Source organism: Crocodylus siamensis, chromosome 1, assembly GCF_052110815.1.
Source record: "Crocodylus siamensis isolate JL-2025a chromosome 1, ASM5211081v1, whole genome shotgun sequence".
Taxonomy (NCBI): domain Eukaryota; kingdom Metazoa; phylum Chordata; order Crocodylia; family Crocodylidae; genus Crocodylus; species Crocodylus siamensis.
This window is the reverse complement of record NC_143395.1, coordinates 97478584-97739147: the sequence shown is the minus strand read 5'-3', so window position 1 is coordinate 97739147 and position 260564 is coordinate 97478584. Positions and strand designations below refer to the sequence as shown.

Here is a 260564-nt window from a genome sequence, read left to right as displayed (position 1 = left end):
GAGGGGTAGCTTCTGGGTGTTAGGGATATTTTTTGATGGTGGGGGGGTAAATGGGAATGGTGTTACCCCATGGGTGCTGATCATCTTGTCATCAAGTTTCCAGGTCTGGACCCTCCATTAGGGACACCTTTTATTAGCAGGGTACAGTCAGCATGTAAGAGTTAATGCTGCTGCTTCTCACCCCACCATTCCACCACCCCACCCCACCTCACTCCAGTCCGACTGGAGAACAGGTACGAGGCCTTGGTGACTCTGCAGGAGATGGAAAGGGAGGAGGAAACCCTTGGGTAGGAAGAAATGCCACATTCTTCACACTCCAAACAGATCAAGAGATCCGAGAGGACCCAGAAGAGGAGGAGACGCGTGCTCGTCATAGGCGATTCCATCCTGAGAGGTACGGAAGGGCCCATTTGTCGCCAGGACCCTTCAGCATGAGAGGTCTACTGCCTGCCTGGAGCTAAGATTCGGGATGTGACGGAGGTAATCCAAGCCAGGATCAAGCCCACCGATTACTACCCCATGGTCCTTGTCCATGTGGGTACTAATGATGCAGCCAGGAGAACCCCCGATCACCTGATGGCAGACTACCAGGCTCTGGGCGGCGTGCTGAGGGAATTCGGTGCACAGGTGGTATTCTCTTCCATCCTACCAGTGAACGGACGCGGAAGACGGCATGAGAACTGCATCCGAGAGACCAACTGGCGGCTTCGGCAGTGGTGTCTCGAGGCAGGCTTCGGCTTCCTGGACAATGACCCACACATTACAACGAGGGACATGCTCAGCTGGGATGGGCTTCACCTGTCCCCCAAAGGTAAGCGTGTGTTTTCTTCCAGGTTGGCGGATCTCCTCCGGCGGGCTTTAAACTAGGCTCGTCGGGGGGAGGGGAAGATGAGGGTGGGGGAAGCTGTGGACCACCAAACCAGGTGGCACCCACAAAGACAGCCCAGCCTGAAGAAAGAGAGCTTTGGGAACGTGAAAGACAGGGGGTGGACAGCAATACGGCACAGGTAAGGAACGGGAAGGTTAGAGACAAAAAGCCCTTTAGGACTTGGAGCGAGGGGGTAGCAAAAGCACCAGTCACAGGGCTCAAGTGCCTATATACTAATGCTAGGAGCATGGGGAACAAGCAGGATGAACTAGCGCTCCTGGTTGCACTAAACGACTACGACTTAGTGGGGCTGACGGAAACCTGGTGGGATTCATCCCACGACTGGGCGGTACATATTGAGGGCTATAGATTGTACAGAAAGGACAGAGTGGGGAAAAGGGGGGGAGGGGTTGCGCTCTATGTTAAGGAGCAATATACATCAACCCTCATCAAGACAGAATCAAAGGATGAGGAAGTAGAAGGACTGTGGGTTAGGCTACATGGGGGGCAAGGAGAAAAGGATTTGGTGGTAGGGGTCTGCTACAGACCCCCACATCAAGGGGAAGAAATAGATTTGGGGCTCCTGAGGCAACTCTCGGAGACCATAAAAGCTAAAGAGGCGGTGGTCATGGGGGACCTAAACTACCCGGACATCTGCTGGGAGACACAGACAGCAAAGTCCCACCGCTCACGCAGGTTTCTAACCTGTGTACAGGACCTCCACCTGACGCAGGAGGTACATGGTCCCACTAGGGGGAATGCCTTACTGGATCTGGTATTGGCAACGGGGGATGACATAGTAGGGGACCTACAGATCGGTAGCCATCTGGGGGACAGTGATCACCTAAAAGTACAATTCAACATAAGGCGTCGAGTGGGTAAGGTAACCAGTAGGGTGAACGTGCTGGACTTTAGGAAAGCTGATTTCAGTGAACTCAGGCGATTAGTGAAGGACGCACTGCAGAGTAGTAGTTTTGAAATGATGGGAGCCCAAGAAGGGTGGCTGTGCCTTAAGGAAGCTATCCTTCGAGCACAAAGCGAGACGATCCCCGTGCGAGGTAAAAGAGGGAAAGGGGCCAGGAGGCTTCCCTGGCTGACCAGAGAAATCCAGGGCAGACTAAGGGCCAAAAGGGGAGCACATAAAAAGTGGAAACAGGGAGAGATCACCAAAGAGGAATATACCTCTTCTGCTCGTGCTTGTAGGGAGGCAGTTAGACAGGCCAAAGCTACCATGGAGCTGAGGATGGCAACCCAAGTAAAAGACAATAAGAAATTGTTTTTTAGATATATAGGGAGTAAAAGGAAGGCCCAGGGAGGAATAGGACCCCTGCTAAATGGGCAGAAACAATTGGTGACGGACAGAGGGGACAAGGCTGAACTCCTCAACGAGTTCTTCGCCTCAGTGTTCCTAAGCGAGAGGCATGACAAGTCTCTCACTGGGAGTGTAGGGAGGCAGCAGCAAGGCACCAGACTTCCATGCGTGGACCCTGAGGTGGTGCAGGGTCACTTGGAAGAACTGGATGCCTTTAAGTCGGCAGGCCCGGATGAGCTCCATCCGAGGGTACTGAAGGCACTGGCCGACATCATTGCAGAGCCACTGGCGGGAATATTTGAACGCTCGTGGCGCATGGGTCAAGTCCCGGAGGACTGGAAAAGGGCCAATGTGGTTCCCATTTTCAAGAAGGGGAGGAAGGAGGACCCGGGTAACTATAGGCCAGTCAGTCTCACCTCCATCCTTGGCAAAATCTTTGAAAAAATCATCAAGGCTCACATTTGTGAGAGCCCGGCAGGACAAATTATGCTGAGGGGAAACCAGCACGGGTTCGTGGCAGGTAGATCGTGCCTGACCAATCTAGTCTCTTTTTATGACCAGGTCACAAAACGCCTCGACGCAGGAGGAGGGGTGGATGTCGTATACTTGGACTTCAGGAAGGCCTTTGATACGGTATCCCACCCCATACTGGTGAACAAGTTAAGGGGCTGTGACTTGGATGACTGCACAGTCCGGTGGGTGGAGAATTGGCTGGAGGGTCGCACCCAGAGAGTCGTGGTGGATGGGTCGGTTTCGACCTGGAAGAGTGTGGGCAGTGGGGTCCCGCAGGGCTCGGTGCTTGGACCGATACTCTTTAATGTCTTCATCAGCGACTTGGACGAGGGGGTGAAATGTACTCTGTCCAAGTTTGCAGATGACACTAAGCTATGGGGCGAAGTGGACACGCCGGAGGGCAGGGAACAGCTGCAAGCAGACCTGGACAGGTTAGACAAGTGGGCAGAAAACAACAGAATGCAGTTCAACAAGGAGAAATGCAAAGTGCTGCATCTAGGGAGGAAAAATGTCCAGCACACCTACAGCCTAGGAAATGACCTGCTGGGTGGCACGGAAGTGGAAAGGGATCTTGGAGTCCTAGTGGACTCCAAGATGAACATGAGTCGGCAGTGTGACGAAACCATCAGAAAAGCCAATGGCACTTTATCGTGCATCAGCAGATGCATGACAAATAGGTCCAAGGAGGTGATACTTCCCCTCTATCGGGCGCTGGTCAGACCGCAGCTGGAGTACTGTGTGCAATTCTGGGCGCCGCACTTCAAGAAGGATGCGGATAACCTGGAGAGGGTCCAGAGAAGGGCCACTCGTATGGTTAAGGGCCTGCAGGCCAAGCCCTACGAGGAGAGATTAGAGAAACTGGACCTTTTCAGCCTCCGCAAGAGAAGGTTGAGAGGCGACCTGGTGGCTGCCTATAAGTTCGTCAGGGGGGCACAGAAGGGAATTGGTGAGTATTTATTCACCAAGGCGCCCCCGGGGGTTACAAGAAATAATGGCCACAAGCTAGAAGAGAGCAGATTTAGATTGGATATTAGGAGGAACTTCTTCACAGTTCGAGTGGCCAAGGTCTGGAACGGGCTCCCAAGGGAGGTGGTGCTCTCCCCTACCCTGGGGGTATTCAAGAGAAGGTTGGATGTGTATCTAGCTGGGGTAATGTAGGCCCAGCGCTCTTTCCTGCTTATGCAGGGGGTCGGACTCGATGATCTATTGAGGTCCCTTCCGACCCTAGCATCTATGAATCTATGAATCAGAAGACGATGGTCTAGTCCATGAGAAGCCCCATTAAATCAAGTGAGTTGGGCAGCCCTGTGATAAAGGATTGACATTAGAAGGAGGTAAATAGCAGCTTCAACATCTGGATCAGCTAGTCTGATACTTAATTACCAATTTTTTTGACCAGGTGTGAGGGGTCCATCCGCCGACTGACCGTCTCACTGGGGACTCCTGGTGAGAGGGGAGTGTGTCGTCCTCACTGCGCTTACGCCAGCCTCTCCTGCCACGACTTTGATGGTAACTTAGGGGTTCATAATTGTGGCACGTGCAGTCCGGAACCGGCACTCCATCTCTGCGGGGTCCAGGGGTCCTGAGGGCTCCTCTTCCCGTACACCCTCGCCCGATCCTCCAGAAAAGTGGCCGCCTCTCAGGGCGGACCACTCGTCAGGGCGCTAGCACCAATAATGTTTGTAAAGGAGAAAAAAATACAAAGTCCAACACAAAGTTCCTGGCAGGGGTTTGCCGGGGTCGGGGTTTGTTTGGCCCCTCGGCTGTCCCCCCCAATATCCCTTATCAGCCGTGGGCTGACCCCCTTCCTGGATCTGGGCTGGGATCTTCCGCCCTCTCCCAGGGGCCTCCTTCCACCCCTTAGTCTTCCCGAGGATCACAGGCGCGGTGGTTTCCCCGCCTGTGATTGCCCCTATATTACAGTACTTACAGTACCCGGCTCCTGCCAGGTGCTGCCGCTTCCTGCGGTGTTAAGCCGCTCGTCTCTCCACCGCCGGTTGGCCAGGCCTCCTCGCTGCGCCGCGGCTTACCCCTGCCCCAGAAGGTCCTGCCTCGTCGCCAGGCGGCTCGCACCCACTCCAGGGTGTATCCCCTGACGCCGGCTCTTCCCCCGCTCATGTCCCGATCCGCCGCTCCTGCCTCCGCATCCGCCGGGGCCCTCTCCTGGCCCGCCGGGCTCCTTTTATCTGTCCGGGTAGGTCTTGACCCGGGTACTTCCGGGTTCCTGGAAGGGGGAAACTTGAGTGCTTGGCTTTCTGCCCGGACCCGGAAGTCAGGCCGGTTTCCACCGCCGTCAGCGTCACCCTCGCCCAGCACCTTCTTCACCCCCTCACACCAGGTAACACAGTATCTTGGGAGGGAGTTGAGCATCTTAATGGTTTTATCTTTTAAACCCATTTTATCTCAATGAAGTAGTAAGCAATAATTTTTACATGGTTCTAAACAAATCAATTCCCTTTGGGTGTGGGTTATTAAGGGCATATGAAAAAGAAGAAAAAATATAAGCTAAAGTTGACAAAAACAAGTAGGTAATATATAAGGCACCAACATGTTACCAAAAATTTAAACCTTTCTGAAAAATGCAACTGACTTTAATATTTTCAGGCTAATCAAAAACCACAACAAAACAATTCATGTCAATCTTGCCCCTCCCCACCCCCACCCCTTTTTTTTAATTTCCATCATGGTAATACTACTATAGATTTTGGGGCAGAGTTAGGGGGAGATTTTAAAAGTAATGCTAAACTTAAATGATTTGCTTCACAGATGTGGTTCTGCTCTATTTTCTGCTGTGGTGGTGGATTCTATCTACTTACTCCTTTTAATGTTAGCTGTTTTACATCTTTTCAATGGTTTGTTTAAAAGGATAGCTTTGCAAAGGAAAGGCTGAGGGACTGAAAGAAATAATGTCTGTCTGATATCCCTTGGTGTTTGCTGCCATTTATTAAACAGGGCTGGCAAGACAACTTAGTACAGAAAAAATAATTATTTTTAATATATTTTTTGATGTACAAAGATACAAATACCCATTTAGAAGTTTTCAGAAACATCTTACTGTTCCTGGATGCTAATCTACAACTAACCCACTCAAATGTCTTTTTATAATAGATTTAAAAGCTCCAATTAACACATTAGCTTATTTAAGTAGAAGGAGTGTTCTGCAATAAGAGAAGAAATGGTTCCTTTCATTCTTCCTCTTGAATAGTAAAGTACGTTGTATGCTCTTTCATTTTAATATTTCATTTCCCTAGTTTCAGCTCCATTGGTGCCAAGAGATGTCTCCACTGCATATGAAATAGTACTTTTACTAGTAAAAATAAGCACTCCTGGTTCCTGCTGTTTATTCACTTCATAACTTGCTTCTTCTCATCCCTCTTGAATAGACTTAAATAGGTAGATATGTACAGAGTACTTAAATTATTTAGTCTTTTATTGACCTTCTTTACGTCTCAGCTTAAGTTTTCTTAGCCAAATCTTTAAAGGATGACTGAAATAAAGAAAATAATGGGAAAAGATTGTAGCAAACCAGCTTTATGCTTATAGTCTGAGGACTGATCCTTGGCCACATTATATATGTTTCATGCTTCCTGCCTTAGGGCCCTAAGTAGCCCACAAGAACCCAGGCAGACAGTTCAGCTTAGCAAGGCTATTGGCATAGCAAGTCCAGCTGGTTAGAAATGATTTTTTTGTGTGTGGTTTGGGGAGGGGGGCGGGGGGAGGGATGGGGGCTCTCAGTTAGAAAACGTGGTTCTCCTAAACTCATAAAATAATGTCAGTATCACCATTTGAAAAACCATTTCACTATTGGAGAGACTGAGGACATACGTAAGTTTTGACAATGACAAAACATCCTAGATATTCCTACACTATGGCAGCAGTATGTTCCCATGGGGAAGTTCCATCATATTCTCCCACATGCATGTTGTAAATCTGATAAAGTGCTGGGGAGTTTGCTCCTCTGTGTCCCTCTGCAGCAGATTTCAATCACACCAGAAACTGAGATCTCAAGCATGGCTGCAAAGATGTCAACGAGGATGTTTCTGAATGTATTTCCAGATTGGATGTTGGTGGCAAGGGCATGCTTGGGACCATCCTCCACATTGCTGCAGTAATGTAAACATATCCCTGTGACAGGGGGCATGCTCAGGGCCAATTAATTATCATGCTGGCCTACCCACCTGTCTCTAGAGGGCAGTCTGCCCAGTCTCGCCTACCACAACTTTGCTGTTCCCATAAACTGGTGCTATAATGCAGGAGGCTGCCCATTCCCAGTCCCAATGCCAGGGGGCACTATCTGTGGCTCTGAACCTCCCCTATACTGCAGCCCATGCCTTGCAGAGGGCATCCACATGATGTTTGTAACCTACACTATGACTGGTGCTCCAGAGTCTCACAGAGATTCTCACTCCTCCCCTGGAGCAGCAAGTCATTGTGCTTGACCTTTAGGCCTTTCTTTCAACCCACACTCAATCTCCCCTCAACCGAGGACTTACCAGGGTCAGGACTCGCGTCTAGCTTCTGGCTGAGTCCCTCTATTTGGCTTCAGGCCCAACTATGGCCTTAGGCATCCACAACCATGCCTTGGCCTGTTCCCCACACATGGAGTTCCTACAATGCCCACTCTAGGGTCACTACACCATGACCTAACCTGGGGTCTTCTCATAATCTGTACAATCAACTACTCATGGGGCTTTCCCTTGTACTGCCTTTCAGACTTACTCCCAGTTCAGCCCTACAGCATGTGCCCCTGGGACTGCCCTTTAAGTCTATTCCCTGTTCAGCCCTACTCACTCCCCCTCACACACAGCCCTTCAGGCCTCCTCCTGTTCAACCCTACTCTGTGCAGGGCCACCTACATCCCTGCCCTCTCAGGGCCTTCACCACTATCCCCAACCAGCGACCTCTGGGGTCTTCCCCCCCGGCAGGCTCAGCTGGCCACAGCTGTGCATAGCCCTCATACCCACCAAATTGTGGTGGCAAGGGATTAAGGTGCCCTGACATGCCTTTCACCAGGAGGTAACTGGCCTGCATTTCCTGGGGGCTCCTGCACCACCAAGAGCCCCACTAGGTCACCCATCCCTGGCAGGGTGCAGTTTTAGGTTATGCCCAGGACCAAGAGCCTAATGCTCTTACCTTCTAGATGTTCCTGCTGCAGCTCAGCCAGGCAATGTTTCTGCCTGGGCTGAAGCCTTTATATCACTTGTTATCAAAATGGCTGCCACCATAAGGCACCTGCTAGCTGCCTGGCTCTGCCCTTAAAGTGGCAGGCACCCAAAGTGCACTGCCACAATCCCTTATTTAGATATATTTAGAAAGAGGTAGAACTAACTAGTCTAAAATGATTTTTTAAGCAAGTAAAGAGTAAATTGAAGTCTTTAAATGCAAATTTTTTCCGAACTTTTTCACAGAGGGAACCTCACATTTGAAACAAAAGCAAATTTCAAAATTTTCCTCTAAAGAATATGTATCTCAGCACAGCTTCAATGGTATGCAATACGAATGTGGTCAAAGGGTATAAATGATACACGCTTTCACCCTTTCAATGAGAAAAGTATATATCTGGTATTGATAGGAGAAAAAAGAAAGGATTGAGCAGTTGGCACCCATAGAAAAAGATTACACTTCTCAAATAAGTTAGGGAAGGGCAAGCATAAAATTTACCCAGGTGGCTGTGGCTCCCTGTGCCACCTTCCATTCCATTTCTTTTTTCTCACGCCTCAACTCCACCAAGTTCAGATATGCAAACATATTGTCCATCAATTCCTCATATCCTGTTATATCAGTTCTTCTCAAGTCTTCCCCTACTTGGTCATTAAATTACCCACATACTCAATAGCGTAATTGAAGAGGAAGGGAACAAGGGCAGCAGCCTCAGGCACCACTTTTGAAGGTTGGGGAAGTGCAAAAATAGCCACCACCATGGTGGGCACTATGGCAACCAGTGCTATCCCCTGTATCACAGCTGCCCTGGGTGCAGAGCTGCACTGCTACACCTCTGTACATGCTACTGTTTACTTTAGTTTTACCTTGGCTTTCTGCCATCAAAACACTCTTACATGATTCCTGTTAAGGATCCAGAGCTGTAGAGCATTCTCCTAACAAAGGAGTGTCCCACAAAGCTTAAAATCAAGAGAGATAGCAGAAAGGGGTGAATTGTGAGGGAACAGTTTGCAGGGAAGGAAGCCAGCTGTGAGCAGAACAGCTTGGTACAGCAAGCAGCCAGGCTGTTGTGCTAGAGCCAGAGCCGGGGGGTTCCCTTCCTAGTGCCTAGGACAGAGAATCAGGATTTGGTTTTCTTTTGCTTATTTAGTTTTCTGGCTTAAGGACTGTGCTATAGTTGGGAGGACTGGAAGAAGAGCCCAGAAAGCAACCTGCCTGCAGAAGCCAGTAGGTTAAACAACCTGCTTACAAGCTTCCTTTATGTTACAGTCTTTGGCCAACAAGTCATACCCTGAAGAGAAGCAAATTTCTGCTGGAGCCTTTTATTTATTTATTTATATTTCCTGCTTTTATGCTAACTGAATTTATTTCAAAGGTAGGGGAAGAATCACCTAAGCAAGCAGCTGTTCCTACACTTTGATTTAAAATAGTAAACTCCCTTTTCCTCTGATTTCCACCTCCTTTTGCCTAATCCATAATGTATATTAGCAACACTGTCTTATTCCTTAACTGAAAAGACATAACTAATCATATACTAGAACAAATAACATATGAGAGTTGTCAATGGAGACGATTTATTCATAGCCAGAAAGAGCTAGTATTAACAGCCTCCAGTAGCCTAATCAGGGTACGACCACCAGGGCAGCTACCCCAGGCACCAATTTAGGGGGACAGAAAAAAACTGTTGCCCTGTAGAGTCATGCTAACTCTCAGGATCTCAATATTGCGCTGTTAGACAGGAGGGTGTGACACAATTGCACATATATCTAGTTGTCTTGTCTGACTCAGAGCTGCAAATGTTGTTTCTCACACACACAATCAACTCAGGCACGTACACATCCAAACTAGCCTAGGCACATGCATACCTATCACCAATTCAAGCACATACACTATACACCCCAAAAGTTGGACAAAAATCAATTGTCCATACCTGCACACTCAGTACACATACACAGATTACTAATTCATATATCATACACACAATGTCAGATATACACACACACACACACTCACCAATTCACACACATACAACCCACCTACACATAGGTAAGTTCCTAACTTGGAATGCACGGTATGTATGTGTGTGCCTGGGATGCTTGGGGGAAGGTTAAGGTGAGAGAGAGAGTTAAAGTGTAGGGATTGAAAGTTGCCAGAACTCAGATTAGAACCGGTGGACTAGAGAGAGAAGCTGGCTGAGGAACTGAGGCTTGGCATTACTTAAGGTAGATTGGGGTTGGAAACTGAGGCAGACAGCTGAGATATTGAGGGGCGGGGGAAGCAGATAAGTGGTGGAAACGAGGAGATAGCCAGGAAGGAGAGAGAGAGGCAGAAACCTGGGAGCTTGGGGCTGGAAACAGGCTGACAGCTTAGAGACTGGGGTGGGGCAGATAAGTGGTGGCAAGGAGAAAACAGTCAGGAAAAAGACAAAAACCCAACTTGGAGTTTCAAAATAACAGGTTTATTAAACAGACAACACACTACCCAGCCCATGAAGTTACTGGTTCACACACACACACACACACACACACACACGCACTCACAATGGCAGCAGGAGAAAGAGACTCAGTGGAAGGGCTGGAGTCCAGGTGGGGAAGAGAAGCAGAGTCCAAGTCCTTGGTTGAAGAGAGGATGGGGGGAGGGGGGTGATAGCTACCTATCCAGGCTGGAAAGGGGTCCTTGTCCAGTAGGTGTTGTCCAGAGGGGGGTTGCTGGCAGGGCCTCTGGGTGGATAGGTGGTGTGGCATGGTGCTGGTCCAGATGGAGAGGGCATCCCAAGGAGTCAGTCTTCACTACTCCTTTTTATGGGGCAGACTACCTCTGATCTCCTATAGGGAGGGCCTGTCCAGGCAAGGTCAGTCCTGTTCCAGAGGGCTCCAGGTGTTCTTACTGAGCATGTGCAGCCTGGGCACAATGGTGGGTTGCCTCATCTTTTGTTTCTTGAATGCTGAGGGTGGTTCCAAGGGCTGGGTCGTTGGTCCAGGTATTGGTGTTGATGGTTCGGTCATTCAGAGGGAGCTATTTTTAGACCTACTGTCATTGTCTCTCAAGCACCCTCATTCATCCCCATTCATTCAGGAACCAAGTTACCTAGGAGGGTAGGTGTGAGTCATGGGTTACACAACCAGGCCTGGGGACAGGATGGAGACTTGACAAACAAAATGGAAACTTGACATGACTTATGCTAACTTACGTATGTAGGCCTAAATCATATAGTACAGTAAAACAGTAATATAGAACAGTAAAAATCAATATAAACATAATAATTCTACAATATAAAGAAGGAGAAAAAACAAAACAAATACAGCTTGCTACCAAAATAAAATGCTGAAGCTTATCCTATGTCTTAGCTCACTTATACTTATCTATAGGGAATAGAGAGGGAAAGAAAAAGTCAGAAATGGTTGGGGAAGGGGAGGGAATGCATTTTAAAAGAAAAAAAAAGAAAAACTGGGGGTTTTGCTACCGGATCTGTGACTTGCAAGTTTGCTGTGGACTGGAACCACTTTAGGTCCTTGCGGCAGCCACCCAAGCCCTTTGAACAACTTCATGGTGTGCCAAGTGAAATAATAGGGAAGGGCACCCTGAAGGGTCAGAGTGAGCAGGAGCCATGTGTCCATCAGGAGGTATCTCAGCATCCCGTCACAACTGGGACACACAAATCTCTCCACCATTACAAAGTCTTGGTCCATGGAGAGGGAAAGAATATAGCTATAACATAAACTCCATCATATCCCCTTTTACATTGTTCTTTTCCATGTTTCCTTGCACCTTCCTCTATTTTCTTTCCTCTTGGTTTATGTTAGAACCTATATCTGGTAACTTTCTTCACTTTATGTGGCTCAGCCATCTTCGTCTTTGCTGTTATACTATTTCAGTAATAAGTTATACAACAGCTTTCTCCCCCTGCAAAAAATGTTTAGGCCAAATTATTCTTCTCCAATTGTTCTGAAATGTTTTTAACTATACACATAGATTTAGATGTCATCTTCCAGGTTTCTGACCTTCTACTGTAACAAACATTCCATGTAATTCTTTTATCTTTCATCTTTGGTTTTCCCTTCTGTTCTTCAAAAGTTTCAAAATCTTTATTAGCTATACTGATACCTATATTTTTCTTGCTATCTCCATTTGCTGTTCAGGCCAAATGTGTACATTTTTTCAGTGTCCTCTCTTTATTAACAATTGGCCCTCTTCTTTCTGTGTTTAAAAGCATTGATTTGGTTATCATTCAGTATACAATACTGCTGTGTTGTGACCTACAGGGGAAATTCTTCATAGCATTTTTTTCTTACTTTAAAAAAAAAGGTGTGTGGGGGGCTGTTTTTGATAGGATAATTTGTGCTTAGAATGTGTAGTAATCCAGTATTTTTTTAACTCAATGATATATGGACCTGCTTATCACCCATCATTTTATAGAAAATATCCGATTCCATCCATGTTTTCCATTAAATGAATGCCTTTCTTTGAAGCTATTCAGTCCAACTTTAAATTTAAACTGAAATATTTACATGGAAGGGGTTTTTTTTTATGTAAAGATAGTAACATGAAGAGGAAATGAAAAGTCTAAGGAAAAAGAATCTAAGGATGCTATTTAAAGCAAAAAACAAAAATAAGTAATCTGACACCAATTTGGTTTTGGCTGCTACTAAACATGAACAGTGTTTGTATGTGTACTGTATACCATACAAGTATAAGACCATATAAAAAGTGTCTTTTGCAGTACAAAGGTCACATCTTCAGTTTTCAGGAAACACAGAAAAGTACTAATTGTAAGAAGATCTAAGTAAACGAGAGCAAGACAGAAAAGGATTTGTTGCACAATGTTGAGGAAATGACACTTAGAGAATAAATTATATAAAACTGTTATTGGAATTGATCTGTTCTTAAAATATCAAGTCTTGATTAAATAAATATTATTCAAGTAGTCTCATTATTCCACTAATGGTATGGGTTTTTTAACATTTGTTTTAGGATATAAAATGGAATTAAGTGATGTATTTAATGTAACTATTGCTGGAATAGATTTCTCCAGGCAAAATAAATTATAGTGTAAAGAACTGAGTTTCTGGTCTTAATTTCCTGTGATTAGAACGTTTCTTGCATCTAACAGCTGCTGTGGTTCCCATTAAAAAAAATATTTCTCTATCCTTATTATTCCAGAAATATCCCTATGGTATTGGCAGGACAGGAGTTTTGATGTTCTGTGTAAGTCAGAGACTTGTCTGGAGAGTGCTAGAGCCAAGCAGGGGTGGATCCAGTGGGATGCAGTGTTGTGGTCACAAAACCCATTTGAGTATGTAGCTTATTAGATGGGCTGCTGGAGATGATGCATTGCCATGGATCTGAAACCCAAGGGGTAAATGCTGCCCTCACTTGCCTGCCATTACCTTGCCTACCACCAAATTTGGGGGCTTCAGTTGCTGTTGACACTAAAATCAGCACCAGGGGGAAAGCGGAAAGCTACATCAACAAGCAGCTGTCCTGCCATTGGAGTTGGGTTGGATCCATGAGAACCTCCATGCTCTGTATCCAGCCTGCAGGGCCAAAGGAGCTGGCATTCCACCATTTGAATCCCCCATCCCTTATAAGATCCTAGATCTGCTCCTGGAGCTACATATAATGTAAACTAAACCAGTGCTGAATACTGATTGTAGCCACAATGCTTTATGGGGAATACAAAAGATTCAGGCTTAAAGTCCCTTCCAGCCCCTAATAACTATGAACCTATGCTGCAGGAACTCAATGAAGAAGTTTGTATTCTTGTTTGTAGAAGTATCAAGTTTGTTCCTTCATGTTTTTTGCATCCTATCTCCCTCTTGTTTCCCCCCCATAAAACATATTCCCAGATGAAAATTAAAGCAATAATCATTCGTGACTGAAAATGTAAGCATTTAAACACTTGGGTTTCCACCTATTTCGTCAAAATAACTTGAGATTAAAGCATGTTACCCACCATTCAGTAAATAAAATATTAGAAGTATTTTTTAATAAACAGTGGTAACACATTTTTAATGTCTGACATATCTAGAAGTGGATATTATTTCCTTAGTGAAGGTTGGTATCTGATGTTGAAGAAGGAGGGGAAAGATTATTTTTACTTCCTTAAATTTGATTTTTTTTCCATCTGGTGGCACATTTCTCTCCAACCTGGGACTGTAACTTATCTATCCACTGCTATCCTGATATTAGTGACAAATTGCCATATGCTAGGTGGCAGGCAGGTGACAATAAAGCATGCATCCAAGCAAGTATGCATAAATGTATACATGCCTATAAAATAGAGCTACAGGAGCCTATGAGGTTCATTATTAAAAGATGAATCTTAAATTGTATTAGAGTCTCTCAGGACGCATCTACACAAGACATGTTAATGAGCCGTAGGTCAATTTACTGCATAATAAAGGCATGCATCTACACATGCATGCCCTTACTGCACAGTTAAAATGGCTAATCATGACTAAATTTGATACCTGCAAATGCAGGTATCAAATTTAGTCATGATTAGTTAATGTGCAGTAAAACACATATAGATATGACTCGGTACTAACTTTAGTGCTGGGTCTGCCTTGCCTCGTGACTAGAACCATCTCCTAGGCCAGGTGAGGCTACTCTCTGGCAGCCCCTAGCTGCAGGCTATAAAAGCCTGCTGCCATTTTGTGCTTTGGGGCACACCTAATGGCCTAATGGCTCCTGTGCAATCCGCAGGACCACTTTGTGTGCCCCCCTGGCCTTAACATAGGCTGCCTCTGCCTGGCCTGTCTCCTCTCCAGAGCTGCTGCTTGGCCACAGGTGAGTGTTGCAAAGAGCTGTAGCTTCCCCCACCCCTTGTCCAGCCCTGAGGTCCCCCCAGGGCTGCTGCTTGGCTGTCTCTGACAGCAGGGCCAGCACTTGCTTCTTGCTCATCCTGAGCAGTGTCTTCTGTTTTTGCAGATCCTGTGGTGAAGTGCCTCTGTTGTGCAGCTCCCAATCCTTGGCTGTGCCCCTGCACTGGGCACCGCCACCAGGTGTCCACAGCCAGCATCACAGGGACAGTTGTTTGGAGGACCAGAGGGTCAGCACGGAGCATATCATATCCTCACTAATTCCCTGTCGAGAATTGGTGATGCATAGGGGATGCACATGGGTGCATGTGCACCCTCTGAGATTGGCCGTGCCCCCCTTGAGAGAAGCACCGGCAGCACTTCTGGCCACAGACTGCTGCACCAGGAGGGAGGGGTGCATGGGCTCATAGCCAACTTAGCACAGCAGACAGGTAGGTAAGGTTTCTTTCTTTAGTTTCTGGTCTTGGAGGGGAGGGGAGATCAAGACGCCCACTGTGCATGAGGGAGCAAGGTAGGGGTAGGGGCAAATGATTCACCCCCGCCCCTGCCCCACTCCCTGCTGCACTGTGGGGATTGTCCCATGACTCAGTCCAGCCAAGGCCCCATTTACAGTGAATGGAGCCCCAGTCGAGCTGGGTCATGGGACAAGCTCCTGCAGAGTCATTGAGCTGGAGATCCAAGGGGGGCACATGCCCCCCCAATCTTTGCACGGGGCAAGGGCAGGCTGCAGTTGCAAGGTGAGCTGGACTCTGCCTGCTTCATGACTCACTGCAGTCTTTGAAAGCAGCGTGGCACAGTGCCATGTGCCTTGCTGTCCAGTGACAGGACACACATGGCAGCGCATTGCTTCCAAAGGCTGTAGTGAGGCACAGAGCAGAAAGAGTCCAGCTCGCTTTGCAGCTGCAGCCTGCCCTTGCCTCATGCAAAGATGGGAGGGGGCGGGGGTGCGGCTATGTGCACTCCTTGGCTCCCTGGTGCCGCGACACTGCAGGAGCCACCAGGCTCTTCCCAGGGATGACTTAGATAGGGTGGGGGTCCCAGAGGCTCAGTCTCCTCTGGCCCAGTGGTGCAATTGAGGCTGGCCCCACTCCAGCTCCAGGCTCCCCCAGGCAGTGCACAGCTGGGGCCAGAGCAGGGCCAGAGCAGAGAGGCAGCCAGGGCCAGTGCAGGGCTGGGGGGAAATGGACGCCAGCACTGGGCAATGACCCCTGGTGTGGGGGAAGGGGCAGCTGCATGTGTGCAGCAGACCCAAGCCCCAAGCCTGATCCCTGCCCAGTGCCAGCCCCAGCCCCACTACCTCCCCCACCATGGACCTTTCCCCTCCCACCACCTCTTCCCCCACAGACTTTCGTGGGGGGGGGTTCGTGAATTCATACCCGCATGCTCAGCACCCCACTCCCCAAAAATGTTATCCCTTCACCCCCAGCTCCCTGGTCAGCAATCGACCAGTGGGGGATCCCCCCCATTGGTGATTGGCTGCTGGTACCACCCCCCCAGTATTAGGAGGCACCAGTCACCCATGCCATCGAGCCCTGGCCCTGCCACATGCACATGCCCATGCTGACCACCTGGGTCCCCAACTGGACCCAGGAGGAGTTTGGCCACCTTGTGGTGCTCTGGGGCAGTGCTGATGTACTAAAGCAGTTTGCATGAGGTGGGAGCTCAAATGCCTACATTTAAGAGGCCCTTTTGGATGGCAGGAGCGAGGACTTTCCTGGTTGGCGTGACAGTGCCACATTAAGATCAAGCCCTTGCAGCCACAGTGAATAACCATGTCTGATTACAATCAGTCTGTCATGTCCTCAAGACCATGGCCTTTATGTGGGAGCTGACCTGTATTTTGGTGCTTCGGGACCCAGGCCACAACCCTTCAAGTGTCACCATCAGGGGTGATCTGCCCAAGTCCCTGCCCCACCCTGACCCTTCCAGTGACATGTCAATGGAGCAGGGGCCCTCAGGCCTTCAGTGCCCCACCCTGCCCTTCTCCCAGATGCATCCACTGGCAGCTTGGGGAGCCCTGGCCAATGGCTGCCTTGCCCTTAGCACAGGCCCAGAGCCCATCACAAGGAGCAGCCAGCAATGTCACACCAGATCCTACTGGGGAAGGGGGGGAGGCAGGGAGCCTGAGCAGGCACTGGCCCACTGTGCACTGCAGGGCATGGACACCGCCACTCTCCTCCATGCCATGTGCCCAAGGACCCAGCCGTGCCTCACAAAGATGCTGGGGCTTCATTGGGGCAGCCAGAGGGGGAGCCGCCCATCCTTGAGGTGTGCCATCCCAGGTCAGGTGGCCACAATATGGGACCACCACTCACTGGAGTCACCATGGACCCTGGACCTACAAGGGAATGACTTGAGGTTGGGGTACTGGGCACCTACCCCCGGCTCTGCCTGCTAGCCTCCACCATAGCCCCTCAGTCTGGGCTTAAAAACCCAAGATATTGTAGTTTTCACATTGTAAATAGTTTTCACATTGTAATCAGGTTTCTTATTTCTGGTGGGTGGGGAGAGTGGTGGAGGGGCTCTGTTGCTTGAGTGGGGAGGGGCCTGTGTTTGTTGAGGAGGGAACGGGGAAGAGGTTCTGTGTATTAAGTGGGGAGTGGGAAAGTGATGGAGGTGGGTGTTATGAGGGTAATGAAGTATTTTTGTTTCAACCATTTGCATGCCCTGATAGTGGTGCTGAGGGTGGGCAGAGGGCAGGGGATGTGTGGGTGGTGAGGCAGGTGGGCTGGAATGGGGAGTGCAGGAAGAGGGAGTTGGCCAGGGTGTCCTGCAGCTGGTGACCTGGCTCCTGCTGTTAAGTGTGTGGCTTTCCTGGGGCCTGGGCAGGAGGGGCCTGCTGTGGCCAGCAAGGCTAGTACCATGGCCAACAGGAGCATGGGACTCTGGTCATCGCTGGGAGGGGCAGGGCTGGAGCAGTGTGGTGCTGGGCATCACTGGGAGGGGCAGGGGCTGGAGCAGCCAAGGCACAGAGAGGTAGGATAGGAAAGGAGGGAGCTGCCACATGCTGCCCCTATGCTTAGCATGTGTCTCTGGAGCAGGGAAGGGACTGGCCAGGGATCTGAGGGCATGGCTGCGTTTCCAATAAGTCTGCCAAGTGCTGGCAGCTGGGTCTGGCTTCAACATGGCTGCCAAATGCTAGCAGCCGTGTGGCCAGAGGCTGGAGCTTCCCCTGGTGGCCACAGGGGTACATGGCAGGGCTTGAGGGACTTGACATTAGATTTAATGCCAAGTCCCTGCTCATGTAGACACCTGCCAAAATTGCTTACTGCACATTAGCTTAATGCACAGTACATTTAGTAGTATTTAAAAGCACATCTGGACACATCCTCAGATATTAGTACTCAAAGTAATTATTCTTTATAACATCAGTTGTCAAGTTCTCAACTGTTATGTAATTCATGACTATTTGAATTACACCAACATATTTTCATCTTTCTAATAAGAAACTGCCAGATATTGGAATTTTAACTTAGTGGAGTTACCAATTTTCTTTTTTTCAATGTTGAAGTGGAAAATACGCAGTGGGTACTTTTCTAACAAAATTTAAAATAGGAATTAAAGTACTGTTAATCTGTAAGACTGGATATTTGATGATACTGGGATGTCTGCATCTAAATGGAATTTTGTTCATTTTTAAATGAAGAAAATTTCTCAGATGCTCTGAAAAGAAATTCTTGCTACTTCAGGCACCTGTACTTTTCTACATAAAATAGGAGGGTAACAGAAAATGCTCTGCTTTTAATAAGAGTTTCAATTATGTCATTTATCTTTTTATGGAAAATAAATTTTAGAGTCTAAATAGGTGTCTGAGGTGTATTATGAATATATATATACTGAACAAAATTTCTAGCAAACTGATTACAAATGGCACATTAGTTATAAGCATGAATAATTTTCTGCTTTTACTTTGATACAAATAAGAAAGATTCTTATTAAATTCTTGGTGCTCATAATTGTCCTAAAGCTGTACAATTACTGCCCAGTCCTCTTTATCTCTAAGAATGCTATCAGTTAATAGAATTACTGTAAAAGGATTTCTTTTGGCATGTGCTGGGAACTGTGAGATGTGAGTTAAAAGTAAAGGGTGACTTTTTTTTCTCAAGATAGCTGTATTTTATATCTTAGAGTTCTAATCTAATTGCTATCTTTAACAAACAGGTGATGCTTCCTTGAAATCTCTTCCCTTAGACCTACTAGTGATCTAGTTTTCCATGATCTTCTAGAAGAAATGTCAGACTTCCTCATTTTCATGGTCTATTCTTACAAAGCTATTTTCCCCCACAGCATGTTTTTGTAAATGTATCAGTCATGTTCCATAAAGAGCTGAAAACCATTGACTTATTTAATGACTTCTATTACACAAAATACCATAAACTAACACTTTGTCTATGCATTGTAAATCTTTCTAGAAATAAACTTGAATCATTTAAACACATGCAATAGACAGGTACTGAAATATTGCATGCTTCTAAGATTCACAAAAAAATCCCTTACTAATAAGCAGAGATCCGGGTTTTCTGTTCACCACGAATTTCTCATTTTAAGAAGAAAAACCTGGATACGTTTTTTTATAATCTTAGTATTTGAACTGTTCTTTTTCATTTTGTGTCTATACTATCAGCCAGCCTTGAGCTTGTTTTCATAGGTAGCTTATGTTCCACCATTATCGACATAGGTGTGTATAATGTAAGCCTTGTTACTAGCTCAGATTAACTTAACTTGGCAGTAACTGACTAAATCAGAAGGATAAAATGATTAGATATGTTAATGAAAGGTGATAAGAGGGGACCAATTGGACAGTGCCCAACTGCAGAGCCTTTGGAATTTCTGGAATTAACGGACAGACCAGATTAAGAGTCCAGGGCATGCCCAAATTAAGATACTGGTAAAAGACCAAATTAAGATGCGTGCATGAGATATATTCCTTTGTTCCAACAAACCTGCTGACAAGATAAGCACATGAACAGAATGATGATCACAGGGAAACCAATCAACAGTACCCAGCAATGAAGAGTCATCAGAGAAGTAAATTTAAAGAAAAAGCATAAAAGGGGGGCAACAAGGAAGTTCGGCATGTGTTGTCATCCAACAGCATCTGGACTGAAAAACAGCCATTACCCTCTACTTTCAGGAACTGATTGGCCACCTTTTCTGTGAAGTACAGTAACATCTGAGATTGGGTGACACCATTGAACTAAGTGTTTTTCTCTCTCTCTGTGTAGAAACTATTAGTATATTTAATGTATTAATAAAGTTATATTTTAGTTAAGTTGAATGGTGTGAGGTTTATTCTGTGTTCACTTTGGATTGGTTATGTTTTAGCAATCCTTTACCACAAGGATGGGAAACCTCTGGCCGGTGGTTGGCCAGGGACTCCATTTTCTGCCCCTTCCCACATGGCTTGTGCCAATCTCCACAAAGACTTCAGCTGCGCTGGCAGCATGCGAAACAGAGCAGCACAGGGGGTGCTCTGGAGCAGCTTGCTCCAAAGTCATGATCTGTAGCCTGCATGCTCCAGGCAGGGGCACACATTCAGTGGATTGTGGCTCTGCCCCAACTCCATGCAGGTTGTCACTGCTGTAAGGAGCCAGGGCAGAGCCACGATCCCCTGCATGCATGCCCCTGCTCCGAGCATGTAGGATGCAGATCGTGGTTCTACCCTGGCTCTGGAGCAAGCTGCCCCTGTCCCACATTCCCTGAAGCTCTGGAGCAGCCCCTGTGCTGCTCTACTGTGCGTGCTGCCAGTGCAGCTGAGGTCTCCATGGACACCATGCACAAGCCAAGCAGGGAGGAGTGGCTGGGAAACCCTGGAGAGGTGAGGTGGGGAGACAGCCACAGCAGGACTTTCATTCAAGAGAGCAGGGGAAGCTTTGATTATCCATGATAAACAACTCAAAATCAGATGCCAAAATGTATAGGTATTTAGAATTAATTTTATTATAGTGACTGAGGCACTGGTAGGCTTTCAAATTGCCTTAAACTTCTAAATATATCAATAAAACATTGTGTTCAACTGATACCTGTGTATATATAGTGGTGTTTCATTTTAATCACAGAAAACCACAGATGTTGGAGTTTTTAATCAGAGAATTTGAGATTTTTTTAATCACATAATTGGTGATTTTTAAGGAGAAAAAACCAAGATCCCTGCTAATAAGTCTACCACAGTTTTCATCAAGCTATATAAATCTAGTTAACGTACTCTTCTTATTGTAACCTCATTTTACCATAGGAAAGAGACATAGCTTAAAGGCTTTTAAACAGAAGATACTGAGCAAATTCTTATATAGAAATAAAAAATACAGAAACTATGGAAATTTTTGTTCTGCAACCTGGATTCAGTTGCAATCTCCCTTTCATGTTCTGGAAAAGTGGTATAATATTAAAAAAACTATATTTTTCTTAATCTGGGAATGTGCAGATTGCCAGGAGGATAGTTAATGTCATCATTTAGTAATAATGAAAAATTACCTTGTGTAAAAATAGCTTTTCCCCCTAAGCTTTAGTAATTGTATCAATTTCAAGAGACCCTTGTATGTAAAAAGCCAGCCAGACACCCTTTCATTGTGAAATTTAACAGTATTGATTAAAGGATTCTACCCAAGTATGTTTTTATTAAATATTTTGTATAAAATAGCTATGGCAAGGGAAATGCCTACATACCTTGAATAATTTTGAGTTTGATATACCTTGCTTGAATGCAAGCATTAGTTTTTCTTCAAGATAAGCACTTTTTGAAGACATTAGGTAAAGTATTATAACTGCAACCTTTATTCAAATAAAGACGCTAAAAAAAGTTTTCAATGCTTTCACATAATTATCACAAAAGAACAAAATCCTACTGGTATTAAATTGTTTTTAAAATAAAGAAACAAACACAATTCTGCCATTCCAAAAGCCTGTGCCTGCCTTTCCTTCATTTTGAAGCATACTTTGATAGAGAGCCTGGGGCATTTTACCATTTTAAGAGAGAAGGAGCCCAGGGAGAGCCCTGCAGGACACAAGGTGTGTCTGAGACTGGGTTGCTATAGAGATGAGCTAATGAGATTGATTAGAGGCACCTGTAAGCAACCTAGGGGAGTCACCTGACTGGAAGGGAACAGGACCCTGGGAGAGATAAGGCAGGGCCAGAGCTAGGGCAGACAGTATGGCCTTGGAGGCTGAGCAGGGAAGAGCTCTCTGGAGGTTTTTGTCTGTAACTGAGAAGCAAAGTGTGACTGCTAGTCCCTAAGACAGCTAGGGAAGCTGAGGGATAGTAGCTGATTAAGACCTAGGGTAGGGTACTAGTTTATAGCTAGAAGGGCTTGTGTCTGGTTTCAGTTTGGTCCGGTGCCTTGCAGGGGGAATCAGGAGGGTCTGGTACCTGGGGGAAACTAGACACTTGAAAGAAGACCTGAGGAGTGTCTTAGAGGTCCTAGAGCATCAAGTGGCATGCAGCACTCTCAAAGTACCTGTGGAGGTACAACTAGCATGCACAGGGGGGTGATCTTATACAGCCCATGAAGGGCAATGCCATAGTGCCCAAGAAGGGCAAGGCAGACTTTGGAACAGATAGGATTGGGGCCAAGGAGCCCAGAGCCCAAGAAGTGTAAGACTTGGACTTAGAGACCAGAGAGCACAGAACCTGAAGCAGGGCAGAGACAGGAGCTAGGGCTGAGATACAGAGAGAGAGACATCTCAGGGAGGCTCAGCAGCCCAAGAGAGACCATAGACAAAGGCCTTGGAAGGCCACACAAATATCTGGGAACACTGCAGCTCAGTTGAGTCAGTGAACTAGACCCAGAGAGCTCAGCAACAGCAAAAATAAAGGAGGCCGAGAAGGCCAAAGCCCAACACGGAGCAAGGTCAGGCTCACTTCAGGTCCCTCAGACAGCCTCCCTCCTTTCCAAATAATATCAAAAGGAAGGCAGGTCAGTAAAGGAGGTGAGAGCCCTTAGAGTTAGAGCCAGAGCAAGAATTATGTGGCCAACACGGGGCATCGCAGCCACCCCTGTGCAGACCTTGGAACTCTGTTGTCATTCATCTAGCACAGTGATTCTCAACCTGGGGTATCTTGAAATCCTTTCAGGAATGCCATGGAACGCCATGAATTATTAAGACCTATTGTGGTCCGAGTTCCTTGCAATAAAAAAATTGCTGTATTATTTTTCCATAGTCAAAAAATGAGTGAAATCCAAGAACTAGCATTTTCTGAGGGGTGCCTTGAGCCTCATGAAGGGTGCTGTGAGTCTAACAAAGTTGAGAACCAATGATTTCCAAGATCCTCTGCTGAGTGACCTATGGCATTTTCTACCAGTTTCACTCTAATTGTTTTAATTGATATATCTATCTAGAACACATTGTCTCTGTTGCAGTAGTCTTATTTTGAGGGAGAGAGAATGGTGGCAGAGTTTTTCATCTGAATAGAAAAGTCACAATACCATATCCAAACTTAAATGGGGAAAAGCTAACTGCATGTGTTGTAACATGACCACTCAGCAGCAGCTTGGTCTTGATCACCTTACACATTATCTTTCCACTAGCTTCTCAGGGTTCATGATGTACCAAATACCCAGTTGACAACTGTACCAAAATCAGCCAGAGAGCATCATTCAACTAGGTTTCTATGTTGTATGCAGTTGGAGGTCTTTTAACAAATCAGATACTTGACACTGTTTGATATAGTACTTTATTTCCTTTCATGTTAATTACCATGAACTGACATTGCTCTGAAATTGTTTTTGTCTGCATTTTTCATGATTTAGCTATAAATCTGTTTTTCCACAACAATACTGTCCAGTATAGTTAGCTAGCTTCAATTTTACAATGAAAAAAGTCAACAATTCACATAAATGTTCTGCTTTATTTATGCAGAGAAAATTAAGCCAGATCTAGTGAAGAGTAAGACTGGAATGAGCTATAAGAATAAAAGATCTAGAAGTGCACTGATACATCAGTCCATATCATATCAGCACTGATAAAAGGAAAATTGACATTATCAGCAGTCAGCTTATTTTCACGGATGTGGCCAGTAATGTTGCTGATAAATGCCACATCCATGTGTGCAGCCATAGCATGCACATGGCTCAGAATGCAGCCCAGCAGCTTGGACAGCAGTGTCCAAATGGTAAGTTTGTGGGGGGTGGAAGGGAAATGGGGGGGGCAGACCAAGACCCCCGCAGTGAGGGAGAGTGTGGGGCTGGGGCTATGGCAGGAGCAGGCACCGTGCAGCCAGGGCGGGGCAGGACAGGGCGTGGGACAGAGCCATGGCTTGTGCAGGAGGACCCAGTGGGGCAGGGACTCTTACTGCTGTGCACACCCTCAGGGGAGGTATGGGGAGCATGTGCCCCCCCGATCTGTGTGTGGGGTGAGGGTGGGCTGTGCGCTGCATGCTTGGGACTGAGGCTGACTCAGGCCAGGAGAGGTGGCTGGTGGCGGCTCTTGGAGTGGGGGGCTTTGGGGTGGGCAAATTTTGGGATGGCTATTGCTCCCTTGCCCCGCCTGCCCCAAACATAGCCCAGGCCCAGCCCCCACACTGGGAAGAGGCCAGTGGCAGCCTACATCCCTGTGCACACAATGACAGCTTACCCTCACCCCCACCCAGAGCACAGATCCAGGGGGCACATGCCTCTCATGCCTCTCTCAGGGGTGCACACAGCAGCAGGAGCTGCCCCTACACCCGCTGGGAGAGCCACAGCTCCATCCCATGCCCCACCTTGGTTGGGCAGCACCTGCCCCTGCCCCTACCTCTGCATCAGCCCCAACCCCACTCCCTCCCTCACCGCTGGGGCCTCGATCTGCCTCCCCTACACCCCTTTCCTTCCCCATCTGCCCCTTCCTCACAACAGACTACCAGCCAGACTGATCTCCAAGCTGCCGGGCTGCCGATCGGTATCAGCTGATGTGGCTGGTTAATAATCAGCCATCAGTACTGAAAAATCTTTATCAGTGCCCCCCTAAAAAGATCATCACAAAGCATGCACATTAAATGCAACTGTTACCTAACATATCTTATGTAATCTCATCCTTTCCCCTCTTGTCTTTTTTTTAATGTGGTACTGTAGAAGGCTCTCTGATACTATGGTGATTTGTGTCTGGAATAGAAATGCAATCTGTTCTATTTTAGTAGCAGCCTACTAGTCCCTTTATTCCCCTTTTCAACCACTTGGCAAATCCAGTTTTATATACTATGCACAGAACCTGCTTATCATAAATGTGAGCCTTTAACAGAAACAATTACTATACTAACTTTTTGCAATATTGCAAAATCTTCAAAAACAATACCCTGGTTACTAAACTGTAGGTGGCTTTTTACAAATGATAAAAAAAACAGATATAGTCTATTATGAAAGAGATTACCACTACCATTTTAAAGTAGCAGAAGGAACTGAATAACTGTATATGCCAGAGAGGTTATTAAATGAAATGAAAACGATTAAAAACCTCAAATAAAAATGATGCACAGTATTCACACTGACCCTTTTATAGAGATATTAAGTGTCTTTAGATATTTACTATAACTTAATCTCCAAGAAAAATGGAAAAATAAGTACAATGTAAATGCAACACCAATTTGACTTAAGTTATTGAAAATGCTGTGAATTTTTTTAACTTGTTTTCATTATTTGTTTGAATCTTATTGTGCATAACAAAGACTAGACATAACAATCTCACCCATCAAGGCTGTATAGGACATTTTTAAAAAGTGCAATGTATGCTATTAACAGAATCTGACCAGTAAACCTATACAGTCCAGACATTTCCTAAAGGAGTCCAGACTAGGTGCTTGCACCACCTCTGAGGGAGTCTATTCCAGGCCTTGGGGGCTCAGACAGTAAAGAAGTTTGTCCTTATATCCAGCCTAAAATGCTCTTGGAGGAGCTTGTGACAGTTGGACCTTGTCATGCCTTGAGGCATTCTGGTGAACAGGTGTTCCCCCAGATTCTGATGCACAACCCTGATGTACTTATAGGCTGCCACCAGGTCCCCCCTGCGCCTGCACTTTTCCAGGCTGAAGAGTCCCATGGCTCTCAGCCTCTCTTCATGAGGCCTATTCTCTCGTTGCCTGATCATGCGCGTGGCTCTCCTCTGGACTCTCTCAAGCTTCTCCACATCCTTCTTGAATTGTAGAGTCCAGAATTGGATGTGGTACTCCAGCTGCAGCCTCACCAAGGTGGAGTACAGCAGGAGGATGACATCCTGAGATTTACTTGAGAAGCATCTATGGATGCAAGCCAGAGTTTGGTTTGCTTTACCAGCTGCGACATCACATAGGTGGCTCATGTTCATCTTGTGGTCAATCATGAATTGGCTGTAGAAGAAAGTTAATGACTGAGAACTAACCAGACCTTGTCTGTAGTTTATATAATCCCAATATTACCAATCCAAAAAGTTAAAAAAGCATGAGTTTGGATTTTGGGCAATGACTTAAAAAATGTAAATCTTCGTGTCTGGTCAGATTTCTGATCCCCATCTGCCTACACACAACTACAGTATTTCCAAATCTCTCTTTATTAGAAATAAAGCACTTCCGTCTCTTGCCAGGAGCTGTTAATAGAGAACCTAGTGAAGATAAGGGCATGATTGTGCTTGCCACTTTACATTAATAAGACCTCGTCTATTTCTATACCAGTAAGAACAAATCAAGTCCTGATTTTTTTTTTAAACATCCACAGCAAGGGTCTTCCATTCTCTGGATATATAGGCAAAATCTCTCACATACAGCTCAGTCTGGCATACTCTGTTTTAAAAAGGACTGCTCCCATTGCACAGGTGCAAATAAAAACACAACAGGAAACAAATGTTAAAAGAACTTCAGATTATCTTCTCTGGCAGACTTACCAATACAGCCTGGCACACTGAGGCTTGGAGAATCTTCATTGTGATTGGTGGAGCCCATCCACCAACCAGGTAATACTGGGAAGAGACTTGCCCTGCCCCTACCTAGGGTGGTGGGTCCAGAGTGTGGGGAATGGGGCTGCTGGTCAGGAGTGAGAGGTACCAGCAGCCCTATATTTCAGAAGGGCAGATTTCAATGAGTTAAGGAGAATAGTCGGGGAAGCACTGAGGTCCTGGAGGAGAGGGGAGCCAGGTGTCCAAGAAAAGTGGTTGCTCCTTAAGGAGACGATTCTCCAAGCCCAAAGGGAGGTAATCCCAACATGGATCAAAGGGGTCAGGAGGTCGCAAAAGCCCCCATGGCTCACCAAAAGCATCTGGGAGTGTCTTCTAGCTAAAAGGGAGGCATACACCCAATGGAAGGGAGGGGCCATCACCAGGAAGGATTATACTGAGGTTGCTCGTGGATGCAGGGGGGCAGTCAGGAAGGCCAAGGCGGAGATGTAACTGGGACTAGCTTCCCAGATCAAGGACAACAAGAAGTCCTTTTTTAAATACATAGGGGGCAAAAAGAAGGTTCCGGGTAACATGGGGCCCCTGCAGGACATGCTAGGAAATTTGGTCGTCACACCAGATGACAAAACTAACATATTTAACGATTTCCTTGCCTCCATTTTCCTGAGCAGGGACCGGAACAGCCACCCTCCCATATTGGGCCCCCTTAAGCCCCAGGGGAGGCACGCGCCTAGGCCAAGGGTTAGTGAGGAACTAGTTAGGGAACTTCTGGAGGGATTGGATGTATTCAAATCAGCTGGTCTGGATGATCTCCACCCTCCAGTACTGAGGGAATTAGTTGAGGTCATTGCAGGACTCCTGGCACGGCTTTACGAGCACTCATGGTGCTCTGGTATGGTGCCAGAGGACTCGAAGAGGGCCAATGTGGTTCCTATCTTCAAAAAGGGGAGGAAGGAGGACCCGGGAAACTATAGGCCAGTTAGACTTACCTTGATCCTGGGTAAGCTTTCTGAGAGAATTATTCTGGCATATGTCCCCAAGGGGCCAGCAGGGGAGATTATGCTTAGGGGCAACCAACACAGGTTCATTAGCGGCAGGTCCTGTCAGACCAACCTGGTGGCCTTCTATGACCAGGTCACCAAATCCTTAGATGCAGCAGTAGCAGTGGACATAATCTTCCTGGACTTTCAGAAGGCCTTTGACACTGTCTCTCACCCTGCTCTCATTAAGAAACTGGGGGACTGTGGTGTCAACACCTAACCAGTCAAATGGGTTGCCAACTGGCTGGAGGGTCACACCCAGACAGTGGTAGTAGACGCGTGATTTTCGACCTGGAGGGATGTGGGCAGTGGGGGTCCACAGGGCTCGGTCCTGAGGCCCGCGCTGTTCAACACCTTCATCAGTGACTTGGATGAGGGGATAAAAAGCACCCTGTTCAAATTTGCTGATGACATTAAGATGTGGGGGAATGTGGGCATGCTAGAAGGGAGGAATAGGCTGCAATCAGAACTAGACAGGTACTGGGGTGGGCGGATGAGAATACAATGGAATTCAACACTGACAAGTGCAAGTTGCTGCACCTGGGGAGGAAGAACCTGGGGGGAGGTATGGTAGCACCATACCTACAGGCTGGGGAACTCCCTTCTCATCACTACAGAAGCAGAAAAAGATCTTGAAGTCATGAAAAGGATCTTGATGAACATGGGCCGGCAGTGGGGGGATGCAGTTAGGAAGACCACCCTCACCTTATCATGCATCCACGGATGCATCTCAAGCAGATCCAAGGAGGTGATCCTCCCCCTCTATGTGGCACTGGTCAGGCCGCAGTTGGAGTACTGTGTCCAGTTTTGGGTGCCACACTTCAAGAGGGATGTGGACAACATGGAGAGGGTCCAGAGGAGGGCCACTCGCATGATCAGGGGGCAGCAGGGCAGGCCCTATGAAGAGAGGCTACAGGACCTGAACCTATTCAGCCTCCACAAGAGAAGGTTGAGGGGGGAATCTAGTGGCCTGTTACAAACTAGTCAGAGGGAACCAGCAGGCATTGGGGGAGTCCCTGTTCCCCCATGCACTACCAGGAGTGACTAGAAATAACGGTCACAAGCTGGCAGAGGGTAGATATCAGGAGGCGCTACTTCACGGTCAGGGCGGCTAGGATCTGGAACCAACTTCCAAGAGAAGTGGTGCTGGTTCCTACCCTGGGGGTCTTTAAGAGGAGGCTAGATGAACACCTTGCTGGGGTTGTTTGACCCCAGTACTCTTTCCTGGCACAGCAGGGGGTCGGACTCAGTGATCTGCTCAGGTCCCTTCCAACCCTACAAACTATGAAACTATATGATGTGTGTGTGTGTGTGTGTGTAAATAAATAAGTAAATAGGAATTCCCTTACTTTTTGCATATATTAATAAATCTTTATATAGTTAAGTATCTCTTGTCCTGGCCTGACTCTATGGGGAGTAGAGGGATCTAGCCTGCATATTGCAGATTCCTCTCACAGTACTCCTGCCTGCCACCCATCCCTTCTATCCGGAGAGAGGAGCACAGTACTTGTGTGCACCTGGGCTAGCCTTCTAAATGGAGTGATATATCTTTGAGGCCTAGAATGGGTTTTGGAAAAGAGCAATGCCTGAGAGCTATAAAGAAGCTGGAGTTGTGATTTGTAACTTGTGCCCAAGTTATTCCTATTCAGAAATTTTATCATAATTCAATATCACTTATTAGACCAACTAAAATAGTTGGGAAAAAAACTTCTTTGCAAGCTTTCGGGTACAAACATCCTGCAGTTGTTCTGTCGTCTTCCTGGATGGAATAGAATAGAAGCTAGAGGCCAGTATGTGAGAATGTCAGTCAGTAAAAATACAAATTGAGGCAGTCAATGGGTGAGAAATGTGGGAGAGGGGGGACAGGGGAAGGGGAATGTAGACTTTGTGATAAAATATAGCTGGTAAATAATACAGAGGTTACCTGGGGTATCAGATGTTAGGCAAGTTATGATGTGCCATAAATCCAATGTCTATATTTAGTCAATGATTTTTTTGTATCTAGTAGGTTGATGAACTGAAGTTCATAGGCAGGTATTCAATCCAAATGATGAAGATGTCATCGATAGATCTTAACTATAGCAAGGGCTTGATGGTGCTGTCCTTGAGGAATTTTTCCAGGTGGCTCATTAAAAGGTTGGCATATCGTGGGGCCATTTTGATGAACATAGCTGTGCCCATGGTCTGGAGAAAGTGTTGGTTATTGAAAGTGAAGTTGTTGTGTGTGAGGAGGAAGGTATAAGTTCAATAATATCTTTAGGTCTGTACTCTGAGTTGTAATCTTGCTCTCGTAGATATGTAAGGCAGGCTTTGATGCCATCTTGGTGTGGGATGTTGGTATATAAGCTGGTAATGTCCATGGTGGCTAGGAGGGTGTTGCTGGGAAGATGGTCTATGTTTGACTGGCATTCTCACATACTGGCCTCTGGCTTCTATTCTATTCCATTGAGGGGAGAGCACAGAACAACTGCAGATTTCCTCAGCCTGAAGAAAGGTGTTTGTATGCAAAAGCTTGCAAAGAAGAATTTTTCCAACTATTTTAGTTGGTCTAATAAAAGATACTGAATTTAAGCAAAGAACCTTGTCTGCCTATGTCCTTAGACCAACACGGTCTAAGACCTATACATCTGATCATCATTTGATTACTTTTATAATAGCTAGGATTACCATATTTCCAGTTCCAAAGAAGAGGACACCTACAGAGTGCACAGGAAGGTGGGCGGGATTTATGATTGTGAGGGTAGCGATATGACAGTGTCCTGGCCCTGCCCATTCCATTGCCCCACACTCCCAACGTGCAGCCCCCCATCACTGCTGGTGCCCCTCACTCCTGACCGGCAGCCCCATTCCCCACACTCTGGACCCACAGTCCCCAGCCCCCCACTTCCAAGCCACAGACCCCTGCTCATTCTGTCTCCTGGCTGCCCACCCCTGCAACCTTTTTCACACAGTGGGCTGCTGCCTACAACCCAGCCCCCTCCACAAGTTGGAACCCTCCACCCCATACTGATCAGCTGCTGCTGCAAGACTAATAGATAGAAAAAGGCAGGTGCTAGGATTGTAGGAGTATCTTCTGTCTTGAGACAGAAAAACTAAATTGAACTTGGTGGGTGCTAGTACCCTGGGGATCTCTCCTCTGCCCCCAGGCATTTCCTGGTTGCAGCCCAAGTGCCTGGACAGCTTCTCCCAGTGCTGGTAGGCACCCGTTCCCCTCAAACAGCCGAACTAAGCAAAATCGTGGACATTTGATTAGCTTTAAAATACCTGCCCCAACAGAGATCAAAGGAAAAGAAAAAGAAGGACATGTCTGGGAAAACCTGGATATATGGTAATCTTAATAGTAGCACCACCAGACTTTTCTCTAAAGTAATTGTAATAAGAAAACTCCTCTACAAGTATTTTATAAACTAAAATCCTGCTGTCTTTATGTTGAATGTGTATTCAATATGCCAAAATCTCTGATTCTAGCTTGGTCTTGAGGGTACCATTTATATACCTTCAAATGTTATGGAAATGATTCAGCAAGGCTAGCTGTAAGGGAGGAGAAAGTGCTTTCCTTTCACAGTAACAGGTGCTAGAGACAGTGGAGATGCATAGGGCATGGGAATGATGTCGTGAACTAAAGTAATGTGAAAAGATCAGAAAAAATGTGAGAAACAGAGGGAAAAGCGAGAACAGGAGGACAGAAAGAATGTGAACAACTCAAAGCCTATGTGAAGTTCTTCTACTTCCCGGGTCATTTTTTTCTCTTTATTTTTCTTTGAGATCACGGTGATGAGTACAGCCTGAGGACCTGTCTATAAACCATAATTTCTTCAATGAAAGACAAAATGCAGTGATTACATATTCACCATGTTTTTCACAAATTATGCCTTCAGTGAGTCATTTATGACAAACATCTATACATCTGGCTGTAAATATCGATTTTTTCCCTTTCTTATGGCATATGTTGCCGTTCACAGAACATGTCTGAATTAATTTGTATGTTTTCAAGACTTGCATAGAAATCTCACCAGAGATTAAGCTCAGCATCAGCAACTAGGTCTTTACTTTTAAAATAGGGCACCATGGGTTTATTCAGTAATGATGTTCTAACAGGTTTGCTCAGAGTGGGGTATTAAAGTATGACGGAGAGAAATGTTTAAGCTTTACTGTTATTTAAAATGTTTTACATAATGTTTTTAAATAGAGTGCATGTTTTACGAAAATATTCAACTGTCCTTTGTAACAAACACAGCTATTTATATTTGTGTGCGTTTAAAAAGGGTAGAGTTCAGTATTTGTGGGTTAGTAGATAAAATTGTTTGCCTTAATGTACAACACCTCTTAAATCTTGGCTGTTAACTATTTGCACTACTCAGACATAACAGAAACAAAAAATAGGAATTGTGATACTTTCCCCTTCACCTCACCCCACACATAACTGCTTGCAGCTGGAAAGTACATCCTGCTCTCAGTTGCGGCTGCTAGCTAACAAATTTAGAGAAGCAGACTGCAAATTTAAGCAGGTCAAATTTCTTATCAATTGTTCCTTCAGAAAAAATCTGGCTGACTTTCTGCCATCTTAGGATTATCAGAAAACATTATGACAAGGCTACTTAATTTTTGTTATACTTTTTGTCTATAAAGATTCAGAGAGAGTTTTGGTATTTCAGCAGTTTCAGATACTTTTTTAATTCCAACTTATAAATAAGGCTTTTGTAGATCTAGGGGAAACTGTAGTTTAGTGGTAGTCATAGAATAATGAATACAAATAATTCCAATATACTTTGCTAATCTTGCAACTGTCAATATAATGTTTCAGTATTTTAAAAAACATAACAAATAAATGTTGGTATTATATGAACACCAAGCATACAGATACATAAGTACAAGGACCTAGTTAAACAGGTATATAGTGGAATATAAAAAAGATTTGGGTGGATCTCAATACCTCCAGTCACACTGGCTTTATTTCAGAAACAAAAAAGACTAAAAGTTATGGCACCCATTAGACATATACCCAAACTGGCAAAGCTTGTCTATATGTCTAATGGTGAACATATTTACCACATACAGGGTGTGTCTACATGTGCATTAGATCCAGGAGCAGTTGACTGGTGAGTAAACTACTTGTGAATAAATGCTTCTGGGAAGGCATCCACACATGCAAGGAAGTGGGAACAGATTTGCTGCTAATCATAGCAAACTGCTTCTGCTTCCTGGGGCCCTGCAATGGGCCCCTACCACCGCTAGGGAGAACTCTAGGCTTCCCCTGGGTGCTAGCCCAGGGGCTGGCAGGGAGCACCAGGCCAAAAGGCAGCCATGTTCTAGCTGGGACTGAGTCACTGCATCCTGCCCAGGGGGACCTGATTGCTGCTGGGGCAGGAACAATACTCCCTTACTCCAGCAGCAGGGAGCTCCTGGCCTTAGCTCCCCAGTCAGGGGCAGGAGCCTTGGAAAAAGCTGCAGGTGAGGGACAGGTCCCAACCCTCTGCCCTGATCCACCAGTGGGGCAGCTAGCAGCTAACTAACCCCTGCAACTCTTTCTAAGCCCCATGCCTCAATCACTCAACTGGGGCACAGGGCTGGGACCTGCTGCTGACCAGGAAAGTTCCCAGCCCCCATTCTGTGATTGTGGGGTGGGAGCTGGAGATCTTGTTCCCTGCTCAACTCCATAAGCATGGAGCTGGGTGGGGAACAGGCTGGTGAACAAGCTTGCAGCAGCAGGAAGTTACCAGCACCAGCTCCACAACATGGGCCCGGTGCTGGGAAATCTTTCTCTTTCAACTCAAGCTCTGCAGTCACAGGACTCAGGCTGGGTCCAAGCCCTGTACCCCAATTGAGTGATTGAGGCACGGGGCTTGGAAAGAGCTTCACGGGCAAGCTAGCTGCTAGCTGGAAAGAACTTTACTACTTAGTGTTTCTTCCTAGCTGTGAGCTGCTGGCCTGACGAAGGGTACTTGTACCCGAAAGCTTGCGAAGAAGAATGTTTCCAACTATGTGAGTTGGTCTAATAAAAGATATTGGATTTACCCAAAGAATCTTGTCTTCCTGTCCTGATGTAATTTGCAGCTCTAATCATGAGTAAGAGAGGATGAAACTGTGTTTCACCCTCCCTTCCTCCCACAGGGATATAGATAACTTTGAAAGGTTATAGCTAAAGTCAAAAGCATTACAGTTACCTCCTCATGTTTTAAAGATATTTTTAGCAGAAAATTCTGATGATTCAGTCAAAACAATTCACAGACAGAAGAGAAAAAATGAACAATTGAAAGAGTAATCAGGTTGATTTTTCAGTTCTTAGACTGCAGGATCCATAGGAGGACCATTTCTTTTTGTGCCTACATGCTGCATAGCAAAATTGGGCCCTGATTTGGAACAAGACAAAACCAAAAAAATACAAATACATTCCACTAGACAGACTTGAAGATACTAGACTTAAGGAGTAAGACTTCAAACAATAAACTGCTTGGTGACTTTGGAAGGCATACCTTAAGTTAGTATGCTGAAATTCTGAAAAGAATGAATGGTAAAAATACAATATGGTCATTTTTAATATGCTTAATGAACAGGAAAAAAAATGGTGAGGCAACTCTTAAACATGATGGTGATGGGATTTTATTTATTTTTAAAAGTTGAGGTTAAATTGTAACTGAAGCAGTTCTGGTCTTTCCTGCTAACTTAAGCTCCTTATTACTAGACACTGAAAAAATCTGTGTACCAGGTTGAGGATAAAATAGTACCAACAGAAAAATCGAAAGCATGCCAACAAAAAAGAAGTTGTGATCATGTGATTGCATGTGAGTATCCAACAAATTTCATGCTAAAATACCAAAGCAATAGTAAAATCATTGCTTTCTCTCACAGCTAAATTCACTAGTTTATTTTCAGTTTGTCTGAAGCAAAAATTGCTGTTGTCTTCCACTAATTTAAGAATCACAGTGCTACCCCTTAAGCATTGGCAATACGTAGGAAGTGCATGTGCACCCCCTAAGATTGGCAGTGCACCCCCTGAGAGAAGTACTGCCAACACTGCCGGCAGTGTCTGCAGGTGGTTGCTACTCGCCACTCCCTTCCCCGTCACTGTTGACACCACAAGCGGCATCTGTGGGCAATCACCAACCACTGGTCAGTGCTTACCACTCCCCTGCCCTCGCCACCAACACCACCGCAGCTGCCTGTGGGAGCTCCCTGGGGCATGCATTGTTCATGCCCTTAAGAATCACAATGCTCCCCAGTGGTGGAGCCCACCCTGGCCACAGGGAGCTCCTGGGAGCAGGGAGCAATCTCCCACCCCCTAGTGGCCACCTGCCCAGGAGCAGATTTGTTCCTGGTCAGGCATCTACATGACTGCTACAGCACAGTTAGTAATAGCAAGTAAATTTGCTACTTGCATTTGCAGGTAGCAAATTTACTCATGATTAGTGAGGTTTACTGTGCAGTAAGCATGTGCACATGTAGATGCAGTAAAGAGTCTCACGTAGATGCACTCACAGAGACCTCATAAACTTTCTAACTGGATTTTCAGTTGTTTCACAGGATACATCCATGTACACAACAAATGCCATCCTACAAACCATATACCCTTATAGACAAAATAAATAGCTACAAAATATGCCAATAGTAATAATCCCGTAGGAGTTTTTTATGTAAGAGCTCTTTAGGTAGGGGTACAAGTTAAGGCAGGTCTGTCTTGTGCAGTGGGTTATCATATTTTTCCAGTGTCAAAATGGGATGCGCTGCTATCTGGGACACTCTGAGGTCCAGTCTCAGCTAAGTGAGCTGGAGAGGGGAAGGTGCTGAATATAAGAAAGTGGGGTGCGTGTGCACACACACATGCATGTAAGCAAGAGAGAGTAAGAATGAGAATGAAACAATCTTATTTTAAACACCAGCCCTGGACATCCCACTGAAAATGCAACAAAATTGTTCATGTGACAAACCCAATGGGATATTTGTGACTCATGTTTAAAATGGGACTGTTCCAACAGAAAAAGGACATAGAGTCACCCTAGTCATACTATCCCTAGAAGGCACAGGGATGATACTGAACCATGTAATGCAAACCTACCATGTCTGGACTTCTCATGCAATCCCAGCCAGAGAATAAACTTTTGACATGTGACATCCAGATTTATGAAGCCCCTTTCAGCAGTGATCTTAAAAAGGAACTATCCGGTCCACAAATATGGACCCAGCTGCAAAACAAAATCATAACCTTCAACATCTGGAATTCAGAGGCACCAATGTACAATGACATTTCTGAAAGTAAATTGTAACCTTGAGAAATATTGCTGATCAATTAAGTGGGGCAGGTCCTCCTATATTTTGGCATTTGCAATGCATATTTCTGTAAGCCTGTGACTGTCATCTAATAAAGTAACTCACAATGTTATCAAAATAAATTTATTGTTTATTCATGTCAAGGAACACAGAAAGCAGAGAAAAGGATTCAGAATGCAGCTGATTCAAAAATCTTTTGCTCAGTCTTCTGTCAGAAAATGATGTTTCAGCACATTTGACGGTTTGTACAGTGGATCAATTTCAACACAAAATTGTTGTTAAAAGTGATGGAAAAACATTTTATAGTGTCATCAACTTTGTGATTATAAAGAAGGTTCTTTATGACATAAAAATAGTTACTAGCCCCATCATGTCTATGAGTCTTCAAAATGTTCTTGCCAATGTGTATCAGGAGCATGTGAGCTGAATAATTGAGAGTAATTGTGTGTACTGGACTTAAGTGTTTGCCACAATACTCTTTGTGCACTTACGTAATGGCATAAAGGCCAGCACAGCTAGGAGTCACCTTCAGTTCTTCCACAGCTTAGGTCTTTTTTTTAATAGCTGAGGCCCCCAAAAACAAGGATGGTAGGCAGGTTACAGGACCTACATTGACTTCAGTTTCTCAAAGAACCATGTTTACCTCTAGGATAAATGATCCCTTGTTGCTCATTTCCATTTTTCTCTGGAGAAGAGCTTTAAACCATTTGCTAGCCTCTGGCATTGTGAGGTTAAAACCATTGAGTCAGGTACAGAGGCATTTCTTGGTTAACATCTCTACCCCAATCATTTAATGATCCTTTGTTTTCTTTCTGAGGTTTCTTATCTCTTCCATTACTTTGTTTCCCACTGTTTGCTTTAGGCAAGGCAAACAGAATAAAAATCAAGCAGGTAAACGTATAAGATTCATGCCAGTAGTACAGAATTTTCCCTTGTTCTCCAGAACTAGTTTGAGAGAAAATATAAGCATCGCTCCTGGTAAAGTTCACAAATAACACCAAACTTTGTGCATTAGTAATAAGTGGGGGCCAATCTTTTTGGCAAGTATGCCACAAAGTAACCCCGCACCCTCCCCAAGTGCCCTCAAACCCCTTCCCCTGCCTGATCTGCTTGTTTGTTTTCTGTTCCCAGCCCTGTTCTCCCTGCCTGATTGGCTGCTCTGCTTTCTGCTTCCTTGTGCTCCCTGCCCAATGTCCTGCTTTGTTTTCTGCTCACTGTTATATCTGCTGCTGTGCTACCTGTTCTCTCCAGATCTGCTGTGTGCCACACTCACAAGCTGCCCATGCCACTTGTGGCACCTGTACCACAGGTTGCTCCCACTGGATGAGCGAATAATGATTGGACTAGGTCAGTTCTAGGGAATGACCGGGATTGCCTGTGAACCTGGCTTATCTGAACCACACAATAATTAAATATAAAATTAGAAACCTAGAAATAAAGGATATAGGTCACACATAATATGAGACTATGTTCTGGAAAGCAGTGATTCTGAAGACTTACGGGTTATGATAAATAACTAACTGAACATGACAGTGTGATCCTGAGAGTTGAGAAAGGCTAATTTGAGTCTTTGATGTTTAAGCAGAAGACTATTGTGAAAGGGTTTAACTTCTTCAGAGGATATTAATGAACCTATTACTGAAATACTGTTGCAAGTTCTGGTGTACAGATTTCCAAAAGGATATTGATAAACTGGAAATTTCAGAAAGAGCAACAAAACTGAAGTCTGGAAACCCAGCCTTACAGTGAAATCTTATTTAGCTTATCCATGTGATGATTAAAAGGTGACTTTATCACAGTTTATAAGACTCTAAGTACTAGAGCTGCATGCTCTTAAGCCCTATCTCCACAGGTACATACCATAGGATACCTTTCTGGCTAAATGCATCTGATAGTGCTAGCAACAAAATAGTGCAAAATTGGCTTACTTTTGTATCATTTATGAAGCACCTAAAAATCTTTGGGCATTACTATCACATAAAAGTATTATAGTTTTGATTTTGCACAGGCATTTAAAAATAACTTGGGTAAATTATTTTCCAAATAAATATACCCCTTTCAATTTCACTAAGACCTTTGTAGCTTGAACCACTGTTTAATCTACTCCAAGAAGAATACTTATTTTATATGTTGTCATTCACACTAGGCATAAAATTATTAGTTTTTTGGTCTCTGGTATTTATCTTAGTAACAATGTAGCAAGATAAATAAGTTACTGCTCTTTACTTGTTTTTGAATAGCTATATAAACATTTTTGGCCTCTTTTTGATGTCCATTAGATCAGCCCAGAGGGTCTAAGTATGGCTGAACTTTTGGATCGGGGGAGGGAAGCCCATGCCATCACCTGGCTCTATACAGGAATCTAAAACACAGCTTGCTCTCTAACCACTACACCAGGGATGCTCAACTTTTTGGCCTTGAGGGCCCAATGAATGGCATGGGGCCCACTAGTGGGCTGGACTGGGCCTGGGGGCCAGGTGTTGCTCTGTCCCTGCCTGATGCACCATGACTGGGTCCCAGCCCCCTCCTGCCCTGAGACTGGGTCCTGTGGGCCCAGCACTGTCCCCTGCCAGCCCTGCCTGCTGGGCTCAGGCACCCCACCCACTGGGCAGGGCCAGGGGCTCCCTGTGGGTCCAGAGATTTGGCAGCAGGGAAGAAGTGGTACCACTCCCTTGCCTCCAACTTTCTAGACTGATGGGGAGCCCCATGGGCCAGACAACACAGCACCATGGGCCACAGCCCTGAAGTTGAGCACCTTTGCATTACACCATTGATCAAGGTGCAGCTCTGTGGTGATTTTATTTACCAATTAACTGTCTAATAATCACTCTGCACCAGTGATGGTCTAAATTAATTGCACAGTTCATTGTGGGATAATCGCTCTGCACCTGTGGCCATCTACATTTATTACACAAGTCACCAATTACACTTACCAATCGCATGATAGTCACTCTGCACCCGGGGCCGTCTCCTTTCATTGCACACTTCACCAATTCCTTGTGCAATAGCCACCGTGTCCCTGTGCCCAGGCTACCTTTATTGTGCCAGTCAGTACTGGCGACTCCCAGGATTTTTGGTATTGTTCTTAAAGTCTATGCTTCAGGAATGTGAAAAAACTTAGCTTGTGTGTGTGTGTGTGTGTGTGTGTGTGTGTGTAAAAGCTACGTTGTTCACATTCCCAAAGCGTAGACTTTAAAAGGAAATCCAAACGTCAGACACACCGGCAGCCCTTCACCCTACCACTTCTCTCTGAGGGAAGCGCACAGCTACAGGTCAGAGCCCGCAAGCTTGAGGGCGCATGCGCACGGCTCCAGCTGCCCCAGCAGCTGGGGGCGGGGCGAGGCGAGTGACATCACTGCCCGGCGTAAACACTTCGGTGAGAGCTTGGTAACGGCGTTGAGGCGGCAGCAACGGTCGCTGGTTGCGCTCGTCCAGTGCGCGGTTTGGCGGCGGTTGGGGGCGCCCCTTATCCGCGGGCTGTACCCCGGCAGTGGCCGCCGGCGGAGCCGCCCGCGCGGGGGCTCGGGCGGAAGATGGCGACCCCGGGGATGAGCCGGCAGCAGCAGCAGTACGGCGGCGGCGGGCGAGCGGCGCCGGGCCCCGCGCAGCCGGACTGCGGGCCCGAGCTGCACCTCAAGATGAGCAAGAAGATCGCGCAGCTCACCAAGGTAAGCGCCCGGCGCCGCCCTCGGGCCCGGCCTTTCAGCTGCAGGTCACCCCCGCCTCGGGGGCCTCGTGGCGCCGGGATTTGGGGGCTCCTGGACTTCTAAGCCCCTGGGCTGCCCCCACACCCACACCTGCAAGTGGTGCGAGCAGGGGTCACATGTACAGGGTGCAAAAAGGCACTCAACGCTGCAAGGTTTGGGGCACAAACACCCTTCTTCTACGGAGAGTCTGAATGGCTCTGAAAGACAAGTAAAGAATTGCTCCGTGCCTGAAGAAGGGTGTTTGTGCCCAAAAGCGTGCAGAGAACCAGTTCCTCCAACTGTTTGGTTGGTCTGACAGAAGAGATCCTGTCTCCCCAAAGAACCATGTCTGCTTTACACCACTTGATGGGGTTGGCAGGCGCCGAGCTCCAGGAGCCCCCGAATCCCCATGTGACAAGGCTGCAGGGCAGATGTGATCTCATCTATTAGACAAGGGGTTTTCAACCTTTTTTGGTTGGTGTACCCCCGGCGGCTGTTTGAGAAGCAGTGAGTCCCCTGGCAGCCAGTCAAGCCAAACTGGAAGTGCCAGTGGCTTCTCTTTGTGCTGCTGTCATGTACCCTCAGGGGTATGCATGCCCCGGTTGACAACACCTGCATTAGACCAGCTAAATAGTTGGGGAAAATAGTTTTCTGCATCCTTCTCCAGGCATAGACCAACTCTTTACTTGTCTTTGAGAGCTGTTCAGACTTTCTCTATACCTGAAGAAAGGTGTTTAAGCCCAAAAGCTTGCAAAGAACCATTTTTCCAACTTTTTAGTTGGTCTAATAAAAGAGATCTCATCTACCCAAAGAAACCTTGTTTGTCTGTGTCCTTAGACCAACACGGCTACAACAAATAACCCTTCAAGTGGCTTGAAACGCTCCTTATGCACCTTGACGTGATGCCCCTGCAGGGCAGGGTGGTCTTTGCTCCGTGTCACCCAGCTCTGGTTCTCTTACAGTGCAGCCACTCCCTGCTGATGTATTGCCCCAAGTTGAAGTTCTGCAGGATCTTTTGGAGCCTGTCCTGGCTGCCCTACCCACCAGTCCTGCCCCTGCTCACCAGGCCTCCAGTGGGAAATCACATCTGTGCAAGTGGGGGGGCAGGCAGTCGGGGAAGGTTTCTAGACTAAGGGTGTGGCTGCTCCAAGTTCACACTGCTGATTGACACTAGTGTGGCTCATTGCATAAGGTGTAATGGTGGGGGGTCTCAGCTTTGTTAGCCTCGAGGCATCATAGGTGGGCTGGAGCATCCCTTGACAAGGCCAGCTCTTTGCTGTCGTGTTCTCTTCCCTTTTTCTGACTGTAGAAAAAGGATAGAACCATTTGTCCATTGCCTCAGGAATCCCCCTGCAGTGGATTGCTGCTGGAAATCCTGGGGTTTTTCTGAGGAACTGTTCATGCCAACCCAGCAGCACTAGATGTGCTTTGCAGCACCCTGGAAAGGACCTTGGGGCACCTGGGTTGAGAATTGCTGGCCTCCGTGTCTGTTTTTACATGCAGAAGCATCTAGGAAATCAGTGAGAGACTGCAGGTCCTGTAAAATCTGTACGGGCTTGAGTTTTCATTTGAGCCTTTCATTTGCTCTGCCTACCAACTTCAGCTGTCATGTAACATAAGAACAGAAGAGCTGCCATTTACTGGGTTAGACCATAGGTCCTCCTTGCCTACTATTCTGGGCACTGTCTGGTGTGTTCTGGTCGCGTGTCCCCCTTGGCATGCTAATTAAACTTCTGGCCATCCATCTCTATTATGCCTTTTTGTTGTCCCGAGAAATAAGTTGTCTGCCTAATGACCTCCCTCTCAGGGGAGGCTTATAACATTTCCTTGTGGGCATTGATCCAAGGTACCTAGGCCTGGGCACTTTCTGTGTGTTCTGCTCTATGTTCCCTGCCTTCAGCACACTCTTTTTTTTAACCTATGACTGTCACTCCTATCCCTCCTTTGATTAATTGATACAGCAAAGGGGCAGTTGAGACATATCCAGTAGCCCCCACTATTAACAGTGGGGGCTACTGTTGCTTTGTGGGCCAAAGGCCAGGTTCTCCAGTATGTATAAATTAGGCCCGGACACTGTCTGGTGCACTTGTTACAAATGTATGACCCTCACTCCTGTCCCTGTTTTTGTTTTTCTGTTGTCCAGAGTAGTCAATGATATGCCCTTAGTGGTCCCCACCACCAAAGGAGGCTTATAGCTCTACTTTGTAGGCTTCAGCCTGCCATCCTGAATGGCATATCGAAAGGCCTGGGCACTGTCTGTTGTGCTCTGCTCATTGTTCCTCCTTGGTGTACTCAGTTTTAACTTATGACTTTCATTCCCATCCCTGTTTTGTCTTTTATTTGTCGCACAAATTCAATCGACGTGCATCCTGTAGCCCCCTCTAACGTGGTGGGACGTGGGGGTAACTCTTGCTTTGTGGGCTTAAGGCCTGTGTCCCCAGTATGTGCCAAATAGGCCTGTGTCACACAGGGCCAGAGTGGATGCTGAAAGGGAGAGTGAACTGGTATAACTGGGGGGGGGGGGGGTTCTCCCACCCCAAAATGTCTATTGATTAAACCGGCATTTGACTTTTTAGTAAATGAAGCTCTTAATGTTTCAGAATTAATGAAATAATACTAGACTGGAAATAACATTCTACTGATCTTTTCTTGCTGATTTAACAGTATTTGTGATGTGATCCCCAGTAGGTTGGTTAGAGGGAGGGTATTGTGCATGCATTGACGTAGCAATTAACATAATAAAAAAGTTGTTTAGAAGGTGAGTATGGCCTAAGTTTAGTAGACCATGTTACAGGTTTTTTTCTGGTTATCCTTTGTACTAATGTGCATTCAGTATTTCTATGTGCTTTCAAAATTTTTGGAGTGTTTGAACAGCTCTATATGGGGAAAATTATAGCTAGTGCTTTGAAAGAAAATAAGTAAAGAGGCTTTGGTTCAGGCTGCTTGTGTGTTAAAATCTAAAAAAAGGAACTTGTAAAAGAAAGATGTGTTTGTGATAAGGCAGTGTTGGCCTCAGACATGTGGTGAAAGGAAGATGCTTCATCTGAGGTAAGCATGAAAAGGCCAGGCACTGTTGGCAGTAGTTCAAAATCCAGGACATGCCAAACAGCCTTTTTATTTGGGTGTAGATGGAAGTAAAGTGAGGATCAATTTAATATTGTCACAGATTGTGCTACTTCTATTGGAAAAACAGTTACTTTTAACTGTTGTTTGTTTGGGTTTTTTTGTTTGCTTGTTTGTTTGGTTTCCTGACTACACATTGATTTCAGCTTGGAATATAAACAGATCCTGTCTAAGGAAATTATTTTAATTCTTGGTAAAATAACAGCTTGACAAGTTTTTCAGCTCCATGGTTGAACATATTTCCTATGCATGCAACTAAACTTAACTTATGACTAAAAAGTATAGAAAAATTTCAATTCATAGTGTTCTCATTTTTAGTTACTCTGTGTAAAGAGCATGTTGGTGACATTAAAAGCCCTTGGAAGTGTGGCATTTGAAGGCAAACATCTGCAAGGTGTAATCCCCATTTAAGTATTTTTTCCAAGAGTTTACTCAGTAAGTAATGGGGGTACTTGGAAAGGGGCTAGGGGGTATGTGTGGGCAGGTGGGCAGGGATGGAGCACCACCACCCCATGCCACTGCCTCCCAGGAGCAGGGGTGGGGGCAACAGCTCCCCTATGTGTGCCACATGGGTGCTGCCGGGCGAGCCGGGGCGGGGGGGGGGGGAGGGAGAGCTGGAGGGTCTGGTACGTGGTGGCTGACGCTGCCATCCACTACCCTGTACTGCTGCCATGTGTGCAAGCCCCCTCCTCCACATCTGGCTGTTGTCGTCCGTCCACACACACACACACACACACACACACACTCTGCCAGAAGTGTACCCAGAAGGGGTACACTCCTTAAAAAAGGTTGAAAACCCCTGCACTAAGTTATGGTTGACCTCAGAAATATGTTCTATTTTTGTCATAGAACCAGACCTCCCCTACTCATGAGTTTCCTTTTATTGGATGTTCTATAGTAATAAAATTATTTCTTTTCACTCTGTGTGATGGGATTTTACAAATGTAAAAAACTTTTACATTTTGCACGTAAAATTCTTCTGTCTATAGAAGATAATTCTATCGTTTGTTTGTTTTTGATGCTGCAAGTACTAGAACTTTTGTCCAAAAGACCAATAGGAGTTCTAAGCAGTTAGCCTGGAAACTTAAACCTTCTAGTGAACTGAATGGGGAGTGAGTTCCAGTGATGGACCATTCACAGAAAAATGCACTATTCCCTGTTCCTTCCCTTGTCACTTCAATGAAGGCTCTGGGGTTGAGCTCCTGCTGACATGGCTTTTGCATTATGTCAAAGGCAGAGATGCTTTCTTATGTACCTTAGTCACAAGCCATTTAGGTCAGACACATTTGATTGTTTGACAACTAGCTTCTGGATGGAATCTGGAGTATGGAATATTTAGGTTAAATATTTCCTTCAAACAACTAACTATTCCTGAACAGTCATTAACGTTTTTCAACCACTTGAAGTGCTGAAGATTCTCATGGCATACACCCATGTGTAGAGTGAACTATCTTCTTTATTTTCTTTATGTAGATTAAAAAAGCACGCTGAAATATGTTAAAGTTTGCACATAAGGATCATGAGACTATATAGAAATTAAAAAATGAAGGTCCAAGTACTTTTTAAAATCAACCCAAAATCAGAGAGAAAATCAGCTTAAGCTAACCTTGTAGTCTTCTAGCTCTCCTTTAAGAGCTAGCATTGTGAGTCTTAAATTACTGGAAGCCAACAGCAAATTTGCTTCCGATAAGCTGGAAAAAAAACTAGTGAATTTAGCTCTGAGAGAAAGCAAAGCAATGATTTTACTATTGCTTTGGTATTTTAGCATGAAATTTGTTGGATACTCGCGTGCAGTCGCATAATCACAACTTCTTTTTTGTTGACATGCTTTCGATTTTTCTGTTGGTACTATTTTATCCTCAACCTGGTACACAGATTTTTTCAGTGTCTAGTAATAAGGAGCTTAAGCTAGCAGGAAAGACCAGAACTGCTTCAGTTACAATTTAACCTCAACTTTTAAAAATAAATAAAATCCCATCACCATCATGTTTAAGAGTTGCCTCACTATTTTTTTTCCTGTTCATTAGGCATATTAAAAAATGACCATATTGTATTTTTACCATTCATTCTTTTCAGAATTTCAGCATACTAACTTAAGATGTGCCTTCCAAAGTCACCAAGCAGTTTGTTTGAAGTCTTACTCCTTAAGTCTAGTATCTTCAAGTCTGTCTAGTGGAATATATTTGTATCTTTTTGGTTTTGTCTTGTTCCAGATTGGGGGCTAATTTTGCTATGCAGCATGTAGGCACAAAAAGAAATGGTCCTCTTTAGGACCTTGCAGTCTAAGAACTGAAAAATCAACCTGATTTACACTTTAAATTGTGCATTTTTTCTTTTCTGTCTGTGAATTGTTTTGACTGAATCATCAGAATTTTCTGCTAAAAATATCTTTAAAACATGAGGTAATTGTAATGCTTTTGACTTAGATAACTTAAAAGGTTTTATATATAATAATAATAAAAGAAAATTCCTGTGGGGGTAGGGTGAAACACAGTTTCATTTTCTCTTACTCATGGTCAGAGCTCCAAATTACATCGGCTAACGCTAAGTTGTCAAGTTCTTTCCTGTCTGGAGTCCATTTGCTAGTTGACTGGAACAACCAGATTAGATAATTGAGGTCAGCAATTCTAACCTTTTCCCTTCTTCTCACCAAGAAATTAAGGAACTTGGGCTTCAGGAATTGGGAAGTTCAGACAGTTTTAACTTTTTGGGTTAGTGTGTAGCTGTCCTAAGCCCCCATATTACTTAACCATTAGTAGTGGTTCAAATAGGTTAATTTGTTAAGGTATGTGAAAGTCAGCTCTACCAATTAATATGCAACAGAAAATGTCAGGAATCAGAGCTTCCAATTCATAGATGATGGCTAGTCAACTCCCTTTTATGATTCCTGTGGTGTTGTTTTTTTAAAGGTAGAATCCCTTTCTGTTTGACACAAAGATTAAATAGTTGAAAAATTTCCTCTAGTAATTCTTTTATTCTTTAGTTTAGTTTTGTTCTGTTAGAGAGAACCGGTGAAGATTCAAGACTGACATTTAATATTATCATATATGGACTTGCTTGACCTCTTTAATGTCAGAAATTTTTCTTTGGGGGCATGGAATTCAGAGGAGAGTAGCTGAGAGAATTTGGGTATTGCTATCCTGATGGTTTTATCTGAAGCCCAACACCATGTTTAATTTATATTTTTAGTGGGCTTTGGGGGTATTTTTTAGCTTTTAGAAAACAATCAATTTGCAGTAGTTTTAGTACTGAAATTAAATTGCTGAATGTTGACTCTTTAGGATTGTTTTGACAGGAGACTTGTAAAGAAAGGAGACTGTAACAGGTTTTCAAGAAGAGGTGTTGTTCAAGACTTCTCTCAGACTAAGTAGTTTACATAAAGACATGGGTGACTGGTGCCAAGTTAGTCGGGGGGGGGGCGTGTGTGTGTGTGTGTGTGTCCCCATGACTAGTCAGTGACTGGGGAGAGTCCCCCTGCTACCAGTCTTGCTGAACGGAGGGGGAGGGGGACCCTGTAGCCAATCGCGCTAACTGGGGAGTGGCTGCGGCGCTCTCAGAAGTGGCCATGGCACTTCATCTAGTGCTCCTACTCCTTGGCTGGCACTTGCCAGGAGGCACTGGTGCTCCAGCCTGCCCCCCGCCCCCCCAGCCCATCACCAAAGTGGGGAGCATGGCCTGTTAGGGGTTGCATGTGCATGCCCTACATGTCGCCACTGCATAAGGAATTGCCCTTCAAGTTAGGGAATTCCCTTGAGGTTTATGGTGTGCCTCCTTGACCACTCTGAACTATTTATATCAGAGGTTTGTAAAACCTGGCCTGTGGTGCCACTGTCAACAGGCCTCCTGGGCTTTGGTGACATTCTAATACAAGGGGATTCTAATACATCCTTGTCAAAGCACAGGGGGCAAGGAAAAGCAACACCTAGGGCCAGCTTCAGACCTGAGCCACATTGTTGTGGCCTATGACTCCAAAACTGCATTGTGCTAACTGCTAATCAGCAGTATCTAGCTGTAGGCTTGGTTGCATGTTAAGCTGGTTTCTCAGTGGCTTTCCTAGGCTCCTGGGGGAGATGTTATTGATGTGGCCTATATGAGCTTGCTGCAAACTAAGTAGGAGTAAATCAGCAGGCTCATTGTTGTCACCAGTCTTGGGTCTGGCAAGGTAGTGCAATAGATATGACCTTATTTTCTGGTGAAATTGTGAGGTGAAATTAGGAACTTCAGACTCTTTGCCCAGAAGCAGTTTGCAACTTCCATGACTTCATATTTTTTATTTATTTATTTATTTTACTACTTTCTCAAAGGTCAAAAACTGAGTGAATAATATATACTGAACTCAATGCAAGTCCTAGAGTGTCAAATATGTCTTCTATGCCTCCTTAACTTAATGCAGTAGAATTAATATTTTAATCTGGTGGGAAAGCATTTCTCTTAGCTGTTACCTCAGCCATAAATATGTGAAAACTGTACTTTTATTGCAAGTTCTGTTTTAATTTTAAAAATGCTTTTCTTGTGATTGGACTTCTGCGTATCATAACTATCTTCTGTAAATGTTCCTGTGTTTACTTCATGCAAAAAATCCAACTGTGCTGTAAGGTAAACAAATGATCCAAAGCATGAAATAGAGCCATATCTAAGGGCCCCTCTACACATGTGGGTAAATGCGCAATGGAATCTAATGCTGGACCCACACAATCGCACTTCCTGCTATGCCACACATGCATGGCAGGAGGTGTGATTGTGGGATCATGCATTAAATCCTATCTCACCTTATTTGCAGTGCAGGGGGAGCTTGGGATTATGATGCTGGGCTCCCCGTGCACCAGGTCCTGTGGCTGTGAGCCCCACAGATGACAGCAGGGCAGTGTTCTTTGTATTGCTCCCTCTGCAAGCCCTGCAGCTGACATGAGCTGCAGGGCTCGCAACAGGGGCAATGTTGGGAACACTGCCCCTACTGCAAGTATTGTCAGCTGTGGGGCTCACAGTGGGGGCAGTGGGGGAACACAGCCAGCCACTACTGCAAACCCCCGCATCTCACAAGGCTTATAGCGGGCAGAGTTCTCTCTGCTGTCCCCACTGTGAGCTCTGCAACCAACGAGGCTTGCAGTGGGGGCAGTTTTCTCTCTGTAGCTGCCACCACTGCAAGCCTTGTCAGCTGTGGAACTAGCACCAGGTGGTGCACCCCTGCGGCTGGGAGACCCTCATTTGATGGGGCTCCCATCCACAAGGAAGCCCTTGGCCACATGTTCAATTAATGCCATGATTAGAACAAGCTACATAGTTGTTACACATTTTTGTGTAATAGCTTTGTAGTTTATTGCTTTTTTAGCGTTCTATCAATTGGTTGAATGTCGAGCTGGGTCACAACTTAAGGCTTCATTACCTTATTAGTCATGCCTTAAGTGCAATGTGTAAAGGGGGCCTGATTTTAGTTAAGGGAGGGACTATTTGGAAAGTTCTCGGGAAGCTCCACTGTGCAGCTTTGTCCAAAGATCAATGTTTGTCATCTTTTCCTGCACTGAAACTGGTAGTTCAGAGGCAAAAAAAAGTTTTAAGGCCATAGATAATGGCAGGCAGTATCGCCCAGAAGATAGAACAGTTAGACTTGGATAAATCTGAGTCCTATTTGGCTACCAATCTACATGTCATAGGCACATGTAGATGTGTCTGTCTGACTTCTGGCTGTTTTGTTTTTCTTTTCCTTTTCATAGATTTCATAGACATTAGGGCTGGAAGGGACCTCGGGAGGTCATCGAGTCCAGCCCCCTGCCCAAAGGGCAGGAAGTCAGCTGGGGTCATAGGATCCCAGCAAGATAAGCATCCAATTTACTCTTGAAGGTGTTCAGTGTAGGTGCTTGAACCACCTCCGCTGGCAGACTGTTCCAGACCTTGGGGGCTCGGACAGTAAAGAAATTCTTCCTTATGTCCAGCCTGAAGCGGTCTTGCAGGAGTTTGTGACCGTTCGACCTCGTCATCCCTTGGGGCGCTCTGGTGAACAGACGTTCCCCCAGATCCTGGTGGTCACCCCTGATAAACTTATAGGTGGCCATCAGATCACCCCTGAGCCTACACTTTTCCAGGCTAAAGAGTCCCATGGCTCTCAGCCTGTCATGGTAAGATCTGTTTTCCTGACCTCTGATCATGCGCGTGGCTCTCCTCTGGACTCAAGCTTCTCACATCCTTTTTGAATTGTGAAGCCCAAAACTGGACGCAGTACTCCAGCTGCGGCCTCACCAAGGCCGAGTACAAGGGGAGAATGACGTCCCGGGATTTGCTCGAGAAGCATCTATGGATGCAAGCCAGCATTTTGGTCGCTTTACTAGCCGCAGCATCGCATTGGAGGCTCATGTTCATCTTGTGGTCAATGATGACCCCCAAGTCTCTTTCTTCTGTAGTGCTAACCAACATAGCACTGCCGAGCCTATAAGGATGCTGCAGGTTTTTCCTCCCAAGGTGGAGAACCTTGCATTTTTCGGTGTTAAACACCATGAGGTTCTCGTCTGCCCATTTGCTGAGCTTGTCCAGGTCAGCCTGGATCACCCGCCTATCTTCTGGCGTGGATGCTTTGCCCCAAAGTTTGGTGTCATCGGCGAACTTGGCCAGTCCACTCCTGACTCCAATGTCCACATCGTTAATGAAGATGTTGAACAGGATGGGTCCCAGGACAGAGCCTTGGGGGACCCCACTGGTCACAGGGCACCATGATGAGTGACTGCCATCAATCGCAACCCTCTGGGTCTGACCACGAAGCCAATTTCCCAGCCAGCGGATCATGGTGGAGCCAAGGCCACAACTGGGCAGTTTGGCCAAGAGGTGATCATGGGATACCAGATCAAAAGCTTTTTTGAAGTCAAGATATATGACATCAATCTCTTCTCCCTTGTCCAGGTGATAGGTCACCTGGTCATAGAAGGAAATGAGATTGGTCAAACAAGACCTACCCGCAACAAACCCGTGCTGGCTGTCCCTTAGAATGTTAGCCTGGGCCAGTCCCTCAAGGATGGCCTCCTTAATAAACTTTTCTAGGATCTTCCCCAGGATAGAAGTCAGGCTAATGGGCCTGTAGTTAGCCGGATCCACTCTCCTCCCTTTCTTAAGGATTGGCACCACATAGGCCTTCTTCCAGTCTTCGGGCACTACACCAGAGCGCCAGGAGTTTTCAAAGATCTGTGCCAGGGACTGGGCTATGACGCTCGCCAGCTCCTTGAGTACCCTGGGGTGCGGATTGTCAGGGCCAGCTGACTTGAAGGTATTCAGCTTCTCAAGGTGTTCCTTCACGAGGTCAGCATTGATGGAGGGTAGGGGATTCCCCTCACCCAGATTTCCCTGTCCCATAGCAGGCATGGGCATCCCGTGTGACTGATGAAAGACTGACGCAAAGTACCTATTTAATAGGTTGGCTTTTTCCTGGGCGTCAGTTGTCAGTTGCCCCATCTGGTTTAGCAGGGGTCCAACATTGCCCTTGCTTTTCCTCCGGCTCCCCACATATCTGAAAAAGGACTTTTTGTTGTCCTTGATGCTTGAAGCTAGTTGGAGTTCAGTTGCAGCCTTGGCTTTCCTGGTTTGGTCCCTGCAGGACCGGACCAGCGCGGAGTAATCCTCCTTGGAGGTGAATCCCGTCCTCCATCCTTTGTAGGCTTTCCTTTTTAGCCACAGTAGGTCCGCTAGGTCTCTGGAGAGCCACGGGGGCTGCTGTGCCTTCTTGCTGCCTTTCCTCCGTGTTGGAATAGATTTAGCTTGTGCACTGAGGATCGCTTCCTTGAGAAGCAACCACTCTTCTTGCACTCCCATCTCCCTGGGGTCATGGTCCCTGAGGGCCTGACCGACTAGCCTCTTGAGCTTGTCAAAGTCGGCTTTTCTGAAGTCAAGGACTTCTGTGTTGCTGAATGACTTGCCAGCTTTACGGCGGATGGTGAAGGTGATCAGCTCGTGGTCGCTGTCACCCAACTTCCCATCAATCACTAGGTCGCCGATTAGGTCGTCCCCCCGGAGCCAGTACCAGGTCAAGCAGCGCTTTGCCTCTCGTTGGCCCATAGACTTCTTGAGTCAGGTAGAGGTCATCCACGCACGAGAGAAAGCTTTGCGCCCGCTCAGATTTAGCTGAGTGATCTTCTCACGAGATGTCCGGGTAATTGAAGTCACCCATGACAACCAAGGTCCTGGAGCAAGCGGCCTCAGTCAGTTCCCGGGCGAACTCCTGGTCAAGCTCGGGACTTTGAGTGGGAGGTCTGTAGTAGACTCCCACCGTTGTGTCCCCTGTGCCGAATTCCCCACGAATTTTTACCCAGAGGGTCTCTAGCTGTCCATGCCGGTCGCCAACATCAGCTTGCAGGGACATGTAGCTTTCCTTCACATAGAGAGCTACACCCCCACCCCTTTTGTCAACACGATCCCTCCTGTATAGGGTATAGCCTTTTATACCCATGGTCCAGTCATGGGTGGAGTCCCACCAGGTCTCCGTTATCCCAATGACATCATATTTCTTTGCACTGAGCAGGAGGATGAGCTCGTCCTGCTTGTTGCCCAGGCTCCTGGCATTAGTGTACAGGCAGGCAAGTGTGCCCTTGGGGGCTCTTGCCTTGCCCACAGATTGTGCCAGGGCTGGGGCAGGGGTGGGCTCCCTTAAGTGCCTTGGTCTGCTGGCTTTGCAAGGGCTGTTCAGCGGGCCAGCAGGGGCAGTAGTCCTCCCATCCCCCAGTGGGCTTAGTTCAAAGCCCGGTGGAGCAGGTCAGCCAGCCTGGCTGAGAAGAGCCTCCTCCCCAGGGGAGAGAGGTGGAGGCCATCTCTTCCCAGCAGCTCACTGCCTCTCTCTCCAAAGAGCGGGCTGTGGTCATGGAAGCCAAAGCCTTCCCGATAACACCAGCGCCGCAGTCTTTGGTTCACCGCGTGGATTCTCCTCTCCCTCCTCAACCCATAGCCCGAGACTGGGAGGATCGACGAAAACACCACCTGAGCTCCCAGACCCCTAAGGTCCACTCCCAACTCCCTGTAGCGCCTCATGACCTGGCTGGGGGTGCTCCGAGCCATGTCATTGGTGCCTACATGAATAAGGAGTATGGGGTAGTGGCCTGTGGGCCGGAGGAGCTGCGGGATCCTCTCCGCAATGTCTCAGATGCAGGCCCCCGGGAAGCAGCAGACTTCCCGGGCTAAGGGGTCGGGGCGGCAGATTGCCCGCTCAGTGCCCTGCAGGATGGAGTCTCCCACAACAAACATCTTACGCTTTGTCTTGGGGAGAGGGGGGCCAGTAGCTGCAGTCGAGCCTGGGTTGCCTGCGGGTGCTGGCAACTGCGTGGGCTCTGCCGGGGCTGCAAGAGGTGCGAACCTGTTGCTAAGCTCCGGCGGGGCAGGGGCCTTGGTGTGGCGGGCCTTGGGGCCCTTGACCACCTTGGTCCATGCCCCTGACTGGGCAGAGCGGGAGGTCCCAGAGTCCTCCTTAGTCGCGGAGGGAGACGGAGCTCTCCCCTGTGGCTCCCAAGGGAGAAGGGCCTGGCAGTAGGAGTCTATCTCCTGCCCACAGTCCCTGATGGCACGCAGTCTCTGGACTGTGGCCTGGAGCTCCTCCAGCTGGCGCGCCAGAGACCTCAGTAGGGAGCAGGCCCCGCAAGGGGAGGTGGCCATGCTCCCGGGCCCCAGAGCCTGAAAAAGGGACAGGCAGCCCCCGCAGCCGAGAGCCAGGGGCTCCGTCTGCGTGGAGCCTGGAACCATGGGCTCCGTCTGGGTGGCCATCTCTGAGGTGCCCAGTGGAGGGGTTGTAGAGCCCGAGGGGACCCTCGGGTTGCGGCGCGTGGCCATCCGTGTCATGCCTCTGGTAGGCTGGCTACGGCTGGGGCTGGCTATGGCTGGGGGGGGGGGTCGCAGGCAGGGTCTCGTGCCCTCCTGTGCCCTCTCCCACGTGAACTCTGCGCTAACTCGAGCGCCTATTTGCGCAGCCTGTTCGCGCAGCTCTGGTCGCGTGGCTCCCTGGGGGGCTGGGCCAAGTAGGGGCCTGGGCGGGGGCTTGACCCGGCCCGGCACCAGGCAGCGGCCTCCTCGCAGCAAGCGAGGAGTTAACCCCTTCCCACCACGAGCCCGCTCACCTCCGGCTGTGCTGGGGGTCGGCAGGGGGCTTGGCGGCTGCTGAGGGGGTGTCTGGGGGGCTTCGGGAGAGTGGAGGCGCAGCGGGCTTCACCCGCACGTCTCTCACCACTCCAGAGCCTACCTGAGTGTGTTCTTTTGTTTTCCCTTCTGTGCTTATTTTGTTTGTGGCAAACTTGGACTAGAAACTAGTCATTTATATAGTTCCTAGCACAATGAGCCACAGATTTCTGGAGGTTCTAGGTCGGGATGTCCAACCTTTGGCATGGGTGCCATAAATGGCATAGGCAGGTGGTGCCTCGGGCATTTGGCAGAGGGGACAGGCAGAACAGTGGCAGATAAGAGTAGAAAGTAGAGCATCAAATAAGATGGGGAGCACAGGGCTGGGAGCAGAAAGCAAACTGAGTGAGGGGGGAAAAGAATGGAATGGCACTTGAGAAAGGTGCGGAGCTAACTTGTAATACAACTGCCAAAAAGGTTGGCCCCCACTGTTCAAGGTGTTTAAAGGAATGCAAAGTTATAAATTAACTTAAATTAATGTTAAGTTATAAATTATGCAATTATGGCTCATTATCACTAATCCATGTGTTTATACTTCATGTCATTCTTCCAGTTGATATTTTCATTAGGTAGGTTTACATTGAGAAGGAAAGTAGCTCTCTTTCCTATTACAAAATGCTCTGTTAGAGAAGCAAGTGTCTCATGTTAAAAGCTACTCAAACTATGTTTTTTTCAGTGTCAGTTCTATGTTGCGTATTGATATGCAGCAATAGGGAATATTCTTATCTCCCTTAATTAAGAAGTTATATTTATTGGGAAAGGTGTTTATGTACAGGACTAAAAGAGAGCTTGCAGCTCACTTGAAAAGGGAGAATGGGGAACTGCCAGCCTGGTATGCTTTTTATTTAGAAACTCAGAGTTCTTGTAATTGTTCTATGTTGATACTGTGAACATATTTTCAGAAAATGTGTTAGTAATTTTTAAAACAACCTTATGTTTGTAAAACAACCCCAATATGCATTATAATGGCAGTATTCCAGGACTCTGATATGATGAAAAGATTGGGAATTGAGAAGAGAATGTCAAAAGTGTGGCATGTAGTTAGGAATAATAAATGGGATGCTTTGTATATTAGCAAATCATATTTAAAAGGGCAATTTTAGAGTTCTTAGTCTTTCAACAGAACATAGTAAATATTTGTTGCTGTTGTTTCCCTGAAGTAGTCTGCATCTGGATTGTGTCAGTTATTTTTTAAATTTTAGACTTTAAGTATTTAAAGTTATGCTTGCCAGGACAGTACTTCCTAGTTTCTTGTAGACATGCATTAAAATGCTAAGTATGAAAAACATCCCAAGTTGAATCTCCACTGTTTGCCCACCTCAAACTACTATTAATAATGGAACTAACAGTAAGGCCTCTGGCAGGCATTACATTTATCTTGCAATTAATGGTAACGTGCCACACATTCAATCAATTTATTGTGCCATAAAATGGAAAACCACCTACAAAGATGTTCCATGTTTTTAATGTGGAACTTGCGGCTGGTTTCTACAATAACTTAAATCGCACATGTGGTAGGCAGTTGACAGACTTCCCCTGCCTGGCGACTTTAAACGTGCATGTGAGAGAGCCCTGTAACGGGGTTAACAGACATCTTGGCTTGAAAGCCCTGCATGGGGCTGTCCTGTGCACAGCTTTTAACTTTCTGGGCAGGGTGACTAACAAGAGGCCTGTGGTCATTGGCACTGTCACTCAGCACCTTCTACAAGTGTTACATTTATAAAATGAAAAACTTGCCACCTGGTTGCCATAAGTATACATATCAGTGTAACTTTTTTGAGGTTCCTTTTAATAGTTCTCTGTTGCCTCAGCTGTTGAGATCAGCTAATGAAAAAACAAATTACTGCATCCTGTTTCCTCCTCCCTCTCCCCCTGCCCATTCCTGATGGGCAATACTTTGCTACTTTTCAGCCAGGTCTTTTGAGTGTTCTGGGAAATGCAAATATTCCCTGCAAACTGCTGGGAGAATCTTCATTTTTATTTCTCTTGACTGCAGCAATACATTTTACTTTGCCCCAAAGGTGTCCTAGTCATGTGTTGCTTTATTGTATCCACCTGGACTCCTATCAGCAGTTCAGTGCCTGAAGGGGAAGGTATTAGCTCTTAAGCTAGGATGCATGTTCACACCTTTCTAACCTATGCATCTGTGACTGTGATGTCTATTTTCAGTCTGTGTCTAGCTATACTCCTCCTAAAACCTGCTATAGAGGTATGACCCCAATTCACACACCCTCTTGACTACCCATGTTAGTATCCCATAAGGATGCCATTTAAACCTTCTGCTTGTCTCTCTTATCTCCTCCCACACCTTCACTTCAATGAGGTCCCAGATAAAAATTTGCCAATTAAATTTAAATGAATTCATAGTTATGATTCTGCTTTTTAATGGGTGTTATAAGGTCCTTTTTTATTTAAAGACTTCTGAGGGAGGTAGAAACGTACTTTTGCTAATATGCATTAAAATAGCCCAATGTGCCTTTTTATAGTACCTCACAATGGAGGAACTAAATTTAATGAGCATTATCAAAAGCGCATTAATGAATGTGTAGATGTGCCAACTAGTTGTAACTGACAAGGTGCTATAGTAACAAGAAACTGCTTGAACTCCAGAGTGTAGTAAGCACCCGACATCTGGACATGGGTCTGCTTCTACTACTGTCAGGCCCCAAATTTGAACCTGGAGCCTCAGCCTGACCAGCATAGCCTGCTACTCTACAGCTAAACCCACAAACGGGTCAGGCTGGCCTGAAGCCTCCAGCACAGCCTAACCTTCTACCCACTCCCTTTCACTGAACTGGCCTGTTGGAGTCAGTTGATACACCCCTTTCCATATATAAACCTCTGAATGGGAAGTATCTGGGCAACTAGTCTCTGACCCATGCCCATGTGCCACTCCTGGCTTGCTGCTAGACACTCCTTTGGTTTGATCCCGTGGCTTTCTGATTTGGCTAGTTGGTAACTGCTCTCCCTCTACTCCTGTGATGTCCTTAATTTGGTGGAATTAGTCAAACCACTTGTTCAGGTCCAAGCTTGAAAGGTGTTTGCCAAAATGTATGCTTCAGAACACTTTGACAGGCTAAACACAGGCAAACTCCTGGTTTGTGGCTCCAGAAATGCTCATGCATTCCTAAGTTGGCATGTTTGCAATTAAATACTCTAACACCTATAAATTAAGAGTAAAGGTTCCAATATTACAAACATTCCAACACTTGCTTAACTTTTCCTTTCTTTACAGACTTTTAATTTATCTAAACATTTTATGCTTGGGGACAGAAAGTTTAACCCTTCATTTTCCCTCAGAAAACGTATATATCACATTTTTATTAACTATTATCCCAAGAAAATTAGATAATCAAGATTGACTAAACAAAGTCATCTGAATCACTATCTAAGAAAAGTGTATACTTATAAGCTACTATTACTACTAACTATAGTATATGCTTATAGATTTGTGTAGGGACAACTAGAATTGGGGTGAATGTTCTACTCTGGTAAGTATGGCAGGCGGACGTACCAAAAATATAATTCCTGTCAAAGCTTAGATTCTTCAAGAAAAATAATTTTTAAATGACACACTTTCACATGTGTGAACACTACAGGTATTGCAGAGGGGTTTCAACCTTTTTAACATGCTAGCCATAATTAAAATTAACATCTAGAAATTGGGTAAATTGAAAATATTCTATATACCACTTAATCTGTTTGGAGTTTTTTCATTTGTAAGTCGTTGATTTAAACTAGCATCTTATTCATATTCTCCTCTTTATTGAATTGACTGTATGGCAAACCACAGACCTTGCTCTCTTCATTATATATTGCAATATGGTCATAAATCTGAATTGTCTCTAACAATTTCCTTTCACAATTTATTACGTAATCTGACACATTCTATTTAAATGGTATGAAATGTAAAGTATGTATGTGTCTGTCTTGGCTAGTGTGAGTGTTACGTTAGTTTAACTGGGTTTGCATATCTTTCTAATGACTGATGTCATACTAACATACCAATGACCAAAGGCATTGTGTTCCAAAAATAACTAGAAGAAATGAAAGTAGCCTATCACTAAAAGCTGTTCATCATTTTGGCCTACTTACTATGTGCTGTCCTGTTCTTTTGCACATTCAAGTTTTCCTTTTCTGTTCTTTTTTCCTGAGAATGGGAGGGCTGAGGAAGAAATACTTTTTTGCTGAGATTTGTCATTTTGCTTGGCTTAAAGAAAAAAGACAGCCTTTTAAAAATAGGTGCTATTAAAAAGTTTATGAAACATATCTTGTTCATACCATACATCCTTTTTAACAAACATTGTCTTTCACTAAAATATGAATTGCAATACTTGGCTGGATTTCAACAATATAAATGGAAGCTGAGTTGCTGCTTTTATCCATTATACAATGAGAATTTTTTTAAAGTTTTAGAAAATGCCTCTTTCCAATAGGCTAGAATATTATACGGGTATGCTATAATCTGAGTTATGGTTATTGGCCTGCAAAATTGTGGGTCCTCCTCCCGTACCCTCCTCCCCACCCTGTATATATTTAAAATAAAGTTACTTTGTTTATTCTACTGAATACTGTAGGCCAAGGAAGGCGCTATTGCTGATTGCATCTGGATAGCTTTTTCCCAAAAGGACTTCACTAATCTATGTGAATATTCTTGAGGTTTCAATGCAGTTTGACAAAAATTGCAGTAGTTGTTTGTAGACTGTCTTTTGTTAGCCCTCCCTTAAAAAAAAACCAAAAAACAAACAAACCATGCTTTCACCACTCTCAAAGACTTATTGTAGTAATGTGCTTTTCTATTTTGAACAAACAATTGGTTTAGTATAGTATTGGATGGTAGACTTCACATTAAAATGTTACTTAATTGTACCATACGCTAGTAAGCTTCCCAAGAAGTTCCTAGGGGAAGAATCTTTTAGATCCACCCTGAAAGCCTGTTACTACATCTGTTTATTCAACAAGCGTTGTTCCCAACCTATTAAAATCCAGTTATAGTCCCCTCAGGTCCACTTTGTGCCTGAAAGTTTGTCTGACACCTTTCCCAACCACATAGTTAGTCCAATAAAAGATATCACTCAAAAACTTTTCTTTCTGAAGATCTCATCAGAGATGCTTTAAAAACTTTCTTCATCCAGCATCTGTGGTGCTGTAAACTACTTCCATAGAGATCTGCTCCTGCTATGGTTTGTTTATTCAAAAGGCTTCACACATTTGCTGAACAGGAAAGTTATATTTGCAGAAAGGTATAATGTCATTTTTTTAAAAATTCAGATGACAAGAAGTTGGAATGTGACCTGGGAATATTCTGTTAGCTACCAACTTTTCTTCCAATCTTCCTGCTTTATTTCTGTGATTATCTGTTTGTAGCTTTATTTATATTTTGTTATATTGCCATATCAGGTTTGGTCAGTCTATAACTTCCTGCTCTTTTTGATCTACATATATAATCAGGTCTTGGTGCACGTATGCTTTGTGCTTAAGATCTTGGAATCTGGGGAATATGTTGTTGTGCCATAAGCAGAGGACACTAAGGCTGCAGTGGGTTCGTCTTGCTTAACTTTCTGGGTGTTGTTCATGGTCTATAAGTCAACATTTTTGAGAGTTTCTGTCTTACAAACATAATTATGTTGAGAGATCATACACAAGTATGATTAAAGTAATTCAAATAACTCCCCTACCTCCATGTTTTCAGTTTAGAATATGCATGGTTTTGTTTTGTGGTGGAAAAAATTTTCCTAACATCTGGATTGGCCCATGGTAAAGCTTAAATGTCCTGGATTCAAGGACTGGCTTTCCCATGAAGTGCTTATTCCACTCTGGGGGAGAGAATTTCTACTGAAGAGGTGGTCTGCAAGTACTTGTAACAGGCCCAAAGAGTTAGGCTGTCCTTCAGCTCAATGTGACATGTGCGCCACAAATTGACCCTGAACTTAGTCATCAGTGCCACTCTGATTTCCTTCCCCTGCCAGTGCTTCTGCCCAGTCTGCTGCCCTACTTTCTGTTTGTTACCTTGTCTGCTGCTGTGCTGCCTGTCTCCTCCTAATTTTGCTGTCTGCCACATGCAGAAGTTGCCTGTGCCACTTGTACATGTGCTGCAGGTTGGTGACCCTTGCTCCAGCTTGCCCAAAAGGAGCAACTTAAGGGGTCTATATCAGGAATGGGAAAACATGCACCCTCATGTAAGATGGTTTTTGGAGTTTAGAAGTGCCCTAGAGAACTCTATATCAGCTACTAGCATCTGAACCTCTTCTTTGGCTGTCTTCCCTGTGGATTTTGGTAGGGCAGAGCAGTATTCCTTTATAGTAAAGGTTCAAGAATTTCTTTTAGTCACGTATTGCTCCTTATGCTGCTGTGTTCTCTTATGGTTCAGTATTGGTGACAGTGAAAAATAATATTTTTTTGTTACTACAATCACAGCGTAGTTTCTCTGAGTCCGAGGGGTTTCATAGAGTTTTCTTTTCTCTTTTTCCTCCCTTCATTTTATATTTCTCCTTTTACTTCCTTTAACTCTCCCATTCCTTCTTGCACATCTTTTACAAGTTCACTGCATTTTTCAGACCGTGGGTATGGACAGTTGTCAGGAGAAGCACTTTTCTCCTGGCACAAAACAAGAGCATACAGCAGCCAATCATGACTCTTTTTTCAGAAGAGAACTGGCTCTTCTGTGAGAAAATTATCTTCTTCTGAGCCAAGATGAGCATCTGTATGCATCCTGCACCTTCTGCAAACCAGCGACCCCTGGTCTGTAGAATGCATGCCTCACCCTTTCACAGTCTGGAGTAACTCTGGCCTGGAGAGATTGGGGGGAGGAGCAACTGCAACTTTTCTCCCCCTTGGGTTTGAGAGGAGTTGAGGCAGGGAAATGCCATCAGCTCCTTCCACGGATCAGGATCACTCTTCAGGAGTTAGAGGCAGCAGCAGCCTGACCCTTTCCACTCCCCACTGAGAGCTTAGCCCTGTTTTGCCCACAGGGGGGAGGGAGCAACTGCAGGCTGGAACATGTGTATGCTCCCCCTCTCCAACATTTCTAGCACTGCAAATTTCCCAGAAATTTTGCAGTGCTAGGAATCCATGCCTGTCCTTGGCTTGAGAAACTCTGAATCTGGCAGGAAATAGAGGAGCATTGCTTCTTGAAGCACAGAGATGAATTCCCCAAACCAAGAAAAGGCCATACAGTTTTCTCATCTTCCTTTAAAGATGCACTGCTGATACTCTGAAAACATATAGTATTGCACTGTCCTAACTTTTATATGGTACTGGAATCTTACTTGGCATTAAACTTATTGGCATTAATGGCATCAGCCTCCCACACTTGTTTCTGTACAACCATGTTCCGTGCCAAAGTTTGGTACAATATTAGGCAGTCTATATATTACAGCAGAGGCGTTAGATATGGCTCACAGGCTGAATTCAGCCCACAGTACTCGTCCATCCAGCCTATTGATAGTCCAGCATGTTGATAGAGGTTCCGGACCCACTTCAGCTGGTGAAGGCCCCATGGGTCTGGCCTGGAAGGAGCCTTTGTAATCTTGGTCCAGCTTGGAGTTGAGTTTGATACCTCTGGTACAGTGAAGTCAGCGTGCTACTGTCCATGGTTCTGAAAACTTCAGTCATGCCACTAGTTACTTCAGTTTATTGATACTGAGTAAATCTTTGGCACTATTAATTAGTCAGAGGTAAATCACAGCACATCTGTGATAGACCATGCATGTAACCAAGCTGTCATTTTCGCATCTGATTCTGATGGTTCCAAGGAAGGAGATCCTCATATAAGTGGTCTGAATTCTACAGGGAATAGAGGGCTGCCGACAGACTACCTCTTACCACAAAGTGCACCTACCCTTGTGTTGTTTACAGGCATTAGCTTCTAGGTTTTTGTTCCTATCGTGCTCTAATCGCCCCTTTTAGGTCGTATATAAGTTGCACCATGAAGGCAATTCCTCTTCACTGGGCCCAGAATTATGGCCATTTTAACCTGCTTCCTTGTGAAGGCTTACCAATTTTCAAGTAACTCCCTATTATACTGAGCATACAATGGAGCTATTGGACAGAACAAAATACCAGTTAGTGTCTTATTGCCCTTAGGTAGTGGTTCCATCTACATTACTGTGACCGAATGACAAGAGCTTTCGGGACTTGCTATGTTGTATTGCAGTGTGCATCAAATGTAGTTTGAGTGTTTTGGAAGCTCCCATAAAGACTTGGGCATGCTGATATACCCATTTGTCTAGTACCATCTATCAAAGAAGCCTGATTTAATGATATCTGCCATCTGGCAAATTCTGGCATGAGTTACAGTAAGATGACACACAAAAATACCAAGTAGCATGCATTGAATTGGAATATGTATCTGCACCAATGTGGAATTCCCTTATGGAAGCACAAGCCAAGTAGGAAGGAAAACAAGCCAGAGGACTGTGATAGGATTGGCTCCTAAGTGTGGCCACAGTGCCCCACAGTGGCCCTATTAATCCTGCCCCAGTCTGAACTCCTTGATGTACCTACTCATTATTTTTCCTGCCACACCTTGACCTAAGTTTCACAAATTGGGCGGCTGACCTTGAGTACTGGCGTAGCCCTGGTGCTTAACTGAGGGCCCTTTGCTTAACTGAGCCTCTCAATCCACTAATATAACGTATCTTGTTTTCTGCTAGTACTTATCATACTTGGTGGAAGCAGCCTATGCCCTGATAGTACTGCTCTTACCATTTGTGGTCTTGCTAGCCGGAATTGTGGTGACCATTTTTGCCCATAGTCATACCAGTGCCTCATGGGTCTTCCTTTGTTTCATTCTCTAGGTCTTATGGCCCCATGTAGCTTTCAACTGATTCAGCTTGTTGGGCCCCTGGCCCCTTTTTGGCTTCAGCCCCTCTGTTCCACCACTAGCCTTCTCCTGTCCCTGAATCACTGGTCCTGGCTTGGCTTCAGCCCTTCTGTCCAAGCCTTAGCCCTCTCTTTGCCTCTGCTCATGGAGGGCTCTAGGTGCAGATTGCCTCAGGGACTGTGTTTTGTGGCCTCCAGACCACCCCTGTAACCACAACCCAAATCTCTAGTAAGAAAGAAAACTCATAATAAGCTGCTTTCAACTAAAACACTCAAACCCCACTCTGGTTCATGATGCTGCTGCAAAAAGCCATGTCTTACCCCACTGTCCCCCTCCCAGCCTTTAGGATACCTTTCCCATCCTATAGCTTTCTCCTCCTAACAGCTTGGGCTGGTAGGGGTTTCTCTCATTGCAGAGGTCAGAGTCACACTCTCTACTCTGGCTCAATAACCAAGGTTTTATACTCCCTGAGCCCCACCCCTTCTGGTCTTGTGCCTCCCTAAATCAGCTGCAGATGTAGCTCCCTAGCTCAATGGACAGCCTTTTCTCATGTGTTACCACCTACCTTTCAGTGGTGCATTCTGCCCTTGACTACTACTAGCAAGCATTAGAAAAATTCCAGACTGATTTCTGATGGTAGCTAATAACAAAGAGGCTTGTACAGGTTTGTGGTAGATGCTTTGGATGCTGAAGGAAGGTCCAAAGCAGCTCCCATTACCATGCAGGGTTGTCCCAAAAGAAATGCCTAGAACAGTTAAGCATACCCCTAAAGTAATTTTGCTCTTTGCACAAGTGCCTAACACCTGTAAGTCAGTTAAGGAATCCCGAGTTACTGTGTGTTTGTGTTCAGTAGGAGTACTAGAAGTTCTTTAGAAGGCAGCAGAAGACTTTGGTCACTCTAGGCAAAGAGCCCTTACCTCCAAGATCTTTCTTAGACTACAGAAGAGGCAGTCTTCCCAAGAAGAAAAGACCTTTGCCTCTGTATAAACCCTCTATTCTTCATACTGCAACCATCAGTTTAAAACTTACTAGTGCAACTGTTTGCCCTCAGAGCCAACTGGGGCTTAGTACTGTTGAACACTTTCTAACCGCCAGTTCAAAATCCTTCGCTCTTTATGATTTGGTTGATCAGGAGTCATGCTACTTCTAGCCTACAGGTTGTATGTAAATTTGATACTGTAAATTTGATTTAGGTGACTTTTTTTGGTGAGTTTTTTCTAAGATGACTGAAGGACTGGAATCAGCTATGGTTTGGAAGACGTGTTCGTAGCAGTTAATGTTGCACATCATGCTGTCAGAGACAGAGCACTTTAAGCTGTGAATCTTGGATATATTTAAACACAAAATATGAGTCAACTAAGTCGTCTTCCATATGAACATTGCAGAACATTAATCTTTAACTTCTGCTTGGTACAGCCTTGTAGCATCACAGGTGCTCAGATCCCATTCCTCTTATGTCCTTATTTTCAAGAGTGGAGAGGATAGGAATTCTCATAGAAGCTGAAACAAAAACTTAATAGAGCAATGATAATGTCTTCAAATATTTTATGAAGACATTATTTTAGAAGGAAGAACACATCTAACTTACACTTTGTATAAAGAACTCTTAAAGTAAAGTCAGTGAATGAATGTTCTTTTTCAATAATCAAAAGCTAAAAGGCTACATGAGAATAAGTAGGAGCCCAGTGCCCTCCCCCTACAGAGCCGGTGGAAGGGCTTCTGTAGAAGGAGTTAGACTCTACCATATTTCACCTTCTTAGAAAATACGTGACTTTTCAAAGGAAGGGGCTTGTCAGTCAGCAGATACTATAGATTATGGCTGCTGACGGACATAAAAAAACCAAAATGGTGCTTTACCAGAAGAGGCATCACATCAGTTTGACTTAGCTTGCCCAACATCTGTATAGATTGTGTGCTTCAGTGGGCTTTTTGGCATTTTTATCTAATAGCCAGTTCAAGCAAGCCAGGTCAAACTGACATGATATCTCTTCTGGGCATGTGCTGCACTCAGTACTGGGGCATGCCAAGCTAGAAGTAAAGCACTGGTTTGTTTGTTTGTTTGTTTGTTTTTCACGTCTGTAAGCCTGTATGTCTGCAAGGGTCTCCAACAAGTAGAACAAGAATTCTTTCCATCTTCTATACATAGCAAAATACAATTGTGTGTGAATATCTGTTAATCTTGTTAATTAAATATTTAGCTAGGGCCCTGCAACAATGTCATCGATAGTTTACTATCCTCTGTTTAATAATTTAACTAACAAAGCAGGCTTTGCCGTATTACCTTAAAAGCTCACACTATTAAAATGTTCTGCAGAAAGACTGCTGTAGAAAAATCTAAATTGTGCAATTTGATTTAAATGCCTCCAAGTAAAATGTCTTAATTTTTAAAATCCACATGTTCTTGGTGCCTATATGTGATTTGTTATTTGCTTGCTTGCTTGTTAATTTTGTTATAATTTTGTGTATAGTAGCATATAGTAACATCTTAACATTTGTCTTACTCTTTGTCAAAGCAGAGACCTTAAATAGGTCTTGCAAAGGGTAAAATGGAATTTGTTTAGTTCTGAATATTAAGTGAGTAAACAAAATGTCAAGTTGCAGTAGTATGTATTTGAGGATTGCAAACAAATGCCTAACTGCCCCAAGGCAAGAAGCCTTAAGCTAAAAACTTATTTAATGTTATCTTGCTTACTAACAATTCTAATTCATAATTTCACATAATTGTCTCTTCTTTTTAAGTAGTGACTTGTGTTTCAGATGATCCTCTTCTTTACTGCAACTACAAATAATACAAAAATTAATACATACAATCAATATAATTCAGTTAATGCAAAGATATCCTATATGTCCACAGAATTTCAGATGGTGAGGAGAGTCATCCTCAGGCCATTTGTCTTTCTCCTGAAGTCTTTAATTTCCCTTTCTTTATTATGCTAATTATTAAAGATGCCTTTTTTCTCATTCCTTTTAGATTAGGGTCTCTGTATGATTTTTTGAACTTAAGAAACATGAGTTCAAATCCCCATTCCATCGCATTTTATCTGTCTCAGTCCTTCATCTGTAAAATTAGAATGGTGGAGAATTTTCTTTATGGTTTACCCCCTTCTTTTTGTATGATACTAAGATCGAAGGATTTAATGCAGTCTTTTGGACCTGGAAATAAGTTAGTTGTTGTTCTTGTAGTCATGAATTGAATTATATGTTGAAACTACAATTTTAAAATATATGGGCCAAATCTATGATTCTATGATCTACAAATGCTGCTCCACCCTGGAAGTGGCATTCATGAATCTTTGTAAGAGACCTAAGTTTCTCTGTACACTTTAACAGGGAGAGAGTGGTGTTTAATAGGGGTATGTGAATTTTTGGTGGCAGTTTCGTTTGGTTTCGACAGTCAAAACGCTGAATCTGAAACAAATCCCAGGGCTCCCAAACAGCTCTGAAATGAAATGGGCCATCCGAAATATTTTGGAAATTTTCAGAAATGATTCGGATGTTTTAGAGCTGTTTCAGAGACTGGCTTGAGGGAAAGAGGGAGGGAAGGAACAGGCTGATCTGGTATTGACATCTGTAGCTGGCCTGGCCAGTGACAACGATCTGTCCCTGAGGTCCCTGACAACCCCAGTTCTGGGGAATCGAACTAGGAGCTGGGGAAACGTTATTGTTAAGGTCCTTGAACATTCCCTCAGTTCCTGGTTTGATTTCCCCAGCTCTCTGATTGCTTCCCACAGCTCTTACAGGAGGGTGCGGTCCCCCGGATGATGTGGGATGACAGCAGTGTCCTACTGCCAGCTGGGGATATTTCTCCAGCTGGCAGCAGCAGCCTGCTGAAACCCCATGCAGATCTGGGGGCCCAGCCTCCCCCTCAGCCCCTTCCTCCCCCCCCCCCAAGAGCTGGGGATCGATGAACCAGGAGCTCCAGCTCCCAGGCAGTGCGTGTTGCCCTGCTGAACCACACTACACCCATGTGATGGTGCAGCAACCATTTGGATGCCAGGTGGCGGGGGGCTATCCCCACTGCCCCATGCTGCTTGGGGGGCTCTGCCACGAACCCTCAGAGGCCCCAATCACTGTTGACAGAGCCAGTGAGGGCAGGGCTTTTTTTTTTTTTAAACTCTGCACTCATGGGCTGCAGAGCATGTAGATGACAGCATGCTGCCACTGCCAGCTGGGCCTATTGCCAGCAACTGAATCTGTCCAGCGCAGCCTGTGTTGAGTGCTAGAAGGAACCCCTGTGCTGGTGCTGGCCCCATCTGGCAGCAGCAGCCTGCTGTCATCCCTCACGCAGATCTGGGGCCTGTACCCCCGAGGAGGTCTGCAGGGCTGTGCCAGAATCCTCCTGTGGGGAGCAGGCCCCTGGATTTGAATGCGGGATGACGGCCTGCTGCTGCTGCCGGCAAGTGATATACGTTTGCTTTGAATGGCTTGAGATGCAGTTTCATAAAAACCCCTGCACCTATCTCCTTGAAACTTGGCAGGCTTCATGCCTGCAGCAGGGGCTACCATCCTTGCAAGTTTCATCTGAATAAGACAAGAAGTGACAAAGTTATAGACAGTTTTGTGATTCCCCATTATATCCTATGGCTGAAACACTGTCGAAATTCCAGAACAGGTTCAGCCGAAATGAAACGGGACAGTGATTCAAAATACTGAAATGAGTCATCGTCCCTATGAAACGCCGAATCCAAAATCAAAACAAAATGCAGGCGTTTCGCACAGCCCTAGTGTTTAAGAAAAGATTTACAACAGCTAGTATACGAAGAAGGGGATTCTTAGCTAAAAGGAAATGTCAGAGGATATGTGTCCAAAATCTCACCAGTCTTGCACTTTTAAATACCAGTGTGCAGTCTTGCATTAAACATTGATATGAGACAGGGATTTATAACCCCAAACCCCATTCTGTACTTAAATCCTGATGTCTTTAATATGAGGAATACCTTGCTCTTTTGTTTTAAAATGTGTATGGTGGTGGTTGTAGGTGTGTGCATGTGAGTTTGCTTGCAATAGGAGGAGGTAGAGACTGAGCTTGGTGTTCCATGGTTACTGTCTGCGTACATGTACTTACCCTGTAGTAGATGAAAGCTAAGCTGTTGTAGCTTATCTCTTGACAAAAGAGGGCTAGCAAGAGAAAGTGTTGTGTTGTAACTCAGTAAGGAGGATGCTTTTACCTGGAAGAGAGAAGAGTTAAGTCCCCGCTTCCAGGACTATTTATGCATTTTATTCAGTGACTTAGGAAAAAGCATAAGCGGATCAAATGACAGAGACTAAATCCCTGGTCTTCCCTCTTCCAGGCAAAAAGAAGGAAGTGTGCTCCTTAAACAGCTATGGAGTTGGCTCCCTCTTGTTTGTTCTTGTCTGTGCAGTATGTATTCAACAGGGTAGGGTGGAGAGTTGCCTCAGTCAGCCTAGCCCTCCAGCCTAGTGGCTAAGACTTTCCTGTGAGGGTAAACCCCATTATAGCAGAGAAGGCCAATGAAGCAGACAGCTCCTTGGCACTGGAAGCAGACAACTTACTGTATAGTATCTTAGTGCCTAGAAGTTATTCAGTAAATAGCCTGCAGCAGCACCATCTCCTCTAGTGGCTGTTTTTTTTCTTAATAAAAGTGGCTGTAGTGATGGTGCTTTTTGTAAACTTGTATTGGTATTTTAAGTGTGGTCAGACCACACTTGCTTGATAAGATCCCTTGGCACAAGTATATATCATCTGTGAATCCAAATAGCCTTAGGCCCATGATCTTGAGAGGCTCAGCTTGGCCAAGACTGTAGCAATTCTATGCGCAGTTACAGAACTTCAGGTATCAAAGTACTTTTTGGGCAGAAACTTAAATTCCAAAGTTGTTAGGTGTTGGGGGGGGGCGGGGCAGCAGAGTTGTGGATTCTTCACTTGGACTCCATTGCCCAAATTACACTTGCATTGCATGTTGGGGGCGGGGGTGCTGTGCGCACATTTTTTCCCCCTCTTTTTAGATGTGGAAACTGGCTCCATGTATTTTTACCTTATCTGAGAAATCATTTGAAGTTACTGGAAGGTTTACCAGTGGACCACTATATCCTGTCCTAGTTTGTTGTCTTCAAAGTTAAAGCTCGGGCTCAGGGGGAACTCAGGCCTAGAGAGCCGTGTGATGTAAGGAAAAGTGATTGTTCTACCTGAAGGACCTTCCGTGAAAATTTTTTTTTTTCAAATGTTATATATAAGCAAATGAAAACTTTAAAAAATATATTTTTATTTGTATATTTTTTTTATGTTTTGAGGGTGGGAGTTAAAGATATATAAAGAGAGAAGAAACTTAGCGATCACTTTTTAGTTTGAACTTAAATCATGCTTTTCATACAATATCAATAAATACCTCAGTTTTCCTCTAAAGGGAAAGTGGCTCAAAATCTAGCACTATTATGGGCACTGAATTTTATTTTCTTAAGAAAAATAGGAAAATTTAGAGGACGTTTCCACAACTTCTGCTTATACCCCAATTTTAAGGAACAGTGGAGAAGAATCTAAGCTGTCAAATTTATCTCATAACTATAGACTGTGCCTACACTTCAGCTGGTCTGACAGCAACCACCACTGCCAAACCAGTCCATGCACAGCTGCGAGTTCCAGTACCTCTTCACAGCTGTATTGAGTGAGAAGTGCAGTCTGGGAAGACACTAGTTCCTGAAGGGAATATGGCAGCTGATTGAATGCATGGGTGTTATGCATCTCTGCATCCCTTCAGTCTACTGTAGGGCAGTGGTGGAACCTTTACTTCACCTGGCAGAAATGGGTAGTAACTGCTAGCAGATTGTAGGGCCTCTTGCTGCTGAGAGGCCTTACATGCTCAAAGTTTGTTGGTAGATCTTTGTACGCCTAGACTAAGTCAATAAGTGTGTCAGGGGAGATGTGCTCATATTTCTTTTGAAACCTGACATTTTTTTTAAAAATTTTGTTTTCTGATGGAGTAGCCTTCAAATAGCGTGTCATGGTGTTTTGGAAATTATCAGATATATTTTGGTGTTCTCATATTTGTGTAAGGTAGAGAAGAATTTTGGAGGCTGTAGATTTGCCAGAAAATAGATGATTGGAATTTCCTCCCAACCCCACTTCTGCCTTCGACTTCTCCTTACAAACCTGTTCAAATCAACTTGGTCATTAGGTAGGGAGAGACATCCAAACATCTCAAGTATCAAAGGGATTCATTTTCTGGTCAGCCATCCAGCTGGATGAATATCTTCTATTCCATTGGCAGAGGTTGCAAGATGACAATTTTCCTCATAGCAGAGGCTTCAGGATGATTGCTCACCTCTCCCCACTTCTGATGGCTATTCCTTGCAGCAGGTAGTAGAATAATATAGAAAAACCTTCATGTATGGTTGAGAAGGGGAGTCACAGTGGATAAAGAGAAATAGGAATAACAAACTGAAATTAGGGGTGGTAATATAGTATTAAAATAGATTTTTTTGGGGGGGGTTGGTTTTTTTGTTTTGGGGGAGAACAGGAGTTGATGAATATTATTGTTATCTTGGGTATTGCTCAGTTCAGTAGAACTTTTTTGTAGGAATCCCTTGCTAAAATATGGACAGCACAACAGTTAACTTATAAGTCTTATTAGCAAGAAAGTACAGACTAAATAAGCAAAAGCAAACTAATACAGGTTTGTTGGGTTTTTTTTGACCAGCTTATTTCAATTATGTTGATCTTAGCCCTTATTTGAAGGCAGAGCATATTTAATATTCCTTTCTAAAATCAAAGATTTTAGAACCTAGATACCACACTACCAGTGGTGGCACCCTTTTTTGTGTGCCTTTCCTTCTTCTCTCCAACAAAGTGATGTCTGGGGCTGCTGCCATGGTAGCTCCCTTCAAGTTATGCTACTGCCTAATGCTAGTTTTTACTATAGAACAAATTCAATAACTCAGAATGATTTTTCAGGAAAGAGAATGGTTTCTGTTATTTTTAAAAAAATGTTCATAGGTTTTTAGCAAATCCTGGACTCCCCTAATTTTTTTTCTTTTATTACAGACTGATACCTGGAATGCATGTGTTATTCTCCAGTATGAATTGTGTCTCTTCGAAGTAACTATAATAATTTGACATGCATATTTTTCATTCAAAGTATCATTAAAAATTTTGTAAAAATTGTAGAATATATCCAGTATAGGAAGCTAAGTTTTGGTAGCTTTCGCTAACCATTTAACTGTATCTTGTTTTGTTTGAATTGCTATGGATTTCAACCCTCATGATGATGCAACGATAATATTTTCCAAAATTGCATCATGGAGATTACAATGTTGCAAGTGGTGATAGAAATCAGGGAGACAATTCCCTTTTTTTTTAAAGGAAATATGAAAACATCATGCCTAAAGCAGTTTATAATAGGGATGTGAAAGGTTAATTGAGTAATCATTTAACGGATAAGCGTAATGATAACCAGTTATCTCTTAGCTCGGGGTGGCAAGGAAGGGAGGAAAGGAGGCTGCCTGGTGCCCCAGTCATTTATCATTTTATGGAACCATAAATTGGCTGAATGCATGTCATGTTGCTGTAATGTAACATCTGCAGGAGTCTTAAAGAGTTCCATGTAACAAATATGGTTTTGCTTAATTTTTTTGCATATTGCTTAAAAAGATATTTTTGGAACGTGCAGAGTGGAGGAACTATGTACTCTGGATTGTGAAACCATAGCCAGAAGCAAAGTACATGTTTACATGTACTACTTTGAGACTTTGTAAAGAAAGTTTTAATTGAACGGATGTATCTGTAGGAACAGTAGTCACTTTGCTCTTAATTGGTTTTTGTTTTTGATTTTTGTTTGTTTGTTTGTTTCTTAAAGCCATGTGGTCTCAGTGAGGTGAAATCACTTTGACATATGAAAATGGTACTTGCTTCTCAGCAGAAGGCCATTTACTAATTACTAACGCTTCATGAATGGGAAGATTAATATATAAATTGTCATAAAATTAAAGCACATTGTTTTCTAAAAGCAAGTGTTGGGGTAATTGACTTGGCAAGACTACTAAATCAAAAAAAGCTGATACCTCTTCTAATCTATAGGAGTCAAAGGAATGCCATATTTATCTGCCAAGTGATCAGTGACTCAGATGTAAACATCATTTTGGAATGTATTTGGGAAACTATGGGGAGAGGAAGCTATGGCAAGAGGAGAAAAGGAGTAAAATAGATGACATATTGCAGATAACCAAAGCAGTTAAGGACAACTGACCTACAATGCAGTTTAGATCAAAAGCCTGATAACTTAGAGTGAATGTCTTTTAAAAAGAATATCCATTCTAGTCTGTTAAACACAACATTGTGATGTAAATTTGTGCATGTGTGTTTAAAGCTTCCTAGTTGTATGATATGGACTTAAAAGAGCTGATCAGTATTAATTAATGAAATCTGTTGTACAAAACTATTTTGTTAAAACTGAGGTGAGTGATTGAATAGATGTTTAAAAAGTATATTAATCACAAAATCACTAGTTTAATGACAATTTCTGCTTTTTTTCTCTGAAGATAAATGCATTTTAACAAGTGCTTCTTATTTGCTTCATAACTCATCTTTCTGCCATATGCTCATATTTAGAGGTCTTGAGTCTCACAATCTGTCATTATAGAAATATTTTTGATGTCATAATCATATTTTTGTTTTAGTGTTGAAATATTTAGTTGATTTATTCAGATCCTAAAAGACAGACAGAACATAACTTTGCATGCAATTCTAAAAGGAGAGTAAAATAATTTAAATCCATCATGTAAATACAGTTCTTACTTTAGGAAAATGCTTGGTTGAAAACAAGTATACTCATACAGGATCAGATCCTTAGCTGACCCTAATAACAGAGCTTTGTCTATTCGTGCCAGCTGAGGATCTGATTTTAAAAAAAATTGCTTTTTCTAATAGATGTCATGACATTGCCAAACAGTGAAATGCATGCATGTTTTTATGAGTGAAACATGCGCACTGTCCATAACATCAAATGAAATAATCAGTTAAATGTGCCAAAATGTATAAATAAAACATAGCTTTCACTTGCCCCCGTATAAAAAAGCTGCTTACTGTATTATAATTACTTTATTTAGAGAAATAACTTGCATAATTTATAGAAATCGACCTCTAAAAGTTGTGGTGTGTGTCCAGACAGCCTCCAGGTAAAAAAAAGTCTCTTAATCATGGGGAGATGAATTGCTCATTTCATTTGTCGATTATCCAGAAGGAACCACAGTGCCACTGCTGGAAGTCATTTGCAGATTGCACCAATGGCCAAGTTGTAAATACAGGTTTCCCTTGCCAACTGTGGGGGTTAGGTTCCTGAAAGTTCCCGTGGTTGGCAAAACTGTGGTTGGTAAGACCAAAAGGCTTATAGAAAAAATGGGGTTAAGGACCTGAATATGGATAATAAAGGAACATACAGTATATAAAAAATCATTTTACTTACCTTTAATAGGTTAAAAAAAGGTTTACTGTTGAGTAATGAGTCTTTTAAAGAATCTTTAACACTCCCTGGTGTACCACTTGCAACACTAGCCCTAATAGTAGCCTCACCCCACTTTCTCCATGTGCTAGATGATCCAACAATTCCAATTTTGTTTCCAAGGATATCAGTTTCCTTGCCATCTTCACAAATTGCTCACCTTCACCACTCACTTGCTTAAAGGTCATGGTTAAGGGCAAAATGCAAAAATCACAAAGAAATCAGGAGAAAAATGCACAGCACCTGTGACTGGATGTTAATGGTGTGAAGCACAATGTGAAACTGTGTGCGCGTGAGATAATGGGAGTGCCACAGTTGGGTGGCAAAAGCGCGGGTGATTTTGAAATGGCAGGTGGTGGGCTGATGAGCAGCCACAAAAAACCACGGTTACTCAAAACTGTATACTGTGGTAGCCAAAATGGTACACAGGCAGTCCTCAGACTTATGATTACAAATGGTTCCTGAAAACCGTGTCTTAAGTTGAAACGTTGTAACTCGGAACCAATATTTTCATAAGTAACAATTTTATAAATGGGGGATTGGATCCTGAACCAAGGCCCGATACCAAAAATACCCCAGCATTTTGTACTCTGTCAGTTTATAGATGAGTAATATAGTTACATTAATGTATTTATATAGTAAATAGCAATCATATTGATTTGGAAGGACTTCTTTGAGATGACTTTGCTGGACTTTTTGAAAGGCTCTTGGTTGGACTTTTTGAAGGGTTCTTGGCTGGAGACTTCTCAAAAATCTTGGCTGCAGGTTTTTCTGGAGTCTTGTCTGCTTTCTTAAAGAAAGTGTCCAAGGAAGTTTGGACAGATGTTCTCCAGGGAGATGAGCGACACACGAACTTGTTTGCTGGTGTGGTGTCGCATCGGATCAAGCATTGTAAAGTTGAAACAGGTTGTCAATTTATAAAAGTTGTAAGGGCAAAATGTAACATTGTAAGTCGAGGACTGTCAGTATAGAATTTTAAGCTTGGACACTCAAAACCATGGTTGACAAGGGAAACCTATAATGACAGGTCAGTTGCATAAAGTTCTGTGTTGCAGGCTAAGATTTTAGTTACTTGAACAACTTGCATTGTAATACAACTAATGTTTGAGGTTATATGTTTTTATACCTTTAGGAACAAGGACTGCAGGTAATGCATGAGGAATTGTATTTTAGTAGTGTGGGAGTGATGTAGCCATGATGGTCCAGATGTTCTGCCGGAGGCAAGGATTTGTTAGAGCGATATCTTTTACTGGACCAACTACTTCAGGGTTACCATGTGTCCAAATTTTTCCCGGACACGTCCTCTTTTTTGAGTCCTTTGATCTCCATTCGGGTAGGTTTTTCAAATCTGAGCAAATGCCCAGGTTTTTGCTTTGCTTTCCTGGTGGGAGCAGGAGCGCCATGTGCATCTGTGCGCGACCTGAGAGCTGCAGGCAAGTAAGTCTCGGTTGGGGGGCTGGGGCTGTGGAGGGGCAGGGGTGTTGCCTGCCCCCACCAGCAGCCTTTTGAGGGCTGTGGCTGGGCTGGCAGCACAGGAGCCAGTGCCTGCACTTGCAGGGGTGGAGCAGCCAGGTGATGCTGCAGAGCGGGGAGAGGGAGGCCATTGACAGGCCTCCTGGTGCAGTGCAGGAGTCCCAGCCCGGGGGGGTGGTGCCACAAGCATCCTCTCCTCTTCCCTCCAGCCCTTGCGGGCTGCTGGACTTGCTCTGAGCCACTGCACTCCAGCCTTATCTGGACAGGGGCAGCTGGGGCCCCTCTGGCAGGGCTGGGGGGAGTGAGGGGCTGCAGGTCAGGAGTGAGGGGCACTGGCAGGGATGAAGGGGAGAGGGGCTGCAGGCCAGGAGGGGAACCAGCATGGCTTAGGGGGACAGTATACTGTTGTTTGGGAGTGAGGGGCACTGGGTATGGACTGGGGTCTGTGGGTCAGGAGTGAGGGACAGCAGCAGGGTTGGGGGGGCTGTGGCTTGGCACAGGTGTGATCACAATGGGTCGGGCATAGCATAGTTAAGAGCATCAGTGAAATATTCTTAGGGGCTGCAGACGCACAAGTCGTAGAAGAAAAGGAGGTGATTACTGGGAGATCAAAGCCTAACATTATAGTCTGGAAAGTAGCAGCTCAAATATTTAGCAATCTATTATGGATCCTAAACTGAAGATGAGCTCATGGGGGACTGCAGTGGCAAAGAGCAAATAATGATCATCAGAGACTAGAGTATATGTAGGTAGGTCTTACTCAAGGTGCCGTGAACATTTTGGAAACAATGTTGGCAACTTTGGAAAGGATGAAGGAGAAATACAGTGATGAGGTAGAATCCGGAAAGCCTACGTTATCCAAGACCAAAGAAAACCAAAAAAATCATATTGTATAGCTTAAGAAGAAAGGTTGGGTGACTTTTATTATGGCTTAGCAATACATACACTATTGCATCTAATGTTCTGGGATTTTTTCCCATTTTCTTTGATGTATAATGAAGTCTAAAAGGCTTCTTTAAGTTATTTAGGTGGCTTTAGTTACTAAAAAGATGTTCTTTGGGTGCATTTTTATATATGAACCATTTGTAAAACACCATTCTTACAGAAAGTACATACTGGCGCACTTCAGTTTTAACTTATGTAGCTTCTTTTGTCTTGATTAAGTCTGCGCTACAATTTCCATTTTGGCTTTTTAGTTGTACTGTAATCCTTGTGTGTCCTGTTTAAATACAATTGGCACAGTTTGAAGCAAAATATTTTTATGCCTTATTTGTACATGTGGCTATTTTGTAGGTGGGAGGGAAGGAGATGAGTCTTTCCTCATTCTGTAACACATGCTCAGTGATTTCTAAAATGCAACATGATCCTTGCCCCAGAATTAAAAGCCCTGATTTTATAATCATGTATGTATATACTTAATGCACAAATGGTTCTAATTAAGTCACCATTACTTAAAGACATGCTTTAAACATACCTAACATTTAAGTCTTGAGCCTACAAATTGATCAAGAAATGAAGAGTTTGTAAGTAGAGGGTCTACCAAACTCGAGGAGGTGGCTGACTGATTTCATGGGCAGAGATGCCTCTGGCTGAAGGGCCTCAGCAGTCCTGCCTCTCCCTGGAGATTGTCAGATGGCTCCAAACTGCCACTTCATTTGCTTAATGTTACCCTTAATGGCTTCCACAGCCTTAGTTAGGGACTTAAGTTGGCAGAAGCCATTAATTGATGTGTTATTAAGCAATCTAAGCACTTGAGCTGTAAAATGAAATATCTTTGCGCTGTGTGCACCATGGATTGTAACTAATACCAACTAATATATGCTTTATTAAACTAAACTGAAATGTCTTATTAAATTAAAGCTGTACACAACATGAATTGTAACTAATACCAACTATATAGACTTTTCTGGAGGACATTATAAAAAAGGAGTTTACTGAAACTGAATGCTAACCTTGAGACAAGCAGTTCATGCTAGCTATTAAATGTGAACATGTTGCATCTAGCCACAGTTGCTGCAGACTTTCTTTATCTCTGTGGGGTGAATACTTGTCCATACACTGAAATGGCATGCTCAGCATCCACTGAGTTTGTTGGAATGGTGAGGCAGCATTTTGCATGGCATACGGATGTGCAAACCAGTCCCAGAACACAGGCACAAGCACAGGCATCTGGCACTTTGTCAAAGTTTACATAAGCATCACATTGGTTGTGCTGTTTCTGCCATCCCAGGATTGCTTACAGTAGTTGAGGGTCACAACTCGGAACAGGCACCTGGTTGGGATCCAAAATTCAAACAGCACTAAGGAAGGAGGCAGTCACTTGACTGAAACACAGTGGCAGTGATGGGTCATACTTGTAGTACTGTTTCAGCTTCAGAACTGTTGCTTTGAACCAGATCCCTTCTGCACTGGTTTTCATTAGGGCAGCTTAACAGTTCTTGTGATGGCCTATATTTGACCCAGCTTATAAAATCCATCAGCTTGTTGTGTGCATGGTGGATCATAGCCTGCCAACCTTCAAACCACATTAACAGCTCTATGAATTAGGTGGCACTGCCAGCCACTAGTGTCACTTGATCTTGAATGTCATTTGGCCTCAAGAGATCACAAAGCATAAGCATGCACTGTGTGCTGGGCATGATTTCTAGTTCTTCGCATACAGACTGCTGGCAGACTGCATATGCTTTATGTGGTAATGGACTGCATTAAACCACAAATTCTACCTTGTGAGCACAGACTCTGGTGGCAGGGGTACAATGGTATGTGAGTCCCCACTTTTGACTCTTGACAGACTCCCTGTACCAGACCTTACAGTCTAGACAGTCCTTGAAGGTTTCCTTGAAGGAACAAACCAGGCTATTAATGTTAGGGGGAACTGCATGCACCATTTGTCACTTACTAAAGACAGATGTGTGCATTGCAGGTGACATGAAGTGTGTTGGGTAGTATTCCTTGGAGCACATTAGAGCAAGCCTTGTACATGCATGGTATTGTCAGACTGGAATGTTGAGATCTTGTTAAATTATATGCCATAGCTAATAATTTATCTTCATGATGGTTTGAGGAAAAATTGACAGGCATGAGGTAGACTGGCTCTGTTTTGAGGTCCTGGTTTGTCTAGCTACCCAGTACAAATAAAATGTACAGCACATGCCGCCTCTGAGAGTGGCCACCGCCGGCTTCTGTGGGTGGTCACTGCCCACCCTGCTGCTGACGTGGCCGGCGGTGGCTGCGGGTGGTCCCCACTCACTGCCATCGACAGTGCAGATGGCAGCTGTGGGCGGTCACCACCTGCCACTCTCCACTGAGGACCAAGCTCCTAATAAGGACACCTTTTATGTGCACGAAGGTTTGTTAGGCCTTCAACCTCACCAGGGGTCTATATGATTCAGGACAACAAAGGGTTAATTCCCCTGGACATTGGCCTGCAGACTGGCCCCATCCAGAGGTATACCACTATCAATGAAAACTTAACCCTAAGGCAAAGGTTAACAAGAATATATTATCAAGGTAAGTATATAAAACAACAATAATAAATCCACAATACAACAATGAACTGGTCAACAGAGTTAAGAGAACACTTTATACCATAATAGATGCAAGAAAGAATCAATATAGGCCTGTCACCAGAAGTGGCAGGAAAGATCACTCTGAAGCTGACAGGGAAGATGGCCTGTCACAGAGTGCCTATTCCCTAGAGGATTTCTATCTTCTCCTCACTGTCAGTGAGTACTCAGTACATCTAAAGGGATAGGTTATACTTTACCATCCAAAGGTGTACAGGTGAATAGAGGATGGCTTTCACTATTAGTGTATATCTCTGCAGATGGATAGAGTTCAGTTACACACTCCACTCTACACAATCCACTCAAGCAACTCTCATGCTAATCACATATATGAGCAGATTTTACACCACACACTCAAGTGACTCAGTTTTTCTCAAAGCTTTCAGTCCCAGTCGGACACAACATGCACTGACACCAACTCAGTCACTCTCCCAGGTGAGCACCCAGTTACCACACAGGCTCACGACTCATACAGACTCAATCACTTCCTCAGTAGCTCTCCAAGTGACCAGTCCTGACAAGTTTTATAATGTCCATCTCGTGCCACCTATCAATCATATGCCAGAACCAATTATCAGTTGGACCCTTCCATCATTCATTTGTCCATCACGTTACTGACCAATCTGGAGGGTTGTTACTTCAGGTAAGTATTTCATGCCACACTTTACATTGGAAACATGTTCCCTCCAAATTAAATGTATATAATACAGGCTGACTGCACATGCTTCTCAGTCCTATGTAGGTCAACAGACCCATAAGTTCAAGAGTTCACTCCTCCTTCATCTGGGGCACTGCAGCTGGGGTTAACACCATTTTCCCCACCCCACCTCGCCGCCAACATCGCCGTGGCCGCCTGTGGGCAGGCCCCACTCGGCCTGCCCTTGCCGCCAATGTCACCGTGACCGCCAGCAAGCAGTACCCTCTGCCTGCCTCCATGCCCTTACCACCTATGCCATCATCTGTGGGCAGTCACTGTGCCCCACCCCCACCCCACCAAACCTCTGGAGGCACTCATCATTCATGTACACCACATAATTATCTTGAGAGTTGGCTTCATCAGCCACAATGCAGAAAGATTCATGCTCTGCCAAGGCAGCCTTTGTGGACTATACATGCAGTTGCATGGAAATAAGATGCAAGGAAATAATCTTGGTGAAGCTTCTTGGCACATGGAAAACTGCCAGCATTTGGCACATTTTGGTTCAAGCAGTTCATTAAGTGAGTGACCAAGCTTCTCCAGTGGTATGTTTGCCACTGCAAAAGCCTCCATGATGGAAAATGCTGCTGCTTGCCTCACTAAACTGCTTTCTCCAGTCCTTTTAAAGAGGGAGGACACAGTTGCTTGTTGCTTACTCTGACTGTCAGCCTCTGCAACAGCCTTTTCCTTCATGTGTGCCTTGGACTCTTTAAGTATCTATCTGTGCTGGTTTTCCTCGACACATCCTGTGTTAAATTGTAGGCAGTACAGAAGAGTCTGCTTCTGTCTGCATGCAAGGTCCCTGCACGTTAGTGTCTTGCACAGTCCAGTGCTCAAATATATTTGGCCGTCTTAGAGGATTTCTTAGTGTTCATCCCTGCTCCTCCTAAGGCTTAAGTATGTTGTAGCAACATGCCTGTGGGCATCTAAAAAGCTGGTGCCAAAACCCTCCCATTTCCCTGGCTGACCCCAGACAGGTTCCTGGACTGAGCCTGTGTCACAGGCTCAGGCTCTGATTTGCTCCTTCTCATCCCCCTGTGATTTAAGACTCCAAGGCTTCCCATCCTTTTCTCTGCTTACAGTTTGGTTCGTTCGGGTTTTTTTCCCCTCGATGAGTCCACCATTTTTTGCAGAGCCTGCCCAAATTACAGTTTCTGTGAGAATCATGCAATCGCAAATTCAGTAGGTCCTTATTTATAAGCAGGGATCTTGGTTTCCTTGATTCTAAAAATCACACACTTTCTGATTAAAAAATTGCAAATTCTCTGATTTAAAAACCCCAAATCCCATGTTTTTCTGTGATTAAAATGAAATGCCACTATAGATATAGCCATCAGTTGAACACAATATTTTATTGATATATTTCTCATTTTTAAAGCAGTTTGGAAGCCCGCCAGTGCCTAAATCACTATAATAAAATAAATTCTAAATACCTATACACTTTGGTGTTCAGTTTTGGGTTTTTTATAATGGAAAATCAAAGCTCCCGTGCCCCCTTCGCTCACCAGGATGCGGGTCCAGCTGCAGCAGGTCCCCCTCCCTCCCCCCCACTATTTTGTGGCACTGAACAGCCTTGATATACTGGTCCTCTGCCCATGCCATTGCACATCACTTCTAACCCACAGCTTCTCCAGCCCTGCTGGTGCCCCTCACTCCCCAACCACAGCCCCCTCCACTCCTACTGGTACCCCCAACACCCCACCCATGGCCTCCCATCCTCCTCCAGTTGCTAGGGCTGCAGGGCCAGGGACCCAGGTCCTCAGCCCCATGCCCCGACTCCCCCAACAATGCCTGAGCCTTGGCTACTGCCTGTAGGAGGCAGCGGTTGCTGTGGTGGAGGAGAGTGCAGAGCCTGATTTCCCCTCCCCCATGGGCAGCACAGCTGGAGTGGAACCCATCGGGGGGAGGGGGAAGTTAAATGTGGACTGCCTGCTATGGGGTTGGGGCTCCCTGCCCTGCCTCCTCCCCTGGGATCTCTGGGGCCCAGCTGGTGAGACCAGTCATGACATGGCAGAGTGGGGCTGTATGGGGAAGCTCATTGCTGCTGCTGGGAACTCTGCAGCAACTCTGCCACTATCCCCAGTGCTGCTGGGTGGGCAGGGGGAACCTTGCCAGGGTGGCACAGGCCTCGTGGTGGCAGCACTGAGCTTTCCTGCCCCACTCTGTCCTGCCACACTGGGTGCTTCTCACTGGGCTAGAGAGGCCCCAGAGGGACAGAAGCAGGGCACAGAGCCCTGAGCCCACAGTGGGTGGCCTGCCCCTGCCCCTGCCCCATGCACAAATCTGGTTGGCATGTGCCCCCTATGCCCCCTTGGTAGTGTGCACATTGGCAGAGAGCCCACCCCTTAGATAAGCCACCTGTAGCTTTGTCCCACCCCTTGCCAAGGCCCTGCGGCTGTGCATTCTGGCCCTAGACCCCAAATCCCATACACCACCCCAGCTGGGTAGCAGTCCCAGCCCTGTCAACTCCTTTCCTCCCTCCCTCATTATGGGGTCCTCAATTCCCCCCACCCTCCACTCATCCCACCAGACTTAGATGTGGGAGCTGTTCTCCATGTTGCCCGGTGGCCATGTATATGTGTATGTGAACACATGCACATGGAGACCCCTGCTGATTGCCCTCCTCCTGGTCCATCAAGCCCTTTGCAGACTGGAACTCTGCTAGCCTGCAAAGGGAAACCCACTGCTTCCTGTGGTTTTTCTTTTTCTTTTCCTTTAAAAGAGAAAATCTGGGTTTTTCTCCTTTAAAATGAGAAAATCTGGGGTTTACCTCATTTTTCAAACCAAAAACCTGTATCCCTGTGTATAAGTAGTCAAGGTAATATGTGATCATCCTGGATAAAGTACAGGGTGATCGAGGCTGCAAGTGTTGGAAACAGCCCAATTTTCAGTGGACCAAACCTGTTCTTAAAATCCTGTCTTGGATGTCCTGCTGAAAATGGAACAGAAACATGTATTTCAATGCACTGATCAGACACCCAGGACAGGTATTTATGAACGTGACTGTCCTGTCAAAAACGGGATGTATGATTGCCCTAACAGTGTAAGAACTTTTGGCGTACATACAGACATTCAGGCAGGTTAGGGAGAGGTTAGATTAAGTTAAAAATGGTTATCCAATCTCAAGTAAATCAGGATGGGGCTAGCAGGGAGAGGCACACAGGCTCCAGATGGATCTAGGGAACTGGGGGGGCAGGTGAAGTTCATGGGTGGGGGGGAGCGGGTTGCTGGGAGGATTTTGAGGGATCAGGGGGACTTGCAGGGTCTACAAGGGGGGACTCTCCCCCACCCCCTTGGGATCAGGGGCTAGTTTTGGTACCTTAATTCCCCTATAGCCCGAGATGAACAACCATCCCTGGCAGACCAACCCTCCTTCTCCAGCCTGCCTCTTCCCCCTCCACTTGCTTCCTTGGTTCCTGGCTCTAGTAAACACTAAAAATGGTACTCGGAATGGCTTATGGGATGGGGAGATTTTGTGGGCTTAGAGGGGGCTTGTCCCTTTGAGGTGGAGAGAGGGGCCAGGGGACTAAGAATATTCTGGTGCCAGGGAGTGGGTAGGAAAAGCCCAGCCATGGGGTTGGGCCAACAACTGGGCTTTCCCTGCCCTGGGGCTGTGCTGGGAACTGTACAAAAATTTGGATAATTGGGTGGGTCTAAAAATGGCCAACTTCATCTAAATTACTCCACCTTGGGGGGTAGGCTTAACTTGGATCAGGTTGGGCATTTTTAGACTGATCTAACTGTCCAGAACCTTTGTATCAGTTGCACATAGATCAATCTAACTGAGGATGCAAGTGTAAAGTCCACTCCTGGATGAACTAAGTTAGATTGGGTGGTCATTTTTAACAATATCTAACCTCCCCCTGACCTCTCCAAATTCCTATAAACCCTCAATTCCACTGTAACCACTTAAGCTATTTAAGGTGCATCTTTGACTGCCTTTGAAGGAAGTCTTGTCCAGTTTTTTAACATTTAGTTGTGATAGACATGAGGGGAATAAATAGCAGAAGAAAAAGATCTATGGGGCTGCATCTCTGTAACTTTTAGTATTTACCATCTGTGGTACTTAAACATACAGTATCAAGAAGAAAGACAGCGAAAAGTTCCTTTTCCTTCCCTTCAATCTACTTCATGAAACAGGATTGTTCTTTGGAGTTGCAAGATTTAACTTTTTCATGGGACCTTCAGTATAGATTTTCAGTAAAATGTATGTAAAACTCAAATGAAGAGCACCAAAATATTCTAACATTTTTCCTGAAGATTTGAGTGTGGGGTAAAATTACCTTTTAACAGTGCCCCAGGCTTGAATGAATCCTGATGGATTTCTTTGGTAGTATTGCCTTGTAAATACTTTATATTATGTAGAAAAGTAATTTGTGCTAGAGCCATTTTTTGTTTTGGGTTTGTTGCAGTGTAACCATGAAAAATGATTTCAGTGTTTCTCTCTCCAGAATTTAAAAAGAAAAATCAAAAGGAAGAGGAAACTGTTGCATGGAAATCAAAGTGAAGCAAATTCAGTAACTGTTTTTTTTTAAAAAATGGTTTCATATTAAATTTTATTCTGCTCTTGACTTGAAATTAACTCAGAGACTGAAATGCTAATTTTTCCTTTTATGTAGGTTGCTGACTAGAGCCTTAAAATTAATACCATACAGGGCCAAATCTTACAAAGTATCTATATACAATGGAACTGGAAGTTATACCCTAGTATGTATTCACCAAATGAATTATTTTCAGAGCTAAAAGCATTCCTAAGGAAAAGTGAATGTTGCTTCTGATAAAAGGACCCCCCCACCTCATTACACATGCTGGACCATATACCTATAATCCTTCCCCAATATAACACATGCTTCCAGCCTCACCCTTAGCTCCTCACACTGCCCCATCCCCTGGGGCAGAGGCAAGAAGCAGCAGCTGGAAGAGGGAGGGGGTGCTTAGAGACTCTGGCTGTTGCTTCTGTAGAAGGCAGGTCAGAATGGTATCATATAGACTTTAATTCAGATTCTCTCTGAATTAGTTCATAAGGTGCTATTCTGTCCTGTCTTCTTCCTAAGCAGTGTCACCAGAAAATAGACTTATTGGTGTTGTTTATGTGGATTTCCCCATTTTTCTATTATTTTAGTGCAAGCGTTCAACACTCCTTGAGAGATCTGTGAAAGAAAGTCTAGCACGGGGCGGGCAGTTATTTCGGGTGGAGGGCCGTTTACTGAGTTTTGGCAAGCCATCAAGGGCCACATGACAGGCAGCCAGGGGCAGGTAAATATTAATTTTCTAAATTTTTTAGGGGCCCTGCGGGCTGGATAGAATGGCCTGGAGGGCTGCATCCAGCCTGTGGGCCGCATTTTGCCCACCTTTCCTCTAGCACTTGGCCTCAAATGTATGTTTGGGTTACCTTGATTCTCTAGAGGGTGGGAAGAGTAGCAGGCTCTTGGTTCCCCTCCAAACTTTTCTGAGCTGTACTGACAAAACAGTCCAGAGTTCATTGCAGCCAGTAGAAGTTTCCAGTCACTGAGCATAGCTGAGTCTCTGGATATATGTGGGTTTTTTGTTTGTTTTTTCTCTTGCTAGAAGCATTTTGAGATACCAACTGTGAAATTTGTATCTCTCTTGAAAACAACCTTGTGGACCAACATAGGACCAAGTCCCATATTTATAGCCTGTTTTTTTCTTTGATCTCTGATTGACTCAGCTATTTGAACATGTGGATCCTATAACACTTGTCCTTGAAATTTCAGCTGCTGAGTAGATCAGTGACTTCAACAGTCATCCTCTGGACATACCTGAGTCTGCTTAAAGTATATATTCTGTGCTCTGATCTTCTGAGTGCCTGCACAAATTCAAACTGAGCTCCATGTCTCCTCCAGATTGTCTGGGTATGTTTTCATTAGTTAAACCAGGTTCTTGTTGGATATTGCCTCTAATTCTGCTGCTGTCCACTGCAAAAAATCTGGGCTAGCCAGCACTTCTAGGAATTATGGGTTTAGTTCAGAAGACTTGGGTAGTTTCTCAGTATTACAAATCTAGGGTTTGGTTTGCTGTAGGTGGGGAGGATGATGCAGGTTGCAAAAGAATATCTAGTAATTTTGTGCTGTTGCATACCAGTACAGGATCATGTTCGCCTGAATTTTAGTCATAATGATGCAGGAGAACTTTTATACAAAAGAACTTCCAGACAATCTGTTGGGTTTCTAGGCAGAGCAAACATTTTGTACAACCTGCTTTGTAGCTGGCTACATTCCTCCAGGCATTAATGTCCCCATCAGTCACAAGATGCTAACCCCTACTCCCCCCCCCTCCCCCCCCCCCCCCAAAAAAAAAAAAAACCCAAAAAAACAAACAAAAAAAACCCCCACAGACCCTTCCTGGACAAAGGTGAGTGACTTTCTAGCAGAGGCCCAGAACAGGCATGTACTCTTTCATTCCATACTTTACAGAAAGTTAACATCTTCCAATGTCCCAAATATCAGAAATAATGTTACTAGTGTCACTAATAGGACCCTGACCTGTTTCCTAATTCCACTAAAGCCATTTTAAAGCCATTTGCCTTCAAGAGAAATGAGAATGTAGCATCTTCTGAGCAGAGAAATGGAAGTAACTACATGCCAACAAGATATAGTAGACAACTTTTCTTTTGCTATAATTCAAGGGGAGAAGCCTCACACTAATAGAGAAATGTCTTTGTGCTGTTTTTCTTCTTTGGCAACCCAGGGCTCTGACACTGAAGTAGGCCGTTGTCAACTTGGAGAAAACAGCAGGCAGAAATATGCTTTATTTTATTTATTTACTTATTTACTTAGATTTAGGTGATGATCACGGGGGAGTGTAGTTTGTTAACAGAATAAATAACCTGGGACCTGTGCCATGAAGGAGCAGGCCTGCTAGGTACAAGAGGAAGAATTCCTGAAACAGAAGGAACTGTTTTGAACAAGAGGTTGGGCATGACTCTGAAGTAGCACTTCCGCATTGTGGTCCAGCACTACTCCAGTTGCTTTCTATAACTGTCTTGTAGCCAGTAGACACTACTGGGCAAAGGATGAACGGTACATGTACTTTATGAATGGAAGGACACATGCCAGTATACCACCATATGTACCTTTTTTAGGAATAAAAATCAGAAAGTGAATAGTATAGAATTCCATTGCATGTGGCATTGTGCTTCTGGATTTTGTTTTCTGCTTTTGTTTTCTTTGCAATTTCATGTTTGTACTATCTTAGTTTCTAGCAGCTGGTTTACAGATTATTAAATGTTTATGAACCATTGTTTAATACTGTGTAAATTAGCTTGGAAAACAAAGTCAAAGCAAGCTTTAAAAAAAAGCTTTCTTTTTTTCCCTATATTGTTAATAATTCGTAATGCCTTGCTTGCATTCCATGCATAATAATAATAATATAATCATGTATAATTCTGAGCATCTCAATTAGCCCTCCAAATAAATATGGATACAAAAGGCCTCTCATTTTCCTTCTTTCCCTAACCCTGGTGGGGAAAAGTCGGGGATACTTGCTTCAAGGAGGGCCCCAACTGAAGAGATCTGACTGGTTGTTGGAGCCCGGCTGTGCTCCAGATGGATCTCCCAATCCTCTCCAGCAGAACCTTAGCCTGCTGGGCGAACCAGATTGGTTTATTTACACCACCGGGAGCCATTTCTGGCCCCAGGCGCCGGCAAGAGGAAGAGGGGTCCGCTTAATGGGAAACCATTGCCTGCCGGCCAGGACTGAAGTTCCCAGGAATGGGGCAACAGACCTATTGGATCTTCAGAGCTTGGAGGAGCTTGGGGGGGAGGGGGGAAGGGGGGTAAGCCCCGACTTTGCGTTAATTGACTGCAGCTGGTGCTCAATTAATCTGGTGGGATAGCAATTAGCAGGGAGCGGAAGGAAAAAAAAAATCACTTGAGCACTGGAGTCATGATTTGAGATCCCTGGAAGGTAAACGGGGAAGAAAAAAGCCCCAGAGATCCCAAACTGTGGGCAGAGAGAGAGAGAGAGAAGGCGCTGCCAGGATTTTTTAGTTTTCTTTATTTTTCTTTTCTTTTTCTTATCTGGCTGCACCTTCCACCTGAACAAATGACAGTTGGCTTTGGGTCCGGGAAACCACCATCCTCCCAAATTTAATCAAATCATCAAAGTCTTGGCAGGTGAGATAGCAGAGAAGAATTCTGACCCAATTTTTGCTGACCGACACCTGCCCTGGTACAAGCAAGGCAAGTGGATATCATTGGGACTCAGGGCTCCGCATCTATATCCTGTGATATCTCGACACCTGAAAACGAGAAAAGTTGCTGCCTATATCTTGTTGGCATGTTGGCGCCTCCATTTCTCTGCTCAGAAGCTGCTCCCTTCTAATTTATCTTGAAAACAAATGGAAGTATTTTACATTTTAAAAATGGCTTTAGTGGATGCATTTTCTGGTTACCTTTTTGAGCTTTTAATCTAGCACAGTGCTCATGTTTTCCACAGGTACAGTATATAGGCTTCAGTAACACAGATGGGATCCCTACCGGAGTCCAAATGAATTTTATTGAGTACCATCTTGAATTCAATTATCCAGATACCCATTTAATAAACACTATGCTCTGTTTAATTACAGGTCTTTTCTTTTCTCCCCTGAGAGATGCTCTTGGCATTGTAGGAAAGTTAGGACCTCCAAGGTCATTTGACCAACATCTTTCATCAATACTAAAGTGCTATTCCTGGATCTTCCTCAACCAGTGCTTATCCAGTCTCTTCCTGTAAACCTCAAAATTTTGGGGATTGGCTATTTACCAGTTTACCAGCTAAGCTAGGGACAGAAATTGCACATAAACCGGTATAAGTGTTTGGAAACCAGTTCAAATCTGTAACACAAAAAGTTCAGTGCACAGATGTTCAAAACTGGTTTAAGATAAACCTGGATGGATGTATTATCAGACTTCACTGATTTAGGTTAAATCGGTGTATTGAACTTCTGTTCCACATCCCCTCCAGATTCAAGTTAACTCACAGTCCCTCAGCATCCCAGGATGCTTTGCACCTCCCCAACAATCCCCCTCCTTCATGGGTTCAAGCCGTCAGATCCAGCAGAGCAGGGAGGCATGTTCTGCTGCCCCCCAGCTTCTGGCCTGGGCCACTGCAAGCGTGTGGCTGCATTTTTGGAATCAAAAGTGAATGCCTGGTGACTGACTTATTGGTTTAATCTATGCAGTGTAGACTAACCTACAAAGATTGAATAAATTCGGCCTCAGGCTTCTTGACTGTCTGTACTTGGCCCTGTTTTTGGCATAGAGTGGCAAAGGTACTAGAAAAGGATGTCTTGTTTTACTTTTTGTGTTTCATGCTTTCCATGGCATTTGGTACCATGTGTAGACAAATGTAATTGTTGCTCAGTAATATGTTAGATCGGGGCGGACAATTGTTTCGGATGGAGGGCTGCTTATCGGGTTTAGGTAAGCTGTCAAGGGCTGCGTGGGTAGCCCCGCCCCTTGACAAGTGCCCTGCATCCTGGTTGCCATGTTGTGACCTGAAGTCCTGCCCCCTAACCCCTGAACTTTGCCACCAGAAGCCCTTCCCCTTGCCCCCAGAAGTACTTTTCAGCAAGGGGTTTTGCCATCTTGGAACCAGAAAAATACCAAATTATATTTTAAAAGAAAGCATCTACAGCGTTCATTAATTTGATTTTAAAAAAATATTTTTGTTCTGATTTACATACATTTGTGCAGTGTACATAGAGGTGATTACACAGTAGCTAAAAATGAAGTCTTACTCTTGTATGTTGTGGGGATGGGTATAGGTTTGTGGGGGGGTGGGTATGTGGCATTTGGGGAAAGGCATGGGGTAGATAGGTGGGGGGTGAGGGAGCAAGTGGTCATGTAAGGTTGGGTAAGGGTGGCTGGGGTGCGTGAGGGGGTGTGGGTGTGGGTGTCTGTGTGTATGGCAGTGCAAGGTGGGAAATGGGTACATGTATATGGTGGGGTGTGCATCTGGGACTCACCCTACAACCACACACATGCACACCCTCTGCCCCTGCCTGCGTGCGCACGCACGCACGCTCATGCACCCCCCCCCCATGGGCCGTATTTTGCCCACCCCTGTGTTAGGTAGTAATTACTAATAATACATCATGTGTTAATTTCTGAAACAGAATACTTATCAAAGTTTCATTTCTATAAGTTGTAGACCACCTGGATACCTATTCTGGTAGAACCCGGATTTTTTTTGTATGCACATTGAATTGTTATCTTGTAAGAATGCATTTTGGTTTCATTAGGAATCGGCATGGCAATAAATATGCTAATAATAAATTCTTGAACAAAAAAATTAAAGCTTACATTGCTACTTGGCTGTACTTGTGAGTTGCCCTCTACTCCAGTGGTCTCCAACCTTTTTAAGTAGGAGATCACTTTTTGAATCAAAAAGCAACCCAGGATCAGGGGCAGGTCCTGCACAGCCGGGGTGGGGTGTGTGTTAGAGCCGTGAGCTGCTTGTCCAGGGGGTGCTTGGTGTGGGGAGAGGGTGGTGGCTCCTGCCGCTACACAGGGGAAGGTGTGGGGGCCATGTGCCTGAGATCTGCGTGGGGTGGGCTGGGCTGGGGCCAGGGCAGCACTGAGCTCTTCCCGGAGCAGGAGTTAGGCCACACTGCACTCAGAGTGGCCAGCGGTGGCACTGGGAGAGGGTGTTGAGGGTGCTATGGGAAATTTTTGGTTGGCTGTAGCCCCACTACATAGCTCTGTCCCAGCGTCGCCACCACTCCAGGCGCAGCCCAGCCCAGCTCCCTGCTGGGAAGAGCCCAATGCCACTCCAGCGGTAACCCACCCTCACTCTGTGTGCAGATCCAGGTGCACATGCCCCCCATGCCCTCCTGGGTTATGTGCCCCCCCCCCCCCCACGGTCCCCAACTGAACTGCTCATGGCTTTGTCCCGCACCCTGCCTCAGCTGTGCAGCGCTTGCCCCAGTCCCGCCCCCTCCCCCACTGCTGCATGCATGCCCCTCCCAACCATTGCTGCAACCACTGACACTGGCCTGCATTTGGTGGGGGGCACATGCCCTCTCATTTGTGCACAGGGTGCAGGTGACTGCTGCATGCTGGGCTTGGCGCACCAAGCCCTGCTGCAGCTGGCCCAGGAGCGGCCCAACGCCATGTGTGTCCCGCCACCAGGCTAAGCCGTGCCCCCTGCCCGCCCAGTGGCTGAACTAATGTGGCATCCTACCACTCCCAGGGCAGTTGCAGCAGAGTTTGGGGCGCAGAGGATACCGTGCAGAAACAGCCACTTCTGCTCGCACACACATGGGGTGGCACGTATTCCCCAGGCCTCTGCTGGGGTGCACACAGTAGTAGGAGCCCCTGTGCCCCTGGATGACCCCTCTGGGCTCCCATCCTGCCACCACCCTGCCTGGCCTGGACCCCACTCAACTTAGCCCCTACTCCTGCCTGTGCTGTACTCCGTCCCTCACTATGGGAACCTTGATCTGGCCCTGTCCTCTGCCTCCCCCACACACTGACCTGCTTGGATTGAGGGGGTGTATGCATGGACGCTCATCCCCTACAGCCTCAGATAGACTGGAAGAGGCTCAGCAATCTAGCAGTTGATCAGAATCTACTGGTTGGTGACCACTGCTCTACTCTTTAGGAGCAGGCAGTTAATAAAGACAAGGGTCAGCTGTTAATGTCAATTGTTTCACTATTGCAGTTTGTCATCTTACATTATATGTAGAAGATGCTAAGACAATAACAGGCTCATTCTGCCTCTAACTGTGGGCTAAAATACAAATTGTAAAGATGACAGAACATGAATGAATAGTTATGTCATCTGATAGCAGTTACAGTATGTATGATGGGTTCAGAGTAATTGAAAAGCATAAACTATTCAAATTAATGATACAGGGTACAGTATGACATGTTTCAGAAATGTGTCAATTTCTTTAGAAGTAGATAACAAACAGTTTTGTGGAAAAGTTAACCTTGGTTACAAAAATCTCAAGCATGACAACGTAAAATATACCATCTCTTCCAACATTTTTGAGGGCTGTCTTTTGACCGACTGTTTTTGTTTTCCAGTAACTTTGTAGTTCTAGATCCCAGACTAAAACACCATATTTTCTTGCATGCTATGTGCCGTCAAATAAATCACCGGCTTTATTTTTGGAAGGCATAAAGAAGAAGAAAAGATTCTTCCAGAGTCATGGTGAATCCAGACCAGGTGGCTGAATCCTGGCTGTTGAAGCTTGGACAAAACTAATGTTAACCGTCTCACGGCTGCTGCCAAACTGTCAATTTAGCAGCAGTTGTGAAATGGTTTAAATTCACTTTTGATGCTGCAGAATGCACCCTGCCCTAGAGGCCACAGGAGAAGCAGAGGCCTAGTAGACATTACAGCTGGGTATGCAACTGTTACATTGTACCTATGTTTCAGTTCTGACAAAGAAAGTGGTTTCCTTGCCTTAAGATGTATCTCAGTTTTTGAGGGCTAATTTTTGGGGGGAGAGATGAGTTTGGTATGTGAGTAAATAGGTACTTTGGAAGCATTTTAATGAGTTTGGGTCACAATACTTTGGTAAAAATCCTAGGTGTTAGAGGTCCAGGGTAGAAATTCTGTAATGGCTAAAAGCTTAACCTGAACCTTCTCTGGAAAGGGTGGTATACAAACCTAATAAAAATTAATAAATAACCAATCTGTGTGTTTTACGTGTATCTGTCACAATTCTCAGAACTAATAATCCAATACAGTTGCTGTTATCTTCGTTAATTAGAAAAAAAAATCAAAGTTGTAACGTCAAGCTCAGTGTCAAACACCAAAAATAGGGTTGCTTAGGGAACATAAATTCGGCCACTTCCTTATGACTACTTTATGGCTGTCTGTACCCATAATAACTTTTTCTGGAGGACCCATGACCACCTTAGTTTATAGAATGTCTCATGGTTACTAAATAAGTAGTTTAGTTTTCTATATATCTGTCATCACACACTTACATATGCCATCTAGACTTTTCACTGGATACAGAATTATCAATTTCCCCATATGCATTTTTTACAATGCTTCTATCACAGTGCTTTAAAATTACCATATTTACTCATATTCCACATGTACCTTTTTCCCAGTTTGGTAGTACCTGTGAAATTAATATCAGTCTGCTTCATTAGATGACCTAGTATTATTCCCATTCTGTACAGCTTTAACACTTTGCACAGAGAGAAGAGCCAAAGTTATCAAGTATCAGAGTATTTTTTGACACTCAGTTTAGAAGAATAAGGCCCAAATTTTTCAGGTTACTTAGCATTTTTTCATGATGGACCCAAGTTTGCTGAACAGACTATACTGGAACTCTTAGACCACGTCCTGGATAGCACAGCCGTGTGTGTGGTGCCACAGACATGTCTGCGATGTCACATACCGCACATTCAACTGTTCTCCATGTTGTTCTATAAGGAAGCAGTGCATGGGGAGGGGAGGATGGGAAGGTTGACCCTTGGATATTCAGGGGTCAGATAAAACTACAAAAAAGAAAGTGGAGTGGTGTAGGCCAGACTCCAAGCAGCAGGATCACTGCTACTGCAGGTCTAGGAGGCACCCAGGACCCCATGTAAGGCTGCTGGGGCCAGCCCAGTGCTGGCCCCACCCTCTCTTACCCCACCCAGGGTAACCTGCTGTGTGCCAGAGGGCACATGGAACAGGTGTTCCCTGGGGACAACTAGTGGCAGCACAAGGTGTCCCGCTGCTAGTTGTCCTTAGGGAACCAAAGGTGTGCTTCATGTGGACGTAGCCTTAGAGGCTGATGACTATGCACTGGTAGCCAATTCAAGGAAAGATCTCCAGCTGTTAGTGGATCACTTTTTTTTTGCTTATACAGCTAGCTTTGGACTAATTATAAGTTTGAGGAAAGCCAAAGCCCTTAAAAGAGAATGTACCACTCTTCCCTTATCAGTTTGTATACCTACTTCAAAATATTTCCTGTTACACTAATGCTGACTCGATGCTCACTTTCTAAGCTTGCCAAAGGCCATGATAAATTTATGGATGCAGGGGACTTTTCCTCAGTCATTTGTGGGAATCAAACTTTCCACTATATTAAATGTACAAATCTCTCTTGTTTATTATACTGCAGAAGGCCCCTGTCTGTAAAAAAAAAAAAAAAAAAAAAAAAAAAAAAAAAAAGTTGCTGTATATGACTTGCCAAAATCACACAGGAACTCTGGCAGAGACAAGGAGGGAATCTAAAATCATACCTCACCTATGAAATGATTAACTCTCTTGCCACCTCATTCACCAGATACCTTCTATCTTCTGCAGCTAGTAAGACAGAAGTACAATAGACTTTTTAACTATAGAATACCTCTCTAGAAGGTTTGAATTGTACTTTGAAAGAGATGGAGATTTTTTGGGTTTTTTTTTTTCTCAAAAGGTATAGGTGATGATGTCATTAAAGTCTGGTACCATAACACGTGGTGGCTGAAGTAAGAGATATACATTTCTTCCCATTTGGAAGCTTCTCTTAAACTTACAGTAGTATTGTGCACATTCTTTTCTGCTTTATTTAAGCTTAAATTGAAGGGAAAAAATATAGATCCATACTGATCTCTCTGAGTTGTCCTCTTTTGTGATTTTTGGATGAGACGCTGGCTCTGGGTAGCTGCTAGAGCTGCTATCAGCAGGGCTTGCAGCATCCCATCTGCCTGCTAGGAGCACCCCAAGCTGCAGGGAGGCTGCATACAGCTGTGCTGGGCTCCGGAACCCTGGCATCAGCTCTGTACCAGTGCATGCATGCATGCCTCAGAGCAGGTGGTGGCAGGGGCCTGAGGCAGCGCAACCCTGGTCTCTCCCCCTGTTTCCAGCACACAGCTGGTGACTGGGCTCCGGAGCCCAGTGCAGGTGTTTGTAGCCAGCCTGGGCTCTGGGCAGCTGCAAACAGCAGTGTCAGGCTCCACAGCTCCAGCATCAGGCGGTGACTGTGCGCACACCTCGGGGCAGACAGTAGGGCAGCGCAGCCTTCCCTGAGGTGCACACACAGTTGCTGCCAGCATGGAGCTGATGCTGGATCTGTGGAGCCTGGTGCAGCTGTTTGCAACTTGCCTGCTGCTTGCTGCAGCTGCCCAGAGCCCAGGCTGGCTACAAACAGCTGTGTCTGGCTCCGGAGCCCAGTCACCAGCTCTGTGCCAGGAGCAGGGGAGAGACCAGGGTTGCGCTGCCTCAGGCCCCTTCCTCACTGCTTGCTCCGAGGCACGCGTGCACACACTGGTACAGAACTGATGCCGGGGCTCCAGAGTCTGACACAGCTGTTTTTGCAGCCTCCCAGCTGCAGCCAGCCCTAGCTCTGGGTAGCTGCTGCCAGCTGGGGGCCTGGGCTGCTCCCAGCAGGTAGCTGGGACACTGCAAGCCCTGCTGGGAGTAGCCTGGGTTCCGTCACTGGCAGCAGCAACCCAGAGCTGGGGCTGGCTATGGTGTACCGAGCAAAATGGCTTTGTGTACCATGCTCTGCACACGTGCTGAGGGTTGCTGACCCCTAGCATAGTGTATATAGGGGTGATTGCATAATAGCTTAAAATAGTCTTACTTTTGTATATTGTGGGGAGGGTATGGTTGGAGAGTAGGTGGGGGTGCATATGTAAGGGGGTGTGTGGGGGGAAGGGGGGATGTGCGGGGGCTGTGGGAGGGCATGGCTGTGTGTGGGAATATGGTGGGGTGTATGGGAGGGCATGGATGTGGGTAGGGGAGAGGTCCTTGGTGTCCCTGGAGTGTGCAAGTTCCCGGCCACGTGGTAGTAGTATGCAGGGCCAGCCCTGCCCAGCCTCATAGTATTCAGCTCCCATGCTCCTGCCCAAGTCCCCAGCCACCTGTGATGGCAGCGAGCAGGACCAGCCCCATAGCTTATGGCTACCTCCCGAGTCCGTGGCCACATGTGATGGTAGGGTGTGTGTCCAGCCCCACCTGGCCAAATAGCTCACAACTCCCACCTGAATTCCCAATCACATGTCACGGTAGTATGTGGGGCCAGCCCAACTCAGCCCCATAGAGTGCAGCTCTGGTGCTCCTGCAGCGTGTGGGATCAAACTGGCTCAGCACCATAGCACATGGTTCCCCAAACTCCCAGACGCCTTTCCCCCAACAGGAGTCGTTGGCCCCTGACTTGGTGAGGCCCTTATCTGAATTTCCAGTGGGGGCTGGACTCGATGATCTCCCGAGGTCCCTTCCAGCCCTGATGTCTATGAAATCTATGAGTTATGTGAGTCAATTGACTTCGGTTCATTATTCTTCACCTAATAGGTGTTAATCATTATTTCTCCATTTTAATGGTCTTGATATTCCACTAAGCAAGATAACCTTAGGACAGTATTACTGTCTGCTAGCTCCCCTCATCTCTTTCCATTTATTATATAACCCTGGAGACTCTTCAATTCTTTTTTAAAAAATCATAGCGATCATGTTGTCAGCAGCAGCTAGGGTTTTACCTTTAGTTAAGCAGAAAGGGAAGGGTGAGTGAGCTGAAGATCAGCTTCTGTCCCTGCTGTATGCAGCGGTAACTTTGGAAAAATCTAAATGGTCCATATTATATTCCAGGGTGAGTTGTATGTAAGAAAATATGACAGTGCCAACCTCCATTGCCTGTTTTTATTTATTTTTTCAATGAGACCCCTTTTGCTTTTTTTTATCTAACCCATATATAGAAAGACCACACCCCTAAATACATTGTATCTCTTCATAATCCCATTAATTTTTTTATCTGTTGTTATACCTAGCTCAAAGTTGATCATGGTTGGAGAACTACTAGTTTGCTCTGAACACTTCTTTATGCTGATCAGTACATCTCATTGATTCCATATGCAATTTATATAAATTTGTTTGACCTCCCTTTATAACCATCCATTTTGATCAGTCTTTACGGGGTCCTGGCTTCTAGGTGCTGCCATAATAAAAAATAATAATAAACCATCTGCAATACTTAAACCATTGAACTTGATAAAATACTAAATATATTGTGCTTGGTGAGATAAAAATATTCATTCACCCACTTGCTCCTGAGGTTCAGGAGTTTAAGTGGATAAGTAATTCCAAATACAGGCATACCTCAGAGATATTGCGGGTTCAGTTCCAGACCACCACAATAAAGCAAATATCGCAATAAAGCGAGTCACATGAATTTTTTGGTTTCCCAGTGCGTATAAAAGTTATGTTTACACTATACTGTAGTCTATTAAGTGTGCAATAGCATTATGTCTAAAAAAAATGTACATACCTTAATTAAAAAATACTTTATTGCTAAAAAATGCGAAGTGAGCAAATGCTGTTGGAAAAATGGCGCTGATAGACTTGCTCGACGCAGGGTTGCCACAAACCTTCAATTTGTAAAAAACGCAATATCTGCGAAGTGCAATAAAGCGAAGCGCAATAAAACGAGGTATGCCTGTAGTAAGAATTGTCCAATGGAAAACAGGAAAGAGCTATTATTCTAATATTATAAAAGCCTAAGTCTTGTCTGTCTGTCCGTAATGCTTTATTTGTACTGTGCTTGGCTGACAGAAACAGCTGACCAGAGTGCTCCAAATGTGGGGGAGTGCGGCCATGATTATGAAGCCGCACTGAGGATTGGACAAAGTGTGGGGGAGCCAAAGCCAAGAGAGCTTGCCTTGCCTCCCCCACCCTGCTCCCTGCTAGAGGCAGAACAGAGGCAGCATGGTGCGTTAGGTGGCGGCACTCCATCACAGCCCCTGTCCCCTGTCAGACGATTGGCTAGAATAATCATAGTGATGGTGAAGGTGTGTAAGATTGCATGTTATACACTTAAATGACAATTGTAAGTTACTAGTTTTAGATTAAAAGGCTCACTGTAACTCAGCTACTCAGCTACCCTTCACTCCTCTTTTTTGTCCTCTTTCTCTTTTTGGCTGCTGGTTCAGATTGTTCTTAAGGTTCAGAATTTCACTGGGGCATATACTTAAAGAAAATAAAAAGGCACTGTTAATGAATCCTTTGGTTCATTTTTACTTATTTCAGTTTTTCTTTAAATTCATCAAACATGAAACCCTATTATGTTTAATAATTACTTTGTGTTGCTATTTAACATACACATTCAAATTTAATTATTTTGGGGGTAGTACAATTGGTATTTTAGCTAATATATGTATAAAGTTGTAGCTTATCAAAAATAAAGAATTGTTATGATTAAATAAAAAAAGTAAAATAGTTATTCAATTAAATGGCTGCCAAGATCAACCCCACCATGGTTTTTAGCAGACAGAGAAAGGTGTAAAATCGTTCAATGTATGTGGAAAAAATTAAGACATGATTAGAAGAAAAGATTTCAGAGAAGTAGGCATGGCTGAAATTGAAAAGGGTCTTAAAGACAGTGAAACACAGGAAGTGAGAGTAATGAAGTGTGGTCACTGTATTGGGAGAAGAATATGATCTCGAGAACATTTTAGGCTGAAGGTGGGGGTTCGATGACGAGACAATGCTAGTGACAATTACATGATTGTAATAGAGGAAGGAAATTAGAACGGGCAATTCTAATAATGATGATAGAGGGAAGATAACTAAAACTCTAGTTTTAGAGTTGTACAAATATGGAGACTAGTCTTCTCACAGAGATGGAACCATCAACCCAACCATCTCGGTGTTATGCAGAGCAACCAGACCCATTTGTGAGGAGAGTATGCTTTACTTTTTCAAGGGAGGATGGATAGTAAAGTATCTGCAGTCTGAGAATTTGTTCTTGGGATTAGGGGGATTAGGATTTCACCCACATTATTGACTGTTTTGCCATTCTATGAGGGCTAGAAGGGGATTAATGTTAAAATGAAGGCAGAAAGTCTTATGGCATCACATGACTGGAACAGTGGGGGGCTTTGAGAGATACATTAAATATTGTAATCATGCTAAAAATCTCAAGAGTTAGCAGTGTTATAGTCTCCTGCCATGGGATCTGTCGTGGTTATTGACTGTGCTTTTTAGATATTAATGTAATATTTTCAGTTTTCTTTTCCCCATATTGTTTGAATAATATAAGAACCAGAACCCTTAGCAGTCTCGGGAAATAATTTAAGTGACAACCTATTCAACAAAGCATCACTTTAAAAAAAACCCTCCCATATCATTTCATTTTAATATGGGAGAAAAGTGTCTGGATATGAAAGCTAATTTGCAATGAACTAGAATTCATATTTAAAGTATAATAACTGTTCTAGCTTAATGTCTTTTATGGGTGCTTCTCTTAGAATATAAATGCCCTTTTCTGGTTTAGCTTAATCTATCCTCAGTGTTTTAGGAACTAGGGATATATGTTCTGTAACAGCTGTATATGTAGGCAAGCCTTTAGACCAGGGGTTATCAACTGAGCATGCAGTCCCCTGCTGGCCCCTCCTGGATATGTGCCAGCATAATTTTCTCAGCTTGCCTAGGATCGAGGTAAGACTAACCGGCCTATAGTTTCCCGGGTCCTCCTTCCTGCCTTTTTTGAAGATGGGAACCACATTGGCCCTTTTCCAGTCCTCCGGTACCTCACCATGCTCGTAAAGCCGCGCCAGGGGTCTTGCAATGACCTCGGCCAGTTCCTTTAGAACTCTAGGGTGGAGATCATCCGGACCGGCTGACTTGAATACATCCAACCCCTCCAGAAGCTCCCTAACTAAATCCTCGCTAACCCGTGCCCAGGTGTGCCTCCCCCGGGGCCCAAGGGGGGCCCAGCAGGGAGGCAGCTGTTCTGGTCCCTACTTAGGAAGATGGAGGCGAAGAAATCGTTAAACGTGTTAGCTTTGCCATCTGGTGTGATGACCAAATTTCCCAATGCATCCTGCAAGGACCCCACATTACCTGGGACCTTCTTTTTACCCCCTATGTATTTAAAAAAGGACTTCTGAGTGTCCTTAATCTGGGAAGCTAGTCCCAGTTCCATCTCTGCCTTGATCTTCCTAACTAGCCCCCTACATCCCTGAGCAACTACAGAATAGTCCTCCCTGGTGATGACCTCTTCTTTCCATTGGGTGTAAGCCTCCTTTTTAGCAAGGAGACATTCCCGGATGCTTTTGGTGAGCCACAGAGGCTTGTGTGCTCTCCTGCTCCCTTTGATCCTTGTTGGGATTACCTTCCTTTGGGCTTGGAAGATCGTCTCCTTAAGGAGCGACCACTCTCCTTGAACACCTGGCTCCCCTCCCCTCTGGGACCTCAGCGCTTCTCCAATTGTCCTCCTTAGCTCGTTGAAGTTTGCCCTCCTGAAATCTAGGGCCACTGTCTTACTGCATGCCTGTGCCACCTTGCGCTGGATGGTGAATTCCAACAGGCGATGATTGCTGTCACCCAGGTGGTCGAGCACCCACAGCCCCCTCACCAGGTCATCACCCGTGGCCAGCACTAGGTCCAACAAGGCATCTCCCCTGGTGGGGCTGTGCACCTCCTGGGTTAGATGGAGGTCCTGCACTCTGGCCAAGAACCTACGTGAGCGTTCAGACCTGGCTGACTGTTCTTCCCAGCAGATGTCTGGGAAGTTCAGGTCCCCCATGACTACCACATCCTTAGCCTTCATGACCTCTGTGAGCTGACCCAAGAATTCCTGGTCAAGCTCTTCTCCCTGGTTGGGAGATCTGTAATAGACTCCCACCATTAAGTCTCTCTCCCCTCAACTGCCTTGTACTCTAACCCAAAGCACTTCAGAGTGCCCCTCCCCTGACTCCTTGCTAATTAACGAGGATGTGTATTCCTCCTTAATATAGAGTGCCACGCCCCCACCTCTCTTTCCTATCCTGTCCCTCCTGTACAGCCTATAGCCCTTGACATTCACTGCCCAATCATGTGTTGCGTCCCACCACGTTTCCGTAATCCCCACTATGTCCGGGCTGGTGTCAGCCAGCAGGAGGGTGAATTCCTCCTGCTTGTTACCCATACTACGGGCATTTGTGTAGAGGCATTTGAGGCCTCCTGTGGATGTGTGTACTGACCCCCTAGTCCCAGCGTTACCCTGGCCCCTATCTCTTACTTGTTTATTCGCTTCGCTCGTTGGTCTGGGCTGGGCTGTAGTTGTGGGTGCTGTTTGGTCTGGCAGTCTGATGTTTCCTCCACCCTCATCTTCCCCTTCCCCCGACAAGCCTAGTTTAAAGCCCGCCGGAGGAGGTCCTCCAACCTAGAAGAGAACACACGCTTACCTTTAGGGGAAAGGTGGAGCCCATCCCATCCCAGCATGCCTCTTGTCGTGATGTGCCGGTCGTGGCTGAGGAAGCCAAAGCCCCCCTCGAAGCACCATTCCTGCAGCCGCCAGTTGGTCTCCGCGATGCACGTTTCATGCCGTCTGCCTCGTCCACTCACTGGCAGGATAGAAGAGAAAACCACCTGTGCGCCCATCTCCTTCAGCGTGCACCCCAAAGCGTGGTAGTCCTCCATCAGGCGATCAGGGCTCCTCCTGGCCGCATCGTTAGTGCCCACATGGACTAGGACCATGGGGTAATAATCGGTGGGCTGGATTACGGTTTGGAGCATCCCTTTCACATCCTGAATCCTCGCTCCAGATAGGCAGTATACCTCGCGTGCCGAGGGGTCCCGGCGACAGATGGGGCCCTCCGTACCTCTCAGGATGGAGTCACCAATGACGATCACGCGATGCTTCTTCCTCCTGGCCTTCTTGCCTCCTTCAGCTTGCACGGGACGCGGTGAGCGTGGAGTTGCCTCCTCCCTGGTTTCGTCCTCTGCTTCCTCCTCCTCCTGGGCTGCCAGGGCTTTGTACCTGTTCTCCAGCTGGACTGGAGGAACTGGTGCTGCCGTGTTTCGAGCAGCCCTGGTATGGGAGGTGACCATCTGCCACTTAGCAGTAGAGGGCTCATCTTGAGGTGCATCCTCCTTGGTCGTACAACCCTGCAGGGAAAGAAACTTGTTCCTCTGGACCACATCATTGTACATGTACATCATATGTCATGCCAGATTATTGTTTTGTGTGCAGCAGGTACGTTGAGATCAACGTATCTGCTCAACAGCAGCGATATGAACAGGGTGGTCTGCCCTCCAAGGATGATCCTTTTATTAGACTAATGAATCCAAGTGTAATGGATATGAGCAAGCATCACATTGTTAACAATCCAAAATTCTCTGATAAAAAAATCCAACATTCTCTGACTTAAAAAACCCAAAATATGTTTTTCTGCAATTAAAGTAAAAGGCCACTATATACGTGTCAGTGGAACACAATGTCTCATTCATATATTTACCATTTTAAAGCAACTTGGAAGCCTACCAGCACCTCAATCATTATAATAAAATAAATTCTAAATACCTGTATATGTTTGGTGGGTTTTTTTTGTTTTTTTTATCATGGAAAATCAGAGCTCCCTCTGCCCATAAGTGTGGGCATAGGCATCACCGTAAGCAATGCATTGGGAGGGCCTAGGGGGCATGTACCCCCCCGCTGAAATTTTTGCGCCCACAGTGGGGCATGGGGCTGCATCCTGGCCAGGCTGGCACTGGGTGGGAGCTGCCTCCAGCCTAGTAGGTACAACCAGGCATGAGAGGGAGTGCTGTGCCACCATGGCTGCCAAGGTGAGGCACCCCCTACTCGCCTGGCGGCAGCATGGGGACACAACTATGTGCTGCTGCTGCCACCAGGAGCCCTGTGCCAGTCACACTGCTATGGCCACTAAGCTGAGGCACTGCAACAGTGGCAACGCAGAGTTGTGCCCCCATACTGCTGCCAGGTGGATGGGTTCCTCACCTTGGCGGCCATGGTAGTCTAGCACTCCCAGTGGCAGTGGCAGCAACAGCACCCAGCCTCCCCACTGCACCCCACTCTGCCCTCCCATGCTGGCTCCTGCCCAGTGAGCCGTGGAGGTGGTTCGTGGCCAGTGCTGATCCAGCCAGGCTGCAGCCCCATGCCCCACTGTGGGTGCAGAAATTGTGAGGGACATATGTCTTCCAGTGCCCCCCTATATTGCCTGTGCTCCTCCCACCCCCCATGTATTGCCTGTGACCCCCCACTCCCCCACACACATTACCTGTGCCCTGCCCATCCTCCCCACATTGCTTTATACTCTCCTGCCTTAAACTAACCTGCAGTGAGCTGCTGTCCACCACACTGCTTGGCTGTATTACCAGCTATGTGCATGCACATGCAACGTATATGTAGTGCCCCTGCTTCTGATTGCCTTCCTCCCACTCCCCCCAGTCTTGAGCGGCCCCTTGCAGGCTGGAACTCTGCCAGCTTGCAAAGGGAAACCCTGCACCACAGCCATTCAGCGAGGTCCCAAAGCAGAGGGGTGCAGGCAGGGGGGAGGGTGGTGAGTGGGGCATGCTACCACTGTCACTCCTTCCTAGCCCCACACTGCTACCAGCACCCCAGGTTAACCACTCCCCAAACCACCCTGAAGCTGGGTGGATGCTGGTCCCATATGAGTGGTGATTGGCCACCTAGGCCAAGCGCAAGGGCCAGGCACAGCTCTTGCCCTCTGGCATGAAGAAGGCCCCCCTCCCAGCACCCAAGAGTGGGGCCAGTATTACTGTCATTGCCAACACCTCCTGAGCTGCACCAGAAATCCCACCCCTGGAGAAAATAAAAAAGATAAATGTCACCACCACAGGAGGGTCCAGGATGGCCCAGTCATCCTGAGGCCCGTACCGGAGGCCCCCAACTCTGCCAGCTGTGACCTGCCCACTGCAGGTGATGGGGCCTCAGCCCCTTCCACCCTGGGGATGGCTCTGGTGGTGGAGCCCTCCCCCTCCAACCACCTGGGGGAAATGGGAGCCCTGGGGCCAATGCCACTGGGCCCCTGTGGGCCATATTCTTTTCTACAGGGCTCTGGGGCGGGCACCAACACCACCCAGGTGCTTGATATGTCTCCTCCAACCCTGCTTAGAGCCACCTCTGCCACAGACCCCAGTGAGAACTGGGGCCATAGGACAAAGTGGGGGAAGCAGGGTCCCTCACTAAACACCATTGCAACCCCAAGGTAGACCCTGCCCAGGACCCACTATGCACAGCTGCAGGATGGGTCTCCGCAGGAGTCAGGTGCTCTTGTTCCTTCAGTAGGGGGTGGTACTCTGTGGTTTTCCTGCAGGAGACCCACATGACTTTGGCTGCTGAAGCCAATTGGCTGGAGTGAGGAGATAGGGTTTACTTCAGTATCCTTACAGAAACATCCTGCAGGGTGGCTACCTGTTCTCCTTGAGCCTGCACCCACAGGTTCTTCTCACCATTCAAGTAGTGCCAGGCCACCTGCTACATCTCTGGGTGCAGGGGATTGTTCTCAATCTGGTCAGCGTCTATGCCTCTGCTCATGACTTGGAGATGGCCCACTTTTACCGGCAGGTGACCACCTACCTCTGGGAGCACCCTGAGCTCCCAAGAGTGCTTGGTCCTCAGCAGGGACTTTAATGTCATACTTGAGGCTCAGGACCACACTGGCAGAGTGGAGCCAGGCCACTGTAGGCATCCTCAGGGAGATCCTCATGGTCCATCCTTGGTTAGACTGAATCTGTGTTCCCATACTAAACACTGCCCAAGCCCATGCCTGCAGCAGTAGGCAGACCCCATTCAGTAACCACCACCTAGCGTATGTTTTAGCACTTCAACAACAGCCTGCTGGAGGATGTGAGCTTTGTGGCTGCCTTCCAGGAGTTCTGGCTAGCCTAGTATGAGCAGTGGCCAGCCTTTCCCTTGGCCCAGAGATGGTGGGATGGGGATGAGCACATCATCAACGTGGTGTACGCTGGCAGGACCACACTCACGGCCAGCTCCTTGAGCACCAGCCCCACCATCCGCTTGCCAGCAGGCAGAGAAAGGGCTTGAGGGGAAGGGTGTAGAGCTGGCCTGACTGCAGCAGGCAGCCTTGACACATTCATCAGCTGAACAGGATGGGCTCTGTCGCCATCCAGGACCTGGGCAACCTGGTGCAGATGGAGGCCTGCCAGTCCATCTACTTAGTGGCTGCCTCTGCCCAGGTCAGTTGGATCAAGAGCTCTGGCCTGATGGTGGGTGGCAGGTGAGCTCACTCCCACCTGCACTCCAGCACATTCAATGGAGTGTAGGCTCGCTGCTCTATCTGGGGGTCTACTTGTTCTCCAGTCACAGCTCCCCACCAGAGAACTCTGTAAACTGGATTGTCCTGATTCATCTGCTTATTGACACTGCCAAAGCACTCTAGTAGGTTGATGAGGAACTATTTCCCTTTAACAAAGTTGTGTTGATTCCAGCAAATCGTGTTCCTCCATGTGCTGAATAATTTCTTTTCATTATTGTTTCTACCAGTTTTCTAGGAACAGAAGTTAGGCTCACTGGCCTGTAGTTCTCTGCACATATATCCTCCAGTCTGAAAACTCCCTTCCTAATGTTATCCCAATATAGTGCTAGCAAGGGAAATGGGTTTTTTTATTTGAACCTATGGTGACCTGCTGATTCCATTACCTTTCCTTGAAAACAGCATTTCTTTGGCCAGTTCATTGGCTAGAAGGATAAAGGAAATCCGGGTTCTCCTGGGAAGTCTTTCTTGTACAGTTCTCATAAGGGTAAAGTTGCTCTGAAACCTTAGTTGTTGCTATCTAAGGTGGTTTTAGACTTTAATGTTAACCAGTTCACAGCCTGCTGGCCTGGCTTTCTGTTCTCACTCCTCACTAGCTGAAACAGTTTCACACCTAGGATGTGGTCAGGGCATTGTCCTTTTCTCTCGGCAAGGTCAGATTGATGAGAGCCTTAGCAGACATTTCATAGATTTCATAGACATTAGGGCTGATTTACAGAATGAATGAGAGGATAGGTACTGCTTGGAACCACCTCACCTTGATATTCTCAGCTGTGGTAATCACAAAGTCTCTACTCCAGTAGACACTGCTATTGTAAAAGATTGACTTGTATGCAAGAGTTCCACATACATCAAGCATTGAATCTGGACAACAGCTTTCAAGGGATCACAGTTACTCAAGTGAGTAACTATTCTCTCATATTAATTATAGTTTGCATATGTAAAATCAGTTTGAAGTCAGACAATATACTATATACAGCATTTTAAATGCACTATTCCTTTTGACTTAAAAATTGACAATGCCATTGCAATTCAATAATTTGTGGTGTTTCTTCTTTCCTTTTCCCCTTTTAAGTTTCCTTTTTTGTTCAGGCAATTCATTGTTTAATTTAATGGCAATATACACATTTAGATTTAAGTGTGTTAACTCACACAGTCAATCCCGTTCATCATTTTAAAATCTCATTTTATTTAAATCTCTCATTTTCTTTCTGTGCTTCATACTATGAGAGGTAGCTAGCTAGCCTTTGTGTCATTTTAGACGGATGACTTTTTAGCTAGACTTGTAAGCCTGGATAATGTCTGTTTTGTATTTTTTTTTAATTTCAATATTTGCTTTGGGTAATGTTTAGACACACTACAAAATATAAAATGTTTGTTTTTAGCTCAGTGTGTTAAAATCTGTTTTAAAAAATCTCATTGAGGTTCCTTTCTCATTCCCCATGGAACAGAGGCATTTGAATACCTTGAAGCATTCCCTGAGGAAAAGCCAGTGAAAGGCCTATTCATGTGATCATCTCTTCTTGAAGTTTGTTGGGATTGGATGCACGTGACTGACTGCAGAATTTTGTCTTTTAACGTGTCCTGAATAGGTCTTTAAGCATGTCCTGAACAAATTTAGGGGCTGCTACTCTGCTATAAAGATTGAATTCCAGTACAGAGGCTTTTCTGTGAAAAAGTTAGCCCCAGATCCCAAACATTTAAAATGAGGGAATTGTTAACAGATAGAGAGCAGAGCCTGAAAGGGGTGGAAATGTTCTCTGTGAAAAAGTAATTTCTTTTTAATGTTTTACTTGACAAAGGCATGTGGTATGAGTGACAGACCTACTGCTAACCAAAGAGAAGTTTCCTTTTTAAGATAAGGCATTTACTTGAAATTGCCAGAAATATCCGTAGCAACAAACTGGGAATTAACGAATAATTTAAAAGAAAGCAGCTAAAATTATAATGATATTATCAAATCCAAAATGCACTCTGAAGGTACATTTTGGCACGCTGTTCAAACAGAGGGGGTCTCGTTGGTTTTGGTCCCATGAGACTCATGGACCTTCCTAAGCCTGCAAATTTATGAAGGCTGTCACAGCTTTTAGATTCATTGCCTTGGAACAGGGAGCATAGAAACCTCAAATCTAGCTAGGACTCACTTCCTTGCTCTCAAGCTCTAAGACTTCTTGCTCAGCTGTGATTTCAAGTAGGCCTGTGAGGATAGGGAAGTATTTGATTCAGATTTGACCGATTTGGAGGATGTGATTCGATTTGGAGATTCAGATCACTGTCCTGAATCAGTTCTGTCGAATTGGCTTTGGAAGATTTGGCACTGATTTGGAGAGTTTCGGAGATTCAGCCATAGACTATAATGGGGAATCACTGAAATACCTATGACATTGTCATTTTTTGGCAAATTTGAACGAAATCAGCAGGGATGGTAACCTCTTCTGAGGACGTAAAGCTTGCCAAGTTTCAAGGAGATAGGTTTAGGGGTTTCTGGGAAACTGTACCTCAAACTGCTGAAAGCAAAACTTGTGCCACTTGGGTGTGATAAGGCAGATTTGGATGAAAACAGCAGGGATGGTAGCCTGTAACCAGGGGCCTTCCCGGTGCTGGTTAGATCTCTGCCCACCCACCTGTTTCTGGGCCAGCCGCCACCCCTCTTCTGCTCAGGTAAAAACAGATTACAAAAGGGACAGAAATGCTGCAGACAGAGGCTTATATGCTGTTTCTACATCCCTCCCTTAGAGCACTATGATTGGAAGGGGACTCAGGGAAAGATCACAGTCACTGGCTAGCTACAGATGTCAGTCTTCCCCCCCCGCTTCCCCTCTTCTCAGTTTCTGTTCCCCTGAAAGACTGCCTTCCGAATCTCCAAATCTTCTTCTGAATCTTTTCTAAATTTATTCGGATGCTCTGAATTGTTTCGGAGGGGTTTTTTTGGTCTCCTGATTCAATTCAGATTCCATGATTTGGCTTCCAAATCAGGCCAAATCTTCTCTTAACCAAATCAGTGACCGAAGGTTCACACACCCCTAGTTTCAAGGACTTTTATGTCCCTGGCTCTCTTATCAGTCTACTAAGGCTGATAGGAAGTTTCATGTCTCCTTGGCTTATCAGTGATTTCCAAGAGATTCACAGCTTGGGCTTTGATGCTGTTTTGTTTCAGAATTTTCAGAACAAAATGTTTCTATTATTTTTAAACAGTGTTTTCCAGAATCTTCTCTTTGAAAGTTTTCATGGAAGTCTACTTTTATCTTCAGAACAGTGTTTTAGTAGAATTTTGGAATTTCCCACAGAATGGATCATTTGAATTTTTTTTAGCTCTGTTCATACTTTATCCAGTCTCCCAAATGCTATTCTGCTCTTAGGTAGTATGCTACAGGAATGGTTTAAACAGTTATAATTGTATCAACTCTTAAGAAAAAATAATTTGAAAATAAAATTTGCACCCAAGTATGCTAATGATAGTGAAACAACTTTTAGTGTTTACCTGGTCAAGTAAGTGAATTCATGAATTTATATTTTCCTTTACTAAATGCTGATATTATGTTGATGTGATAGTGCATTGTACAGAGATATAACCTTGAAGCTGCTGCTTCACGTGCAGATGCTACTGGGAGCCCCAAGGCTGTTCCAAATGCTGTAATTCCAACATTATAACATTTAACCAACTACAGAAATTCCAGTAAAAGAAATGAAGTCTACTGTGCAGTAGTAAATAGTTACAGCTCAAGAACTCCTTTTAGTTTATAGTTTTAGTGTATAGTTTATTTTTAACGTCCCTTTAATTAGGAGGAGGGGAAGAAGGAATAAAGCATGTGAATACTATTAACTCAGTTTGTCTTCATAAAGGAGAAGTTTGCTTTCTCATTTCTCTCCTTGCAGTTAATGGAGGTTATGAGTAGATTTGTGAGATGTTACTTGGAAGTTAATCTTTCTTTTCTTACCCTTTCTTCTTCAACTGATTTGCTCTTGTGAAAATACTAAATGGGTTTTCAATTTGTGAAATAAGATGATGCAGTTAGTTGTCATAACTCTTTGGAATGGACTTCTACAACCTTAGGCCCTCTGAGAAGTATCACTTTTGTCATACTTTTTCATAATTTCAAAATAACCAGTAGCTGTCCCTGAAAGACCAGTTACTCGGCAGGTATCTGGGACCCTGTTCCATTTTATAGTTTTGCAGATCCTGACTGTGGTCTTCAATTTTAACCGGTACTTTCTGGGCAGTCAGCTTCATGTTTACAGTATCCTCTGTTATTTGGTAGATGGGGTGCCTTGTGCTCTACCAGGTAGATTTAAACTTCCAGTTGTCATTTCTAAATAGAGTGCATTAAGTAATCCACAGTGTCCATCTCTGAAGCTTGGATCATGTTGTTTGGGTCTGTATCCATTCATTAGCCAAAGGAAAAAGATTGGCTTTTTCTTTCTTTCTTTTTTTTTCTTATGAGGGGCAAGTATTTTTGGTGATATCTTTTATTGGGCTAACTATGTCATGGGGAGGTATCAGACAAGTTTTTCCCTTTCCTCAGGTCAGAGAGAGTAGACACCACTCGAGGTAACAGATGGAACAAACCGTGAATATTATTCCATATGTAAATGAAAACTGTTTGCTTAAAGGAATGGAGGAGGACTGTAAAGCAAAGAAAGCAAAGAAATGTTGGTATGAGTGGCTACATAACAAGAGAAATGCAGTAGAATAGGTAACCAAAGGAAGTCAGCAATTCAGAATATTTGAAGTTTGAAAGTTGATCGTAGACTGCATTGTATGCAACAAAAGATAATTTTTTTCTTCACTCATGTCCCTCAACTTAAAAAAAAAAAAAAATACTGCCATTAGACACATGTTGGAAATGCAGTGGATCATGTTTTGATCATGCCCTATTATCAGTTCTTTTTGGAAAGTAATTATAACTTGAATTAACATGTTTTTAACCAGCACAAATACCTTTGGCAACTGTGTATTCTTGAGCGCATACCTAAGGAATTTAAACAGAATCCTTCCCACATTTTACTCTTACGGGAGACCTTGTTACTGACACACAGGATTATATTGCTGCATTGGAAGAACAGGATATCTCCAAAGGTTGAAACTACTATAGTGAGATGGTGCAGCTGGCATCTATCAAAAGTCATGGGTAGCAGGTGTAACTTTTTCAAAAAATTTGGTGAAATTTGGAAAGAGCTCTTAGAATATGATAACGAAGACTCCGTCTACACATTACAGGTATCACTTTTGATCCCAGCTGCACCACATACGGTATAGCAGAAGCGCAATGGTGTGGATTATATTATTATTACTTGTTTACCTCTCTTTTCTTTAGCTATCTCTTCCTCTTCTTTCTTTTTCTTTTTCCTTTTATTGCTTATTTGACAAACATATATAGTTCAGATTGTCTAGTTTATTTATTTCTGATATTTGTGTTGCATTAAAAATTATTAAGTAATTAATAAAAAAAAGAATAGGTGCCATAAGTAAAAGAATAAGACCATTCAAAGGGGAAAAGGGTTGTTACTACCTAAAGAATACAGAGAGGCTGGCAGAAACCAGCGAAATTGTAATGAGCCATAAAAACGTTATATGTGTTTACTATTTTTTACTGCCCAGTAGAGGTTCCAATTTTTGTTCCCACCCCATTTTCTAAAGGTATTTTATAGTTTTCCCTTGAATACAGGGACTGAGGTCAGAAATGAAGAGGTTGCTCTGTGAAGTTTTCTCCCACTGTTTTTTTGGGGCATTTCTGTCCTTTATCACTTTCCTGTTTGTTCTGGAGCATGTTGTTTAATTTCACCCTTGTAGCCTCTACAGTGGCATTTGGCACACTGGATAAGATGCATCAGTTTGGTAGACACGTAGGTTCTATGGGTTCTGGTAGTTTAACTGTGGGGTGATGTTTATGATGCTGGCAGAAAAGTGTTAAAAAGTTTTATATTTGTTGTTTAGGCAGGGTCATGTTCTTCTTGGTGCTGATCAGTGTGGAGTTGCTCAACTTGGTGTTTCCCTCTGATGACAAGTTCAATGAAGTTTGAAGGCGAGAAGCAAGGGGGTTGAGAATATTTCTTTCAAATTCTGATTTTTTTTAATTTAGACTGTAATTGTTTGGTGATCCTTCTTATAGGTTCCACTGTGGATAATATGTGATAACTAGTGTTCTGCATTCTCAATTTTTATTTAAAAAAAAAAAATCCGGAAATTTTTCAGGGTTTATCTTCAAAACATAAAAACCAGGATTAAATTGGGATAAAAGAAAGAAAAGGAAAAATATCAGGTTAAATCAGGGGAAAATCAGCAGTGAGGGAGGCTGAAACTAGGGAAGGGGTTGGGGAAGGGTTCAGGTGCATCAGCTACTGCCAGGGCTGCAGCAGAGAGCAAAGCAGGGGGGCAGCTGTCAGTGGGAGTGGAGTGGGGCGGCACAGCTCAGCTCGGCTCAGCTCTTGCTGCTATGCGCCCCCCAGGAGGGCTGGGGGGCTGTGCCAGGCTTTTCCAGGGGGCCATGTGCCCCCGGATCTGTGCACGGGATGAGAGCAGGCTGCCACCTGCCCCAAGCATCAGGGTGTCACCACCAGCCCTAGCCTGCAGGGAGCAGGGCCGGACTCTCCTGCCTGCCCCGCCTCAGCGTGGCTCACAGCTCCCAGCACCCAAGGCAGGGCTAAAGCCGGAGCTGCCGGGGTGGAGCTCAGACCTGCCTGTCCCAGGAGCGATTCCCGTGGCCCAGCCCACCCTGCCCAAGGTCAGAGCTGGGAGCCCCGCATCCTCAGGCAGCAGCTCCAGCCACCCTCCCTTAGCCCCTGCACAGCCACCATCACCCTCCTCTCACCTGCTCCACGTGCGGCTGCTGCCACCCCCCGCCCCTGTTCGACTGGAAACGTGTGCCACAGGTAATTGGCATAGCGCCACTTTTAGCTTACTGGCACCACCCATTTTTCAGTTGAAATACCTGTTAACTGGTATGAGTGGGGAATGGGCCATTCCTCACTCATGCCAGTTAACAGGGATTTGAACTGAAAAATGGTTGTAAATCAGTAAAAACCGAATGACTTAAAAAAACCAGGGAATTTATCAGTGAAAATTGGTAAAAACTGAGAATGTGGAACACTAGTGATAACTAAGGATGTGTTGTTAGTGCGTGGTGGGAGGAGGTTCTTTTTTGTATTGCAGCAGGTAGTTGAGGAACATCTGGAGGTTTCTTCAAAGATATGGGCTATTTATCTACTGAAATGTCCTTTTTGGGTAAAGGCAGTTTTCAGATTGATCTGGGTGTCACAAATGTTCTCTTCAGAGCAAATGTAGTGGTATCTGAGGACTTGACTATAGACCACAACTTTCTTAGTATGTCTGAGATGATTTCTGGTTTTGTCGACCTAAGTATGGTGGTCAGTGGATTTTTTTGTATAAAGTAGTTTGTAGAATATACTAGAATATCCAGATCATTAAAAATGATAGAGCACTTGGATCCACCTTGGAGCTGGGGGACTTTAGCAACATTTAGCAGTGCAGGGTCTTGGCCTATGCTTCATCTGCTGTTCTGGGAGCTCCCTGCGCTATGTCATGTCTGGGTGGCAGGGAGAAACCATGGCTGTGTCTTAGCACCAGGTCACCAAGAACCGAGCTGGGTCCTTGTGGCCCTTTTACTGGAAAAAAAAAACATTGTTGACTGCTGCTCTAGGAATCCCAGCTCCCTTGCTGCCTTTATTTGGCAATTTTCTGTAGCTGGGAAACTGACAAACCTAATTAACTCATCCACACATCACGTGGGCAGTCAAGGAAATGGCGAATGTGACAGGCAGGGTGCCAGGCAGAGCAGAGAGCTAGCAGCCAGGACAGTGGAAACATTCTGATGTTTTCAAAATGAAACAATTCAGAATACTAGTCCTGAGGGGGAAAAAAAAGATGCTTGACTCTTTTTCTTCTCTTCTCCTTATTTCTCAGTCAGCTCTTTTCTTTACATTATGTAAGCTAGGGCTGTTCGACTGGTGGCCCATTGAGACGTCCACGTGTGTGTGTGTCCTGCAAAAAGCCAGCATGTGGTTGGCAGGCCCTTGCAGCCGCCTCTCTTGCTGCTGTGTGGTGGGGGAAGCCGTGCGGGACAGAGAAGGCCACATACTGACAGTGCAGCCCAAGGAGTGAGGAGGGATCTAGGGGGAGGGGCCACTCACAGCATGTGGTCAATGCAGTGCACATCACCCAGCTGCATCAAAGTTGGATGACTCTGATGTAAGCTATTCTTTAGCAGAACAAAATGTATTCAAGCTGTTTTCAAGTTTTTAAATTGATTTCATATTGATATTTAATTTTTGGCAATATCTACTTGAGATAGCCCAGCCCCTCTGTAAAAATAAATATCAGCAAATCACAGATCAGGAAGTGCAGAAGTGTTGTGCAATTCTAATATATAGAACTATTGTAGTATCTGGTATAAAGGGCCTATAAAGTCAACAGTCCTTAAACATATGCAGTACCTTATTTGCATCATGAATGTGTGACAAAATAAACTGATAGCTTTACATAATACTTACAAATTTATTTATTTTTTTTGGTTTGGATTTTCTTTGTTCATTTTAGCAAAAAAAAAATAAGAGCATGTCTTTACGTAACATAATCTTATTTTAAACTTGCAGGTGATATATGCTTTGAACACTAAGAATGATGAACATGAAGCTGCCATTCAAGCTCTTAAGGATGCACATGAAGAAGAAATCCAGCAAATTCTAGCTGAAACAAGAGAGAAGATCTTGCAGTATAAGAGTAAAGTTGCAGAGGAAATGGATCTTAAGAGAAAGATCCAGGTTTTGGAAGAGTCATTGGAAGATCATAAAAAGATGAAACATCAAGCTTTGACAGAATTTGAAGCTTACAAGGATAGGGTTGAAGACATGCAGTTATGTGCAGAGGCCCAACATGTCCAACGTGTAGTAACCATGTCAAGAGAGGTAGAAGAGATTAGAAAGAAATTTGAGGAGAGGCTGCGTAGCTTCATACAGTTGCAGGTACAGTATGAGAAAGACAAACGCTCAGCTCTGGAAGATTTGAGAGCAGCACACAGACTAGAGATCCAAGAGCTTCTGAAGTCACAACAAAATCAAAATGCTACTTTAAGTAAAGGACAGGAGAAGCTAGAGGAGTTGCATAGGCTAGAACTAGAAGATTTAAACAGCAAAGTTGAAGAGCTAAGATTGGAAAGGAAAAAACTCATTGAGGACTATGAAGGCAAACTCAGCAAAGCTCAGTCTTTTTATGAACATGAACTTGATGCTTTGAAAAGATCCCAACTCTTTACAGCTGAAAGCTTGCATGCATGTAAAGAAAAAGAAATGGAGCTAAGAAAAGAGTTTCAAAACCAAGAAGCTATTTTACGTAAAAATCTGGGAAAACTGAAGACTGAATTGCAAATGGTGCAGGATGAAGCAGCTAGTTTACGAGAAAAATGCCAAAAGCTTCAAGTAGCACTTGGTACAGCAGAAAACAATGTTCAGGTAAGACAGCTCATTGTTTTTAAAAGTTCCAGTACTTTTATACATGTTAGATTTATACATGTTTCTACTATAGTTCATAACCAGTGACTAGTGTAAGCCCTGGAAGTATAAGCTTTTGTCCCTAGTACTTAGATGGCTATCCATCTTTCAGCTACCTTACTGATAAATTCTGGAGCTATCAAAAATAGTAATGAACACTTATTTGCACTGAGATAAGGTTCTGGGTCCCATTGTGTGCTAAGCTCATATGTGCCATCTTAGATATATGCATGCTGTTAACTGGAATGGATTTGGGTTGGGTTGTTCAAGCCCCCATTCTAACTGCTCAATAAGCTGTAGGATTAGGAGTACCCAAAGGTCTGTTCCTAGGTAAAGGCAGTTAATTAAATGATTGTGCAATGGCTGAATCATACCCCAACTGGGATTTGTTGTTGTTGTGTTTTAAAGAAAAAAGATGAGCGAAAAATTCTGGGGAGAAGATAGTGAGGAGGTGTGTGGCTGGTACAACTGGAATTTCATTCTGGAGGAACTGGTATTGTTGCTAGGAAATTATGGTAACTGCTAAATTAGGCTGTAGTTTGACTTTACAAACGTGACTAGGCCTTCAAAATATTGGAATCATAAAAAATACTCTATTTTGGTCTATGGCTGAACTACAGGAACAGGTATTCCCATTTTACCACTTCGTTTGTAATTGTGTTTTTTGGTTTGTGGCTGCCTGCCATTATCTAATATTTTAAAGTGTGTTGGCTAGTTCTAAGAAATATATAGTTCTATATAGAGAAAATAGGAAAAGATATTCTCTGGTGTGAATATATGACCTATGAACCAGTCTTCCCTGCATAAACATCTCAGATGCATACACATGCTACATGAAACATTCATAAATACTGTACACATTTTCAGAGAGTTGTCCTGGTACTGTGACCCAAAGTAACCCTTAAAGGAGGACGTGATATCCCAGAAACATGAAGGAGGTGTTTGGGGACCAGAGGGAAAAGGGTTTATTTTATGATGAGAGGAGTAGGGCTTCAGGTATTGACATTAAGGGGAAATAATTCTTATCAGACCTTGTTCTCTGGGGAAGTAACTTGAGAAAGCCCACCACAGTGTGATGATGGCATTCCAACTCCAAAAGAGTTAGAGTGGGATCCATATTATATCCTGTCGTAGAAAAATTCATGGTAAAAGCTAGTGTTGAGGTGATATTATTGCTGTAATTGTCCCCTTGTGTGAAAGGCAAGAATTCTTGTGGCTGATATCTTTTATTGAACCTGCTGTATGGTTGGTTTAGCCATAGCAAGCTTTCAGTTATCACAGTATTCTTCCTCGGGCCTCTGAGACAGAAGCAGACACAGCTGAGCTGAATAGCATATGGAACAAAAGCTTGCTAAGTAGGGTCATAATTACCTCTGAAGTGTGGAGGTTAGTGAGTAACAGGAAGATTTAACGGCCCATGAAGTCATTGCTTATGTTAAGTCCCTGATGCAAGGTGCAAAATTATGCCATAAGAAATTCGTTTTGCTAGTTCCTCATATAAGCTGGTAGCTCATCAGTGGAAAAAGACAGAGAAGGAGAAAGAACTGTATGTATTATCAGATCACAGGGTAGCTCTGATCTGATATGATGCAGCCATAGAAAAGACAGATATGTTGTAGGATTGCATTTTAAGAGAGATAAGGAAGTATTAATGCCATTATACAAATCTTAGTCTGGAATACAGTCTTCAGGTCTGGTCACCCTTGTTCAAGAAAGTCATTCAACTAGAGAAATAGAGATTCTATCTTATTATGACAGAGAGGCTAAGAGATTGGCTTGTTTAGTCTTGCATAATGCAGCTTAGAAGAGGGTTATGATTGCTGTTTATAAATATTTCAAAACAGTAAGGGAAGGGAAAAAGCCTTTAACTAAAGGGAAATATCACAATAACAAACTGATATAAATTGGTCATAAGTAAATTAAGGTTGTAAATTAGGGAGAGGTTTTCGTCTGTCAGTGAGGTTTCTAGAATAATCTTGTGATAGGAGTAGTCGGGACAAAAGCCCAAATTATTTTTAAGGGGGAGTTTGATAAATGTATTAAAGGAATTATATATGACCGGATTGGTTGGACTCGTAAGGTATTGTATTTGATGCAATAATTGTCTCCTGATCAGAGGAGATGGGGAGGCTAAGGACAAGATACAGCAAAGAAGGGCAATTTAGAACCTGAACCACATCTAAAGAAGGTTTCATATCTTTACCCTGTACATTAGGGGTGTATGAAGCTTTGGTTGCCGATTTGATTCAGAGAAGATTTGGCCCGATTCAGCAGCCGAATCACCAGATCTGAATGGAATCGGGAGGCCAAAAAAACCCTCCAAATTGTTTTGGAAAAGATTTAGAAAAGATTTAGAAGGCAGTCTTTCAAGGGAACAGAAATTGAGAAGTGGGAGGGGGAGAAGGCAGGGAAAGACTGACATCTGTAGCTGGCCAGTGACTGTGATCTTTCTAAGTCTGTTTCCAATCACAGTGCTCTGGGGGAGGGATGTAGAAACAGCATATAAGCCGCTGTCTGCAGTCTTTCTGTCCCTTTTGTGAGCTGTTTCTGCCTATGAGCAAATGAGGGTGGGTGGGTGGCTGGCCCAGAAACAGGTGGGCAGGCATAGATCTAACCAGCACTGTGAAGGCCCCCTGTTACAGGCTACCATCCCTGCTGGTTTAATTCAAATCTGCCAAAAAATGACACATTTATAGGTATTTCAGTGATTCCCCATTATAGTCTATGGCCGAATCACCAAATCTCTCCAAATCGGTACCAAATCAATTCGGGACAGCGATCCAAATCTCTGAATCAAATCACTGTCCTCTGAATTGGCCCGATCCAAATCCAAGTCAAATACTTCCCTATTTGGACAGGCCTACTGTACATCCTTATAGAAGATTTCAGAACAGATACTGGTTTTTGAAGGCATCCAGTGAAACCAAAGTTAAACAAAATAGATTAACACTAATGTTGACAGAGTCTGAAGTATGTGACAAGTTGGGTAATGTGAAGCTAGGGCACTTGTGATGGTACCCCCTGAATGAACTTGGTCTTGATGAGAGGAGGGAAAAGTCTTTCAGTGGGTGCTTGGAGCCAATCCTTAATGAAGAGATACATCAGCAGGCTGCTTAAAAGTCTAAAGTGATGGTTGATCTTGGAGATGGTGGAGGAGAGAAGTGGAAAAAAGTAATCACTTCTGCAGCTGGAGCAACTAAATTAAAGGTGCCCACTATAGGCATGGGTTGATAGAGAAGTGTGAGAGGGGGTGGAGTCACACCCTCCTTCAGCTATGTGGTTGTCACTTACTTCATTCCAGCTGCCACTGCGAAATTGGTGGCAAGGAAAAGGGGGGTGGGGGCTGGGGAGCAACAGTGTCATTCCTGTCCTGGATTGTGGGGCTAGGTACAGACATTCTAAAAGCCCAACGCTGAATCCATCTAAGTTATGCTGTTTTCTATAAACAGCGTGAGTTATATTGGCAGCGAACAAAACAGACATTTGGTTGGGAGGGGAGCAAATCTTAGACTAGGTTCCACCATTTTTAAACCAGTCTATGCGTGCAAAATTTCTGTTATGTTACAGATAAAGAGCGGTTTCCAATCACTTATACCAGTCTGTACCTGGCCTGAAACTGTGCCACAGTGGTAGGTCTGACAGGAGCTGCACAGATGAACTGGTGAGCTCAGAGAGCTCACCAAGCATGTACCATATAGCCAAAGTGGAGGCGACCACACTTCCCGTGCCTGGATCTACCCTGGGCTACAGGTGTCTTAAAAAGCTGTCATGAAAATGAAAGTGAAGAAGAAGGAGAGGGGCTATTGCAGAACCTTGTAAGTCTGAACTCTAATGACATTTTGGCAGGTTCTTTAAAAAGTGTACTGGTTATACATCCAGGGGATGGGAAGCTGCAGCTGTACAGGTTCTAATTAGCTTTTGTTGCACCACAGTACAATGATTACACTGGTCATCGGGTTCAGGCACTAACACACACAAAGCTAACAGAGTATCTCTGCATGGGTCTTCTTTGCACTGTGTGGACAACCTTCAGTTGTTCTCACTCTCAATTCTTATCTATTGGGAATTGTCCTTTTCTTTCCAGTGTCTCCTTTTTCTCTTTTTCTTCTTTAAAAGGCCTGAGAGGAAAATAACCATGAGAATTAGAAGGTAGTGAAGAGGAACAGGAGCCAAAACAGGACTAAAGGCAAGAACTCTTAAGATTTTAAGACAGATGGATCAGAGAGGAAAGTAGGCTGTGATTTAGATCAGACAAATCTCAGTCATAGTCCTTATGAGAGAAAGCTTTATCAGCTTGCTTCTCTTATAGGGAAGGGGAGCATGTGACAATATTGACTAATTATAGGCAGAGCTGGCAGCACCCTCCTATTATTAGTGTTGTTTCATCGTTCCTATTATAATACTCTGTTTTCAGTTGCTTATAACTGCCAAATTTTAATGGTTGAAGCTGAAATTTTCCATACCATGTGTCTGCCTGTGGTTGATTATTTTTGGAAATTTCAGCTAAAGAAACTCAACCATTTCCAAAGTGAGGTTAGGAACAAATATGTTGATTTGTCATTTTGTAAAAGAATATTGTAGCCATTGGTTGAGAAGTTCCAGTGACTTGAGTGGAACTGGATGAGGTGTCAGGCCTGGGAAAGAGAGAGAACTGGGGCAGAACAAAGACAGATTAGAGAACACGGATCAGAAAGGGTCAAGAGTACAGAAAAATAAGCAGAGGGATTTGTAATTGTTAAAGCCTGGAATAGATGCCTAGATCTGACCATTTCTCTGTCATGAACACACTTCTATAAAACTCACCAGTAAAATGGGTGTCTCATTGTCCTTTAGTACTGGGGCATATTGAGAATAACAATTTATTCTGTTACCTCAAATTGGGAGCACACTACAATCTAAAAATTCCAGCCCTACTGATGTCCTAACAGGGTTTTAGTGTAGTGCTACATGATAGAATTGGAGCTCCGTTTTTTCCAGTTTGCTTTCATAGAAATTTAGGAATCACCTTTTGGTGTGTATATTAAAGAACGTTATTGAAGTTTTGAAGTGAGGCACCTGGAAGTAGGAAACGTCTAAATTCATGTGGTTCACACAACCTTAATTTGACCCCTTGTAGGTATGTAATCTGAGTGTCCTTAATTGCATAATCACTTACTACTTTTTTCTCCAGAAGTCTGATCTTGCTTAGTACACATCTTAGACCTGCCCTGGAGTTTAGTCAGGGAGATGAAATGAGGAATGCAAGGCTGTTGTTTGTAGTACACCCTTTTCCATGCTCCCTGCCCTTCTGGCCTAATTTGTACACTGAATGAGGTAGAAAATTATAGGAAGAAGAGAATCACCTTACGGTCAAGGCAACTGAACACTGTGCTGGAGAACTGGATTGTCTCAGCCAAAAGAAAAAGATAAAAGGGATGTGTTTCATTAGGCTGTGTCTAAGGTACTTGAGAACCTACTTAGTAATAAATTGTACAGGGCAATAGTCATTCTTTCCTTAATCTTATTTGGGAGGGCTGCAGTCAGTATTTCTTCTTTTCAGCCTCATTCCAGCTCACTGCTTGAATTTTACCATCTTCCATTTCTGTACAGGGTAAGGGGTGCTACTGTACTCTTGTAAGAGTTGAAGGAGTATTAATGAACGTGGGGGCCCAGGAAGGGTGGGTGTTTCTTAAGGGACTAATCCTGCAGGCACAGAAAAGGACCATCCCAGTACACATAAAAGGGGGTAAAACAGCAAAGAAACCCTCTTGGTGGAGCAGGGAAATCCAGGAGAGCCTGGAGGGAAAAAAAGAGGCCTACGGGCTGTGGAAGTAGGGGGCTGCCACCAAGGAGGAGTATACCTGCTTGGCTCGAGCTTGCAGGGAAACAGTAAGGAGAGCCAAAGCTGAAATGGAGCTTAGGCTGGCAGCAAAAGTCAAGGATAACAAAAAGGCAATCTTTAAGTACATAGGAAGCAAAAAGAAGGTGCAGGGTAATTTAGGGCCCATTCAGGATGAACTGGGACAACTGGTAACAGATAGGATGGCCAAAGCAGAACTTCTAAATGATTTCTTTGCATCTGTATTCTTGGACACAAATAGAAATATGCATCCCATTGGGACCTTAAGTAAGCCCAGTATAGATACCAGCCCACCAAGTGACTGTGCTGACATAGTAAAGGAGTACCTGTAGAGGTTGAATATATTTAAGTCAACAGGTCCTAGGGTGCATAGGGAATTAGCTGGTGTCATAGCAGAGTTGCTGGCACAACTGTTTGAGCACTCATGGTGCTCAGGACAGGTCCCAGAGGATTGGAAAAGGGCCAGTGTGGTCCGTATTTTCAAGAAGAGGCCGGTTAGTCTCACCTCTATCCTTGGCAAGACTTTTGAGAAAATTGTTAACTGCCTGACTAACCTGGTCCTATTTTATGATTGGGTCACAAAATGCTTGGATGAAGGAATAGAGGTAGATGTGATTTATTTAGATTTCAAGAAGGCCTTCGACACAGTTTCATAGTTTCATAGTTTCATAGTAGCTAGAGTCAGAAGGGACCTAGGTAGATCATCTAGTCCAACCCCCTGCCTTGGCAGGAAAGAGCACCGGGGTCAGATGACCCCGGCAAGGTGCTCATCTAACTTCCTTTTAAAAATCCCCAGGCTAGGAGCCTGCACCACTTCCCCTGGAAGCTGGTTCCAGGCCCTAGCCGCCCTGACTGTGAAGTAGCGCCTCCTAATATCTAATCTAAACTTACCCTCCGCCAGCTTGTGACCGTTATTCCTGGTCACTCCTGGCAGCGCACGGGGGAACAGGGACTCCCCCAATACCTGCTGATCCCCCCTGACCAGTTTGTAGCAGGCCACAAGGTCCCCCCTTAACCTTCTCTTGTGGAGGCTAAACAGGTTCAGGTCCCGTAGCCTCTCCTCATAAGGCCTGCCCTGCTGACCCCTGATCATACGAGTGGCCCTCCTCTGAACTCTTTCCATATCGTCCACGTCCCTCTTGAAGTGTGGCGCCCAGAACTGGACGCAGTACTCCAGCTGCGGCCTGACCAGTGCCGCATAGAGGGGGAGGATCACCTCCCTGGACCTGCTCGAGATGCATCTGTGGATGCATGACAGGGTACGGTTGGCCTTCTTGACTGCCTCCCCACACTGCCGGCCCATGTTCATCGTGGAGTCAATGACGACTCCAAGATCCTTTTCCGTCTCCGTGCTGGCAAGAGGGGAGTTCCCCAACCTGTAAGTGTGGTGCCGGTTCTTCCTCCCCATGTGCAACACCTTGCACTTATCAGTGTTAAACCCCATCCTATTCTCCTCCGTCCACCGTTGCAACCTGTCAAGGTCAGCTTGTAGCCTATTGCACCCTTCTAGTGCACCCACATCCCCCCACATCTTAGTGTCATCAGCAAACTTGAACAGGGTGCTTTCTACCCCCTCATCCAAGTCACTGATGAAGATGTTGAACAGTGCGGGCCCGAGGACCGAGCCCTGCGGAACCCCACTGCCCACGTCCTTCCAGGTCGAGAAGAACCCATCCACTACCACCCTCTGGGTGCGGCCCTCCAACCAGTTGGCGACCCATTTGACCGTGTGGGCATCGACACCACAGTCTCCCAGCTTTTTGATGAGGACAGGGTGAGAGACAGTGTCGAAAGCCTTCCGGAAGTCCAGAAAGACTACATCCACAGCAACCCCTGCATCTAATGATTTGGTGACCTGATCGTAAAAGGCCACCAGGTTGGTCTGACAAGACCTGCCACTGATGAACCCATGTTGGTTGCCCCTGAGCATGCATTCCCCCGCAAGGCCCTCCTGGATGTGTGCCAGGAGAATTTTTTCAAAGAGCTTACCCGGGATTGAGGTAAGACTAACTGGCCTGTAATTTCCCGGGTCCTCTTTTTTTCTCTTTTTGAAGATAGGGACCACATTGGCCCTCTTCCAGTCCTCCGGCACCTCACCAGAGCACCACGAGTGCTCATAGAACCGCGCCAGGGGTCCCGCAATGACCTCGGCCAGTTCCTGTAGAACCCTAGGGTGAAGATCGTCCGGACCAGCGGACTTGAACATGTCCAGCCTCTCCAGAAATACCCTAACTAACTCCTCGCCAACCCCTGGCCCAGGCGTGTCTCTCCCGGGGCCCAAGGGGGGTCCAGCAGGGAGGTGGCTGAACTGGTCCCTACTTAGGAAGACAGAGGCAAAGAAAGCGTTAAATATGTTAGCTTTGTCATCTGGCGTGATGACTAAGTTGCCAATCGTGTCCTGCAGGGGCCCCACATTACCCGGGACCCTCTTTTTACCCCCTATGTATTTGAAGAAGGACTTCTTATTGTCCTTAATCCGGGAAGCTAGTCCTATCTCCATCTCTGCCTTGGCCCTCCTGACTGCCCCCCTACATCCTCTGGCGACTGTAACATAGTCCTTCTTGGTGATGACCCCATCTCTCCATTGGGTGTATGCCTCCCTTTTAGCAAGGAGACATTCCCGGATGCTCTTAGTGAGCCTTGGGGGTTTATGTGCCCTCCTGCTCCCTTTGACCCTTGTTGGGATTACCTCCCTTTGGGCATGGAGGATCGTCTCCTTAAGGAGCAACCACTCACCTTGGACATCTGATTCCCTTCCCCTCTGGGTCCTCAGCGCTTCCCCAACGATCCTCCTTAGCTTGTTGAAGTCAGCCCTCCTAAAGTCTAGGGCTGTTGCCTTGCTGCAGCCCTTTGCCACCTTACGCTGGATGGTGAATTCCAGCAAGCGATGATCACTGTCTCCCAGGTGGCCCATCACCCGCAGCCCCCTCACCAGGTCATCACCCGTGGCCAGCACCAGGTCCAACAAGGCGTTTCCCCTGGTGGGACTGTGCACCTCCTGGGTTAGATGGAGGTCCTGCACTCTGGCTAAGAACCGACGTGAGCGATCAGACTTGGCTGACTGCTCCTCCCAGCAGATGTCTGGGAAGTTCAGGTCCCCCATGATGACCACATCCTTAGCCCTCACTGCCTCTGTGAGCTGACCTAAGAATTCCTGGTCGAGCTCTTCTCCCTGGTTGGGAGGTCTATAGTAGACTCCCACCGTTAAGTCTCTCTCCCCTGGACTGCCTTTTACTCTAACCCAGAGCACCTCAGAGTGCCCCCCCTCTACCCCCTTGCTAATTAACGAGGAAGTATATTCCTCCTTGATGTAGAGTGCTACTCCTCCACCTTTCCTTCCTATCCTGTCCCTCCTGTATAGCCTATAGCCCTTGACACTCACCGCCCAGTCATGCGGTGTCACACCCAATTCTTATAAATAAACTAAACAGTTGCAATGTAGATTATTACACAGTCCAGTGGGTAGAAAATTGACTTATGAGACGCACCCAGAGAGTGGTGGTGGATGGGTCAGTTTCTACCTGGAGTAACATGGGCAGCGGAGTCCCGCAAGGCTCTGTCCTGGGACCGGTACTATTCAATATCTTCGTTAGTGACTTGGACAAGGGAATAGAAAGCACCCTGTCCAAGTGTGCTGATGACACCAAACTATGGGGAGAGGTACACAAACCAGATGGCAGGGAGCGAATCCAGGTTGATTTGGACAGGCTGGGGAAATGGGCCGAACAGAATAGGATGCAGTTTAACAAGGACAAGTGTCATGTGTTGCACTTAGGGAGAAAGAATCATCAGCCTGGGAGGGACCATTTTAAGTAGCACAACTACGGAACGGGATCTCGAAGTTGTAGTCAATTCCAAAATGAACATGAGTCACCAGTGTGATGAGGTAATAAGTAAAGCTAACTGCACCCTGTCTTGCATAAGTAGGGGCATCACAAACAGGTCTATGGAGGGGTTACTTCCTCTCTATGTGGCATTGGTCAGGCCACAGCTGGAGTACTGCGTCCAGTTTTGGGCACTAAACTTCAGAAGGGATGTGGATGGCCTGGAGAGGGTTCAGAGGAGAGCCACTCATCTGGTTAAAGGCCTATGTGAACCGTTTGGGAGACCTGAACCTCTTGAGCCTCCACAAGAGGAGGCTGCGAGGTGATCTCATGGCCGCCTACAAACTCATCATGGGGGGACAACAAGAAATAGGGGATACAATGTTTCCCTGGGCGCCTGTTGGGGTAACTAGAAACAATGGCCATAAACTGGAAGAGAGCAAATTTAGATTAGACATCAGGAAAAAATTCTTTACGGTGAGGGTCGCTAACTTACGGAATAGACTTCCAAGGGAGGTGGTGCTATCTCCTTCCTTGGAGGTGTTTAAAAGGAGATTGGACAAACACTGGGCTGGGATCATCTGATCCTAGCGCTCTTTTCTGCCCAGGGCAGGGGGGTTTGACTCGATGATCTAATCCTAACAACTATGAAACTATGAAATGTGGTTGTCTCCTTTCTGTAACAGATATTATGAGCCCAAACTGTCTCTTCCCAGTTGTCTTAGGGGAGGGCTCCTAGGTCTGTGCATTTGCACTTCCAGTTTATTAAGAAGAAGTACCTGCCATCTGCTAAGTTGTGTCAGTTTGAACTTAATCTTTTGACCTAGCTATCTGGGTCCCTAACATGCTCTGGAGAAAGTGGAAAAGAACCTGGTCCTGGTACATCAAGTGACCAAGAAAAATTAGAAAATTCCTTACTAGTCCCAGAGGAAGAAAAGTGAGTTGTACAATGTCTATCAACATACAAAAAAGCTCACAACACCAACTGAGGTCAATAAGGGCTGTACTTTGAACATGTAGCCTCCTGACAGATGTGAAAAAAACAGCGCTTTAGCAGAGGAGGCAGCACATTAGTTCAACCTGGCTCTGCAGCATCTATATAGATCAGGTGCTTCAGCATGCTTTTTGGCGCCTTTATTCAATAGCTGATTTAATCAGCTATTAGATAAAAGTACCAAAAAGCCCAACTGAAGTGCCTGATTTATACAGGTGCTGGGCAAGCTGGGTCCAACTAATGTGCTTCCTCTTCTGGGCATGTGCTGCACTTGGTGTGGGGTGGAAGGTGCGCCAAGCTTAAAGTGCTGGTTTTTGTTTTTATTTTCATGTATGTAAGTGTCCATAAAGTGTAAGTCTAAGTGCTTATTCCTTTCATATTGTTCACCCCAAATCATTAAACCTTATTTTCTCTGATTCTTAGCTTCCTATATGTAAAATAGATATAGAAATGGCCTCTTATTTCATGAGGTGCAATGAAAATTATGTTTGTGAAGCACCAAGTTACTGTATTGATGAGCACAATAGAAAATCCCCTAGGAAAACTAGCAAATCTTTGTATCATGTTCGCCTTGAGCGCTCTGCCATAAATAAAGCCTGGGTCACACACTAAACAGTTAGGCTAGAGCCAAGTATCAACTAGCTGCTCATTCTGTAAGCATGGTCCCTCTGGATACACTGAATAAGCAGTGAAAGAAGAGTTGTATGTGATCATGTGATTAAAGACTCTACACAATGCGCACATACAAAGGAAACAACAAAAGGTTGTTCTGACAACTAAAATATTTCCTAATTTCTTGGTGCGTGACTTGCAGCCTTAATGATCTTTTAACAAATATTTTGGTGTATTACAGAAAATACATAAAGTATACTCACATAGCTACCTGATAGTACTACAATTAATATTATTTAAATGCAGTATTTCTCTTTTTCCACTGTTACTTAGCTGTGTAATGAAATACACATTACAATGTATATAAACAAGGGGATAAATTAAGGGTTTTAATCGAAACAATGGTATTCCTAATTTCTGTGCTTGAAGATCTGTATTTAAGATTGTAATAGCATAAGTTTTTCACTTAAACTAGAAGTCAAGTGTGTGTTGATTTCCTCTCTCCTCCCTCCCCATATTTTATGTGGAATTATTCTTTTTGAATACTTAATAGGAAAAACTGTTCTTTCTGGGAATTAAAACATGTGTAGTCAGGCTGAATAACATTCCAATTAATATTTACTAAAATAGCATTCTTAACCTGCTGCTTCTATGCATTTCAAGTGCTTTCCAGGACTGTTATCTCCTTTGATCTTAGAGAAGATATAAAAATTACACACTAGTCTTCACTCTTTAGTGCATAACTTGCTTGTTCTTTTGCCTCTTTCTCTTGTTCTTTGTATGGCTTCCTATGTCACGTTTCCCTTCAGAAGTGTAGATCAATGTCATGACAAAAATCCTTACCTTTCATATTTATACTGCACCTTTTCTTGTCATTTTTGAAGAATTTTTCTTTAATGTTTTAGCGCAGGAAGTCAGGTTTTACCCGACATTAGCAACAAATGTATTACTTATTGACAGCAGTACAATTAGGAGGGGGTTTTTTTGTTTTTTTTTAATTTTAAGGCAAAAGGTAAAGAATTAAGCCCTGTACGGTGTTCTTTTTCAAGTTCAGGCGGTGGGAAAAGTGTATTGGATGGTAGCTAACCCATTTTTTGTTACTAAATAAACATTCAGCTAGTGAATGAAAAATTAGTTTTTCTCTGGTATAACAGACTTTACATGGCTTATTTTTTAATGCTACATTAAGGAAAAATAGATCTGAACTACTGCATGAACTGTTGAAAATTACTTTTGGAGTATCCAAATTCTTCGAGATGCAGTAATTATAATAAAGAGCTATATTGTCCACATAGTATAGGATTTTAGATTAGATTGTTATGCAGGAATCAGATAGCTTTGCATGTCTGCAAATGTTCTTTTTATAACACTCAGTGTTAAAATCACCATCAGAAGAAGATGATAGTTTGTGATTATTTTTAATGTATGCTGAGCTTTGTTTATATATGTTGAGCCAGAGGTGTTTTCAGTATCTATATTTTAATGTGTGCTTGTTAAATTTAATAATACTATTACTTAGTGCTAACAAATTTTGTACTTTGTTTTCATAGGTTCTTCAAAAACAGCTAGATGATGTCAAGGAGGAAGAAATATCATTGTTAAGCAAGCACAAAGAGGTGGAAAGTGAGCTAGCAGCTGCTCGTGAACGCTTACAGCAGCAGGCCACCGATCTTGTGCTCAAAGCCAGTATGTATGTCTGTGGCTTTATATGTATTTAGTCTATAAATGAACCTCAACTATTAATTCAAGATTAAACTTTCTCTTTTCATTTTGTATTTTAAATTATGCAGATTTACAGTGGCTAAAAGGTATTTTACATTTTCTGTAAAAGGTTCTGAAAGATTTGTATTTTTTTTTAAATCTTATTCAGTATGCATTTTTACTTAAGATTCTTGTCCAAATTCACGTGCAAGTGTGCATGTGCCTCAAGCACCCAGGTTCAGAGACTTTTTGCCTTAGCAGTACCTGTGCGTGTGCACGTGTCCTGCATCTATTTGAGTTTTGTCCCAAAGGCCTAACAAGATGTTGTATGCTTCCTATTTCTCAGTTCCTCTCAACCACTTCTGGCTCAAGATAGGGCTTCTGCTGTCAGGCTGGAACTTTTGGACTTAGGACTACTTTGAAAACATTTTTAAATGCTTAATAAGTTGTTAGTATTTCTCTCGTCCAGGGTGGCCAACCTGCAGCGCCAGGTTCAAAAGTTAATATGCATGTCCTTGAATCTTTGCACAAGCATACGGGGACCAGCTTGCATTTCCATTTCTATACCATTTGGAAACTGGTCACTGAATGCTTGTACAAAGATTCAAGGAGATGCATATTAACTTCTGAAGAGCCACATGTCGCTCCAGAGCCACAGGTTAGCTACCCCTGCTCTAGTCCCTGTTTTATTTCTCCTGATTTTTGTTTGCCTATTGACAAGGCAGGAGAACAGCTTGACATTTGTCATGTGGGTTTCATTAGGTTAGCAGGGCTCCATGAGGACCTGCCTACATTTTAAATGCTGTGTAGGGCAGTGGTTTTCAACTTTGTTGGACTCAAGGCACGCCTCAGAAAATGACAACTCTTAGCTTTCCCTTATTTTTTGAGTATAGAAAAATAATAGAGCAATTCTTCTGTTACAAAGAACTCCACATCAGGGCAGAATGTTTTTAACAGTAACATGTTTTCTGACTCATGCATAAGTGCTTCACACCTAACTGAGTTAATATTCCATGGCAATCTATGGCATCCTTAAAAGAATCTCAGAGCACTTCAAATTGCTGCTGTAAGGTAACTCTTTCCTCCTTTAGGGCATGTACACCTGACCCAAAAAGCAAACATAAATACCAGGCTAAAGAACTCCCATTCAGCCCACTTCATTCATCCTTCCTGTGAAGCACTGGGGAAAAATGTTCTTCTATAATAGGAATTGATCTTCACTGACAGGCTTGTCAAAGCTTCAGTTCTTGGGCAGGAAGTAAAATATTTGATAAAACTTTTGAGAGATGCCATTACCACCCAAAATACCAAATAAGTTTTCCACCTTTTGGGGCTTGATTGCATGGCCCATTTTGGGGCAGCAGTGGCTCTGCATATTATAGCTTCAGTGCAATCACAGCTGCCTTCAGCATCATGTTCATTGTGGTGCCTACTCTCAATATCCTTCTCCATGAATCTACCATTTAGGAAAATTAAAATCATCTTCTTGTTCACTTGGTCTCTTCAGTCCTGCTTTCATCTGACACTAAAGACAAAAGATACTAAGAAGCATGATATAAGCAGGAGGCAGTGTATTTCATTTATCGAAGTACTAATGAAATTATTTAGGAATCTTGGGAGTAGCTAAATGTAAAACCTGTTCTGCCAGCGATCACGTCTAGATTATTTGGGTTATGTAAACTCTTGAGCTCTTTGTAACTTCTTTACCTAGATGAAAGCTGATCTATGAGGAAAACTAAGTCCACCTCTGAGGACTTAATTAACAAAAAAGAAATATTTCTATTTGATTTAGCCTTGGAAAGAATTCCCAAAGGGGCACCTGTTTTCCAACTTTGTCCATAATACTGGCATAAATCTGATCTTACTTTCGTTATCTCCTTACCAGGAGTCTAAATACCGTGTTTCCCCGAAAATAAGACACTGTCTTATATTTATTTTTCCTCAAGAAGACACACTATGGCTTATTTTCGGGGGATGTCTTATTTTTAAAACAGCATTTTTTTTTTTCTGTTTTTTTGCACCGGTCTTGGAAGCACTGTAATACCAGGTCAATGCATGGAGTGGATGGAGCACGCTCCGGTTCCACCACCCAATACCAAAACTATGTATGATGTTAATCCAAAGCCGCAGCCACAGCTTTATTCTTCCCCCTGAGGACACACAATACCTAAAGCAGAACTTCCTGCTCCTCACTTCACTGAGGAGACTTTTACTTTCATTTTCTATTTCTCCCTCTCCGGTCACCTCCGAGATAGCAGCTGTCACGATGGGGCAAATGAGAAGGGCTGCCCGTCTTATTTACCGCTTCGCGCCGGTACGCTTAGCCACGCCTATCACTATGTCTTATTTTCGGGGTATGGCTTATATTGCGCAAATACGTAGAAATCCTGCTACGGCTTATTTTATGGGTATGTCTTATTTTCGGGGAAACACGGTAGCACATGGACTCTGTGGTTTTGAATTCTATTGCAGGGTTTGGGATTTGGAAACCAAGAAGTGCCTTAATTATACTTCTTCTTTAAAAACAAGAGCTGTTATAGGTAACACCCTCAAATGGGAATTCTTGAGATCGGCTTTCATATAGTACTCCACAGCTTCAGTGGTTTCTGTTTATTGGACAACTGATTCACAGGATGTACCAGTGATATGATGTGACAATGGAACTTTCTTGTATCAGTGTCCCTCCCTTTCTTGTATCAAAGTTTATGAAAGTATGTATATTGCTCTGCTGCCTTGATTCTTTAATAGTTAAAAGATAGATTAGGAACTTCACTAGGTTGGTCCAGCCTGGATTCACTGACACAAGATACATTAATTTAGCTTTCGCTTAGTGTAGGATTAGCCTTTTAAAGTTTGGTTTATTTATTTATCATTTAAATTTAAAAGGCTAATCCTACACTAGGAGAAACCTACTAAAAAGTAAACTCTGAGGGGAAGGGCACTGATACAATTAAGTTCCAGTGTCACACCACATCACTGGCATATCCCGTGAGTCAGGTGTCTAATAAACAAAAACAACTGAAGCTGTGAAGACCTATATGTAAGACATATCTCAAGAATTCCCATTTGAGAGTGTTATGTGTGAGAATTCTTATTTTTAGAGGAGAACTATAAATAAGACATTGTCTATAGAGAGTCTTAAAGTGAACTTTTCAGTAGGTTTCTTTGCCCAAACCCAGATCTGTAGATCTGCTAGAGAATCTAAAATGGCATAAGCTAAGATTTAATAGCTGTGTCCTCTTTTTCTATCGAGTTCCAAATTTCAGATATCACTGTGAGGAATCTGTTTGCTTAGGAAAGTTCAATTTCCAACTTCCTTTGTCATATGCAACAAGAGCTCACAGAAAGATTAAAACCAGTTCTACATTTTAGAATTTATGATTATGGATAATCTTGTCTCATTCCTAACCCCTATGGAATCTAAAAATCACTGTTAAGATCCTTTCCAACGTACTGACCTCTGTTACCACATCTCACATTGTAGTATTGAATGAGCCACACTATCATTATAGATCTCCAAGAACTGCTCTAATTAAAGCACCACCATATCTCATGCATCAGTGTCCCCACACTTAAAAATGGCAGTGGCAACGCTTGAACTAAAGCTCATTCAACAAATTTTAGTTCAAGCACCCCATCACCATTTTTAAATGTGGGGATGCTGATACATAATTGCAGGAGACTGCTGGAGTGTGGTAATTGCCACGCTTCAGCAGACTCGATTGAATCTGGTCTGACGCAATGAAATTCTTGTGCAGTGGAGCAGTCTTCGTGCTTGTGTATAGGTGCCTTAAGAGATTTGGTGGATCGCAAACTCAATATGAGTCTGTGATGTGGCACAGCTACACAGAACGCATCTAATGCTCCTATTGATGTTTTGGGCTGCAGCAATAGGAACATTAGATGCAAGACATAGAAGGTGACAGTGCCTCTTTACTCAGTGCCAGTTAGGCGTCCTCTAGTGTATTGTGTATAGTTTTGGGCTTCATATTTTAAAAAGACATAGAGAATTAAAGAGCATCTAGACATAGGTGACAAAAAGGGCATGGAAACAAGCCATATGAAGGAAGATTGAAAGGTTAGCTTGCAGAAAAGGCGCCCAAGAGGGGACATCACAGCAATCTTCAAATATCTGAAGAGCTACCATAAAGAAGAGTGAGAGCACCTTTTCTCCATTGTTGCAGAGAGCACAACATGGACCAGTGGCTTGAAGTTGCAGTAAAGTAGGTTTACCCTCGATAGCAAGAAAAAATTCTTCACTGTTAGGACAGTGGAACAGACTGCCTAGGGAACCTCTATCGTTGGCTATGTTTGAGAAGAGTTTGGATAAATATTCATCAGGGATAATCAACGAGTACCTATGCCTGGAGTGCTCTCTCAAAAGCAGCAGTTAGAAATTTATAACCTTACTGGATTCCATTGTAAAAGTAGTTAGGGATATCGGGGGCGTGAGGTTGACTCCACAACTCTAATACAAAGGCTGTTGCAGAATCATTGCTCTAATGGTTAAAAACCTTCTAATTTCTGGTTTAAATTTATTCACAACCAATTATACCATTTGCTCTTGGACAAACGTTGTTCTTCTGCTCAAATATTCTTTCCCGCACTGAGATATATACATTTGGATTCTTCTACATCTCTACTTGTGCCAGAGGATTGGAGAGTCACAGACGTTTAGGGCTAGTTTAGGGACTTCATGAGAGCATCAGATCCAGTCCCCCTGCTCTGGGCAGGAAAGACTACTGGGGTCAAATAACCCCAGCAAGGTGTGCATCCAGTCTCCTTTTGAAGATCCCAGGGTAGGTGCCTGCACCACTGCTTCTGGGAGTCTATTCCAGAATCTGGTCACACAAACCATAAAGAAGTTTTTCTTTATATCCAGTCTGAAACCTCCTTCTAGGAGTTTATGACTGTTCCTCCTAGTTTTCCCCTGCGGCAGTTAGATGGACTAACATACTACCCGTCTTTACAAAAGGGAAAAAAGAGAACCCAGGGAGTTACAGACTGGATAGCCTGACTTCAGTACTTGAGAAGTTACTAGAGCAAATAATAAATCCATCAATTTGCAAATATATGGAAAAGGAAGGGGTGGCCCTAGTGGCCAGCATAGATTGGTTAAGAACAAATCATGTCAAACCTACTTGATTTCTGTCTTTTACAGGGTAGCTAGTTGAATGGTTGAAGGGAAGGCAGTTAACATAACGGTACTTGAACTTTAGTAAGGCTTCTGATATAGTCCCACATGACATTCTCATAAATCCATTGGTGAAGTGTGGCCTGATAATAGTAATGTTAATTGGTTGAATAATCACAAGCAAATAATTACTAGTGGATTGGTATCTGAAGGGCAGGGATTTTCAAGTGGTGTTCCATAGGGTTCTGTTCTGGTATGACTTGTTTTTTATTAATCAGTTGGATGTAGAAATAGCGGGGTGGTTGAGAGAACAAGGTATTTGCATTTAGATGAAAAGAAATTAAGGGGGAGACATGATAGAAGTTTTCAAGTATTTGAAAGCTTCCCCGAAAGGAAAAGAATGATAGTTCCTTGCTGCATGAGGCAGGACATAAAGCAATGGGCTTAAACTGCAGAGAAGCAGTCTCTAGATTGAGTCTCAGAAAACTTCCTTATTGGAAGAACATTAGGAAAGTGAAGTAAAATACTAAGGAAAGTTATAGAATCCCCTTCATTGGAGGCATGCAGAATGCCATACCCTTTTTCGGAACTCTACCATCAGATGTTCAAGTGAAGGAAGGGCCATGAGAGCACTGAGATAATAAGCGTTATGAGAAGATCACAGCATTAGAGCTTCATCTCTCGAGCTTCCCATGAATGTACAGAGTCCATTTTGCAGAACTTTAGTTACAGGTAAGAACCTTCATATCTGAGATGTTAAATAGCAGTTTTCTTTTTGTAGGCCATATTGGGATGCTTCAAGCTACTCAGATGACACAGGAAGTTACAATAAGAGATGTGGAAACAGAAAAATCTAGATTAAAAGAAAAACTATCTCAATTGGAAGAGGAAAGAAATCTGTTGCAAAGCAAAACACAGAGTCTGGATGAGAGACAGAGACAACAGATTCTGGCACTGGAGAAGGTAAAAAAAATAGATTTTTCTATTTCAGACAAACAAAAGTCTTACGTTTCTAAGAATACTTCTATTTCTACATGAGAAATCATAGCACAAAAAGAGATCATAGATTTTAACATCTAATACTTTACCTATATGAGGGGGCAAACAAAGTCAGCAAGCTGGACCTGGCCCATAGAGCTGTCTTAACTGACCCATGGATCTCTGAACCAACCCTAGTCACCATGTGGGACTTGCATGTGGCTAGACCCAGCACCGTGTGCCGCATACAGTGTAGGAATCAGTCTGGAGCATATGCTGCATATAGCAGCTGTGCCAGACTGGCTCTGGACCTGGTCTGCATCAGGCTGTGTTGCAGACAGCATGCAGGGCACACTTCATACCATGTGCAGTGTGCCCAGCCTTCCCACCCATGTGCTGAGTGCAGCATGCACCAGCCCCAAGGCTTACTCTGCATTCAATGCACCAGCTGAAGCTGGTGCTACACATAGCACAAGGTTGCCTAGGGTCTGATCCAGGATGGCCCTGGAGCCAGTGCACAGAGTCAGTTCAGTGGAGTGCTACATAGAGCTTGTGTCCCAGACCACATTGTGCTGGATGCAGTCCTGGGTCCAGTCTGCATGTTGGGTGCAGAGCAAGCCCTGGAGCAGAGCTGGCGCATGTTTTATGTGGCCCACAGACTGGCCCAGCAATGCTTATTCAGCCTGCAGGGCCAGGTGAGTGTGACACCCTTGTCTCTAGATAATTGTAAATGGTTTTTGAGTCTAGTGTATTTTCTGGTGTAATGGGTGTTTATGTGTCTTCAGTAAAAATGTTGTGGTGATTTTTTTGCTTTTTTCACTTTGAAGTGAAAAAAGACACTTAAGCAAAGGTGAGTTTGCAGTATTTGTTTGGCTTTTATAGAAGGTAAGTGAAGCAAGGGAATCGCAACGAGAATACTACGAGAAGGAGCTTATAAAACTGCAAACAAGATTGGAAGGAGAGGCTGCACAGTTAAAGGAGGCTCATTCTAAGACCTTGGAAGAACTGGCGTGGAAGCATCATACTGCAATTGAGGCTGCACACAGCAATGCTAACAAGGATAAGAAAAAGCTACAGATAGTAAGTAGAAACAGTTATGTATATTCCAAGCACAAAAGGATTTTGAACCTTTGTCACAGGACAGCTGGGCACTGTGATTGTATCAATTGTGTCACAGGCCAACTGGGCTGTTACGTTCAGTTTCAGATCGAGGAGGCAAAGTTAGGAGTGAAGTAAAGGCAAATTTATTATAGCTTACACACACACAACAGTTAACAGAAAGATAAATGTGATAAGCAGATAATGCAGTATTAAAGAGCTAATAGTATATAACAGGTAATAACAACAGGCCAACTGCAAGGGTATTAGCCACTGGGCTGTTCAAAACAACAGATAGACAGAGGTGGGTTGGCAACTTATCAATAGTCCCTCAATGCCAGGTACGCGTCAAGTGATTCCAGCGAAGTCAGGCATCCCCAATTGACACTGTCAGAGGGATTACCGGGGAAGGTCCCTTGATCAGGATCCGATCCTCTCTCACACGGGGGTCTGGGGTCTGGGCGTGGAACAGAAATCACTATTCTGTTCCCTCCTTCCTGCTGATCACCTGATGTATGCGCTTTTTATACCTAGTCTTATGTTAATCTGTTAGCTATAGAGCCACTCATAATGTTACCCTATAGCTGTTACCCTACGGGATTGAAAGGTGTTAAAATTATCATAAAAGGTTACTACCCAGACTTGGGTTTATCCAATCAGCAAATTATGATGCAGCACCATTAGGTTTGAAATTGATATTGCTTCGCCTAAGCCCCAACCCCTTTTAGGTTTCATTTGAATATGCTTTCTTAGGGTGTGTTTTCCTGGAATGTGTTGGCTGTGCCAGGCAGTTGAATCCAGTTTTATCATCAAGACTGAACCCGAGCAAAAAACCGTTAGGTCTCCTAATCTCGCAGCCACAGCTTTGCCTATAGGGCCCCGTCAATTCCACAAAGAGTTAATTTATCATTTTGGTTAAACTTATGACAGACAAGTTACATTTGCAGTTTACAAACTTACAAGCTTTATATTAACTAATATTACCTGTTTAGGCAAAATACCAAATGCCTCCAAGAAGCACATATTTATTGCTTATTAATCCCTCTGGTTCTGGCCGTCACAAACCTTGCCCACGAGAACTGGTATAATTTGAACTTTGTTTTGGCTGATTTACTCGACTGCTGCTGTATAGCTATCACCTTATACTTACAAATACCAAAGGAAATGTTGGCTTCTTTTCAAATAAAAATTCAAAAAGTGTCTCTCTTCAGTCCATAAAAAGGGAATTAACTGCTCTAGTTTACTAAGGAAGTGGACCATTTTAAGTAGATTAAAAGGGCTACAAAAAGCAAGTAGATAGATGATGCACAGCATAGCACTAAAAATCAGTCTGAATCATATGTAAAAATCATTTTAGATGCATGAAACCTTGGTAATTGGGAGCTATGTAGGTTGAATTGAGATGAGCAACACAGGTAATATCCAAGCAACCTGAAAATAAAGGCCTGTGTTTAATAGCATGCCATCACTGTGGTTGCTATGATTTTCCAATAGGTTGGAATACTATGTACTTTTCCTTAATGCTCACTGTTCAGACGTCTATAAATGTGAACATCCTGATTCAGCCTTTAGCCAGCTTTTGTCATGGGTTTTTGTTTGGGTTTAAGTGCTGCTAGCATAAATATATTTTTCACAACTCATGAAGGTTATGCATCTCTCTCCAAACAACTGCTCTACCTGCAGACCAACCTCACAGCCCCAGTGTCTCTTTCCTCTGCTGTGTAAGGTCATGTGCTGGACCACTGTATCATTAATTAATTTCACCCTAAAGTTATATATTGAACCTTACTTTAGAGTGTGTCTTTCAAAAATGTTTTAGAGGATTTAGAATCACAGAAAATTAGGGTTGGAAGGGACCTCAGGAGATTGTCTAGTTCAACCCCCCCGCTCAAAGTGTTATTTTGTATCGTTTAACTACTTTTTCACAGCAAGTGAGTTATACTTTTCATGGATGCCTATACCATGTAGTGGCCTTAATGTCTTCCACTTCTTTCCTCCCTTGAATAATGAGATGTATCTTAGTAGACATTCATCCCTTGTTCAGGAAACTGGAATTCCACAGACAATTTTTGTTTTAATGGAAAAAGACTTAGAAGTTTAATCCACTGAAAAACAAGATGAAACAAAAATGGGTCTTGTGGACACTCACCTGCATGTAGAGATATCTTGCAGTTACTGGATACATCTTTCTTTATCATGAGGATTATCATGTTCAAGTCAATGTTCTCTTTTATGTGTGTGCACAGACTTCGTGTGTATATGTACACAGACTTTGTATACACGTGTTTTTGTTCAGGATACTTGAGAACAACTTTCTCTAAAAAGTTGAAGATTGTTACATGTTACCCCTTTAACATTAAGGACTGTCCAAAACATTAAGGACTGGTTTTTCATAACAGTCTTTTTTCCTGCTCAAGAGCTCAGTACATTTAGGGCAGTATTAAACCTCCAATGGAATGATACCCTCTGTTCAGGATGAATCACTCCAAGGATTTAAGAAACTATCTTTGCTTACAGATTGATCTATTTTCTTGCTGTGAGAGACACAAGTGGAAAACAGACTCAAAATTTTTCTCCTAGCCTCATTATATATGCCATATACATGTTGAATCTCTTATACCAATAAGCCCTTTCAGGGCATTATTAATGGGTTGTGTGTAATTATACACAATTGTTGCCACTGCTTTATATGCTGTTAATGCCCAAGTATCTTCAGACACCAAAGTTCAAAAGAAATCTGTTGATGCAAGCATTGGAGAAATTTACTTCCAGTTTATTAAGGTATGGTTCTTTATACAGTTTTTTTTAAAAAGCTATTTTTGAGTAATATATTATCTTTCAAATATGAAAGATAACTTTTGGTAGAAGGTTAAAACATGACAGATAAACAGCTTTTTGTATCTTAAATATGTTTACTTTGTTTTATATTCTTTTCTCTTTTTTTGTTGTAGGTCTTCACAGGTTTGAGGTTTATATCCTTCCCTGTCCCTAAGCCCATTTCCCTTTCTAGAATCACTTGGTGGCACAAAAGAAACTTTTAGTTCACACTTTTATAAAACTAAATTTAAAATAACGAACAAACTTTTTCTTTTCACTTTTTTTTTCGCTTTTCTATTAGAAGGCGAGTTAAAATACGTGAAAGGGACACAGTACAGTATTTCTAATGTGACATTTCAGCTTCTGAGGAAGAGGCAGTTTCTAACAATTAGTCATTTTACTTTGGGCCTTCATGCTGCATCACATAACTGTTTTTCTTCATTCTTCATCCCAGCAATATTCTTTTATCTTTATACCCTCACTCAAGGTTTGTCTGTGCAGCACAACGCAATAGGTTGCAGAGACACCTGCGTTGACTGAGAAGTGGAGGCAATATAGTTGAATTAATGCAACAATCTACCTAAGCTAACTAGCTGTGGTGAGCAGTAAGTATATTTATTTGGGGCTGTACCACCACACCACAATATCCACATAGCTCTGTTGCACTGTGCTGCGCTGTGTTGACATACTGAAAGTCTAGTTCCAGTCAAATTTAACATAGAAGGTGCATTTCTTGAGCATCACTGGACTTGGTAGATGGATATACCATAATTTAAAAAGGCCCAGATAGAAACTCAGAATATTACTTTGCATAATTGGTAGTAAGATGACTAGATTTCCCAAGTGTCAAAAAGAGACTTCCTGTAGTCCCACAGCACTCCACTCTGCCAACCCTCCCTCCTCTTTCCCCCAACCCCATTCTCTGGCACATTCTGCTGGCTCTGAGCTCCAGTTTCAGCTGAGAATGCTGGATGGGTGGAATGAACTGTCTTGCCAAAAATGGGATGTATGAGCACCCTAATTATTGCCGTTCTGAATCGTAGTCTAATAAAGCTTTGATTGAGAACAGATTAAACAAAAATAGCACCAAAATATTAAAATACTTCAGTCTAAAAGTTTGTCATGCTGAACTACTACTTACATAATGCTAACTTAAATTTTTAAAAATCCGTTTTGGTTTAAAGCATGTTTGGATTCTCACTCCAAAATCACTGCCTTGATAAAATGTCAAACATATATAGTTTAAGTTATTGGTACACTCAGTGCAGTTGAAAAAAACCCAAAAAACAAGTGTGAGTTACTAATAATCTATTAGTTAATCGCCTTTCTCAGACAAATAATTTTAAGCAGTAGTTTTTACTTCTTATCTGCATAATTTAATATATTCATCCCTAATGGCTTGCATCTGGTACAGTAGCTTGGTGAGCAGGGGGAGTTCATCATACTTTAAATGAAAATAATGTCAAAGAAAAAATTAAAATATTTTACTTTTATAAATGTCAAAATGGGAAGTTTTGACACTAATAGAACTTGTTCCCAGTGTTTCCCTTAAATGAAACTTCTGTGAAAAAGATATGATTTTGCAAAATATGATTTGAACTGTGATGGAACTGAATTCTCCTATAGAAACTATTTTATCAGAATTTTTCCAGCTTCTTAAACTTGTGCATTTTTTACTCTTCCTGTGAAATACCTCAATGGAAATTCTTATCAGCTGGTGAAGTCTAATCAGAACTTGATCCAGAACCTTTTAATGACATTTTTAATTAAACATTATGAGGTTTCTCTATCCCATCTTCTTAGATATGTGTGTATTTCCTTCTTCATTTATTATGGTGCTGGTAAGCAAATAGCTTCCCTGTCCTCCAAAAAGTAAAATCTGCAGGCTCCATAAAGGATCAAAATGTTATCCACTTTCTGGGAGTTCTCTTTTATTTATAAAGAAACAAATTCAATATAAAATCTAGCCAAGCTACTGCCTCAGGTCAGGTTGTTGATATATATTCCTTCCTCACAACTGTAAAATTCAGCTTTTCTTTTTCTCCAAGAAATATTCCCCCTACAGCATGGACTCCATGAGCTACTGGCATCACTGAGTCTTTAAAGACTCACTTAATACTTCTACTGCTGATAAATGCCAGCTAAAAGACTGGGCTTGCAGTAGAAGATCCAGGTTGTCATACTGTCAAGTATAATATTATCAGTATATAAAATCTTGGAGAATCTTCTAGGTCACTAAGTCCACGTGGCATAATTTTTACTACTTATATGTATCGCACATATGTGAGTAATTTGATTCAGTTTGAGTAATCTGTATGATTTCTGTTTCTTATGTTAACGTAAAACATTTGAGTAGTACTGTAACTGAGAGGGGCTTACTGGGCATCAGAGGGGGGAGCACAAAACAACAGCCACCACCACAGGTGGCTTTGCTGCGGCTGCTGCTCCATGCACAGCTACCCCATTACCTCTACATTTGAACATGTAAGCCCAGTTACCACAAAAAAATAACTCTACCAGTCAAGGGCCAGAATACAATGATTATTCCTTCATAAAACTCACAGTAAATCTAGATGACACTTTGTGTAGATGCATCAGTCTTTTCAACTCATGCTATACTTTTGAGTGGTTATTTACTTTAAAATGCAACCTTTGCTCCATTTCTCACCATAATTGTGCCATCCGAAAAGTATTATAAATATATATTTGAAAAAATTGCCATTTTAAAACTCAACTACCTGAACAAAAAGAGAAACAGGAGGATAGTTAATCACTGTCTTACATATTGATTTTCTATAGAAGTGGTTAGCCATGTTAGTCTGAAGTCGGAAAGAAGGTAGGGCAAGATGGCACCATAGAGATTTAGGGAGATACGCTTCTTGTGTATGACTTCAGAAAGTCAACTCCTCCAACCATTTAAGAGTAGATCCATCAATATTACTGCAGTCTTTCAGAGTGTTTGCTCCCTCTGGTGGACCATATGGAGGGCAGTCAGCATATGCCAAGCTGTCTGATCTCCTTTGCCACTGGGGCGTGATAGTGAGTTTGTGAGGCACATTTTGTTTGATTTTGTTGAAGGCTCCATAGCCTGATTGTAGTTGATTCAGGTTTACCCATGCCTTATGTAGAAGTTTATGACCCGAAGGGTGTGAGGATGGTAGTTGTATATAGTTGTACTAGCCAAATGCCCATCAAGAATGACCGGGGGGGAGGGGCACAGAGGGGGAGCAGATGGGGATGGAGCCCCATTTGCACCCCCAGCTGGGCTAGATCTCCCCTTCCCTCCTGCTGCTTGAGGACCAGGCCCACTCCCTCGCTTCCTGTTGCAGCGGCGGGGATAGGGGAGGAGTGGGCCTGGGCCCAATGTGAGGAAGGACCGGGCCCAAGGGTGGCGAGAAGCCAACACACCACAGCGCGGGGGGGTGCAGAGGGCCCGAGGGGGGGAGGCCCGCTTCCCCTCTCCCCCTGCCGCTGCCATGTCAAGCTGCCCCCCAGCCACTGCTGCAGCGAGCCAGTTTCTCCCCACTGCCCCTGGGCTCGCTCCTCCTTTCCCTCCCCTTCCCCTCTGCATTGGGCCTATGCCCACTGCCCCCCACCACTGCTTCGGCGATGGTCTCACCACGGTGTCCGAACCCCATTCTCTCCCCCACGCCACTGCTGCCACCTCCAGTGAGCAGGGAGAGGGGGCAAGGCCAGTTCCAGTGGCCTCCCCCTCCTCCCCCCTGCTCCATCATTGCCACCTGGATTGTCGCCACCTTCCATCCACTGCATTGATAGGGGTTTTGTGATTCTTAGACATTTCTGCATTGGATATTTTTCAATTATGGTATGTAGTAGATGGTCTTCCTGTTGGGCTTTGATTGCCAGGTCAAGCAGTATTTCAGACTTCTTGATGTTACGAGGGGAGATTCCAGTCAAGATGAACATGTTTTCCCATTCCATGTATACCGGGCAGCCATTTATTGTTTATAGTGCAGAATTCAAGGGCACTGTCCGGTTTGCGGGTGTGGGCACTATTTGCCCAAACAAGAAAGCAGTATTCCTTTGGTGCGTAAACCATGGCTGGTGTAGTTGTTCTCAAGATAGAGAACTCAGCTTCTTATGTTGTACCAGCTTATTTCTTAATAGCTGCTGCTCTTGAGGTTACCTTGTGTCTCAATGTCTCCAAGGGGTAGTGGAAGGTTAGGCTTTTGTCTGAGTGACATCCAGATAGGTTAGTGTCTTTGTAACGGGCTCAAACAGGAGCCCTGTTACTGTATGGGCTTCAGGCGAGGATGACCTGAGACTGCACCCTGCCAGGTGAAGGGAGTTTCACATCAGGGGAGGGGTGGGATGATTAGCCCACCATGATCAGCATAAATCCAGCCACAGGACAAACACCTTTTGCCTTCAGGGACTGGAGGACAGAGGAGAGACCGTTGGGTCCCTGGAAGAAGGAAGAAGAAAAACCTTACCTGTGACCCCAAGGAAAGCCAGGACCTTGGGACTCAAGACAATGACAAGTTGACCACAAGTATAAATACTCCCCCGGGAACCCAAACCAATCTGGGCTTCAGGATACAACTCTTCTGGGAACCCCAAGAGCTAGAAAGAGGCTTCAGGACAGGGTTTGGGCAGTAGCAGCAGCTAGATGGAGCAACCAACTTGTGGAGTTAGCTAAGACGCCAGAACTGCCATTCACACAAGCGAGGGAGTAGCAGGGGCAGCTCCCAGCACAAGTAAGACGCGGAGAGCATATTCTGCTCATAAGACTTTTTAACCTCCAGAGACTCTGGTAATTATAAAGTATCCCTCAGGCATCTGGAGCCTAGAGTCCTTATCTGCAGCTTGGAATGCCCTCGCTAATGAGGTAATTAGCAAGGACATTGGTACAATACAGACTCCTGCTGTGCAAATAAAAGCTACTCTGTGAGAATTTACTATGCAGCTCGCTGTGGTGATTCCTTGCTCAGATACCATCACTGAATCCCTCTCTTCTTTTTATCTAAGTTGTGGCAGGTGCGTTCAAAGGGAGACCAAGCTGGGAGTGATTCCCCTCCGCCCGGCCCCACCACAAGTCTTCTCGAAGGGTAACTCTTTTCCCTCCACAACAATTCTTGGCATTCATGGCATGATTATTCATGTGAAAAAGTGTTGAGGTAGTCTTCTGTATATTCAGCTCCAATTGCCACTGTTTTAGGTAGGAAGGTATGAGTTCCATGTCATGGTTCAGTTTGGCCTCTATTGATGATACGTTATTGCTGGCAGCAACAAGTGCCAGGCCATTTGCATACATGTATATGGTTGATGTGGTGCTTACCTAGCCTGCCATGTAGATGTTAAACAGCATTGGAGCAAGGACAGAGCCTTGTGGTATTCCATTCCTGAGTCTCTTGTGACAACTTGTCTTTCCGTATGATGTACTCTAAGTAAAGGACCAATTTGAGATCATCTCCATAATGAAGTTGGTAAATAGCTTATACTGGAGGCCTGGGTGCCAAACCGTGTTGTAGGCTGCTGTTAAGTCAACTAGAACCACACCAACCTTTTCTTGATTCTCAAAAGCTCTTTCGATATCAGTTGTAAGAGCTGCCATAGTCATGGATTGATTGGTTTCTTCTGAAACCTGCTTGTTCATGCAGCAGCTGTTGGTCAACAATTGATGTGATTTGGTTCAAGATAAGCCGCTTTAGGAATTTACAGACCAGTGATATGGTCTGTAGCTCTTTGGGTCTTGTGATCTCTGGGGGGGCCTTATGGGTAGCACGGCCTGTCGGGTATGTAGTCCCTCCCCTCAACTCGTCTGCCACAACTTTGATGTTAAGCTATCAGGAGAGGGGGTTCAGTAGAGATCTTCTAGGGAGGGCTTCCTGACAATGGCAATACTCATGATTATTCAGCACGAAGTTCCAAGGGGCTCCGCCTCCCCTACAACCTGTTGAATCACCAGCCAGATAGGTGATGATGCGGTGGTGGTTTTGACCCCACGGGCTTGCTTGCCGCCTGCTTCAAGTAGGGGAACCCACATCTGAGTGGGCTCAGTCAGCTCTTGTCCTTCCGACCTTGGTACCTCAACCTTCTCTCTCTATCTCTTTGATTCTTTTCCCTTTTCTTTTCTTTTGTTATCTTTAGAAGAAATATTCTCCTGGGGAGGAGAGGGACATGGAGCCGCCTCCTTTTCCCCAGCCTCCTACAGGGGGCTCAAACGCTGCCCCTTCTCTACCTCCTACAGGAAGCTTAAACACTCCCCCTGGTCTGTTTTCCACAGGCAACTGCAGTGCTTCCCCTGCTTTGCCTCCTACAGGGGGCCAAAGTGTTCCTCCTGCTCTGCCTCCGGCAGGGGGCTCAAAGATTTCCCCTGCCCTGCTTGCCAGTGCTGCTCTGGCTGTGACGCTCCTCTTCCCTGCAGGAGCCTCAGCACATCTGATGTGCTGCCCACCTCCTCTCTCTTCCTCTGGCTCCTCCCCTCCGCAGGTTCTGTTGGGGCTTTTAAACTTCTGTGTGGTGGTTGCTACAACTGCCATGATTGGTCCAGCTGTTCCCTGCACGGGGAACAGCTGATTAAACAGCCAGCATAACGCTGGCTCGCGTGGCTGCAGCCACGGTCCCAGTTCCTGCACTCCCGGGCCGGCAGGAGGTAAGTTTTCCCTGCGGGGGGTCTGTTTTGCGGTTTTGGGACCTGCAGAGCTTGCTTCCGGCCCTTTAAAAACCTGTGGGGGCGTGTCACCGGCACAGGTCTGTTGGGTCTTCCCCTGGCTTCTGTATTACAATGTTGTTGGCCTTATGCCAGATTTTGGGTATCTTGCAGTGATGCATGCGTGTTGACAGAAAGCTGCATAGCTACTCTTGAGCTATATAGGCCCGAGTTTGGTGAGGTGTTCAGGAAAAATATGGTCAGGGCCAGCAGGTTTTCCTGTTTTAACACGAGACAGTGCTGTCTTCACCTCTTCTTCAGTGAAAGTAGCTGTCAAGTCATAGGGAGATATGAGATTTCATAAGCAACAGCCACTTCATTAGATGCCATGGATGAACAGGCAGAAAAAAAAAGATATATAGAAAGGAAATGGGGAGTGGGGCACTGCTAAGAGATAATAATGGGGTGATTAGATAACTGAAGTGTACAAGGCAGGTAATGCCTAGAGGGACATGAGTAAACAGCTAGTTTATGGTAAGAATCCATGGTTTCTTTTGGAAGCATGGTTAAAACAATTCAGTCTAAGGATGCCTTCTGTGTAGCAGTTTCACATTCCAGTTGTTTTTTAAAGGTTTTTTTGTTTAAGAACAACTACTCTGAGGTCAGTGATGGAATCAGCCCACTTATTATCTCTCTAGCACCTTTGTCTTGAGAGAGAGCCTTTTGCCTTGGGATCCTAGTCATGCCTGCTTCAAGATGTGCCTGTTTGTCCCACTTCAAGTCCCTCTGAAAAATGTACGATAAAATGCGCTAAAGCTTTTTCCCAGGACATGGCCACGTCTGTCAATAAGGTACCTGTCATTTTAGGACAATCTGGCCAGGTAGTGCTCTTGCTCACCACCTACTGGCAGAGGCACGGCAATGCAAGTTGGGAAGGGTGAGGTACTTAAGCTGTACCTGTTCTGATTCAGGTGTTAACCTGGGGACAATCAGACCTGCCTCAAATGAGACATGTCTTGGGCTTACATTTACAAAACTGGTAGACCCTCTTAAATTCTAATGTTTTAGATATCTAATAGTACTACTTCTGGGTTGTAACATTAGACATTTCTCCGTTTTAGTGGTCATATTTCATCCAGGACCCCTAATTGCTATTGAATTTAACTTGGACATTTCATAATAGTAAGGGAAGGAGCTCCCATTTGGAGTTGCCTCTTCAGCTGCTGGTTCAAGTCTTTGCTTTATGCAACATTCAGTTACCATTTTTGCTTACTGCCCATTTTGATTTGTTTCTTAAGTATATTATCACAAGAATATTTTTATTAAATTTGTATAAAATGATTATCCTTCAGCCTTTCATAACTTATTAACTAAAGAATGCCAATTGGGCTCTGATAACTTTATCCTGGTGCACCAGTTTGTAACTTCTGAGTTGATCTTAATCAGTTCCTTCTTTGCCTGATTGATACTTCAGCGATCTAGTCACTGATCTGAATTTTATGGCAAACTCTAGCTCAGGGGTCAGTAATGTTTTTGACCACAGTGCCAAAAACACCCCAACCTTCACCTGTGCCTTGACTTGGCATGCCACAGGCAGATGGCAGGGCACCTGCAAGGGGTCCAATCCTCGCTGCTAGCAACAGGCGCATGCATGCCTCTGGGTGGATGACAGGGGAGGGGCTAGGGTTGCGTTTCACTATCCCCTTCCCTGCCATATGCCCCAAGGCACACGTGCACCCTCCTCAGCCACAGAGTTAGTGCCAGGGCTCCAGACCTCGGTACAGCTATTCACAGCCTGCCCACTGCCTGCTGCAGTTGCCCAAAGCCTGGCACCACAACCACAGAGCCCAGCCAGGGCTCTGGACCACAGTGCAGCTGTTTGCAACCTCATGGCTGCCTGCCACAGCTGACCTGGGCTCTGGGCACCTGGTACGTGCCATGGAGCCTGGGATGCTGGCAGCAGGGCTGGCAGCCTCTCGGGCTCTTGCTGCAAACAGCCTGAGCTCCATGGCAGGCAGCAGCTGCCCAGAGCCTGAGCTGGCTACGGCATGCTGAGCAAAATGTCCTGCCCCTGGGTTGCCGACCCCTGCTCTAGCTTGTTTTTCCTTATTCCTCTGTCATTTTATTCTGAAACCAATTAATATGGAGGCCTTGCTCCTCTATATGAGGATTTTTTTTTCAACTGCATCAATTTTAAACAGGTTTTCTCCTTGTATTCCCCATTTCTAAGAGGAAAATAAGTTATTTACATTGAAATGCCTAAGCAATGCTGTCCTGCGGGCAGTAGTTCTCTGTTATAAATTTTCAACATGCAGAAATCAAATTAGCAAGTAAATATTATTAATTCTGCACTCTTGAACACCACTTTAACGTTTAGAATCTTTATAGAAAGCCAAGAACTGAAAATTGATTGAGAAGAAATTTAGAATGCATCAAGACAGAGAGTATAATTACAATAATTAATGAAAAGCAACTGCCACTTCAGAGATTTTCTAGCTTAAGTTGAAGTCAAATGAGAAATAAACAGCCAGCATATAAAGTTTAGGAAACCATTTCAGTAGTGACTATCTAGCTACCCTACGGTGCTCTAAAATAAATTCTTCCCCTCCTGGCAAAAATCTACTACTAATACTCAGTGAGGTCTTTTACCATCGGAGCTTGAGACCTTTGCATCTGAGTAGAGCTGACATGTTTCTTTTAATTGTATGAGATAATAGATGCTTGTCTGCTTATTTTCTCCACTGTTCCTTGTATTATTGTTTGACATTATTTGCATCAAATACAAAAGTATGATTTTATGTTAATAACAGACATAGAATGAGACTTTGCTGCCCTGGACAAATTAAGTTTTAATAGGAAATATGTATACAGTGGTATGGGGAAAAAATTCAGAGATTTTGAAGGTATTTTCAAAAGTGATAGCCCCCCAGTTCAAATTTTAAGGCAGAAGATTAATGATGCATTTGAATTAGAGACATAATTATATTCAAGGAAGATGGTGTATCTTTCCAACATATTTTTAATTCATGTACTTAGATATTATGGTGATAATCACATTAAACTTGTCAAAAGATTAGTGAAATATTTTACACGGATACTATTAATGGTTCTTGCTCTTTTCCTAATGCTTGCTTTTAAGTTATTTTTTCCACCTCTGTGGACTTTCTGACATTGACTTATATTTGGTTACTGAACAGATGGTGATGTTTAACTAATTAAACAAGTAATAGATATCTAACTAATTAAACAGTTAATATTTTGAGAGGGTGAGAAATTTGAATGCATGTCCTAAAAGAACAGTAACTAATAGATTTTTTTTTAAAGAGTAATGTTTATAACAGAAAAATGTGTCAAGGCCCAGAATATGAATCATTTCACTTTTTTTTTTCCTCTCTCTCTAGTCTCTTAAGGAGTCTTGACTATTGTACATTTGCATTTGTAAAGAACAACAGATAATAAACACAGTGCTGTAGAATCCTCTTATAAAGTGCCTCAGACTTTGCTGCCTTAAACCCAATATGGACAAGTTATTGGTGTTATAATACTCCTCACTACATGAACTATCTTACTGGTGTGAGAACAAGAGTACAGTAAAGCCACAGCTGCACTTTTATGATATCTTTATAGGTCCATCTTTAAATTGCTGGGATAAAAAGAATATGTTTGTAACAGGATGCAGGGGTTCTCCCCATTTCCTATTGAACAGAAAGTTAGTTTTGGGCACAGTCATCTGGAGGAAGAACTGGGACCTTCATCCTCAGATCATTGATGGCAATGGAGTTGTTCCATTGGCCTCAATAAGCTTTGGATCATGGCTTTGGAAGCACTTTTGATAGAGTTCCACATCTAGTATCATAAGTGTGTGTTGCCCTCCAAGCTACGAAGTTCTTTCTGCTATGTTAAGAAGTACTACTTTATTATGAATATTTAAGGAATTAACTAGAACTGTTTCTATTTTTGCTAAGTACTTTTGTCAGTGTTTACTTACTACACACTGTCTAGATATTTGGCTAATTAAAAATTGATGAATTATCATTTTAGATATTGCCAACAAGTCTCTGCTCAGTGGTCGCTGTTCTGTTTGTTTGTTTGGTGGTTCTTGTCTGTCTTGTAAATTATTCTAATTTTGATTTTTGAAAGATCTGCACAACATACTGGGTCTTTAAATTATTTGTCACCAACTTATTATATTGTTGATGACAAGAAATAGAAGGTGAACTTGACTCTAGGAAGAGAGAACTAAGAATTATAACTGAGATTTAGAAACTTTTCCACTCTGTCATCAGTTTGAATCCAGGAAATATAAAGTTTTGATAAAAGTAATCTAACTGTGGTTTAATTAATAGTGTTTGAGTTGTTGAACTTGTCTTTATATAAAAATATCAACTGTTACTGTAGACCAACTTATTAGGGATGGCAGTGGAGCCAGGGATTGGCATAGCAGTCTGCGGGATGGATCTGGCCTGCAAAGAGGTCCAGTGTGGACTGCAGAGGTCTGATCTGGTATGGGGGATCGGTAGCATGGAGCTGCACTATGTTGCCATCCCCTCTACAGTGCGCCTCCCCACTGCAGTGCCTGCTCCTCTACTGCATCTGTGTTTCCCTCACTGCAGTGTGGTTGGAAGTCTGCAACAAAGGAAGTGCGGATGCAGAGTAGAGTTAGTGCAGGAAACTGGCTATTGTTGGGGAAGAAAGGAGGGCAAATACTTTGGCCCACCATCAGCTGGGTCACAAGCTCCAACCCATGCCAGCAAAAGACTATGAAACTCTGGAACAGAGGATAGGAACTGAATCAGTCTACGGACTGGTCTGTTCTGCACTAGGCTCTTCCTAGATATGTTCCATTTAAGGAAATATAGGCAAAAAGACCAATATGTTCTCTTGAAGAAAGAATGATAGTAATGAGTAGAATCAAAAAAAGGGCAGGTGAAAGTATGATCTTCATGAGTGGTGAATCTTGTATTGAAATACTGCTTTCTTTTAAGAAGTTTGTTTTTTAATTTTTGTTTTCATAATTCAAACCGATACACCTACTTGCAGTTAAGGTTGCTCGAGACTTTCTTTTAAGATACAGTTTTCAGTTGATTTTAATGTTGCCGAACTTTAACTATTTGGGCTAAATTTTTCATGCTGAATATTTACCTTTGACTGGGGGTTGGGGTTAAATTAAGAACAGGATAAGGACAAGATATTATTTTTACTCACATTAAGAATTTATTCCTTGAGAAGCTGTAGCTCCTCCATGATTTAAAATATAGGCTTGAAATTTGGCTGGGGAACTGCCATAATGCTATTTATGCATGTGCTGTTTTGGTATTCCAATAAAAAGCTATACCAGTTCAGCAAAGTTAAAAGCTTTTGAAAAATCAGTTTGTACAAGCTATATAGAGACTGATTTTTTTACAACGAAATTCTTCAAAGATTCTATCTATAAGCCTGTTTCTTCTTGGGACTTCTGTTGCAGATGTTTCCAGTTGTATGGACCACTGTGGTGCTGGGCACCAGAATAGAAAACAGGGAGGTTTTGGCTCTGTGCTCTCAATGCCCCTTTTTGGCATTCAGGCACCCTGGTAGGTCAAGGGAAGAGTAGGGGAAAGGGAGAGGAGAATCTTCCTCTAATTGAAAAATCAGAGTCTGAACCTAGGGTGAAGCTTAGAACGTTTGAGCAAGGTATCTTTGCTGGGGCAGAAGCTTGTACTGAAACTTGGAGATGGACAAGGAAAGAGACTGGGACAGGCTGGGGAAGGAGACTAGGTCTGGGTTATGGGCCCAGTAGAGAGGGTAGAAAAGAGAGGCCTGGGACAGGGTCAAACTTAGGAGAGTGCAAAAGTGAAGGTGAATCAGTTTTGGAGAAGTCAAGGGTAAAAGAGCACACTCAATTCCAAAAACCAAAATGGAACGCAAGATTCCTGAGTCCTGTGTGCTTCTACTGTGAGCAAATATTTGTGAAATCCATTGGTAAAGTATTTGTCAGAAATCCATACTGATGAATCATCATTAATAATATCAATCTATTATCTATTTTGTTTTTTTTCCATTAGCTTAAATGGCAGATATCAATGCTATAGTTTTAATAAATCCAACCCTGCTGACCACCCATGCAGTGACAATGATATTAATATAATGCCACATGATACAATTTCTGACAATTTCCGGTCGTATGTTTAATGTTTCGACCAATCAATCAGTGTTACCTCTGCAGCCTCCATTTGTCCCCTTTATGCATATGCATTGTCTGTTCAGTTTGTTAACTACATGATCACACCGTATTTTCCCACAGGACCTCTGAGTTAATCAGTGCACCCAAGATGAAGCAGACAGTAGAGTGAATCAGGGTTATGAACTGAAGAAGACAGTTGTCCTCTGCTTCATTTATTTATATATATGAAAATATGGAGTGACTGCATCAGGGGACCTGAGAGAGAAAGGATAGTCTTTGAATTAAGAATGTTGCTGTCCCTGCCTCAACCACAGAGTCCCTTTGCACAGGATCTAATTGTGCGCCGCTTAGTTTCCTGTTATGAATTTGAGATATTCAGGTCTTTTTTGCAGTATTGCATTCACAGCAGTAGTTAATGTCAATGGAAGCTCTGCTACAAACATATAAAGTTCTTTATATAATATGTGCTGTGAAAAATTGGAACCTAAACAAATGTCAGATTTTACACCCAAAAATTAGTGAGCATGTGATATTAATTTGTAAAATGGCAATAATAATATTATTTCACTTATCAGGAATCTTCTGAAAACATATCAGTTAATGTTTGTGAAGCACTGAAGTATTATATTGATAAACACTATGCAAGTGCTGATGAAAAAAATTAATCATTCTGTGTCAGATAAGAGTTTGACTAGCATCACTAAATAAGGCCTGGACATGTTACCCAATGAGGGTAAACAAATAGTTTAATAGCTTCTTATTCGGTGACCATTGTCCATCTTGGGTATTAACTGAGCAGAGGATCTGTGGAAAAAATACATGAAAAAACACAGAACACAAACTTATTTAACTATAATATAATTGCAGTCAGCTTGGAAAACGTATGTATATTTTAATTAGTATTAATATTTTAATATATAGTATTTTATATTACTGTATAATCTAGGACTCTAATTAGGATTGGGAGCTTTTTGTGCTAGTTGCTGTGAAAACATAGAAGTAGCTGCAAATTCTGCCTCTAAAATCTTGCAGATTTACAAGACAAAGCAAAACATCAAGGAATGTTTGAGAGAAGTATACAATCGGATAATGTGCCTCTTTAAATTGCAGAAATGTCTGCCACTGCAGTGGACTTGATTCATCTTATTTTGTTGATCTTAAACTAAAACCAGATGTTGGCTTTATCTTGGGCTGATTGTCCCAGGCTGTGACTTGTATCAAAGCAGGTGCAGGACAGTAATTTACATGTTTGGCTTGAATAACAATTAACTAAAATTAGCTGTTATTATCCCAGGGGCAAAGTGTTACTCTATTTACTTGATACCAAGACGAGTCTCCCCCCCCACTCCCCCTCATCTTCATCATGGGGAAAACAATGTCTCGTCTTAAAATTGAGTATGCTCCAGCTGGGAACTGTGTGGGCAGCTGGCTGTGCACTAGGGACAGCGTCAGTATGTGTATCTACATGTGCTGTTAAGGCAAAGCAGTAAACTCCAGCATTTATGCCGGAGTTTACAGGTACAAGGCACTTACTGGCTATCACACTGGAATGTATTGTTCCTGGGTGCCATGTTTACATGTGTGCCCAGGACTGCAGTGTGCTGAGCCAGGTCAGAGCAGCCCCAGCTGCCAGGGAATCTGGGGGGGGTCAGCCTGCCAGCCCAGAGATGCTCTGACTCAGCTCAGTGTGCTATGGAGGGGCTGGCTGGGGCATGAGGTGCTCCACTGCAAGGCTAGCCAGATAGCAGCCCCGCACTGAAGCACCCTTGTACTCCAAGCAGCTATGTCACATGTAGTGCTGCAGAGTTAATTAGTTTCCTATGGCCTAATAGGGCTGCACATGTAGATGCAAGTTGTTTACTGCACAGTTAATTAACCTGTGTAAATGTCTTGTGTAGACATGCCCAGTAGCATGCAGATTCTTCCATCTGGGATCTGCTCCTTCTTCCTCCCCCCCAATCTCCCGTGCTGGCAGAGAGCCAGGCAGGGAAGAATTTAATTTGCATGCTACTGTTGCTGTAGTCCCCAGTCAAGTCAGGCTTCCTCCAAAGCTACTCTGCAGCTCCCAGCTGACACAGGCAGGAGCTCCAAAGCTGCTCCTGACCTGCTTCTGCCCCACACTGCAGGGAACAGCTGTGGCAGTGCAGATTCCTCCTTCTAGCCTCCTCCTGCCTAGCCAGGGAGACTGGGGATGGGAGCTGGGCAGAGGAGGAGGAACCTGCAGGCTTCCCCCACTTCCACCCAAACTGAGTTCTTTGCACAGCTGTTCCCTGCAGCATGGGGCAGGAGAGGGTGAGGAGCTCTTCTGAGGCTGTCCCTGTACCTGGATAAACAGCATAAGGTGAGGGCAGGTAGTTGGGCATAAGTGGTAGGGGGAAGGCATGGGGGGGAAGGGGCAGGGGTCATGCTGCTGTTCCTTATGCCACTTGCCTCATCATCATCTGCTCCCCTGCTTTCCCTGCCACTGGCCTTCCCAGCTGCCTCCTGGGTTTGCTTCCCTCTCTTTCTGACCCCCACCTCTGCTTTCCTGTAGCAGCAGTGGGGAAGTCTTAAAAAGACCCTCCAATAATTAGATTCTAGACATGGAAAATTATAACAAGTCTATAACTTTTCATGTCTAGAATCTAATAATGGGGGGGAAGTCATTTTGGATTTGGGTAAATACAGTAATTCTTATACTTCACAGGCACTTACTGTTAGACAACAGACTTTTCCCATCCCAGGATAAGTTGTCCTGGGAGAAATCCAGCCGCTGGTTTTAGCCTTAAAAGCTGAAAGGTCCCATGTCTGGTTTGTATTGAATTCAACATCCCCTGAGAACCTCAAGTGCTATAGGCATGCAAATTTCATGAATGGAAAAGAGCTGACAGATGTGTTTTAAAATGGAAAGCATGTATAAAACTTCATATATTGTAGATTAGTGGTTCTCAACCTTTTCAAACTCCAAAGAATTGCTCGTTAGACTCCAGGCATCACTCTGTAACTTTTTGGAATTGAGCAGCACCACATTTCAAAAACTAATTAATTTATTACAGTTCTTACCTCCCAGTAGAAAAGGCAGGTAGTGGGTCTGGGGAAGTAGCCAGGCAGTGAGAGCCTGAGCCTTCTTTTTATTGGCTAATCTTTTCACACCTTACTTATCTCCTCCTACTTTCTGCAGCATCTTTAAAACAGCTTGCAACATCCCAGTGTACCCCATACTCTTGTTGAGATTTATTGGCATGGATTTGTTTTGCAAACAGTTACTGATTCCCTAGTTGTAGCCTGGCCACATGTCCTATTCAGTTGTCTATTAGTGTAACTTGTAGGTAGGGTACATAAATATTCTCATCTTTAGAAATCAGGTTTGGATTGGCAGAGCCTTAATTCGAATTGGGGGATACTTTCTTGAGAACACTAGCTAATTTTTTTCAATGAGATGCTGAGCATTTGACACAATTTTGGAAAGACTAAGTAGGAGCCATGCTTTTCTTGACTTACTGCTCACAAACAGGGAAGAATTGATAGGGAATGTGGATGGCAAGTTGGACAGCAGTGACCACAAGATGATGCAGTTCAGGAACCTGACAAAAGGAAGGAAGGGGAGCAGCAGAGTACGGGCCATGGACTTCAGAAAAGCAGATTTTGACTCACTCAGGGAACTGATGGATCCTCTGGGAGGCCAGTCTGAGGGGGAAAGGAGTTCAGCACAGCTGGCTGTATTTTAAAGAAACCTTACCAAGGGCACAGAAACAAACCATCCTGATGTTCAGGAAGAATACTAAATGTGGCAAGTGACCAGCTTGGCTTAGCAGAGAACTTTTTGGTGAGCTTAAGCACAAAAAGGAAGCTTACAGGAAGTGGAAGCTTTGGACAAACAACTTGGGAGGTATATAAGCATATTGCTCAGGCATGCATGGATGAAGCCAGGAAGGCCAAAGCGCAATTGGAATTACAGCTAGCAAGAGACATAAAGGGTAACAATAAGGGTTTCTACAAGTATGTTAGCAGCCAAAGGAAGGTCATGGAAAGTGTGGGTCCCTTACTGAATGGGGGAGGTAACCTAGTGACAGATGATGAGGAAATGGCTGGAGTACTTGATGCCTTTTTTCATAGAATCATAGAAGTAGGGTTGGAAGGGACCTTGTAGATCTTCAAGTCTGACCCACCACCTTGGTGGGAGAAAAACTGGACTCAAATGAGTCCAGCCAGGTAGGCATCAAGCCTCTTCTTAAAGACCCCCAGGGTAGGAGCCAGCACCACTTTCCTTGGAAGTTGGTTCCAGCTCCTAGCCGCCCTAACTGTGAAGTAGTTCTTGCGGATGTCTAATCTAAATCTACTCTCCAATAACTTGTGTCTATTATTCCTTATTATGCCAGCTAGGGGAAACAGTGTCTCTCCCAAACCCTTCTGGTCCCCCCTAGTGAGTTTATAGACAGTTACCGGGTCCCCCCTCAGCCTTCTCTTGTGAAGGCTGAACAGGTTTAGGTCCCGCAGTCTTTCATTGTAGGGTCTGCCCTGTTGTCCCCGGATCATGCAGTGGCCCTCCTCTGGACCCTTTCAATGTTGTCCACATCCCTCCTGAAGTAGGGCGCACAGAACTGGATGCAGTACTCCAGCTGTGGCCTGACCAGCGTCACATAGAGGGGGAGGATCACCTCCTTGGCTCTACTTGAGATGCACCTGTGGATGCATGACAAGGTCCGGTTAGCCCTGCCAACTGTGACCTCGCATTGTCGGCCCATGTTCATCTTGGAGTCAATAATGACTCCAAGATCCCTTTCTATCTCCGTGCTCTCAAGAAGGGAGTTTCTCATCTTGTGCTGCTGGTTTCTACTGCCTAAGTGCAGCACCGTGCACTTGTCCAGTATTGAAACACATCCTGTTTATGTTAGTCCACCTCTGTAACCTATCCAGATCTTGCTGCAATCTTTCCCTCCCTACTAGCGTGCTCACCTCACCCCAAATTTTGGTATCATCAGCGAATTTAAACAGGTTGCTTTTCACACCGTTATCCAAATCGCTGATGAAGAAATGGAACAGCGCAGGCCCAAGGACCAAGCCCTGGGGGACTCTGCTGCCCACTTCCTCCCAGGTTGAATATGACCTGTCCACCACCACCCTCTGAGTACGACCCTTCAGCCAAACTGCAATCCATCTGAGTGTGTAGGCATCAATGCCACAGTTGCCTAGTTTTTTAATGAGGATGGGGTGGGAGATGGTGTCAAAGGCCTTGCTGAAGTCTAGAAAGACTACATCCACTGCAACCCCTGCATCCATTGCCTTTGTGACCTGATCATAAAAGGCAATCAGGTTGGTCTGACATGACCTGCCCCTAATGAAACCGTGCTGGTTGCCCTTGAGCATCATCCCTGAAGCCAGCCTATCACAGATGTGCTCCTTGAGGATCTTCTCAAAGAGTTTCCCTAGGCTTGAGGTAAGACTGACGAGCCTATAGTTGCCCGGGTCCTCTCTCTTCCCTTTTTTGAAGATGGGGACCACATTAGCTATCTTCCAATCATCTGGTACCGTGAGCGCTTGTAAAGCCATGCCAAGGGCCCTGCAATAAGCCCAGCTAGCTCCCTCAATTCCCTGGGGTGGAGAGCATCTGGACCCGCTGACTTGAACACGTCCAGCCCCTCCAGAAGCTCTCCAGCCTGGTCCTCCCCAACCTGATGTCTGGAGGCATTCCCCTCGAGTCCGTCTTGCATCACAGCAAGGAAGTCCCGGTCCCTGCACATGAAAACGGAGGTGAAGAATTGGTTAAAGAGGTCCGCTTTCTTCTCTGGCACAACCACCAGATTGCCCAGCGTATTTTGCAGGGACCCCACGTTACCCAGTGCCTTCTTCATCCTACCTTAGTCTTCACAGGCAAAGTCAGCTCCAGACTACTGCACCATGCAGCACAGTTTGGGGAGAAGATGAGCAGCCAATAGTGGTGAAAAAATGGGTTGGGGACTATTTAGTAGGGCGGTGCAAAACTTCAGTAGCTGATTCAAGTCAGAGGAGATTCGGCCTTATTCGGGGACCGAATCTCCAAATCCGAATCGAATTGGGAGACCAGTTAAAAACTCCAAATTGATTCAAAGTATCTGAATTCATTCAGAAAAGCTTTGGCTGCTTTGGAGATTCGGCTATAGACTGAACAGGCAGTTGATGCAGCTGCCTCCAGCTGGTAAGTCTGTTGGGGTTGGGGGAGCAATTGGGGCTGGGACAAGCTGTGTAGCTGGGGTGGGGGGGCACATTACTCGGGGGGGGCAGGGGGCAGTATGCAGGCATTTGCACTGCTGGTTGCAGGGGGGGAGGCGGAATGCGGGCGCAGCTAGCTCCAGGTGGAAGGGGCAAGCGGTGCCAGGGCTGAGCCCTGACTCCCAGTGGTGATGCGGGCACAGCAGCGCTAGGAGTGGTGCCGCCGCCGAGAGCGAGCAGTGCCTGCATCATGTGTGTCACCCCCCCACGCCGGCTGGGCAGGTGGCAGCAGGGCATTGCCCCCACAGCTCCCCCCACTGGGACAGAAGCAGACACAGCTGGAGGAGCCGCGGGAAAAGCCCCCATGGCTGCCCTGCCTGGCCCCATCCCCTGTCCAGCCCAGCCTCCTGGCACTTTAAAAAAATAAAAATAAAAATTGGGGGAGTGGGGATTGCCCCTCCGCATCACTTGGCATCCATGCAGCAGCTGCCCCATGGCACTCGGCAGGGCGAGGTGCCCTGCCTAGCAGCTGGGGCAGCTCCACCTGTCAGCCAGAGTCCAGCAGCGCTCAGCCACAACTACCTTAGCTTCCAAACACCGCACAGAGCCCTGTCAACCCATACTGCACCTGCGCAATGCGACAGCTGCCGCAAGGCTGCCAAGTGGGGGGCAGGAGATCCCTGTTGCCCCCCATTTTTCCTCACTGTGTGTGGGGGCTCTGCCACAAGCACCTAGAGGCCCCAGTCACCGCTACCAGAGTCAGAGAGTGTGGACCTTTTTTTTTTTTTAAAGTCCTGCACTCACTGACTCTGGCAGTGGCAATTGGCGACTCTTGGAACTTGTGGGAGAGCCCTCCTATGCAGCGTGGGTCAGTGTGGGGCAGCGGGAATCATATTCCCCCAGCTTGGCACCCATGCAGCAGCTGTTGCATCACATGTGTGCAGTGCAGCTTGGCAGAGCGTTGTGCACTGTTTGAGGGCTGTAGGGGCTCCACTGATCACCTGGAGCCTAGCACTGCTCAGCCCCAGTGGCCCCAGCTGCCAGACGGCATGTGGCGCCCTGCTGAACCATGCTGCACCTGCACTATGGGGCAGGTGCCAGGCAGGGGGCAGTCAATCCCCACTGCCCCATGCTGCATGGGGGGGCTTTGCCATAAGTGCCCAGAGGCCCCAGTTGCTGTTCCTGCAGCTGGTTAGTGCAGGGCGTTTTGTTTTTTTATTTATTTATTTTTTTTAAGTGCTGGGACTAGACTGTGGCTGGCCTGGCAGGGGCCGGGGCTGGGCATGGCAGCCATACGGGCCTCTCCCACAGCTCTTCCCAGCCGATCCGAATCACTGGATCTTTCCTAATCGATGCCAAATCTTCTGAAGCAAATTCGGCTGAATTGATTCAGGACAGCGATCCAAATCTCCTAATCGAATCACTGTCCTCTGAATCTGCCAAATCCAAATTGAATACTTCCCTATTCACACAGGCCTACTATTTAGAAAAGCTGGACATGTATAAGTCCATGGGGCCAGATACAGTGTATCCAAAGGTGCTGAGGGAGGGGATTGATGTAATTTCAGAGCCTCTGGCCATTATCTTTGAACACTATTGGCGATCAGGAGAGGTCCTGAATGATTGGAAAAGGGCAAGTATAGCGCCTGTATTTAGGAAAGCGAAGAAGAAGGATCCAAGGAACTACAGACCAGTCCCCCTCACTTCAGTCCCCAGAAAAATCATGGAACAGGTCCTCAAATAATCCATTTCTAAGCACTTGGAGAAGGAGAAGGTGATTAGGAATAGCCAGAATGGATTCACCAAGTGCAAGTCATGCCTGACCAATCTGATTGCCTTCTATGACGAGATGATTGGTTCTGTGGATGCAGGAAAAGCAGTGGGTGGACATAATATACCTTGACTTTAGCAAGGCTTTTGATATCATCTCTCACAGCATTCTTGCAAGCAAGCTGAGGAAGTCTGGGTTGGATGAATGGACTGTAAAGTGGATAGAAAACTGGATGGATTGTCAGGCTCAACGGGTAGTAATCAGTGGCTCAGTGTCTAGCTGGCAACCAGTATCAAGTAGCTTGTCACAGGGGTTTGTCCTGGGACAAGTTTTGTTCAATATCTTCATTAATGTTCAGCAAACTTGCAGTTGACACCAAGGCGGGTGGTATAATAGATATGCTGAAGGTAGAGCTAGGATTCAGAGTGACTTAGACAAATTGGAGGATTGGGCCAAAAGAAATCTCATGAGGTTCAATAAGAAGAACTGCAAAGGCCTGCACTTAGAATGGAAGACTCCCATGCACCACGACCAAGAAGGTTAATGGCATACTGAGCTGCATTAGTAGGAGTGTTGCCAGCAGATCAAGAGAAGTAATTATTGTGCTCTATTCTGCACTGGGGCAGCCACATCTGGAGTACTGTGTCCAGTTTTGGTTCCCCCACTGTAGAAGGATGTGGACAAATTGGAGAGAGTCTGGCAGAGAGCAATAAAAATTGTTTGAGAGGCCAGGCTGGGTGCTCATAGAGGTGGGGCGACCAGGAGATGCTGCTCAGGGAGTGAAATGGGCTGCCGCAGGCCTCCCCTCGTCCTTCCACCAGCTTGCTCCACTGTTGCCTGCATGAGCCATAGCCTCTGCAGTCACTGTGCTCCAGCCTGAGCAGGACAGGGCAGCTGGAGGCCCCTCCTGCAGGGTTGGGATGGAGCAGGGGCTGAGGGTTGGGAATGAGGGGCACCAGCAGGGCTGGGGGTGTGGTACAGGCTGTGGGTCAGGAGTTAGGAACACCAGCATGGCCGGAGTGGGTGGAGGGAGGCAGGGACTGCGTGCCTTCCACTGGCAGGGCCAGGGGTGTGAGGGTTGAGCCAGGCCATGAACCTTTGCAAATGGGCCCCACCTGGTAGGAAAAAGGTTGAGAACCACTGACCTAGAGAGTTGTTAGAATCTCCATCCTTGGAAGTTTTTAGGACCCAGCTAGACAAAGCCTTGGCTAGGATGATCTAGTTGGGGATGCTCCTGCTCTGAGCATAGTTTGGACTAGACGACTTCCTGAGGTCTCTTCCAACCCTAATTTTCTATAATTCTAATAGTATAAAAGGAGGTCTTTCTTTTTTTTCTTTTTCTTTTTCATCTTGTGATTAACAAGGGATATAGGCTCAAAAATACCCAGAATAATTAAAACTTCCAGAAATGCAGGCAAAGCTTGTTACAGTGCTTTAGAAAAAGGAGAATCCTTTCTTACAGTTAAACTATATTTTGTGTGTGTGTGTCAGAAAACAAACTTTGTACTTCTTTCAGTAGAGTTCACTGTTTGGTGTAAGGTAACTACTTAGCAGGTATATAATGTTTCTGTTTTGTTGTTCTGTTTTTTGAAGGAAATGGAGCAGCAATTTGAAAAGCAGAAACTGCATCTGGAAGAAGATAAGAATCAGCTTCGACAGCAGTTGGAAAACCTGAGGGAAGAACTGACAACCAAGCTGACTTCAGCCAATCAGGAGGCAAGAATTCACTCAGTCATATCAGTTAACTGTCATGTTCATTAGACGACATTTAATCACTAATGATACCTTACTCAGTTTATGTTTGGAGTCAGAGATTAGGCTTGGCCTATGTTGTTAAGCCCATGTACCTCATTATGGGTCTTTAAAGTTGAGTATTCGAATACTACAATTCACTGGAATGCTTTCAAAATATGATTTTTTTCTCTTTAGTTAATATTATTCTTCTACAAATTGCCATAGCAAAAGCAAAGGAAATAAATACAAAACTGCATTATGTTAAGGACCCCATTTCTCTGCTCTGCTTCTCTGTAAGCGAAATGTTTGATAAACCTCCATGCAATATTTCAGGTGTAATTAAAGGCAAAAGTCAACCTCTCCTGTACACTACATTTTTCATAATGAGTGTCCTGTAAATTTTGGCTTGTTTCATATAGTTTAAACATCTCCCAGAAAAAAAAATTATCATTCTTATTTCTAATAAGAACAAAATAATGTATTACGATATTATAGCTGAAACGTAGTCTAAGCTCCTTAAGTTATATCAAAGTTTGAATTTTAGATCTAAAGAGTGGGGATTTTCAGTCTTAATGTGGTAAGTTAATTATAGTTTATTTTTACGTGAGTCCTGGCAAAAAAGCCCAGGTAGAGAATGAGTCTACTGAACCAAGAGATGGTTTGTTTCGGTCAGATGCATTGGTCTATGAGTATGTGGAGATTCTTGGTCTCTCAACTCTAAGCAGATTCTGTGTTCAGTAGAAGAACTTGCATGATTTTCAGGGATGATCCTAAGCGTATATCTGACCACTTTGTTGAACTGGTACCTTGTGCTCCTATTTCCCATATTACAGTCATTGTACATGGAGTGTATGTCTAACTCTGGCAGTCTTCGGTATTCATAAACACTAACTTCACTCAAAAACTTTTATAAATATAAAACGCACACATTTTAAAAGATCTTTCTCCCCTCACAACTTGTACAGCTTCAGTTCTTTTGAATGTTTCACTGGCAGAGTTCCAGCCTGCAGGGGGCTGGAAGGGAGCATGAGGTGGTAAGTCAGGCAGGGGGCACTATGTGCCAGGCAGCCTGGAGAGCAGCTCCCATGGGTAAGTTGGGGTGGTAGGGATTGAGGCTTCCATGGGGAGAGAGGAAGGGAGTTGAGCAGGGCTGGGGCTGAGGCTTTTGCCCAGCCTGGCAGTGCCTGGGGCTTAGAGCCCAAAGCCACAATGCACGGCCACAGGGCCCAGGCTGGGAGCAGGATGGGGTTGCGGGCTGCTTGTCTGGGGCGGGGGGAGGGGCTCCCTGCCCCAGTGTGGACTCACAGGAGGCCAGCAGGGACGTGTACGCCACCCCCTCCATCCCCCCAGATCTGTATGTGGGATGGGCTGTGGGCTTGGTTGGAGGTGTGGGTTGGTCCCTGCTGCTGTACAGGAGGGACCTGTACCCCCCAGATCTGTGCATGGGGTGTGGACTGCGCTCTGCCTGCTTCAGGCTCGTTCTGCCCACCATGCTGCCCTCTTCTGGGGCCTCTGCAGCCCAGTGTGTGTGACCAGGCGCTGCAAAGAACAGTGGAGCTACGCAGGAAACTGCCTGCTGCTGTGAGGTCTGTGCTGCCTGTACCCCTGTGCACAACCCCACACTGCTGCCCCTGCTGCAGCTGTGCATGTAGGGAACACCGTCCCCCTCCCCCACCCAAGCCTGCAGCAGGGTGGGGAGCCAAGCTCTACACTCTGCTCTGCTGCAGCAGCCGCCACCTCCTGCCAGGGGCAAGTGGCTGTGGACCCGGGTCCCTGGCTTCATAGCCCTGGCAGCTGGGAGGCCCCTTCAGCAAGGCAGAGGGAACAGGAGCTGTTGGTGGGGGGCAAGGGGCACCGGCAGGGGTGTGGGGGATTAAGGGGCAAGAACAGGGCTGGGGGGTTGTGAAGGGCACCAGCAGTGCTGGGGGGTTGTGGTAAGCAGAGCTGTACCCTGAGAAAACGAGACTCGTGTTTTCAAAAGCATACCACTGCCATTTTCTCAGCACTGACTTGCATTTTGCCACTTATGCAACTACATGCGCCACAGCACTGGGCACTTTTAAAAGCATCCAGTGCTGTGACACAAACATGTGTACAAATGCCCATATTGTCAAAGCACATGAATTTGTAACAGATGATCCCTTAGTAAGCAATGCATCTCTTGAGAGTTTTAAATAAATATGGACTCATAAGAAAAAGAAAAAACAATGATGTAGCTTACCATTCACATGCTTATTATTGTAAATTTGTCTAATTAAAGTTTTGTTTTACCATTTCCATCTTTGTCCACCAGCACCTGACCGCAGTCAGGAAGTTCTGAAAAGATTAAAAAAAAACAGAAAAAACCCAAACCTTTAAATGGAAGCTTGACGGACCAAGTATATCAAGAGCTAATGTACTGATAGACTTTATTTGAAACAAAAAGAGAAGTTCTTCTCATTTCAGTAACTAGGGTTCTTTGAGATCTGCTGTCACTTGTTTGGAAACTTTTTGCCTTTACAGTATTCATAAGGCACACAGTAGCTCAGTCCATCCTTGTACCCTGTGCCACTTCCTCTCAATGTTAAAACAATGGTGCAGTTACAATTCCTCTGATTCTATGTCCCATCCTAAATACTGCATCTCCTGCCATGCACGTCTAGCACAGCAGGAGGTGCTATGTTTGGGATGGGGCTAAAAATTCCTGTAATCCCACACTGCAGACTGTGCAGGAGATAGCTCTGTCTCAGGCCCAGGACTGCCCCCAATCCAGAGCTAATTCAAGACCCTTGGGTATCCCAGGGCAGGGTCCACCAGTCAGCTGACTGTCAACCCTGGCCCTGGGAGAGCCCTGGGGCCAGTTCAAGACCTAGGCTGTCCAGGATGGGTCAACAATCAGGTGATTGTTGCCTTGGCCCCAGACAGCCCTGGGTCTGATCTGGAGACTTCTGGTTGTCTGGACTGGGACAATAATCCTCTCATCCTCTCAACCCTGAATTCCAGTACATTGCTATGGAATCTGTCTTTCTTCAGTTTTCTTGGGCACTGTACCTAGATACCGTTGACATGAGCTCCCCAGCCTAAAAGAGTATCTGTCATGATAATCATGGATGGGTGTTGTGGGAGCAAGGCCATTTCTTCGTGCACGTTAGTCAGGTCCTTCTACCCCATATAGAAGGAGCAGACTACAGAGGGGATTATCATGTTGTATTTTTAAAGGGTCTTCCTTGGGGAATATTTGGTTCCACAGCCAAGAATGCATGTACCTGAGGTGAAGTCTGGCCTAGAGTGCCACAAAAGTATACGCATCTATGCAGTCTGGACTCGAGGCAAGTTTTTATCATCATCTTATGGCTGTCCTCAATCAGCTGGTCGCAGTAGTCTGAGGACCGACTGAGTCAAAACCTGCCTTGCTGCATTTCAGCAGTATCCTTATCTTTGAAGTGAAGGAGTGGTGAAACAACATATTGTCTGTATCCCTGGAGTACAGGTGTCTAAGATATGGTCTGTGGTCCAAATCAGCTTGTGTAGCCCTATATAAGAGTACAGAGAAAATCATAGACAAAGCTTTTCATACAGCTTAGTTCTTAGTAACAACCCTATTTTTCTTCTTTATTCATCCAGGTGAGATTTTTCAGTTGTTCACCTTTACTGTAGTTGATGAATGTGTTATAGTTCTCAATGTGCTTGTTTTTATAACGCATCCAAAAGGCAGGAAGGTACAATGTTATTACTGTTTTATAGATATAGTACTAAGGCACAGAGATGAACAGTCTGTCTCTGTTAGCACTGAAGATTTGATTTTGGTATATTTTTAGAGGTACGCTGGCTACCCTTAAACAAGCTCTCTCTGGGATTAGCAGCAACCTACCTGTGGTAGTATGAAGGTTAGTCTGGACTAATTTACATTACTGAAGTTTAAAGCACATATAGTGGGCTTATTTAGCAATCAGAAAATTGCACAGCATGAAGGATAGGTAGTTAATTCTTCAAGTACATCTCGGTTCTATAATATTAGCTGCTCTGAAGCTGATGAAGTCCTTTTCATTTCAAGGATGCTATTAGAGATAAGAATCTGACTAAGAATATAATGAGCCATAATGAGAGGCTTACTACTGAGCAGAAGCTGAGTGCACACTCTGAGGATAGGACATGTGTTTTTAGAGATGTTTCTAAAGTGTAACATTTCAAAAGGGCAGCAGCTATTACATTTTAATTTGTGTATGTGGACAAACCAGGAGTCATACAAATGTAGTAAAACTGTTTCAACTTTAGCATTCCAGGCAGCAGTTAAAGTTGGAGTGGTTTTGCTACACTCATATCATTCCCATTTTGTCTGCACTTAACAATTGGAGCCTTAACAGCTGCTGCCCTTTTGAAACATTCCCCTTTTGAGATGGCTCCACATGTATGCGTGCCCATACTCTAAGGAATAAAGTAATAATATAATAATATTAAAGGCAGAAATTTTGTTTGGAACAGCCTAATTGGTTTACAAAGAAAAGTTATATAGACTTCTTCAGAAAAGAATGATGCAAGATTGATTTTGCTGGCTGCCTATTGTGATAATTATGAAAACACTGAATCTCTTTATATACTGTAGGTGTGTCTTCTACAAGATCTAGTCAGAAAAAGTGAACAAGGCCTTGGTACTGCAGAAGGACATATTTCCAGTCTCCAGGAAGCCCAAGAAATACTCCAAAAAGAACTGGAGTTAACCAGAACAAAGCTGAGAGAGACAACAGATTCTTTGTATAATGTTGAGGTAACTGGAGAATTGAAGAATAAATTATGTAAACTGCTATATTATTTCTGGCCATATTTAAAATGTCATACTGCTTAATGGATGCACTATATAAAATGTTTCATGCAGCTTCGTTAAATAATTTCCTTTTACTCTTCAAATATTACAACTTTCAAAAAAAATTTTCATTATTTTAAAATAACAGGTTTCTGTTATCAGATAAATATTTCTATAAAGGCAACTTTCTCTAGACAAGATAGATTGTAGTGTTAACTCTAAATACTGGATTTACTTGCATTTAAGATGACCCCCCAGTAATTAGATTCTATACATGGAAACTTTATAAATGTGTAACATTTCCACATAGATGATCTGATTACTGGGGGCTTGTCTTAAATTCATGCCCCCAACTGCTGCAAGGGGGTAGGCAGTGGGGGCATGTGGTGTAGGGAGGTCAAGCAGCTTGTTCCCTGCTTGTGCCTACCCCCCCTACCTGTGCCCACACAGCCTTGGGCCTCCCCTTCCTCCTCCCTCCAGCCTCTGCTTGCCCCCCCACCTTTGCTCTGCGCTGCCAGGCTCTGTCCTCATTCAGCCTGGAGTACTGGGCATGGCTACAGCTCAGCCCCTGTAGCACCTATTCCGGCTGCATCCGCTGCCATGAGCCAGCCTGGAACTATGCTCAGAGACCCAGGTTGCAGCATACATGGAGCCTGCCTGGACGGAGCAAAAGTAAGCGGGAAGGGAGAAGGGCAAGCTGGGGAGCAGAGGCTGCAGGGGAGAGATGGTGGGGTGCAGAGGTGTTGTTGGGGGGCAAGTCGCAGCTGTAGCTACAGCTCTGACCCTAGGTCATGGCTAGAACCTGAGCCATGGTAGGTACTTGCCCCACCACCATCCTCATAGTTGATTGTAAGACTAGTGGGGAACAAAACCATCTTAGAATCAAATAAATGCAGTAGTTTTATCAAAGCAGAATATTTTCTTTAACTCTTACTTGTTTTCCAGTTTTGTACAAACAAACCAGGAAGTTGTTTTGAACATTTAAATAAAATTATTGTTTTACAGTTTTCTCTTTTTGTTCAAAAGGGATGACGACTGATCCCCAAGAGTTTGAATGAAAATTTCAGATTATGAATATGAAACTGGTCACAACTAGTTTAGTATGAAGAAGTGTTAAGAATATTCCATATTTGAAGTCAAGTGCACATTAAAAAAAATCTGATATGCTAAGTGCTGGTTGGAAAATTCCTAACAAAATCCATTGACAATAAAAATCCTTCAACAAAATGTGCCAGTATTAGTAAACTTCCAAAATATAGTGTGGGTTCCATTGCCTGGTTTCTTCTTGCCCTACCTGAGATGCTCATGAGCAATCTATCTTCCAAGATCTGTAGCTCATTGCCTTTGGAGTTCATAGTTTTGCTCAAGTTAAGATTCATAGGGTTTCTGGGTTCTCTATTCCAGAATAGGGGTTTCTTGGGTTACCCTCAGAGAGGCACAAATTGCTTCTAGAAGATAGGGCAGCTGTCTGCTGTGTTTTGTTTTAGAAAAATTGAACTAAAATATTTTTCCCTAAATGAAAAATATTCAAGATTCAAAAGTTATAATTGTCATTCAGATTTGGAACAAAACATTTTAAGAAATATCAGAATGTTCCCGCAGAATGGAAATTCTACATTTCAAACCACAATGAATTTTTTTCTTTGAAACCCAGTTTTAATCTGCTGTGTAAAAATGCAGTTTCTGGGTTTTTTTGCTAATGGATTTTTTTACTTTGTTGGGGAGCAGGGTGGGATTTTTGTGAACAAAGTTTGTTTGTAAGCTTGACAGCAAAACCTCCTCCTTGACTTCACAGTTTATCTTCTTATGATGACTTGTTGAAGCGTCAAAGGCAAGCCTAGAAATAGGTTATTTAATAGAAATTTTAAATAAGCTATTTAATAGACCAAATTGTGTATTACATCTTTCATCATATTTTTTTTTCAACTAATTTTCTTTGAAAAAAGAAAAATAGTATTTGTAGCATTTATTTGCTTGTGGTTTTTATTCCCCATCTAAAATAAGAAGACCACAATCATAATTGATTATTATAGAAAATGGTTTTGATATAGAAAATAATATTAGCACATACTTCATTTTAAGCACATGTACAATCCAATGTCTGTTTAGGAAAAAAACAGATTTCTTTCTGACATATTTCAGTAAAACATTTAGTATGTGTTTAACTGCTGTCATGTGCTTAGGTGTTTTTCTGAATAAGGAAGGACTGCTGAATCAGTCTGAGTCAAGCTATTGTAATAAAGTTTCACCTGGGAAATAAATAGGTACAAATGTGCTACAGAAATTCAGTCTTTTATGAAACACAGAGCTCCAATATGCACCTAGAGATAGGCCTGTTTAAAGTCTCTGGGCTAGGGTCAGAGGGGAGAGTAACAAGGGTGGCATCATGGTGGTGTCTGCTATAGACCACCATGATGCCACCATTGTCATGACCAAGAGGATGAGGTGGATGAGGCTTTCTTCAAACAGCTAATGGAAGCTTCTCAGTCACAGGACTTTGTTCTCATGGGGGACTTCAGTCACCTTGACATCTACTGCAAGGGCAGTATGGCACGGAGCAGGCAATCCAGGAAGTTTTTGGGGGGTGTTGGGGACAGATTGCTGCTGCAAGTGTTGGAGAGGCCAACTAGCAGCTGTGCTCTTCTTGGTCTGCTGCTCACAAACAGGCAAGAACTGGTGGTGATTGGGAGAGGTGCCAGATGATTGGAAAAGGGCAAATCTAGTGTCCAGAGAACTAGAGATTGGTCAGCCTCACCTCAGTCCCTGGAACAATAATGGATCAGGGCCCCAAGGAATCCATTTCTAAGCGCTTGGAGAAGAAGCAGGTGATTAGGAACAAGATTCACAAAGGACAAGTCATGTCTGACCAGCTTGGTTACCTTCTATGATGAAATGACTGGCTCTGCAGATGCAGGGAGGGCAGTGGATGTGACATACCTTGGCTTTAGAGAGGCTTTTGATATGGTCTCCCTCCACATCTTTGCAAGCAAGCTGAGGAAGTCTGGGTTGGGTGAGTGGACTGTAAGGTGGATAGAAAAGGCTCAAAGCATAGTAATCAATGTCTTAGTGTCTAGCTGGCAGCAGGTATCAAGTAGAGTGCCCTAGGGGTCAGTGTTGGGGCCAGTTTTGTTCAATATATTCATCAGTGATCTACTTCCTCAGCAACTTTGCAGATGACACCAAGCTGGGCTGTAGCAGATATGCTGGAGGGTAGGAAGAGGATTCTGAGAGACCTAGACAAATTAGAGTATTGGACCAAAATAAATCTCATGAGGTTCAATAAGGAGAAGTGGGAAGTCCTGCCCTTAGGATGGAACAATCCCATCCACCAGTACAGGCTGGAGACCAACTAGCAAAGCAGCAGCTTCGCAGAAAAGGACCTGGGAATTACAGCAGAAAATAAGCTAAATATGAACCAGCAGTGTGCCCTTGTTGTGAAGAAGGCTAATGGCATACAGGGCTAGATTAGTAGGAGTGTTGCCAGGAGATTGAGGAAAGTGATCTATTTGTCACTAGTGAAGCCACATCTGGAATACTGTGTCCAGTTTTGGGCCCCACAATACAGAAAGGATTCAAATAAATTGGAGTCCAGTGGAGGACAATGGAAATGGTGATGAGGCTGGGGCACATGACTTCTTAGTAGAGTTTGAGGGGACTGAGCTTATTTAGTCTGAAAAAGAAAAGACTGAGAGGCGATTTAATAGCAACTTTCAACTACCTGAACTGGGGTTCCAAAGCAGATGAAGCTAGACTTTTCTCAGTTGTGGCAGATGACAGAACAAGGAACAATGGTCTCAAATTTCAGCAAGGGATGTTTAGATTAGATATTAGGAAAAACTTTCTCACTAGTAGGGTAGTAAAGCTCTGGAACAGGTTACCCAGAGAGATTGTCCAAGGAATCTCCATCCTTGGAGGTTTTTCAGACCCAGGTAACACAAAGCCTTATCTAGGATGATACAGTTAGGGATGGTCCAGCTTTGAGCAGGGGGTTGGATTAGATCTCCTGAAGTCCCTTCCAACCCTAATTTTCTATGATTCTATGAAATGCTGAACTAACATTTCCCAAGGATATGGTAAATGAAAAAAAATAGTATGAGATCATGTCAAAACTGTATCTTACTCCTTATACATATATGTATACATGTAATCACAGGGAATGTCCTGCTCAGTTCTTGAAGCCCTTGGATAAAATACACTCAATACAGACAGAATCTTCAGAGGATGTTGCCAACCTGTAACAAGTCTGTACTGAATCTACACAGTCTCTGAAAAGTAGTTAGCCAAATCTCCTGGGAATCTTTAAGTTACACGTTCCTGACACCAGGATGGTTTTACAGTTCTTCAAGCCAAAACATGGAAGCCCAAGAGCTTATCAATGATACAATTTGCAAGAATTTTTTAGCCCGTGGAAAACAATGTGTTTTCTCCTGATTTGATTTTTGGAACCAGTAAGAACTATTTTTTTGTCAAGCTTTCCCCCAAAGAATGCAATTGCAGGTAGACACCTAGCAAGGAGAATTGAGCCTAAATAGTTAACATTTTATAAACAACTGAAAACAAGGTATAATAATAATACAATTAATAATAGCAGTATTAAGTTTCAGCAACCCTTGTATCTTCACTTGCTATATATTTTGGATCTTCAGAATCCCATCTGTGTAGAATAAAATATCCTACTCTTCATGGTGAACTACACTGACTCACTGAATTTCAGTTAAAAACAAAAGATGAAAAGAAAAGTTGACAGGCAGAAATTCAAAGTCTCCAGGAGTGTAGTTAAACTAATGTGTCTCAAATTGTTTGACTGCATGCCGTTTTTTCTTCCTTACTAACTAATTAAACAGCAGAGCACAAACATCTCTTAGAACATTACTTCTTAAAATTATTTTATTAATAAGAATGACATAAACCAGGCTGCTCATGTATATATTTTTAAAGAAATATTAAAAATTCCATGTGTGACTTCTCATTTTGAGAACGCTTATACATGTTGCTGGTTACTTGTATGCAGTTTGGAGCTCTGATAATCGCTGTGTTCTGTTACAGCACAGGCAAAGAATATGAATGTAAAATGTAAAAGTTCATGTATAGCAAATTATTGCTATTACCAGTGGCCGCCAGCAGGTTGTAGAATGCATTTATTAGGGTGAATGAATACTGCAAATGATCTCCTACAAATAATTATTTTTAAAAAAATCTAATTCTGTGTAGGTGTCTTTGGTGGCTTTTAATGAATAAAAAAATATTCCTGATAACAATGTTTACTGTAACTTGTAATTTTAAGCAAATATAAAAGAAACATTCACAGAAATATCATTTTAATTTCTAATTGTAATGAAGTATTCACAGCAAAAAACTGGATTCTAGGAATTATGCCCGGCCAGTCAGAGATCAGAAACATAATTTACAAATTTTGTTTCCAATAAGAGAAACTCAAAACTTGAATCAAGATAATAAGTATTGCCTCAAATGGCTTGCAAATGACGTATGACAAATTATGTGCAGAAGATGTTCCTCGAAAACATTTTAAACTAGCGTTTGGCAGCTTTTTCTGGCTGTGGGCTAGAATGATCCACTTTGGATCAGAGGTGAGCAAGCAGGTGCTAGGCCCTATCCACAGTTGGTGCATCTCTCTGTGGTGGCACAAGGAGAACGTTTACAGTTGAAGCACCTGCCACTGAAGCCTTGGATCTGTGGGTTGGATCAAATGACTCCATAGGCTGGATCTGGCCAATGGGTTGTAGGTTGCCTGATTTAAATAGCTAATTGTGTTCTGTTTGTAGGTAATTCACAAACAGAAAAAGAAACAAATTCATAGAAATAAAATGTGTATGGATAAAGTATTTGTGGAGCTGAAAATGTTTCTAACAATATAGGCTTTTATGGGAGTCATAATGGTAGGCTTATTAAATAATAATAATTAATTGTTAAAAATGATATGCCAGTAAACAAGATTTTAAAGGCCATATAAGTTGTCAGCTGTAGAAGCATATATTAGCAGGAGCTTTGGATTGAATTCAGAGTAAAATTTAGGTTTTAAATATTTTTTTGCTGCTGATCAATCTCTATTGTAAAGTTTGTGTTTACAGGGGGAACTAGAACAGGAAAGACAGCAACATGAGGCAATGATAGCTGCTATGAGAGAAGAGGAAAAGTTCAAAGTTGACAGAATGGCTCATGATTTGGAAATAAAATGGACAGAAAATCTTCGGCAAGTGTTTTTTCTTTTTTTTATACTAAAGAGGAAATGCATCTATTGCATGCAAAAAGTCATTACTAATGGAATGTATAACAAAAATTCTAATATTATAGAAAACTTTGTCTATTTGCAATGCTTTATTCACACTCTGATTGGTTGTCTTGAGTGCTCCAACAGACATGGATGCATGGCAGAGTGCCACCATGACAGCAGGGACTGAGGGGCCAGAGCACACCCCTCCCCCCTAACAGCAGCCGGCAGGGAAGGGGAGGCTTCAAGGAAGAGGAGGGGAAAAGGGAGCAGGAAGGGGGTGTTACCAGTGGCAGAATATGCAGCTGCCCATCTGCCACCGCGTGCAAGTTCCCCTCCCCCCCAGCCTAGGAGGCAGGGGATCAGGGGGGCACACAAGCCCACACCTGAAGAAGTGGTGGGGGAACTGGACCTGAACACTGGAGAGGAGTGGCGGGGAACAAGCCCACAGAGGCAAGAAGGGAAGAGAGGGAAGCCAGACTCTGACCCAGGGTGGGGAGGGTGAGGGGGCTACGCAAGTCTCTGTCCCCACCCCCCCATCATGACGGTGGGGACACAGCAGACAGTGGGGTGAGAGCAGGCTCATTCCCCTCCTCCCCCAACCAGACAAGAGGCAGGGGTGGGGCCAGTTGTAGAGGGAGGCGGGGATGCCGGGCCCCAATGACAGACAGCAGGGAGGGGAGGGGGAACGGGAGCGGGGGGGGGGGGGGGGGGGGCATGGTGGCACCACTGCCATGACCCAAGCCCTGAAGGGAGGGGTGGGAATGAACCTGGCCCCAAAGTGGCAGGGGTAAGGGTGGGGGAATAGGCCCGTTACCTCCCTCCCCCAACTGGATGAAAAGGGGGGGCGGGGCCAGATGTGGGACTCTGTTCCCACCTGCAGCGATGGCAGGGAGTGCGCTGCCATCATCCCACTGCAACTGGGCACCAACAAAAGCCAGCAGGGAGGGAGAGGGAGGTGGACATGGGCCAGGCAGACCTGGACCACAGGGGTGGGGGGGAACGGGCCAACGGGGGAGAGGGGGGAATAGGCTTGGATTTGGGGAGGGAGAGGGAGACAGGATGGGGGAGTGGGGCCAGACCTGAAGAGGGGCTGGGTGGGGGTGGGTTCCGGGCAGGGGCCTCTTTCCTGCCCCCCCCCCCCCCCGGTTGTTCTTGATTGGCAGTTGGCTAGTTTTCTGTAATTGGCTAAGCATTTCAATTGTTTTTCCTATTTCTTGGTTTTATTGGCTGCTTACAAATGTTAAACTCTAAAAAATATCACTGTACATTAAACTTGGCACACCCCCGCACTGAGCACAGCACATGTCCCGAAGAGGCATCGCATTAATTAGACCCTGCTTGCCCAATACCTGTATAGATTGGGGCTTTTTTGGTGCTTTTATCTAATAACTGATTGAATCAGCTTTAGATAAAAGCACCAAAAAGCCTCACTGAAGCGCCCGATCTATACAGACACTGGAGAGCCTGGTTGAACTAATGCTCTGCTTCTTTCAGTAAAGTGCATTTGGGAGGGTGCTGGTTGTTTGTTTTCTAATGTCTGTAAACAGCCATTGTTATAAAAGGCTAGGTTATATTGTAATCCTGTTACTTTTTCTTTCAGACAGGAATGTACTAAGCTTCGTGAAGAGCTGAGGCTTCAGCATGAAGAGGATAAAAAGGCAGCCATGACTCAGCTCTTGCAACTGAAAGAACGTGAAAAAAATGCTGCCAGAGATGGATGGCAAAAGAAAGTGGAAGATCTTTTAGACCAGGTAAGCAGAATGGCTAGTTTAGAATCAGAGAGGCTGTTACAGTTTAGTAGCAGAATGTTCATTAATAGCATGAAGTCTAAGATAAATTTGTCTTTGACTTAATTTGTATTAGAATAACTCACTGCAGATTAATTAGTATTGAAAGGTTTTGAGGAATGTGAAATTACCTTAAAGTGAGATGAATAAGCATACTCTTGTTCATTGTTATATAGAATGTCAGTGAAATCTTTTTTATTCAATTCTTTAGCACTCTTTTCTACCCATTGTGAGCCTTTCTGTTTCTCTCTTTTCTCATGTTCTCTAATTCAAGTATTTACATGCCTTCTGTTACGTAGTTGGCTAATTGTTGGGAGGTATAACTTGTGCTTACACAGATGATTCTGTAAAATATATTAAAACAGTCAGGATTTTCCAATCAACTGTATTACCACCCATTTATTATAGCTGTGTCTTGTCCTAAAGGTAGGAAACACTATTTGAATCTCTCAGGTCATGTCTACACTACTGACTTGCCATGCCAGGCAGTAATGCCCTTAAACATGTTTTCTACTCCACCTATACTAATCCACAACCTTAAGCAGTGTAGCCATTTTTGCAATGGCGATATCAGCAGTCCCTTGTTACAAGGATGAGAGTCTTCCATTAGATAGGGAATTTTGTAAAGGCATCAGCCACTGTTACCTGGTACTAGCAGTTACCTGGCAGTGCTCATTAGCTTGTCAACTGTGAACCATGCAAATGTGGCTACACTGCTCCTGTTTAGGGTGGAAGCGTACTCTGTGTAAGCTCTGGCCAGGCGCTGTTTGCAGTGTAGCCATGGCTTCAGCTATTACCTTGGGTAACTTTGACTGATGCTGATTTTTTTAATAATAAGTACTGTTTGTGTTCTCTCTCTATGACAAGCTCTATTATAAATACTTCTCTCCCTGTTAAGTCATTTAATAAAATTCTTTGTTATGTTTCTCAAAAAGCCAGTAGGGAACAGTGTTGGGTTGATTGACCAATGAAAGAGAAGACAGGATAGAAGAGTTATTTTTCTAATGCAGTGGCTAACAACTGTTTCAAGTCACAGGGTGGAACAACCCAGCTCTGGTCCTGTACAGGCTGGTTATGGCACATCAGCTGCACCCACACCACTGCCACTTTTCCTAACCCCTGGCTCCTTGGCTTGGGTGTGGGCACAGCATCCAGGTGGTAGGGAGCTGTACTGGGCTTGGGTAGATGGAAGCTGTGTCCACACTCCTGCTGCTTCTGCATCTCAGCTGAGGTGGGGAAGTGGGGGTGGAGGGCAAGAAAGGAGGGAGAAGTGGCAGCACATGGGCTCCAGCTGCTTGGCCTTGGTATACCTCCCCATTGGCTGGAAGCTTATACTCATGCTGCAGTTTCAGGGGAATGGGGGAAGAAACAGTGGTGACAAGGGTGCAGCTGGAAGTTGCTCAGTCCCAGTGCAGCTTACTTAGCCCTCAAATGGACATAGACAAAGCCTTCAGGCTCTGCAGGCTATATCTGGTCCATGAGCCATATGTTGCTGACCCCCATTCAAATGGAAAAAGAGAGGTTTTTTTCAGAAATGGTAAGTAGACACTCAGTATTTTAGTCTACTGTGGCATGTCTTCACCCTGCTTTCAACTTTGAGAGGTCAAGTAATAGAGTGCACATCTTTAGCCACACAGTTTATCCAGGAGGCATAAGTTAGTATTTCTGCATCTAATTATATATTAGATGGGAAGCTAAAGTATGAAAAATCCTATCATATGTAATCATAAAGGTGAAGGGTTTTGAAATTTTTTTCCCCAAATTAACTTTATAGCATGAACTTAAAAGAACTTCTACTTGTCTCATTTTCACTTTTTCCCAAAACTCATTTACTGCCTTTTCTTCATTCTGTAAATGGTTATTGTCTCTAAGGAAGAGTAACTTTAAAGGGATATGTTAGCCAAAATGCCCAAGCAGCTCTTAGTATGTGTGAAAAAATACTAAAATTGGTTTCCTAACAAACTGTGTTGTGATAAAGCTGGCCTAGTTTCCTGAAATGTAAAAATCCCATTTTGTGACTGTTGGATAAAGGGAGAAATGAGCATGTACTACCTGTCATTTTTATTTATGAATAACATTTTGGAACAGAAAAATCCAGAAAAAAATACAGTAATGGGAAAAGAGGTTATTTCCAAGGGAAGAAAAGAATTGTGGCTGTAGGAGACCATTTGAGTGTGTAAAAAAGTGTTAAACTCTTGCACCTATTTCCTTCTGCCAAACAAGACAAAGTAAGTTATGCCATGCTATAACAGGTTATAGAGATAGAGGACTAATTAGAATCTAAAGCAAAAGGCACTTTCAGTCTTACTTCACTTTCTCCGTTTTCATTAGCGGATTCTTGTCTGACATTAATTGCACAAAGTTTGATTTTTCCAGGGTTTTTATAAAGAGTGATCTGCTCTGGTAGGCTTAGTTTTTCAACATAAGCATTCCAATTTTTTTTTATTCCTGGTTCTGACAGATTTGCTTTAGCTTTCTGCTTCCACTACTCTTATCTTTATCTTTCAAAGGATTAAGTTTATTCAACTTGTGGCTCTGGGATGAGCAAAGGGATTTTGTTATAGCTCTTTATTTGTAGCTCTCCCCTGCCACCCGCCTCTCTCCCCTCCCCCCCCCCCAATTCTGTACCTCTTCCTGTACTTCTAGTAACCACCTGCTTGTGGCAGTCTGAGGAGTTGAGTTCAGTAATATGAGGCAGGAGATGGGTGGTGAGTGATATCGATCACTTTAAGTTCATTTTATTTTGGGATTGAAGGTGAACCTACTTTATTTAATGTGACATTAAGATGCCAGTGATAATTCTAATCAGTCCCTGTTTGATAAATAATCAAATTTTAATTTAAACTACATATTTCATACTTCTAGTAGCTAATTGTATCATAGTGTGGTCCTCAGGAAATATCTGTTCATACCTGACTGATCTTTTTTCTAAGTAATGACAGAATTTCTGAATCTATTTATAAGTCCTTTTCAGGGATAGTGAGATTTTGGTCCCTAGCCTTCAGGAAAAAGGAAGTTGTTTGAACAGAGATTTAGGTCGTTCACAGCTCCTTTGTCTTCTCTTGCCTCAATGGTATTCAGTTTAGTTTTGGAAATAATACTGCTGTTTTTTATAAACGTTAAGGGACCCCATTTATTTTGAGGCCCCTGCTCAAATCTAGCATTTTAAAGGGCTCTTTGAGAAGATATAATGTTAGTTACTCCCACTTGAAGCTGCATCTAGCTAAAGCTTATGAATGTTTTAAAGAAATATGGCTGCCTTGAAAAATGCAGATTTTTCAAATCCACAAAGTCTTACATAGAATACTTTTATTCATTTTGACTGTTGTATATTCAGCAGAACTCCTAACTGAAAAAGGAAAATTATTGCTAACCTGTAGGAACTGCCAGCTTATCACAAGACACTGACTGATGATCACATGCCCTGCTGTAATTTAGATTAGTTTTATACATCAATGCAAATTATACTGGAATATATAATGAACAGTTTATTGCATGATAACTCACACTGTCAGCTGCAATTATTGTGCCTTGGTTACTTGGCAGGGGAGCAATAACTTGTTTGCCTTAAGAACATGGATACCCTGGGATAAACTGCAAATACAATTATCTCAACCAGTGCAGCCCATTTCTGGACTGTGGCTTTTTTTTTCCTGATTATTTCTGTAGAGAGAAGTAGTTAGCTGTGTTAGTCTGAAGTCAGGCAGGGGGTAGGGTGGAATGACATGTTAGAGACTTACTGGTTCATAAAATGTCATAAGTTAAAGCTTGCTTTGTCAGATGCAATGCCATTTATAAGCTGTTGTTTATGAAAGCTTATGCCTCTCTGAACCAGCTAGTCTCTAAGGTGCTAGCCTGGTAGGCTTCATGCTTGATTATTTCAGTGATAGTTCTCAGCTGGATGGTGTGAAATTACCCCAGATTAGCAGTATGCGCCATCCTTCCACTACATTTATACACTGTCATCGTACTGATCATACCAAACTAGTTATTCATCCAAGCTCACGGGCCTTCCTATGGAGAGCAATGGGCCTTGATCCTACTGTGTAATTCAGATAAATCATCATAGTATGATGTTTCTGGTAAAGGTTATACCAGTGTTTCTACTGTGCTATAATTTAGAAATGCATTTGGACTACTGCCCTTTCCGTATTCTTCTATGAGACAAACATGCTGTGTCACTTGGGATCTTAAATGTGGACCAACATTGGCTGTATTTGAGAATCTCTTCTGGTTATGACATAAACCAGCCCAGTTTGAATCTGTGGGATGAGTCTGCCCCTTTGGGACTTGATGTGGAGATTATGGGACCTTCATTCTGAAGTTTGGTGCATCCTTAACAGTAACAGCCACATGTAATGATAACCTGAAATACATAGAAGGAGTAAAATCTTTTCTCTACAAGAAGACCCACAAGCTGCTGAACTGGTAGAAAAAGACATCTGATCCTCCAATGTACTCTACATTCATGAAAAAGAAAACATACTAGCTTGATATAGAAACAAAGAGAAAAAAAACTAGGAAATAGAGTATTCACTCATAGGCATACAAAATGACAGGCCAAAGAATTAGAATCCCTTTAGTGGATTGTTTTGCCTCAGCTGCTAACAGAAAAACTATGCGGAGTTTTTCTTCAAGACAAAGGCACGCAGAAGCAGGGACAGTGCATACTCTTAGAACTCGCTGTTGGACCTTTGTACAACTATAAATTTATTTCTCCCCTGAAAAAGAAACTGACTCTTGAATACTGTATCCACAAAATTCATTTCTTGGATATCACCAGGAAAATTCACAATGGCCATGTCACCACCACATTGCTGTGCACCAATACATCGGTCCCATATTGGATCAGCACCTATATAAGAAAAATTGACAGTATCAGCAATCAGCTTTTTTGGCTGATGTGGATGATAATGTCACTTATAAGTGCCACGTGCTCTGATTTTTTTTCGTGGTGATTTTTCATTTTTTTTACCCCTGGATATCTCTCTGAATTAAAAAACGTGTGGAGAACACCAGACTGCAGTATGTCGTGCTGCAAACGTGTGGAGAACATGACTGCGCTCGTCTGGACACGGCCTGCAAGTCTGTTCACAACATCTAACTAAAGTAGTCTGTAGTCTACAAAAGCTTAAGACTTTCTCACTGATCTAGTCTTTAAGGTGCCACCCTGCTCTGACTTCTGAAAAAGAAAGTAACATCATAGGAATACTATTGTCATTCATTTGGGGATGATATTTGCAGATCTGACCTAGATATGCATGTTGGTTTTACTGTCATTTTCACAAATTCTCAACTTTATAACTCAGAAGCCAGTTACTGGTGTGGTTCTTCATTTCTTCTGATTTAACACTCTGTAATAACATTTAGTTTGGTAGCTGAGACACTTTTCTGGAAGTTGGGAAATGTCTTTTCAAATCTCTTCAACTGGAGGAGGAGCCTGAGCCCCTGTCTTGCACATCTTGTAGAGTGTTCATTTCCTTGTGCTTTGGGGTAAACTGACATGTCCACCTTCTGCAGTTTTGTGAATTTAGCTCTTGATTTGCATTGCTTTCCTGTCAAATAACTTAGATGAATAGTTGAGTGTAGACCTTTTTTTAATAGTAAAGAATGGGATAATTGAGGAGTGTTGTATATATCCTGCTTTTGTCTTATACATACTTGAGTTGTGCAGCATATGGGACAATTTGGATAAAAAAATTGCTATTAGGAGTCACGCATCTAGATAGCCTCTACTTGGGTTTCTGTAGGATGGACTATGACCCATGCTCTAGCCCAGCACTGTTGTCATAATGAGATGTAGTTGAAATTAGTTTCTTTCACAGCAAGTTCAGTCATATGCAATACAATGGGAAATTCTAACATTCTATTAAATGTGGGTAATTGAACACAGTGATGGCATAGGAACGTCCTTATGAGCAGGGATCTGGGTTTACCATTTGCCACAGAAAAACATGGTAAAACATGGATTTTCTCTTGCAAAGGCAAAAAACATGGAAAACAGTAAGTTTTCCTTTGCAAGTTGGCAGAGTTTCAGCCTGCAAGGGGCTGGAGCGATCATGGGGATGGTGATCAGGCAGGGGGCGCCATGTGCATGTGAGCATGCACACATGCACATGGCAGCCAGGTAGTATGAGAGCAGCTCCCTGCAGGTAAGTCTGGCATAGTAGGATGGCACTGAGGTCCCCATAGTGAGGAAGGGAGGGATTTGGGTAGGGTTGGGAGCACTGCCCAGCTGGGATGGTGGCAGTGCAGAATTGTGCCCCCCCACTGCTGTGGGGTGGTTAGGGAGAGCCTCACCATGGAGGCACAGGGCTCCTGGCAGTAGCACCAATCCTCCCTACCCTGCTTCACTCCGGCCTGTCACACTGGGTCACATCTGCCGGTCCACAGAGGCCCCCTGGGTGGAGGGCAACAGGGCAGAGAGCCCTGAACCCCCACAGGCAGCAGCTAGGGCTCAGGCACTCCTGGGGGGAGGGGGGCAGGGAGCTGTGGACCCAGGTCCTGTCCCTGTAACCCTGGAAACTCGGTGCCCCCTCTGGCAGGGCTGGAGGGTGTGGGGAACTGTGGGTGGGGAGTGAGGGACACCAGAAGGCTGTGGGTCAGGAATGAGGGGCCCCAGCAGGGCTGGTGGGCTGTGGATTGGGTGTGAGGGGCACCAGCAAGGTTGCAGGGGTTATGGGTTGGGTGTGAGGGGCACCGGCGGGGCTGTGGGGTGGGGAGTGAGGGATACTAGCAGGGGCAGGGAGGTGTAGGTCCTGAGTAAGGGACACTGGCAGGGCCAGGGGGCTGCTGCTTAGGAGTGAGGGGCAATGGCATGGGCAGGGCACCAGTATATCAGGGCTGCTCAGTGCCACAAATCAGTGGCAGGGACAGCCACAACTGGACTCACGGCCTGGTGAGCAGAGGAGGCATGGGGAGCGCCAATTTTTCATGATCAAATACCTCAAATCAAACGCCAAAATTAATAGGTACTTAGAATTGATTTATTATAGTGATTGAGGCACTAGTAGGCTTCGAAATTGCTTTAAAATTGTAAATATATCAGTAAAACATTGTGTTTAAAGGATAGCTATCTATATAATAGTATTTCCTTTTAGTCACAGAAAAACACAGATTTGGTGGTTTTAATGAGAGAATTAGGGGGGAGGGGAGCATTTAAAAGGGAATTTGCAAATTTTAGACAGAGAAAACCAGAATCCCTGTTTATGATAAAGGAAGCGGTACACAGTAAAAGGCTTAATTTAAACAGTTTATACATACTGACAAGATCTGAATTATCTGTAACCTTGGGAGAAAGTCCTGAACATTATTTTAAGCAGCTCAGTTAAGAGGTCTGCTCAGTTGAAACAGTCGAAGTTAATAAAATGCTTTGACGTAATACGGAAAAAGGTATAATGTGGAGAATATTGTAATGGTGTTTTATAAATCCGTCAACACATCTTCACCCCAAACTGCATTAAATTTTTTTAGAAAACGCAAATCAGAAAGAAAAGCTAGAGTGGTACAACAGTTGATTAGTTGATTTCATGTCCTTGTGCAAGGTATTTAGTAGAATTCATAGATTTGATGGAATCTGACAGGCTGCACCGTGAGCACTTCTGCTATGGCTTTAAACTTGCAACCGCTGGGTTGTCAGTTGTGCACCTTAGCACCCAGCCCCCAGTATATTGTATGAAGTAAAGGATATACAATTAAATTCTATTGTGTATTGAGATGTACAGTGTCCTAGTAAAAGAATAAAGCAAGAACCTTAAGTGACAACAATTTTATAAGAGGAAATATTTTTTAACCAAGTATAATAATATCTATAAAAATTACTGGCACATATTACAAGTTCTTTGAAACTTCTTATCATAATGTAAAACATCAGTTATATGCTGCTATAAGATGTAGGTGCCACAGTAGATGGATCATCAATTGATGATGAAGTCTCTTATTCTTTCCTCTCCATTGTGGGATGATATGAAGGAAACATAGTAGAACAAAGGTGTCTTTTCTGAGAATTGTACAAAATACACTGATTCTAATCCAGGTGAGAGTTTTTTTGTTTAGTTTTTTTTCATAGAAAAAAGTACTCCTAGTTCTCATAGAGAATTCAAAAGATCATTTTTCCCCATCTTTTTTATAAATGGAATTTTGTTTTTCATTAGGTTTTGCTTTTTTCTTACATATTTTACTATTGGAAAAGTTCCCTCAATTGAGAAAATAAGAGAAGTGTTACTAGTTTCTAGTTTTCCTTCTAGAAATATTTGTGTGTCCTCTGTCTCTATTTTCTGTTGATGTATTGCACAACCATATAGTCTGGGCAGAACTTAAGTTGACAGGTAAGATGTAACTCTCTTTTTTATATCTCTGTTCTGTTGTGACAACAATTAATAATTCATTCTATAACAACCACGTTACCTGACTGCCAGTTAATATAGTAGGAGAATCATATGTTTAATCTATTCCAGATAACAAAATTGATTCTCACCTTCACTATTTATCAGTCAAACAGATGTACCAATGAGATGATAGAAATGCTTGTGCCAGCTTGTTTCACTCTCTTATGTAGTCCCAAGCCATCCTATTGCCAAACATTGTACAGACGTCTCTCACTTTATGCTGTACATGCATTCCTGGAAAATGGTGCATAACTCAAATTTGCATAAAGGGAACCCGCTCTAGGGTTTCCGTACATCCAAGTTTTCCCGGACATGTCCTCTTTTTGTCCCCTTGTTTCCTTCTCGTGTCCGTTTTCAGTATGGCCACCACCATGTAGAACTACAGGTCTCAGAATATGTAGCACAGCATGTGTGCAATCAGGAGCTGAGTTTGTGATGTAGCTTTGCTCCACTGGTGGGAGCAGGGGGAGGGTGATCAGAGGCACCTGGGAGCAGAGCACAGAGTGTCGGAAGTGAGGGGCACCAGCCAGGCTGGGGGAGCAGGGGGCTGCAGGTCAGGAGTGAGGGGCATGGGGGTAGGGTACTGCTTTTTGGAAGTGAGATGCACTGATAGGGCTGGGGTCAGTGGGTTGGGAGTGGGACAGTAGCAAGGCTGGGGTGGGGGGGACGGCAGGGGCAGGGCACTGCCCCCACACCATCATATTCTCCCTGCCCTGCCCTGCCCCCCCCCCGATGTCCTCATTTTTGGACCTGGAAATGTCATAACCCTATGCCACTTTACAGTGTAACAAATAGGGATACATTCCAAGACCTCAACTGTACTGACCCCCAGACCCATTTCTATGTTTTTGACCTGGAGGTATGTGGGCAGTGGGGTCCCCCAGGGCTTGGTCCTTGGGCCCTCACTGTTCAACATCTTCATCAGCAACTTGGATGAGGAAGTGAAAAGTACCTTGTTTAAATTCGCAGATGACACTAAGATGTGGGGAGAAGTGGAGGAGAGGGACAGGCTGCAACTAGATCTGGACAGGTTACAGGGGTGGGCGGATAAGAACAGGATTGGTTTCAGTACTGACAAGTGCAAGATATTGCACCTGGGGAGGAAGAACCAGCAGCATACCTACAGGCTGGGAAACTCCCTTCTCATCAGCACAGAGGCAGAAAAAGATCTTAGGGTCATTATTGATTCCAAAATGAACATGGGCCACCAATGTGGGGATGCAGACAGGAAGGCTAAACGCACCTTGTCATGCATCCACAGATGCATCACAAGCAGGTCCAGATTTACTTTACACTTATTGTGCACTAAGAGTATCCTCAAAGGGAATTATTTTGGAGTAACTAATGAGCTGTAAATTCATGCCTTCCATAGCCTCCCCCACCTCCAATGCAGGTAATCCCCGAGTTCAGGGATTACATTGATGGAGGAAACAGAAGGAAGTTGGGACAAGAATGAATGAGTCAGTATTATGGAGCAACGGGGGCTGCATGTAAAATCAGCCATTTCTGCCTATGGACATACATTATCTTTTTCTCTGAAACAGTTTTCTGCAGGTTCTTAGAGTTACACAGAGGTAACCCGTGTCCAGTGGAGGAGTCTCCCAATAATATGATCCCAGTGGTGAAATGCTATCATGACTGAAGGGCTGGTTGAAGAGTAGAGTAGCTGTAGAGAACGTGGTCTCCAGCAGATGCTGTGGAATCTTTGGTATTTCTGTCTAGGGGGGTTGTATGCATATTGTTGAGTTACATAAATATGTAGATACAGAAAATTCTATTTAAAAATAATTAACAGTCAGTGTAGAACGTCATCTTTAACCTAGCTATTTTTTTTCCTTAGGGGTCATGCTACCAGGGAGTCTTCCATTGATTCCCTCAGAGACTTGAACGAAGTTATGCCAGCTAAGAATATGCTCCCAACTTCCATAACTTCCTCCTATGACAGTTTATATTCAGCTTGGCAGTTTTCTGATCCAGTAGTAGTTCTGTTACATGTCTGGCTGTCTAAGAATAAAGAGAGATATTTAGCCTTCTTAGTCTGAATTCAGACAGAAGGCAGGGTAGATATGTGCCTTATAGATTAACTAAAAGAGATGTTTAATGTAAGGAAGCAGGGGGTTTACTTCATCAGATGCTATGAATGGACTTCAAGAAGTAGAGATTAACACAGACCACATCATCACTGGATGAAGTAATATGGATTATAACATCCAGGGTTCATTTACCTGCATTTCTACTAATGTCATACATGCCATCACCTGCTTACAGTGCCCCTGGACACATGGGGTGATCCCATGTGAATAGAATGACTGAATACCAATCTGATATCAATTCCAGAAAGATGCACAAGCCTGAAGCAGAATTCTTTAACCACCCTGAATGTTCCCTGGACACTCCACCATAGACCTCAGAGTGGTTGTTCTTAGATGACAAAACTTCATAAACAAATTGGAATGGGAAATTTGAGAACAAAAAATCATCCACAGAGAAAATTGTATTAAACAGGTCTAAATAAAGACTACAGTTTAGAGAAAGTCTGCTTATGTGACACTACCTGGATTAGTTTTTAGAACCCCTGTCTCTCTCAATAGCTTTTTTTTCTCTCTAATCCATCTTGCTTCTCCCAGCAATGTCCCCTCTACCCCCCATTCCTACCTTTGGATTCCAATCACTGTTTTCTATTTAAAAGCTCTGCTTCCTGCAGTCCCTGCATGCTATCTGATGAAGTTAGCCCCCTGAAGGAGGAATAAGGCGGAGGGGAGGAGGGTATGGAGCACCATTCTGTTTGCCCCAGCCCTCTCCCCTCCAGGTACATTGTTGAGGGTGGGGCCATGCTGTCCTAATCCTTTGGCCAAGCAGCACAGGATTGCCTCTGCCTTGGCAAAAGACTCCAGAGGTGGATTCTGGAGCCCTGTCATAGTTGGTATCCAGGACTGGTGCCCTGCTTGCACACCCATCTCCCCCACCTCCCATGTTACGCTACTAGTATCTAGCACAACGTGTGTTACGGAAGTGTGCAAGACATGCTGACAGAATAATCTGTCACCCATTAGTTTTGTCCTAAACTCCTAATGGTTAGAAATTAAAACATGAAGCTTCATATCCATTCTAAAAAACGTTTCTGTTTTAGCATTATCTATTGTACTTCAGGACATTCTTTTAACTACTGGATATTTTCACTATCTGTATTAAAATCCAGTCCCTCTTTGAATCTCGTTAAGTTTTTTGGCTCTCACAACATACTGGGATAATAAATTCTACAGTATAACTATCAATTATGTGTGAATTTTATTAATTTTTATTTTGCTTCCTTTCCATGTCATTGAATGGCCCCTTTTTCCTTTTATTATGAGACCAGGAGAAAAGACCTGATCTGTCTTACGTATACAGTTCCTAATTGTTTATATTTTTATCACATATATCTGAGCCTGCTCCTTTTCAAGAGAAGCAGTCCAAATCTTTTTGTATGCAAGGTTTCTCTTTATCCTTTTGTTGTCTTTTTTCTGAACTATTGCAAATATACTTTAAAGGTAGAGTGACTATTTACTGCACACATTATTTCAGACGTGGCAGAACCACTAATATATATAATGACATTTTCTGTGGTATTCTCCATTCCATTTGTTATAGACCCCAGTGTTTTGTTTGCCTACTTTGCCCACACTGATGCCCACAGTGATAATGCTGTTAATTTAGAACCAGTAAGTTGAATTCTATAAAATGTAATATTTTTCCCCTCTAGTGTGTTAATTATGCAACCATGATGGCAATTATGTAAATTCACTCCACTGCCTCCAAAGTATTCATGGTCTGTAGTTGAAATACCTCTTACTGTATTCTAAACTAACAGTATCTCAGGGGAAGAATTGAGCATTGTTGTGAACAGCCTAACTAAGCCCAATCTGCAGCTGTGGTCAAAGAAGTAGCGAACAACCAAAATATTAGGATACAAAGTGAATGAACTGGAAAATGATGGAGCGTATACTAATTATCTCAATACATAAATTGATGGCTTACTGTTATGTCTGTGGTAACCATATCTTTGATTTGCTGCTTAAATGTTCATTGAGATGAAGATATTTCAGGTGGAACGTTTTAACTTCAGTATATGTATTTTTTGATAAAACTCTTGTTTCCCAAAAATTTCTATCCATTCCTACTCAGGCAGATTCCATGACAGGGATCCATGCAATGATTAACCAGACACATGCACAGAACAGGAAGAAAAGTTCTGGGACTATACTTGAGGACTGCAGCACCTTTCTGGATCTGTATATAAACTGTTTCCATCACTGTGCCCACGCTGAGATTGCAAAAAAACATTTACATTACAGCCTCAGTCCTGCAGAACAGAGAGCCATACTCAATCTTAAAAACAACCTAGATATTATCATGCAACATGTTGAAAAAGGAGGTGCCACTATTGTCATGAACAAAACAGCATACATACAAGAAACAACTTTCCAAAATGGAGTTTTACGAACTCCTGACAGAGGACGCCATGGCATAGTACCAGGAGAAAGTGAATGAGCTGTTTCAGGATCTACCTGGGGGAACACAGGAGAGGGGTACTGCTTCCACATCCCAGAAGTCTAGACTGGGCAAGTTTTATTTCTTACCCAATCATCCACAAGCCTGGCAACCCAAGATACCCCATTGTTTCTGGCATTGGCACTATCATGAAGGGAGTTTCTGGTTATGTTGACTATATTCTGTTCCCTTATGCCACTTGAGCTGTCAGCTATTTAAAAGACACCAGCACTTTCTTAAAGAAAGTAGCCCTCATTGACAAGCTTCCGACTAATACCATATTAGCTATCATTGATATCGCATCTCTCTATACATCAACATCCCCCATGAAGACTGATTACAAGCCATAAAGAACATTATTCCTGATGAAAAAAATGCCTCCATTTCCATTACACTCGCCTGCTGTGTCCTCACATAGTTATTTTGGGTTTGGAGAGTCCCTATACCTACAACTGAATGCCACCTATCATGGGCACACATATGGCCGCCCAGTGTGCCACCATATTTATGACTGATTTTGAAGTCCATTTCCTCTGTGGCTGCCTTTTCATCCCCCTGATCTACCTAAAGTATGTTAGTGATATCTTCATTGTATGGATGCATGGAAAGGAATCTCTAGAGACTTTTTCACCAGGACTTCAAAATGTTTATTTCTGATTTGTGTGATGGCATAGGAAGCTTCTTAAGCAAGTTTGCGGGCAACACAAAACTGGGAAGGATTGAGAATGCAAGCACAATTCGAAAGGATCTCAACAAATTGGAAAGTTGGGTTATAGAGCTACCAGGAGTGTGGACAAATGTAAGGTGCTTCACCTTGGGAGGAATAATCAAAACTATAAATATAAGATGGGTGATACTTGGCTGGACGGCAGCACTATGGAAAAGCACTTGGGAGTCTTGGTAGACCACAGACTCAGTATAAGTCTGCAGTGTGGTGCAGCCACACAAAAGGCAAATACGGTTTTGGAATGCATTAGTAGAAGCATTAGGTGCAAGATATGGGAGGTGACAGTGTCTCTCTACTCAGCACTGATTAGGCCTTATCTGGCATACTATGTGCAGTTCTGGGTTTCACATTTTAAAAAGGACATGGGAAAAGTTAGACAGTCCAGAGGCAGGCAACAAAGATGATAAAGAGCTTGGAAAGCAAGTCATAGGAGGAAAGGCTGAAAGAGCAAGACATGTTCAGCTTACGGAAAACGCACTTGAGAGGACAAGATAGCACTTCAAATAATTGAGGGGCTACCATCAAGAAGAGGGAAAGCACCTTTTCTGTCTTGCTGTAGAGAAGAGGACATGGACCAATGGCTTGAAGTTGCAGCAAAGTAAGTTTAGATTGGATATCCAGAAAAACATCTTCACTGTTAGAATAGTGAGACAATGGAATAGACTACGTAAGGAAGCTGTGGACTCTCTATTACTGGATGTGTTCAAGAAGAGGTTGGGCATCCACTGGTCAGAGATTATCTAGATGTAACTGTGCTTGTGTTGTACCACAGGTATTTCCCATGCTTCTGGGATTTCATGGTTGCTCCCCTCCTCGCTATATGTGTGACGGTGTCTTTAACCCTTCCCAGAGGCATTGGGTATTGGATACAGTCAAGGCTGGGGACTTTGATTGGGATGTGCCAATGCTGCTGTTGGGAGCAAAGCCAGAGGCTCCTGACTAGAGAGTCTTGCCCCTCTGCTAAGGTCAGACCAACTGCCATATTTGGAGTCAGGAAGGAATTTTACCCCATGGTCAGACTGGCATGGACTGTGGGGAGTTTTGCCTTTGTAGCGGGGCCATGACCCTCTACCTGGGACCTCTTAAGCATATATTGTGACAACATTTTAGAGATGCAGTGGTTGGCTGCCAGGGTTCCACTGCTCTACCTGTGGCAGGGTAGGGTGTTCAGTCTGTGTTGCATCAAGGTTGAAAGTAGTTTTATTTTGAGTTTAGATGATGGTTTCCATGGGATGGTTTGAATAGGGCCGATCCTGCCTCAGGCAGCGAGTTGGACTAAATGACCTCTGGAGCTCCTATCAAGCCCTATTTCCCTATGACTCTGAGTTTAACAGCTTCCACCCCTCCATCAAACTAACTCGGGAATACTCCACCTAATAAAATCATTTTTTACACACTACAGTGAAGGTTTGCAATGACCATATCATCACTACATTGTATCAGAAACCAGCTGACCACCATAGCTACTTTCATGCCACAAGTTTTTATCCTAAGCACATCACTAGATCCATCATATACAACCAAGCTCTTGTATACCATGTTTCCTCTGATCCTATCAATCGGGATGCTTACCGTAAGGATCTGGAGCAGGGATTCCTACAATTACAATACAATCCCACACAAATCAACAAAGCCACGCTCTGTCACCTACAGCCTCTGGCTTGAGCACCTGGGACGCATCATTAATGACCGCCAATCCCTCTTGGAAAAGGATGACTATCTCAAAGCAGTCTTGGGGAATAGATTGGTCCTGACTTACAGACAGCCCTCCAACCTCAGACGGTGTCTCTTAAGCAACAAGTTACCTAACACCCAGTCTCACCGAGGTATCAGGCCTTTCAACAAATGCAGATGCCTTCTGTGTCCCAACATCAATACAGACCACATCATCGCTGGACCAAATAACATGGATAATAGCCCCTGAGATTCATTTACTTATAATTCTACCAATCTCATATACACCATCACCTGCTTATAGTGTCCCTCTGCTGTCTGTGTTGGGCAGACTGGGTGATCCCTGTATGAAAAACTAAATGAACACTAATCCACTACAGAAAAACACACAGGCCTGTGGCGGAGTGCTTTATCCTCTCTAATATTCCATTGCTGATCTGCGGGTAATTGTAGAATAAGAAATCATATACAGACTGGATTTATTAAGTAAGTATGGTTTATACAGGACCTAGGATCCTTATCCCATTACCTGGATTAGCTTTTATGACTCTGTCTGCCTCTCCCTTCTGCTTTTGTATTCATATTTCTCTCTCCTTATACACAGCTTTGTGTGCATCCTTTCACAGTCTCTTCAGCCTATGAAAGCTTGTGCTATGTAAAATCTATCTGGGTTAGTAATATAAGGTCAGATCTCTACCCTGCTTTCTACTTGACTTCAGACTCACATGGCTAGCTATATCTCTTTGGTCACTTCGTAGCCATGTTAGACCTGTCACTGTAAGTCATCTAAGTACTTAGTGAGAGGAAGTTTATGCAGTGTCCTATGGGCTAGAAATACAGTCACCCAGGGATAAATGCATCTAGTGGGAGGTAGCAGTAGCATCAGGGATATGTCTGCATTGCAGTCTGCAGTTCAGTGCAGAGTTATGAAGCTGGCTTCTTTGCAGAGTGAATTATATGGAGCAGAGGTCTGCACTGCCATGACTAGATCACTCCTGGTACTGGAGCTATCTTGTGACCATGATAGAGCTATCTTGTGACCATAGGGTAAAATTCCTTCCTGACTCCAAATATGACAGTTGGTCTGACCTTAGCAGAGGGGCAAGACCCTCTAGCCAGGAGCCTCTACACTGTGCTCAGCTCTGCAGTGTTGTCATACCCAAAGAAAGCAGCATAATACTGCATCTTGGTACAGATACTGTAGAACTGCTTCTTGCTCATACCCCTAAAAGGCAATATCTTCTATAGCTGCACATACATCCCACTCACCAGAAAGAAGGTATCCAGTGAAAAAAATCCTCTGAAAAAATTGTCCTTTCAGAGAGTTTGAGCAGCCTACTGAGGGAGAAGTGCCTAGAAGGCAGAGAGGACTTTATCCAAAAACTATATAGACCAGATCCCAATATTAGCAACAAAAGCCATTGCAAACTTTCAGCCAACCAAGCAGGATCATTCAAGCAGGACAATCCAGCCTGGATAAAACAGAAAATAGGCCCCTAGGATGCCAATAGATGAGCTTGTTCATGTTCTAATTAGAACACTCCAGTATCACCTCATCACCATGTGTATTAAGCTGCCCTGTATTTTAAAATGTCCACAGGGGTGCTTTAACTAAACCTCATCAAATGAGCTTTAGTTATAGTACCCAAAGACCATTTTGAAACATAGGGGGTCTTAATGCATGTGACAGTAAGCACATCAACACATGCACCCAACTGCACAGTTGTTACTGTGCAGTCATTTAGCAAGTATGAAATAACTGCACAGTAACCACCATTACTGTGCAGTCCCAGTGAAATGACTACGCAGTAACTGCCATTACTGCGCAGTCCCAATGGTGCATGGGTCATTCCTGACTCTACTGTGCAGTAGCATCAGCATCACACTTCATGCCTGCCAAGGCTACATTGCCATAGCAACAGGCTACTTTGCCATAATTTGTCACTTCAGTGACATAGCATCTCATGTAGACATGCCCAGTGATCCATTTTAATTAAAGTAGCTGTCCAGGAACTGCTCTAATTAAAATGATCCTCCCCCATCTCCAAGCACATGTATAGGCAACCCCAGAGACAAATCTTTGGAAGGGAAAAAGGTTAAGAAGATTAACAGCTTCTACGAATCAAACTAAGAGCAACTTTGTCTAGCCAGGTAAATTGCAAGAGTCAGTAAGTATTAAATAGCTAATGATCTGAAACAGAGGCAGATTTCCATTCTTCAGTCTCCCAGGTACCATCAGGAATAAATGAGTATCAAAACCCATCACAGCATGACAGGAGAGAAAGAAAACAAGGGACCTCCTGGTCAAAAGTCAAATGCAGCATCTGCTGAGCAAACCGGAGGTAAGGCAATGATCCTCTAGCTCTCTGTCACCTAATGGAAAGTACAGTAGAGCAGGTAACAAGCAATTATAACCCTTGCAAAAAAAAACTGGTTCATGTGTTTCTGAATCTTGACTTTGCATAATTAGGGAAGGATTCCCAAGACACCTGCCAATGCTACAACGCTGAGACCATGATTTTTTAGCAACGAAAACCCATCCTAGAAGAAACACCCCACAGCTTCTTTGCCCTGCCCTTCCTCTTCAAATTCTTCATCATGTATTGCTCAGATCTTCCCTAGAAATGCTCTTAAGTCCTAGATGTGCCCCATCACAATTCATGGGGTATTACTATCTGCCAGGAAACCAGCAAGGAGGAATTACTTTTGGTCCAAATGATCTGTCTGGAAGATGTCCGGTGAAATATTTTTAAACATCTGCAAGGTGTATGAGCATCACCATCAGACCTAATAACAGAAATGGCATTAGCATGGTTCAACAAACAGGAAAATTCTAGCACCCACAGCAAGGAAGAGGTTAATTAGTCAGCAGCTTAAGAAGTGAAAAACAAATGATCTGAGATTCAGAGTATATTACATTCTAAGCGGAGGGCATTCATGGCAGATACCTCTATGTACTATGAAGCTGGGGCTAAGACCTCCATGAACTTTTAAAGTATGAAGGGTATGTTTATACCAAAGCATCAGTATGTCTGTACTAGGACATTACTATGCACATCCTGTCTGCCTTTTCCCACTTGTAAACTCCAGGTGTGGAAATACACTGGTGAGGCCACTCTGGGATCATCTCAGTGATGTTTCAAGCACAAGGAAACAGGTTTTGTAAGCTGCCAGGGAATGCCCAGCATGGCCTCACTGACACATTTTTGAGTTTACAAGTGTGCAAGTGGAAGCAGGTGCTTAAAGCACTCTTGGAAGTGTCCTTTCTAAAAGCATTGTAATACAATGTGGAATATGAGCAGCTGTCTAAATCCAGAAAACTAATGTGATCCATAGATAGTCATAGTCAACTTTATTGAAATCTTTCCCAATCTTACAAAGTTTGTTGCCAATGAACATAGATTAAGAATACATTATCAGAAATGTAGCAGGTAGGGAGATAGTATATTTTTCCATGTTTGGAACCTAATTTTTGGACGATAATTTTAAATTTCCCCCCACCCCCACTACTGATGAGGGGGGCAGTAATGGAGCAGGCAGTGGGGAAGGCAGTAGGGGAGCACATGGTAGGGCAGATGGGGAAAAGGAAAGGTGGCACGTGGTAGAGTAGGTGGCAAGTGGGCAGTAAGGGGGCAAGCAGTGGAGGGAACAGTAACTCTTACCCCACACCAAAAAAAGATTCATGTGCTGCAAGGGGACAGGCAATAGGGGGCAAGGTGGTAGGGGGTAGGCAATGGAGCAGTGCTACCTGCCCCAACACCCCCCTTTTTTTCAAATTTAATTTGTAATCGAGGTCAAATTAGCCAAACCTAATTCCAAATCCAAGTGTCCAGAACCCCAGAAGTGGCAAACATCCTCCACCCACACCTGGGGCTTTTAGATGTTTCCAAAACCTTTGGCGGGCATCCTACTTGCAGGCCCAAGCTCATAGGCTTGTGGTTCGGATGCCCCCCAGTTTTGCTTGCCCTTAGACGTAAGGCCCTCAGAGCAAGCAAGAGAGGAGGCTCCCATTTCTATAAACTGGGCTTTAAAGCCACTGCACCTTGGCAGGTACTGAACCACACCAGAAAGTGGGACGCAGTTCAGGAAAACTGCTTTCTTGGACACAGATACATGGTATTTTCCCTGCCAGGTTAAGAAGCCACTATGCTGGTCCTGAGCCTTCAAGAGGCTGAGAAACCCCAACCCCTATTTACTCCTATTGTGCTTGCTCCCCCCACCCGCCTCAGGCCCCCAATCCATCTTCCCGTCCCCCTCCTCCCCACTCTGCCTATCTCTACATAGCATCACCTCTCACAGCCTCAGGTTCCTTCTCCGCCTTCCTCTTGTCATTCCCCTCCCCCCAAAAAAATCTCTACACCCTGCCTGCCCCTCTAGCCCTCCCCACTTACCTTTACTCCCGCTGTCTGACTCCATCTCTGCTGCAGCCTCAGGCACTGAGCACAGCTCCAGCCCACCCTATAGCAGCACCATGGTGCCAGGTCTGTTGTCACAGGGCTGGGCTGGAGCACATGATCCTTACTCCAGACTGTAGCAAGGATGGAGCCTGCCATTGTGGAGTAAAGGTAAGGAGGAACATGACAGGGGGAGAACTAGTGCGGTAGAGGAGAAGGAGATAGGGTGCTGCGAGGGCTTGAGATACAGATACAGCAGCTGCCACCTCATACTCTATTGTAAGGCAAGGGGCTTTACCCTCATGTTAAATCTGGGGGGAGAACCTCATCTTCTAATTTGAGTAAATACAGCAGTCCCTCAACTGATATGCTAAGGACTTGAATGGGATCTTGCAATTGGAAAAGAAGAAGATGGTAATAGGTCTCCTGTTATGCAAATCACAAAAGCCTCCTTTCTTGAGCAGTGAGGTAATTGCTGCCCTGCAACAACTAAGGGGAAGTTCCTTCTTCTGGACACACTCTGACAACACCAGCAGAAAGTCAGGACCAAAAATGTGTATTAAGTTCAGTCCCTCTTTACTGGGGGCTTTCTTCAGTACAGAGCTGCTGGGTTGTGAAAGAGTTCCTGAAAGAAAACAGGGGCATCTAGATGTTGCAGCTTCTTGTCAGACAGAACAACCCGTAGTGCAGCCCCTTTATAGTCAGCATATCACAGGCCTTAGGCAACTACAAAACACTGTAGAAGGAAACAGCTGCTTTCCAAATCTCTGTAGCGTCAGCTGTCAGACAAACATGGGGCCTCAAGAGACAGTGGATCTGCTGATGTTCTGAAGTCTCTCTCTCTCTCCAAACAAAAAAAAACAAAAAAAACCCTCTTGGGAGCTTTAGCTTTAGCCTCTTAGGAAAATAGATCCTGTACTTTCTTTTGCAGCAAGCACCCCAGAAGCTGTATCCTCTGTAAAGATCTGCTGAATCCATGTGAGATTTCTACCACAGAGATATCCTATTCCAAGGCACTCATAGCATTGTCCAAGGGCAGCATAGCAGTCTATCTCTTGATTTCAGGACAGATTGTTTTTCAACCTTTTCACTGCCCCACTTGTCTAAGGAACTCAGCTACCAATGCTCATAGAGTTCTGTAAACCTATACTGAAGGGGGCGAATGGGCAGTATGGGGAATAGGAAAATAAAATACAGGCATACCTTGTTTTATTGTGCTTTGCTTTATTGCGCTTCGCAGAAATTGCATTTTTTACAAATTGAAGGTTTGTGGCAACCCTGCGTCGAGCAAGTCTATCGACGCCATTTTTCCATCGGCGCCATTTTTCCAACAGCATTTGCTCACTTCGTGTCTCTGTGTCAATATTTTGGTAATTCTTGCAATATTTCAAACTTTTTCATTATTATTATATTTGTTATGGTGATCTGTGATCTTTGATGTTACTATTGTAATTGTTTTGGGGCGCCACGAACCGTGCCCATATAAGACGGCAAACTTAATCAATAAATGTTGTGTGTGTTCTGACTGCTCCACCAACCGGCTGTTCCCCCATCTCTGTCCCTCTCCTTGGGCCTCCCTATTCCCTGAGACACAACAATATTGAAATTAGGCCAATTAATAACCCTACAATGGCCTCTAAGTGTTCAAGTGAAAGGAAGAGTCGCATGTCTCTCACTTTAAATCAAAAGCTAGAAATGATTAAGCTTAGTGAGGAAGGCATGTCGAAGCCAAGATAGGCCGAAAGCTAGGCCTCTTGCGCCAAACATTTAGCCAAGTTGTGAATGCAAAGGAAAAGTTCTTGAAGGAAATTAAAAGTGCAACTCCAGTGAACACATGAATGATAAGAAAGCGAAACAGCCTTATTGCTGATATGGAGAAAGTTTTAGTGGTCTGGATAGAAGATCAAACCGGCCACAACATTCCCTTAAGCCAAAGCCTAATCCAGAGCAAGACCCTAACTCTCTTCAATTCTATGAAGGCTGAGAGAGGTGAGGAAGCTGCAGAAGAAAAGTTTGAAGCTAGCAGAGGTTGGTTCATGAGGTTTAAGGAAAGAAGCCATCTCCATAATATAAAAGTGCAAGGTGAAGCAGCAAGTGCTGATGTAGAAGCTGCAGCAAGTTATCCAGAAGATCTAGCTAAGATAATTGATGAAGGTGGCTACACTAAACAACAGATTTTCAATGTAAACAAAACAACCTTATATTTGGCTGTGGGTAAAATGCTATCAAACAGCATTGCATGCTACAGAGAAATCTTTCATGAAAGGAAGAGTCAATCGATGTGGCAAACTTCACTGTTGTCTTATTTTAAGAAATTGCCACAGCCACCCCAACCTTCAGCAACCACCACCCTGATCAGTCAGCAGCCATCAACATCGAGGCAAGACCCTCCACCAGCAAAAAGATTACGACTTGCTGAAGGCTCAGATGATGGTTAGCATTTTTTAGCAATAAAGTGTTTTTTAATTAAGGTATGTACGTTGTTTTTTTAGACAATGCTATTGCGCACTTAATAGACTACAGTATAGTGTAAACATAACTTTTATATGCACTGGGAAACCAAAAAATTCGTGTGACTCACTTTATTGTGATATTCGCTTTATTGCGGTGGTCTGAAACCGAACCTACAATATCTCCGAGGTATGCCTGTAAGTGGTAGACATAGACATTCTAACATAATCTACAAATAGGAGGGTAGAGATATCTAAACCTCTTAACCATTTTAATAACAATCCTAGCTAGATCTGCCTCTTCAAATGGCTTCTTAACTCCACCTCTCTTTCTGCTCATTCCGCAAAGTAGTGCTCTTTCAGGCTCCAGGCCTGAGTTCTGTCTAGTCATAGTTAGAGGACTTCTCTGAGGATGCTAGACCATGAGCAATAGTAGACTGTCAAGGGTGAGGGGTCTTATGATATTTCTGCCTCCTCCCCTTTATTTCTTGGGAAATAAGCCCCAGCCACTCAATACTATTCAATCTACATCCAAGTCTGGCAATTAGTGTAGACAATTTAGAGCAATTTTAAGTGCATAACCTATTATTGCTCTCAGGCTTAGTGCTCCGACACTGTTGTTGGCCTGAGCACACGTTTCAAGAAAGCCCACTGTAAGCTATATACAGCAGGAGCTACCTGGGAGGATTTATTTCTCTGGAGTGGTCCTGGACCCAGCAGTATAGACATGGCTTTTAAAACCACATAAATCTAGCATAAGAACGAACTGAAATGCCTTGTATCAGGGTTATAACAGTCCAGGGGTGTTATCTAAATGACAACAACTCACTTCTTATAGTGGAAGAGAGAAAATGGCAGGTTCTACTGTGAATGAACTGGAGGGATTGTTAATAGGAAAAGAACTTCAGTGGCACAAATAGAAAAGGGGAAATAGAGGCCTTTTGAAACAAGCAATGTATAACCTGTTCTTGGGCTAGGAAAATACTGTGGATTTGCTTACAGTGACATATTTTACGTTAGTATAGTCAATAACTTGACCTATACTCAGCAGCACATCTGTACAGGGAGATGGCTGTACCTGAGGTCTGCTGAACTCTTCTGAAGTGTACTTCCAGCAACCCTCCTTCACTTACTAGGAAAAGAGGGGAGATGAACAATACCAATAACACAAGTGAAAAGAGAGAAGCAGGTGATACCTACACCAAATTCCTCAAACTGATTCATATGCACATTATGTCTGTTTCTATATAGGTGACTTGGAAGGGGGCTTTGTGGGTCTCATGTCATAAAACAATTGTATTAACCATAAAGCTGCAGAAGAAAGTGGTTGTCCGTGAATGAATACACACATGATGCATGCTCTCTTGCTTGCTCTTTCTCCCCCCATCACCCAACCCCAAGAATTTTTCCTGAGGAAATTGTTACCAAACCAATATTTCATTTTTGATAGAAAAACATTTAATCACAAATAATGAACTTGAAGTCTGAAGGTATAATACACCTGCCTTTAGGTTCTTGCATATGGCTGAATTGCAACATGTTTTGTTTGAATGGTCCAGCTCACCAAGTTATCCAGATCACTTTGTATGACTATCTCAACCTCCTCATTATTTACCACTCTATCTTTGTTGTCTACAGTTTTTTCAGTGGTGCTTTTTGATATTTTTCCTAATCATAGATGAAAATGTTGAATAGCATTGGAAGTAGCATTGGTTTCTATAGAACTAGAAACATCCATAAATGAAAGTACCAACTAACTTTTTTAATGAGCTCTTAATCCATTCTACCTGAGCTTTACTGATATTGTGTAGTGCCATTTTTTAATCAGGATATCATCAGTTATTAAATCAAATGCTTTACAAAAGTCTAAGTATGTGAATTCTACACAGTTACCTGTATTAATTAATCTTGCAAACACAGATTAGCACTTTAAGTGACATTAGCACTCATTTTGGGTTTCTGGAAATTCCCCTTTATTCCTAATTTATTAAATACAGAGATAGGGATTATTCCAAAATTATTAAATCTTGTACTTAGAGCTTCAATCAAGATTAAATCTTATTACATTTATTATTCCAAATTTATTAAATATAGGGATAGAGATTTCCCCATCCTATTGTTTAGGGCAATTGGTATTTTGCACAGATGAAATTTGACTATAATGTTAGAGCACCTCACAGATAATAATCTATCTCGACAACTCACATTTTTATCCTCATTTTACAAACAAGTAGCAGAAACACCAGGAAAATAATTGCATTAGCAAATGTCATGTAAGAAGTCTGTGGCAGAGCTAAAATTGAACCACTTTCTCCTCAATTCTAACTCAGAGCCTTAACTGGAAGGCTTATCTTCATCCTACCTGATTTCTGTATCTGTGGTTAAGTTACAGCCTAGGTAAACCATATACATTAAAGTTGTTAAACTGTCTTAAGTTTTAGCAATTGAAAAACACTCTGGCAGCAGCTATTGTTATCTTTTTGTTTACTTCTCACAAGACATTTGTATTGTTCATCCAACAGTATAGGGCAACTTTGGCTTCCTTTGCATTGCTTTTAGTCGTAGGGTAAAACCCAGTGGGATTGCAGATTTAAATAAGTAATTTTACTTGAAACTTGTTTTCTGTCTCAGAACATTGCTAACCTATTATTTTATACTGGTAAATGTAATATAAACATTTTGTTATGTATTACTTGTATCTCAGTGTGGTATACTTAGAGCCTCAGTCAAGATTAGGTCCTGACTATTCTAAGCACTGTACACACATAATAAATTCTTAAGAGCTTATTGACAAAAGATTGGAAAGGATGGCACATAGAAGTAACTTATAGGTTGTGATTGGCCAAGCTAAGTGTATATGATGAGTATCTGAACTGATATTTAGGGATGACCTCAAGGTTGTCCTCACCCAGTCCAAGCCTCGTGATCTGCCCTTTGCTCTTTTGCATCATACCTTGTAGCCTCCTCAAATTCATCCACAATATGCTTGTTATGTCTCAAATGTGGCACTAAAATATATCGCAGGTTCCCTTTTAGGAAGGGTCTGCTTGTGTCTTCTTCCAGGTTTGTCTCTATTCATGGGTAGTAAAGAAAGGAAAGGGGTGAAGACAGGCTATAAGGCAGGAATAGGGAACTGAGAGGTTGCTACTAGCAATTTTACTTTACTCATGGCCTGCAGAAACACACTGGGAACATATTCAACACACTGAGAGGGACTGGTAGGTGAATGGTGGCAGAATTGATTTCATACTTGGAGCTCCCAGATTCATTCTGGACTGCCATAAGTTCTCAAGTGTAAGTTTATATAGTATAGAAGATTGGTGGGATGGGCTTGAGGAGCACATTAAAGTCAACCCTTTTAATGTCTCCTTAGTTCTAGTTCATCATCTTATATATTTATTTCCTGCAATTTGAATAAAATAATTGGGACCGTCTCTTTTATCTTCTTTTTGTAGATTCAGGATGAAGAAGGATATTTTTGTTCTTTTAATACTCTGGCAAATATTGGTCCAGATTACCCAATTGAAGACACTAAGAAGCCAAGTTGGTGTAAAAATATCTGTTGTCTCATTGAAAAATCCATCTGCTTGATTGACATAATGAGAAAAGGGAAAAATTATCATTCTGGATTAGAGTGTGAATTAGACGCCCTATTTCCAGTTATAAAATTGCCCTCAAGTAAAGTATGTACTTGATAGCTTTTTCCAAAACTTATGAAGCTGAAAAACCAACAAATGCATCAATTCATAGAAATGCAAAAAATGTTCAGTTGCATTATATTATATTATATTGAAAGGGATATTGGTATGCTGTACATTTAAAATATGGGATAGGAAATGAAACAGAATGTTTTCCCTCATGAGTATACTTCATTCTGTTCTGTGTTTAGTGGTTTATATAGAAAGTCATAGCAAAAAAAATTTTGTCTGTCTAATTTTTTTCCAAACAGTTTTCAAATTAATTTTCCCTGGTCAAATTATAATTAATGTTCTATGTTTTACTCTCCCTTCTTTATCCCTTTTTCTTTCACTTAGTTGATTTCTGAATGTTTCCCTTTATTCCTGTGATCTTTTCTTCATAGCGGCACTGTCTCGGTGAAGCTTTGCATAAATCTATCAGCAATGTAAGTGAGTTGCACTTACAATTTGTACACAAAGGGCATGCTTGCACCTATAAACTTGCATACCTTTCAATGTTGCTTTAAAGCTTTAGCCTGTGAAGATAAATATGTGACAATAATGGAGGGAAGGAAATGTAAGCATCTGGTTAACAAAAGCTTCTATAACTGCATTCATTCATCTGTGGAAGTGTGCTTACCATTTAACATCTAACACTACATGGCCTTAATATATGCAGCATTTTATGTGATGTTAAGCAAGCTTGCAAGCAATACATTTGCGCATTGTAAAGCTTTCTATGAAGCATGAAATTAATGACGCTGTATTATAGTTTGCAATTCATAGTACAAATCTTAATTGTTTAAATATTACTATATTTTTTTCTATTTTAGCTATCAACTTTTGTAATCTTTTGGAAGACCTAGATTGGGGCGGTCCATTTTCTGGGCAGCAGGGGACAAAATGCCTCATGGTCTGCAGTCCCAGGGGTCTCTAGCTATGTAGGTGTCCCCCCTCCCCCTCCCAGGCTCTCCCCCACCATATGGGCAACCCAGTGCACCCTTCCCCCACCCCACACACACATCACAGACAGCCTGACTCCCCCATGCCTCCCAGCCACACATGTCACATGGTCAGCCTGCCCCCCACTCCCCTTGTTGCACAGGCAGTCTGTCCCCCACAGTCCTGCCACATCATGCATGCAGCAGCCCCCCACCAATCAGCCCGGTGTGTTGCCCACCTGTAATGTGGCAGTCTGACTCCATTCTTTGTTGTGTACAGTATGAGCAGTGCACGTCCCTCCCCTGCCTTGCATGCAGCATGGGCACCCTGTCCCTCCCCAGCACCATGCACAAAACTCAGCCACGCCAGCCCCTTGATGCTGCCCTGCCCTGTCTCCAGGAACAAGGCCAGGAAGTAAAAGCCAGAGGAGGGAGGAGAAGCCCAAAGAACCCAGTTGCTCTGGCAGAAACAACAAAACAGGGGGAAGGGAGGAGATTGGGAGTGGTGGTCAGGCAGGAGCACACAGGCCACGTGCTAGCCCTTTGGTGATCACCTGCAGCCCGGGAGTTACTAGTTGGACAGTCCTGACATAGATGACAGTATCTAAAGTTCAAAGTATCATGGAATATTTAAAGACTTATAAGTGTCTTGGATCTTCATTGTAGGAAAAACAAAACACTAAGCTAAATGTTCATAAATATAATATGCAGAGAGAGAGTTTACTATTTTCATATTCTTAAGAGTGAGTGTGAAACTATATACACATAATAAATTGTTAAAATAACTTCTTGGAATTAGTGTATCTTTAAAACTTCCATATGTAAAAAAATAATGTGTTTTCTCTTGATATTTGAAGCACTTCCAACAAAATAAGAAATATTTACACATGCTATTTAGGAAACTTGCATTTTTACGTCTTACATACAACAGTTTCAGTTTTTTGTAGAAGGAAAGAAAAATTGATATTTCAGAGCTAGCTGGCTAATTCCCAGCAGTGAAACAATTGCTGTTACAAGAGAAATATAATTTTAAATTGGAATATTTTTTCTTATGATGTTGATATTTATGGGGCTAGGTTTCTGTAAGTGTTGAGCAGGGTTTCTGTTTCCTGCAGAAAAAACAGAAAAAAATGCAGTTTTTGCCTTTTAACCAAGAAAAATGTGGATTTTTCCTTTTAACAGAGAAACACGCAGATTTTCCACTTTTGCAAAGAACTCTCTGCAGGCAGGCAGGCAGAGTTCCAGCCTGCAAGGGGCTGGGGGGAGCGGGGGGAGGATGGTCAGGCAGGGTGGCGCCATGTGCTCACACATGCATATGAATGCCAGCCCCTGGACAGCAGCTCCTGCAGGTAAGTCTAGCAGGAGGGGAAAGGGGATGGAGGTCCTCATAGGAAGGGAGGGACTGTGTAAGTTGGGCAGGACTAGGGATGCTGCCCATTTGGGGTGCTGCTTGAGACCCAGGGCCAGAATGCGCAGCCTCAGGACCTCAGTGGGAAGCAGGATGGAGCAGGTGGCTCATCCAGGAGGTTGGGTGGGGAGTTGGCTCTCTGCCACTGCATGCATTCCTGGGGGGCATGTGCCCCCCAGGTCTGTACACAGCTTGAGGCTAGTCTGCCTGCTTTGGGCTTGGCTCCCCATCCTGCTGCCTTCCCCCCAGAGCCTCTGCAACCCAGCAGGTGGGACCTTGCACGGCAGGGCAGAGCAGGGTCAGGCAGGAAAGCTCCTTAGCTATGCAAGCCCCACGTCATCCTAGTGAAGCCCCTATCTACCCGGCAGCAGTGAGGGTGGCAGCATGGAGTTGTACCCATCACTGCTGCCAGGTAGGTAGGCAGTGCCTTGCCAGGCAGCACAGAGCTCTCAGCGGTAGCACTGAGCTTCTCTGCCCTGCTGTGCCAGGTCCCATCTGCTGAGCCATAGAGGCCCTGAGCAGAGAAGGCAGCAGGTTGTGGAGCCTAAGCCTGCAACGGGCACCCCGCAGCCACCCCCACCATGGGCTCCGTTCCAGCAGTGCTGCCCACAAGGGAGGCGGAGCTGGGCTCCGCACTCCACTTCCCACTGGGGACACAGCAGCCACCACGTCCCATGGGTGGAAGCTGGGGCTCAGGAACTGCTGTGGGGTGCAGGAGGCTGTAGACCCAGGTCCCTGACCCCCTGGCCCTCATAGCTGAGGGCCCTCTCCAGCAGTGCTGGGTGCTGTGGTTGGGGAGTGAGGGGCCCCAGCAGGGCTGGGGGGGCCTGTGGCTTGGGAGTGAGGGGCCTGGACTTGCATCCTGGAGGTGGGGGAGCTCTGATTTTTTCCATGATAAAAAAAACCCAAAATCATATACCAAAATTTGCAGGTATTTACAATGTATTTTATGATAGTGATCCAGGCACTGGTAGGCTTCCAAATTGCTTTAAAATTGTAAATATATCAATAAAACATTGTAATTGATATATATAGTGGTGTTTCAATTTAATTGCAGATTTGGGGATTTTAAATTGGAGGAATTGCAATTTTTAAACACAGAAAACCAAGATCCCTGGTGTTGAGCCCAAAAACATCAGTTTACAATAATAATACCTATAGTTAAATCCTTACATTTTAGAAAACTACACAAATGTGCATAATTTATAATAATACGCCTTTTTATCAGAGGTAAATATTTTTAAAGCTTTATAGAATCATAGTTCAGAAAATAAAGACTTAGATGTGTCCAATAGGTAGGTGTCACAATATGTGATATCATCATTGTATTATAAGATACAGGGAGTTGGTCAGAAGAAAAGTCTGGAGACTTCATCGGCATGTGGCAGATGTCTGAGGGTCATGGAGTAGGTAGGAGCAGGGAGTGAGAGGTACCTGAAGGCCAGGGGGCAAGGAGGTAAGCAAGGAAGAATAGAACCAGAACCACTGTTTCTGGAAGTGATGGATGGGAACAAAAGGGAGATGGGGTGGGGTGACAGGCTGGTAGGGGAGAAAAAGCAGAAGGACTTTTAAACGTGGAGCACTCTCCTTTCCAAGCCTGTTCTTTGAGTCTCAACATCTCTTTGCTTTCAGCAAATATTTGTGAAACTCACTAGTGGTGTGTGTCTTTCTCTCCCTCTAGTGCCTGGTCAGAGAATATCAACCTATTGCTGCTACTAGTTGTTCCGTTAGTTCAAGTGGTTGACATCTTTGCTGCAGATATAAAGATGACTCATGTATGGGTTAGTGTGACCCTACTGATGACCCATGTATGGGTTAGTGTGATTCCACATGATGGAATTTATTTTTAGTTTGCTTTTATAAAAAGATAGACAATTAAGCAAACAGCAGATCATTTTAAAATAGCGCTAAGGCTGTAAAGGCAAGCACTCAAGAATTAGAAATGCCTGAATTAGAACTTCCTCTAGAGCCTGTATTTGGTACCCTGTATCTGTGGATTTGGATACTGCCTTTAGTTACATGATCATATCCCATTTTTTCATAGGATCCCTGCTTCATTCAGTGTATGTGATAGAATGTGCTCTGAATGTAAATCAGAGCCACAGATGATAGTGCCATCAGCACAGTTCTAGCCTTATTTGTTGTAGGAGTTGAATGGTATATAATGAATGAGGGAGATGATTTCAGGAAGAGAAAAGGCAGTCAAATAGTTGTACTCTGATCATAGGATTGTTTTTATCTCTGCCTCTGTTAAAATTTTGTGTGATTTGTCATTTTACTCAATTTGCTTCTTTTTTTTTACTTTAAGTACTAATTTTACTTTAAGTGTAGCATCTTTCTTTTGAAATCTATCTTAACTTTCTCCCTTCAAAAAATCAGCAATAATATAAATGTTGGTTTGTTACTTTTTATTTTATGCTTGCAAGCTTTTAACCCAGTGCAAAACACCACGGAATATATTCTTGTACAAGAACTTTATGGCCAGGTACAGACCTTGCACTTTTACTGGTATAAGTGATGAGAAACTGGCCTGTACCTGTAACAGAACAGAAATTTGGCACACATGGATTTGTTTATAAATGTCAGAACCTGGTCTAAGATTTGCCTCCTGCACCAAAGAGCAAATGTGTGTTCTGTTTGCTACCAATCTAAACTACACTGCTTATGGAAAACTGTGTAACTTAGATTCCTCCTTGGGCTTTTTGAATGTCTGTACCTAGTCTATATGTTTCTGTCATTGTTAATCTTAGTAGGTACTCCTTTAAATGACACTGAGCTTTTTTTTACTCAGTTTTTTTATATTCAGCTCTGAGAGTTGGAAACACTTTTTTATTTATGTTTTGTCACTTGGTAATTTTATTTTTTTTACTTCATTGCTTTCACTTCAACAAAATTCCTTTTTTACAACAAGCCGTAATTTTAGCTTTATTCCCAGTATTGGCAGATACTGACCTTGCTTCATCAGCAACCCTTCTGTTCAGTTAGAGTTGCGTCTTCTAGCTCCTGATGGAATAGTAGTCCAGTATTGTTTGGAAGGATGCTAACTGTACCAATGGCCATTAAGACTGGAGTATAAAGTTACAGCTGAGTTAAAAAAGCGTGGCGCTCTCTCAGGTACCATAGGGTCCTATTATACTAAAATATATTTGTCTTTTGGCATTATTGATGATGTCAGGACCTTTCCAGGAAAAAATAAGTATTTGTTAATGTAATTGCTGAAGTGATAGGAGTAAACAGAAGAATCACAAAATAGTCTGATCTTGTAAGTCTACTAGAAATAGAGGTCTTTTTAAGTATTTTAATCTATTTGTAATGGCATGTTACATTTTTTAAAACAAAAACTATCAGTAACTCAGGAACACAGACATTAGAAAAAGAAAAGATTAATAATTCAATATATTTTATTAGTGCAGTATTTTCCTTACAGAACCTCAACAATCTTCACTTCAGGGCAGAAAACTTTAACAGATCAGATATTGAGCCACAGACCTTATGATAGTGTCTCTCTCAGTTTTTCTTTATGAAAGGTCTAGAAGTAAATTTTAATAAGGTAGTTCAGCTGTGAAATATATAAAATACCTTATAAATAGTGGTGTATAATGAATTCGCCTTAGAGAGGTTAGAGCCCTTTCACATCTCTTACTCTGGTGATGAACTATATATGCAAATTCACTAGCTGTAAATACTATTTCTCTTGCTTTTATTTTGTAGTCTGAATATATCTATGCCACTTAATTGTAACTCAGTAGATATGCTGTCTGAATTTAATGTAATGGCACTTTACAGTATGTTCTAGAAATCATATTTCTGTAGTTCATATGTTTATTTCTTTTTAAAGCAATATGTTCCTGACTTGACTTTTTTATTTATAATGCACTGATCTTTGCTGTTCTGTGGATTAGATCTCCTTGCTGAAACAGAATCTGGAGATGCAGCTCTCCCAGTCGCAAAGCTCCTTACAACAGCTGCAGGTCCAGTTTAGTCAGGAACGGCAAAGGCTTACCCAAGAGCTCCAGGAACTGGACGAAGAGCATCAACAGAGGCACAAGTCCTTGCAGGAGGCACATATCCTTGCTTTTCAGAACATGGAAGAAACAAAAGAACAAGAGCAAAAGGCATGTTTACATGGGCATTCCAATCAGCTGTGTGGGAAATACTGAATAATATGATTAGATAAAAGGCCAAGGGCATTAGCAAAGAAAATTCTTTACACTAATTCTTATTTTATTTTTTTGGTGATATGATTTATATTATTAATTTGATTACTGAATGCATATTCTTCTCCTGAGACTCGCTTTTTCATAGTAACTAAAAAAATGATACCACCTTCATGCCCAAATGATGTTTGATTTTGCACTTTATTAAGTTCGTATCTTAACTAAAGGAGCTAATGCTTTGCAAGTAATAAACAGCACTTGTTTTGTGTACAGATTGGTAGCTTATTCTTTATACTCGGTTGTTAGGAGAGATTGGACAAGAAGAAAAAAGATTATGATGACAGTTTAATGGATAAAATATGTGTATGATAAATACTAAATTTTATATGATCATTTGAGTATGTCTGTGACTCTCACTAAATGATAAATAGAAGGGGTTTTAATAATTCATGTCTGCCTTTTCTTTTAATTCATTTTAAAAATAATTTGTGCCTCCTAAATCATTCTTAAATATTTTGTGTTGTGCCAACCTGCATAAAATAGTTCTCCTTTATTTGTATTTCACAGGAACTAGAAGAACATTTACAACAAAAACATACAGAAGAACTTCAGACACTGAAAGAAACACATAAGCAAGCCATGGAAGGTTTCAAATTAGAAATGGAACAGGAACTTCAGACTCTTCGATTTGAGCTGGAAGATGAAGGAAAAGCTATGCTAGGTATAGTATTTTTCAAGCTAATGTAAACCATATCAGAAGATATGATTCCAACTTGTAAAATGTGTATAATTATGGACTAAAAGCACTTTCAACAAAGTTTATAGAAAATTATCATAAAATTGATGATTACTATAGGAATAAAATTGATAATTTAAATAACTATAAGGTGGTAGGTAGATTAAAAAAACCTTGGTGCTGACTGTCACAGGGGCACTGAGGTGCCCTGTTCCTAGGCAGGAATAAGGGCAGCTGCCAATCACAAGGGCAGCTCAGGTGATGGTTGCTGGGGCAACCGTGCTGGTCAGGTGACCAGAATGGGGCAGGGCCGGGCCTTTATAAACAGCCCAGGCCGAAGCCTAGCTAGCAGTTTCCTGCTGACAACCGGAGATGCAAGAGCTCTGCAGTAGAGCCAAGCAGAGCAGAGGCGAGCGGTGCAGCCTGGGCACCCAGGTGGCTGCATCATGGTAAGGGGGAGAGAACCCTGACTGGGAAGCTTGAAGGTGGGACATAGTGGCCATAAGGGCACGGCACTTAAGTTCTAGCCAGGAGGCTTATTTTTGGTTATAGCCAGTTGGCTCATGGCTTTACGTTTCTTGTTTGTTATTGCTACATTCCGGAGGACCAGGTGAGGCTGTAAGGGTGCGAGGAGGCCTCACCGGAGCTCCCCAGTAATCTGGGGGTTCCTGGTGCCCTGTGGGGTACAGTGAGCGGTGCCAGGTAGGCATAGCTGTTCACGCCAGTGTGGCACGGTGTTGAGGGGTGTTGACCCCAGCCCTGTAGGGTGATAAGCGGAGAAGCCCAAGTAGGGCAAAAGACCCTGATGGTGGTCTAGGGGGCCAGGCATGGCTACAGCCACCTGAGCCCCAACCGTGAGAAGGACTTGAGAAGCCCCAAAAGGGGAATAAGCTTATTGAGAAGCCCGGTGAGGGCTAGGAGTGCTTAAGCATGAAGAGACTGGCCCGATAGGACACAGTCTGTACGAGAGAAGCCCCAGGAGCGGGCACATGTTATTGATAGAAACCCCAGTAGGGGTGCGGACTGGAAAGGGTCCCAGAGGGGCTCCACAGTGGTGGGGACCCCGAAGGGTCAAAGGGGCCAGGTAAGGCTCCGGCCGCCTGAGCCCAACTGGGAAGAGTACTGTCAGTAAGTCCGAGAGGGCTAATGGATAGAGGGGCGCCGGTTGCGTGACAAGCCCAGGGGCGCCAGAGAAGGGGCGCCGGTTGCATGACAAGCCCAGGGGCGCCAGAGAAGGGGTGCCGGTTGCGTGACAAGCCCAGGGGCACCAGACAAGGGGTGCCGGTTGCGTGACAAGCCCAGGGGCGCCAGACAAGGGGTGCCGGTTGCGAGACAAGCCCAGGGGCGCCGGGCAGGGCACAGAAAAGAAAAGGACCTGATAACGTCCGGAAGAGCTGCAAGGCTTGGGGCGTGCTAAAGGGGAGGTTGGAGGCACGCATAGCCCATAAGGCTGGGGTGCACCAGGTCACTCCATACGGAACGGGGGACAGTGTAAGCATAGCACGGTGTCCAGGGCGACAAGAGGCAGCCTCCCTTCTAGAACCATATACCAACAAGACGTGGCAGATGAGTAAGAGGGTGCTAGATCACCTAATTGGCACGGCAGGGGACGCTAGTGGGATCACGGCCACTCCTAAGCCCCACTCCGTGACACCGACCTACAGTTCTTGCTGAAATCAAGTTTGTTCCCTATGGCTACCTTGAGATGGTCGTCATTTTCCAGGAGGGGTTGGAGATCATTAGTAGGTGTCTGAGGTGTTTAAGCTGGGGGATGCTAGTGAAAATCAAAGAGATTGTGTTGTCCTTGTCTCATTGTAGCACGTCAAAATGGAGACTAAGTCTTGCTGTTGATTTAAGGACTACAGTTTTAGGATTGTATTGTAATTGTAAGCAACCGTCTCCAGATAATTAAGGTGTGCATGCTGGTCAGTGGGATCAGAACAGATATGGATACATTCTGTGAACCATTATTTGAAGTACTCTGAAACTACAGTTAATTTTGGTCCCATTAACTTCATATTTTTCATCTGGGAAAAATCCTCTAGGTCAGAGATTTCCCACAGAGATTTTCTTAGACAAATATCTGTCTTCTCCAACTGTTCTTTTTCCTGACTTGCTCTTTGTGACGGTATAAGCCAGGGCTGCCCAACTTCTACGTGGTCAAGGACCGCATGCCCAGGGGCTGTGGTGCACTAGCAGGGCTTGCACCACTGGAGCCATGGGCCCCTGGGGCCACACGCCTCGGTGGTCCCCTCCATGGCAATGTCTACCCTGATGCCCTACTTCCCCTGCACCACATGCCCCCACCCCCTACTGCATTATGTCTCCTATTGCATCACATGTTCTAGGGCCGTCATCCTCACTTCACTGTGCTTCCTCCTTGGCACCAGGTACCCAGGTGGCCCCCCACTGTGTTATGCATTTGTACACTCTGCCTCACTCTCAGTTTACCACCCGTGGGCTCCTTTGGTGCAGTGCACCTCAGTCACCTGGGGACAAAACTAAACCCTTTCAGGCACACTCCCAAAATGTGAGTGCATCTGACTGCTTTTTCCTCCCACAGATAAGTCCATTGTAGACATACAGATCCACAAAACAACTTAATTCCTGAAGTAGAACTTAGGCAGAATTTAAAGGCCTAAATCTAGGAGTGTGATCTACAAAGTCACATCTTACCCATTAGACATCTGAAAGAACATAGATATCTAAGTTTTCCCCAGTTCTAGGTGAAAGGACGTATGTGCCTATGTTTTCATCAGTAGTCTTCCCTGGACAGCTAGAGTGGGCTTGCTCAGCAGCAGTAGAATTGCCATTTTGGGATTTCACTGAACATCTCCATGCTTCTTTCACACAGTTGGTTTGGGACGCATTATCTTATTGTCCCTGCAGCCACATCCTTAAGGGACCCAAACTGATAACTTGCTTAGACCATGGTGAAAACAGACCAAGCCAAAGCTCTCTCTTGCAGCAGAACTCTGTTCTCTACCAACAGTGTAAAACCACCTCTGCCAAGTGGTGTAAGTCTTCTGCTGCTGTTCAGCAACCAACAGAAGATGTGCACAGACACTTCCAGTAGCTGATACCTTCTTAGGGTGTGCTTTCATGCTTTGGCAGTGAAACTCCTCAGTAGAACCTGCAGGAGTGTGTGAATGTACATGGACTCTTGCAGGTTGGCAGTGGCATTTGCTGTCTCCTACTGGCACTTTTTTTTCCATCCGGTGCTTTTCCATAAGAATTTGTAGGCTCTATTTTTAGAATATGGCCTGCTTTTCTAGATGCAGCTACTCATTATACACCTTTCAACTTACCAACATAATTTCTATTGACAGTGATAACAGAATGTAAACATGCAAGCAGTGTTTGGATAAATGGGTTATATGTATGCTTGTTCCACCATCTATATCCATAGTTGTTAATACATGAAAAATCAAAAGCACCTAAATGTATAAAGTTATGTGCAAGAAAAATGAAACAGAGTTAAGCCTTTTAACATCAAAATCTCTTAAGTATGCAATGTTCATGTCTTAAAATAATCTCATGACTGCCTAAAATTCATTCCTGTTTTTTAAATCACTGTTTTCTTTGTTTTTATCTTCTATAGTAATATGGCCTGCATTACCATAGTATCTGGGCAGTTCTCAGTCTTTAACAAGTCTGTTGTCAAAATAGCCCTGTGAGGTAGAGAAGTGCTGTAGTATTATCCCTGGTTTTGAATTTTGACAAAGAGACATTAAATGACACATGAGGTTACACAGGAAATGTATCACAAAGCATGAAACTGAATTTAGGTCTTGAGGCACAGGATAGCTGCTGTAGGCTATTTTTCCCCTTTCTGATGTGTTTTTTAATTACACCATTCTCCTCATTTTTATCCTCATTGATTTTGGGTAATTTTTATAAATGTTATAAATTCAGGTAATAAAATTGCTCAGTTAAAATAGTTCTTCTACAGATTTGCAATAAGGTTATTCTTGCTGAGATTTATTATTTATTTTATAGATTTACATGCTAACCTCCCCAGAAAGGCTTAGGGCATTCACTTTGTATTTTATTACATCTGTCAGTGACACCTGATACACTGGATTAAAAATACCACAATATTAAATAGTGTCCTCCTGCATTTGTTGTCAGTCACCGCAGTCTCCTAGTGCACACTTCTCCTTATTAATTAATCTATATTTTCCTTCTAGGTTTATGATCAGTTCTATACTAGATTAATTTTTTTTGTGTTTACCAGCTCCATGTGTTTAATGAGTCTTGTTGTTCGGGTTTCCACTATCGCTGATAAATTAAATAGACTTATACTTCACTGTCTTAATTTTTTAAAAGCTTGCTATATTTCCTATTACTTAAGTGACATTTCTAACTGAATGCCTGCTAAGCTCTTAAGAATTAGTCACGGGTAAAGTTGAAATCTTATTTTCAGCCATGTTATATGCCTTCCTATTCATGAGTCATTCTGTTTCTGAAGTAAGCTAATTTTGTAACAGACTAGTCTCTGCTGCATGGAATTTGGATATAATCTCAGATTTGTCACTCAATCTGCATATTGTATTTACTAAGACATGTGTCAACTTCATTTTATTAAATGTTTTGAGTCTGTTTAACATCTAACACAACAAACTAATGCATGCTTTGGTTGTTTCCCATCTCGATTAAAATAAAGGCATATTCCTTGATGTTTACTTTTATCTACCCTATGTAGACTACAATAAGGAAGTTTTGAAGTTCATTTGACCTTCGTTTTTTACATCATTTACATTTAGATCTTGATCCACACTTCCTAAAATAAGTGTCTTTCCATTAGCTTCATTGGATTTTGACTCGGACCCCTTTTTGTGACTAACCTTTTTCTTGATTTATTGATTTGAAGTAGGCATTGTAAGACACTAACAGAGAACAAGGGGCAGCTCGCTTGATCTTAGTCCTTGCAACAACCACTTTTTCACCTTGCAAGGTTATGATTACACTGCAAACTTTAGCATTGTATAGAGATAACTGAGGCAGTAAAAGCAAGGCATAAAAAGGAACAGAAATTCTGATTCAGATGGAGAAACAGTCAGTACAGAAAACTATCTTGCATTTTATGGCAGAGAATATAAATGAGCTGGTGAGGAAAATCAAATAGTTCACTGACATCTAGTCCCAACAACAGTGACGAAAACCAAAACATTTAAGTATCTGAAGGATGAAGGAATCCACAGACTCAAAGGGAGGTTTATGTCACTAAAGCCCTTTAAACTGTAGGTCAAGTCAGTATTTCAAAGGGACTATAAATGAGTGTGGACAGCCTACTGTGTAGTGAAGAAGTGTGGTGTCCTGAACTTCGAGACTCAGTTTTGCCATACTTTTAACCAGGATGAATACTTTCTTCCTTTATGAATCTGGACAAATAGTCTTAAATGGTTGTTGCTCTGTGCAATTAAGAGGACATTTGTGGTTTGATTCCCAGAAAGGTTCTCTCTGGGATTTGTTGGAGAAACAGACCATTGCTCAGTCTCTTTCAGTTCAGAAGAAAATAATTTTCTTCTGCGAGCAATTTGTATACATTCATCACAGTAGTTGAATCAGTAAAAAGGTGTCTGGGTCTGCCAGAGTATTGCTCAGTAGAGCCATAAAAAAGAGAAACGGCTGAAGAATGGCATTGTCCATAATCCCCTGTTCAATGATAAGGATCTAACCGTCTCTCTTGTTTTGCTTGTTAACTTGTTTGGGCTAAGATAGAGAAGTAGAAGTGGTTTGAAAATGTTTTCAGATTCTTGAATGAAACAAAAACAGACACCTTGAGCACATGGCTATCTGAAGCTTTTTGCATCAGGCAGACCTTGTCTGAGAAACTGAAGCTGGTGATATCTATGACATCCTACTGTCCAAGATTAGAAAGGAGAGTTTGACCAGGGCTATGGAGCCAGTATTATCCTGGGGCTGCAGATAGCATTGGCATGCAACCCCAAGATATCACACTGTGCAGGCCATACACTGTGGCAGCAAGCTCCAGTATCTCTCCCCTTCCCCCCCAATGTACAGGGAGCACCTTCAACACCACTGCCTCTGTCACTCAGACTGAACTAGTGGTGTGCAGCCCCCCATTGCACAGGCGGAACTGGCAGTGCACAGCAGTGCCAAGCCCTCCACTGCCACATGGCCTGCAAGATGCCAACTGGGCAGCCCTGAACTAGAACCATGAAAGGATTGTTTTTCTGTATTTTATGCAATGGCTGTTTAATGCAGTCCCCGGAGCAGGGATCAGAATGCATGAAGCTGTCCCTCTGTGTGAGTTGCCATACCACTGAGGTACAGTCATGCTCCTTCTTGCATTTGCTGTCTCTTTCTGGTCCCAGGATTCTTGCAATCTTGTCTGCACAAGTGACCCCGCTTCCAGAGATATGATCAAAGGTGTGGGTGCCTGCACCCAGCCTTGTCTCCACCTTAGTAGTTGGGGCACATTCTTTGGAGGTGGGAGCTTTGGGTTTGATCACCTTCAGGCTCACAGTGGTATAAAATCCTCACCTTCCACTTCTGTGCATTGGCTTTTCAAAACTATTTGTGTATTCACTGGGATTGAAGGACTTATTTTGACATACAGCTAACGTGTCTCTTTTTCTATTATGAGTCTTCAGTTTTTGTACCTGGCTGATAAATATTCGTGGCAATTTGTAAGCAGTAAAAGACTGCACAAGTAAACAGAGATGACTCTGAATATACATAGGGAGCAGATGTGTTCTATTAGGAAATCACATTTTTACGTAAGAATTTTTCATAATTGAACATGGATAGCTAGGGAGAGAAGTTGCACATAAACTAGTATAAGTGATCAGAAACCGTTTCAAATCTGTAACACAACAGAAGTTCAATTCACATAAATGACTTTCAAAATGGCCCAAACCAGTTTAAGATAAATCTCGATGAACACAATATCAGACTTAACTGTTAAATCAGTTTATCGAACTTCTGTCCCAGATCTCCTCCAGATTCAAGTTAACTCTCACTCCACTAGCATCCCAGGATGCTTTGCGCCTCCCCCTCACAGGGTGAGAGGGCTAGCCTTGGCCCAAGCTGTTTGCTCTAGCCAAGCAGGCAGATGTGCTCCAGCACCCCCCCTGGCTTCTGGCTTGAGCCACTGCAGGCATGTGGCTGCATTTCCAGAATTCTAATATTATAAAAGCCCAAGTCTGTCTGTGCGTCTGTCTGTAACACTTACCTACAGACTGGGGAACTCCCTTCTCGTCAGTGCAGAGGCAGAAAAGGATCTTGGAGTCATTATTGATGCCAAAATGAACATGGGCCGACAGTGTGGGGACATGGCCAGGAAGGCCAACCGTACCTTGTCATGCATCCACAGATACATCTCAAGCAGGTCCAAGGAGGTGATCCTTCCCCTCTATGTGACACTGGTCAGGCCGCAGTTGGCGTACTGTGTCCAGCTCTGGGCGCGCCGCACTTCAGGAGGGATGTGGACAACATGGAGAGGGTCCAGAGGAGGGCCACCCACATGATCAGGGGTCAGCAGGGCAGGCCCTATGAGGAGAGGCTAAGGGACCTGAACCTCTTCAGCCTCCACAGGAGAAGGCTGAGGGGGGATCTAGTGGCCATTTACAAACTAGTCAGGGGGAACCAGCAGACATTGGGAGAATCCCTGTTCCCCTGAGCACTACAAGCTGGCAGAGGGTAGATTCAGGCTAGATATCAGTAGGCGCTACTTCACTGTCAGGGTGGCTAGGATCTGGACCCAACTTCCAAGAGAAGTGGTGCTGGCTCCTACCGCAGGGGTCTTTAAGAGGAGGCTAGATGAATACCTTGCTGGGGTCGTTTGACCCCCATACTCTTTCCTGCCATGGGAGGGGGTCGGACTTGATGATCTGCTCAGGTCCCTTCCAACCCTACCAATTATGAAACTTTATTTGCACTCTGATTGGCTGACGGATACAGCCAATCAAAGTGCTCCAGGTGCGGGGGAGCACCGCCATGATTCCAAAGCCGTGCTGAGGACTGGACATCATTCTTGATAGGCAATTGGCTTGTTCAAAAATAAATGTCTGTTCACTTGTTTATTGGTTCAATCTACGCAGCTCAGACTAACTGGGAAAGATTTAATCAAATTCAGCCTCGGGTCTTTTGTCTATCTGTACTTAGCCCAAGAGTACTGAATCATGAGTACAACATGCTGTAGGTATCTCAGGTTTTCATTTGGTATCTCCCATTCTAGTCTTGAATAAATCTGACTTTGCATGAAATGGAGGGTTGTAGACCATAAATCACTTAGACAAGTTCAGCATAAATGTAATAGGTTAATTTATAGGAATAATTTTCTTCCTTTCTATATATTACATAGCAGCAAAATTTTATCAAATCTGGACCATTATCTTAATGATACTGATTACAAAACAAACTTTTATTATTATTTATGATTACCAGCTTCCTTGCGCTCAGAGCTAAATCATCAACATGCAGCAGCAATTGACCAGCTAAGGCATAATCATCAACAAGAATTGGTAGCTGCTAAAATGGAACTTGACAGAAGCATAGAACTTGGAAGACGACAGGTAAATAAGCATTATTGGTAATTAAGTGTAAAATTATGAAATCAGTATTTGTTGTCTGTTCTCTGAAGTATAAGGCTATTATAAATTAAGATGTTTAATCTTTGGATAGCAGCTGAAGTCAGTACATAGTACATCCTCTAGCTTGCCTAATCTGCCCTGTTCCTTCAACAGATTTAATTAGAAGTTGGAAAATAATTCCCAGTTTATGTCTGTAAACTATATATACATTGAAAAATTATACAGTCATTCTGAGACCTCAGCAGCTATAGTCAGAGTGCAAATATTGTTTTCCATTAAAGTTAATCTAATAGCCCTCATCTGCTAGCTAGAATTTAGAAGGAAACTACTCTTTCTCTCTGAAGCAGGCTGCAGGGGGGAGAGTGAGTAGACTCTTTGCTAGGAAGCACTAGACCCTGGTTCAAATTCTGTCTAAGCATGGGAGACCTAGAACCCACTCTCCTGCTCCCTGGGCAAGTGCCCTAGGCTGCTGGGCTAAAAGAAGTCCATGTTACCTTGGGTAGGTAGGGGTGAAGGGTGATCCTGTTCCACCACAGGGGGAAATGTAATCCTGAACTGTGCTTAACTGCCAAAACCTGCAGCTAAGTGGCTATGTATCCAACACTTAAGCATATGAAAGCTAAACAGGATCTGTCCATTAGGCTGCTCACAGATGTTAAAAAAAAGAGAAGTGGTGCTTTACTTTAAACTGGGTGCACTCCCATGCTAAGCCCAGCGCATGCCCAGAAGAGGCAGAGTGTTTGTTAGACCTGGCTTTCCTGATGTCTGTATAAATTGGACACTTTAGTGGGTTTTTTGGCACTTTTATCTAATAGGTGATTGAGTCAGCTATAGCTAAAAGTACCAAAAAGCTCCGCTGATGTGCCCGATCTATATGGATACTGCAAAGGCAGGTCGAAGTAATGCGCTGCTGCTTCTGCTAGAGCACGCTTTGTGGAGGTGGGGGTGGGGTTAAGTTTGAAAGCAGCCTTAGTGGCTAAAAAGAAGGGATTCTTTAAAGCTGTTCTCTCCCCCCATTTTCTTTTGGAAACTGAAATGGAAATGATAAATCAGATCCCAGTTCAGGTCTTAAAAGTAAAAATTAGCTATAAGACTACCCAGCCCCTTTTGAACTGCATTAACTACCATATTTAACCAAATCCAAGACAACTCTGAATTTAAGATGACTTCCCCCACCCCCCAAATTTGATCCTATACATGGAAAAATTATAAAGCTTGTTATAATTTTCCATATATAGAATCTAATTATGGGAAGATAATCTTATTTAAAAATTATGGGAGGGTCATCTTATTTAACAATTTCTTTGCCTCCATTTTTCTGAGCAGGGACCCGGTCACCCCTGCCCCACCCCCCCAGAATCCCCATAGGTCCCAGGGGAGGTGCACCCAGGCCTAGGGTCAGTGAGGACCTAGTCAGGGAACTTCTGGAGGGACTGGACGTATTTAAATCAGCAGATCCTGACGATCTCCACCCCAGAGTGCTCAGGGAAATAGTAGAGGTCATGGCAGGACCCCTGACATGGCTTTTCAACTGGAAAAGGGCTAATGTGTTTCCCATTTTCAAAAAGGGAGGAAGGAGGACGCAGGAAACTATAGGCCAGTTGGTCTTACCTCAATCTTAGGCAAGCTGTTCAAGAAAATTATTCTGGCACACATCCAGGAGGGGCCAGCAGGGGACTGCATGCTTAGGGGCAACCAACACGGGTTCATCAGTGGCAGGTCCTGTCAGACCAACCTGGTGGCCTTTTACAATCAGATCACCAGATCATTAGATGCAGGGGTAGCAGTGGACATAGTCTTCCTGGACTTCTGGAAGGCTTTTGACACTGTCTCTCACCCTATTCTCATTAAGAAACTGAGGGAATGTGGTATAGACACCCACACATTCAAATGGGTCACCAGCTGGCTGGAGGGCCGCACCCAGAGGGTGGTAGTGGATGGGTCCTTCTCAACCTGGAAGGACGTGGGCAGTGGGTTTCCGCAGGGCTCAGTCCTCAGGCCCGCACTGTTCAACATCTTCATCAGTGATTTGGACGAGGGGGTAAAAAGCACCCTGTTCAAATCTGCTGATGACACTAAGATGTGGGGGGACCCAGTACTCTTTCCTGCCATGGCAGGGGGTTGGACTAGATGATCTGCTCAGGTCCCTTCCTACCCTAGAAACTATGAAACTATCCTGGGGAAGCTTTTTGAGAGAGTTTTCCTGGCACATGTCCACAAGGGGTTAGCAGGGGAGATTATTCTTAGGGGCATTAGAGGCAGGTCCTGTCAGATCAACCTGGTCACCTTCTATGACCAGGTCACAAAATCCTTATACGCAGGTGTCGCAGTGGATGTAGACTTTCTGGACTTCAGGAAGGTCTTCAACACTGTCTCTCACCCCATTCTCATTAAAAAACTAGGGGACTGTGGTGTCAACACCTACACAGTCAAATGGGTCACTAGTTGGCTGAAGGGCCACACCCATAGAGTGGTGGTGGACAGGTTATTTTCAACCTGGAGAGATTCCAGTGGGGCTCCTCAGAGCTCAGTCCTCGGGCCTGCACTGTTCAACATCTTCATCAGCGACTTGGACGGGGGTGTAAAAAGCACCCTGTTCAAATTCGCAGATGACACTAAGATGTGGAGAGAAGTGGACACGGTAGAAGGGAAGAATAGGCTACAATCAGACCTAGACAGGTTACAAGGGTGAGCAGATGAGAACAGGATGGGTTTCAACACTGACAAGTGCAAGGTGATGCACCTGGGGAGGAAGAACCAACACCATACCTACAGGCTGGGGAACTCCCTTCTCATCAGCGCAGAGGCAGAAAAGGATCTTGGCATCATTATTGATGCCAAAATAAACATGGGCCAACAGTGTGGGGATGTGATCAGGAAGGCTAACCGTATCTTGTCATGCATCCACAGATACATCTCAAGCAGGTCCAAGGAGGTGATCCTCCCCCTCTATGCGACACTGGTCAGGCTGCAGTTGGAGTACTGTGTCCAGTTCTGGGCGCTGCACTTCAGGAAGGATGTGGACAACATGGAGAGGGTCCAGAGGAGTGCCACCCACATGATCAGGGGTCAGCAGGGCAGGCAGTATGAGGAGAGGCTAAGGGACCTAAACCTATACAGCCTCCAGAAGAGAAGGCTGAGGGGGGATCTAGTGGCCATTGACAAACTAGTCAGGGGGGACCCAGCAAGCATTGGGGGAGTCCCTGTTCCCCTGAGCACTACCAGGAGTGACTAGGAATAACAGTCACAAGCTGGCAGAGGGTAGATTCAGGCTAGATATCAGGAAGCGCTACTTCACTGTCAGGGTGGCTAGGATCTGGACCCAACTTCCAAGAGAAGTGGTGCTGGCTCCTACCCTGGGGGTCTTTAAGAGGAGGCTAGATGAACACCTTGCTGGGGTCGTTTCACCCCAGTACTCTTTCCTGCCATGGGAGGGGGTCGGACTTGATGATCTGCTCAGGTCCCTTCTGACCCTACCAACTATGAAACTATCTTAAATTCATCCCTCTGCTGCAACAGTGGCAGGAGGGAACATGGTAGGGAGACAGACAGCAAGAGAGTTAAATGGCTTGACCCCCCACCTCTTGCTCCTGCCAACTGTAGGACCTGCCTCTGCAGGACCTATATAGATCAGGCACTTCAGTGGGGCTTTTTGGCACTTTTAGCTATAGCTGACTCAGTCACCTAAAGTGCCAAATTTATACAGACATCAAGTGAGCCAGACCTAACTAACATGCTGCCTCTTCTGGCATGCACTGGGCTCAGCACAGGAGCCCAGTTTAAAGTAAAGCACCACTTCTCAGGGAACTGATGAGCATAATTCCCTTTGAGGCCAGTCTGAGTGGGAGAGGAGTCCAGGAGAGCAGACTTGAAAGAAGCCTTACTGAGGATGCAGGAACAAACCATCCTGATGTGCAGGAACACTAGCAAATAAGGCAGAAGACCATCTTGGCTTGGCAGGGAACTAACTCTTCAGGAAACTAAAACACAAAAAAGACGCTTATAAGAAGTTGAAACCTGGCCAAACAACTAGGGAAGAGTATAAGGATATTGCTTGGGCATGCAGGGATGAAATCAGGAAGGCCAAAGCCTTGCCTTGCAACAATTGGAGTTGCAGCTAGCAAGGAACATGAAGGGTAACAAGAAGGGTTTCTAAAAGTATGTCAGTAACAAGAGGATGATCAAGGAAAGTGTGGGTCCCTTATTGAATGAGGGAGACAACCTAGTGACAGAAGATGCAGAAAAGGCTGAAGTGCTCAATGACTTTTTCACCTCAGTCTTCCAGACAAGGCAGGCTCCCAGACTACTGCCCTCGCAGCACAGTTTGCGGAGGAGGTGAGCAGCCAACAATGGCAAAAGAACAGGTTAGGAACTATCTAGAAAAGCTGGATATGTACAAGTCCATGGGGCCAGATGGGATGCACCTGAGGGTGCTGAGGGAGTTGGCCAGTGTGATTGCAGAGCCACTGGTCATCATCTTTGAAAACTCATGGCGATTGGCAAAGGTCTCGAATGTTTGGAGAAAGGTAAATATAGTGTCCATCTTTAAGAAAGGGAAGAAAGAGCATCCAGGGAACTACAGACTGGTCAGCCTCACCTCAGTCCCTGGAAAAATCATGGAGCAAATCCTCAAGGAATCCTTTTCTAAGCACTTGGAAAAGATGGTGATTAGGAACAGTCAGCATGGATTCACAAATGGCAGTCATGCCTGACCAACCTGATTGCCTTCTGTGATGAGATGGATGGCTCTGTGGATGCAGGGAGACCAGTGGATGTGATATACCTTGACTTTAGCAAGGCTTTTGATATGACTGATAACATTCTTGCAAGTGAGCTAAGGAAGTCTGGATTGGATGAATGGACTGTAAGGTAGATAGAAAACTGGCACATTACACATGTGTCTGTGCAGTTCTCTTCACTTTGGGCAGCTGCCCAGGCAGAGCACATCCTACTGAGCACACAGTGTAGCCAAGTACAGGCTATACTATCTCAAAATGTGTTAAGCGCCCTAAACTGCAGTGACATGGCTCTGGACCAGGATCCATCCCTAAGTTTATGGACAGACAAATTATACCAAGATAAAGGCGGGGAAGGGATTTACTTTGTATCAGCTGTTTTGCACAACTCAATCATGTGTCCATTCCTATCCTGGCAGTATGTGGAAGTTCAATCAGAGCAGCTTGCCCCTGAATAAAGCAGGATGAGGCAGAGTTTTTATTGGTAGCATTCTGTTTCCAGTTTGGGAAGGAATACATGTAGAGTATGTCTTGGACAATATCTCTTATTAATAAACTCTTTAAGAAGTATTGAGACATGTTAACTGTAATGCGTGATGACATGTTGGAGAGAGAATACTTTTTAAACCTTCCTTTCTGTTACTGTTGCCCTTCATTAATCACTCTGCTGCTTAAATTTTAAGCTCTTTGGGAGTGGGACCATGTCTTTGTGCATATTTGTACTGTGATCAACATAATGAAACTAAGCTCTTGATTTGGACCCCTGGTTCACACAATGAAAAAATGGTCTTGGTCTTCTGTCTTATTTTGTTTATCAGTATGTGGATAATAATACTGTACCCTTGCACTCATTACTTAAACACTGGTAATGGGAAATAAAGAAGAAAAATCATAATAAGATGGAAAAAGTAGGGTATATTATGATCTCCGACAAGTAAGTACTATACATCTGGAAGAGGAATCCATTCAAGTATCCTTTACACTTGTTGCTTGTCTGACAGGAAAAGGAATTTTTGTGCCGAATATCAGATCTACAGGATGAGCTGAGACACCGAGATCATCATATAGCTGAACTGGATAAAGAGATTCTTAATCTTCATGAGAATATAAGTGCCCTGACCAAGGAACTGGAGTTTAAGGGGAAAGAAGTTCTTAGAATACGCAGTGAATCCAACCAACAGATCAGGTATGAATTTTTCCTACCATAAACTAAAATTTTTTTTGTTACTAATCTCAGTGCCTGCTGTTTATGAGCGATACTTGCCTCTTTGTCTTGTTAGGCATTTAGTTATGTAATAGTATGATTTGCCCTCTGATAGAAAATGCTATTACCATGTATAGCAGGAGTGGGCAAAATGTGGCCCGCAGGCCAGATGCAGCCCACCAGGCCATTCTATCCAGCCCGTAGGGCCCCTACAAAATTTAGAAAATTAATATTTATCTACTCCTGGCTGCCTGTAACGTGGCCCTCAATAGGTCGCCAAAACTCAGTAAGCGGCTTGCCGCCCAAAATAATTGCCCACCCTGATGTATGGTAAAGTAAATGTGTATTAGTCAGCTGTGATTTCAAAACATTTTGCTTATGGTAATTAAAATTTTCCTAAGTATTGTTTAAAAATCATTGGTTTTTATTTATTTCAAAAAGCATTAAAGGAGATGGCTTTTCCATGAAATAAACTAGAAGATTAGAGAAAATTAAGCAGCAGGACTTGTTGATTCAGTAATTCCGTTCAGTGTTGTTTGGTACTGTGCAAAAAGTCATTACAAACCTGGCAGAAAATCATGACAAACAAAACAGACTAATGTTAGAATAACTTTTTTTTAACAAAAAATAAATTAAACAGGATGCATGAGCAAGATTTAAGCAAGAAACTTGAGAAAGAACTGGATGTCTTGACAGCAGACCACATCAGAGAGAAACAAAGTATGCTGGCAGATTTTAATAAGACCCAAGAGCTGCTCAAGGAAATTAATTCAGCTTTACAAATTTCGTAAGTTCTGTTGCATTAAAAAAAAATTCATATATGGCTGAGTTTGAGTGAAGAGTAATTCATTATAGTGTCCAGTAAGTTGTTGGAGGTACTTGGAAAGACACACACACACAAATACCACACTTAAATACATCGCTTAGTCCAATATTCTTGGCACACCAGACATTCACACAGACTTCACTGGAATTTTTTAGATAATTTTTTATAGCATTAGGCCCAAAGATAAAGAGTAGAAAAAGCAACAAAAATATTTTTAGTTCTTAATAATTCAGAGGGAACATATTACTTGTCCTTTTATACAAAAGACAGGACATGTTTCACTTTCTCGGTATTAGGGCTGTGCGACACTTCGGTAGCTGGCTCATTTCGGAGGAGATTCATCCCAATTCATGGGCCAAATATCCAAATCTGAATCGAATCAGGAAACCAAGTTAAAGCTCCAAATTGATTCTAAATATCCCGCCAGGCCATTCTACCCAGCCTGCAGGTCCCCTAAAAAAATTAATATTTATCTGCCCCTGGCTGCCTGTCATGCGGCCCTTGATGGCTTGCCAAAACTCAGTAAGCAGCCCTCCATCCAAAATAATTGCCTGCCCCTGCCTTAAAGGGCTGTAGTGGACAATTGTCCTTTAAATGAACACCCTGTTAAGTAGTAGGGTATGGAAAAGGTTACATGTTGATAAAGGAAATATAGGTTGGATCAATAGACCATAATGTGGATAGAAAACTGGCTGGATCATTGGGCTCAAAGGGTAGTAATCAATGGCTCAATGTCTATTTGTCAGACAGTATCAAGTGGAGCGCACCTAGGGTTGGTCCTGGGATTGGTTTTGTTCAATATCTTTATCAATAACCTGGAAGATGGGATGGAGTGCACCCTCAGCAAGTTTGGAGGGTAGTGAAGCACTGAAATGACAGATGACACCAAGCTGGATAGAGTAGTAGATATCCTGGAGGGTAGAACTAGGATTCAGAGAGACCTTGACAAATTGGAGGACTTGGACCAAAAGAAATCTCATGAAGTTCATTTAAGAGAAGTGCAAAGTCCTGTACTTAGGATGGAACAATCCCATGCACTAGTACAGACTGGGAACTGACTGGCTAAGCAGCAGTTCTCCAGAAAAGGACCTCAGGGTTACAGAGAACAAGAAGCTAAATATGAGCCAACAGTACTCTTGATGCAAAGAAGACTAACGGCATAGACAACTGTAGGACCATTGTAAGAAGATTGAGAGAAGTAATTATTCCTTTCCATTCATCACTGGTGAGGCCACATCTGGAGTATCATGCCCAGTTTTGGGCCCCCCACTACAGAAAAGATGTAGACAAATTAGAGTGAGTCCAGCAGATAGCAACGGACATGGTTGGGGGCTGAGGCACATGACTTTTGAGGAGAGGCTGAGGGAATTGAGCTTCTTTAGTCTGGAGAAGAGAAGACTGAGGGACTGTTTAATAGCAACCATCAGCTATCTGAAGGGTGGTTCCAAAGAGGATGGAGCTAGACTGTTTTCAGTGGTGGCAGATGACAGAACAAGGAGTAATGGTTTCAGGTTGCAGCAAGGGAAGGTCTGGGTTAGATTAGGTTAGTTTAGTTTAACTAAATTAGGTTACTTGGGGTTAACTTTCTCACTAGGAGGGTAGTGAAGCACTGAAATAAGCTACTCAGAGAGGTTGTAGAGCAGGGGTCAGCAACCCCTGGCACATGTAGCACACGAGGCCATTTTGCTTGGCATGCCACAGCACAGCTGTTTGGAGCCTCCCAGCTGCAGCCGGCCCAAATTCCGGGTAGCTGCTGCCAGCGACAGAGCCTGCGTTGCTCCCAGCAGGGCTTGCAGCATCCCAGTTTCTGGCCAAAAAACATTGCCTACCCCCGTTGTAGAGTTTCAATCCTTGGAGGTGTTTAAGATCCGGCTAGACAAAGTGTTGGCTGGGATGATGTAATTACGGATGGCTCTGCTTAGAGCTGGGTTGGACTAGATGACCTTGTGAGGTTCCTTTCAACCCTAATTTCCTGTGATTGAGCCCATACTTTCAGCAAGCACTTGGTGAGAAGGTTAGTGGTAGCAAAATTATCTTCCTGAGGATAAAATCTTTCCGGGGCATAAAGGCTCATGCCGGCACTTAGAAGTGTTATTTTCAGCTAGCAGTTTTAATTATTCGTGCCATTTTACACAAAAGATATGATATATGATATACCAGCGTAGCCTAGATCTATACCATACTTGTCTTAAAAAGGAAATACAGGGCAAGATTCTTGGCTGAATTTAAACTCTTGTCATGTACAAAAAGGTGGGAACTAGTTATGGCTCTAAAATCCTGAGTCACCTGGTTCCTATATGATTGATAGTAGGACCCTTATCATAGAATCATAGAAGTAGGGTCGGAAGGGACCTTGTAGATCTTCAAGTCCGACCCACCGCCTGGGCGGGAGAAAAGACTGGACTCAAATGAGTCCAGCCAGGTAGGCATCAAGCCTCTTCTTAAAGACCCCCAGGGTAGGAGCCAGCACCGCTTACCTAGGAAGTTGGTTCCAGCTCCTAGCCGCCCTAACTGTGAAGTAGTTCTTGCGGATGTCTAATCTAAATCTACTCTCTAATAATTTGTGTCCATTGTTCCTTGTCATGCCAGGGGGCGCTAGGGGAAACAGTGTCTCCCCTAAACCCTTCTGGTCCCCCCCTAGTGAGTTTATAGACAGTCACCAGGTCCCCCCTCAGCCTTCTCTTGTGAAGGCTGAACAGGTTTAGGTCCCGCAGTCTTTCAGTGTAGGGTCTGCCCTGTAGTCCCCGGATCATGTGGGTGGCCCTCCTCTGGACCATTTCAATGTTGTCCACGTCCCTCCTGAAATGGGGTGCACAGAACTGGATGCAGTACTCCAGCTGTGGCCTGACCAGTGTCACGTAGAGGGGGAGGATCACCTCCTTGGCCCTACTTGAGATGCACCTGTGGATGCATGACAAGGTCCGGTTAGCCCTGCCAACCGTGACCTCTCATTGTCGTCCCATGTTCATCTTGGAGTCAGTAATGACTCCAAGATCCCTTTCTGCCTCCGTGCTCTCAAGAAGGGAGTTTCCCATCTTATAAGTGTGCTGCTGGTTACTACTGCCCAAGTGCAGCACCCTGCACTTGTCAGTATTGAAACGCATCCTGTTTTTCTTAGCCCACCCCTGTAACCTATCCAAGTCTTGCTGCAGTCTTTCCCTCCCTACTAGCGTGCTCACCTCACCCCAAATTTTGGTATCATCAGCGAATTTAAACAGGTTGCATTTCACCCCATCATCCAAATCGCTGATGAAGACATTGAACAGTGCAGGCCCCAGGACCGAGCCCTGGGGGACTCCGCTGCCCGCTTCTCCCCAGGTCGAATATGACCCGTCCACCACCACCCTCTGAGTACGACCCTTGAGCCAATCTGCAATCCATCTGAGTGTGTAGGCATCAATGCCACAGTCGCCTAGTTTTTTAATGAGGATGGGGTGGGAGACGGTGTCAAAGGCCTTGCTGAAGTCTAGAAAGACTACATCCATGGCAACACCTGCATCCATTGCCTTTGTGACCTGATCATAAAAGGCAATCAGGTTGGTCTGACATGACCTGCCCCTAATGAAACCGTGCTGGTTGCCCTTGAGCATCATCCCTAAAGCCAGCCCATCACAGAAGTGCTCCTTGAGGATCGTCTCAAAGAGTTTCCCAAGGATAGAGGTAAGACTCACAGGCCTATAGTTGCCCAGATCCTCTCTCTTCCCTTTTTTGAAGATGGGGACCACGTTAGCTATCTTCCAGTCATGTGGCACCTGGCCCGAGCAGCATGAGCGCTCGTAAAGCCGTACCAAGGGCCCTGCAATAACCCCAGCCAGCTCCCTCAACACCCTGGGGTGGAGAGCATCTGGACACGCTGACTTGAACATGTCCAGCCCCTCCAGAAGCTCTCTAACCCGGTCCTCCCCAACCTGAGATCTGGAGGCGTTCCCCTTGAGTCCATCTGGCATCACAGCGGGGAAGTCCCGGTCCCTGCACAAGAAAACAGACATGAAGAATTGGTTAAAGAGGTCCGCTTTCTCCTCTGGCACAACTACCAGATTGCCCAGCATACTTTGCAGGGGCCCCACATTACCTGGTGCCTTCTTCATCCTCCCTCTCCCTATGTATTTGACCAGTTCAGCCACCTCCCTGCTGGGTGCCCCTCGGGCCCCGGGAGAGACACGCCTGGGCCAGGGGTTAGCGAGGAGTTAGTTAGGGTACTTCTGGAGAGGCTGGACGTGTTCAAGTCCGTTGGTCCAGACAATCTTCACCCTAGGGTTCTACAGGAATTGGCCGAGGTCATTGCGGGACCCCTGGCGCAGCTCTATGAGCACTCGTGGTGCTCTGGTGAGGTGCCGGAGGACTGGAAGAGGGCCAATGTGGTCCCTATCTTCAAAAAGGGAAAAAAAGAGGACCCGGGAAATTACAGGCCAGTTAGTCTTACCTCAATCCCGGGTAAGCTCTTTGAAAAAATTCTCCTGGCACACATCCAGGAGGGCCTTGCAGGGGAATGCATGCTCAGGGGCAACCAACATGGGTTCATCAGTGGCAGGTCTTGTCAGACCAACCTGGTGGCCTTTTACGATCAGGTCACCAAATCATTAGATGCAGGGGTTGCTGTGGATGTAGTCTTTCTGGACTTCCGGAAGGCTTTCGACACTGTCTCTCACCCTGTCCTCATCAGAAAGCTGGGAGACTGTGGTGTCGATGCCCACACGGTCAAATGGGTCGCCAACTGGTTGGAGGGCCGCACCCAGAGGGTGGTAGTGGATGGGTTCTTCTCGACCTGGAAGGACGTGGGCAGTGGGGTTCTGCAGGGCTCGGTCCTCGGGCCCGCACTGTTCAACATCTTCATCAGTGACTTGGATGAGGGGGTAGAAAGCACCCTGTTCAAGTTTGCTGATGACACTAAGATGTGGGGGGATGTGGGTGCACTAAAAGGGTGCAATAGGCTACAAGCTGACCTTGACAGGTTGCAACGGTGGGCAGAGGAGAATAGGATGGGGTTTAACACTGATAAGTGCAAGGTGTTGCACATGGGGAGGAAGAACCGGCACCACACTTACAGGTTGGGGAACTCCCCTCTTGCCAGCACGGAGACGGAAAAGGATCTTGGAGTCGTCATTGACTCCACGATGAACATGGGCCGGCAGTGTGGGGAGACAGTCAAGAAGGCCAACCGTACCCTGTCATGCATCCACAGATGCATCTCGAGCAGGTCCAGGGAGGTGATCCTCCCCCTCTATGCGGCACTGGTCAGGCCGCAGCTGGAGTACTGCGTCCAGTTCTGGGCGCCACACTTCAAGAGGGACGTGGACGATATGGAAAGAGTTCAGAGGAGGGCCACTCGTATGATCAGGGGTCAGCAGGGCAGGCCTTATGAGGAGAGGCTACGGGACCTGAACCTGTTTAGCCTCCACAAGAGAAGGTTAAGGGGGGACCTTGTGGCCTGCTACAAACTGGTCAGGGGGGATCAGCAGGTATTGGGGGAGTCCCTGTTCCCCCGTGCGCTGCCAGGAGTGACCAGGAATAACGGTCACAAGCTGGCGGAGGGTAAGTTTAGATTAGATATTAGGAGGCGCTACTTCACAGTCAGGGCGGCTAGGGCCTGGAACCAGCTTCCAGGGGAAGTGGTGCAGGCTCCTAGCCTGGGGATTTTTAAAAGGAAGTTAGATGAGCACCTTGCCGGGGTCATCTGACCCCGGTGCTCTTTCCTGCCAAGGCAGGGGGTCGGACTAGATGATCTACCTAGGTCCCTTCCGACTCTAGCTACTATGAAACTATGAAACTATGAAACATTTTACAGAATCAGGACATTGGCTGCCATGTTTCCCCTGCTTTACCTGTGGCAGGTTAGGCTGTTAGGTCTTTGTTGTATCAGGGTTGAGGGTAATCTTATTTAGAGGTTAGATTGTATTTATATAGAATGGTTTGGCTAGGGCAGATCCTGCCTCAGACAGGGGGTTGGACTAAATGATCTCTGAAGGTCCTTTCCAGCCCTATTCCCTATGACTCTATAACTGTACCATGTAAGTACAGTGAGTAATGGACTTAGTGAATTGGAAAATCTAGTTCTTAGTAATTTAATGGTGGTATTAGTAAGCTATTTTGACTAGATTCTATACTATGATATTCACAGAAACTGGCTTATGAGATGCATGAAAATAAAATGATAGCTGAGCCTAACTCTGGGGATTTGTATACAATAGTTTAATCCAGCATAAAATTTAACAGAGTCTATCAACAAAAATAAAACAGCTGAGTGTATTTAAATGTCTGTGATGCTTAATCAAAAACTTTTTTTGCAAATCAAGATGCAATCGTGTTTTTGAAATTTTAAAATATTTTGTCTAAATATGTTTATTCTCTTTAAATTAATTATTTATGGGCACAAATGATGTTAGTTGGTATTAGGCCTGTGTGAAGCAGCTAGTAGTTGCTTCAGATTCCACCAATTAGGGGGACAGTGATTTAATTGGGTGATTTGAATCACTGTCCTGAATCAATTTGGCCAAAGCTCTGAATCACCCAGGCTCATCCCCCACCCACTCTCCCAGCCTGGCCGGGCAATGGCTGCCCTGCCCAGCCCAACTCCTGGCACTTTGAAAAAAAAATAAAGCCCTGACTCACTGGGTACTGCTGGGCAGGGCGGACAATCCCTGCTGCCCCCCATGCCACTGTCCCAGCCCACCCCCCCCATGGCTGCCCCACCCGCCCCAGCTCCGGCCCTTTAAGGAAAAAAAAAAAAAACCTGAGAAAGACCCCAGACTCACCATTCCTGTCAGGTGGGAAGTGATCCCCGCTGCCCCCTGCTGCATAGGGACTCTTACACAACTCCCCCACCCCCAAAGCCTCAAGGCCTCTGCAGGAGCAATGAGCCTTGGGGCTTTTCTCATTTTTTTTTTTTTCTTAAAGGGCCAGAGCGGGGGGTGTCTGGAGGAGCAGGAGGGGTTCGGGAGGCTCGTGCAGAGCCCCCCATGCAGCGTGGGACAGTGGGGGGCAGTGGGGATCGCCCACCCACCTGGCAGCACCCGGTGAGTCAGGGCTTTTTTTACAGCACCAGGAGCTGGAGCAGGCAGGGCAGCCATGAGGTGGGCTGGGGGAGCAGGCAGGGGATAGGGCCTGGCAGGGGCCTCCCATGGTCCCCTCCCCCAGCCCCCACTTACCATCTCCTAGTCCAGCTGCAGCTCCCTTTGCTGAAGATTCGGAGAGCTTCAAATTGATTCAGACCTTTTAATTGGTCCCTGATTTGATTTGGATTTGGAGATTAGGCCATTGAATCACCACCAGAAGCTTTGCACAGCCCTAGTTGGTATGCTCACTCTAATTCTTTCTTCCATTTTATGAGAATTACATTATTTGAATTGGAAGGTCATAAATTCATGATTGCACACCCCAAAAAGAAGTGTTCTGCAGACCAAAATATGTGGCCTCTTTTATGCAGCCCCCCAGAAGCTGTGCATGGTGCCAGAACAGAGGCCAGTAAGTTAGTGATTTGGGGGGAAACTTAGTTGCGTATTACGCAGAGTTGCAAATGAAATGAGTCCTTGCATGTATTGCTATTACTCCCTGTCCTTGTAACCTGGATCCTTTTTTCTTGCCTCAGACCATGCATTCTATGTTAGTTGCTATATCTCTCGTCATCTGCCAGAGGTAGTTATAAGGCTCTATAGTCACTCATTATTAGAGACTTCTACTAGCTGGTGAAAGTTCTCCGTGTTCCTGTACCAGTCACACTAGAGGTCTTCCATAATGAAGCTACAAGGAGGGAGACTATATCGTTGAATCATGTGACCCCTTTAACATTTTTCTTCCATCTGTTAGTGAGAGGAAATATCCTTGTGTTAAGTCATGAACAGATTCACTAAGCATGCTCAATTTACCCCCTCATGTTATTCTTATAAATTTTAGGTGTACGCGTGTCAAGATTATAAGACTGCTTCTGAACAGAAAATACTGCCTTAAAATAAAAAAGTTATATCTATCTCAGCAAGTTTTGTGAAATTAAATTGACACCGACTGAATACCTTAAGTTGTAATTTTTCAGGGTTTTTTCTCCTAAGATTCTAAAGTCTGGGCCTATTTTGAAACTTAGGACAGTAAACTACATGAAAGTTGAGTTTGACAGAAAAGTGTTTCAGCAGTTTTCTACTGGAAAATATTCAGCATCAATTAGGAATTTGAAAATTATGTTTTAGCAACAAATGGTGTTTTGAGGTAGTTTCCTGAAAACACTTTAAAAACTTTATCTTTTGCTAAAAATATAAAGATTCTTATGCTGTTTCTTCTATAACTGTTTCCTAAATTGGCTGGCTTGTTTCAGTTTTCTCCTTTAATGCTTTCCCTTCTGTATTTCCAGTTTCTTCATATTTTTCTCAACCTAATCAACTGTTATTTTCCTCTTGAAATGCTAATATCCAAGTATTGATTGCTTTTCTTGCAGCTAATTACTTTATTACCGTGTCTAATGGTGCTAAGTTGGTTTTTCGGCCAGGAATTAGTTACTAATTAGTATTCACCATTCTCGGATATCTTTGCCCCACTCTCCTCCACATCAGCTGAGAAAGATGGTGCCAACCCTGTTTGTCTGTCTCTGTTTCTCTCTCCAATATATCTATGCACCTCTTTATAATCTCATAATGTATTAGATAAATATCAGGCCTCTTGTTTTTGCTCAGTGCCTAAGAACAAGTCAGCCAAGATACATTTTGATCACTACTCAAAATTCAAGTGAAATTAGATTAGTTACTCCTGTTCTACTACATGAGAACTAGTTTTTCTTAAATGCATCCTGTGATTCCAGTTCATTTATTTTTCCTTGCTCAAAGGGATTTTCAGTCCAGTCCCAACCAGATTTCTTTAATGGTACTGAAGGTTACATGTACAGAGTTTTCAAAATCTTACCCAAAATGTTATTTGGTACAGCAAGAGAATAGTCTTATATGAAATCCAAACTTGTTAAAACCTCTTTAATAATTCAGATTCATGTTCAAATTGAAATTTTAATGTGTGAGATGAACAGTTTCCTGTTTTCTATTAATTGCATATCCTATTGTACTGATCAAAAATATGACCATATTCATTCAGTTTTTATTTGTATTATATTAAGTTTAAGGTGTGCTATTTCTCTCCTATAAAGTTTAGAAGAAATGGAAGAAAAATATCAAAACAGGGAGTCAAGACCAGAAGATTTGCAGCTTATTGCAGAACTGAAAGATCTGATTGCAGAGAGAGATCAACTCATAAAAAAACTGATTGTAAGGTTTTTGTTTGCTTTTGTTTTTTTGTTTTGTTTTTACATATTTTAAGTTTTGCAGGATATAAACATGTCTGGGGAAAATTGTTCAAAACGGACTTAATATGCACATGCTAATATCCCAGTGACTATAATGGAGCTGTCACAATTAGTAAAGTTAAACATATACATGAACTTTTGCAGGATTGGGCATGATACTGTAAACTGAGGAACTGGGACCTACAATTTTCAACTGCTTTTCAAAACAAGTATGGAAATGCCCATGCACTAATCATTAGGCTTTGGGGCAAACAAGAGAGGGTCCTCCTTCCCCCATGTTTGCTGAGCAGCAGTTTTGGAACTTTTGCTCGGGTTCATGTGTACAGAATCATGTACCTGCTTTACCAGAGCGCAGCTTCCTGCACATGCTCAGTAGCTGTGCAAATGCATAAGCATATATAGTAAAATCACTTGCTGTAAGTGTCCCAAATGGCAGCTACGTGGCTTGGATAAGTGCAATTTGAACATATACAATGAAATAAGATTCTGTCCAGAGTCTCCACATCTCTTAAATTAAATCCACAGCAATAGGATATTCTGATGTTCCTGATTCAGAAACAAAAATTGAAGACTGAGGTTCAGAATAGTTATCTGGTTATAATTTAGACAGTACAAAAACTAGAAATTAAGTATTCTGAGTCCTTGCCTATGTGTATAGCCCACCAGACTATGTTTCTTAAGGGTGAAATAAAACCAACAGAATCCTATAAATGTAAACTATTTGGTATTCCTTTAATTGCCTGTGGTATGCCATAAACATACATTTTAAATAGAAATTTAAAGGAATTCATAGAAATATAGGTTACTTCTAAAATATTTAGAGCTAATTATGTTTGAAACAGTTTTTTATACATGGATGGTTTTTAGCTAATTGCAAATGCATGAACAGAGGTTCTAATTTCTTGCTCTTCTTTGTTAGGAGGACAAAAAATTCTATCAACTGGAACTGGTTAACAGAGAGACTAACTTCAACAAGGTCTTTAATGCAAGCCCTAACGTTGGTGTTATTAATCCACTGGTGAAGGTATGCTCCACAAGCTTTATTGCTAAAATGAAAAATAAGTCTAAATTAATGTATGGTAGAAAAATGTCTAGAGACCAAACTTTGAATGGTAGTGTTGAAGTGATATTGTAGTCTTGATGGCCCAGAAAATACTTGAGACGGGAGTTTTTTCTGTGATACCTGTTATCCCAGCCATGTAGTCGTTCCAGTAGATTTAGGCAAGCTTTCAGGTATCATGGTGCTGTTCCTCAGGTCTTTGGGAGAGAAGCAGGCACAGCAGAGCTAAATAGATAAATCAATAAGAAATAAATAGTAACAGGATGTATGATAAATGATCCGGTAGCCAACTGACAAGAGATCTGTAGTAAAAACCTGATGAGTGAAAAGCAGCATCATTTCAGTAGGTTGTTATCAAGCATGAAATGAAGAGATTAGCAGGTATCAAGTAGATTATAATGGACCATGAAGTCATATCAGTGGTTCCTAGTGTCCAGGAAACTAAAGAGTTTTTGCTTCCAGACTCATCTTTTGAAGGTGTTTTGTAAATTTTTCTTGAACATGAAAACTGTGAGGTCAGACAAGAAGTGATTATTCTGTGAAAAATGTTTTTCTGCTTGTGTTCTGGTGTCTCTGGCCTTTATCATTTTTGAGCAATAACTCTATCTGGTCCATAGTTTTTGTCTAGTTTCACTCGCATAGTTACCAGGGCTAGGGACAGACATTAGACATAAAGTGGTTTAAGTGATAAGAAACTGATTTCAGCCTGTAACAGAACAGATTTTCGGTACACATAAACCAGTTTGAAAATGGCTGAAACCAGTTTGAGATAAACCTGGTTGATTGTAGCATCAGACTTAACTGATTTGGGTCAAACCATTTTATGCAATGTCTGTCCCAGACCCCTTGCTGGTTTAAGTTAAATCAAACTCCCCCAGCGTCCCAGCATGTTTTCTGGCTGGGCAGAGCTCTTGGCTCCACAGCAGGGCTAGCCCCTCTCCTCTGCTCCCTGGCTGCAGCTCTGGCAGAGACTGCAGGCATCTGCCAGCTCCCCCACTCCCCTCCCCATCCTCTCTGCCTTACAGACACCTCTCAGCATTAGTTAGCAGACCACATCCTGGCTATGGTCCATGTTGTGGCAGACGGGACAAAGACAGAATCAACAGGTAAATGGTAATGTCCTTCTGTTGTATTCTTAATGTGGTGATAAACACTGTATTATCAATTGCCTGGTCAGGAGGGTGGGAACCCCTCCCTAATCAGAGCATCCTGTTGGGGCCTGGCCACCCCTTCCCCCTCTGCTCAGTACTGTGGAATAGAAGAGAAGGCTGCTCTAGCTTCCCCTGGCTTCTAGCCTGAGCCACTGCAGGCATGTGCCTGCATATCTGGGATGTCTGTCTAGTTACAAACTGATTTAGTCTAGCCAAGTTAGACTAACCTGCAAAGAATTAATCAATTCAGGTTCAGGCGTTTTGAATGTCTGTCCCTAGCCCATGAGGGCATTTAGTGTACTAGATGAGGTATATCACATTCCAGGATAGATATGTATATGATCCATAGATTCTGATGGTTTTATTGTGGGGAGTGTTGCATGTAGTGTTAGTAGAGATGAGTTGACAGGTCTTGAACTTGTTTTGAGACAAGCTTGGGTCCCTTTTGGTTCCTTTTGAACAGTGGGGAGTTTGGTTCTGATAATGAGTTGGGCAAGGTTGGGAAGGTGTCTGAAGGCTAGGAACTGAGAGCAGTTGCAGGCTTAGTGGAACTTTGTCTCTCAAAGTATGGTCCTTTTCAAATATAGGTTGTAATTCTGATGACCCTTTTTATTGATTTGAGTGTGGGATGATAGGTGGCAACCAAGGGTTGTTAGTCAAGTTTTTTTTCTTGTATTGTAGGAGATTATTGCAGGGCATTTAGACAGTACACTCAAAGATACAGTCTAGTTCTCTGCTGGAGTGTGCTGGGTTGCTGGGTAAAGACAGTTTTCAGTTTGTCAAGATGCGTCTCATAGGTATTCTCAGAGGAAATGCCATGGTACATAAGGGACTGACCATAGAATACTGCTTACATAAGTGCGGTCATCCGTGGGAGGGTTTTTTGGTTGGATTTTTTGGGGGGGGGGAGGGGGGATTGTGTTATCTAGAAAGTGGATGTTTCAGTGAAGGAGCATTTCAGAGAGAATTTGATTGAAGGGTGGTACTTGTTAAGCCAGTGGTACAGGCCATTATGCAAGTCCAGATAATAAAAATGTCATACATGCAGTGCAGGTATAGTGCAGTTTTGGTGGCGAATTTTTCTAAAAATTTCTCTTCCAGGTGGCTCATGAAGACATTGGTATATTGTAGAGCTATCTTTATGTGACTATAGCTGTACCCATGGTTTGGAGGAAGTGTAAGTTGTTGAAACTGAAGCTGTGGCTGAGGATGGAATGGATGAATTACGCAATATGTTATGGTTGCAAATACGAGTGTAATCTATTTCCTTATAGATATTTCAGGCAGGCAGCTGTGCCTTCATGGTGTGGGATCTTAGTGTATAGGCTGATGCCATCCATGGTTGAAGTACGGTCTTCTCAGGGAGGTGATTAATGTTCAGGAACTTCTTGAGGAAGTTTGTTGCATCTTGCAGAGAATTAGCTCTTTAAGTGACAGGTGGTTTCAGGATGGTTTTTACGAATCCTGATAGCTCTTCAGTGAGGATACCACAGTTGGATATGATGGGTCTGCCAGAGTTACCTTTGTAAATCTTTGGGAGCATATAAAATGTTCCTGGGGTAGGAGAGTGGGCAATTAGTAGAAGTATTTTTTTCCTGAAGCTAGTCTGGAAAGGATTTAATAATATTTTCCATTTCCTGCGTAAAAATGGATGTGGGGTTCTCCCAAAGATCTTTATAATAGTGTCAGAGAATTGTCTGTTTGGCTTCATTGGGGGCATCCAGACAAGTGCGCATGTGCATCTTGCAGTGTCTCAAACCCCTTTGGAGGTGCTGCAAGACTCATGTTTAGGAACAAAAAAAACGTTCCCTGCACTGCATATTTGCAGTGCAGGGGCAAAATTAGACCCCTGAATATCCAGGGGTCAAAAAAAAACATGCCGCAGAACAGAGGGGCAAGGCATGGTCCCAGAGGCAACCCTGGAGTTGGTCCTAAAGGAGAGATGCTCTGGTTTCTGGCCAGAGCATCTATGTGGTGCTCCTGCTGCCTCCAGCACTGTCAAAGGTAAGTTAGAGACATGGCGTCAGGTATTTATGGGCGTGGGTGGGTGTGAGGAGTGGCAGGGGGATCTCAGGAGTGGAGGGGGTTGTTAGAGGCTATGGGTAGTGGCAGGGGGAGTTGAGAGTGGCGGCAGCTGTTGTGGGAGTGGAGGGGGTTGTCGGGCTATGGGTAGTGGCGGGGGGGAGTCGAGAGTGGCAGCAGCTGTTGTGGGAGTGGAGGGGGTTTTCAGGGGCTATGAGGAGTGGCACAGGTTGTCGGGAGAGTGGAGGGGGTTGCAGGGAGTGGTGGATGGGGATGTGGAGGGGCTTGAGTAGGGGCTGCCACATGCCTGCCCTCCCACCCAGCCCCTGAGGTGCAGGCAGCATGGCTGTGGCTGTGCTACAGGCACAGCGGGCAGTAATGTGGCTCTGTGAAACCTGGGCCATACATGCTGAACGGCCCCGGCCCTGCCCGCTAGTGCATGGCCTTGGATGGGCTGGGCTGGATCCATTCAGCATGTACGGGACCCAGGTCACAAAGCACCACATTGCCACCTGCTGTACCTGCAGCAGAATCACAGCTCCATACCCCACTGGCCCAACCCAACTGATCTAGACCAGGCTGCACAGCTAGCATGCATTTGCATAGGAGCCATGCCTCCCAGACCTGCCCATCCCACTCCAGTGTAAAGCCAGAGCCACACCAGGCCAGGTCCCACTGTGCACGTCCTCCTCGTAGGCACCATGGGGGAAGCAGCACTGCTACCGGAGGCAGGTCCTGGCGCAGTACGCAGGGATAGCATGCTGAGTCAAGCCAGGTCCTGCCAGCACTGGGGCAGCTCGCACTGCCAGGCCAGGGTGGTTCCACAGTGGCAGGACGCAGCAGAGTGCACAGGAACCGTGTGTCGTGCTGAGCCGCATCCTGCCATCATAGAACCAGCTTGGCCTGGTGGTGCGAGCAGCCTCCGTGCCGGCAGGGCCTGGCTCTGCGGGACACAGTCCCCACAAGTGGCAACTGCCCCCCACACTGGTGAGTGGTACCAGTCTTCAATGAGTGGCACAGGCAGTGCCGACTCTGAGCTGCTCAGGACCATGCTGCACCGTGGGGGGATTAGCAGCAGCAGGCTCTGAGCATCCCACTCCCGCTGCTGCTGCAGGAGGTAACTTGTGGGCCCTGCATGAGAGGGGGGGGCTGTGGCCCTGCAGGGTGCCTAGGATCCTGCAGGGGGAGCTGTGGCCCTCCAGGGTGGAGCTGGCACCCTGCAGGGGGGGTAATCCTTGTGCTGTGTGGTGGGGCTGCACCCTGTGGGGGCCAGGGGACACTCCTCCTGAGCAGCTGCTTTACAAGGTCCCCCCACAATCACCCCACACCTAGCCACACACTGACCCATATCCCCCAATATCTCTCCATACCCACCCACACACCTTCCCCAACACCCCTTCTCATGTTCCTCCTACAAACCCCACATTCCCCCATCACCCACCCATCATGTGAGAAGAAAACCAAAAGCACACATCAACACACAGATGTTTAGAATTAATTTTATTATAAGAGACACTGGTAGACTTCCAGATTGCTTTAACATTGTAAATATATTAATAAAGCATTGCCCAGCTGATCTCTCCCTCTCTCTATGTAAGTGGTCTTTTGTTCTAATTGTGGAAGAACATGAATTTTGGGGGTATTTAAATAAATGGATTTGGGATGCTGCTGTAGCAGTCCAGCTGACACAAGGGGCTAGTGTCCCCAAATACCAATTGGCCAGGCCCCAGAAGCTCCTGAGAAGGAGTAGGTCTGAGCTGCTTGCTAGGGCAAGTTTTTATATTGCTGAGGCCAACAAAGGGCAGCTTTTTACACTGGTAGGGCCAGGACAGGTGCTGGCCCCAGGGTCTAGCTCCCCCGGCTGCAGATCCAGAAGGAGCCAGGCAGGGTTATTTTGCCAAGTGCCACAATTTGCCCCACACCAAAGTACATGTCCGGGCACATGAAGGACACATCTGAGGGGCACAGTTGTGCTGGCAGCAGGGGGAATGTGCTGCCAGTGGTGGGGTGATGAGCAGTGCCTTTTTGTAAGAGGTGCGGTGCATGTGCACCCCCGTACACCCTCCATGTGTCCCCTCTGCCTGGGCACATGCACAGAGGCAAAAAGCCCCAGCTCAAATTTGCACCACTTCTATTTGAGCTGCTGCAAGCTCACGTGCTTGCATGTGTGGACATGCCCACTGATGTATTTTTCATAGACATTTGGGCTGGAAGGGATCCTGGAGGATCAGAGTCCAGGCCCCTGCCCCAGGGGCAGGAAGTCAGCAGGGATCATAGGATCCCAGCAAGATAAGCATCCAAATGCATCTTGAAGGTATTCAGAGTGGGTGCTTGAACTTCCTCTGGCAGCAGCCTATTCTAAACCTTGTGGGCTCGGACAGTAAAGAAGTTCTTTCTTATGTCCAGCCTGAATTGGTCATGGCGGAGTTTGTGTCATTCAATCTTGTCATCCCTTTTGACAATTAAGGATGAAAATAGCTCCCCCTTTGACTGCTGGTTTGGTTACTGTTTCATTGTTGGATCTTAGGAGCTGCACGGCTTTTGTCTCTGAGATATAGAGACTGTGGTGGTCCTGGCTTTTGTTGAGAATTTCAGTGTTAGCTTTCTAAGGAAGCAGGAGCAGGAATGGAGCAGCAGCAAGACCGTTCAATTTGTCCACCAGCCACACAAATGTAATCAACAGCAATGAGTCTTCTACCCCTTCCCTGAAACATGGGAAGAATGTAATGTGTAACAGGGAGAAAAGGACCTCTCCCAGGCTTAGGAGAGAGCATAAAAACCCCAGGTGTTATAGGAGGAGCAGTAGGAAAGCATGGGGGGGAGCAGAACTGATGCAGGTATAGGAGGGCAGATCAAGCATTTTGCAGGCCTGAACTGATAAAAGTTGCACATTAACCAGTTTAAGTGATCAGAAACTGGTTTAAACCTGTAATAGAACAGAAGTTCCGTTCATAGAAACTGCTTTCAAAATGACCAGAACTGGTTTAAGATAAATCTGAATGGATATAGTATCAGACTTAACTGATTTATGTTAAACCAGTTTATAGAATGTGTGTCCCAGATCCCCTCCTGATTCAAGTTAAGTCAGTCATCCAGCATCCCAGGATGCTTTGCAGCCCTGGGCTGCAAGCCTGGATTAACCCTTCAGCAGGCCCTAGGCAAACAAATGTGTGGGCCTTAGGCCAGCCGAGACCCCCATCCCTGCTCAGAGCTGCCACTTGGAAGCAGCCACCACAGCAGCAAAGCCAGGAGAGAGGAAGGGAAGCGGACAGGGCAATTCATTCTGCCTGGGCCCTGCCCCCACAACTCGGGGACTTAGGCAAGTGCTTAGTTTGCCTATGTGTTAATCTGGCCCGACGGTGCTGTGCTGCCTGCTCTGGCAAAGTAGGCCAGGCCTTGCTCCCTTGCTTTAACAGAGCTGGGGCAGTAAAACCTCTCTGCTCCCTAGCTTCTGCCTGTGCCTGGCAGCCTGGAACAGGGCCAAGCCCTGAAGGACCATTTGAGGGGTGGGAAGGAGGAATCCTCTCTCTGCACCAGGGGTGGGGGATCCCCTACTGAGGCTCAGGGATCCAGCTAGGGGGACAGCAAGGGATTGTGTGTGTGGGGGGGGGGGGGGAGGTGCTGGGCAGCCAATCAAGGATGAGCCCTGCTCACCTGCATTCAGGTATCCTTGGCAGTGGCCAGCAGGCTGGGGGTGTGCTGTGACTGTCTCTAATTAGCCTAGAGGGTCAAAGAAGTGCAGGTGAAAGACATTTTGCACCTTCTTAAAAAAATAAATAAATAAATTATTGTACTTTCCACATTTGAGGGGTTGGGCCCATTGATTATCACACATGCAGGGAAATGGGAAAGGGTTAAAAATTGAGAGAGATTAAAGGGCAGTATATTTTTATAAAAAAAATCATGATTTGGGGGATATCCAATTCCTGATTTTTTGACACCTTGATGTTGGTAGAAATGATGTCATCAGTATCCAAAGGATGCTGCTTCTCATGACTCCTGCTGGCTGTCTCTGTGCCTTCTTGGCAGTTTGTTTCTTCCTCAAACTTATCTGGCAGCAGGAGAAATGGGACAAAATGGACCTTAGTGCCCCCAGAGCACTCCTACATGAGTTAAGATTTGAACCCTGGATCTAGTTCACTAGCTCATAACTAAGCAAATAGTGGGGAACTTTCTTTTTTAAAAAGTGGAGATGGAAACAGTCTCTCATTTTCCTGAACCGTATTGCCATTTCAGATCAAGAATATTTCCCCATTTCTGCACTGTAATGTTTCTTGTAGGTTCCTAGTTCTCTCATACAATTTGCAGAGCCCAGCAGCTCTACCAGCAGCAAAACAGCTTGCCAATCTAGGCACTACTGAATTAAAAATCTCACAGTAAATGCCGGTGTGCCACAGTTCTAGAAAACTAAAAAACACAAGGAATGTAAACAGGATGTTAGCTTTGAGTCTAGCAGAGACAGATACACAAACTGTTTGGAAAGTAGCTTCAAAAGTTTGGAAGCTTGTCGCCTGATTGCATCTGTGAAGTTTAAATATCATGGGCATGAGCTGGCATTTGAGGGCAAGGAGGGGTGGGTAATAAAATGTGAAATACTTTGCAGACTTCTGTAGCTTCAAATTCCTATATTAATAATTCATATATTTTGGACCTTTAAGGTCAGAATGATATCAGATTTAAAACCTGTTAATAATTAAAGTATACCTAGAAATTGAATTTTTTACCATTGCATAGCAGCAATTCAGATTCATTATATAATATCAGTTTTCAGTCTCAAATTTAAATACATTACTCAAAAGAATTGAAGATATAACACAATCCAGAAGCAAAAAGGGGAGAAGCAAAAACTAATATTAAAGTAATAAAATGCAAGAGATAAGATTCAAATGTCCCAAGTTATTTTTTTCCTTCTCCCATATCCATCTTTCATTTATTTCTCATTGACATATTTTCATTTACAACAAAAGATAAAGAAATAAGTTTGGGAATGTACTACACACAGCATTAGGAAAATAACATTGTGAAAATATATCTGCGTAGGCTTTTGATCTTTAAATTCTGATTTAAGAAATCAGTATTTAGGGGATATTCCACATTCCCACTTCTGCTAGATATATTTTCATAACTTCAGTCTTTTAATCCCTCACCTCAAAATCCATTTCCCTCCCCATCTCTATTTTCTGTGGCTATATTTAATACACCAGCCTCCTATTACAAAATTACTTGATCTACAATGATTATGAGGCTGTATCATGTTATTCACTATTACAGCAAATTTTTTTTACATCTGTATCCAACTATAGAGCAGCTGTTCTGGAGTGAAATAGCTGTGTATGCAGTCCATTTGCACACTTCAGTGTTGTGGACAAACAAGAGATAAACTCAACACACAGTGGGGGGAAAATGAGCATTATTGTCAAATGCATTGTTAGAGCTTCAGTGGGCAGCAAGCCGAGGAGTTCATGGGTGATGTCAGTAGGAGAAAACAGCAGCTCTTGGCCAGTTAAAGACCAAAAGTTCAATTAATAAATGACCTTGTCTGCCCCCTCTTGTTTGTTGTTCTTCTCTTATTAGGGAATAAGAGAATAATGTTGCACATTACACATAGCAGGTGTTACATGCTCTTAAAACATGAGTGACTGCATGTTCAAGCAGTGAAACTCATGCTGACTGCGCTCTTACAGCAAAGTTAGGACTTTTCATAGAAGGAGTATCTCGAGATTGTGTTAAGAAACATGTGTTCAGCCAGTTCAAGACTCCATTGTGATGCTGGGGCTGGGACCAACAAATCGGTGAGTTAAGCATGTTAGGGATAATAGTAAACATTACCATGTAGCTGCTCAGAACGTGTTGTATCTTTAGTTCTGCCCAGATTTAACATGTACTGTCCTGTGCATCAAGACCCTGGCTTTAGTAAAATATAAAAAGCAGAAATTTGAGTAACTAAGCTTTGTACATTGGCATATTTTCAGACAGTGCTATTGCAGCATAACTGATAACGTCTTAAATCTATGCAGCATATTTCTTTGAGAGTACATAGTCATGTTTTCTGGGACTAAATAATATTTTGGAAGTCATGAAAGTGTTAACTGTAATTTTGCATATCCAGAATCCTCCGATTGCAGAATTCCAGAGCCCTAACATATCTATACCTATACACACACTCTTACTTTTCTAAGCACTTGGATGCACGGTGTTAAAGGAAATATGGACTTAAAAAAAATCCCATGAAAAATGAACCATCTCTGCATAAAAAGATAGTTCGGTGTAAATATTTGAACCACAGCTGTACCTTTTTTATATACAACTTCCTGGTATTGTCACTCAGCTGTTTTAATGCATGCATCATTACCTCTTGTTGTTCAGCAGAGTGCTTGAGTAATCAAAGTGTATGGGACTTAGGGTACGGACAGACATAATATTAGTTGCTCTATAAATGTCCTTATAGCATTGCCAAAGTTGAGTGGACAGACTTGCATGCCCCTGTAGCACTACAAAACTGTTGCTGGATGGAAGAGCAAACTTTTCATATGGTTACAGGTTACATGTGGATAGTGAACCTTAACAAAACAAGGAGTCTCTTGTGGTGTAGTTACACGTTACAACTAGCATGTGCTAACTCTATGGAAAGTTAACACGTTCTGTGAGCAGTCACATATGGAGTGTAATACTCTCTCCAATGTGCATAGCTCAAACCTGCTGCTGGAGGGCTGCCTGGTCTGCCCCATGCCTGGTCCAGCCTGATGGTTGTTTCAGCAGTATAGGCTCCAGGATTGAACCCCTGTCAACCCCGGTCAGGCCCACATCACCCCTGGAAGCCCAGATCAAGCCCCCAGTACCCAATAGCTTTATAGACGTTAGGGCTGGAAGGGACCTCAAAGATCATCAAGTCCAACCCCCCTGCCCCAGGGGCAGGAAGTCAGCTAGGGTCAAAGGACCCCAGCAAGATAAACATCCAAGTGCTTCTTAAATAAGTCCAGAAAAGTCATGCTGTAGAAGGCAAGGGGCAGAGGAGCGAGAGGGAGAGAGCAGAGAGCTGCCAGGTAGCCTGGGAGCTCAGCAAGGGCTATGCAGCCTCAATATGGGTGCAGGGGGGCAATGCAAGCCTGATCTGGGCCATTGAAAAGCTGCAGGGTCCATGTCCCCTATCCCACATCTGCACAGTGGCTCCCACCCTTCTTTTCGCTCCTTTTCCTGCCTTAATGTGTGGACACTCCTGTCTTGAGAGAATTTAACACATTTGAAGAGTAACATAACTACATCCTTGGTCTTCCAGCATGTCACAGTGCTCTGCTCCACCCTTTCTTTCCAAGGTGGAGAGTCAGTGAGCCTTGCATCTCATTAACTGCTCCCTACACCATTAGTGAGGGTGGCAGACTGTCAGTAAGCATACTGTAGCTCTGAATCTCCCAAGGACTGCAGCAGGCTACTTGACAGGCTCCACTGCCCAGTGGGAGGGAGAGAGAACAAAGCCATGGGACCAAGCATGCCCCTCCCTTCCCCCATTGCATCCCATGGCTGGAAAGCATGCTGCTCCATGCCTGCACAGTGATTTTGTAGTGCTCCAATGGGATGTTCTGCAGGGGAGGCATTTTATCTGTCCATCCCTATATTACCATTTTTAGTAGTAGCATTACAATTTTAGTAGAGCTTCAAAGTGCTGCAGCCATTGTAGCACTTCAAACATTATGTCTGCCCACAGCCTACTTTAATCCTTCCAAGACAGGGTTGTTCAGCTGACTGCATGCAGGCTGCATATAGACCACAAGGGCGCTACGGCCCCTGGGCTCCCCAACCCACAATCCCCTCCTCACTTTAGCTGCTGCTGGGGTCTCCCCAATTCAGTTCCTCTCTCTCTCTGGAGCCAGGGCAGGGCACCATGGGACATTGGAGACTATAGTGCCAGAGGAGTTGGCAAACAATGGGGTTGTGGGGGCCACCTGATCACCTACCTGCCTATGCCATGCCAATGGAGCTTGCAGTAAGAGGGTGGGTGTGCATAGCTCCTACTGGTGCAGCCCCTGTGGTGTGTGGCTCCTGGCTGCTGAGTTGGACAGTCCTATTCTAAGATAATGATCCCAGTGCTAAGGAGAGCTGGATTCTATTCTGCACCATTCAAGTCCCTAGAAGTCCATTCATATTTTAATTTGTAATACCTCATCCTAAGACTGAGTCAAAAAAAAAAAAATTCCCTCCTCCCCCCATTGTATTAAGAGGTATGCAGGGGACTTGAGCAAGCTGACATAGGTGCCTCACTCCATCAGTGCACCTAATAAGGGGAATAACAACTGACCCTTCTCTTCCCATCAGTTTTATATTGACTTTTATTTACAAAAGGGGGGGGGGGGAAAAACCCATGACAAAAAAAAAATCCCACTTCGGAGCAAGTCAGTATTGCTCCTTCCAGTAGCTCAGATCATAGGGATTGTTTGTGGCAATTGTGTGTGTGTGTGTGTGTGTGTGTGTGTGTGTGTGTGTTACTCTGGCCATAGAATCAGAGACTAACTAGGGCTGGAAGAGGCCTCAAAAAGTCTTTTAGTCCGACTGATTGTTCACAGTAGAATCATCCCTGTCTAACCTATCCCTGACACAAATGTTTATTTAAGTGCATTTGCATCTGCTGGACAAGTGAAAAACCCCTGAATTCAAATCTAGATGTCTCATTGACCAGTGCAGGGGCTCTTGTCACATTATGCGTTGCCTAGATGCACACAAACAAACAAACTCGCCATTTTACTAGGTTAATCACATCTGAAAATACAAATTTTTTGGACTGAACCACCAAGGTGCCAGCAGAACACAGGATCCTCCCCCTCCCTACTCCCCCAGCTTTTTGATGACAGCTCACCGCTGCAATGCACTGTTGGTGCAAGCGCACACCACTGGGACACTGGCAGAAGTTTGGGGGGTGTCCAGGAGTCCATCAAGGTCACAGCAGGAGACAAGATGCTCAAACCCCCACCATGGGTTCTGGGCACTGTTGGGCCAAACAGGCACACACCATTGGGGTACTGGTGGGACTTTCAGGGCTCCCAACATAAAACAAGATCCTCCCCCCTGCCCTGCTTATAGGCATGTGTACATTAATGTAGGGTACCCTGCCCTACCTTTCTCAGGGGATAATGGCCAGTGATCAGTGACCATTCATTACTGTCCTTTGAGGTAGTAAATGCTTTGAGCCAGAGGCACAATTCACAGCAACACCCATGCTCATCATCCCAATTAAGGGATCTCTCCCTGGTTCCCCCACTCAGCCTGAGATTATGTGCAAAGGCAGCAACCCCCCCACTGCCCTGATGGGGCATGCACACACTCAGGCAGCCGGTTGACTTTCATTGTTTACTCACCCAGGCCACCACCAAAAGGTGCCAGCAGGAGACAGGAGCCTGACCCCCCACCCTGCTCTTTGCCGCCATCTCACTGTTTCAGGGCACTGTTGGGGCAGGCGCACACTACTGGGGCCCTGTTGAGACTTTGAGGGTCTCCCACCTAGTGGACCACAAACTTTTTGCCAAGTGCCTCTTTGAAAGCAAGATTAAAGCTTTGCGCTGCAGCCAACAATTTCTTCTAGTCTTCGAAGAAGGTTCCCCTGGCCCTCCAACAGTTCCCCCAGTGATGGAAGGCAAAGGTAGCCCCCTGTGCCCACTTCAGTGCACTGATGGGGCACACACACAACACTCGGACAGCCAGTCAACTTTCATGGTTTGCCCACCCAGAGCACCACCAAGGTGCCAGCAGGAGAAAAGACCCCCTGTAACAGAAGGGTGTCCTCGGGGTCGCCATGATCTCCCCTGACACCCCTTACCATGTCCAGTCAGTCTACAAAGCACTCCCAGTTCTCACCCACCACATCTTTGATGTCAACTATATATAATAGGGAGGCTGCCTCTTCGTCTCCCTGGACACCGTTTTCCTCCTGTACGCTGGCCCTGTTTCTGTGCACCCCAGCCTTATGGGCTACGCGTGGCTCCAGCCACTCTTTTACCGTGCCCCATGCCTCGCTGATGTAGCTGACGTTCTTTGGTCTCACATAGCGCCTCACTGGCCACCTTTCTGGGGCTTCTCACTGTGCCCTTTCTGGGGCTCAGGGTCAGCGCACCTCAATGCAGCACCTTCTCTGACATTCAGGGTCCCCATGCTGCTGTGGACCCTCTATGAGGCCTCCTCCATCCCCTTATAGCCTCTCCCAAGCCACCAGTCACAACAGCAAACAAAACACAAGCCCCTGGGCTATAACATAAATCTTAGCCATCCAGCTCCAATATTATTCCTGCTACACCAGAGGTGCTCCATCCTTCCCCAAATTTCAGGCTGTACCTGTAGTCTGGGCTGTCCCCTCCACTTGTTCTGGGAGAGCTCCTTCCCCCTTGGCTGCTGGCAGGAGACTTCTCACCTGGCCTCAGCCCTGGGATTTAAATAGGAGCCAGGCCCTGCCCCTCCCGGTCAGCTGACTGCTGGTAGGTATGGGTAACTAGCTCCCTCTGGTTGCCCTAGCAACTGCCACCTGGGTAGTTATCCTGGCTCTACAAGTAGCAGGCACCTTAGTGCCCTGCTGCCCCCCAACACACACACTATACTGCTTCTCAGTTGCAGCCCCAGCCAGAAGCGCTTGTCTGCACTTCTTGTCCAGTCTCAGTCCTTTGTAAATGCACAAACTGTTGGTCCACCCAAGTCACCCTCCCCACCTACATCTCCTTCCCCTGCCCGCCCATCTTCAAATTCTCTCTTGAAATGTACCATCACACCAGCAGCAAGTTTTTTTGCAGCACACGCACAACTGTGCTGGACAATATCAAAACTTTTATTTACAGAATTTGAAGTAAGAACCATCAACCAATCAAACAAACAAAAAAAACCCCAACAATGGTAATTAAATAATAAATCAATAAACAGTAGTCCCTCATGGAATAACTGGAGATCATCGTTTTCACTTGTCAAAAGACAAATTTGAAATCTTTATGATGCCTCCTGAGTTTTACTCTGCTGCTGGTTTCTGTGAAAGGAAGGAAAAATTAAAGGAATTTGGCTTTCTTCTCATGCTACATAATTGTATTATTTATATTTGCCACAACTCTTTCTATTAAATACCTACCTAATCAATCATTGTCCTGACTGATAGTATTGTTCCTCTGTCTGGGTTGTGGCATCGCATATGGAAACACAAAGAACAGCTGGGAGGGGAAATGTCATTGAGCAGTTAGCCCATTCACAAATATCAGCTAAAAGTCAGTGGCTTTTCGAAAAATACCCCACGATAGGGAAACTTACCAGTGTTCGGCACTCTCACTCTTGGTACCCAAACCCTGACTGGTGGGCCAAGGATTCCAAGTGGTGCAGTGCTGGCAAGGGGTGGGTGCAGGACCACGTACACAGTAGTATGCACTAGAACCACTGTGGGTGGTGGTAGTGATAGTGCTAGTGCCCTTACGGGTGGAGGGGTGGGTGCCCATGTCTGAGGCAGTGGAGAATGCATTCTGTTTGCAAGAGGGCTCGGGTAACTAAGGTTTTGGGAGCACTGTCATCGATTTGTCCACTCTGCCCTCCTACCTATGTTGAAACCCATGGGGTAGGTCTGTGGTTCTAGCTCTTGGCTGGTCTTTGTTAGGTTTTAGTGTGCCATGGTATTATTATGTGTGGTTTATGGTAATTTATCTAGGGTGTGCTCCACTTCTTTTCTCAAGGGATAATGGCCAGTCATTGGTGACTACTCATTAAAGTCCTTTGAGGCGAGAAGTGCCCTGAGCAAAAGGCACAAGGCATACTTCATGAGCAGGCACCAAGCTGGCTGTCACCCATCTTGTGATGCTGATTAAGGGGTCCCTCCCTGTTCCCTCCACCCAGCCTCAGATTATGTACTCCCACAGTGCTCTCACAGTTTTAGTCAGGATTCCCCAAACCTCTACCCTCTGTAGCAAGTGGATTGCAACCCAGGGTCTTCCCTCCTCCCTGGGGTAGCTGTCTTGGGCATCCCTTTCCCAGAACCCCAGACCAGGCTCTTCTCTCCTTCTACCTTGTTGCTCTGCTGGCCACACACACAGTCCCTGAGACATGGAAGACTCAGTATGGGGTCCCTACAATGTCAGCTGCTTGGCCACTGCCCCCTCAGCAACCTTTTAACTTCTTGGATGCTCCATGCTATTCTAGTCTTCTTTGCTGCTATTTGCTTGGCCTTCTGACATTCCTCAGCCACCTCTGCTCTGCGGGCATACCCCCAAGTATGTTGGGGCATCAATTTATAGAGTTCTGAGTGACCTCTCCTTGGAAAGGTCACCCCCAGCAAAGCAGTACATTTTGTATGGAGAAGTACCAAAATTTGGTGCCAAACACAGGTGTTAGTTTTGGTGCACTACTGTATGCTTGCTCTGAGTGTATAGGCTTGTTTTCTCATTGCAAGATGGAAAGAAGAATTAGCACACCAAAATGCTGAACTACAAGGAGTGAAGCCCCTTGGCGTGAACCAGCTTTGTCAAGCTTGTTGTGCTGGGTGTGTGGTGATGATGGATGGCAAAGGCTGCAGGGCCAGTGCTGCTATGGGCAGTTTCACTTCCCTTAGAAGACCTTGCTTGGCAGTGGTTAGCTGGGAATGTTCTGCTGGTCAGCCTTGGCAATCTGCACCCCTTGGGGTGCCCACATGTGCCATCAATGAGTTGGGAAACTGTTGGTGTGCTCAAGGTTACCCCATATTCAAAGATCAATAGAAATTGTTAGCTGCTGTGCAAAGTGACTTGGCATGCTTGGAGTGATCAACCTGTCCAGAGAAAAATGGGGTAAGTGTAGAGGCACATTGGGGACCAGGGTGACAAAGGTGGGGGTGTTGCTTTGGTGAACCATGAAAGGCTGGCTTGGCCAGCCCACACCTGGAGCTTGCAGGGGACCCCAGGCACCCCTGAATTTGCAGACTGTTACAGATTGTGCGTCACTGGGCACTACACACTCTCAGGAGTCCGGGGTGTAGAAAGGCAGGGTGCAGCCAGGGGAGAAGCCCAGGGAAGGTGGGTTCCCACCAAAACCATGTGCAGACTGTCAGGAGCAGCCTGTGGGGCAGAAAGTATCTGTGTCTGTGGGGCCGAATAGTCAGGGGGAGTGGTGTCAGGCCTGAGTCAACCTGTTTGTGCATGGAGAGATGAGGAGACAGTGCCATGGTCTGCTACTGTGCTTAGTGTTAAGGGGACCCATCCTGGCTGTGGGCTTATGGAGTGTCTGTTCAAACCCTTGCAAAAGCACATTTGGATGCCAGCCTCCAAGCACAGGTTCTTGATTGAACTGTACGAGGTGCTGATACATTTGAAAAAGATAAATTGTGTGTGCATGTAGTGGAGCACAGTTGGGGTGCCTGCCACTTAATGGGCTGCGGCAGGCTAGAAAGGAACCTGGAAGGAGAGAAGCCAGGAGACACCCCCTAGAGTTGCCATTTTAAGGGGAAAGGTGTGTGCTGGAGCACTGTCAGGTGCTTGCTACTTAGCAGGCTGTTGTAAGCTACAGAAAAGCCTGCTCGGTGAACTGCAGGGAGAGCCTCCCCTAGTAACCATTTTAAAAGGGAAGGTAGGTGGCAGAGCACCTTTGGGTGTCTGCCACTTTAAGGCAGAGAGCAGGCACCCAACAGGTGCAGGCCAGCCCTGATAAGGCAGCCATTTTAAGACCCAGTCTGTCAGGGTTGAGAGCAGTTTGCTGCAACCAGCTGAAAGAGCAACACCGTGCAGCTAAGTGGCTTCCCAGGAACATCCTGGAGGTAAGGGCAGGAGCTATTGGGGATGACAGGAGGCTCCTGTTCCTGGGTATGACTGAAAACTGCACCCTGCCAGGGAAGGGCAGTCTAGTGGGACAGGCCACAGCAGAACAGTCCCCCAGAAATGCCAGCCCGGTTACCTCCCCTGTCAAGGAAGGGCACATTAAAGCCCCATCCTGTACCATTTTGTGGGTTATTAACATCGGAGGGGAGTGGGGCCAGGCTTGCCCATGGGAGTAGCACCTGAGTCCATGGGGGTGGAAGACCCCAGAGCCCCAGCACAGGGGCAGTGTGTTGAGGTCCCAGAAAAGGGGGCAACTGTGTTGAGGCCCAGGAAGGGGGCAGTGAAGCCCAGGTAAGTCCTCAGACACCTGAAGCAGCAAGTGGGGCTGAGGCCGAGTGAGCTGGCTCAGAGGGAGCCACAAGTAGGAGAGACAGTAAATGGCCCCAATTAGGGAACCTGTGGGTTGAGTTACCTGGTGATGGGCTAGGAGCAGAGTCAACCCAGTGTTTGGTGAATTGCCCAGTCACCATTAAGGTGAGGGTCATGAGAGAGGCCCAGAAGGCTGTGTGCTGTTTGGCCAAGGGGTGAAGAGATAAGCCTGATGGTCTACATGGTTACTCAAGGGAGCAGGGTGGGGTGGATGTGACCCAGTGAGGGCCAAGTGTGCAAGGGTCCTGGTGAGAGAGGGCAGAGTGGTAGAGGCCTCAGTGAGAGGGGGGCAGAATGTGTGAGGCCCTGAACAGGTCAGTATGAGTGAGGCCTAACAGTGTACCGAGTTTGGCCTGACCTTAATCCAGAGTATAGCACAACACAAGGGTGACTCTGCAAGGCATGGGACACAATAATAAGGGAAGGGTGAAGTCGTGTGCAAGCCCCTTGACATGGGGTACTTAAATGGGCAGCCTCCCACTTATTATAACCATTTTTGTAACAGCAAAGGTGTGGCAGACGAGACTGGGCATCCTGCCCAAGACAGGAAGGTGGGCCGGTACTGTGACTAGGCCTCGGAGCTTGCCCCCCTGTCTCAATTCATAAGACTATAGTGGCTTGCTAGCCATACCTTAAGGGCAAGGATCGCCAGATATGAGCACACAAAAGCAGCTCAGACTGGTGGAAACGCATTGTTATGTCGACCTGAAATGATGATCAGTGGCTAGAGACATTAAGAATGAGTAGGGACACCTTCTTCAACATTGTTAGTATTCTGTCACTGCACCCTGAGCACCAGGCAACTGTCATATGGAAGCCCATCGCCCCAGAGAAGCGTGTTGCCATGACCATGATGAAATTGGCCACCCAACAAGCCTGTACCACATGGCAAATCAGTTCAACGGGGAGGCTCCCTGCACCTTGCCAAATAGTCTGCTAGCTGCTTCAGGAGCTGGCAGAAAACAAATTCATCTGCCTGAGTAACCCCAGGGAGGTGGTGGAAGGATTCAAGGCAATGGGCTTCCTGAACTATGTGAGAGCACTGGATGCGCATTCCCCATCCTAAAACCATCCCAGAACAACCAGTCATTCATCAACAGGAAGGGATTTCCTTCAGTCATTCTCCAAGCTGTAGTGGATCACCAAGGAAGTTTTATAAACATTTTACACAGGATGGGCAGGAAGCTCCCATGATGCATATGTCTTTCGAAATTGACTGCTGCCTGGGATGATGGAAAAGGGCTGATATGTGGCAGGCACAAACAGTGCCCTGCCACAATCAGAAATTGCCTGGTGGCATACGTTGTGACTGCTAAAGCAGGGGAATGTGTTCTGTAAATGTCTAACTGGACTTTTTTTTATTTCATTTCATATTTCATATTAGTTTGTAATTGAATAAAGTCTTTCTGAGAAAATGTTTTGGATACCTTTGTTGTTAATGGGCTCTGGGGGTTGACGCAAGACTAGTTTCAGTGGGGCAGGGGAGGCATAGGAAGGGAAGAGGACATCCACTCTAGGCAGCCAAAATGTGAAAGCTAAAGGGTGTAAAATATAAAGAAAGAAATATAAAAAAGGGGGTCAATGTTGTAATATAAGGTGCTCCTACAAACCCGAGGCACATCTGGATCGTAGTAACCGGAGATGCAGGAAACCAAAACTGACATGCAAATAGGATACACCGAGGGAGGGGAAGGGGGGTATAGGTAATCTGGCCATCAGTGGCTGCTACAAAAGAGAGAAGCTGTTTTTGCATTGTCTCCAATTGTGTGGCCTGAGACAGAATTGCGAACACACTTGAAGTTGTTTTTTTAAATGACGACTGAGGCCACATGGAAAAACAGGTTTAGTAAAAGGAAAAACCCCTTACTGGTGTTCCCCAAAATTAACCATGCAAATAGGCAGCCTTTCATGTTTCCCCAAAACAGCACCCCACATTTGTGCCTGCCCCGGTCCTAGTTCCCCCTAACATGCAGCTGGCTGCCAGGGAGATGGCTGCAAGCATACAAAGACAGTTTGTCCTTTTGGGCTTCGAATTAGGGGCTCTGGAAACCCCAAGGGTCCCCTCAGTGATGGGAGGGGAAAAAATATATACCATGCAGGTTTGTCAGGGAGAGCACCAGGAGAGAGCATCAGACAATGAATAGCTGGGTGAACGGTTGATTAGTGGTCCCTGCAGGAGAGACTGTTTATGGAACTCCAAACTGAAAAAAAAAAAACGTGTCTCACCCCAAGTCCCCCCCCCATATGACTTAGTCTGGCCACCTGGGCTCCCTCAAGGCTGGAGGTGAGGGCTGGCCAAGGCAGCCTTTCACATTTCCCCAAAACAGCACCCCATGTTTGTTCCTGACCCTGGTCTAAGTTCCCCCTAACATGTCACCAAGGTCCCCCTAACATGCAGCCAGCTGCTGGGATGATGGCTGCAAGCATAGAAAACCGGTTCACCGTTTCGGTCTTCAAATTAGGGGCTCCACTGGAAACCCCAAGAGTCTGCTCAGTGATGGGAGGGGAAAACCATGGAGGTTTGTCAGGGAGATCACTAGGAAAGAGCACCCAACAACAAATAGCTGGGTTAACAGAAGAAATTTTGGGGAGAAGTGTAACCAAAAGCCACCCAAAAAAATAAACCAATGACCATATACATTGACCATATACATTCTTAAACTGCCCCCTGCTGCAGTTTAGTATTAAGAGGTCAAGAGGACAAAATTGTTATGAGGTACCCCCTAGTGTCTTTTACTAGTAATAGCATATTAACCCATTATGAGTCTTAAATGCATTACATAATGTAAATGTAACATCATTCATCATGGTACATTGCGAGAATAAAATAAACCTAGGGAATATCTTTAGAGAAATTCTAACGTATAGAAACACCTCAGGGGGCTAAAATAGCACTCATTCAGTATCTCTTGTTCATGCATGACATGAACTCATCAGTTCTATTCTGTCAAATGCAGTTCTACACAGAAAAATCTGTAAAAATGACATGACAAAGATGTATGGTTTACAAATAAGAACAAATTTTTTGTTTTGTTTTGTTTTGTTTTTCCCTTATTCCTTGAGGTCAAGGTCGTGTGTTTGTTATTTATGATTGCTAAATATGTATGACAAACAGTTCATGAGAAGAAATGACTTCAGCTTCACTTTGAAATCAAGTGAACCATATTTTTTAATAAAACCTTGTAAACAAAAAGAACTTGAGCTGGAAGTTATTGAAAAAGATTAAATATGAAATTCCCTCAGCAGACCATTTTTAGATAGTTACTTTTCATACATGAATTGTCTTCAAGTTTATAAGTTGTAAAAATATCTGAGAGGGGGTATAAAGCAACTCTTTGCCATGGAAAATAATTCATAAATAATCATTCACTTTTACATGGCAGTAAGTTACTGGTACTTCAAACTGAAATATTAGGTTCAGTTCTGCCATCTAGTGGGTATTTTGTTTCTTAGAAATGGAACACTGGGCTTTTTTCTCTAGAGAATGGAGATTTAAGTGAAAATGAAAGGTTTAACAGACTGAAATATAATTTCGTAGAGAACTAGCTACCTCCCTTCTATCACTTCAGTACCACATTCTATTGTATATCTTTCAGAGTAATATTGCCAGTATCTTTCAGAGAAATTTATTGCCAAGCTAGGCCTAAATAGTTTTTCAGATTTGCTGAGGTATTTTATTTTTCTCTGAGAATTTATGCTTTTGGGGTCTATTCAAAGGATACAGTAAATGTGTAATTATAGAAATTACTCCACTTCCTTTCCAAACCTGCTCCCTACTCTGAAACCATAACAAAATGGAAATCTAGCTAATCTTCCAATCTCCTCCTCTGTTCTGGTGCAAGGAGCCTGCTTACATTTGTTATTTTTAATGCAGCAAAAGAAGAAGAATGATAAGTCAACAAATAGGTTTGTGAGTGTTCCCAATCTAAGTGCTCTGGAATCTAGCGGAGTGGGCAATGGACATCCTAACCGCCTGGACCCCATTCCTAATTCACCCATCCACGATATTGAGTTCAACAGCAGCAAACCACTTCCACAGCCAATACCACCCAAAGAGCCCAAGACGTTTTTGAGGTGAGCACTGCCTCACCAATCTTTTTTCCTTAACTTGGAGAAATTTTGTATTCCTATTTAGCTGAACCCCACTTGTCACATGAACCGCTCAGGAGTACAAATACTACTATGGAATTTAAAATTTTTACACTATATTTGTAACCTCTTTACAGTATTCCTTTTTATTGTAGAGTCTGTAGAAATGTGAAATATTTTCCCACCCTTTTATAAAGCCTTGAACCCTAAAGTTCTAAGATTTCTTAATATGATTCATGTGCTTCCAATTGTTTACATATCTGAACAATTGTTTTAAATGTTTGTGTTATTTACTGGTTATCCTTTAGAAATTGATTTTAACGTAAGTTTTTTATTCAGTATCCTGTGATACTGGTTTTAATATAACAAAACTTTTCTGTTACCTGAATGTTTTGTTTTGTTTTCCCTTTTCCTCACCTATGTCAAATTGTTTCATAAATATAATATATATGCATGCTTTAGTGCTTAATGCTGTGTTTCCAGTAATAAAGATCATCATTAACATTTCCAGAATTCATTCTTGCAGAGGAGAGGGCAGAGTAAAATATACTATTAAGTGGGCAGATTTCAATATTTAAGCCTTAGGTACTTGGAGACTGACTATACTGCGGAAGTGGTGTACTTGGTATTTCTGACTTATGCCTATAACACATTATAGGGAAATCATTGTGTCACAAATACCAGTTCCACAGGCAGTTGCTTATCCTCCCACCCGAGGGTGGATCCAGGGTTTGGTAAAGCGGGGGTGTGGGAACAGGGAGCCATGCTGCAGAGGTTGGTGCACTCCCCACCCCTGCCGCACCAACCAGAGTGCAGAGAACTCATGGGAGCCTCTAGGGACTTTTAAGGACCCCGAAAGCAGCTAAAAATCCCTCCTTCCTTCCTGTGCTCAGAGGCATGCCCCCAACCCTGCCCTTCCCCACTTCACAACTACTGCTTTCCTTGTTGTCCAAGGGTGGGGAAACTTCAAAGTCTAGCCTTGGCACAGCCCAAATGTAGCAGGAAGGAGCAGCTCCGAAACTTCCCCCGCCCCTGCTCCCCCCCCCCAGGAAAAGCAACAGCAGCCAGCAGGGTAGGGGGGCCAAAGGGAAGGGGAGGAGATGTGCCTCTAAGCACAGAGGGGAAGGGGGAGGGGATTCTCACCTACTTTGGGGACTTTAAAAAAGCCCCCAGATGTTCCTGAAATGTGTTCTGTCATGCTACTGCACCCCCACTGCATCCACCCCTCATGCCATCTGGCTCAGGGAGTTAATGCCAGAATTGCTATTGATAAAGAGAACAAATGGTAGGTTTAGAAATGAATAAGTGAAAAATTCTAGTTCGACAAAGTACAATGCGTTAAATATATTGTGTTGCTTATTTTTCCCTGTGCATGTGATTTGCATGTGCATGCTCAGACATCTGTAACAAGCATGTGCATGAATTCATGGATTGTGACGCTGGAGTTTCCTTTGCAAATTGTGTCGTGCCTTGTATTATCCCAGTCAAACGGTAGGGATTATTTTGTTCTTAATTTGGTTGACCAAGTAACTTTGATCAAGTATTAAAGTTGCGTATAGATTATTTTTCTTGTTAATTTAATGAGCATTCTAAAAATATTTTAGAAGAAAAATCTGCTTACAATGCACCAGTTTCCTTTTTTCCTAGTGTACAATGATGTATTTAAACAATGTGCATGAAATAATGCAAATAATATTTCCAGTTGATTTATGTAAAATATTAAAAGAGTATGTATTTTGTTTAGTTACTGTTACTCTTTGTTAAGCACATGTCCTTAAGAATATGATGCTTGCATCATATTTCTGGAAAACTAACTTTACCTAGGAAAAGGATGCTAAAAGAGGACCCTCCAAAGTCCCCCTTTTTCCAACAAAACCTCTTTTGATCTCAAAAACAGATAACTGAGATTTTTATTAGCTTATCTCAAAATATTATTTTCCACCTTGTGATATGGCTTTTTAATTGACCTTGTCTGTGCTGCTGATGCTCTCCAATGGAGTGGATGATCACAGATATTAGAGATGGACATTGAACCATGACCTGTGATACAAAAATGTGATTTTTGAGCTGTGAACAAAATGGGCTCTTTGTGTCCTGTATTATATTCCTGGGGGGGAGGTGTTCAGGCCTTTGGCACTCTTAATTTGGTTGTGGGTTAAATGTTTTTTCTTTTTGTGAATTTAGCCCTCCTCAGACTGAAGCTTCACCAGTGGCTTCACCAGATCCACAACGCCAGGAGTGGTTTGCTCGATACTTCACATTCTAAGAGATAGTTTGTTTTTGTGGCACAGCGTGATGTGGACTGTTATAAGAGCATGACCTTAAAAAAAAAAACCCTTATGTGAACAAGCTTTCCTGTAATATGTCAAACACTGTGAATGAGAAAGTATTTGTCTCTGATTGAAAATGCACTGTATTTCACGTGTTATTTGTTGGAACCACTTGACTCGGTACTATATAATGTGAGTAATTATCTCTATTATTTTTATTTAAAATGAAAGAATCTTTAAACTTTGTAATTACTACATAATAAATTTTGGTAGAACAAACTAAATGCTTTCCCCCTTTTTCCTATACATAAGTGTCTTCTTTGGTTTCAGGTACCATTTTTACCCCAAAGCAGTGTACTGCATGATTTCTAGATATCACAATAAGATTTCAATGGAAAAAACATCAGAATAGGGCAAGGAATGTTTAATTCATCCCAATTTTATTCTGTTATTTTGTAGCATTTTAAAAACTGTCCATTCCATAACTTTTTGAGTGGTGAAGCATTTGAAATCAGAACAAGTGTAATTGCTAGCCTTCAAAGGTGAATGATTTTGACAAAAGCATAACAAAAAGGAAAATGCTTAATGTTCCTTTTGCGCTCTAGACCTACTACTGATCAGACTTTACCTCTGAGTAATAATTGCAGTGTTCTGACGTTCAATATCACCAGCAATTCTTCTGACAAACTGTAGAATTATTTTATAATGATCTGCAGAGGCAAAACGATTTTTTGAACACTTGGAATACTAAACTAAGTATCACTTAGAAAACCAAGAATCTCATTTTGAGGATGCTCGCCCTCTGAATACAATTCATGCTTTAAACAAAATATCCCTAAACCAATTATATATACTACCGTATGTAAAACTTTCATTAAAAAGCAATTTTATTACATTCACTCCATTAAAGAATTTTAACCCTTGTAAAATCAATCCATGAAACACAAGAGTTGTAGAGGTATCAAGCCTGATTCTTCAGTCTGTTACATGCATCTGATGCCAGCATTCCCCCTTGAGAGAAAATTGCTATAAGAGATTGGAGACTCATATTTACTGTCTTTATTATTTATAATTGTTGTTAATTCACAGATTACCACACAGTAATTTACACTGGTAATCTCAGGGAGAAAATGGTCTCTTTGTGTTTATGAATGTACTTTACATCTGAATCTCTGTATCTTTTAAAAGTGTCAAGGAACTGTTTGCTCTATTATTTAAATAAGATTTTAGTTGGCACAACTAAAAAATATATCTTCGTTATTCCTCCTAAAGCTCTATTTCCCTTTATGCAAAAGGTAAATATCCAGTTGAAGATGCTCGATAGTTACAATAATAAGTTTTTTATGTAGTATATGTATAAATGAAAAATTTGTATGTTTTCATATAAAGAATATAAAATAATCTAAATTAAAATTTTAAAAATGTTTCTCCTATAACTCATTTTGAAAATGTCACAAAAGCCGTGCTCTGGTGATGCTGCTATAGTTTAAAGAAGTGAACAGCAGATTCTCTGTAGTTGGTGAACTCAGCTGTAGGTATATGCAACTTTTTTAATTGTAGAAGAAAGCCATATTGGGCAAAATGTCAGATTTTTTGGCTGTTACCCAAAATAAAATACACACAAGATAATTTTGATATATGTTCTGATGCGAGTGTTGTGTCTTTTCTTCCCTGTCTTGCCACTGTTGTTAAAAGAGTATTGCATCTTTGCTGGATCAGCCCCCTTTTAATTAGAGCATTAAGTTGCATAGCCATAAATTTTTGCTTGTGAAATATATCATTATAAATAATTAAAAGAAAATAATCTTTCATGCTCATTCATGCTTTTTTGCTCTTTTTAGTAAATGATGTGTCAATAGTCTCTCCTATTGGGCATGATCCTTCCAGTGGGGAAGAGGGCAAGGTCAAGAAACCGTCTCTTCTAGAGTCAGATGATTTCCCATTACCAGACAAGTTCATCCTGGCAAAAACAATCAACACCAAAGGGAACACCGGAAGAATTAACTTTCTCTCGTATGGCAACTAGAAACTTGATACAAGGTTTATTTCCTCATAATTTTGATTAATACCTTGCATCTTAGATTCATAGAAGTCTGCTTTACCAGATCTGATTACACATGTACCCCTATTAGGCTGGAGTAAACTAATTTACTCTGCAGCAGCACCTGTCAGATGCTGCCAGGGCTGGCTGGGGCACGAGAGTGCTTCAGTGCTGGGGTTGCCCTGTACTGAACCTCCCTCATGCCCCAGCCTAACCCCCAGCAGCATGCGGAGCCGGGGGTGAGCAGCCCCAGGCTGACCCCCCAGCTCCACATGCTGCACCTGAATCAACTGCAGAGCCTATTGCTCCGGAGTTATTTGCTCTTGGGCACGTGTTCAAACAGCATACCTGGGAGCAATAAACCCTGAAGCAATAAGCTCTGCAGTTTATTCAGGCACCGTAATAGCATATGTACGCACCCCACAGGCAGCTTAAGCTGCAAAAGCTATATTCACTAGTTAAGTGTTTATGCATAAATGTATGGGTAAAATGGTGCATCACATTTGAAAATCAAGTACCTATTGTCACTTCTACAACTTTGCTGTAGAAAAGATCACTTCAAACATCAATTTAGGGACAATAAAAACACTTTTAAAAAAGCTATTTGATCTGAAATTGTATTCACTGGGAATCTGCCTCAAGCTAAATATTTTTTGAAAGCTTCAGCAATTTCCAAACTTGAGGCTAGGGCAAAACCTATGTTACCACCCATATTAAAAACAAATACATCTGGCAGCCTTCTTTTCAGATAGTTCTGGCATCCATGTGCTTTGGAGGACAGACTTTAAATTGGATCTTTGTGTCAGGAATTTGCCCTTTGCTGTTCTAAAAATGTTCCTAAATTGACCAAGTCATAATCTTTTGAAAAAATCACTTTATGAATTTTCAGAGACTTGTTTGATTCTAGCAGTTAAAATCTCTGCAGGGCCATCTGAATTGAGTATGCTCAAGGCTCTCCATATGCATCTACACTGCAATGCCAGTGTATTGGGGGCACGGGGAGGTACTTCTGAGCACACCTGCCCACCCACTTCCACATGTACATGCCAAACCGGAAAATGTAGTGCCAGTGAAGCCACTCCACAGGAGTCTCCCATGGTTGCTCTCAAGTACATTGAAGACAGAGGTCTCAAAAGTAGCCACAGAGGGATGCCTCTGGAGTGGCTTTACTGCATTTCTGGGTTTGACACGTGGAGGCTGGAGCAGGTAGGTGCTTATCCTTGTGAACATCCCTCCCTGGATGTTCCAGTATAGACGCATCATCATGCTTCATATTGCTGATCAGACTACGGCACTGTGCATGTGCTATCTTCACAGAGCAAAGGAGTGTGTACCAGGGAGTAGAATCGCAGGAGTTTCCCCAGAATGGTTGGAGCCAACTAATCCTTGCTAGAATGGGTCTAGCAAGTCAAGAGCACGTCTGTCCTGTGTTCTCAGTAACCCTCCTGTTAGCACCCAGACAGCTAGGAGCAGTCTGATTCAGATACACAGGGGACAAAACCTGGACAAGGGAGTATAGGAAAGGGATTATGTTGTGATAAGGAATCTCAAGATACCGTGGTTGGAAGGGACAGAGAAAGTGCTACTAGGATTTGGAACGAGGAGATTGGGATCAGTTTGGCAACAATATTAGGAGTGAGAGTCAGGAAAATGGAAGGACCCAGGATGAAGTGGTGGGAAGAAGGGAGAACAGCCTGGAATGAGGTGAAGGAATATAGACAAACGTGACATTAAACCATGTCACCAATGTCTATTGGATCAGGAGCCCAGGGTGGGAGACTGGGACTAGGAAATAGTAAGGGTGAAGTTAGATAATGAAAGGAGCTAGAGGGGGAATTAGGCCTGGTTAGGCAGAGAAATGAGGACTGGATGTAGGGAGGAGGAGAGAGTGAGAACTGAGGGAGGAAATAAGGACTCAGTCATGGGCATGAAGTGATATTGCCTAGGCAAGGGAACTGCAACTGGTTTGAGAAACTTTAAGTAGAGACTTGGACTGGGTAAGCAGAGAATGAGATTGGGACAAGAAACCAGAGGCAAGAAAGACAGGACTGGGACAGAAATAAAACAGGAGATCAATGTTGGGGAGGAGGGAAGAGCCAAATCAGTGCCCCCAGAGCTGGGAATGGACCCTAAAATCCCTGGTCTAATCACTCCTTTTTTTGGGAACCAAGGAAATGGTACCTAGGAGAGCTTGAGAGATGAACTTTAATGACATGGTCATGTACTACTACATTCTGGATTCATGATCTCAGTAGGGATGAATCAAAGTTGCATAACAAAGGAGACTTATTATATACTTTGCCATGTTTGCTGCAGAATTGGAAGGTATTCAATGAATGAGGCGGGGTTAGAGAAAAAGCTAGTCTTATAAAAGAAACTTGTTCTGAGGCACAGTACAGAGCAGGAGGTAGGCCTAGTGAAAGTCTCTGGGTCAAGGTCATCAGGGAGAATGGCAAGGGTGCTGTCATGGCAAGTGTCTGCTGTAGAATAGCTTAGAGAAGCTGGATGTTTTCATGTTGGCAGGACCAGGTGGGAGTCATCCTATAGTATTGAAGGGTTTGGCTGAAGTAATTTCAGAGCCATTGGCTATCCTCTTTGAGAACTTGTGAAGGGTGGGGGAGGTCCCAGATGACTGGAAAAGGACAAATATAGTGCCCTTCTTTAAGAATGGGAGGAAGGAGAATCTGGAGAATTACAGATTAGTCATGCATGATCAACTTTATTTCCTCCTATGGTGAGGTGACAGGCTCTGTGGAACTGGTAAGCTCTCACTTTATCAAGGTGTTTGACAGTGTCTGAATACATTTTCATTAATAAGCTTAAGAAGTAACAGGTGACAAAAGTACTGTAAGGTAGATATACAACTGACTGGATCACTGTGCTCAGCATCAATAGTTCAATGTCTAGTTGGGAGGAGGTATTGAGTAGGGTTCCTTTAGTAACTTCTTCATGATCTGGAAGATGAGATGGAGTACACACTCAGCAAATCTACGGACAACATCAAGTTGGGCAGAGTTCCAGACACTGCAGTTGGGCAAGGTTAGTATTCAAAATGACCTTGATAAACTGTTCAAATTATCTGAAATCAATGAGATGAAATTCAAAGACAAATGCAAAGTCCCATACTTGGGATGGAGTGACTGCATGCAAAAATAGATTGGGGAAGGAGAAGGCTGCATTACTACAGAAAAGGTCTGGGGATTACAGTGGACTGTAAACTGAATATAAACTAACAGAGTACTCTTGTTGCAAAAAATGCCAATGCCACACTGGGCTACACTAACAGGAGCATCACTTGCAATTCAAGAGAAGTGATTATCTTGTTCTATTTGGCATTGCTGTGGCCTCATCTGAAGTACTGTGTCCAGTTTTCAGCCCCTCACTTCAGGAATGTGAAAAAAAAAAAATCAACAGTCCAACAGGGCGTGACAAAAAATTATTAGAGGCCTCAGAAATATAGCTTGTGAGTGCAGGCCAAAAGAACTAGGATTATTTAATTTTGAGAAGACTGAGGGGATTTGATAAGTCTTCGAATACTTGAATGCCAGTTATATGGCAGATGGAGATAAGTCTTCCATGGCTACAGGGGACAGGACTGAAATAATGGGATTAAATTGCAGCAAGGGAAATTTAGGTTGGATATTCAAAAACACTTTCTTACTATGAGGATGGTTAAGCACTGAAACAGACTACCCAGAAAAGTTGTGGAATCTCCATCACTGGACATTTTTAACAGCAGATTACATAGGCACTTGATTTGGGACAGTTTCATCAGGAACAACCCTGCCTTGAGAGGGCTGGACTAGATGACCTCCTGAGGTCCCTTCCAATTCTGCTGTTCTATAATTAAGGCAGCCAAAATTTACCCTGGAAAATTAGATTGTATTGCTGTCTTTACTATTGATTTCCTTTGTGATGCTAAGGAAGTCCATCAAGTCAAATTTTTCACAGGAGGTCACTAATCATATGTTCATTTTCTGGTTGTACAGCTTGAAGACCCTGGGACATGATTTGTAGAAGTCTTGAATAGGGCTGTGCAGATAGCTGATTTTTTCAGTTTGCTCACATTTCCACAAAAAAAACCCAGAAAAATTTTAGGTCATGAACATTTTATGAAATGAAAATACTACACTATTTTGAGCAATCAAACAGTTAATCAATGGTTCTAGTCATATTTAACATTCATGTATTTATAATATCTAACTTCAAAGATCATGCCTAAAATCAGACACTGCGCAAGGGAGGTAGGAGGCTGAAATATTCTTTTTTTGGTCCAAGCCACCAATCTTTTTATTCTTAAGCATGAAATGAAATGTTTTCTCTGACAGACTATTGTGCTATCCCAGGCAATTTAACTATGACAAAAGATAACAAGTTAATGATTTTTGGGGAGGAATTTTGTCATATCAAAATCTAAGTTACAATTTATGAACTGTAGCTGTATAATAAAACAAAGATTGAAAATTGGTCTGAAATCTACCTCGCCCTCTGACAGCTGAAAGCTGTAATAACCTGATGGCATCTCATGGAACAGTGATTTCAGCAATATAAGTTTAGGCAAAAGGGGTAGCATTTTTCTTGCAGGATGAATTTGTCCTTCTTAAGCTGCATTCATTTCCTAATGTCTTCTAACTACACTGTTTCTAATACACTTAAGGCCCAAGTCACTGCTATTCGATGAGAAGTGTACATGCAAGGGAAACACATCCAATACAATACATGCCTTCCCTTTCCTACCCAGGAAAGCTCATTCTGAAATAGAAGAAATGTCATACACCACAGTACATAGAAAATACCCAAGCCAAAAACAAAACTACTCACCAGGGTGTTTACTACAGGATAGTAAATACCTACTGCTCTATTAAGAGGATGAAGGATGTGCATTGAATTTCAACCCAGCTTGGGTGAGCTCCCCTCATCCCAACCCGATTGTCTGCCTGCTACACTTACCTGCCTCTTATGGGCACAGCAGTTAATTGGGGATGCTGTAGGAAGCAGGCAGAAACTTCTTTCCTCTCAACAGCCTGACTCCCCTCTCAGGATGAGAATGGGGAGAAGAGCAGGAAAAGCCAAGCAGAACTGTGGTTCTGCCCCTTTCTATGACCAGTACAACCCCTGCAGGTATGTTCACCAGCTTGGGTAGAGGACCAGGAGATCCCACTGCAGCTATCTGGGAGAAAAGGACTAAAGAATCCCTGTAGCCCAGGGGTGAGGCTGAGGGATGAACAGGAACTGAAGTGAAAGATAATTCATGTGGGACTGGGGAACAGGGTTCACTTGAAACCTGTATTTTCCTTCGGCTAACCCAAGGGCCAAGAAGAGCCTGAGTGTTTTGTGTCTTCACTCAACTGCTTTATGAGGACAGCTACATTTTTACAGATAATCTCAAGCAAAGATGGGAAGAATCCACTATGTTGATTGTCAGCATGTCCGCGCAGAGTACCCCCCAAGTCTCTTGATTCTCACCTGCCACGACTTGGATCTTAAAAGAAATAGGGAGGAAGGGGGTGTTATTCGAGTGAGTACCCGCGGGAAGTACCACACTGGATCGGGGTATAATGCAGGTGCTTTTATTCAGCTCTTTTCTTTCTGTTATTTACAGGAACCCCCTTTGGAGGAGGAAGCA

The 260564-nt window shown here is 44.2% G+C and overlaps 1 protein-coding gene and 1 pseudogene across 4 annotated transcripts; one reads left to right on the top strand and one right to left on the bottom strand.

The window, feature by feature from the left end:
- Positions 1 to 39167: 39167 nt before the first annotated feature.
- Positions 39168 to 254536, top strand: FAM184A (family with sequence similarity 184 member A). Of its 4 annotated transcripts, XM_090038643.1 has the most exons (19): positions 39168 to 39479; positions 111329 to 112183; positions 125042 to 125177; positions 131108 to 131289; positions 132187 to 132384; positions 157525 to 157647; positions 162248 to 162409; positions 168535 to 168656; positions 170278 to 170428; positions 196708 to 196749; positions 202555 to 202767; positions 203377 to 203530; positions 211961 to 212088; positions 217844 to 218028; positions 218687 to 218833; positions 227991 to 228108; positions 229066 to 229170; positions 250413 to 250612; positions 252812 to 254536. In XM_090038643.1, the coding sequence occupies exons 1-19, from the start codon at positions 39345 to 39347 to the stop codon at positions 252891 to 252893; spliced, it is 3438 nt and encodes a 1145-aa protein (XP_089894769.1). In that variant the 5' UTR covers positions 39168 to 39344; the 3' UTR covers positions 252894 to 254536. The 4 variants fall into 4 exon arrangements, with proteins under 4 accessions (XP_089894769.1, XP_089894778.1, XP_089894788.1 ...); XM_090038652.1 differs by lacking the exon at positions 196708 to 196749; XM_090038662.1 differs by lacking the exon at positions 218687 to 218833.
- On the bottom strand, positions 127203 to 127332 carry LOC149873087 (U2 spliceosomal RNA; annotated as a pseudogene).
- Positions 254537 to 260564: the final 6028 nt, after the last annotated feature.

Coding starts and splice junctions, on each gene's coding strand:
- FAM184A (XM_090038643.1), top strand. CDS start 39,345: ATGGCGACCCCGGGGATGAGCCGGCAGCAGCAGCAGTACGGCGGCGGC. Junction 170,429..196,707: donor TGGAAGATCTTTTAGACCAG/GTAAGCAGAATG, acceptor TTTTCTTCATAG/CGGCACTGTCTCGGTGAAGC. Junction 202,768..203,376: donor CAAAAGAACAAGAGCAAAAG/GCATGTTTACAT, acceptor TGTATTTCACAG/GAACTAGAAGAACATTTACA.